Consider the following 210,000-nt stretch of genomic DNA (forward strand, 5'->3'; position numbering starts at 1 on the left):
ATTGTATTTTATATTATGACATATTGTAATTGTCAATTAGAAAGAGGCTCTCCAATTATTTGGCATAAAGAGCCTGAGCCACTTATTAATGGCACTCATCAAGTAGTATTATTTATCAAATATAAATCACCTTGTTTTATATTTCATGATATTACCGATGAGCATACTGCTAACAAATTAACAGAATGGTGTAGACATTTATATAGAGAATCATATTTAATACCTTTAACTGATTTCTGTAAGAGTCAATCATTAGATTATGAAACTGAACATTATAGGAAAAAACGGTTATCTTCATTACTTTTAGTAGGTTTCGGTATATTAGGTGCAGTTGTTACCGCAGTCGGTATCGGCACAACAGCATTAGTAGAAGTTAGAGAACTATCAGGTCGAATAGATAAACTTGAAAATCGCTTTGATATAATGAGATCTAATATGGATAAATTAATTAAAAATCAACCTAATATTATTAAATCTATAGAAATACTTCAGAAACAGACTTTATTGCTTAACGACAAAATAGATAAAGTTATAACAAATGTTAAATACTTAGCTGAAAATCTACCAAACCTTACAATGATTGTATCAAATTTAGCAGCAAATTTATTGTCCACTCGAGACCAAATCAGAAGTATATCTAATGATTGGCATGACAATAGGGTTTCTAGAAATTTATTATACTTTGCTAATTTTTCTTTGCCGTGTTATCCGAGATGTCAAATGAGATATGCTAATCCAGAGACCTGTCTTATAGATCAAGATAAGCGAATGATATTATTAAAATTTACAATTAAAGAACAGGTATTAAACTCATATATTATGACTGCAGATCCATTTGATATATTTGTCAAAGGTATTAATGAGAACGAAATCTGCAAAGTAAAATATTCAGGTCCAAGTCAAATAATCTATGACTCTGATACTAACTGTATACAAGAGATACAAGTATCTGCATTTGTTAGAAAACACGGGTTAATCAATGTGTTACAAAAGAATTGTACACAAAGACTACAGTCTATAGAATTAGATTATAGAAAATTATGGAATAACTATGAGTGTTATCCCAAAATTAAAATACAGTCTAAAGAAATTATACAAATTAAATATACTAAAGACTTAATCTTAATTTTCTGTTATACACAAAATATCAATTTATTTAATGAACAATTAAGTTGTCCCGACTTTGTTATCGCTTTACCTCTATATTCAAACTTTAGTATAGGTACTATAAATTATACTTCTAATTTTTATCGCTTTAATTTAAGACCTTCTGTAGATTTACCAGTATCTAACCGAATAAATTTTAATTTAATGCCTGAACTTTACAAATTTGATTTTAATACATTGGTTAAAGAATTTAATGAAACAATAACACAAATAGATAACAGTTTTCTTACCGACAGATATAGCCTAAACTTTGATAATATACTAATTGTTTTTATAATATCTGGATTAGTAGCCATAATTTTAGTATTAACAATTTATTTGTCTTGGTTGTCATTGCAAGTACATTTAATTAAGAAACGCTCAGATAGAATAGATGTAGATGTAAAAAACATTGATAATAATGATAACCCAATTGTTTCTGATATTGATACTAAAATAACTTTAGATACAGATAGTTGTTGTTCAATTGAACAAAAACATAGTAGACCTACTACTCCTAAATTGACCCGTAGTTTGATAACAACACAGCTTTTACTGCTTATAATTTTACCAGAGTTCGAATGTAAGCAGTTAATTGTAATAAATTTTGTATATAAAAACCCATGTGAAAGTCTGCTATTAAGAAAATCTCATACACATCCAGAAACAGTTCAAATGTGTGAGAAAAAATTTAGAGAACTCTTTAAACAAAACATTGAAAAGTTTTGTAAAGATAGCGATAAAACTTTAATATTTCATAGAGAGCTAATGAATAACCTTAAAATAAATAAGAGAGAAATTAAATCAAATTTTATTGACCAACACTTAAATTTAACTGATTTTGAACTAAATTTTGAAATGAGTATTATAGCTAATAAACTTGTTGAATTTGACTCTATTATTAGCGATATCGGTGCGCTGTGGGCTAAAGGTATTATAAGCCCTAAGCTCATCAATCATCCAAAGCTAAACCTAAGACTTGACCAAAATGATATTAATAGAATGAAACCAATTTCATGTCTATATGATAGTCAGTGTAGGTCAATAAGATTAGAAATTGAATATAACGAAATATTTACTGATCAAAATATATATGTAATACTACCAATTGTCATTACAATATTAATGTTTAATTTTATCTTATGTGTACGACTTATGTATATACGTAAAAGAAGTCGATCTAATAATTTAAGACAAATTAGTCTTGAAATGTTAGATCAGACAGCAGTTTAAAATTATTAACAAATTGTAAATTTTGTAAATAATTATTTAGACAAAATTCTTCACAACGGCTAGTCTAAATGACTTCGATAATGAGAGTAATAATCATATGATTACAGACTCTCAAAATACTGATGAAAATAGTGATGASAATTCACTAAACTTATTGAACATTTGTGAATCCCTCAATGAAARCGAAGACGATAATTTTGTTGATGCGTCTCCGGAACCGCCAGTTCTGACCCGATACGATCAGGATACTTTTTATTATATTGATGAGTTAAAAAATTTTTGGTTACAGGACGATAATCCCCTTGTAAACAATACCTCTACTGACCAAAATATTAATATAAGAGAAACCTCATTACCTAATAATCATTTCTTTAACAACCATATAAATCAATCGACTCCCTTAGCTCAATCTAGATTGATAGCAAGCTCTACAAGATTTCTTAATAGAGATACTAGAAATAACATGACTACTCATAATAGAGTAAGACATGAGGTTCAACCTGAAGTGTTTTTGGGTGACGGTAAACAAAATGCATTGGGTTGGCTCAAGAGATTTGAAGCTTTATCAGTTCACAATGAGTGGGGTACAGATGAGATAAAGATAACAAAGATCTTAGGGTTTTTAGATAAATATGCACTAAATTGGTGGGATACACATAAATACTCAAATGGTGAGAAAAGTTGGAATGATATTAAAACTAGTTTCATCAATACTTTTGATCCAAATTATGCTAATAAATTGGCAATACAACAAAAGTTAAGGGAAAGAAAATTAGGTGTAAATGAAAATGTAAATATCTATTTACAGGATATATTGCAATTGTGTTCTCAATATGATAGTGATATGTCGGAAGAAAGTAAAATAACTTATATAATGTTAGGATTACCCTATTATTATGTACAGTCTATTACTATGTTAGATCCCAAAAATACATTAGAATTGGAAGAAAAATTAAACAAACTAGAGTTTGGGTTAAAATATCAGTTACAATATAATAACCCATTAACGGGTACTGAAGTTCAAATTAATCAAATTAAACCAGAAAAATTCGATAAAATAGAAAAACAAAATAATGAGGTTTTAAATAGATTGGATAAAACATTAATGAGATTAGAAACAATAGTAGACGTAATGAAATTTCGACAAAATCAGTATCAGAGACCAAGCCCAGTCTCAAATTATAATAATCGTCAGCAAAGTACTAGATTTAATCCCAGAACAAATAACGTAGAGAGAAGTTGTTATAATTGTGGTGATAGAAATCACATGATTAGACAATGTCCAGTACCAATTGCTAGTGTTGTTAAATCAACACCAAACACAATGCCGAAAGAACCTTGTCCTCTAACAGACCACCCAAACGGGCTGAGGCCTCCAAACTAAAATTGGGGGCGAAAAACTCTAATGTAATTAAAATGGTAAACATTAATTTGTTACCAAAAAATAATGTGAACATAAATGTATATGTAAATAATGTCGAAACTCTAGCTTGTATAGACAGCGGAGCCGGTATAAGTTTGATTAGATTTGATTTTACTGAAAAGTTAAATCAAAAAATTATATATAGTAATAATCCGAAATATGGTTTATTACCAAACATGAACAGAATACTGCTAAACAAAATAGTTAATGTAAATATAAAATACAAACAATCAAATATAACACTTGAGCTTTTTGTTGTTGATAACATGACTAACACTTTGTTGTTAGGATGTGATTGGCTAAGGAAAAGCGGAGCTATAATAAAATTCACTGAAATGGGTGCGAGAGTATCAGTAAATACAATTAATTATAAATTTTCAAAATTAAGGGTTTTAGAAAATACTGTCTTAAGACCAATGCATTGTTCATATGTCAAATGTATCAGTGACTTACAAGAGGGTGATTTTGTAACGGAACCATCTACTTATAAAGACAAATATCCTAAAATTCTTATACCTAAATGTGTAGTTACGATAGAAAATTATGAGACGGCAATCCCTATTATTAATGTCACAGCTAATGAACATGTACTTTATGAAAAAACAAATATAGCTATTCTTGAACCATATTACGAAGAAGTAGAACTAAATAATATTAGTATACAAGACTCAGAAAATTTGCAATCAGATGTTTGTTTTGACATAAATCCTAAATTATCAGATATACATAAACATATTATTAAAAAGTTTTTAAATGACAGAGTTAAACAGTTTGCATTTAGTGAAAATGAGGTCACTGAAACTGAGATATTTGAACATAGCATTGAAACAGGGGATCACCCACCTATTTACTTAAAACCTTTTAGAGCAAGCCCTAAAGAAAGAGATATTATAGAAAGCCAAATTAAAGAATATTTAGACGCTGGACATGTAAGGCCAAGCCAGTCTCCATGGGCCTTTCCTATTGTTGTAGTACCCAAAAAAGGAAATAAATGGCGAATGTGTATAGACTATAGAAAATTAAATAAAATAACTCAAATACCTCACTGGCCACTACCTACATTAGAATCTATCTTACAAAGCTTAGAGGGCATGTCTATGTTTACTACTCTTGATGCTCGATCAGGTTATCATGCAGTCAAGGTCAAAGAGCAAGACCAACCAAAAACTGCATTTATATCACATTGTGGTCAATACCAATGGTCTCGAATGCCTTTTGGTTTATCAGGCGCTCCACATACTTTTCAGCGTATTGCAGATTGTTTACTAGCCGGACTTAATTATTTAATGACTTTATGTTACCTTGACGATATTATTATTTATAGTTCAAATTTTGAACAACACATGGATAGATTAACAATAGTTTTTGATAGATTCAAACAAGCTAATATTAAATTACACCCAGAAAAAAGTTCTTTTTGTTACAGTGAATTAAAATTTTTAGGTCATATAGTATCAGCAGAAGGTGTGAGGGTTAATCCAGATAAAATCTCTGATATACTTAAGATACCACCACCTACCTGTTTAAGAGCTGTTCAGAGTTTCTTAGGGATATGCAATTTTTATAGACGTCATATTAAAGATTATTCATTATTAGCAAAACCAATGACTAACTTAACTAAGAAAAATGTTAGATTCGAGTGGACTAATGAATGCAATGATGCTTTTATTAAGCTAAAAGATTGTTTAACATCCGCTCCAGTATTAGCACACTATGACCCTAAAAGAGATACTAGAGTTCATTGCGATGCTAGCTATGATGGCATCGGATCAGTCTTAGTACAAATCATTGATGACAAACCTCACCCAATAGCTTATTTTAGTAGATTACTAGCACCTGCTGAGAAAAATTATAGTATTACAGAATTAGAAGCTTTAGCTATGGTTAAGTCAATTGAGAAATTTAGACCATTTCTATTAGGTTTAAATTTTACAGTTATTACTGACCATAATGCATTAGTTTGGTTAATGAATAGTAAATGTAATAATGGCCGTATAGCGCGTTGGTATATGTCATTAGAAGAGTATAGACCTTTTAAAATCGAATATCGTAAAGGTAGAGTGCATTCCGATGCTGACCTATTGTCACGGTATGCTACACGGGAACCCTTAGATAAAGATGATGAGATTAGAATTTTTAACATTGAAGAGAAAAATTTATCCGAATTACAGGTTGAAGATTCATACTGTAAAAAACTCATTAATTTAGTCCAATCAAATAAAACTAATAAATATTTAATTATAAATGGGGTGTTGTATAAAAAAGGTTCAAAAAGTAATTTAATTGTTTTACCTAAAGATCTAAAAAATGAAATACTGTACCAAACCCATGATCACCCAACCGGTGGCCACGGTGGTATATATAAAACTTATGTGAAAATTAGAGATAGATTTTATTATCCAAAATTACTTGACATAGTAAGAAAGTATATTAATGCTTGTCCTGAATGTAATGCATCCAAAAGACCAGTTAAACCTTTGAGAGCTGACCTTAAGCCATTACCAATTGGCAAAATATTTGAACACGTAGTATTTGACTTTTTAGGTCCCTTACCTGTGACTGAAAACGGTTATGATAATATTATTGTAGGTGTTGATATTGCTAGTAGATATCTTGAATCTAGAGCAGTAAAAGGTGCAACAACAGAATCTGCCTTAAAATTTATGTTAGAAAATATAATTCTAAGACATGGTTATGTAAAAACAATATCAAGTGATAGAGGTAAAGCTTTTATTTCTGAGTTGTGTCAAAAAGTATTAAAAACATTAAAAGTTAAACAGTCATTTACTACTGCTTATCATCCACAAGCAAACGGTTTAGCAGAGAGAACTATTGGTACTATAGTAGGAATGATAAAACATTACCTACAAACCGATCAAACACTATGGGACAATTTTTTACCTTATATTACATTTGCATATAATTCTTCTGTACAGTCTTCTATTGGCTTTTCGCCTTTTTATTTAATTTATGGTAGAGATCCAGTATTAGGTTTAGACATTCCACTAAATATTGATACAAATATAAAATATGGTAAAAGAATTCCTATATTTATTTCTGAAGCTCGTGATATAGCAAAAGCTTGCTTAGAAAGAGCTCAAGAAAATCAGGCAATTATATATAACCGTAAAACAAACGTAATTAAATTTCAAAAAGGCGATTTAGTTTACGTATATTTTCCCACAAGATATGTTGGGAAAACAACTAAATTTTTAAATAAATGGTATGGCCCAATGGTCATTACTCATGTATATAGTGACGCTACATACAAAGTTCAAGGCGTAGTTCATAGCGGATTAATAAAAGTATTTTCTGTAAATATTCAAAGATTAAAACCATATAGAGGTACTATAGTAGACCCCACTGTATTAGACAGTTTAGATATTACAGAATTGCAAAACGAATTGCGTGTTTTAGATGAAGAACCACAATTCAACCTTCTTAGCAATGATGATCAAATCAATGTAAATACAGAACCAACTGACCCTTCAAATGAACCCATAATTGAACCCCAAATTAACATTAAATTAAGTAAACCAAAAAGAGGCAGACCAAAGAATAGCCTTAAAAAACAAAAAGTGATCGTACCTTATGTGACTAGATTTGGTCGTCACAGTAAACCTAGAATTTAAAACATTAGTTTAACTTTTAACTGTATATATGTATATATATAATTTATAGGAAAGTGTAATAACTCATGAACACTAATAAACACGATATCAGAGATGTAATTAACACAATTTCATCGAGATCTCATCTGCCAACACCAGATTATTATTACCGAAAATTTCATAATTTCTATCAATGTCGATGTACTTTATCCACTGAAAACGAGACAGTAGTGTTTTATGGTACTGGTGATAATAAATCTGAGGCCCAAAGAATTGCATTAAAACATATGCAAAATGGTTTTCAAATTTCGATTATGAAATTTAAATCCTTGTGTCGTATTAATTGGCGACCGATCAGTAAAATTTGGGAAAGATTAAAATGGACTTTATTTCAATTAGAATTAAATAAACCCCAAATCTATTATAACAACAAAAATAAATACTTTTACGTTGTACATATAGACTTAGATGTGTATGTAGTAAATAGAAATATAGATATTGCAGCCAAAGATTTACTCCAAATAATTTACGTTAATCAACATACTTTACCTGTTGAATTAAAATTAACTCTAGAGGGTGGTATTTTATATACTCCTTTACCTAGAAATAACATATCAAACCTGTATAGAGATTTACCTCTTAATAGAGAAATCCAATTCAGCAAAAATGATGAACTTTGATAATTTTGAAAACACTGCCGTACCTGAGTCTACCGATGAGGTAGAAGAATATACTTTTCAGGAACTTTATCTAAATATTGAACAAATTAAAAGATATCAAATGAACTTAGATAGAGTTTTACAAGAGTTTCCTAATTTAAATTTCGAAAATCGTATCGAACTCTTGCAATCAGCCTATACACAATCAATACATTGTTGTGAACAATGGATATTTTATATCAGACAATATAGCATGAAAATAATTAAAAAGAAAGTATATTTAACTAGAATTTTTAATTGTCAACGTGAATTGCGTAATCAGATATGGGACATTAAAAGATTAAGGGATTTAATTCTCAAACAAGAAACATCTATACCTAGTAAAGCAGTAAATTATTTACATGGACATGATTTAGTCCATAGAGAAACTAAAGTCTTTTCTCAATTACATGCATTACATTAGAACTACCATAAAATGAGTTCACAATTAATTACCTTAGAAATAAGTGACTTATTTAATATTGAGAGACCTTTTAAGCCATATTTTTGTCCATTTGATGATGAACATAATTACCAAGCTAACGATATTATTAGAATGACTAACACACGTGCAGATGTTTTTAAAATTTTCGATAATATTGATGATTTACGTAAGCATATAGAAGAATGTCATTTTCAGTACTCGTTATTTGTAAAATTACCTTATGTTAATGCTCTTATAACTAGTCTATGTAACTACCAATTAACTTTAGCAGAATGTATGAATAGAGACAATGTGATCTTACCCAGAGGTTATTTTGTTAATCGTACACTTTATATGGGATGTCGTGTTTGTGAGATAATAATGACATTATATCAAGATCATATAGAAAAATCCGTAAACAATATTAGTATAACAGATATAAGTGTTTTAATGGGTAGTAAATATCATTTATTTGAACATTTGGGATATAAACCTTTTTCTTGTACAATATGTAAATTCAATGGTAATTTAAACTCATTTATATACCCAAACCGCTCATCGAGACTTGAAGTGGTTAGAGAACATGTCTCCAATGCACATAACCTTAATTTTAATATTCAAAGTCCAAAATATGACTTTTTAATAGATAATGATAAAATACCAGAAATTGAAACCAATTTTTCAAACCCATTGACTGAAACTGGATTTGAGAATATAACTATAAATCTAACTGAAAACAATATACCTTATCAGTTTATGAATAGATTTATATTTTAATAATCAAATTTATTTTAATAGAGTGATTTAATAAATCAAGATTATTAACTGTTTAATAAAAAACTATGAATTTAAACAAAGTTAAAGATCTAATTTCAACAATTAGTGCAACCCACAGACAGCTTAATGTTGAAATAAATTTATTGCAATCACATATCACTAAAACCGATTATCTAACTTTGTTTTCTTGTTCATCATTACTTAAAGAAAATCTAAGTGCTATTAATCGTGTTGTAAACAATTATAATGACATTGACAAATCATCACTTGGCTTTGTGACACTGAAAGCCAAAGAAATTAAACTTTTAAATGAATTAGACGAAATTCAAAAAGTACTTTATAAAAATGTGTAAAGTTTTTGATAAATATTCATTTATAAAAGTAACTATACATCAGTCAAACCATGAAATTATTGTTTCTATAGATTTGTTAAGAGACAAAATTTTAGACAGACTAACACATTTGAAAAGACTTGACTCAAACTTTTATAAGAGTGAAATTGGAAAATGTTGTGAAGCTTTTCAGGCATATTTTTATGCAAAATCGTTAACATTTACTACAGAATTTCTCACACCTGTTGTAAAATACAAAAGATTTTCACAAAGACTTGAAAACTTTATTGAACTATGTTCCCGTTTAGAACCTCCATTACAAATCTACAAATGTGATGATGTTTCTGAACATTGGCCTAACTGTGAACAGTGCAAAGTGTATATTAATCCTAAAAAACAGTTCATAAAACTAATTAGTAAAAATGTCTGAACTTGACCAGTCTCACATCTATTGGCCCATGCTAGAACATGAAATCAAAATTATGCATGAGCTTGATCGTAAACGGTTTAAATTAAGAAACATTGACCCTAATAATTATAAGCTAATGGCTTTCAGTACAGCATTAAGAGATCTATTTAATGAATTAATACGATTACAGAAATTTATTTTAAAAGGATTATTTCTTAGATATATCATTCTTATAGAATATCAATATATCAAAAATGATTTTATTAGATTTATAAGTAGATTTTTACAATGTATTGATTACTATAAAAATCTAAAAGCAAAAATACTTCAATCATTTAGTTTTCTTACTGAAGATAATATTGATACTTTTTATTTTAGTAATCAGCAATTAGATAGATTATGTCATTACAAAAATTATTTTATTCAAGATTATAATAACCATTTAAAAAATGAATAATCTTAAGAAACAAATTATTGAACACGTCGGCTATACTTTGTATATCCGAAACAAAATTATTGAATACAAACACATGAAAGAACAAAACATATTAGTAGAATTAAGTATTATTGATAATATAATTATATTATGTGAACAAATTAAAAATTTATTAGATGAGCGAATTGAAATACTTTATAAATTTACTCTGAAATACACAAACAAATCTGTATTAGTCGTTATGTTAGATCATATTAACTTTTTCTTAAAGTTAATTACATTAAAATTTGAAAATACAAAAAATTATTTAATAACATATAATGTAAATTTTACAAGCCAATTAAAACAAAAATTTCATTGGGATCGAGACCTCCTAATGTTTCTATTAACTCAATGTAAACCGGAAATCGATTAATATGCAAGCATTCTTACAAAATCTCGACTTTCATTTGCAACTAAGACATCACTTAGTGTTGTATAACATGAGATTACTGGCATACAAAAACTGTTTCACTAACAATATAAAAGCACTTGTAAATGCATTAATTAAGACCAATGAGCTAATTTTAAAGTTCGAGGATTTAGTAATTAATATCTTACAAACTATAAAATATTCCCATAAACCTAAATCTTGGTCAAGAACTTTATTATGTAAAACTATTTCAGATTTAAATCAAATTTGGAAACACCAATTACATTTACAACAACTGGTGTTTCAACGTAATACTTCAATGCATATTGAAAAAGTGATAATATTTGCCCCATTTAATAACTAAAATATTAGTGGAATATTTATTAAGTACTTGTAAACAATAGTGATTTATTGCTTAATAATTTGCTAATAAAACTTAATTGTGACCTTTATGTGTAAATTTTGTCCCAAAATGATTTTAAGTAGAACTGAATTAAAACTTAAAAGAGGACATAGCGAATGTAGACAACGTTTTTACAGTACACAAATTTCAACAATTCATATAATTAAAACATTACCAGAGGTTAATAATATACCACTATTAGACAAACTTGAGAGAAAATTTAAGCAATTATTAAAAATATCCTCAAAACTTGAAGAGATTTATATAAGATTTTTATTGAAAGATAGTGAACAATATTGTGGTGACACACAGACCTATATCTTTTATGCAAACGAAGACATTATTAAATATACACACAAAGTTAACAGTTTAGTTGACGAGTTTATATTTTTTAATCCCGAAATACGTGATATCTTTAAGAAAATATTACGTACTCAATATTATTATAAAGATTACTTCACTTGGCTTGTTGAGCAATATCCCTAAGTGATTAACTTCGTTGATATGCTTAATCTATTAGACTTGCCTATAGACATTTTAGAGTATCATATCATTAATCGACTTAATTTATATGATCGTTTAAGAGCTACAGGTGTGAGCAAAGCATTTGACAATATATTATATGAAACGCATATCAATATAAATTTAAATAATAGATTTTTAAGTGAAATTACATCAACACCTAAATCACTAAAAAACTTATTAAAATTATCTAACGACATTAAGTGTATTAATAAACTATCAATTAAGGTTTTTCATCCGTTAATAATTTTATTTTTGAACATTATTGTCAAAAAGAATGAGAGAGAAACCAAACTTAATAAAGTTAATAAACAGTCTATTTTAACAAATGTGAAAGAATTTAAAATAAGAATACCACCGTCTTACACTTTTGTTGACCCTATTATTTATTGGTGTCTTCATTACTGTGCCCCATCAATAAAAATATTGTACTATAGTGAACATTCAAATTGTGACTTAAAATATTTACTTTATAATTATATTTCATTTAATATAATTAAACTTGATTTTCTTTTAATTTACACACACGACCATAAATTTACAGAAGGTTTGTGTAAAATATATAATAAACAAACGCGTGACAAATATATTGCCGACTTTTTCAATTGTGAAGAAGAAAACTTTAGAATTTGTGAAACAACTCAATTAGCCGTAGAGTATTACGATGAATCTCTTAGCGCTAACAACTATTTAATTGAAATCTTATCCCCATCCCTAACCCAACTGTGCATTCATTTTTATGACAGTGATGAAATAAAAATCCAACACGTCGAACAGTTTATTTTAAAATGTGAAAAACTTAATAAACTTTTAATCTCAGGATTTCCAATTGATGACATTAATAGTTTATCATCACTTAATAACATTACTACAAAATTCAGTAATTTATCTGTGCTTAATATTGATATTACTGTTTATTCAGATCAATCAATCATTGATTTCTTGAAACCTCTAAATAGATTAACTAATCTAATTGACTTTACATTGAATGGCTGGTTTGAAGAAACAACCTGTGTGCCATCAATTATTGTTAAACCCTTTAAAAACCTTAAATACTTTACGTTTAACGGTTACCAAAACAAATTTTCTACAGGGTTTTTCAATTATTCTATACTAAATTATATTACTAAATATTGCCCTAAAATTGAATATTTAGATATAGATTTTATATTTGCTGACACTAAAGACCGTCGTTTTTCATTTAATAGTGATTTATTCAAAAATCATAAAAAGTTTTATTTCAATAAAAGAAAAAGAACTTTTGAAACCTTTTTAAAGAATTATAATACCGGTATAAGAGGACTGGTTGAGTTAATAAGTAAAACTAAAATTGCATCAATTACTTTAGTAGGCAATTTTAATTTAAATAGTTTTACTAAAAAACAAATTCTCCGATTAGTCAAACATAAGAAAACTAAACTTTACTGTTTAGAATTAAATAATTATAGAATTATTTAAAAATGTCTCAACCCAGTACCAGTCACAATTGTGACGAGGACTGTCCATTATATGAGGATCATAGACCAGAAACGCCCAATCCTCCTATATATTTACCCAAAAATCGCAAACCTTATGATAATTTAATAAGGAAATATAATCGAAAATATAACAAAAATTATATATTAAGACGAGACATAGACTTTGGAACAATTAAAGTTGTTGTGAGCAAAAATAATGTTGTTTATTATCAACAATTTATTTTTGGTCCTCGAAAATCCTCTATTGAAAACAGAGAGCCTATGATATTTTTAATTAGTTCATCTCATAGCCCAAAAAGATCTCTTATTTATAAAATAAGATCTGAATATACACTATTATGTATACTTAATTATTATAAAACTAATATGTTACCTTTTAATTATGTAAAACCTAAATATTCAATTAAATTAACCAAAACCATTAATAGTCAAAAATGGTTTAAACGTAGTGTAGCAAAACGCTATATTTGTATATACTGCAATTTATTAAATGAAAATGGATATTACTTTACTAACCATATTGTCGACGAAATTAATAAGAATGAGATCACACATTTGTGCAACAACAAGTGTATTTTAATGTGTGAAACACATGATCACTGGCATAATAACAACCAAATTTGCAACGCAGAATGCAAACTATTTTGTCTTAAAAATAGTTTCGCAAAAACTTTGGAAACTACATGGCTTCCACAATTCACCCGTAATCATTGTGTTAATAAATTATGTATTTATTGTCTCAAATTAACCGACAGTAATGAATTATTAAATATATTAAAAAGTGAAGACATATCAAACGTCTTAAACACTTTCTATAACCATATTAATATGAAATCAGTGTTGTGTTTGTTGTGTCGTGCGAAACATTTTAGTCAATACAAAAATGGACATTCTATTGACCATTATATTGCAAATGATCTAAGTATCATTATTGATCATTTGATATCACACCATGTGACCGATATCCAAGAACCTCTACATCTGGAAGTCTCTACATTTAATTATGGTGAAGACATCACAGACGACGCTTTGACATGGATAAGACGGTACTTCTATGATGTTGGAGTAACGAAAATTGAAGAAATCATCAAAAGCAACATCAAGAAAGCATCACCGGATTCAGTTGTCTATTCATCACTAACAAAGGCGATTTCGGATATGGGGACACTGGGTGAATTTAATTCGTTTTATACCATACCTACTGAAGCTGATAACATAGCAGCCGATGATATAATCAATGACTTATTTAATAAACTTAATTAATAATTTAAACTTTCTTATTTAACCTTATAAACAATGTTTTATTATATAAAACAAACTTTATAGTCAACCAATTATTGCAACCAAATACTATAATAATCAATATACTTACATAATCTGAATATTGTATACACAATTTAACCCTTTTATAATTATATAATATACACTTATTATCCAATAATTTTAGTCCTAGTATACTATTTACTATATATATATATCACAATTAATGAGACTATTCTGATATAATTTATATTATTATATAACCGTAACAATGAATCTATTATTATATAATCTATTAATATATTTTGTGACTTACATTACATGCAAAACTAAAATAACCAATTCATATATTTATATAAATATTTCCCAATATAAACACCTAATATTGTAATCTTAATATTATATCTTAATCAATTTATATTCTAACCAATATTTAACCATTATATTTAATATAACTTTTATATTTTATATCTTAATTCTAACATTTATAACAATTTTATTATATATATCCTATTTAATGTAATTAATGTTTTTAATATTTAATTGTAATTTTAATCTTTATAAGCGGACAGATATCATGAGATTCGAGTCGAATCTACAGGGAGAAGGGAGTGATGTTATAGAAAATATTGACATAAAATAGATTTATAATACAATACACACACATATATATATATATATATATATATACTTATATCAAAATATACTAACAAATAAATTTTTTAGATGCACCCTAAAATTAATACATAATATACTGCATATAACATCTACATACATAGTGCCAAAAATCCAAATTTCTTTCCCGTACTGTAACATAAATCTATATAAAATTTCCCCTATCCGGTGCCAGAATTACCAATTTTAGACATCAATCATTACATAACATAGCATAAATAGTATTATATTGTAGTGTTTTTTGGCTCCAACGCATCACTAGTATATACCTTACCTCCCTTGAAAATTTATATTGATGCGACCGAGACTATAAAACCCCAAGTATCCTCAATGATAGAATCATTGAGATACTGGTAGTCACTCGGCATAAGACTAGTACTGCTAAGAGCCGTTAGCAGATCAGTTCTCTCCCCTTCTGGTTCGACCCCCTTCTCTGATATGGTCCGTATACTTGGATGTATACCTCGTATTGATGTCATTTTAAAATAAAAGCCTTGGGATTTTAATGTGAGTTTTTACTTTTATTGTCTCCTACCTTCTCTAAGCGACCTAAATCCGTGGGTTCCCGCGTCGGGAGCTCCAGTATCGTAAAGGTCCCTTCTTGTCTACAGTTTTAAGGTAAGATGACTGGCCATCGGGTCCGCCGTGTCGGGGGATCTGGTCGGTTATGTTGTCAAGCCTTCCCGCGTATATAGCTAATGGACGGAGCCGCCGTGTCGGGGGTTCCGGTCCAGTTACATAATAATACCATACCTTACCCTAACCTACCTTATGATGGTTGGCCGTCGGATCCGCCGTGTCGGGGGATTCGTACGGTCATGCCGTCATTCCTTTACCGTTGATAGTGTGCTAACGGGTCTGTCGTGTCGAGAGATCTGTACGGCTACGCTGTCCTCCTCCCTTACCTCTTTTGACCTATACTTAGTTATGGTTGGTATAGACTACTATATGTGTCATATGGAAGTCTCCGACATCCCCGAGATTGTACCAGGCCGCCGAAGGCTCTGCCCGATTTTTCGGCAATAGTCCTACGTCTTAGTGAAACAGTTGTAGTTTTGTCGGTTCTCAGTGTTATTTAACACTAATAGTCTGACCTTAAAATACAATTTACTAGGTGATCCAATAGTTGCTGTCTTCGTGACAATAGCACTAGTTTGGTTGATTGTTGTAATTATCGGCTGTTTGAGTGAATGTGTGTGTGAATGCATAGCAGTGGATTTCTCGAGTACATATGTGCTTTCGCTAACCTAGTTGGGAAATGCATAGTTACTATTCGATACCGACTGACTAGGCAGGCCAGTGGTCCCAAGAGGGTTCCGGTCTCCCGATCGCGTGATTGTGTGTTAATAGCCGATAACGGACACTGAGTTTAAGACCGTTAACATACGCTCCTCAATAGTGATCCGAGAGTATAGTTAAGGTTTGCCTTAACTTTATGAGTCTATAGTCACCTTCGGGATTGACTGACCCGGTATAAATAAATATTTGGACACCTAATAGTTTATTGTTGTTACATATGCACTGTTCTTACAATATCACGGCCAAAAACCTATAGGTGATGTCAATTGACCCCAGAGACGACATAGTTATGTCTGACCAGATTTAACTGAATACCGTATGTGAGATAATAGAAATGTTACGATAATTATGTAATACTGTCAGCAATCTGTCGGTCATGTATTGTCTTTATCGTAATTGAGTGTATGATGTGTTTCTATAGATTTATGTTAATTTATGTGATCGGTGACTCTCCGGCGATGCATTCGTTGACCGATGCGGCGGCGGTTGTGTACGCGACACCGCTTGCTGTAGTTAATGAGCGCCTTATCATTGACGCCACCACACATACAATTTTGTCTAATATAGTCCTTGTCTATGTATGTTAGTTGAATGTAATTTTGTTGTCTGTTGTAATGTTATACAGTACAGATTAGTAGTCCAGTGATAGTCACCGTAACAAAGGTTTCGGGTGTTATCACATTTCACCGACGAGTGTTGGGTAGGGTTTAACTAGTGTTTAAACGCCTTTATTTAGTGCCGGGTAGGCACGGCTGGAGAGACATAGATGGGTTAGATTCCCCCAGAGATTGCTTGTGACGATCCCATGGTTATGTCATCAGAGTCAGAGGACTCTGATTTATAGTTTGGCCACAGGGTTGGTCAACGGGTATAGCATTACTTATCCTATAGTGGGTATTTGAATAGACTATACGCCGGTTTTACCGACGGTAGTACCGAGTGATGGTACTGACCCTTAGACTCAGTCTTACTAGTAGATTGGGTATTGAGTTGCATGTTTTGGTTAGAGGGAGGCTTTGAGGCTTCTCTCGTTGGCAATTATTGGTAGGGCCCGACCAGTTAGTCAATCGTTATGTTTTAGTTACCAGTTTATAATTGCGACAAGACATTTGTTGTCATTGAGTAATGTCGGTTTTTGTTTGTTTTAGCGCAAGTGTTGCGGCTAGCCAGCCATTGTATGGATACTGATAACACTGTATCGTCCTGTCTTCAGTATACTATAGTTGTGTCACGTGTAGTGAGTGACCAAACTAGTAAAATAGTTTTTGCTGGTCTCAGAGCTTCTGACCAGACCCGAGTGGTACAGACTTCGAGTCTTAACTCTCAAAACAATGAGTCTGTCTTAACATTGAATAGTGTTTCGTTTGATAGTAAAGGTCAAATTGAATTAAATAATCTCAGGACCAGAGATAATACCTTTTATATAATTGGTCCGCAAAGTAGTAATGTCTTAATTTACGATCAATCAGACATAGATTGTATTAATAATTGTGTAGTAAAAGCTAATATTGTGCCCAATGTACAATTAAGACAACCTAAACCACTACAAGAGTACTGTGCCAATAGTGGCGGCCATTCCAGTGGTTTACGTGAAATCATTGCATGGAAAGTGAAGCGAGTAACTCACCCTAAAAATTCTCATGAAACATCTAAATAATCAACACTTTCCAGATATAAATGGCAATGCTATTAAAATAATATTGAAACGGTATAGAAATAGGATATATTATAGTTATAACAGTAATGATAAAATCTACTCATTACAATATTAAACAAACTGTTTTTATAATTAAAATTTATATTGGTAATTAAAATGCTAATATTAATATAGTATATACGTTAACATTTGTTTACTATATCATAAAACATGTATTACTTGTATACAAATGTACAAAAAGTAATACTTTTGATTACATAATTTTGTAAAGACATCTATAAATAGTAATAATGTGACTGAAAAATTGTCCATGATTAAATTATAATATTTATTTTTATGCTAACATAAAATAATTTTAGAATCTTCTAATTTTACATATACTGTATATACTATAAAAATAAATAATAAAAATTAGTTGAAAATGTTAAATAACATTGCCAGAACAAACTTCAAAAATGTAAATTTAATTGTTATATATATTATCTAAAATGTTTATCTTAACAAACATTTTGATATACCAATATGATTAAACATATTAAAATAAAATCCATAATATTTAATTACATTCACATTAATAACATTGTATTTAAATATAATAAAAACAAAATATATTAATACCCACACATATATTGGTTACATAGTTGAATCCAAATCATATTAAACAGTATACGACATATCCATTGCTAACATTGTTTAATCCGAATAAATCATATTAAATTAAATATAGTATAATGTATATAATATATGATTTGCTGATTTTCATCAATTTTTATAAATTTTAATATAATTCAATTATTGGTTATTTTTTCGTTTATATAACGCTGTATTTAACTATTTGATTATAATATAATGAATATAATGATAAAAATATATATTATTAAGTTATGAATCATCACAAACTTGCAAAATATATGATAAATTAAAATAATGATTTTGTAACTTTTAATACTAATAATAATAATACAGTAGTATATTACAAGAATATATATAAACAAATTAACATGGTGATCTAATAAAAAAAATCTTTTAGAAAATAAATAAAAATTCAATTTTATTTAATTTAATTTTACAGCAGTTATACACTTGTCATGATAAATGGTTTGTATTAGTTTGTACTGCATTTATTAAATTTCAATAAAATTTAAACCATTAAAATTATTATATAAACTTTATTCTTAAAAATAAATTATTATTAAATTACAATACAATAAATAATATAAAAATCAAATTATTTAATCTTTTAAAGCAAAAATTACCGCAATTTAACCGAAAATTTATGCTTAATAAAAAATGCTTTGATGTATCAATAAAATATAAGTTAAATAAATTAAAAACATAACTTTAACAATATTTTTATGTTTACCATTAGATGTCTATATATAAATTAAATTAAATTCTTTATAATAATAATTATTAATAATTATAAACACATTCTCAAAAATCCTAACAAATWGTTAAGGAATGGAATGTATATTAGTTATACATTTAGTTCACATTAAGTGAACATCAATTTTTGTTTGCACTTAAATGTAATAAATTGTTTCCTAAAATCAATTCAAAGGCACAAAATTATGGAGTAATTATATAYACATTAGTTTTAGATAATTTAAAAACAGTCTAAAATTAATTTCAAGATTCATTATTATATGAACTCAATGAGCAAACAATTGCATTACTGGCAATGACTCAAAAATCAAATTATAAATACTAACTAAATATTAAAGTCTATCATTTATTTCATTATCACTTTCTTGTTTCTTAGATGTCTGCCATTTAAAGTTACTATTCAATTGCCATTTCTGTGATTTTCTATTTTCACATCTCTTAAGCACCGGAAGTGTTGAATCTCTGTCGGTGTTTGGCTTATCTAAACAAAGACCGGTATTTCTGTGAACTATTTGTTTTGTGCGTTCGCTGTATTCCCATATCTGATTGCCTCCCATTCCGTGACAACGGATTAGCTTAACGGGACTTTTAGCGTCCGAAGCGTCTAAACAATTATCATCGGACATGATTTGCTTGCGTTTAGTGTAAGCAAACACCTGATTACCACCCAATCCATGGCACTGAGTCATYGCAAGATTCTCACCACTTTTACGGCCATAAGTGTCCAAACAGTGATTGTTATCCAAGTTCTTGATGTCACCCAATGAATGATAGTCTAAAGGCATCGAACTTTCCGGATATATATTCTCTAAATACCATCGAAAACCTATAATTCATTTAAAAATTATTAATTTTAAAATTAAAAATGTATTTTTTTTTTTGAATTACTTTTGCATTTTAATTCTCTTCTCAATTGTTTTCGAGGTTCAGTGTCTCCCATATCAGCCCTCTTTGCCGCCGGATTTATGGCATAATAAAACTCTTTCCATTCGTCGAGCCAGACATCAGCCAGTCGTGCGTTATTGTGATTAACTATTTTACTCGTACCGCCCGGAAAGGTATACGGAGTTGACTTTCTAAACACGTGTCCGACATGACTGCACGTCGCTATCTCAAGAGTTCCGCCACACATCCAGATTCTGAAACTCAGCTCCAGGTTCTCTCCGCCCCAGATATCCATCCCTTCATCATATTTACCTAACTTTTCAAAGTATTGTCTGTCCATAGAGAACAGTCCGCCGGCCATCGTCGGTGTCCTCACAGGTAATGTTCTGTCATTTTTTCTTCGATCGAGTTCTCGTTGAGGAACTCTATACCTGTTTAACCATTTATTACATTTTATTCATTATAGTATTATTAATAAATTATATACAATCACTACAAACCATCTAAAATTAAGTTTCCAATTAAATCCACCCCAAGTCATGTCTGATGCGGGAATATATTCAAAATTTTCATCACTTATCACATCAATTATAGGACAAACCACTCGAGTTCTAAAAAACAATTTTATACAAAATTTGCTTTAAATTTTAAATAACATATAAATTATTATTAAATAAATTAATTATTCATTTATCCAAATAATTATCAACTCATACTTCATTCAACATATATTTCTGATATATAAAAACGTCATCATTTATATTATAAAATTATTTCAAACATCTAGTGTATAGTTAATTAGACATACCTGTCCTCAACAATTCTAGCGAGAAGTGGTTCGAGCCATCCTTTAGTGCACTCGCAGTGAGCGTCCAGAAAGGTTAAGACATCACCTTTGGCTTCCTTGGCTCCAATAAGTCTGGCTCTTATAAGTCCCGATCGTTTGCCGGTTCGCAACACTTTAACTGTTGTCGACAGCTTTGACACATAATCTTCTAATTTTTTGCCTAAAAAGTCTATTTAAATAGTAATCAAATATAGTAAATGACAATATATTAAATTATTTGTCAAAATAAGTCATATATTGTAATAATAATTTCATATTTTAAAACAGTTGTCAACTTTTTTTTATATTTATATAAATGGGTCAAAATTTTATGATTGTAAAAAAATATATATTCAGAAATCATAAAATTATTTAGATATAATTAAGTAAAAATCTATAAATGTTTAGTAAACAATAAATGATATGACATAAAACAATACAATACCTCTTTCACTGGCGTCGTCTACTAAAAGGATTTCCTCAATTAATTTTTCGGGTGAAGTCCTAATAATACTATGAACTGATTTAAAATAAATTATATAAATATATATATATTTATAATTAGTACAAACAATCAATAATAAAGTGATTGGTTTATAGACTTTCTGGTATGAGTGGTCACCTAAAATTGGTATCATATCATAACATTATTACAATACAGTACATTCATATACTGTATGTATTGGGAAATACAATAATATCATACAGTATTTTACGATTAATCAAATGTCTTAGCTTTTTAACAAAAACCAGAAAATCTAAAGTATATTATTAATCACTTTATATAACCATAAATTTATCTACCGGTGCGTAATAATGTACTCCAAGCCTCGTTATGAAACACTATCACTATTGATGTCGTTGGAAGAAGTTTAGGGTAATGTTTACGACGACAACTATAACATTGTTTAAAAAACAATTTAAATGATTTTTTTAAATCATTAAATAAAAATAAAAACARATTAAATACCCGTCCATTCGGACGTCTGGAAGAGATCTATTGAGAGCTATTCTATCACTGGCCAAGAGATTGAATTTATTTAGATTAAACTTTTCATTTTTCAATTCTTCTTCTTCTTTACCAATGATGACTGCCTTTCCATTCTCTCCCAACCAATGCGACGGATTTAAGTTTGTCACTAAAAAAATAAATAATCACTATATTTATGATACATTTATGGTTATCGTTGTAATTGATATACCTCTTGGAATCCATGTCTTCAGTTGATGTGATTGATAATGAGGTAAAAAACTATTATCCGTTTTTTGATTAATCAAATTTGACACAAAAGTATTGTCATTAACACTATTGTCATTAATATAGTCATTGGATTCATCACTGAATCGTTTGTTGGCATTCGTGTGAATGTCTTTAAGACGTGAATTATTGCCACAATTGATGGTATTTTGTGCCAAACACTCCATATAATAGACCAGAAGACAGACACCAAAGATGATCCAAACCAATGATGTCAAGAGCATCACCCGAAAGGTATGCCATCTGACCATTGGTCGCAACAATAATAAAGCCATTTATCGGCTAAACAAGTGGTCACTGATTATCACTCACTAGACATCACTTCAGTAGACAATCACTGCAGACATATCTGACTCATTGACTCTAAAAAATGGGTGAATCGTTACAATCGTTACTAAATATTAATACAAATCATTACAAACACAAACTCATTGAATAGACTGTAAATATAGCGAACATTCAATTGAATGCATTCAATGCACCGACAATACAGTCCAATACAGTCGACACACAATACTATTACATGTGATAACTCCCTCTCTTAACGTATACTCTAATGCTTTTCATTTATAACAATCAATCAATCATTTAATAAATCAATTATTAGTATATCTTTAATATTTCTAGTTTCCAGTTATAATAATCAAATCGGCAATCGATGGATAAAAATGTCAATTTTTGAAAATTTTTAATATTTATTACTTTAAATAATCATAACTAGTTTATTAACTTATATAAAATTTATATAAAATTTTAACAATTAATTTATAGGATATTTTAAGTCTTCAAAATCAATTGAAAAATAGTATAGATTTGAAACTATTTAAATTGTTGATATATTAAATATAATAATTAAATTTTCAATTAGTGTTTTAAATAGTAATTGTGAATTTTATAAAATAATTACTTTAAGTTTATTTTTGACAAATTAAAATATTTGTTAATTTTCGATATTATTGTTCACAAAAGTGTTGACAAAACACTTAAAATACGATAAAACTTTTGTTTGTATCAAATTTAGTATTATTTTAGTATTTTTCTAATATTAAATTCTATACAATTTATTAATAATTATTGGAAATATCCGAAATTAGTGGTTAATAGTTATAAAATATTTATTTTTAAAAATAGTTGTTATAAAAGTTAGTAAAAATCCACGAAAATTATTAAAAAGTTATATTACTTTTTTTTAAAGAATGAAAATAACTAAATTATATGCTGTATAACATATCAACTAATAAATCAAATAAAAATATTATCTATTGTTTGATAATTTAAAAAAAATAAATATTACTATATTGTCAAACTGATAAACCTTTTGAAAAATAAAAATATTATCAAAATGTTTGAACAAAGTATAATCATCTGATGAAACTGACAATCACTGAATATGTTAGGTATCAATGATCTTATCATAAAAATATCAAAAGTTTTTGATGATTATCCCATACGAGTTACAAAAAAAATCAAAAACCGGTTTTAATGGTATTGAATAACAGTATTGAAAGTGAGTTTAAATTTAAATATCAGGTGAAAGGAGAACCCATTTTTGGAGTCAATGATTGAGTCTCTGTTTGTAAAAAAATGATTCATTTGTTGAATACCTGTTCAACAATTATGAAAGTATTGGAAGTGATTGGAAGTGATTGGAAGTGATTGGAAGTGCCGAAACTGATTACTAATCAGTTAGTATTAATGGCACGGTTTATGCGACCGACGATAAAATGGCATACATTTCGGGTAATGCTATTGACATCTATAGTTTGGCTCGTATTTGGCATCTGTTTGTTGATTATGAATATTTCTAATTGTTAGTTAATATCATTTAAATATTTGTATATTTAAAACTATTTTTATAACATTATTTATAATTTATATATAAAGGGGTAAATGATACCTTACCAGTATTTAGTGACCAAAAATACCCCAAACAATATACCAATAAAAGAGGTATTCGTGTTATTATTGGCCAATATATGGGCGATGGATATCCATGGGATGCGGCGCCCAACCTAACAGATGGTAAATTGTTTTATGATTTTTAATTAAAAAATTGTTGTTTAAAGATTTAAAATATTAATTAAAGTTCAGATGACTTTTAATTAAAATTTTTTACAATAGTATAATACCTTTTATATAAAATGACAGAATAATAGAAATAATTTTTAAAAATATTATATACTATTATACAATATTATCTAAAATTTTTTGACAAAAGATTTCTATTGACTATTATTTTGAATGAATGTCGAAACAAATTATACAATACATTGTAATATTTACCTGTATATAGACTACCGGTATATTATAGATTATAATATAAACAATTTGATAACAATATTATTAAAATTGGAATGTATTGTCTAGTAATTTAGATTTTTATCAAATAGATAGCTATCATATAATAACTTATGATTATAGTAAATATAAATTTCACGATTATTATACTGTATTTATATCAAAATAATGTAATTGGTGTCAAAATGTCATTTATAAAATTTTTTGTTAATTAATTAAATTAATTTTTTTTAATTGCATTCATTTATAGAGATATTAAATCAAAACAATTATTCTCCGATACCTAAAATGGGTGAAAATGGTTTACCCGTTTATGTGCAAGAATTTGAAGCAAACAAAATGAAAATATTATTTAATATAAATCACTTCAATCTATTGGCCAGCGATAGGATATCTGTCAATAGATCTTTACCTGACTATCGTATGGAAAGGTATATTTGAATAATTTCATAATGTTATCAATAAATTGTTAAATAATAAAGTTTTTAAAACAGTTGCAAAAGAAAACAATATCCGAAAAATATTGGCACGACATCAATAATTATAGTATTTCATAATGAGGCCTGGAGTACATTATTGCGGACAGGTAGTTTAGTTAAATTAATAAACAAATTAACTAACTAATCAATTATTGTCATTAGTTCATAGTATAATCCAAACGTCACCAAATAATTTGATTAAAGAGATTATATTAGTAGACGATGAAAGTGAAAGAAGTAATCATATTTATCAATAAAATTATAACAATTCATTACATAAGTCATACATTACTTTATTATTGTATTTTTTATATAATTGAAGCATTTCTTGGAAAAGAGTTAGAAAATTATATTTCCAAACTCCCTGTTCTCGTGAAAGTGATGCGAACCGGCAACCGGTCGGGTCTAATACGGGCCAGACTTTTAGGAGCTAAAGAAGCAAAAGGAGATGTATTAACCTTTTTAGACGCGCACTGCGAGTGTACTAAAGGATGGCTTCAACCACTTCTCTCCAGAATTGCTGAAAACAGGTAATCATTATTAAAATTTTTATTTCTATAACTTTAATTATATTACTTTAAAAAACAATTTTGATAAAGTTATTAATAATCAAACACAACAATAGTTTGCTTAATGTTAATCGACTTTTAATTAATATTTATTGAATAGGCATTTAAATTACAGTATACTTTATTAGAGTTTTACTACTATATTAAGATTAATATTACTCACAGATATTGGAAATGTATAATAATATTTCTTTATATTACTCTACTAACATATTTTCAATATAATTATTTACTTTAAAATAAATTCTAATCAAATTAAAATATATTAATAATAACAAAATTATATAAGAAATCAATAACCTCTTCAAGATTTGAATATTAAAAATATATATGTTTATAAATTATATATAAGTTTAAATATACTGTATATATATATATTAATATCATTTACTGAAATAATTGTTATTTCAATAATAATATACTAAATTTATAAAATTTATATATAGTAAAAATAATTGTGGAATCAAATATTTGAATTGATTTATAATTATAGATATTTTTTAAATCTTAGAACTCGAGTGGTTTGTCCTATAATTGATGTTATAAGTGACGAAACATTTCAATATATTCCCGCATCAGACATGACTTGGGGTGGATTTAATTGGAAACTTAATTTTAGATGGTTTGTAGTAATTGTATATAATTTATTAATAATACTATAATGAATAAAATGTAATAAATGGTTAAACAGGTATAGAGTTCCTCAACGAGAACTCGATCGAAGAAAAAATGACAGAACATTACCTGTGAGGACACCGACGATGGCCGGCGGACTGTTCTCTATGGACAGACAATACTTTGAAAAGTTAGGTAAATATGATGAAGGGATGGATATCTGGGGCGGAGAGAACCTGGAGCTGAGTTTCAGAATCTGGATGTGTGGCGGAACTCTTGAGATAGTAACGTGCAGTCATGTCGGACACGTGTTTAGAAAGTCAACTCCGTATACCTTTCCGGGCGGTACGAGTAAAATAGTTAATCACAATAACGCACGACTGGCCGATGTCTGGCTCGACGAATGGAAAGAGTTTTATTATGCCATAAATCCGGCGGCAAAGAGGGCTGATATGGGAGACACTGAACCTCGAAAACAATTGAGAAGAGAATTAAAATGCAAAAGTAATTCAAAAAAATACATTTGAATTTTAAAATTAATAATTTTTAAATGAATTATAGGTTTTCGATGGTATTTAGAGAATATATATCCGGAAAGTTCGATGCCTTTAGACTATCATTCATTGGGTGACATCAAGAACTTGGATAACAATCACTGTTTGGACACTTATGGCCGTAAAAGTGGTGAGAATCTTGCGATGACTCAGTGCCATGGATTGGGTGGTAATCAGGTGTTTGCTTACACTAAACGCAAGCAAATCATGTCCGATGATAATTGTTTGTATGGATCGCACCGTAAAACTGCTGTCAAATTGCTTGACTGTCACGGAATGGCAAAGAATCAGATTTGGGACTATAATGACAGCACTAAACATATTATTCACAGAAGTTCTGGACTTTGTTTAGATTTTAAGACAGAAAAAGATGGGATATTACCGATGATAATGAAGTGCAGTCAAAGTGATTCACAGAAATGGCAAATGAATAATAACTTTGAGTGGCAAACACCCAAACTTGTGACCAAACAAAATGATAATTATATTAAAAATCGATTATAATATTATAATAATTAAATTAATTGTTTAAAATTTTGTATTATATTTTAGTCATTTTGTAAAACACTTTTATTGCCTTTTATTTATTTTTTATAATATAATAATATTTTTTTAATGAAGTGATTTTGACATCTATTTATAATTATTGTTATTTATTATTTTAATTTGTGATTAGATTAACATTAAATAAAGATTTATWTTAAAGTTGTAAACTAATTGCACAATTTTGTTTACTGCAAAGTATTAAAACTATCAATAGATTTAGTAAATTATATTTATTTAATAAATTTTTTAATACTAAATGTTTAGAAATTAATTAAATAGTAATTAATTGAAACCAAATGAAAACAATTAAATTGTATTTAAATCAATTAAAATACAATTATAATAATAATTATTGCAATAAATGTCACGTTATATGTGAATGACTGTCAATGTGTGTGTGATTTCCACATCCGTTAGCCATAAGTCACACATTGAATGAATGTATTGAATGAATGCATAGAAAATGTATTGAAAATGAATAGTGTTTTGTGTTTTGCACTGAATATCACTTTCTTTGTGTGAATTGATTGTCAAAACACACATTCATTTGTATTGTCGATCACTTTGTGACCAATTGTGTTGTCTGTCAATACTTGTCGTCAGTTTTTGTTTGTCTTTTGTCATTTGATTAACAATTGTCGCCAAAATGAGTGACCGCGAGGTTTGTATAATTAATTTTTACCACAAATATTAGTAATTCTTTAATAATTCTGTGTTTGTATTGATTTGTTAGGAATCAGTTGAACGCCAAGAGAACGGATCCCATCGGTCGCATGAATCTAATCGAAGCCAATCACCGCGTGCTTCGGAATCGCCGCGACAGTCACGCAGTCGCTCGCGGTCTCCGAGACCAACAGCCAGATCGCGATCGCCGCGAAAAAAGTCGCGTTCAAGAAGTAGATCCCATTCACACCGTTATAGTCGTCACAGAAGAGATCACTCGAGATCTCGTTCAAAAAGTCCGCGATCTCGACGATCGTAAGTAATTTATTAAATGTTWACAATTTTGTCTAAATTATTTCAATTATAACAAATGGTCAAACAGTGGCCGCGACCGACGTTCATCCGATTACGATCGTAAATCTCGTCGCGAAGGTAGTTATCACGACTCGAAAGACAAACGTGATCACAGAGATCACTCCCGTTCACCAATGTCTTCACGACGCAGACATGTTGGCAATCGTGAGAACCCGCCAACTGGTACCTGTCTCGGCATATTTGGTTTGAGTATATATACTCAAGAAAGGGATCTAAAAGAAGTCTTCACAAAGTATGGACCCATAGAAGACGTACAGATTGTTTATGACGCACAAAGTGGTCGCTCTCGAGGCTTTGCGTTTGTCTATTATGAAGACAAAAATGATGCGGCAGTGGTACTGATTTGTTGTTATTTATAGTTATTTTAGATTAATTTACATCTATATTGTCATTAATTAGGCCAAAGATAGATGTAATGGCATTGAAATTGACGGACGAAAAATACGAGTGGACTTCTCTATTACCCAAAGAGCTCATACGCCCACTCCTGGCATTTATATGGGAAAACCCACTTAGTATGACTTGACATTCAATAATATTATTATGTTTTTAAATATTATAAATAAATATTTATATTATTTCTAGTGCTCCCCGTTATAGAGGTGGTGGTGGAGGCGGTGGAGGAGGAGATTTTCACCGCGGAGGTCGTGGATATGGTGGTGGTGGAGGAGGAGGCGGCGGCGGGGGATACGATAGATATGAACGATCTGACAGATCTGCTTCTCCTTATTATTCCCGACGAAATCGATACTCTCGTTCCCGATCACATTCTCCCCGTAAGTATTCTCACTATTATTGAGAGAATAAACCAAAAACCTACCGAATATTATGAGACAATTTGTTTTGAGTAATAATTATGTGATTTCAAGAAATTTTTTGTCACACTATTTGAAATGATGTAATCTTTACGGTAATTATTTTTAGACAACCATTTGTTACATAACCATAATTATAATTATTTAGTTGATATTCAATAACTGCTTTATTTAAGTCATTGTTTAATGTAATATCCAATTGTATTCATTATTATTATATTGTAACCCTTAATATTATAATTATTTCACAATAACTATTGTTTTATAAATCATAACCACCTCTATATTATATGACTATGAATTTTAAGAAAACAACATTTAGTAAAATTAATGTTTAAAAACCAAATTTCACAACAAATTAATGATTGATTTGTAAATAATTGTATGATTTTATTATTTCTGAAAGGAGTTGCCATACGTTAGAAGTTTTAGAAGAAAACTGAAAATATTAAGAAAAGTATTGAAGAGAATTGAAATAAGAAATGAAAATTAAGAAATTATAAGAATTTATAAGAAAATGTTTGATCGTTAATATTAATGAAATTATAAGAACGGATTGTATTCATTACCAGAGAGTTGAAACAATTGGCTGAACGCAAACAAAAGTATTGCTATCTTTCAGTTAAACCGGTAATTGAAAACAAAGTTTGGCTCAAGATTTAAATGAATGAATTATTGAAAATTAGACATACATTTGAACCAAACGTTGAGAAATGAATTGAAATACTGTATAATGAAAATATTGAATTTAAAGATTTGACAAAAAAAGCGCGACTTCTGTTGATTATCAATATATTTGTTTTGGCATTTCATTTGATTTTAAACTATTGATAAGGGGTTTCATTCAAAAAGGGGGTCTAATTGTATATTAGTTTTAAATTATTATTAATTCTATGTTTTAATTAGAACCCAAAGGTAAGTTGAAATTTTAAATAATATAATTCATTATATAATGTGTATATCAAATGTATGGTAAGGTATAATTTGATATTAAATTATTTGAAATAACATTTGTTGCAAATAATAGCATTCATCTCATAATCGGATTAAAACACTAACTATTGACACAAATTTCCTTCAAAAGTAAGTTTTGGATCAGATGTTTATGATTTGTTACAATTTTGTAATATATTATTAACTAATATTAAAATAAAGTTTATTTTTTAAATAAAATGTATTTTTATTTACTTTATGTTGTATTAAAAAGTTTATTACAAGTACCGGTACATTACTTGTCTTGTTTTTATTTTATTCCAGTAATTGTTAAGTAAAAAACAAAATAGGTTTCTTATGAAATATATAAATTTTATTTTGATTTTTATAGTTATATAAACCAGAATTTTTAATATAACAAAAAGATAATATTAATAAAAATCACTAATTTTTAAAAATAAATTGACTTAAAATAATACTGACTAGAAATGAATTGCTATTTAAATACAATGGGTTTCGGAGCAAAATAATGGCACAAAAGGAATGATTGATACTTAATATAAATTATATATATATATATATATATTACACATTTTTCTAAAATATCATCAAATAATATAATCCAAAAGTTATCACATTTTCATATATATAACTATAGTTGTGATTTTTGGCAGAAATATTGTTTCTCTAATATGAAAATCAATGCCATAAATCTCGAGGAATAATACTATTCTTAAATTGATGTAATGATAGACTATTTGATACGCTTTTTAGCGATCGTTTGTTTTTCTTAGAAATCTCACTATTGATGAGTTGGTCAGAGATGTCATTGTTTTGAGCACTGGAATCGACTGTAATTTTGGTATTTATACCATACGGACGCAAATGATATAACAAGTACTCCAATACGTACATCATATTTGGGTTAACGTAATGAAATGATATGGCAGTATCACTACAACAACCCATTCCCTATAATTTTAAGATATTGTCAATTATTCGATGTATATATTGATTTGTTGTTACCTCTTGAGATGGATAGTAGATGTACTGCCAATACCAAAAACTTTTATCGACGTGTCCGGGAATAACATGATGTTCGGGAACAAATGGGAAGAAGCGACCTCTGCCTAAGCTATCTCTCGAGTCGCCGGCGGTTACATCTAATGACTCCAAACACTGTCCCATATCGACATCTTCAGCACCGCCTTCCTTACTCTCTTTACATTTCTTTGGGTGTCCCGGACTCATACCTTTCTCAACAAAACGTTTGAGAGCTTCACGGCTTAACACATATCCAGCACCTCCTGACATATACCCTGAAGAAGCAATAAATGCAAAACTTTAAATAACATAAATTTTGCAAATGGCTTAAAACAAACCCTGTTTAACATAAGGCTTGAATTTACAGCCAAAATAAATAGCATTTGACGAGTTATGCGATGAAAGGAAATATCTTAGATTCTCGACCACAACATATGTGTCATCATCTGCTTTGAGGAACCAATCGGCTTCTTCAACATAGTTATGATATGAATAGTTAAATGAAGCCCTAGTTTTGGCCCACAATTGGTCTCTACCTTCAGTAACATCAAGTTTGACTGTCGGAAGGCTTTCGTCATATTGAGAGCTCATAAATAGTAAAACATTACACCTTTGACCCCAAGTGGCCTTTACATGTTTGGCCTTTTTCTCATGATTTGTTGGGTTAGTCATTATCCAGCATAAAATACGCACTTTTTTGGCCAACTCTTTTGCTACCAAATCATCGTCTATAATGTATATAATATTATATAAATTATTTAATTTAATGATATATTTATATATTAAAGATAACTTATATAACTCTCATATATAGATAATGTAATACTAAGTAATTGTCAAATGCATGTTTAATTATCTAAATATTTAATAAATATTTATATCTTTATACCCATTTAAATAAGCTGTCAGTACAACTGGTCAAACAAATTAACTGCTAAACATAACTAATGCATTATAAAATTACAGTACATTAAGTGTAAAATATTATTTATAGTCACTTTATTTTGACGATTCTTGAAATATCATTTAATACATTATAAGGCAAAATATATTATTTAATATAATTTTGTAATTTTATTGTTTGTATAGTATTTTTCTTTTGGGTCAATAATAATTTAGTGGTAAATATAAATCTCAAGAATGATATTAATAGAAACATTMATTAATAAAAAAAATAAATAACTTAGTCATCATGTCTTCAATTTATTCCATAGTATTATACAATTTTTAACAATTAAATCCATAAATATAAGTGACATAAACATTACAAATCTAATAAAGTCTAATATAATACAAATATAAACTGTATGTCTATTACCTAAATATTCTATTATATCGTACACTCTATTAGTTTAAATTATTGAATCCTAATAATATATCTAATAAAAATATCCTTAATAAAAATATAAGCATACCGGTATAGTTAAACATAATACTGTATTTATAACATTCAAATAAAATAAAGTTAAACAAAAACATTATACGTATATTTACAGTTATATATACAGTATATTATTAAATAATATATTAATATAATATTTATATAATATATTTCATATTATAATTACCACTTAATAATATAGAATAGTATGAAATATATCTTTACTTTAATTATAAAACTTTTAAAACCACAAACTTCTGTAATATCTATTTAATCAATTTATATAGAATTCAATTATAAGATATTTAATAATCTTGTAATTTTAAAATTATAAAATTGTATTATTGTTACAAAATAGTATTACTAAATTTAAGAAATTGATATAACAACTTATCATTAATTAACATTATATTTACAACATTTTATTTTTATATTGTAATTAAAATGACAACACATTTTTGTCCAGAAGCTGATGATTCATTGATCCAAATAAAACAAATACAATACATTAGATTACAACAGCATTTAACTAATAACAACTAAACTAATATATCTCAATATAACTCAATATATCTATTGTTTAGTCAGTACTTTGAATATCAAATATTTATAGATTCAATAAAAATATTTGTAGTCATTAATAAATAGTACTGTAATAATGTTAAAATTAAATAAAATTATATTTATTTATGACAAATAATAATACTATTCTTATTATGTATTAATTTAGTTCTTAACATTAATCATATAATTGTTAATTAAAATTTACTCTAATCATCGATTGAGTATATAATTATCATTCATAATCATATAAATAATTACCGGTAATTTATGAATTTAATTAAAAACATATCCTAAATAATAATAATTTTTATTATCGTAATTAATTAAATGTCTAATTAATTAAATGTCTAATTAATTAAAGTAATAAACAATTAGATTTAAAATGAATTAAATAAATATAATAGTGAACCAACCCTTATGAAACTCTTCGTCATGACTGTGCAGTGAAACAGTATCGGATGGTCCGATAGCTCGGTCTAGATTGTGGTGATCGTGTGGATCGCTGTCCACATGTGAGTGGTCGTCATGTAAAGGTGATGGTATGAACAATGTGTGGCCATTGAAGCCAGCCTTCTGGTAGTTGACAACACTTAGTAATAAATAGGCGAAACTGAAGCCAAATGTCATTCCCATAGCAAGTGTTAGCAGAAAATTACGGGATATTCTTGAACTCATTGGTTGGCATATAGTTGACTGTTGACCACCCGTTACCAACATTTCATACTTGTGCTTCATTTCTCTATTATATCACTAAAATAGTATACATATGTATATCATATATATTTATTTATATATTTATACCCACTATTAGTTTTAATTTAATTTATAATAAACATCACGATTTATACAGAGAATTAGTTTATACTAGTTTTGTGTGTAAACACATATTTTGTACAAAATGTCATATTAATAATAAAAKYATCGATATATTTATATAAATGACTGTAAATATTAAACATCCCATTATTTGGTTAAACTAATTTCAACTATTTTATAGTACATCAAAGTTTATCATTTAGTGATAAATATATTGTAAACTACATATAAATTTACTAATTTTATATAAACGTCAGTTATATTAAATTAATATATTTTTTAAAAATAAAATAGTCAATCAATCATCATTATTAAACTTATTATTATTAATATTCTATATTTAATAAATAACTCTTGGTCAATTTATTTTATAAACATCAAATATACTAATTTATTAATAGACAAAATTGATATATTTATTATAAATCACTTTAAATATAATATATCGATAATATTAAGTTTAAATTTTAAAAAGAGTTAATAAAACAAGTTTAAGTTAAAGATATTAACAATATATTAATATATATCATAATATCATATACTGTATGATATATTCCTATATATTTTTATTAAAGATATGCCATAAATGGTTAGTAATAATAAACAACACTTTTATTTGTTTAGTAAATGATATGAAAATAAAATGTTAGTAACATTTTGAAGACATTTACGATAAAATGAGTGACACTTTTAATTGTATATAAATTAATATAAGAAAACTTATTGAAATAATATATTAATTGATTGAATAGTTTTAAAACAATACTCACAATTGAATCAGTGTTTGATTGATGTATTGGTCATCACTTATATGTGTTTATGAAACCAATTGCCAAACACATCGACAATAAGCAAATCGACTCTAAATTATCTAAAAATTATCACTCAATTCATTGTGAGTTTGTATTCATTAAGTGTTGAATGCAATCAATGTATGTATTGCTCATCAAATGAGATCACAATCGGTGTTACAAAATGTGTTTGAATTATATTTACTACACTTTCTCTATTAACTAGTGTTGACACATATTAATACAACTTATTTTTGTATAATAATTATTGTTGTTTGTTGTAATGAAAATATCACATATTTTATCATATTATGCAGTATTTAATACTGTATATCTCATTATTATTTTGTTGTGTATATTATATTAAAAACTCCTAATATTATAAATTTATTAAACTGTTTCATATCTGATTAATTGTAGTTTAAGTGGCATTATTAACAAATGTGTTATACTTTATATAAATCTAATAATTATTTAATAATACAGTAGTTAGGTTTCTGATAACCAATCCGGTAAAAAAAATCCCGAATAGTGATGGTAGCCCAGACCTCCCTGAGTCCCCCAATACCACTCACATAGCTGTCCGATCTCCGCAATTCGAGATATTCGACTTTAAAGTCGAAATTTTTAATTGACGTTATTTATGCATATGATACATGATTTCAATGTATTTTTTAATACTAATAATATATCTGAAAACAAAATATCAATAAGTCATTTAGTATTCGAGATATTCGACTTTAAAGTCGATTTTTTTTATTTGACGTTATTTATTCATATGATACATGATTTCAATGTATTTTTAATAATGATTTTGATACTAGAATGATTTTTGAATTGTAATTATAATAAAAATAATACAATATTTAACTAAAGTAAAATAATTAATTATAAAATATAAAAAAATATGATATGGTAATTTCAATTAAATAATAAATTTAATAAAAAGTAGTACATTGATATGAGTAATCAAGTTATACAAAAAATCAATAAAAAATTGAATAAATAATAAATTCAATAAAGTTATACAAATATTATTAAAGTTATACAATAAAATTCAATAAAAATTTGATTAAATAATAAATTCAATAAAGATTTGATATAATAATTGCTATATAGATTAATATGTTCATTAATTATAATGGATTTAAAAACATATTGTAAATGTGTTGGTGGATCATGCATGAAAGATACAAATGGATAATCATTTGATTCAGAAATTAGTGCAGAAAAATGATTAGGGGAATTAAAAACAATGAAAATTTTTGATTGTACAAGGAGTAATTGTGAGGCTTTTGTGCCTAAAACTTTACTATTAAATTGCTGTGATAAAATACTACTGTCATTAAGTTTAAGATTATGAAAGAAATCATTTGATTTAGAGTTAAGAAATCCACTAAAAACATAAATTGGTTTTTTTAATTCAATTGACGTTGCAATTATAGCTTCACTAATTGCCCAATTATCCTCAACTAAATTTTTGAACTTTTTATTCAAATCGTTAATTTAATCTTTAGGATAAACAACTGAATTAAGCAATTTATGAAAATTTTGACCTATTTTTGTACAGTATAAAATAATTTCGACTTTAAAGTCGAATATCTCGAATACTAAATGACTTATTGATATTTTGTTTTCAGATATATTATTAGTATTAAAAAATACATTGAAATCATGTATCATATGCATAAATAACGTCAATTAAAAATTTCGACTTTAAAGTCGAATATCTCGAATTGCGGAGATCGGACAGCTATGTGAGTGGTATTGGGGGACTCAGGGAGGTCTGGGCTACCATCACTATTCGGGATTTTTTTTACCGGATTGGTTATCAGAAACCCAGTAGTTATAAGTTATACGATACTTGTAGTCAAATTTATAGGTATATTTCCATATCTGATATTATCTTTCATCAAATTTTTAAGCATTTAAATACATTTAATTGTTGTAAAGGCAGCTATAATGAAGTAATCCATTAATAATTATAATTATATTGATTTTATACAAAATTTATACAGTATTATTAAATGTAAGATGACAACTCTAATATGAATTGTAAACATATTGTTATTATGCGATCAAAAGGTAGAAAACGTTGAAACCTTATATTATTGATATAATTATTATAACATTATTATTGAATTTGCTATTAATTATAGGGAACTAAATAGTTATTAAAACGTTATTTGTGTTTATAATGATTGCATTAATAAGTTGTCATTAATACTGCATTTGTATTGCATTTGTATTGCATTTGTATTGACTATTATTTAACGTAAATTGAATGACACGTGAAATGAAGTGAAGTTTAATTATTATACGATTAGTGAATACATTGAATGCGACAAACAGTAAGATATTTATGGCAACTAAACCATCGGTCAGACCTAAAGTTAGGTCCAAACAGTTAGAGGTTTGATATAAAATGACATTTGGATGACAATTATCACATGAATCATATGTTTTGCAGAAACCAATGGGAGAACCGTTGGAGAAGAGGACTATTAAGTTTGAGGACAGGGATGGCATCCAACGTTACTATCCGGCACTGGTATGTATTGAGTTAATTATATTTTTGCCCAAATATTACAAAATGTGATGATTTGTTGACTTAAAAGCACATAAAGTTTGCGCACACTATGGTTTGGCCGAAGTTGTGGTTACCACCGATGCAGACAATCGCCGCTTTGCATTTAAATGGTAATGACTTGCAGTCCAACAATGACATCAAGAAATGGATTGAAAATATCAACAATTTTGAAGATATGATTAAAACATTACTCCGATTACCACATAACCAGTTATTATCATTTAGTATATAATATTATATATGATTTTATTTTAAATAATGATTTCTGTGTTATCAAGATTTTGGTCGACATTAGTCTATGAGAAGAGTCTTCAAATAAGTTTGGAATCTTATCTTAAGTTTGCTCCCAGAAGTCATGATATGACAACTTCTTTATTAACAGATCAGATGAAATTAGTTCTTAAAAGAGTATTTCATTTGGTCTTTAAGTTATATTATAGGATTTGTTCGGTCGTAGAATCAAATGTAATGTCATTTAATTGAATTAGTGATTAAATTTTAACAATTRATAATAATATTTAATTTTAGGCACACTTTATATCAGAGAATACATTTGGATCTCTAATATATGACAATTACCTGATAGATGTGCCAAAAATTATAGATCTATCGTCTCTTTACGTGAATACATGTTATCATCAAATTTTAACTCAAATGCTATCAAATGTGATTCGATGTCAGCCTCGATATGAAGACGATTTGTTTCAGAGTTGTTCTAATTTTGTCGATATTTTTCATTCAATTGAACAAAGACTTGGAATCGATGAAAATCAGTTCGAGACAAATGATAGGCTATCTTATTGTCAGTGGACTGAATTGCAAACCATTATCTCAATAATAGTGGTTACCAGTGATAATCTTAGAGTACTTATTCAAACTTTTCCATTAATGTCTGATTTATACAAAAGATCATCTATTGATAAAACTATTGCCGAGTTTTATAATAGAGTTTTTTCTAATCTCCAAAATGAACTTAAAAGAAGATTTGAATTATTTAGTGGTAATGAAATGTAAGAATTATTATTACATTATTGTTAGTTATAATAACAGTAATATTAATTAAGTAATGTTTAATATGCAGACAAATTGGTGATAGAATACAACGACAATTACTCAGAGCCCGTTCCCAACTTATAGCAACGTTTAGAAGCATTATTGAGACATCTTTTTTAAATAAATTTACAAATGAAAGGTATTTTTAATTATTTAACAAATATATGAATTAATTAACTTATTATTTTGTTTAAAATATAGCATTAATAACGAAACTAAATTATCATTAATTGATCAGTTGATTGAAATGTTGACAATGGCTTCATATGAGAAATGGTAATAATTGTCTAAATGTCATCAATTTTATATTACCATAATTTAAAAATTTTTATTTTTTAGTTTTATAAGTGATTACTGCAATGTGTATGATATTGATAAAGATTTAGAGATGTTGTCGAGTAGTAGTAATTTAACACTATTTAAAAGTCTTGATAAAACACGACTCGATTATCTCAAGAGTGTCATCAAAAATAGTACTTTTCGTTCAACGAAAGCGCAAAACAATACAAACATAAATACGACATTTGTTTGTAATAATGAAGTGGACTCGAGATCTAATGGATTTGAAAATTATGAATTAGATATTGAACTCGAGTCTCAAATACAATATATCAGAGAAATTATACCAGATTTGGGTCCCGGCTTTGTTCATAAATGTCTACTATTTTATAATATGGATAATGAAAAAGCATTGAATGCTATTCTTGAAGACACACTTCCGCCACAATTGGTTTCATTAGATAGAAATATGCAGAAAATTGTGAAACCAGAATCCGATAAAAGTAAAGACAAAAAACCTGATAACGACAATAATATAGCTAAAAATCAACGACAACTTACATGTAATAATGAATTTGTGTCACAATTACCTAAACTAATTGAAAATAGAGATAACATCTATAATGGAGATGAGTTCGATATCTTTCGCAATAAGAGCGTTGATTTAAGTCGAATTCATTTGGGAAAGAAAGACAATAAGATTACTAAAGTCGATGACACGACTAAAGACAAAATAATAACTTTACATCACATGGCTTTAGAAGAGGAACAGATACTCGAAGAAATGGGTTATAATGATGAATATGATGACACCTATGAAGATGATACTATCGACTTAATATCTGATAAATTAATGGATGAATTACAAGCGAATGACGATAAAAATGATACCAACGATGACAACATCAGTGATAATAACAAGAGTCACAGTTATAACCGAAACAACAAAAATAGGGAAATGTCTAGAAATAATCATAACTATTATAATAGAAAACCTAAACAAAATTTTAGGTGATTTTGTTGTTTTTATAATAATAATCAAAACTATAGTACAGGATATGTGATGAAACTATTTACCATAATATTAATATATTGCCTTAATTTTGCAAAACAATTTTTTCTAATTTAACAATGCTATTGATTGCTGTGATTTTAAAAACAAATATATTTTAGATTCAAATAATTTATAAATTTTTAAAAATTAATTTATTGTGTAATGGTTACAAAAATGAATTATTTTTAAATATCCAATTCATTGGTCAACTAAATGGTAATCGAGATATTAGAATACAATATTATGACAGCAAATGGTTTCGTGATTTTAATTTTATAAAATTAATGATTATTATAATAGACATTTTGATCTGTCATAAAATCACAACAATTATGTCTATTTATGTGGTTTTACAGTAAGTGTTAGTTTGAAAACCATTTATAAAGGATAGGAAAGTGTGACGTCTTGTCGGGCCAACTCAAGAAGCATAGGATCGTCAAAGAACTTATTAATACTGACGTCTTCACTCAAACCTTTTCGTCGTCTCGTTTTAATCATGAATTCACGGGCCAAATGTGGCGCTGGTTGTGGTTCAAGAGGTCGAATCACTATTGATTTGTCAAGAGGATCACCTGGAACAATCTATTGTACAAATAGATGCCAATTAGTATTTTTATCAAAATTTATTAGTAATAAATTAATACAAACCTGCCAGTGATGAAACACTGATAAACAAAATGCCTGTCCCTGAGTGTGAGTTCTAAGATCAGTCTCAAAACCAAATGAATCGATGGCTGGAATGAATGCTTTGACAGTATATAGAGGAGAACCGGGAACAGGTATGTCTTGAGTTATATGACCCCTGCGTTTAGCTAGAACTGTATAAACAGCTGACACACAATCAGCCGGAGCTAAAACTTCGACAAAATTGTATGGTTCCATAAGTCTAGGAGTTGCCATCAAGAATGCCGAATACGCCACTCGTCTAGACGTTGGAATTATTTGTCCGCCACCTCTGGCCGCAGGTTCTGAAGAAACAACGGCGTCTAAAATTTTGAACTTTACATTACGAATTGGTTCTTCACAAAGAGGTCCTTCACGTGAAGCCCATTGAAATCCTTGAACAATAGAATCCTTAACAGTAAGCAACAAATTTTTGTCTACTTCTGATGGAAGTGTATCGTCGACTAAAATATTAGGTCCACTTTGTTCGGGACCAAATGCCCAAATAGAACGGGCAGCCAATAAATCCCAGTCATATTTGGTCTGAAAAAATTCGCCCAATTTTTTACGGTTCCAATTGATCTGAACCACTTCGTTCTCAATGTCTTCAGCCAACCCTTTCTCAAGTGGTTCGGCAATCATTGTTAATTTATTTCTTTTTAAATAATTTTCATTTAGTTGTTTTCAAAACATTAAATACAAAACATATAATTAATACTTACTTTTTATTTGGTGTTTCGGCGAAACATTTGAGAGAAGAGGTTTCGACAACTGTTTCACAAAAAGAAACGACTGGATCGGCGACTTTGATGTCTTAATCAAGAAATAAAAACAATGACTACAAGAAATTTTAAACAAAATAATTGGGATAATAATTACCGATTTCTGAATACATTTTCCTCAAGTCATGCATAACACAATCCAAATAGAGTTCTCCCGTTCCTAATATGACATGTTCTCCACTTTCCTCTACTTTTGTATTAAGCAAAGGATAGGATTTATTGCATTTTCTCAATCCTTCCAACATTTTTGGTAACTCTGACGGGTTGACCGGTTCTACAGCTATTTTAATGACTGACTGTGTGTTAAACTTCAATGGTCTGAATATATACAACTCATCGTCATAATTAACATCAACTATAGTCGAAGTCTTAGTAATTGGTTGATCTATGCCTTCAATAAGTACCCAATTACCAGCGGGAACTCTATTAACTTCGATATGATACCTGGCCTCATATATCCAAAGTCGACCGACACGCATAATACGAGAGTCTTCCTCATCGAGTGACGAGTAATTTTCACCCAAAATCTTAACCTCTTGTTTGGCGTGAAGTGTTCCGCTTAATACGAGACCAAAAACATTAAATTGTGACGCATCTTGAGTTGCATATTGTTTAGTCGTATGCACCATAAGTGGTCCTTCAGAATCGTAATTAATCATTGATTCACTTAATGGTGAGTCAAGTGATCCTTTCCAGATATTTTCAATCTTATGTCTGGCATTTTTAATCGGAGACGGGATATGTTCTACACAAAGATCTATAAGACAATTAAAGTCACCCAAAAATCGGGAACAAACAAGTCTTAAAAGGGGTTTAATGTTTAATCGCATCTCTGTTTTAGATAATTTGACGCCTAATTCCTCCAAAACATTGGGAAGAGTAGAGTCAACATCACCGACAACTTGTGCAAAGAGCTTATACAACGGCTCTAAAATAAATTCGACAAAAGATCGCTGCGATTGACTATTGATTGGTTTTCGGCTAAATCTCCGACTATTGAAAGAATATAATTAAAAAGTTATAAAAACTTTGTTTAAATGATAAGTCTTACGTATTTTGATTGAAGAACATATCGCCCCACAATCGCTTTGCAAACTCATTCGGGTTAAAACCTCCTCCAAAGTGTTGACAATAAAGGTTAGCAAATGATTTCAAAGTAAAACAAACGCTGTGTTGAGAGCTCGCAAAACATACATTTCCAATAAGTGGTGATATAATTGGTGGCTCTTCGTCATCATAATAAGTCCTAAAAAACACTTTTCTTAATAAAAATTGGATCAATCTTTTTTTATGGTAACTCACGCAATAAGACTATTTATCTCATCCAAGATATGTCTTATTTTATAATAAGCATCATTTGGTGGAAGTTTCAACTCAAGTACCAATCGGTCAATTTTATTGATACACACAGTAATGGCCAGTCCTTCCTGAACGGCGTGTTTTAAGAGTCTTTCAGTGTTTAACATAACACCTTCTGCAGCATCAATGAAGAGGACAATACCATCGCATAATCTGATGGCTGCCGTTACCTCATCCGAAAAGTTGACGTGACCCGGAGTGTCCATTATGTTCATTAAGTATGACTTAGACTTCAAGTCCTGCATTACAACAGTTATTGGCGTTGACTTTATACTCACACCTCGTTCTTGTTCTGTGTATAAGATGTCTGTAAAACGAAACTGAAAACAAAATTATCTTAATATTTCATTCGCCGGTAAATAATTGAAAACTAACAGCTTTTCCTTCTTTGGATTTTAACTCGGGATGTGTTTGTTCGACAACACAATCAACAAAAGTAGTCTTTCCGTGGTGTAAATGTCCAACAAATGCTACGTTTCGGATCAGTTCTGTATTATCCATTAGGTCTGCCATAAATCTATATTCATATAACCGGCAATTAATGACAACAATCAGATGACAACATTTAAACAAAACATACTCTAAATCATAGGTAGTCTGCGGTAGATCTTGAACTTCATGTGAAAACTTTTTAAGTCTAACCGGTTGAACAATCGGTTCCGTCAGTGGCTGAGCGTCTTCTTCTTGAACAATAGTTTCCACGTCCGCACCGTAAACCTCCTCAGCTGTCGGATAATACTTTTTGTCTTCGTGTAAGACAACACTCATATCCATGTCTTCATCTTTTTGTTCGTCGGTAATCATTTGGTCCTAAAAAGAAGAGACAAATGATGTAAATTGATTGACAAATGCAGTCAATGTTGAACCTCTTCGTCGCGGTCTTCATACTCTTGGATGTCTTCAATGTGATCCCCGTCTTCATCGCCATCGGTGTCTTCATCGGACTCGATGTCTGGTCCGACATAATTGCCGAACTCGTCGTATAAATCGCCGTCCATTTCAATCAATCGATGAATTAATGATTAAATAATAACTGAATTATCGCTAAGTTTTGACTGTTTTTCAAAAAAGCATTTAATTTTCGTATTGTTTTGTATTTGCAGTCAATTAGTTGTGTTGTGTTGTGTTGTGTCCGCACATAAACTCTGTTACGTTTACTATGAGTTGTGATAACTATTGAATGTATTTATAATTATTTACAAAATAAAGACAAACATTGAGTGAATGTTTTGATAAATTTTGTGAACATTTAATGCCATTTAATATCACTTGAAATCAGTCTTAAAGTGTAAGACATATGATATGAGATGTCATTCATAAGGTTGTGTACAACGAGACTGATCGCTGGTCTTAACGGCGCCAGAAATGGTCACCAAATGTTGGGTATCCAGTCATTGGTCGTAAATCAATGTAAGACAATGATTGGCGTCGAGCGTATGGATCCCGAAGTGCTTAAGAATAAGCGGAAGCCGTGGCCATACAAGACTAAGCCGTACTATACATATTGGCATTACTTGCTTGATCTGGACATAACACCCGAACGATTCGATCAAAACACCAAAATTGTGGTCATTGAAGGCAATAAGGCCTCGGGAAAGGAAGTGGTAGCTCAAGCACTGGCCAAAGAGTTTGGACTTCTTTATCTGAAGGAACCGGATCTCGAAGAAATGTATATCAATCACAACGGCTTTGATTATCGTTCTCTCAATAAATACATCGATGAATTGGTTCATGCGATCGATGAGAAAATGTTTTACGAGAACCCGCACCACAAGGCTGTCCAATGGCTTAAAATGTTTTACTATTACCAGAGATTCGAGCAATACATCGACGCTTTGGTCCATTTGTATGCCACCGGACAGGGAATCGTTTTAGAGAGAAGTCCTTACAGTGACTTTGTCTTTACCGATGCTATGCATAAGTGTGGCTTTCTTAATGACGACAGTATGTATTACAGTAATTGTCATTTAATATCAATATAATTGTCTAATCGTCTTATTTATCAAAGCGCGAGACTTTTACTTTCGACTTCGACACAACACTATATATGATTTACAAAGACCTCATTTGGTTATCTATTTGGATGTATCACCAGAGGAATGTCTTCGGCGAATAAAAGCAAGAAATATTGTAAGTTATAATATTTACCGATTACGGTAATTAGTATTTTATTTACAATTAGTTTAATTATTATTTATCAACTAAAGCCACACGAAGTAAACTCAAAGGTGTTAACTAAAGAATATTTGCAAGAAATTGAAAATCAATACAAGAAACGCTATTTACAAGAAGCGTCCCGTCATTCAGAAGTTTTGATTTATGACTGGAATAAATACGGTGACATCGATGATGTAGTGGATGACATCGAGAAAATTAAATTAGATGAATGGGATCCACATTTAGAGAAATTTGAAGACTGGAACTTATGGGAAGAGGACGAGTTTGAGTTTTTTAGGAATTTATATACAAACAAAAAATATAAATTAATGCAAAAGTTATCACTTATGCCTGTATATGATGTGCCCAGTCTTTGGGTCGACGATGAAATTGGTGAACACAGAGATAAGATTTACAAACATATGGTTTGTATTGTTTAAATTAATTTGGTTTTTTTWWWAAAAATATCTAATATTATTATTCAATTATAGGTTCCCAACTATGGTATAACTCCAAGCTTTGATCCGTCAAAGACATCTTTATTAACTCGATTGCTTAGATGGCGTAACACATCCTATAAAGAGGATACGGATTTTAACTGTAGAGGACCTTTCTATTAGATTATTATTATTATTAATATATTGTTAATTAATTACCAATTTAGTTACAAATAAATGATTATATCAAATTGCAAATTTAATCTTAAGCTAACTATTATTAACTAATAATATTTAAATAAAATATAAATATATTAAAAGTAAAGTGAATTTTATTAATGAATAAAATAAGTTTRATGGCTTATTTCAAAAATTGATGAATGATTAGTAAATATACAAAAATGATTACCAATTATTTATTTTTTGTTAATTTTTGTGTTTATTTATATCTCTGATATAAGCCTTGATTTCATCAACTGTTGTATCATTGACTTCATGGCTGTTTTTATCAGTAAATAACTGCCAACTATTTGTCTGATTTGTTTCATATCTATTATTATTAAATGGTTTGCCATTAACTTTATAACCACTATCACTGCCATTATTCTTGTTGGATGAGCTGCAGCTGACATTAAACCAATAATCACATGATTTGATGTCCACATTAAAGAGTGTTCCGTTGGGACAAATGAATTTCTGATGATAATTATTTTTCTCGCAGTGATGGTATACCTGTATAATATACGGGTAGAATATTTTAAATATATAATGAATATTTTAATATTAAAACRCTGTATCTTTAGCTACTAATARACTAAATTCTGTTTATCAAAAATTAATAATTATATACAGTATGTATTAATAGATACTATTATACATATTAACTAATTTATAAAAATTTAATAATTATTGCATTAAAAAAATTTCAACTGAATTTATGCATTTAATTTATTAACTTTTAAGGTTATATGTAAAACGCTTGATATTATATAGTTATAATAATGTATAAAATAATGAGAGAGAGAGAGAGAGAGAGAGAGAGAGAGAGAGAGAGAGAGAGAGAGAGAGAGAGAGAGAGAGAGGAGAAATTAAAATTTAATATAAGATAGGTTTGTCAGATAATTTTTAATTTAATTATGTTATGTTAGGTTATAGTTATTGTGGGTTATAGCTAACTAATTGTACTATTTATGACTAAAAAATATTTACATTATATCGACTAATTTAATAATTTGAAAACAATTATCATAAAATATACCTGACATCCAAAATTAGTATCAGCAAAAAATCCCGGTTCACTACACGTGAAATTACTCAAAGCCGATGAACTATACTTAGGATAGTCAACAAACAACTGTCCATTTATTTGTGTTTTAATGGGTTTTCTCTTTCCTTCAAATGATTTGTCTTTAATATTATTTATCAGTTCATTAGGTCCATCACTAAACTTATTGATTTTTAAATTATTATCAAATGATTTTAATAAATTTGRTGCAGTTTTTTGTGTACTTTTTGTACGATTTGCTAAAAACCTTTTGGTATTTACTTGGATTGGATTTACTACTGATGGATACCAATTGTTATTATGATTTGTTGATAATTTTACCGACCAGTCCTTAATATCCGATACATTAAATTTATTTTCGGGCAAAATTGATGTTTTATTTGAGTGAAAGYTAGATTTGAAAATTTTTTGAAAATTGACATTTTGTTCATTTCTATCCAAATCCAAGAGATATTCTCTTTTGATCCCAGATTTGATGACAATCGGTGATACAGTTGTCGTTGATTTGTATGAATTATGTGATTGTTTACTGAAATGAAGAAACGGTGCTCTTTTGACTTCATTTATTCGCTTATTTTGTTTGCTTTGATTAAAATTTTTGTTTTTAATAATATTGTTATTAATTTGAATGGATTTTACGGGTTTCCAACCTTCTCTATAATTAACAAATATATTATTATTTTTATTTAATATCGGTTTGATGTCTGGTTTTTGTGTAGTATATGTTGTAAATGAGTTGATATGTTGGGACTTATGGTTATTATAATTAATATGTGGTTTGCTATTCATTTCAATCAAATGATTTTTTACAATATTTTTCAAAACTGGATCTTCTAATTGTTCTTCAGATAAAAATGGGTTTAAATCTTCATAAGAATTGAATTCATTTTCAAATTTATGTGAATATATTTGTGGAGACATTTGAAATGTGGGCGAAATGGCATAACTTGAGGTCAAGGGATAATCCGATTGAATCTCATATGAAAAGTCAGTGGGATTTACATTGAAATGTTGGTTATATTTAGAGATTTCGTCTATCATTGTTTGAGATGGCATTACATTTGAATTAATTTCTTTATTTTCATTAGGATTTTGTTTAAACTTAAGACTTATTGAAGGCCAGAGATTACATAACAATGAACGGCCCAATAGATTGTTAGAAAAGGATTGTTTGCAAAAATCTGAAGACCGGCTGTTCGCTGCTTTTGAAAGCTTTAAATTTAAAATTTTAATCAATTATATTAACATAACTTGATATTAACTAATATTATGATATGATATTAATGTTTTCAATTTAAAAAATTAATTATAACACTTACAACAAAGCAATAATATCCAAATTGCAAATTAAGTAAAATACCTAAATTGATAAATTAAATCATTATTTAATGTTATACTGTTAATAATTTACATTCATTAGCTAATTATTTTATTAAAATTTTTACAATTATTAATTTATAATGATTTATAAATTAATGTTTAATTAAGTGAGTGATATTAAGCAATTAACAACTATACATTCATATATAATTTAATACCCATTTAAATATAAATAGTATCAATTTGATACATTAATCTTATTAATATTATGAAAAAGCAAATTATAGCATTAGTTATAAAAAAAAAGATTTATGAATAACTAAAATTTAACTAAAAATAATTATTATTGAAATACAGTATATTGTGTAATACAACTTTTATGCTTTGTATGTATTGATARTTCAAAGAGATATCTGTATCAGAAAGTTAAGTACAGTACAAGTAGTATATATTTTTTTAATTAAAAACTTTAATATTTGTTTTGATAACATTGACACTGAATAGAGAATATTATCTCAATTGATGTAATGTAACTCATGTGTAAATATACAATATTTTAGAATTTATATTGATATGATTACTAGTACTAATACAAACATAATTTTAACATTTTTAACCAATTGTTTAACAAAAATTATTCATTTATTTATTGACAATTAAAAATCTAGCAAAATATTTAACGACATCAAAATACAAAAATAAATATTAATTTTAACATTGATTGTAATCAACAGTTTTGCGGTGGTATCAGTAGTGACAACATTAAGACTTTAATCAAATAATCAATTATTAGGTATTATATGACAATCGATGAAATTATATATAATAATAATACTACTAATATATTTTAATAATATATCAATAATGTTARCGTTTTTTAAACTTTTACAATTTAAACATCCTTATTTATATTACAATTTTTTTATCARAGTATGATATTATAATAATTGCTGTTTTAATTTTACAACAAAAAAAAAGATTTATTGATAGCAATATAATTATATAGAATAAACAATTATAACATTTTTGAACCATTTTTTTATCAACAAAGCTCATAATAGACTAAAAAATATATGATAATACATAATTTTAAACTATAAATATACATAAAAATATAATACAAAAATTAAATATACAAAAAATATTGTAGAAATGTTATACAATATGTTATACATAGTACAATAAACAGTATTAGTAGCAAACAATTATCATATTTAAATTAGGAGTGGATACTTAAAATTTTATTGTTTTAAATGTAAATTAATGTATAAAATAATTAAATAAAAACTATGATAAGTTATGACCTTTGTTTAAATATAAAGTAGTTGTTTTAATGACACTAAATGTGTATAACTATAAATTATATGAAACTACAATTATAAACTAAACTATAAAATTATAAAAATAGGATCACACATACAATTATGACCACACAATCATAAGTAATCATACTATGAGAAAGTGTATGTTAATTAAATTATTCACTTTTATGCTTTAATTTTATGACTTAAAAATACTTTTAAATATATAAATTATTTAACTTTTATTAAACAAATGGTAAATTGATATTTCTTAATATTAATACAAGACATGTGATGAAACTATTTAGCATAATATTAATATATTGCTTATTTAAATACAAGTTGTTTAATTTATGTAATATAATAAATTCATTAATTTATCATGCTAACCATACATAGATTATCTATCTTATATAGTGTAATATATATTATAACACTATTTAGAGATATTAATATATAAATAGTTTGCCTTAGTTTTGATTCAAAACTTTTATATATAATATTTATGTTTGCAAATTATATTTATTTTTTATTCAAGTATAAAATGATAAAACTTGTGAAAATGATGAACTATATTATATTCATGACCAGATCTATATTGATATCATTTAATCTGATATATAATTCAAATAAAATCTAAAACATTGTTAGGTTGTTTGATAAAAACTTGTTTGTTTTAAATATTTTATATAACTATCAATTTTTAAAAAATATATAAAACTTGAGATTTTAATAAATGTTGAATGTGATAAATTTACTATTATAAATTAATGTAAACTAYAAAGTTGTTGGTTATATAAGTTATATAAAAGATATTTAAAATCTTTTATCGTTAAAAACATTTTTAATAATGATTTGATATAATAATATATACATTATGTAGACTAAAACGTGATAAAACCAATTAATCAAAGATATTTTATTATAAAACAAATTTTTAGATCTTTCTATTAATAAGTTTTTAAATAGTTTTAGTCTAATAATATAGGAAAATATTATACTAAATATGTGTAATGTATGCAAAAAATTATATACTGCACATATTAAGTAAATATTTATTATGTTATATATAAGAAAAATATATAATAAAATATTGTTTATTTAGTTATTTAATTGTTAAATTATAAATTTTAATTACTATGATTGTTAATTATATATAAAAGTATGTAAAAGTATAAATTTAAATAATTACAAAATAAATCTACAGTTTATCCATTAATATTAATAATTTATTTCAAAAATATTTTTTATAATTAGAATTTTAATAGATAAAATATATAAAACTTTTTGAAATTATTTAAAATAAAAATKTTGATTTAATACTTACAAATTTTAATATAAGTGATTGAATCCATTTATAATAATCCGAGTAATGTTAGATAATTCTCAATCATAAAATGTCAATTGTATTACTATTAAAGCAATAAAAGATTTAAAAGCATTTGTAAGCTTTTTTACAGATTTTTGTGTGATTTTAATAAACGCATCAAAAGTATTGGTATTTTGTTTAAAATTTTTGTGACTGAAATTTCTGAAGACGAGAGAAGGCGTTATATAASACAACAATAAAATCAAATCATAAAAACCAGTTTTCAACTAATTTTGATTCAAAGGATGTTCACTAAAAAAAGTCTATAATAATTGGGTCATAATTCGTGAATATCATGGGATAGTTTGATATAACTATAGTAACAAATTAGTAGGTATGAGAAACATAATATAAATTAAATTCATTGTATGATAAAAATGTAAATTATTTTGTTGTCTAAAATATGATGATAACAATAATAACTTTCACCGCAATCACTAAAAATATATATCACTTAAAAATAACAAAGTGAAACAACTATTACTTTCGCACCGTTAGTTTGTAACTTAATTCTCATCTAAAATTAGTTATTCATTAGCCATCAAAAGTTATCAGATATTAAATTAATTTAATTAAGTGAATGTCAGATATATTTGGAAATATTTCAACAATAAAAAATAAATTTTTCCAAAAATAAATTTTTTAATATCCAAAGTTAATTTATTTAGACAGTGAAAACTTATATTGTATATCATCTCTAATTTATGATTAAGTTTTTAAAATAGCAGTTAATAAATTGTAATAAAAATATATCTCAATGTTTATAAATAGTTAAATAAGTTGCATAATTAATATATACTGTAAAATGTAAATTATTTATACTTTGATTAGTCATAAAATTTAAAACACAAGTTATTGTTCACATTAATCATAATTTAATTTATTGAATGCATTGTTAACCTAAAAGAAGTTTAACAAACTTGTGGTCAACTAATGATTGATTGTCTATATTTTGGTCAAAAAATTGAGTGAAAGATTGAAATACAAATTCAATAAAATTAAAATAATATTAAGATATTACTCAATCACTGGATACTCTTCGAGACCATAGAAGTATCGCCAGTATATCAATAATATATTTATAACATTTTAAATTAATTTATGGACTATTTTTACAAAATAATATATAAATACAATTAATAATATTTATTTAAATACATTTATTTTATAAATACTGTACTTATGAGATATAAAGTATAATTATAATAAAATAAAAATACAATTAAAACATTAATTTAATATTAAATCGGTTAACAAATTAATATAAAAGTTGTGTTAATTTTTTTACTGTAATTTAAATATATTTTAAGTATAAATGTCTTTAAAAATGTTAATTTGAATCATATTTTTATAGTCATTAATAATCCTAAAGAAGACAATGACGTCATTCATGGATAAGACAAACAGTAAAACAATCATTGATTGAGTGATGCATTGAATTGGTGTTGAATTTAGTGATAATCGGTGTAATTATCCATCAATTTTAGTCATGTCTTATGTCAAACAGGTCTGGGAGTTAACAGCGATGACCGACACGGAGGACATGGACTTTGTTTACGCCGATTGCGACCAACTTTCCAATGAAATGGCAGAACTATATTCATATACTGAAGAAAATGAATTTATTGTCAATAAAGGGATTTTTGAAGAATTGATGGAAGACTTTGGTTTTCCGTTGAAATGGACACATATGTCACCGCAACAGAAGAGTAGAGCTATTGAGCGGTTGTCTGAAGGAATCGAAGTGTCGAACAGAGGCCGTCGTATGCGATCAGTTCGGGCCATACTTTACCTAATTCAGGGCAACTTCGGCGAGTGTCTCACCATTGATGAACAGCCAAAGTATTGTCGACAAAATGTATTTTTGTTGTATGAGTCGGGACTGTTCGCCACATTTGTACAATTGCTTCACATGGAGATCGATAGCGCGTCCAACACTGTCCTCAAAAAATCGGCCGTAAGTTTGGGTGATTCGTTAGACTTAAGGATTATTTTATCGGTTTTATACACATTTGTGGCCGTAATGAATGTCAATGAAGASGCAGACAGCGATCACTTTAAAGAACTTCAAAAACAATTTATTGAAGAGTTGTCACAACCGAATGGTAACGAATTGTTGGTCATTACTCTATTTCAGATGATAACCAAATTTTGTACCCAAACGCCGCCTCCTTTTCCTATCAAAAAAGTATTGCTTTTGTTATGGAAAACATTAGTCATAACTCTTGGAGGTATTGAAGTCTTAAGAAACACAAAGAATCTCTACAGAATCAGATGTGGTTTGAGTTCAATAACTGATGACACACTAGAAGTGACTCGACATATGAGAGCTGCCTCTCCTCCAGCCAGTGCTACCGATCTTATTGAGGCTCAACAGCAAAGAAAAATGAATCGTCCGTTTAAAAGACAAACTGTGGTCAAACAGCCCTCAATGACTGGTGACGAGTCAATTGGTTATCAGGACTTTGAAGCAAATAATGAGTCAAATGATGAAGAACTTATGTCAGTTGATGAAAGAATCAGTTCATATAATAATGAACTAAACAATGAAAAAAATGGAACTCTTGTTACAGACAGTGAAAGAGAAATTAGAAATAATGCGACAAATGATGAGAAAGACGGTGAGGGACGTCCCGGATCACCGCGACCTAAAACTTTGCCGAAACCAAGATATTCTGATGAAGTTAATGAAAGTCATCCAACAGCGCCACACGTGAATCAAATGAGCGAATCGGGTATAGATTTACCACAATTACACAAAGGCTTGCCTTGGGTTCCGAAAGTGAGACAAAAAGACATCGACATCTTCTTGGATCACACAAGACTTAAGTTTGTTGGATATGTACTTCCAAACGATCGAACAACGACTGCAGGACTTCCTGAGCCTATTCTTGAAGGTATTAAAATACTTGAGCGACACGTCTACATCTCATTGTCTGAATTGCAAATGAAAAGAGAAGAAGAACTTCACAAATATCCACTGACTGTCAAAGAATTGGATGAATTGCCGCTCACTTCAAACGCAGAGATTTTATATTATGCAATGCTTCCCAGTTTACCGCAGTATATGATTGCTTTGCTTAAAATATTGTTGGCGGCGGCGCCCACTTCTAAAACAAAGAATGATTCGCCAAATATTATGTCAGATGTATTGCCTGAAGAGATGCCGATGACAGTTCTTCAGTCGATGAAATTAGGTATTGATGTGAACCGACATAAAGAGATAATCATAAAAGCCGTTTCAGCCATACTTTTATTACTTTTAAAGCATTACAAACTTAATCATATCTATCAGTTTGAATATATTAGTCAACAACTAATGTTTGCTAATTGTATACCATTAGTATTGAAATTTTTCAATCAAAATATATCGTCGTATATAACCTCTAAAAACACTATATCAGTGATAGACTTCCCCACCTGTGTTATCGGGGAACAGCCCGAGTTAACCGCTGATACCCTAGAGTTTGGCGAAACACAGGCCTATTGCTGGAGAAATATGTTTAGTTGTATTAATTTACTTCGCATTCTTAACAAACTAACAAAATGGAAACACTCGAGGATTATGATGTTAGTGGTGTTCAAATCGGCTCCGATACTCAAGAGAGCACTCAAAGTACGGCACGCAATGTTACAGTTGTATGTATTGAAACTTTTGAAAATGCAGGCAAAATATTTGGGAAGACAGTGGAGGAAATCCAATATGAAAACTATGAGTGCTATCTATCAGAAAGTTAGACATAGACTGTATGTTATATATTCATCAATTGTTTAATAAATTATTAATAAACAAACTTTTGTTGTTATATTTAGCAACGATGATTGGGCCTATGGTAATGACTTGGATGCCCGTCCCTGGGATTTCCAGGCAGAGGAGTTCACACTTCAGGTATTTATTGAACCACTTTTAAACTATAATCAGGAACTTATCCTAAATGTGAGAATTTATTTAAATTATAAAACTAATATTGCATTTTAACTGTAATATTAAATAGGGGTTATCTTTTATATTTTTGCGTTTTTCTATTATTATGCATAGATATTAAATATATCCATTGCATGATATGATAGAGAATTGTTGCATTTGTTTTTTAAAATTAATTTATTAATTGGATTATGTAATAAATACTACATTTATATGAAAGTGATATACAGTATATGAAAATAATTTAATGTTTATAAATTTTATTCAAATACAAGTTTGCATTAACTAATTAATTATTGTTTTAATAATTAATATAATTATCTTTTAATCTTATTATTGGAAAAGTCAACTTGTTAATTTTGCTATTTATGAATAGTAATAATTTATTTTGATAATTGAACATTAATTAATAATTATGTGTTTATTACAGTTATAACTTACAATTGATTATATTATAGGCTAATATAAATGGTTTTCATAATCGTCGTTATGAGAAGCAATGTTCAACAGGTGTGTCTCAGCCACAACTCTTGTCCAATCCATCGGTTACTTCGGCTAATTCTCCTTCAAATGCCATTTCATTGGACGCTATGTCAGCAGATATCTTGCAATCCGTTGATAATAATTTTCTATCAATACTTAGCAAAGAAATTGAATTAACAAAAGAGTTTAAATATAATTATGAGACATGGCTTGAGAGGGAAGTCTTTCAATTCAATATAGATTGGGATCAGCTTTTATTCGCAACGAATACCATTGAAACATAAATTGTTTTTTTAGTTATTTAATGCAATATTTTTTTATAATATTAATATCAAATATTTCATTTATTTTTATTTCATATTATGTGTGTGCACTATAATATTTATTACCTAATATTATCAATAATGATAATGAATTATTTAATGATATATTTCGTAAGTATTTTTTATAATATCATAACATTGTAAACCTTTTGTTATTTTGTAAACATTATATTTATATAGTTTATGTTAAATCTAAAAAAGACAATTACCGTAGGTTAGAAATATTTGAAATTTGTTTTATTATCGGTAACAATAATTTATACATTGTATATACTGTATGTTTTTGAATTGTTTATTGTAATTTTCAACGTAAATATGATATACTCATTTATAAACTTATTATTACAACAAAAAATGTAATTAAAATTATCAAACATGAAATACRATAAAATAAAATGTGAAATTTTTTTTATTTAGTATYATTTATGAAAAAATTGAATAATTTATTATTGAGCCGAAAATAGGAATGAAAAATAACTGGCGATATATTTAGTGATAGCGTTGTCATCGGCCTTTCCCTTAGCTCGTGTCCCCCGAGGAGGAAGTGATTTCTTGCAGATGACACCCGTCGGTGGAAAGAAATTTCGCGGACATATCATTGTAGTGATGCCACCAAACGCTTTGTCAATAAACATCTTGAAATTTTTTTCACTGTCGGCCCCACACGACTGACCAATCATATTATCGGTACAGTCTTCCCACGAGTTATGACCACAACATAAGGTATCGATTTTTTCATCGATTTCTGTCCTATTTGTTGCAAAGTCCAGTGCAGACAAATAGTTGTTATTGCAGTTGGATTTGTGCTCAGATGTGGCCAACACTTTGTTGTGAATACAAACCGAATGCTTCAAAAAATCTATTAAAAAAAAAGATTTATTAAATTCATCAGATATGACATTTGATTGTATTTAGTGAATAATTTAACAAAAAAAATTTATAATAAATTATTTATAGACATTATATAATATAAACAATATTATTATTAAATTTGATTTATGTTTTGAAAATTGATTGCTTTATTATAAATAATTGAATGCATACTCTCTCGAATTGGTCCGGAATTGCAATACTGTTTAATTGTCTGCGAGAAGTGTTGACCAACAAAATCAAAGACTTCCCTTTGTAATGGTGTACCACATCTTTTGATAAAACTTTTGATACATTTGATTACTTCATCAACTGTTCTATAAAATAGTATTWWTTTATTTTTGTTTAATGAAAATTCAAAATAATTTTTTGAAATAATAAATTTTAATGAAAAGATAATTTATTAATAATTTATTAAACATTATTTTAAATTTAATATAAATAAATAGGCAAAACATACCCACAAATCTTGTCGAGACCTTCGGTTGTAGTGATAATGATTGTAGGATTGGGTCCTTTAGTGATCACTTGAATCTTTTCAAGACATGAATCAATGTCTTTGAGATGACATAATTGTTGATCACTTCTGTTACGATTTCCTCGACTTCTACTTCGACTTCGGGATCGTTGGGCTTCACATTTGTAGACACAGAGTAAGGTTGCAAAGCCTCAAAAATATATTATATCATTATATTATTCAATTATTTTTTATAAAATTACTTACAAATATATTTTATTAAATTCATTGTTAAATTAGTATATCTAATAACTAATTTTAAAAAGTGAAATTTAAAAAACTTAAAAAATGTCTAAATTTTAATATTAAAAATTTTTAAATAATAAACAACTTTATTGAGAAATTACTTTTTAAAAACTAAACTCAAAATTCATGTAAAATAATGCTTTTAGTTAGCGGTAAAAGTCGGAAAAGTTAGATAAAACAATACAAACTTGTTATTTAAGATACTTATTAAAACTTTCTAATTGTGATAAAAATGTATATACTTTCACCTGTTGTGGTAAAAGTGGATAAAAAAAGCTATAGATTTTTGGAAGAAAGGGAAGGGAATGGAAGGGAAGTGCGAATAACCCTAAATGGGGACAAACCTCGAGTTCATAGATCCAAATGTTCTCCATTTGATGTCAAAAACAAGTCTTGACTCACTTTCCAGTGACTATTCCTATGATTTTGAATCTCTCACTAAACTATATAATCATTAATAATAATGTGTTAACAAATTGTTTTATAAATACACTGTATATATAAGTTATAACTTGTTATATAATAATRTGAGACACAGAATATCTATACCTAAGATCTGAAAACATGAATAAACTGTTAAAACTGTTTGAAGTAATGTTGAGTTTTATTTAATAAATTGTTGGATCAATGCATTTGTCGCAGCTTTCGTAAGATATACACTATATATTGACAATATCTAAACAAACAGATAATTATATGTTAAAAATATAACTTATTTTATAATATTTGTTTATTGATATCAAATCTGTCAAAAATGCTCTTTAAGTATGAGTTTATTTTTGAAATACTGACCCAATTGTCTAAATGATTGAAAAAAGATAAGTTTCGCTTTTATTTAATGTTCAACTTTTACTTATATTATACAATAAAACCTGCATTTTGTTTCTATACATGTGATAAGTTACTAAACAATTTTTATTTTATTTATAATACTGTATAATATTCGTTCAAAATTATATTTATCATAAAATTTAAAATAGTGAAATCAATATATTTATCAACAATAAACTTTTAGTAGTTACGGTATTTGAATTTATTCAAAAATCACAAAATGTATAAAATTTAGAAAAAATATAATTATAAATAAGGAATTGTTTTTTATTTGAAAAAATTAATGAAAATTAAATGCAAAAAAACAAGAATTATATAATAAAATTAGTACATATTTTCGGCATTAGAAGTTCTGGGAGTTTTAATTTTGTCTAAATTTTTGGTAACCATATCGTGAAGAGTGGCGTAATGGTTACGAAGTTCAGCCACAACTAGACGTAGACTTAGAAACTCTTTTTCGTCGATCTCTTGGATAGTTCTTCTGTAATCCTCCTATTTTTTAGGATAATAATTATATCAATATTTCAACACAATTATTATCAGATCAATAATACAAACCACATGCGGATATTTAGCCACTTTTGCTACAGTTTTAGCTCTCGATAGGAAATACCGGGACATTTGATCAAAATAGGCGGCCGCCTCCCCCTCCACTGTCCTAATTTCACCCAACGTGTCTTCCTATCGGTAATATATTTAATTAGAAAACTTTATTATTTKCAATATTAATAATACAGAAAATTTAAACAATACCTGAATAGAGACACCAAAATTGTTTCCGTCTTCAATACGTGGAATAAGAAACAAAATCCACATTTTTAACTAAATTTAAGAAAAAATGCCAACAATTGATATTTAAGACAATATAAACATATTAATAACGGACCAAATTTGCGTCTTCGACCAATTGTCTGATCAATGGCTTAACCAATTCAATGAGTTGAACCACATGTTTATTACAAGGCGCCATACCGTTGGGCAACACTAACACTTTGGTTCCCGATATGCCGTCGCAATCGATGGCCTCGTATTTCCTTTTTTTGGACTATAAATAATTTATCAAAATATAATTTCATTTATCATTAAAATCATCTCTTTATTAGTCATTCAAGACATTTGTTAACATACGGGTAAATCTCCGTCGGAGTGATCTTTATGATTGTTTATTGAATCAGTTGGTGTGGGCACAGGTATGTTAATATCAGTGCAGATGTCCGACAGTTTCTCAATTGTAAACTTTGCGCTCTTCAGCAGTAATATAAAAAAAGTGATCAATTAATCAGTGATTTATGACATTTAATGACATACATTGAGAAGTGCTTGTAATTCAAGTATCTTTCGGGGAAATGTCTTCAACACCAATGTCTCGGCCTCCTTCTTGATCTGCTCTTTAAACTCGTGGACCTAATTATGACATCAATCATCAGTCAAAAGCCGAAGATATTGTTATCACAAAACATGGTTTTATTTCGACCATTAATTTGGTTACCTCTTTGTTGACATCATTTGCCATTATATTAGTTATGAATTAATAAAATAAAAAATAAATAATTTAATAAAATTAAATGTTTTAAATTAATTTTATAATAATTATAATGTGATTATAAATGTGTGAAATAATTGCAATGAATTGATTGATATATCAATTATATGTTAAACACGTGTTAACACTAAAACACAATTACAATAAAATCGTTTGCCTTTTATTGGACCAAAAAATAAGCGACAAATGATTAGCGCTTTATTTGAAATATGATTGTAATTAATAAATACTTTTATTTATATTTTAAAAATAATGTTAAATAATAATAATAAGTTGTTTTTATACATTAATTTTTAATAAATTTTAATATTTAGTTTTTTTATTTGTTTGTTTTGTTTCAATTTTCATTGAACTCTCCAATTGATCGACGATTTTGTTGAGTTTTTCAATGTCTTTAAGTGTTTGATTTAATTCTAAACTATCAGTGCTTTGATTATCCGGTGAACAGGTATGTCGTCTATCATCTGATATGTCTTTTATATAAACTTTATTTTTAATAGTAGTCTCTCTTAATCTTAAATTTTGAGTCCAGTAGTCACTGGTCGACACTTTTTTTAAGTGCATATTAACCATAATTGCGATTATAAATGATAAGCCGATATAAATGTATTCAAATAGCATTACAATGAATACATCCAATGAGACTTTCTTGTGTTTAACTAATGAATAAATTAGTAAATACAGTATAATATTACTATAATTAGAAAATAATAAAATATATTCCTATTTTGTATACTTGGAAATGCAAAGCTCAGGGATGTTATGGTCACTGTTATTATAATCCATAATAAGTTTAATATGAGATACAATTTAATTATAAAAGGACTCCATTTAATACAAACGATATAAAAGTATAACAAAAGTGGAATCCAATTAATTGTATTTAAAATAAACAACTCTTTATATAAATTATTATAACTCCATTGAATTAAATTTAATGTTGAATTAATTATGTAAATTAAACAATATATTATATTTAGTATAATAAGTATTATATTAATATAAATCAAATTTTGAATTGACTTTATATTCAATTTTATATTTCTTTTAAGATATTTTAGTTTTTGTGTTTCAAACATTGTATTGCAATTAGTTTTGTATTAATAGTATTTAAAAAATATTATTTCAAAATAGTTGTTTTGAATAACATTCATCTCGTGATTATTTTTATTTTGTATCCTTTTAAAACTTATCTAAGTTATGATATTAAATAATTTTTWAATATTTATTTCTAAACTAAAGTTAATTTCTATTATTGAGACGATTTTTATTATTTTTAAACATTAATTAAAAATAACTAAAGGTTAAAATGAATTGAGTGTCGGTTCACTTTTTAAATGCAATTTAAAAAGTATAAGTGATTTATATGTTGGTTATATATTTTATTTAAAATTATATCAAATATAATTAAATAATACATTAAATTATTGTTTTAAAATGGATAAATACTAACAAATTAATAAAATTAATAAGTTATAAATATAATATAAATTTACAATATGATATTAGTTTATGATTGAGATAATTTACAAAAAAAGTTTTATAAAAGACTATTTTTATACAAATCATATAAATATCATAATTTCGTAAATAAAAGTAAAAATTTCAATTCAAAATAATGCTACACAATTTAGTACACAATTAATTAAATGCAAGTTTTGCTTACATGTGTTTTTAATAATATCTATAAGTTTAACAATTAATTATTATCCATATTCATAAATATAATTAGTTAAAAAGTTTTTAAAAATATTTCATTAATGTGCTATCTATACAATACATTATCTAACAACAAAATAATGTGAAATGTAATTAACTATTTAATAAAAATCTAAACTTAACAAAAGTATTTTAGTGTTATATATTGCAAATATATATCTAATACAATAATTTAATAATATATATTTATAGACAATTACGGTAATGCACTTTTTTGTATGTCATCATCTATAAGATGTTTTATTATATATTATTTTATTAAATATATTATTAATAGAAATAATTATAATATATAAAGATATTGTTTGTATTTTTAAACAATCAAATAATCTATAATTTAAAATAATTATTACATTTTTATTTATTTATTGACAATATATCAAATAATTCATTGATGTTAATAAGATTGATTTATTATTATTATTTTAATTTATTATTAATATAGAAAATCTTTTGGTAAGATTTTAATGTAAAACATTTGGACTAAAAATAATTGATTTATTGGTCGAAATTCTGATTTAAAAAATGGCGAAAAGCTCTTAAACGGCATAATTTGAAGTCATATATAATCCGTTATTGACATAAACATTAATACCATTAGAGTATTGCTCTTTTGGCTTATTTTCATTGATGCGATGCCAAGGATTTTGTAAAATAAATTTTAATTGTTTTTTACTTATTTTGTTGGTCTTAGAGTTGACCGCAAAGATATCGGAGGTCTGACTTTGTCGTTGTCGACGACGTCTATGCTCTTCGCGTGTATTTCTTATATATCGATATGACATATAAAAGGCTAATAAACCGATAAATACTGCCAATACTATGAAAGCCTTTCCAGTCTAATATTTAATTAATTTAATAATTAATTTTAAAATGTTATTTATTTATGAGTAGTTAGTAAAACTTGTTTATAAATTATATTGAATAATTAATATTGAAATACAAGTATTATATTAATAAATAATTAAATGTAATGTAATTAATAATTTGATATTATAAGCGGTAAATAAATATCATGACAAATATTATTAAATATGGATCAGTTATAAACATATAGAATATAAGCTTTAACTTAAATAAGCTATATTTTCATAGTAATAAAAATTCAATTTCATGCAAAAGTATCATAAATTATAAATTTTATCATTTGTTTTACGCATATTATTTAGACTAATAATATACCTTATATTGAATTTCATTATTTTGTGAATTGCTTTCAATAATACCGATAACGATAACCATTAGAAAAATGATGGGCAATACAATGATAGACACCTTAAATAAATATTGTGAGCACCCGTTTAAAATTATGCCGTCCATCGCTAAATCATAATCATCTCCGGTGTCTTCAACTTCACAATCATAGACAACCATAACATCGTTAACAATACATTCGCTATCATTTGGGTTAACATCCGATGAGTTATTCTTTGGTGAATATATTTGTTGTTCTTCACAGACATTGCTATTGATTTGGGGATCCATTTGTAATAATTATATATAATTTAAATGATAAGATTAACATTAAAATGTATTTATATTATTGAATGTCTGCAAACATCTTAACATATTTTGAGCACAACTTCACAAACAATCAAATGTATTACAGATTCTGCAGATTCTGTCACATCTCTTCATTGTTGGGTTGCTATAGAAATAAGGCTTACATAACATCTATTGAATACTTATTGAATACAATGAATAAGTTATATCATATAACCAAACATAATATTACTAATATAAATGTTATTTATTTCAAAAGCTTTATGTCAACAATTCTCATCAAATTCATTACTATTTCATAAATTAATATTTGTTTTTATAGCCACTCTATCCAAAACATAAATTATTTATTTTTCTCAACATTTCATTCATTTTTAAAAATTTATAATACGTTTTGATTTTTAGAACATTTTAATAAGTTATTTAAAACTTGAAATTGATTTTTTGATTTACTATTTTAAAACTTCCGATTGTTGACAGTTTTTTGTCCATTTTAGCTCTCAAAATGGTTATATTTATTAATGACAAAAACTAAAGTACATAAAAATTTTATAAACTTTATATTTTAATTTTTTAATTATATTAAAATAATTATATTTTTAGATTATTATTATATATGATATTATTTAATTTAATATCATACTCTTACATTCAATATTACATATTATAGTCATATGACTTATATTGCATTTACATTCAATTCATAGATAATCTTATAAATGATTGAGAYATTTGAATACTAATTGACTATTTGTGTAAAAATCCGGTGACTATTACATACAATGAATATACTGTACTATGAATACAGTATATCCCTATAGATAACTGTTAAGAAAATAGTCTAAATAGTGGAAATACATATATTTATTAAATTTAATATATTACTAAATTAAAAATACATTTAAAATTTTATTAATTATCAATTTATAGAAATATTGGATAAAATCAATTGTGTTTTAATCAATCCATTCATTGAATTCAATATCTTCGGGACTTTCTTCAGAACTATCAGACATATAATCAGTCATTTGGTTGACTCTAAACCTGTTTTGAAGAGCTTGTGATAAAGCGTTTGCTAACGGATTACAAGTATTAGAAGTATTTTGCAATTCATTATCTCGTTTTACATCTTTGATTGTTTTTAAATTAATTCCTCCGCGGATTTGGTCCATAAGTGCATTTCTGTTGCAATTACTTTGATTTTGGTGTTTATTTGAATCATTTGTTGTTTTACTTTTAGACTCATCTGGTATTGATTCAGTTGAAAGAGGAGGCGGTGGAGGGGGTGGTGGAGGTGGAGGTGGAAGTGAACACAAATTAACTTCTATTGAAGAGTCCAAAGATTTAATACTAGTTTTTTCATTACACGCTTTATTCACACTATCATCAGATTTAGTAAATTTATTTATTTCATTGTTATTATTAGATTTGTTTGAAGTTATTTCATTAATCTATAAAAAAAACATAATTATAAAAATAAACAGTAATTAATAATTAATTATATAATACTATATAATATTTTAATATAAGGAATATTAAAATGATTATTATTATTATCAAAATACTTGTGACATATCCTGAACGGCCGCTTGAATACCTCCGTGAGTGTCAATAAAATCAAAAATGAATTTTCTTGTATTTACATCTGTAAGTTGTTGTACTGACACTCCGGCCATTCTGAAGAAGTTATCCAATTTGGGATCAATTACATTGAAATCAAAGCCAGTGGTAGGACTCCATCCAATATGTTGAATGTGTTTAAAATTTGTCGGCAAAGAAATCTCCAATTTATCAATTGTCTGTATTTTTCGTTTAGATCTTCTTAGAGATGGAAAATTAAATGAACTTTTTCTTGAATCCCTCAGCGATTCCATTGACTTTGAAGTATTATTTGCCAAATTAGACACAACTTTCAATAGATTATTGCTTTTATCAGTCAATGAATTTCTTTTATGTAAATTATTGTCAGATATTTGTTTTGATGCAAACATTTTATGCAAAATAATAATTTTTTGTTGAACCACATTATTAAAGCTTAAGGCATCGATTTCATCGACAAAATTAAGACCAACCATACAATCGTGTCCTTCAAAACTATGAAAATAAGATCTCAAACAAACATATTTGATATTCAAGTATATCTCTTGTTCCCAAATAATACTTTTTTCATCAAAATTATATAAACGGAAATAATATGATCTCTTTTGGTTACTCTTTATGAAACATATGACTCCATTGGCCAAAGATTTCCATTTATTATGATTGGGAGGCGAACTCACTAACAGTTGAATGACACCCATCGATAGGGAGGTTTCACCCTTTTTAAGCAATGATAAAATTGATTGATTTTCGGTTTCATTTAATAATAGTGAAGTTTTGTTTGATGACTTTGCCATTAATTTGTTAATTATACAGAAAAATTTTAATTACAATCACAATGAATGCTCAATTATAATTTATATTGTACTGTACTGTACTGTACTGTATAATGTATAAATCTAAATTAAAACAATAAATAAACATTTTTATAATTTGAAAAATATACAACAAAACTGTTAAAATTGGCTTTTATGGCAATTCCTGTAAATTACTGAAACTGATATCGGATGGGAAAATAAAATCAATTATTGAGTTAACAAACAAACAAACTTCAAAAACAGTGATCACATTCAATGTAAATGTGAAAATCTCAAATTTATTATTCAACAATCAATTATAATGATAATATTATATTTATATAATTACATCACATAACTTAAATTACATATGATTCATACACAACACAACAGAGATTAGATTCAACACTTACTTCAAAAATAAWAATTATAAAAAACTAATAATTTATCAAATATCCGGTAAATATTTTTTTTCATTTTTTCAAATGTTATCTCATAAATATATAGTAAATAATTTAATATTGGTTTATAATAAATGATTATAATTAAATGAATAAATTATACCTTAAAGATTGAATATTTATATATTTTTCTACTAAGAAAATGTTATCATTATTATAGTATTAATTAAATCAAATCAATATCATCGAAAACTTTATAATTTGGATATAATTTATATAACGATTGATTAGTTGATGAATTTGTGGCAAAAAAATATGAGTCCCAACCCCTGCCGTTAATTGACTGATCAAACCATTCTGTATGTAATCCACGAATCTTTTCGTACAAATGATCGCCAATTCTTAGTTTCCATTGATCTTCAGATTTTGGCCAATGATTGTAAAGTGCAGTACGTTTTGGTGTCAATGAATGGTGATAATGAAAGGGCACATCAAGTGATCGGTATGATAATGAAGCGTCAATTTGTTTATAACGCATCAATTCATATGACAACCGGCATATCTATCAAATATGTTATAATAATTATAATTAGTTAGACAATTAAAATACAGTATAAAAATTTTCCATAAATGTGTATTTTTTAAATTATAAAATTGAAGTTAATTAATATTTATTTAATTATTGTATAATAAAATATTTTATTAATAACTTACAGCTGAACTAAAAGTACAAACAATAAAATCTGATTCCGATAATAAAAATATATCGTTAAGTAAACCCCAAAGAGACTCATTTGAATAACGAGTCGTTTGACTAAATGCTAATTTTGCATTAGAAATGCTGCCAATAAAGTGATAATCGGGATAATTATGGATCAATTGTGGTAACACTGATGGATCATCAGAGGCCACATAAACTAACTTTTGCGACACTTGTTGTGTTAGTTTTAGTTTATCAAAATAATCCTTAACTACAATCATATAATCAGAGATCGGGTAATACAACGCTTCTCTATAACTTAGTTTATCAGTTCTCCGCACTTGTATCCCAACTATTGGATGTTTGAATCCAATTTGTTTTTTTACATCTGATATATATTTCTCAAGTCGTTGTTGTGGTCTTAAAATATATCCAACAAATTGCGAGTGAAACCATGAGTTAGGATTGTCCACTAATGACATCAATTGGTCGCCAAACTCTTTGGGTAATTGATTGATAAGTTTTCTATTTATTACAGTATTTGATTGTTTGTCTATTATTAACTGATTGTGTGCCACGTCTTTGTGATCACAAGTAGAACTAAGAGGCATAAAGATATCGCTCCAACTTTCGCGAGATATTTGAAAAATTGATGAAAACATACGCTCCCAGACATCGGATTCACGATTTAGATATTTAGTCCAATCGGGAATTAAAATAACCGTTTGATTTCTGTAATAACCGGATATCAAACACCAAAGTATTTCGTGTATTCCCGACGCAAACCCGGCATCAATACCCAGTTTGCACATCAATTTTGGCACTTTTTTGCATAAATGTTTCGGTGGATTCTGAAGTAATTGTATTTTTTGCAGAATTGTTTCAGATATTTGTTTAAGTTTTGTATTTTTAAAAGTCGTTAATCCATTTAAAATGCTAACAGTTTGTATCTCAAGTTGAATAACACTTAATATCAATGAAATTTTTTTTAATTAATAAAAAATATAACTTTTCAAACAAAACATACTTTTTAATGTCACTTATTTCTGACATAATTCTTGTCTTTAATTTATTATTTATAGAATTTGTTTTATTTAATGTTATCGACAAATAATTGAATACTTCTTGAGTAGTTGATTGGGCTCTTCTTAAATGTTTTAAAATTTTTAAATTTACTAAAAAAATGTTTATATTAATAATAAATTAATTTTTTAAAACAATATTTATTGTATATTATATCTACTGTTCTATTACTTACCATTAAGTTTAAAGTTATTTTGTAGAGAACTTAATAAATGAGTTTTATTTAATTTTAGATAATACTTATATAAATCCACATTTTCTTTATGATATTCTAATGCATTATAATTTGTTTGATTATTTAACAAATATAACAATAAGACAAACGAAATGCAACAATAAATCCACAAAAATAAATTAATAAACTTATTATTCCACAAGTTATTTACTCGCATTTTTAAAATTTACATTTAAATAAATCATAAAAATCAGATAATCCAAAAAATAATGTGATTTATATAAGTTATAAATATTTATAGTAATTTAAAAAAAAAAAAAATTATACTATTATTTTTAAATTTAAGAAAGAGTCTCTTAAACAATGAAAATATAATAACAAATGATAAATTGTAGTGATATTTCACACTTAATATCCATAATTACATTACAATTGTTTTGAAAATAGTAATTTTATAGTATTTTAATGAGTATTTTAGCGGAAATGTGAATGAGTTTTGTAACCGAGGTTTTGCTTTATACAAGAATTCACTGATAATTATTTAGATTACAATTGTTTATAAAAACTTTGTTTTATTGCATATTATTATATTATTATTACTACTCAGAAAATAATCATTTAAATAATGAAAATAMAATTTTTATACAAAATAACGTAAAATAAATCATTAATTAAATTTTTAATTAACATGCTATTTTATTTACATTTTTGTAAAAGATAATAAAGATTATTAACTTCAAAAATAACAAAATAGTTTATATACAGTATATGGCAAATGAAAATTAATTATTAATTACATAAAATCATTGTTTCATCAGTTCTTAATTTTATCAAATCTTACGGCCTCTTCATAAGTTGGAGGAGAGTCATAATGATAGGTCATATTATTATATGAATTGATTTCATCGATGGTAACTAAATCAATCGTAAAGTCATCGGAGTTATCAAATAAGAGTTCAATTTGGTCTGTGGTTCGTTCCAAGTCAGCCATCAGTCTCTCTTCATTGTTGGCTAACATCAACAGATCATAAGGTGATGCTTCACATGTGGACAACATATCGCTATCACACTCTAATTCAGTAACGGATGTATTGTTATGGTGTGACCCATAAGTGGCCAAAATTAAGACTATAATAAAGATAATAGCGGCAGAAAAAACAAATATTGAAAACTCGTATAATGTGGCCATCAGTGGTGAAACCTCCACATTATAACTCATCACATATGATCCCATTATTATCAATAATATATATATGGGAATCACAATTACAGAGCACCGGAATAATAAATAGGAATACCAGAGATTCTCAACTATTTTACGAATTTTATCGTATTTTTTCATTTTTGATTGTAATTTATAGTAATAAAAATCTCATCAATTATTTTTCATATAAATATGTAATAAAAMTATAAATTATTTTACAAACAGATTCTACCATTTTTTCAATCAATTGATGGCTATTTTGCAGTAATTTATCGATTTTTAAAAACTAAATATTATGTGTAAGGACTTGATTTGCACCCAATTCTGTAAAGGACTTAACTCATGTTACACAACAATACACATTAAGCCCTTAAAAATAAATGATTATTATTTTTATGTTTTGTCCATGAATTCAAATAATACATATTTTTATTTTGTAAGTTATAAATAGAAACTTTTTAAAATAACAAATTATATAAAGAAAATTTGTCGTATCATTAAATTTATYTTAATTTGTCTTGTTTAGTCAAATATTTAGTTAAACAATTATTCTTAATTTAATAATAATTAAAATACTGTAACAAAATAATATATATATATATATATATATATTTATATTAAATTTACGATAATTATATAATAAATAAATGTTATTCAATTATTAAGAGGAATGCAAAATAAGTTTTTATAATTAGCCAACAATTGGTCGAGACCTGAGTTTTCAAGAGATTTTGAATAAATATTAAAGATATCGTCCAATATTTGTTTGTTGTCATCAATATTAATGAGTTGTCTTTTAAGACAAACTACTGAAAAAATAAAGGCTTTTTCGATATCAAATTTATAGAGAATTTGAATGGCTTTTAAATATTGTTTGATTGTTATATAAACGATGACAGCTGTCTGATAGTCATTGTGTGAAATGAGGTGTTCGGCCCACCGGCGCATTATCTCATTGTATTCCTCACCATTAAGAGTACACTAAAATAATTGACAATCAATTTATTAAATATTACCGGTAATAGAGTTTTAGTTTAAATAATCTAAATAATAATGGGTTTAAATTATAAAAACCTACTTTTGCTAAAAAAATAGATTCCATCCATTTGTTAGCACTTTGAAGATAACGACAGGCGTCTTGAGTTTTACCGATCAAACACAACATTTGTGAGCCGTCGTCAATGCGACCGTTGGCTATCAAATTAGTGGCCACTAACTATACATACAATAAATATTAAATTTAATATATATATTAAAACAATAATTACTAACTTTTATGACCGGATGTGCTGTCGAATCGTCGTTTGTTGACTGAAGTGCTGCAATAAGACATGCTTTCAAAGCGTCGACATAATAATCATCGAKTGATGAATCGCTTTCCAAAAGCAACTGAACTGCTCTTTGAGAGTGATTTAAGATAACAAACAATTCATATAAAAGTAGATTTTGTTTGTGTTTCGTGCGAATTGAGTCCAATATCGATACCTTTTCCAACAAAATCTCTTTGAATTGTTTGTTATCCAAAAAGATATCATTGTTTCGATCGAGTCTTTCCTTGTTATCAAACAATACATATGAAACAGTATTCCAAAAGTTAAAACTTTGGCAATCATTAAATAATTTTGAAATAAATATATTTCTCTCGACATCACAATCAAAAAGTTTTGATTTAGTATTAATTTGATTTAAAATTAACTTTGATTTTAATATAAATCGTGACATTTGTGATAATATGAAAAAGTTGACACAATTCAAGTCAATTTGATCGCTATCTGTTTGATTGACTATTGACTCAGTCATAGGACACGAATATTGTCTAAGTTTCATATCAGTCACTAATATAGTTCCTTCAGATGTACATAGAATTGGTCGATCACTTGCAGCCCAATCGATGTCAACAATTTTATAGCTAACATCTCTCGGATATTTTAATTGTGCGGTAAGTTTAAAGTCTTTTGTGTCCCAAATATCGATGCCGTCATTGTATAGAATAAGAAACTTCATGTTACCTCTTCCCGGACCGAACCGTATTTTTCTCACATTTCCTCTATGAGTCGTTTCAATACGCGATGCCTTCCTCTTGAGGTCCCAAATGTTAAGGTTTCCAATAGCATCACCTAATAATACCTGATCACTCTTCCAGGCTATACATGTGATATTAGCACTCATATCAGTGTCCGGCGGAATACAAGTAATTTCTTTGACTATATTTCCCTCAACTGAAAAATGATATAATTCTCCATTTGTATTGGTTATCACAAAATTTTCTCTCGAATGAAGAATAACATTATTTGTGTCATTAGCTTCAAGACGTCGACTATAAAGTGGACTCCACTCGATGGCAGTGACAGATGAAAATTGTTTTGGCATAACTCGAAGCAATTGTAAACTCTTGAGATCCCATATTTCGAACGGATCTTCTTTGAATGAAATAATTAAATACTGTTTGAGATGTGATATTCTTAACGATTCGATTGGAGATGAGTCCAGATTTCGTTCGGCTCTCATTGGATAAGTTGTTCCCGAAGTCATCTCAGTTATGTTTAATTCRTTATTTGTTTTACCCGAATGTGGAGATATATTAGGAAAAGCATATGATATGAATGCATCCAAACCGGTCCACTCAATGCCTCGTACGGGAAATGAATGTAAACTGAATTCCCGTTCGAGYGTTGAAAGCGATAGATTCCATATCTGTATACTTCCACTCATATCTCCGACCGCTAAAAATGGCTTTAAATATAAATTTCATATTTTAAATGTCATGCAATAAACAAAAAAATTATTAAAAATATTTTACTCTATGAAACTGCCAGTTCCTCATCGTAACGGGTGGACACATACGGATCACATTAGGATTAAAGTTAATCGCAGAAGATATTTGTGTCATTAAAATGCGATACTTTTTGCATTTGTTATTTTGTTTAACAATATATTGTTCACTACTGATAATATCATAAATATACTGCAAATTTAGTAATCCATTACTTGGTTTTGTTCCCATTTTATGAATCTTTTTAATAACAACTCTTCCATTACTTAGCAGAAGAGCTACTTTTGTCTCATCCATTGGTGACATACAACTACCAAAAATTTTGTTTTGTTTCGTTAATCTCAATCCATCCGATTGACAAAGATTTGCATATGAAATGACAATATTATCTGTCATTCCATTCGATTCTTTTATCATTTGCTTCTGGAATAGTCGTAAAGAAACTGTTCCGAAATCGTGACATAAAAAGAAAGCATTTCTGTATTGACACGAAAAGATGTTTGTTATGTTAGAACAGTTCCTTTCGAGTGGTATTAAACAGATTATAGATTCAATTGATAAATCAATTATAAATATCTGTCGACTAATGGCAACCAATACTTGATTGCGAACTGATTTGTGATAACAAATTTCAATCCATTCATTCAAAATATTTGAATCATTTATAACCTTTTGATCCAATAATAGATTATATTTTGATTGAATTGATGACTTGGAGGGTGTTTTTGGCGAGTTATTGGATGAAACGGAATAATATTTCATTAGTCTATTGGGACATCCATTTGATCGCAAGTCATCAAAAATAGCAAAACAACAGTCAGTAGACTGAATGGCAAGCAATACATTATTTTTACAAAACGGATCCAATGATATACTCTTAACAATTAAATCGTAATGTTTTGTCCAAACAATTTCACCAAATTCTGTGTCCAATAAAACCAAATTATTATTACGACTTAAAACTAGCAAATATTGTTGAAAACCGCTCTCAAGATTGGTCTTCAATGATATCCATTCAACAGATTGAATCCCTTTTAAATCTTTATTGGCCGCAATCAATGTAAGAAATGAACCCTCAATCACATCCCATATAATTATTGTGCCATTTGTGTCAACTGAACACAACTTGAAATCACTTGTAGGACACCAACGAATCAAACAAACCGAAGAGTTATGTCGATGAAGACCTTTTGGTTTAACAAATTAATGAAACAATTGTTTGCATTTGACTAATAACATACTTTGACAGTGTTTGAGACCGTGAAGTGCGTCCACAATAATGACCCGATTATGTGACGCAAATGCAATTAAGCCATTGACTGACCAGTCGATGGCCTTCTGGTTGTATTCAGACAACACTCCCGGTATTGTCCGCTGACTTATGTTTTGAATGACTGGTCTCTGATGTGATGTCGACGTCGACAACTGGTCACCACTGATGGCAGTCGATGACTCGTCAGCTTTCGTGGTGCTGTCGGACGACAAATCATCGTTGGAAGAGACAACTGGATTGTCTGTTGAGGTCATTGATGGCAATCAAATGGTGTCATCATTTCAAATGACTTCAATAACATTCACTATATTTTCACAAATAAGTCATTATTTGTGAACATTTATATAGAATGACCAAAATATTAGTAATTTATTGTAACTTAAAGTTATTTAATATAATATTTAAACCATTTTAAAACATTTATATTATTTGATACTTTTTTGACTTGAAGTTAATACGAGCTAATAAACTATTTATATTATAATTTATACATTTAATATACCGATAGTTATATAGTATATAATAATTGATAATTAATATTAATATTAATTTAATTGATTATATCTTTTGTCTTTACAGTATTAAAGTCATAATAATTGTTTGTTATACTGTATAATACAGGCGACAACTGTGCCACTGATAAGTCTATACTAATGTTATGTTTGAATTGTTTCAATGTTTATGATTGAAATCTTTTGACTAAACATATGTTTTAAAGCATTCATTCATTCATTTATTAATCATTTAATTTAAATTTTCTTCTGCAAGAAGTTGTACTCAWTTTTATCGATCAATTAATTGTTAAAATTTTGATGATATCTTGTCATCGACGGTAAGATATCACTAATGGCCACAAGTAATGGTAAAAAGAGTGGCGAAAGTCAATCAACAAAAAAGTCACATAAATATGATTTAAGTGACCAAACAGTGGCTGATATTAAGCAGACCTTTGAACAGTTTGCCACCGAAGACAAGAAACACATCCAAACCAAAGATCTGAAGATTGCAATGAGAGCTCTAGGATTTGAACCCAAAAAAGAAGAGATCAATAAAATGATTCTCGAAATCGACAAAAATAAAAGCGATTTAATCACTTTCGATGATTTTTTCAATGTTATGGCCAAACGGTTGGCAGAAAAGGACACAAACGATGAGATTATGAAAGCGTTTCAATTGTTTGATTGCGACCAAAGCGGAGGCATTTCATTTGAAAACTTAAAACGAGTGGCAAAAGAGTTGGGAGAAACCATTAGTGATGAAGAATTGAAAGAAATGATTACCGAAGCGGACAGAGATGGAGATGGAGTCGTCAGTTCTCAAGACTTCCTCAGGATTATGAAGAAGACTTGTCTCTATTGATCTCTTAAATTGATTCCTATTTTATTATTATTATATAATTATTGTCAATCATTAAAAATATCACTATTTATTTAATGTTTATATACTGTAGTACTGTATTGTCACATAATTCTATGCTTATTATCAATCATTGATTTACTTTTTATATTTTTAATTGTTTATTACTTGAATAAATTWTGTAAATTTATTGTTTTTTAATATGTCTAATGTAATTTTACAGTAATTATAATATATTATTTATTGTAATATAATTTAATAAAAATATTTACCGTATATTAGAATTATAATATATTTATAAATATCCAATAAATAATTATATAATAAATACTGTACATAATTTACTGTATTGTAAATTGATATTATTTATAAATAGCTATATGYTATATATTACAACAAGTTGTCATTGATGTTTGAATTAATTGATTTGATTGATTAATTTGCATTTTATTATATATTTTAATATTTAATGTCTCAAATGATATGATATAAATAATTACCGTTACTTTTATAATTTAATGTTTATACATTATTTAAATTATAAAATGTTTATGTTGGCACTTGTGTATTTTAAAATAATATATTTAAACAATTTTAATTATTGTAATAAATGTTTATAAAGATTCTTTTATGACATTGCTTATTTATAATATTTATTAAAATGATTTAGATAATACTATTTTTAATTAACGGTATATTATTTACTGACTAACTGTAGTAAACTGAGACCTTACAAGTAAATAATAAAGTTGATTTATAGATTTTATCAATTCAATACAAAATCATTAACAAATTGTTAATTTTTATAATAAAATTTTGTAAATAATATGAAAGTATTAGATTATTGATAAATTTGTATCATTTTGTTTAAATTGCTAAATGTTAATAATTATGATTTTTTATAGTTTCATCAAGATAAAAGTATAATAAATTGTTGAAGATATAATATATAGTATTAATACAGTATATAGTGTAATATAAAGTGTATATTATACTGATATTCTACACTATATAATATTGGTTTATCTTAATATCGTTCCCGCATTAGATTCCCGATTTAGTCATTTATTTGAATATCTAGTAAACCATATTTTATATATAAATATGACAAATAATGGCAATATTATAGACAATTTGATACTTTTTGATACTATATATTTGATTATTTTTTATTTAATTATAAAGTTAACCAAATAATTGCATCCAATCGCTTAAAAGAGGTCGGATGCAATTATCTGATTAATCATACAATTAAATAAAATATGACCAATGAATGTAAAGTATATTCATTATAGTATTATCTATAGTATTGCCATTATTTGTCATTTTARTATATAAAATATAGTTTACTAGATATTAAAAATAATTAATTAGTCGATAGTCTGATACGGCAATGATTTTAAGATATTGCTTATTGATAATATTTAATATTGATAAATAAAACTTGTCTTTTATGAGTTTAGTATATAATGTTTAGCAATGTATAAAAATTACCAATAATATTGATAAAACAGTGTATAAGTTTAAATTTTTTTTTATAAAATATCAGTGTCTATTATTTGAACAATTTGTGTAATCAATGATATATATATCGATGATAAAGTCAAGCATTTGTGCTGATCTTTTGCCACCTCAGGTCCCTATAATTTGCATAATATTGTATTATCATAGCTATCATAGAAAAGATAAAAGTGATTAACAAAGTTAATGAAATTATTAGTGCAATAGTTGCTGAAGTAGTGTTTCGGTGAAGTTTAACAAAATAGTTATGACAAGAATCCATTGTTGTGTTCATCCATTTGTTCCATAGTTGAAGAGTTTGGTTGACTGATTGACATCCATGGAGTGTTGATATAGTGAACATACGGCACACTTCAATACCGCACATATTGTGACGATTTGTAGTGCTTAAGACAAACTCGGGACTGTCATGAATAGCTATATTGTATTTTTGAGCTATAATTCCAGTTATGTACAGGTCATCAATGTCCAGAACTGGTCCAGTATTATTGACGGCCGATTTGTACAGTTTATTAATAATATCGGTTGATATAACATAAGCGGCACCCGACAAGTAAGGCGGATAATAGTCTTCATCAAATACTTCTTTAGGGATCAGCCATTTGTCTGCCATTTCATTATTAATATCACGTATAGGTTTAGAATATTTAAATAATTTTCCAGTTATTCCTGAATGAAATGTCTTGTTTTCGATCCTTTCTCTTAATCTTTCAGTATTTACTACAATATCGTCATCTGTTTTAATGACATAATCATTAGACAAACAATACAATGAAATCCATCGCAAAAGACCAATGGCTTTAAGTGTGAGATTGTGATAATCGTCAATAAAATCAAACTGAAGAATATCACCGAAATGATTGGATTCGATGAGTATATCTCTTTGAAGACTATAATTACGTGGTTTTGCCAAAACAAACACAACTTTGATATTATGCTTAAAAGCTTCCTTAGCCCACGTCTCACGGGTGACACGTCGTCGGTCATAGTATTTACCCGATGTTTGTGCGGCTGAGTGGACAAACACGTGGATCACATGGTTTGAACATTTGTTTTGTTGAATTGTCACTACTTTTGTTAACTCTAACTCTGATAAATTGTGTGAATATTTATGCCCTACTCTCTTAGCAAACACATAATTATTAGATGATATGATATTTATAAATATTAATATAATTAAATTTACTAATAATATCATTGCTAATTGTTATATAAATGTGTTTTCACAATTAAATCAAATGTATTATTTTGATAATTACAAAAAATAACTTTATGTAAATGAATAAATTACAATGATAATAAATGAATAATAATAATCTATTAATATATATTTATGTAAAACCACAATTAAAATTTTGTTATTTGATAAAATAAACAATATATGTAATTAATTTATAATTTATATTTCAAGATTATATAACATATGACAAAATTTAATTTCTAATTTACATAAAGTTATATTCAATAATATTTATATAAGATATCAATGTTAAATAAGACAAGTGTTTAACATAAAAACATTAAAACTAGATTATAAATTATCAACTAACTTTATATACTGTGTACAGTATACTGCTATTTATGACAATAAAATCATTCATTAAAAAAATATCATATAGAGTCTATATATTATATACAGTATTATATACAAATTAATAATACATAGAATTATAAGATAATTTTTGATGAGTTTGTATTATTATTTATTTGTTGCTAAAATTTTCAACGAGTTAACGTTAAATATATTTATATTATTTGTAATGAGATTATAGTTTTAATGATATGGCCATTAATTTCCGAAATAACCATTTTTGAACTATATATCAAAATTAAAAAAAAATATTATTCAAATAATTAATTACTTATAATTAATAATTTTGGATTTACTAATTAATAAAAATCTCTATATTAAAATATTATTAAATTAGAAATAAATTATATTAATAACATTTGATTTGTTTAGTTACTTGCATTTCTAATTTATACAATAAAAATTGAAATTTTGACAGTTATATATTAAAGAGAAACTAAAATAATTATATTTAAAATTAGTTTAAAAAAATAATAATTCAAATAAATGTCWAATAAACTATATATTAGTGACGATTTATTTAATAATTAATAATTATCATTAACTTTACAAAACTAAAAAAATATATTAATGTATTGTATATTGTGATGAATCACATTATACTGTATTGTGGAAAGAAATACATAAGTATTACATAAAATTATGAAAATAAAAAACCGAATTACAATAATATAAATTAAAATAATAAAAATTGTGAATAAATATATATAAAAACAATTAAAAATTAATATTAAAAACAAAATATAAAATGATATATTTTTAATGTTTCATTTTTCTCTAATTACACATTAAAAACAGTATTCAAATTGCTATATAAATATTTCTAATAATTTTTTTACAGATATTCAATATTCATAAACTCCTCAAATGAGTACATATCTGAATTCTAAATGTCTGTCTGTTTATTAAACATCAAAAATAAAGTACAGGACTCTGATTCTCTCAAATGTTTATTATTAATTGGTCCCTGCAACGTTAATTATACAAAAAATATTAAAACTAAATAAATAAAACAAATGGGTATGTAATTCTTAACTTACAATTAAGATTATTTTGTAATACTAAATCATATGCTTATTTATATGCTGAAGTTATTTAGTTATACCGAGTCATTTGATACCTTAAATGATTAAAGTTGAATTTATTTTGCTAGTCATTTAGTTTTTCATTCATTTACCTTACATGACTAAAGTTGAGTTTATTTTGTTATACTAAGTCATTTTATATAGCAATTAGTAGTGTTGGTAATTTTTCGCAATTCAATTTTCGATTGCCGCAATTGCGGAAAATTGCGTGAAATTGCTTGAAATTGCGCGCATGAGGGAATGTATAAAAATTAACTTTGACGTTAAAAATTTTGTTTACAATAGATTAAGAGAATTTACTAATTTATTATTATTTTTACATGGTTTTTAGATGGCAACATTTTATGATAAAATAATTATATTTTATATAATTAATTTATGTTTTTATTCATATTGCTTTGCCATTTAAATTTTGTTAATTTTTTAAAAATTATAAATTTTTCTATGTAACAATTGCGATTTTCGCAATCGAGCTTTTTGCAATAATTTCACGCAATTTCCGAGCAATGCAATTGCGCATTTTGCAATCGGTACATCACTAGCAATTAGTATTGTATTGCAATATAGTAAATTTTTATTATACTAATTTCTTATACAGACTAAAGCCTTTTAGTTACTTTTAGTTAGTTTATCAAATAAATAATCAAAATTACCTTAAATTTAATTTGTATTCATAACTACTGTATATCTGTGATAAACATATTGTATAATATATACATTATACTATACATTGAATATTAATTAATTTACAATACATTCTCTCTCTCTCTCTCTATATATATATATAATAAAACTAAGTATTAATATTAAAAATAGAAATTTATTGTAACTCAACGTTTGATTTTTTAACCTACCTTTCATTTTATATCTATATTTTATAGTAAATAAATAATATATAATTATAATAATCTATATAACTATTGATATATTCATTTATATTTTATAAAATATTGTATCAGATGAATAAAATATAAAGCAATAAATACTAAGTTAACATAAATATCATAAAATGGCATTGCCTTAACTGCGGTGAGACATGGGAAGCTTGCGGTCAGTAATTATCTCGAGAACCGTTGGTCAGATCTTGCGGTCAAACATATAAAAGTTGTTGAGAATAAAAAGTTAGGAACAATGATTTACATTAAAAAAATTTAGGTCCACCAGGGGGCGCACAAAATAAATAAAACATGAAAATTTTGCATTAAAAAAGTTGCGGTCAGGTATTAACTATTATGCGGTCAAACATATAAAAGTTGTTGAGAATAAAAAGATAAGAGCTATGGTTCTATTGTAAAAATTTTAGGTGCGCCAGGGGGCGCAAAATATAATATAACCCTTATTTTAAAAAATTGGTGGTCAGGGTGTATCTCTAGAACCGGTGGTCACATTTTGCGGTCAAACATATAAAAGTTGTAATGAATAAAAAGCTAGAAACAATGGTATACTCGTAAAAAATCTAGGTCCAAAAGGGGGCCCACAAATAAATAAAATCCTTATTTTTATTTTTAAAAAGCTGTGGTCAACGATTATCTGAAAAAACTGTAGTCAGATCTTGCGATCAAACATTTAATAGTTTTAGAGAATAAAAAGTTAGGAACAATGGTTAAGTTGAAAAAAATCTAGGCTAACCAAGGGGCGGAAAACCATTATTTATTTTTTAAATTTTGTTGTCAATGATTATCTGAATTATATGAGGTCTATAATATTATTAACATATGGTTATAAAATAAATTTATTTAATTTAATATTATAATTACCAATTAAAAAAATTTAGATTTAAGAAAGATACTTATTCAAGAGTACTTATTTGTCTTTTATATAACTTTTATATATTAGACCGCAAGAACTGACCGATATTTTTCCAGATAATTACTAGAGAGAGGGGTTTTAGAGAGAGAGAGAGAGAGAGAGAGAGAGAGAGAGAGAGAGAGAGAGAGAGAGAGATACACAATGATTGCCACTTTTTTAATACAAAATGTTTTATTTTTTTGTGGGCCCCCTGGTGGTCCTAAAATTTTTTCAAGTGGACCATATTTCCTAACTTTTTATTCTCAAAAACATTTATATGTTTGACCGCAAGATCTGACCAACGGTTCTCGAGATACACCCTGACCGCCACTATTTTTTAATAAAATTTAGGGGTTTTATTTTTTTGTGGGCCCCCTGGTGGTCCTAAAATTTTATCAAGTGGACCATAGTTCTTATCTTTTTAATCTCTACAACATTTATTTGTTTGACCGCAAGATCTGTCCAGTGGTTTTCCAGATACACAATGATTGCCACTTTTTTAATACAAAATGTTTTATTTTTTTGTGGGCCCCCTGGTGGTCCTAAAATTTTATCAAGTGGACCATAGTTCTTATCTTTTTAATCTCTACAACATTTATTTGTTTGACCGCAAGATCTGTCCAGTGGTTTTCCAGATACACAATGATTGCCACTTTTTTAATACAAAATGTTTTATTTATTTTGTGCGCCCCCTGGTGGACCTAAATTTTTTTTAATGTAAATCATTCTTCCTAACTTTTTATTCTCAACAACTTTTATATGTTTGACCGCAAGATCTGACCAACGGTTCTCGAGATAATTACTGACCGCAAGCTTCCCATGTCTTACCGCAGTTAAGGCAATGCCTCATAAAATAATATTACAAAAAATTGAGTGCAACAATATCAACAGATACAATAAAAATATTTATTACTATTATTTAATTTTATATTATATAAACAATATATTATAATGTAGTATTTTATATATAGTATCTTATGATTAAATACTGTAGCTAAAAAATCTCATTACTTTTATTACATTTATTAATTTAATTATCGACTAACAATAAAATATTAATATTTACAGTATTAAAACAATTCATTTGTATTAAAATAATTAATATATAAATAGATCTTTTGTAATCCATGTATTTATTTCATATGCAAAAGTAATGTACAGTTAAAGTACTAGAGAGAGAAAGAGAGAGAGAGAGAGAGAGAGAGAGAGAGAGCTAATGTCAAACCGTAAAGAATTAAGTGAGATTCCGGATTATTTAAATTGCTTATTGAGTTAGGCGTCGTCCACATATTACGTTCGCTTTTTAAGAAATCTAGACCCCCTCCTCCCCTATGTTAGCATTTGTTTGCATGTAATCATTTTAAAAAATTACGTTCGCATGTCCATAACCGTTACCCCCCTCACCCACAAGAAATAAAATATCTAAATGCGAACGTTCTTAAAGTCTCTACCCCTCCCCTCCCCCTCGTTCGCAAAAGTTCGCTTTGGCTAACCCCCCCCTCAAGTGCGAACGTAATATGTGAACCACGCCTTATCAATTATTTCCATTAATCAAATCTATAATCTTTCTCATCCTTAATATACAATTGTAAATTGCAATGCTTTTCCACAACTAAATAAAGTTGTTAATAGATATTTATAAAACACTAACAAAACTATATTTTAATAAAAATGTATAAATTTTAACTATAATTTCTCAATATTGTATTGTATTATAAATTGGCAATATTTAAACAGTTGTGTATTATTGTATACATTGTCTCGTCTAACTCATACACATTAAATGAGTAAACTTATAATCAAATCAATATAAAAAATTGAAGACAACCTATAATCCAAATATTTATTTCTATAAAACTTATTTTGTAAATCATAATACAGGTAATGATAACACAATTGCATAAATCATTTTGTCAATATTATTATATACTTTATCAATAATGATAATTTTAAGTTAAATATTTATTACTTTACAAAATGTTTTTTATTTAAAAACAAAATTTATTTTCCATATAATAAAAATTAAAATAAATAGATTTTTAGGTTTAGGTTAACTATAATATATATACTATACAAATATGTATAATAATTGCCAAATATTACAGATCAGGTAAAACCTAAACAATGGGCAACTAATATGTCAGAGTATAACAAATGCAATTAAATAATATAATTTATAATATGTACAAATCAATTATCTAAACTTAGAAATCGTGACAAAAATCAGTTATACTTACATTTCAAATAAGATTTGTATTTACGAGTTGGTACTCAAAATAATATAAATAGAAATATTAAATTAATGCAAATAATGCTAAAACATGACATACAATATATAATAATATTTGATGTCCATTTATATTACAATAAATGCTTGGATGTGCAATCATCAACATAATACATCAAAATATACAGTATATCAGTAAACATTGTGATGATATACTAAAAATTCAATTACTAATGTATAATAATAAATCCATAAAATTGTATAAATGTTTGCAAATAACACAAAAACATAATTAAATATTCTTTCGTCAATATGTTTAACATTTATTTGAAAATATGATAAACTCATGCGCCGACAATCTATAAAAAGCTATGTACTGTCATGTAATATACAGTATAAAAATTATATAACAAAAAACAATGACAATATATAGCAAATAGGATCAGGTATTTCTAATAAAAATTGAAAATATAATGACTATATATAAACTATTTTATGAGGTAATGGATGAAAGAGCTGGAAATGGATTTTGTTTAGATATAACAAGCTTTTGGTGCTGTAATGATATATAGCCTTTGATTTTGCCCTCAAATATCAGATTTGCAAGAATACAATGCACTTCTTCCAGATTGATCTCTTCGTCGTATAGATATTTCATGGCTGTGGTAATCACTTGGATTGGAATCTGATGACTGGTCACCATTAGTGACACTTTTTTGCATATATTACGAAATGCAATCATTTTCARTTTTTCGAGTATCAGATAAATACCATTACTCCAGAAGAAGTGAGCGTTAGTTTCAAGAGCTTCGTCTAAATCTCTGACATTACCGTCTTTAACAGCTCTGATAACGAGTGCAAACTCTTGTAAATCATATTTATAAAGAAGTTGGTCACTAGGCATGTGTCCTAACAACATCTTAACGGGAATCAAATAAATTAAAATTAATTTCAGATTCTTATGGGCCTCGGGATGACAATTGTTGAATGCAAATGACAACAATTCTTCGGCTTTCTTGTAATCGGAATCAAAGAGTGATTTCATTCCAGTAAAGTAGTTATAAGTGACAGTTTGTGCTAAACTGAATTGATTCATCATATTTGCATTTTCAAGAGCTCTGGTCAATGGTTTATATAAATGTAATTTATTGATCTTAAAGTATATTTTAAACAATTGATTGATTAGATTAATCATTCCTTTTCTTTTTGTCACTTCTTGTGTCGCTCTGTTATCGTTAGCGCAGACTCTAAAACAGGACATTATCTGTGAGGCCGCTTCTTCAAGACATTCATCGGGTTTGACATGAGTTGATGATTCGCCTGATGTTTGTTTGTAATTATCTGCAAGAGTGGCCAACTGTCTCACCTCGACTGCCGATATGTACATCACTGGTAATATCCAGTTCTCGTCTTTCAATTGAATTAATACTTTGATGAGAGCTTGGATTAGTTGACATTTATTGTTGAATGCTTCAATCGGGTCGTTGTCTATAACCAGAGCTTTGCAACACTTTAAATGTGCAATCAATAAGTCATCAAATGGCGAGAAGATGTATCGCGATATAAGAGTTTCGTTGATATCATCTAAAAGTGGTCGCAAAGCGTCGCGCTGTCTAATGGACAAAGCGGTGGCCATACGTTGGCCATCCTTTTGAAACTGGATGTCATTGAAATGAGTTAAGAAGGAGTTGAGGTTAGCTCTTGGACCGGCCATTAGTGGACACAATAAATCAAATCAAATCAGTTGTTTGTATTGACTGCCTGTTTATCAGACACTAGATGTCAAACATGCTTTGACTACAGTGTATAATAGAGTACATGTGTTGTGTGTATTGTATTGAACGTCAATAACGTGTTGTATTATGAGTGCCATTCAGATCCCCTCTACTGTAAAGTATTGCCAATGAATTGTTGTGAGCATTGAGTCTATAGTTATTGATATTCAATGGTATGAGACATGCGTTGACACACAAAGAGGTTGAACACAATGTAGTGTTTTAGTGATAGCATTGAACTGTTTGGTGAACAGTGTTTGTAATGCAATACAACTATAATGTCATTCAAACACTAAAAACACTGTTTATATGACTCTATGTTTACTCATCTCCAGACTTGTCTCGGGTTAACCATTGATGGCAATACTTGTCATGTTTTGATAAAGTGTTGACCAATTAGTCCAAACAATGGATCATTCGGTGAAAGCAATGAATAGTCACCGAAAGGTGGTGTTTTCAAGACTCTTTAACCGACGACGCTTTGAAAGTAAAGAACTGGAAGACCTGTACCAGAGATACATCTTTAAACTGCAACAGTCGTCTATTATGAGTGTATTGGTCCTCTTCATCATCTTAACGGCTACTTTAGCCACTCTTCATATATACTACGAGAAAACAGTGACACTGATCGGTCTATACTGTCTTTTGCAATGTCTGGCATTCATCGGACTGTTTGTGTTGTCGTTTAAGATGCAGGACAGCCAACTGCTGGCACTTTGTTATGTGATATTATTATTCTTTGTCCTCTTCTGTCTAATCTTCGCTCCCGTTAACCTCAAGTTAGTGTACACTGACCCGAACAGTGGCCATAATGACAGTGGTGTTGTGGACAACTCGACAGTGGACAGAGTGGACAGTGGTGTTGATCCGTGGTTTGTGTCTCGACTGTGGAATGTCGACCATTTGGCTGCAGAAGGYGTTTGGCAGATAGTTTTTGTCACATTTGTCACATACACTATGTTACCAATTAAAACCAGAATCTCACTCTTGATGGCAGCGACTCTTGCTTTGACTCACATTGTCATCACTGCTACCAATACAAGACATCACTTAAATAACACATTAGTTTTACAACAGGTATGACTATTACATTACTGTTATTTTGATGATCATTACTACATATATGTAGTATTGAATAAATGTATTGCAGTATAAAAACAAATGTTAAGTGAAAATAGCGTAAAAACCAATGTAATAGAGTATAAATCCAAAAGGTTATCATAAGAGTAAATGCCATTTAATACTAACATAAAAGACTTTTTTGTTATATCAAACAATTTAACTCTCTTTTCATTTGCCGCTAAACTCTATATAATTTTCTTAATCTAATGTGATATTTAATAAAATTTTGTTAAACAAATGATATAACAAATAAGTTATTATCATTTTAAGAAACAATTTCAAAGACATGAAAATAAGCAAAAATAAATAATGATTTTATAATCTTTTTATGTTTAATTTAAATGTATATAATATATATGGTTATAATCTTTCATCAAATGATGAACACATCTGTATGATTGAAATTAAACTTTTTGTATTGTTTATGTTATCCATATGTTAACCATTGTTTATAATAAAAATGGATCATTCATAATATATTGCATATACGGTAGTAAATTAAATATTACATTATTTAAGTTATAAATWAATTATTTATCAAATTTTAGGTTTTGTTTAATATATTTGGCATTAAATTTATAAATATAATAATGATTTTATATTAATGTAATAACTTATTTAAGATGATTAAAAAGTATATCAATTAAATAATTACTTTAAATTATAGAATATTTTCATTTAATCAATGATTTTACTTTAAAATAACTGAAAAACAAGAAAATCGTGAATTGATTTGCATTTTTAATGCATTAGTTATTAAGTATTGAGTAATGAAAAGTAAATTATTTAAGAGATTGAATCAAATGATTGAATGTAAAAGTAGTAAGTCTTTAATTATCAGAGAAAAAGTTTCTAAACTCTAATAGAGTGGGTCTAAGTGTTTGGCTATACTTCTTCAAGATTAACCATTTTTAGTATCACTTTTTTTTATCCAACTCATAGACAACATAAAATAAATGAGAGCACCGGTAGTATCTGCAGACTCCGACATCACTTTTGTATTGCTATATTGACTGATGTCTTAAATTCTCTAACATTATCTTCTAATGAATTATTTATTTGACTATAAGAAGAGACAACTAATTACTGTTAGTAATAGTCAATGTATGCCAAAGCACTAGTATTACGAATGACTTATTATTTATAAAACCCAAACACTTGTCTGAGAAAACAAATATTATATTTGTGTTGGAATTTACTTATAATTATGTCTAAAGACATCCATCTTTACATAATTAACTTTTAAATATATATTTTTCTGATAATAATTAGTATAAATAGTCTCATTATTTGCTAAAACGTTTTATCGATTTATTTTTATGTAATAATGCTTAATGTATTGAATTCTAAAAATACCGGTACAAACATTTTCATTAGTTTATGTAATTTTCATTTTTTAAGTGATTAAACATATAAGCATACGAAAGGCTAAGCTAACAATTGTTTTAAGCAACAAAATTGCCATAAAATGTATTTTATTGATCGTTGCACTATTGAAGTGCCAATGAATTTACTTGTATTTCAATTATGTTATAGTTTTTAGTGCTTTTATCTTAATCTATGATAAAATGATTGAAATTCTTATAAGTTTCCATTGTTTTTATTAAATTGGGTTTTCTTTCATAAACTTTGGGATGAGTATAAAATAAATATAATAAAGAGATAGATAAAGAAAGAAAGAGAGAGAGATAGAGAGAAAGAAAGAGAGAGAGAGAGACTATATGATAGTAATGTTCATCAGTTATCCAATCCAAGTGTTGCTTCGTTTGCTTACGAGCTATGAATACAAAAATTGGTTTAAATTTCGGACAAATAAGATGTTGATTTCAAGACACGTTTTTAGACACTTATTATTTCTATCGACAAAAAGTTATCGTTTAAATTTGAATGTCATTCAAATGTTTCATTTGAATACTATTTTTATTTCTATTTGATTATTTGGTAGCTATTATTGTCTAACAATATTTTACGAGCTCTTTATATTTGATAATATCAGACCCTCTATTGACTTTATCTTTCATTGAACTTTATTTTATTAGACATATTTTTAGTGAAAAAAAACGTAAAATTAAGGTTAGTTTTCAAGATATTTAGACTTAAGATAATAGTAATGATAAACAATGCGACCGTAGAGTGAATTGATTTACATCATAGAAACAAATCTATTATTAGAGAGAAAGGGAGAGTCACTGAATGAGAGATAATTTTGTTTTGCATTTCAATATTAAATATAAAACTCGTTTACTCTTAAAGATTATAAATATAAAAAGCTTTTTATAATCTCTAATATTATTAAATGCAATCAAATTGTTTAATTATATTGGCCTCTAATCTTTATATAATTAAATTCAATTTATGGGTAAAATACAAGTTATGTTTATAAATAATATATATACAGTATTTGTCATTTGATATACAGTTTTGTGGTTTATATCATTCATCAATTTATATAAACCTATATAGGATTATCAAATTTCCTTATTTWTCGCTTCATATTTATGATTGATTACAGATGAATGAGTTTTATAATATTAAGTGACCGACAACTTTAAGATATTTATTATGTATAAGGCGTGTCTATGCAAGTGTATATAAGTGGATATGTACTATATATATATATATATATATATATATATTTATATTTATATAATTAAATTATATTATTTATACACTGTATTTATGTAATATAGTGTATTTAAATTTGATAGAATCTATCATTTTATTTGGTCATAAATTTTCTTTTAAAGTTAAGTTATGTAAGTTTGAAGTGAAGATCATAATATTTACTAATATTAATAACAAATTTATAACAAAAACTAAATTTATAGTAAAAATGTATATTTAAATTATTTGATTGTTAATCAATGAATACAATATTGTTGGCTGTCATTCACCCATTATTTTCTATTAATAACGCGTTTACGAACTCATAAATAGCTTATAAAAACATGAGTTAAAACAGCATTACATTATAATTTTATTCATTGCTTGAATAGACATGTTGTTAAATAAGCTTTACAAATAAGCTTATAGTTAAATAATTATTGCATGYTTTGTATAATGATWTATAAAATATTTATTTATAATTTATAATTATTATTAATGAAGTTAATAGAAATACTCGACTAATTATATTAAAAAATATGTTAAATTATACACTTGAAAAATTATATTGATTGAAACAATACAATAAACATTTTGTTTTAATTTATTATTAGTATAATAATAACTTTATGTAAATTACACTAAAACTATTTGTAGCATTGATTAGGGTTTTAAATAATAATAATAATAATAGATGATTCAACTAATTAGCTAATGAGTGTTCATTAATTAATAAATTTATAATTGTGTTGTATTTTATAAAAATTATTAAGATGCTAATAAGAAATCAAAATTATATTTTTTTATATGAAATTTATATAATAATTTGTTTCATTACATATAATAATAACATTCTTTATGTTTATTGATATTATTTCACTACACATACTGTACATACTATAATATGATGAATATACTGTATATATGATAAACTAAACATATAATGTACTGTACATTTTTATCATTTATTTGATAATCACATTTATTATATCAAATGTGTAGATATTTTTGTTATACTTACATAAACTCTTGTTAGTAATATTTTATATATTTATCAATGTTTTGACAATAAATTCTAAGTTTTATAATGTTTATTAAATGGTTGGGTAGTGTACAATATATTATAAAAGTAGACAATCATAAATAGAAAAGCTCAAATAATTTACATCCATTGTATAAAATGTTAAATTTATATAATGTTATAGTCAATAATTTGGTAAAATATTAATGTTTGTTGAACTGCCACAATTTGCTTTAATATATTACAAAAATATATTACATTACTTAGCATTTAATAATATATATAATAGTTGTGTTGAATTTATTTTTAAGACAATTTTAACATAAAAGCCTAATAGAGTAGAACTCAGTATTACATAGAAAATAATGATATAATAGAAGCAAATATTAACAGAAAATCACTACTTTTATCAGTTTTGTATGTTTTCGATGCATTTATTGCACATTCATATGAATGTTATGCTATGACTGCCAACACATGTATACAGTATTTATATTTAAACTAATTTTATGTCCTTTTTTTTGCTGTACATCTCGAGCACGGAAACAGATGTTATATGTATTAAATGTTTTTAGTTTTTACTATTCATTACAATCACAAACAACTCATTTTTAGTAATATTTTTGCATAAAATGTCTAGAATTTCTTAACTAAACATTATTTTTTAGTTTGCTATCAAATTGTGATTTTTTGTATTTAAATTGATTTTTACAAATTAATTGGATATTAGCTTTTATTATAATTGACTTATTTGTATAACAAATGATGATAATAATAATAAATTGAAATCAAGTACACAATGCAAACTCTATACAGACAACAAAAATACAGAACATAACTCAAACTCATGTTTATTATAGTAATGCCGATAAAACATATGATGAGATTCTCTATGAGATTCTCATTATTACCATTCATGCAAATGCATTGAATTATTCATTTTATTGAATTAAACAAATATACGTTATATGTATATAATCTGTATTACATAAGTTTAGTGTTTTACTTGTTTTTTATTAAAATATAATTACGTTTTGTATATTTTTCAATTTGAAAAGATTAATGTTTATGTGCTATATATTTATAACACTATAGAACCAGAATTTAAAGGGAAAACCATTAACTATATAGAATATAGTAATATCACAATTTGACAAATTATATGTATTATATTAAATTATAATTATTATTAACATTAACAAACATTTTTTGTAATAATATATATTAACAATTTAATTTTCAAGTTGTTCTTGTTTACAATAAAATAATTTTATTTAATGTAGCCATACTTGATCATACATGTATATGCTAATCAAAAATTAAGAAATGTATTTAAATATATAATTGTAATCAAAACATATAATTATTAATTTTTATATCATTTGTTAACTTAAATTAATAATATATTATATTTAGAATTTGTTTCGTATATTTTAATTGGTTTTACCACATAATTATTGTATTATTATCCTTTTTTTTAACAAATTATGTTTTATATTATTGGTAAAAAGGTTTAATAAAAATTTTTAATATTTATTTTTAATGTTTTATTTTTAAAAAATTATTGCAAGTACCACTTTTGTAATTTATATAAATGCTATTTTAAAAATCTATTTAATTTCTAACTTTATTACCGTATATATATATAATAAAGTTAGAAATAAAATGAAATAGCATTTATTATCGGTAAATATTAATACATTACAAAATATATTTTTTTAAAAAAATTATCTAATATTTTTTAATGCTATAAAAAGTTAGTTATAAATATTTAAAGTATGTGAACAATAAACATTAACTTTACAATAAGTAAACTTCAATTATTTAAAGTAAATTGAGATTTTATAATGCATAATAAAAATGTTTAATATAGAGTATTAATTTGATAACCATATACACCCATATTTTTATATATTGAATAGATTTGAAAATATTAGAAATAAAACTAGTTTTTATAATATGTTTTATTAGGCATTATTAACTCAACTAAATGACAAAAAACAAACAATGAAAAGACCCGTATAATTATAATATAATAAATAATCATTATTTATGTCAAATATTTATTTATTTAAAAAAACAAATAATTTTATTCTGACAATGTACATGGACAAATATTACTTTAAGATTGTAATATGTATATATAAATTATTTTGTTATGATTTAATTTTTATTATAATATCTGAAAATATCTTTAKTTATTTTTATTTATTCAATTATTACAAATAATAAAATTATTTATAATTTAAAGTATATAATGTGCATAATAAATGTTTGTTTTTACCATAAATTGTTATTTTCATATTAACTTGATATTAATAACATTGTCATACAATGTATGACTTACTACTATAGTATAAATACAGTACATAGAAACATGTTTATTATTATAGGAAATACTGAAAATTTTTAACTATTCTTAATTATACATAAAGTTTATAGTTTGACAATTATTTGAAATATTAAAATAAATTTTTATGTCATGTATATCTTATGTATACATATTTATTATATGATTTATAATACAAAAATCAATGTTTCGTTTTTTATTAAATATATTTTAATAACTGAATGAATCTATTTATACAATTTATTGATTTGCACCAAACATTGGTTACTAATGAGCTAAAGAAAATGTGATACTTTTTCAATGCAATTTTATTTATATGAGAAATGTGTTTAAAGTTTAAACTATATTTTTAAATTTTTCTATTCACAATTTTTACTTAAATATTAGTTATCATACATTTTCTCAAAAATATCGATTTTAGCGTTTGTATCAAAAATACAGTATGTTTTGTACTGTATTTTTCAAGTATTTATAACCAATGATCGATAAACTTTCAAGTTTGTAAGTTTATTATATTTTTTGTTGTCGAATATCAGTATAATATCTAAAATAAATATAACATATATTAAATAAAATATATATATATAAATAATTATTATATATATGAGATTATTTTCTGTCAATTATAAAACCTTTATAACTAATATTATTTAACATTTATTTAAATTATTTCATAAATACTTTAATTTTTATCCAACAATTTCTTAAATACTTTGAAAATAATGAAAGCGACTCAGATTTACATTAAATTAAAAACTGTTTTTTTTAAATAAAAAGTAGATTTTATGAGTTATTTATTAATAATATAACTTAAATTTATGCATTATTTTTATGAAATCTTTATTTCTAATTACACTTATTTGCTAAAAATTAGGAAAAACAAAGAAAAATAAAATTTATRTTTTGATTTTTATATTAGATGTGCTGAATATTATATGAATACTATACAGTATATATATATATTATGTATAATTTAATAAAAAATTAACATTTTGTTTAAATTATAAAATAGTATTTTATCGACAGTGAGATTAGTTCTCACAGCGAATTTTTATATAGACTAATAACAATACATTATTTTTGATATAACATATATACAGTATATATATATATATAATCTTATCGTGTATTCTAGATTTAGATGTAGCCGTTACTAAAATAATGTAATAAACAATTGAAAATTTTACATTAGATTTAGTTGTGAATACATTTGAGATGCTTGTAGAGTAATATAAAATAATAATATTAAGTATTATATGTAATACATAGTAAAAATATTATTGTAGACATTTAAAAAATATAATCAATTATTTTTATTTCATAAGTTGTTGGTATTATTGTTAATATAGAAATTATAGTCAAATAATGGATTAACTAGAAATTGTTTAGTTTAAATGTCAACTTTAATTATATTAGAAATGTTTTTTATTTACAATATTAAATTTTGTTAAATTAATTTACAAATCTAAATGAGAAACCTTGACTTACATTTTATTTTTAAATAAATTTAATTTAATTTATAAAATCACCAACATTATCACAAGTAAAATATTAATAATATAATAAATAAAGTTTTATAAGAAAAGTGCACATATAATAAAATTTGATAATTTTGTAATGTAAATTAAATAGTAATTTTATTGAATGATCACAATTAATTGAATGTCATTTTATAACTTTTTTTTGCTACTATAAGTTTTATATAATATAATAAATATATCGATTTGCATACAATTTTATGATACACGATTTTCATTTTTGCAAAAATATTTTATTGCAATTTATTTTTATCAAACTATCCTTTTTTAAAAGTATCTTATGTGAAATATTTGGCATATACTGTGCATAATATATATTGCTTACCGAAATACAATAATATTTTATTCATSATAAATTAAACACAAATAAAAAATCTTTAATTTTATATTTATTTAATTTATAATATTATAACATTACTAATTTTTAAATAAAAATCTAAAAAAGATGTTATGATGTAAACAAATGCATAAATTCTATACCTTATTACGGCATAATGATAATCATATTGTAATAAATGTAAGTCTATTTACGTTATACTTGCGTTATACTGTATTTCATGCCTTTATATTCAATAATAAATTAAATTATTTACTTATTTAATATTTTTTATATGTGAATAATTTAGAAAATTAGTAATGAAAATAGATTACTTAGAATATAATTTAATAATGATATTTACTTAATTGTTTAAGTAATACAGTAAATAAAAATTTATTGATTTAAATATTTTAYACTATTTTGATTTATAACTTTTACGTCGGTAGAGTGTAGCGTTATTTGTAAAGCAATAAATATCTTAAAATACATTTTTTAATAAAACTTGTTGTAAAGGCAGGTGTAAATATATATCTCAATATTAATGTAAATATTTGCTAAATTTTTTCAATTGCAACAATTTTGATATAATGTTTGAAAAAGTTATCATTACTACTACTAATAGTAATAGTAATATTGTTATATTTATATTTTTCAGAAATTCAATCGTTTATCAGTTTTAAAACATTGAATGTTTATCATTAGAGTCAAAAGTGTTTGCTATAATAATAATTTGTTATAACTATAATATAAAGTTATTGTTTGTTAACAGATCTCTCAGTTTCAGTAGTTATTGATTTTTTCTGAAATATCTTCACTCAAAATATTTCTTTTCTATTTTTAACATTCGCTTATATTTTTACGACAATTACTATCCCTTTGCTTTCATATTTTCAATATATTTGATGTCTATAACTATATCTCTATATAAACTTTTATTAAGATTTTTTTGTTTTGTTCATCATTTTACCTAAAACTAGCAAAATATTTTATAATTTAATATAAAACAATTTACTGTATAACTATTAAATTTTGAATAGCATAATGTTTCATGAATAGTATAAGATTATATAGGTATGCAACTCTAGTATCTAAACGTTTCATTTGACATTTATTTATAAATGAGGTATAAATATGGTTTATTAAAGGATATTGTTTATTAATACAGGTTATAATGATAAAAGTATTTTTAGAATATTATGATATATTATATACTGTATGCTATATTTTATCTGAAATATTTTTGATGAAATATTGAAACAAAGTATTTTGTAGTATATATGAGTTTATAACGTTTATTGTAGTGAACAAAAATCTACTGATAATAAGCCTTTTGATCACTTAAACCAATGCATTTCCCAAACCATCCGCTTATTTTATAATAATAATAATAAAAATATAAATGATTTTTCTAAAAGATAATAAATGATGATTTAAATGAAAACAATAGGATTATAAAGTTTTTTGGTCCAAGAAATTGCCTAATAAATGATTTTCAATTATTGTTTAATTTAGAGTTTTCTTAAAGTTTTTGTTATATTTTTTACTGATATATGAGTTAATCGGAGCTTTTCTTTGTGAAAAGTAGTGCCGATAAATGTATTATATTTGAACCGAAACTAACTTTTTTTTGGAGAAACTTATTGATTGTTTTTTCACTTTAGTCTTCATTTCATAACGAATACAATCTTTTAATATATCATCCATTGGTGACACTTATTCTCTATCTATTCATTCAATTTCATGAAACTCTTTATATTAAACTTATACTAGAATTACTTGAACTTATAGAGTATTTTTTATTTTTATAAATTACAATAACATAAATAGTAAATCAAATAAAGCTATTTTCAAAAAAATATAACCTCGAAATAAAATACTTTTTATCTAATAATAACTGGAAATTATGTGATTATTATAATTCATATTTATTATATAAGTAATATACAGTAAAATACTTACTTTACAATTAACTGTTATTCCAACAAATTATCAACTATTGTAGATAACTTAGCGTTAATATTTATTACTGTATATATTACAGTATCATTTTTAATAACGTTGAATATTTAATTTATAATTAAATTAAAACTTTTTGAAAACACTTTTWTAATATATTACTGTATTATTATTATTATCATTATTTACTAACATTTAATTATTATTAAACTTGTGAATAGACTAGGAATAACTAATTACAGTATTTATTACAATAGTTAATCTTATATTATATAATATACTTCTGTATAACCGTATAGACATATATTTAGTCTCACTTCATATACTTTTATGTATATTTTAATTTAAAAGGATTACAAATATAATTTAATTTTAAGCCTTTATAAAATTAAATATTTTTATAATTAATGATTTTATAATTAACATGTAATGTATAATATTTATTATTGACGTCATTGATTTCTATTTAAAAATATTTAATTATTTTGTTTGTGTCTTTGATTTTTGAGGAAAATATRATTATATTATTAACATAAAATTATTTATAAAATATGTCATCTTTAATACTATTATAATAATAATTATTATTAGATAAGCTATAAAGTGTTGTTTTCAACAATTGTTTAATATATGTAAATGATTATTATATACAAAAACAATTTGAATGCATATACAGTATATTTATTTGTTTAACTATAATATATCTATTCATAGAGTAATTATAATAAAATCTAGAATTAAATTAACATAGTTTACAATAACTATGTTATTAAACATTTACAATATGTTTATTTTATTTTGTCGTTTTATTAATTGACTGTTTATTTGTGGCACTATTTTTATAGCAATTTTTATGCATAATTCAAGTGAAATATGTCTTAAAGTATTACTAATATTATTTTGAATGACATTTCTGACGTTTAATCCATTAAAGGCTTGAAAATGTCTTCACAAAAAATGGTTGTCATAGTAAAGCACTTTATCAAAGCAAACTTATTAACCAAATTAGATATGTTTTATTGATTTCATTAAATAAATTTAATTAACATTATATTGATTATCGTTTTCAATGTTACTATAGTTAGCAGTAAACTAATTAATTGAATATTTAAATAAAAAAAGTCACACAAATTGGTCGTATAAATAAAGATTATTTAATGATTGATTGCACAACTCTTCAATCAATTTAATGCAAACACATAATAATTGTTTACTTGTTTTCAATTTAATGTTAAATTTTTATTATATTTTGTTTCATTTAAGGATTATTTTTGATATTTTCGATCTAATTTTTATATCACTTAAAAAATAAAATATTTTATTATAAAGTTTAATTATTAGCTACATAAAAACATTGATTATAATATATAATTTTATTTACACAAAATATTAAAATATATTAGTTATATATTAAGCATAAATTTTAAAAATTAAAATGATTATTATGACCTTTAATTATTACAGTATTATTATTATTATTATTCTAATGTATTTAACTTTATAAATGTAATATTGTAAGAGAATATTATTAGATTTGCAGTGTTATGAAAACAATTTAAAAATGTTACCATGTTAAAATTAATAGATTTAATTACTGACTTAAGAAAACACTGTAAATAAAATGTGTTGAAAACTGTGAAACTTTTATACTGTATTTCATTCAAAYATTGAGTTAGTTTTGGGTGAAATGTATTTTTAAAAAAGACAGTAACATTTGAACGGCAAATAAATGTCATTCAAAAGCATGGACTCAGCATATAATGTAAGACATGATTATATAGGTTTGATGTTTAGGCAACTAATCTTATTTCACACGAAATGTGTCTTCAATTTTCTTAACGATTCCTATTTTCCAAAACATTTTCTGAGATATATTTAAGTCAATGAAATCCTTTAGATTTTTTAGTGAACTTTAATTACACTAATATTACAACAGAAAAAACAACGAAAAATGTATTTAATGTATAAATATGTATATATATTGAATTAATACAAATTTAATACCAATATTGTAATTTATATTAAGTGATTAGATTAAACAATTATATTAAACAATACAAAATATTTTTATTGTAAAACATTAGGGGTGATACACATATTATGTTTGCACTTGAGGGGAGGGGGTCGGCCAAAGCAAACTTTTGCGAACGAGGGGAGGGTTCGCAAGAGAACGAGGTAGTGATCTTAAGAACGTTCGCATTTAGATATTTTATTTTTTAGTGGTGGGGGGGGGTTAGCGGTTATGGACATGTGAACGTAATTTTTTATAACCACTACATGCGAACAATTGCAAACATAGGGGAGGGAGGGTGTCTATATTTCTTAAAAAGTGCGAACGTTATATGTGAACAGCCCCTTAATGAAAATTTTTAATATTTTAAATTTGTTATATTTTAACAATAATCTGTATTAATCTATTTCTTAATTTTTTTATCTAAAAGGTTTATAATTAGTTTTTAAAATTAATTTTACTAATATAATAGTTTTTACAAATGTTTTTAGTTTTGTAATAAAAATTTTAAAAATAGAAAAATGAAATTGATATGAAAGCATTTATTATATTGTGATAGAATGGTGGGCGCCTCCAGAGAATTATAAATAAAAATATCTTTATTATGTTTATTATAAATTAGCTATACTGTATTTATTGCTATACTGTATGTAATGTTAAATCTTATGTTAAATTATATATGTAATTACTAAATATGATTATCTTAAATAACTAATTTATGTTATATTTAATTATAGATTTTTATAATTATGATAATTAAGAATATTGTGTTAATTAATTATGTAAAGTTAAATATTAGTTATTATTATTATAAGTTAGTTAAATGTTAATTAATTATTGTTAAAAACTCACACATGTAATACTTATGAATTATCGATACCCTTACATTATATTATAATAAAATTAAGTTAAGTTTAAGTTAAGTTGTGGGCCTACGGGCCTACACAGTACATAAATAACGTTTACAATTATTACGCAACAGCCTAGAGTATTGACCGGGAAATAGTGGTCCGTTTATGCGGAGAACTTTCCGTGAGATACGGTAAAGGCTTCCGACATACTATAAGCATTGACCAGTGGCCAGTGAGCCCCGAGAGGGTCACACATAGATTACATGACACCCGTGAAGTGTCCTTTAAGCTACCCGTACATAAATTACGCGCATTACCTTTGCAGTGATATCCATTATTTTATATATTCACGGTATCCGGTTATTCGGACCGTGTTAACGGGACCAACATTTTATAAACCCATAATACCATTCCCGTTACAGTGGCGCAGTCGGTAGGATATCACTGCCCATACCTATCTATCTCGCCTATCGCTATTATCGCCACGCACTATATCATACATTAGTCCACTATCAATGCAATACTTATTTATATATAGAATTAATTTCTAATTATACCCAATATTAGTACCGCATATCTAATCAAATATATACAGTATTAAAAATATATTATTATCGACCGCTAACTATTTAAGCAATATTTACAAAACAATTTATTAAAAATAAATACTGTATAAATTACTTATCTATAACTATATATAAATTACATGCCGACTACTATCGGTACAAACAATACTATTTAAACAATTTAATAGAAATTAAAGTATTGTAAAATCCTATTTAAATATAAACTTATATTACGCTTAAAAATACATTTATAAATCACACTATAATTATATATCACATTTATTTAAAACACAATTATCGTACTTTTTAATGTACCGCTTATCCTATAATTATTAAATACAATTTATAATACATTTTATATATCTATCGTACAAATACTGTACATATATTGCGGCCTTAATTAAACTATTTATTATATACTAGACATATCGGCCGTACACAACACAAATACATTATAGCCTTATCTATAATTATAAATACAATTTAAAAGACAATTTATATTTAAAATATTATTACACATTAATTGTAAAAACAATTTAAATAAATAATTCAAATTAAATGTTTCTCTTAATATAATGTACTGAACAATAGTACACATATAAAAACTATTTAAAATCTATTTAATATTTATATTACATGTTATACTATACGTACACAATATTGTACACTACACGATATAATTAACCCTATATTATTTTCGACAAATACAAGTCGCGCAAACAAATACTAATCGCTAAATATATTTAAGGGCAATTATTCTAACCCTGACTTACGCAGCCGATAACAGGTGGACAGTCAGCATTTCATACATACATATCTAGTCTACGTAGCCTGACCGAGCGGTGGACGACTAGTACACATAGCGCATATATAAGCCGTGCAATAGACGCAACATAAGTCGTGTAATCTAACGCAAAATAAGCCGTATTAAACTCACGCAATTAGTAAGCCGTATAGTAAGCCGCGCATCAATAAGCCGCTAATACATCTCGCATTTAAAGCCCAATCCAACCAAAGCATATACACATATTTAAAGCGCCGACAACGCAATCACTGGGGTTAATCTATATATTAAAAGATATTTTATAATCAATCAATTATGACTACCCGCACTATAGCCAAATATGATGGTCTCACTAAAGACATTAAAATCCAGACCTGGCTTAAATTATATGAAATTCATACACAGTTCATGTCAGCTACTGAACGCATTATTCACTTAAAATATAATTTAAAATCAAAAGCTTTCCAATGGTACGGTAACGCTATAGCCGACCATAACTACACCAATTGGGATATCGTAAAAGATTTAATGACTAAACAATTCAGTCAATTAACAGCACCGTCAGCTGCCGATATCTTTCCTATTAAGTCTAATAATAATATTAGTAATTTTAATAACTTTTATAATGATAGTCGCAGTCATATAAGCCGACCGTATTCTAATAATAGCTGCCGATCTAATGGCACACAAACACATTCTAAAAGTTATTTTACATCTAATGTTGCCAGCACTCGTGCACACAATTCAAGGCAACAAAATACTAATAAAATTACTAATAGATACGGGAACATAGCATCACAAACATTTTATAATACAAGCCATACATACATGATGCAACCAACAAATACACGCGGTAAACAACAACTTAACTATAACAGCGGCAAACATAATTATTTAACAGCCGACTCAAAGACAGAGTCTACACACAAACCAGTAGCTATTAATAAAATTAAATCTAAACCCGTCTCATATATTCTCGACACCGATGAAAATAATATAAGTTACGATTGGTCGTGCCCTTCATTTAAGCCATCGGTTGTCTCTAATAATCACACCGAAAAGAAAGAATTATGTTACGATAGGTCGTGCCCTTCACATACATTCTCCGGTCGCTTCACACATATAAAGACTAATAAAGTCAACCACGGTAGCACTCCTGAGCCTCTACAAAAGTTTCCTGTAATGCCGGACGTCAGACAAAGCAATAATCCGATCATGGATTATAATCCGCTAAAAGTTCTCGACCTCTCCAAACAGTTACATACTAAAGTACCGCTCACTCATCAGCTACTTAATCAATCACAATCAACGCTATATAAAATTAAAGATAACGGAGATCGCTGTAGTCAATTCTCCGACACAAATATGCGAATTCCTGCCGTAAGTCATATAAAGAAATATAGTTCGTCTACGCCATCACAGCCGCTTATTCAAACAACACATAACCGCTCCAATAAAGTTCCCTTGACGCAACTGGACATATATACATATCGTAAATATAGCGATACACTCATCACTTCAATTATGTCCTTACTAATTAAAATTTATTTATATCTAATTACACATAATAGCAATGTATACATTCAGGACAATAGTATCTATTGTACATTTAACAACACAATTAAAATCAATATGTCCTCAATTTATTATATGATTCAATACATTGTCTATTTAATATTACAAGTTAACTACCGACACATTCGGTTCAAAAACATATTAAATATATCTTTAATATTATTATTATATACTATTTAAAAATTTATTATGTTTCTTTATTTAAACTATTATTATGTTATATTATTTATCAATTATTACTTCTTCAATATATTAATTCTACGATTACACGATTAACATCGCGCCGCAAAAGTACCGTAAAAATCACCATCACATCTATAGAACTTTCTCCTACGTCAAAAGTTCTTTTTCAAACGTGGAAGAATGTGATAGAATGGTGGGCGCCTCCAGAGAATTATAAATAAAAATATCTTTATTATGTTTATTATAAATTAGCTATACTGTATTTATTGCTATACTGTATGTAATGTTAAATCTTATGTTAAATTATATATGTAATTACTAAATATGATTATCTTAAATAACTAATTTGTTATATTTAATTATAGATTTTTATAATTATGATAATTAAGAATATTGTGTTAATTAATTATGTAAAGTTAAATATTAGTTATTATTATTATAAGTTAGTTAAATGTTAATTAATTATTGTTAAAAACTCACACATGTAATACTTATGAATTATCGATACCCTTACATTATATTATAATAAAATTAAGTTAAGTTTAAGTTAAGTTGTGGGCCTACGGGCCTACACAGTACATAAATAACGTTTACAATTATTACGCAACAGCCTAGAGTATTGACCGGGAAATAGTGGTCCGTTTATGCGGAGAACTTTCCGTGAGATACGGTAAAGGCTTCCGACATACTATAAGCATTGACCAGTGGCCAGTGAGCCCCGAGAGGGTCACACATAGATTACATGACACCCGTGAAGTGTCCTTTAAGCTACCCGTACATAAATTACGCGCATTACCTTTGCAGTGATATCCATTATTTTATATATTCACGGTATCCGGTTATTCGGACCGTGTTAACGGGACCAACATTTTATAAACCCATAATACCATTCCCGTTACAATATTTTTGTCCGCATATTATTTTTAACGCAAATATAAACTATTTTTAATTTCTAAATTGAAATTCTTGAATATTCGTCATTCAAATTCTTATCAATTTTTATGAATTCTTGGTTTCTATCAAAACAATTATATAATTGAATTTGTTTTATATTTATTTTATTTTCTCTAACTTTTTTAAGGTGTCGTATCTGAATTTATTATGTGTGTGTGTCTATGTCTGTCTGTTAGGCAATATATTTACAATATTAATGTAATTGCAATGCAATTAATGTAAATTAATAAATTTAGTATTTTTTAATATTCTAGTTTTTATTTAAATGAAATTAATGTTATGACGAATTTKATTTAAAATATTTATTATTTTCACAAAATTGCAAAATTAGTTTTTTAACTAAATATTTATAATGATTACATTAATAATATACAGTCTACGACAAAATAGTTGGCACTCGTTTTATAGCWAAAAGTATATTGAGAAATTGACCTAACTCAATGCAACTATTGATTTTCTGGAAAATTCTTATGGTATAAAAAATTTGTAATATAGCTCAGGTATATAGGGACAGGGAGGTGCCATATCTCAAAAACTACATAACAGAGTAAATCTAATCACACCTTTTTGTACATAATTAAAATTCATTTAATATTTGTTTTGGCAATTTTGAAATAATTATCTATTTTGTTTATAAATAGTGTTGAAATATGAAAACATATATTTTAAACTACATTGAACATTATTCATATTTKTWATTTGCTAGAATATTTTTTTGAGATATTAATATAATAAAATTCATCTATTGTTAATCAATGTTAATTGTACATCAATTGATATAAAAAACTAACAGCTTGTAATAGGAAATTTTATTTCTATTAATAATTTTAAAAATAAATAATCTAGTAATTTATTATAAATATGAATAATGTTGTTTTTAGGTCATAGTATATTACAGAAAAAAAATTATAATAAGAATTTGCCAGAAAATCAATAATTAAATAAAATCTTTTATTAAGCTAGGTTAATTTCTTAATACATTTAGCTATAAAACGAGTGTCAACTATTTTATCATAGATTTTATTTATTTACTGTATATGCTTTGATAATATAATGCAGTATTATTGCATTAATATTAACTGTAAATCTACTCTAAAATTTATAAAAAATACTTAATTATTACCATTAAATATGATTTCGATTCAATTCTATGATTTTTATGATTACATTATTATTATTTATTTATTTATTAATAATTATATAAAATTCTAATCAACTTATTTTGGAAGTGATTCTTAATAATAAAAAGTAAACATTTGAAGCATATATTTAATTAAAAATGATTGTAATAATGTATATTTAAATACTATAATTATATAAAAATGTAAATGTATTTCGAAATTGAATTTAATGGTGCAAGATCATTTTGACAATTTGTTTTTTTAAATAATCTATAAAATAAATTTCCATTTAACTAATTGATTATTTATATTTTTGTTTCATTTATTGACAAAAATATAAATTATGATTTTTATTACAGTAAATGCATTAGTTTGCAGTTATAATTCTTTATAACTATTGTTAAATCTACTAAACACTACTTGATTTAATGACTGACCAAATCAATAATTGTCATAAAATAGGATAAGCTATTAATGTGAGACTACATTACATTAMATTTTTGTTTTGTTTTTTTGTGTTTTTAGAAAATGCTTTAAATCCCAATAGGAATAATAAAAACGATACAAAAATTTAAGTGTTTKTAAAAATGTTGAGTTGTTTTAATTGATTTTTTGGTAACTCAACTGATTTTTGCAATGAAAATACATTTTTATTTATTTTAGGCTATTTTGGACACAAATTATAAATATGCTTATTTATACATTTATCTGAATGTTAATTTTTCATTATTTGCAAAATAAATTAAATTTGTTTAGTTTTGAGTTTATTATTTACTGACCAAATACTTCTAATTTTTAAAAATTTCTTAATAATTAAAAAGTATCAATATTAAACTGAAAGATAAACAAATTTAATTAAATTTGCAAACAATAAAGTAAAATAAAAAACATTTAGAAATTATTTAGCCATGTTTATAAATTATAAAATTTATACTTGTTTTAAATCAATATTTTATTTTTAAATGTTTTAATTTATTTTAATTGTGTGAATAACTGCGTATATGTTATATTTTAAAAATTACCACAAATATACTAAATTAAAATACAGTATTTATTTTTATTACATATATATTTGTTTTTTGGATAGCATTTATTATTTTACTAAATTATTGCGACAATTTGAGCATTTTTACACAAAAGTAAGTTTAATAAATTAAGTGTCAAAACCATAGTTTAGCTAAAATATGATTCATAGATATTTAAAAACATTAGATTAAATAAAAATATTAATAACTTATAACTAATTTTAAATAATAAGAAATATAAGTATTCTACAATTGAAACTGTCCGAAATTAAAACAAATTTTAAAGTTAATTTATTCGAAAACTACAAATGATAAAAAATCATAAAATTTACATCTGTTTCATTGATTATCGCCTAATATTTAGGTAAATAAACAATGTCATTTTAAAAAATTTTTCATATGAATTTTTTGCAAAAAAGTAAAAATGACATTTTTTACATCATGTTATAGTTTTAATTGTAATTTGTTTAAACAAATATTTAAAAATACAATTTAAAATTAATCTTAAAGTACACTAACAGGACTATATTTACAACTAACAATAACTTTATATTCAGACTCTTTTATTGTTTTTTAAATTCTTTAAATCACATACTTTTAAATAAAATAAGCATCATAGATTAATTCAATTGTTTTTTTATTAAAATTTAAATATTAAATATAAACTATTTATTATATATTAGTATATATGTCATTTGATATAATAATTATAAAATTGATAGATATTTTCAATCAAATAATAAAATATGTTGAAATTATCACACATAACGAAAATTTTTTAGTTTTAAGATAAAATTATCTACTTAAATATAAATTTGTTTTTTATAATTCTACTTATCATTAGTAGATACTTATATACATACTATTCATGAAAGAAAATTAAATATATCTCACTTAAAGAAAAAGTTAGACATAATTTTATAAGATATAGTACATGATTCAGCAAATTACAAAAAGTCATTATATTTATTTTTATATATTTGTCATTAAGAAGAAACAAGCTAGCTCTAACAGTGTGGCATTTAAAGTCAAGTATATTGTTAGACGGATAACATGATAACTTTAGATTTTTAACAATTATATATAACAATATAATGCTAAACAATTTAGCTTTAGTTCTGACAATTATTTTATTATAAAATTTTAAATATTAATATTAAAATTTTGAAAACTTTTCTGAACAATCATCTAGGCTAATATTATTTAATGAAATATTATCACATTGGAATTTATTATTATAACATTTAAATAATCACTATAATTAAAAAATTTGTTTAGTCAAATTTGAATGTCTTTTACTAAAATGATAATAATTGGTAAAATATAGAAAAACTAAATTCAAATAATTGTAAAATGTAAATATAAATAATCGACCTTTTTTATTTAAAAAGAATCACATTTTTATCTTTATTAGTTGCATCATAATAATAACGTAAAAATTGATGTACTAAAACGGTCATTACTTGTTATATAATGCTTATAGATGTAATAATAGATATCAATAATCAATAATAAAATTTGTAAGATAACTCATTTCATGAGTTTAAATATTTTTTAATTTATTAATCAACGAACAAATCTAGATTATAGACAACCAGTAGAAAAATTATTTGACCCCAAACCCAAACCCATCCCCACCCACCCAACCACTTCCTAACCTTTCACTCACATAGGGTTGTTATGTCAAATTTTGAAAATAGAGGATATTTGAAAAAATATCAAAGAACAATAGGAAGACAGTTGCTATTTTAGTTTAAATTAAAGTTTTATATATTTTTAATTTTATTAACATATCACGTTTTTACATAGTTTTAAATAACTTTAACATTTGTTTAGTACAACTAACTTAAAAAATATAAAAAAGTAAGTTTCAATACTACTTTTGTTATTTATTAATATTCTAAATAATACACTAATTATTAATAATTTTTACAATAATTTTATTATATAAAAATATATAAGATTTTATTATATTTTTAATTACTTTTATGAAAATATAAAAGTGGAGGACATTTGCATTTTAGGAGATTAGTCACCGGAGAACTGTGTCATATAACACAAATCGGAGGACAATTCTCTAAAATGCTAGACGTCTAACAACCCTACACTCCAAACTAACCCTAACTAAGTAATAAGTTAGTAATAAAACTAACATTTTATAACTATAGTTATGTATATCTTCATAAAAGGCAATACTTTTTACTGGATGTCTATAAACTAGATTTAGTTATTTAATTTAATCAAACGACTTAGTTATCCATCGATGTGTTTGTTTGTTTCTCTTATATTAATCGTTTGTGCGGATAGTTGTTGTAATTACTAATTAATCAATTTTATCGATGCAATTGAATGGAAATATTAAATTATAACAAAACACGTGAGAAATCAGAAAACAAACAATTATGATATCAATAGTAGTCATCAATAATAAAACAATTCATTCATTCAAACAAAATATTATARCAGTAAAAATATTTTCAACAAAAAATTATTGATAAGTTWTAAACAAATAAATTTTTATTGATTTATTATACACACTAGTTAGTGGGGATGGGTTTGGGTCAAATATTTTTTCTACTGGTTGTCTATAAACTAGATTTAAATTAGATTTTAAAAAAAATTAATTAAACAACAATTAGCAATATAAATGGATATACGTAATAAACTGTATTTGCATTTATCATATACCACTACCAATTAGAGTAATATATATATATATATATGTGTGTTTTTTGTTAATATTGTTATATCATATAACTAAATAACATGTTTTTGGTTTTCATTTTGTGAAATTTAACGATATTTTAGATATGATTTCTGATTTTGGGAATTAGTTTATGAAACTCAACCAAAACTGCAGCGAAAATGAATACTGAAGTGAATCCATTGGGAATTAAAGAAAATACTGAATAAAAACATTTTATTTTAAAAATCCATTTCTTTTCCTTTTAATTCCATTTATATTATTAATCTAAAAGTTTTCCTTATTATTATTATTTTATGTTGAGATCATTACTTTATACTTAATACTATATTTATATTATTATTATTAATTTATTATAACTGAAAATTATATGTGCAATATTTAATATGATAATTAGTTTTCTCATGAAATTGTTTTAAAATTTTATTTTATAAATTATTTGTATAGTATTTTTATTAATTTGTTTAAATTTATTTAAAGAATGCAATTAAATATTATAATTAATTCAACTAAATATATTTTTTACCTTAAGATTAAAAAATAATTGTGGATTTTATTTACAATTAAATAAAAAATTAAGTTTTATATACTAGTTATTTAACTTTTAAAAATTATATTTTCTTATTTATTTGCTTTATTTGTAAATTATAGTCTGATTGTTGTACTAACGTTATATTTTACTATTTTTATTATAAAGTATATATATATTTAACTATATTTAAACYCTTTTCCTTTTCTATCCCTATCTGTCAGTGACTTAAACATCTCTATGATTGAAAACAATTAATTTAGTATCGCTTTGATCTTAAATTAATTATTGTACTTTAATATTAAATAAATTATGTAATTATTTTTTAAGATTACATTAATGACCTATTTTAAATTGTGGTAATTAGAGGACATCACGCGCTGAACTGATTTAATTGTAGATAATTAAGTTAATCTTTACTTAAATTTAGCCAACGTTTGGTCTCTTAAGAATTGGTTATTTTTATTCATAATGATTAGTTGTTTACGTATTTTTGTATCTTTTCTCTATTATTTTAAAGATATATATTTAGTAATAGTAAAGTTTAACAATAATTAAGACAACGTATTAGTTAAAGACTAAAGATGACATCCATTGCTATTTAGATCATCAGAATTGATAATATTTTATATATTGTTATATAAGACAAGTTAAGGCAGTTATTGACAGCAAGTGTCACACACTTAGCAATGACTTAATGGCAAACATTTGCAATACATTAGCTCTTTTCGTGAAGAGCTGTCTCCAYATATCTGTCCAATTAATTAATGATAAATCTGTTCCTCTTTTAACCTTATTTTCAGTGTTTACTCTAATATATAAATTGTTTGTTTTGACGCTTACAAACATTACACAACAAACTATTGTTTTATTACTCTATTGGTCATCAAATCATTATATACTGTTTTTCAATACTTTTCTTAACCATTGTATAAGTATAGGACAATCTATAATCTTTTTGTAATCATTAATTCTGATACAAAATATATTTTAGAGTTTTTTTATAGAAATATATAATTGCAATTTATATGACCGGTATATACAGTAGTAACACAGTTTAATTAGATAAAATAAATATACGTAAATTTATGTTAAATTATATGTACTATTTGTCAAAGCATTACTTATTGGCGATGACATTGTTTTTGCGAAAATAAAATAATAATATTTATAAAAATACTGTAGATTCTGATAGATATAACTTATGTGTTAAAGTATTTATTGATTAATAATAAATTATATGTTAGATCAACAAATACTATAAATTTTTTACCCTAAATATGATAATAAATAGGTAAGTTTTTAAGAGTTATATATATATATAATATTTTGAACATTACTTTATTATTTAGAGAATGTTTGTCTAATACTGTATATTAAGTGTGCCATTGTCTCAAACATAACATGCATTGTGTGTAATATATAGATAGATATAAATGATATACTCATCAAAATAAATAAAATGAAATGATATTTAGAGAGAAAACAGTTTTCAATTGAAAAAACATTTGRTCTTTCGTTTGATTTATATATTTGTCTCTCATGAGAATCTCACTGAAAGATTCATTGATTTTAGTTATTATAGTGAAAACATTGAAAATGTCTTTACAAATAACAAAGTTTCAAAATAATAAAAATAACAATTTATTATTTATATTATTTACATATAATTATTACCGGTTAGTTTATTGAAAGATAATTTTTATTTAATTTGTGATATTATTATTATTTCAAATTCTGCGATTTTAAAAATAATTATAAATTATATATAATTTATGAGTTTTCTAATATTGGAGTATTATATTTGATATACTGTATTACAGTAGCCATTTCACGGGTAATTATATAAATTAAATAAATTAATGTTTTAGTGATAAAATTAAAGCAAATACTGTAATTTCTTCAACTTTTAAATAGTTTTTAGTTTAAAGTTAACTTTTAGTTATAATATTAAATTTAAAAATAATTATATATTTTTAAAATATTTTTTAGTTGTGTAGCTATAGTATCACAATATTGTTTATTGATTAAAAAAAATAAAACTGAAATAATTTTTGTACAGATAATAGCAAATGTGGTGATATTTCTGGCGGTTAATATGATTGGTTTGTTTGCACATAATTTGATGGAAAGAGCCGGAAGAAAGGCCTTTTTGGACACAAGAAATTGCATTAACGCGAGACTAGAGATGGAAGACGAGAATGAAAAACTCGAAAGACTTCTCTTAAGTGTTTTACCGCAACACGTGGCGATGGAAATGAAAGCCGATATACTGTCACCCCGAGAGTTGGGACAGTTTCACAAGATTTACATCCAGAAGCACGAAAATGTCAGCATTTTGTTCGCAGATATAGTTGGCTTTACAGTACTGGCCTCTCAGTGCACCGCTCAAGAGTTGGTCCGATTGCTCAATGAATTATTTGGTCGCTTCGATCAATTGGCTAATGATAATCATTGTTTGAGAATTAAAATTCTTGGGGATTGCTATTACTGTGTCAGTGGTCTACCGGAGCCGCGTTCAGACCACGCAAACTGTACCGTTGAGATGGGACTCGATATGATTGACGTGATTGCAGACGTCACTGAATCTACAGATGTCAACCTTAATATGAGAGTCGGTTTACATACGGGTCGTGTCCTCTGCGGTGTTCTCGGCTTAAGGAAGTGGCAATACGATGTCTGGAGCAATGATGTCACACTCGGTTAGCTCTCATATTAATACATACTTTAAATACAATCTATAGCTTGAAAATTAATAGTTTGCTCAAAATATGACAGTTATATTTATAAAATATTTAATTAGATAAGATTAGGATAGGATAGGATAGGATAGGGATGTGAAATATGGAAATTAAGAAATGATTGTTTTTTGGGATTATTGAATAATATATAAATATATTTGAATATTAATAGCCAACCAAATGGAAGCGGGAGGAGTGCCCGGAAGGGTTCACATAACTCAAGCAACACTMGATTGTCTTCACGGAGAATATGAAGTGGAGAACGGTTTTGGATCGGAAAGGAATAGCTATTTGCGTGAACACTGTGTTACCACTTATTTCATTGTTCCGCCACTTCATCGACGAAAGGTTTTATCAGTTTTATTATTTGAAGTTTTTTTAAAATAAATTTTAGAGTAAAAACATTATTATAAATATTACTGTAAAGTCTAAGACATTTAGTGCAGCATTTTTACAATACTTGTATAAACAGTTTTAGCACTGTTTAAATTCAAATGAAATTTTATTCAACTTATGCATTGATTTAATTTCAAGAGTTTTTTCATTGAATTAAGTCTTATTTTTTGGCATAAAAAATCATTAAAACGAAAAATATCTATTATTATTATTATTTGGAATACTAAGTAAATAGAAAAAAATAATTCAGAATAATATTGATTCAGATTTATATACAAAATAACATGAGATACTAAAATAGGGTCAATAAAGGCCAAAAAACATATAATATTATATAATATAAAGGACTGGTTGACGATATGATAGCTATATATTCTACTGTATTATAGTTATATAAAAATTATATAATTATATACATCTTTATATACATATAGCCGGAGAGGATATACAATCACAGAATAACAGAATTTGTGTTTTAGTTTAAATAACTATATTTAGCTCAGCTTTTAATTTATTGTTCATTTTTATATAAAATTACATTTAATGCTTCATTTAATTAATAGTATTTCTTATACACGCTATGCTTATATATTATATTTATAAAGTAAGCTTATTTATACTTATTTAAAATATTAGTATAGATATAATCTGTTATTATTATGAGAAAGAAAGCTCTTAAATTTAAGAATATTTTAATAAACATATTTATTAAAAATTAATTATAGAAACCAAATTAATTATAAATGTAATTAATAGTAAATTATTGATCTTTTTATAGCCATTTTTATTTAATACATTACAAGTGCGTCAATTGGCTGCCGGATCGGCTAAACGGAAGCTGTCCTTTAAAAACGTATCCAATGTTGTCATTCAATTATTGCATTCAATTAAATACAATATAGACGTCCCCTTCGCTAATATGGCAATGATTCCGACGGTTAATCTTCAGTCAACAACTCTCGACAATCCTTTACCAAAAAAAGTTTGATTCAATTTAGATATTAATTTATTAATTATATATTAACCAAATGTTGTGTGTTTTATAGTTTAAAGTGACTGATAAGTTGCGCAAACCATTTAAAAAGAGGCATTCAGTTGTCTACCATCAGGGAACCAATCGGGTTAACAAATACTTGGCTCAGGCTATCGATGCTCGCAGTGTTGACAGAGAAAAGTCAACTCATGTTAATGTCATAACCTTATGCTTTAAAGACAAATACAAAGAGCGTCAATATCATGAAGAGAAAGATCTAGGCTTCGGTATGGCGTTGGCCTGTGCTATGGGTGTCCTTATATTGTTGGCAACACTTCAGATTGTTATACTTCCCCGGTTTGGCATAATTAACAAATTGACATTTTTTTATTTAATATATAAAATATGTATAAATCGTTTCCTTTTGCTGACAGAACTCTAATTCTGGTCATATTATTCTTAGTGGCCTTCGTTTGGATCTCTGTTTTATTGATTCTTGTTTTAGGCGCTCGTCTTCAGGTATATTATTATTTCAGACTTTTATTATTTAAAGGTTTCCTGAAAACGACTCTATAAACAGTTATTTCTCATAATATTATTATAAATAAATGATTTAAATAAATATTTAATATTCTGGAGATTTATTTGATTAGATGTTTACATATTCTGTGCAAAATTTAAAAGTCATTATTTATTTAATATTTTTAATCTAAAATTTATTCCCAATAAGTTATGCCATCATATGTTTAATTAAAAGTTGAAATTGTGATTAATATTKTAAAAAATATTGAGATTTAGTTTACTTTATTTCCTTAAATTAAATTGTTTTTACAAGAATATTATAAATATATTCTGTATTTGTATTTTAGACAATGAATTAAAATATAGTTAATTTTTTTAGTGCGTTTGTTGGGATATCTCAAAGCACTTTCTGTTACGTTTGGGAATAATGATCTTCACGGTTGTCATAATTTATTCAGTGGCTCAGGTCAATGTGGTAAGTGATCCCTATTTAATATAACTGTATATTTTTACACTTTATATTATATAATAATGTGTTATGATAAGCAAAACTTTGTAATACTCGTAATTACTATTATTAACAATTGGATAATACATACATTTGTTATTACATGAAATGAAAATATCTGATCTTTTTATAGTTCACATGCCTTGAAGATGCAGTTTGTGATACAACTAAAGGAATTGATGATAAACTTGTTATAGATGACCACCGTTTGTGTCCATTTCCTCATTATATTATAATGAGTTGCATCTTAGCTTTCTTTCCTTTGGTTATATTCTTGAGGTTACCGATGATGCTTAAGGCAGCACTACTTATACCAATGGCCGCTGTCTTCCTTATTGTCATTGAATTCACTCACAACAGACTATTTCAATGCACTTATGAGTAAAGTTTTAATTAATTATTGCAAAAGTTATATATTTTAAGTGAAGCCTTATTTTGATGAATTAGATTTGATGTACCGCTCAATATAACGGGACCCGTCATTATAATGCACTTTGTTTTTGCCGTTTTAATTCACGGACGACAAGTCGAGTGGACGGCTCGTCTCGACTTCTTGTGGAACTCTCAGGCTTACGAAGAAAAGGCAGATATGAATGAATTACAGAGCAGTAATCGACGCATACTTTTCAATCTTTTGCCATCACATGTGGCCACACACTTCCTCGACAATCAATTCAGAAATAATATGGTTTGTTTAACTTTTTAATTATATGATTATAATATGTCTTATTATATTGAAATATATTATTAATGTGTCATTTAATTAGGATCTCTATCATCAATCATACACTAAAGTCGGTGTTATGTTTGCATCGATACCTAATTTTATGGAGTTTTATATTGAATTAGACGGCAATAATCAGGGCGTTGAATGTCTTCGTCTATTAAATGAAATAATAGCCGATTTTGATGAAGTAATGCAATATTAGTTTTGATTAGTTTAAGATTTATTTATAACATTAAAAACAATTGTTAAACACTTACAGTTGTTGGATCACCAACAGTATAAAGCCATCGACAAGATTAAGACAGTTGGCAGTTGTTATATGGCAGCCATTGGACTGATTCCAGAATACAGAATACCTGTGAGTATTATCTTTGACTTTAAAAACCCAAATGTTGTGTCTATTGTTGAAAAAGAAATGTCACGTTCTCTACAAATGAACGCTCGTTTGAATCCATAAATTGTATATTTATTTATAGGAAAACGACACGACATTTGCCGCCCAATGTATGAGTTGTTTAGTGGACTTAGTATTTGAAATGAGAGAACGTTTGGCGGAAATTAACGAAAACTCTTACAATAACTTTATGCTTCGCATCGGTCTTAATATAGGACCCGTTGTGGCCGGAGTTATAGGTATTTGACATTTACTTTATATTAATATTATATTTCTCTTTAAACAAAATCATATCTTTTTATTTTATTATTTATTTTAGGCGCTCGTAAGCCTCAATATGATATATGGGTAAGTATTTTGTATATATATATCAATATTATATTTATATTTGACAGTATATTTAAATTTGTTTGACACTGTTTAGGGCGATACTGTCAACTTAGCCTCGAGAATGGATAGTACAGGTCTACCTAATTATACTCAATGTACTGAAGCTGTCTATCAATTACTTAAGGTTAATATAATTTTTTTTAAACTTTATAAGTAAAACATGTTTTAATATYTTAGGAGTGTCCGTATGAGTTTCAATGTAGAGGAAGAGTTAAAGTTAAGGGAAAGGGAGAGATGACTACATATTTTTTAATCGATCGTAAAAACCAAAAGACTTGCAATAATTATGAATTTMTTAATTCTGCAAATAATGACTGYAACAGTAAATCAATGAATTTACTTAATAGTGATATTAATAATAGCTTAACAAACAACTCAAATAATAAAGTCAAGTCAAATATACCAATTAATGGCAATAAAACCAATTTTGCAAATCCGCCAATAATTCAATCAACGAAATATCCCATAAAGATTGCAAATATTACTAAAAGAGCTGATTCTATACCCAGTTATAACCCACCGAAGCCCATCATAACAGATATGGCCTCAAGACCTAAATTCAGTCGATCTCCTCTAAATACTCTCAGCTTTTCGATTACTGAAGAACTTTCATTACCTGACTCAGTGTCCCATCAAAACAAAGGCGATGTCTGGGAGACACTTAAAGAGTTGAGTGCATCTGTTCCTCCGCCTCCACTTGAAAGTGATCACTTGGTTTCCAATCACGACATTCAACGACTAACAGGTGTCCAGGAAACCAATTTGGATGACATAACACCTCCATTACCGCCCAAAAACAATTCAAACAAAAAGCCTTTTCATAATTCTTTACTTAGAAATAGCGCTCAAAATTCAAAACCAACGAATGTTTGTCTGTCTCCGACTTATTCAGAAAAAGCTGTCTCTTTAACTGAAACTAATTGTGCAACTGTTGAAAGCCGTGAAAGTTTAGATGATATGGATTGTGACCCAACTCAGGCCACATCTGCCAGAGGAACGGGTAGACCATCTTCTGTTGACGAATCATCGTTTTATCATTCGTCGTCTTCATCAGATGTGGCGCCCGTTACCGATGCAGAGACCACATACGGTGGTCTAACGCGTACTGATTTAGACACACCATCGCCAGCATTCAATCGCCATTCTGGTGGTTCCGCTAGTCTTCAATGGGTTTATCCAAATATGGAACAAAAATCAGAAGCGGATCATTCATTTGTTCGGATGTCTAATAGAGACGATTACTATATGTTCGGTCAAAATAAAGACTCAAAAGATTGCAAACCAAAGACAGAACAACCTTTAAATAGTAAAAGACATTATCTTCACATTCATTATCATAATCATCCACAGAACTCACACAATGCAACTAATGATATCACAAAATATTCAAATACTAAAAGTCATGGCACTTCGGGGCCAACACATTCCGGCTCCTATAAGAGTGACGGTTCTTCCGGTACTAATAGTGCCCGAAGAAGACATCGAAATAATAGAAAGGATCGGACAAAATATGAAGATGACATCAATGTTCCGCTTCTTTATAAGAATTCACTCATTGGAAGAACAGTTACGAGTGATACCGAGGAAGAGCTCGATGTGAACCTAATTGGAGCCGCTTCGGCGTCACGAAGAAGATGTGACCAAATTAGACGATCGCCATCTTTTGGGTCAAACTCATCACGCAGTCAACGAAAGGGAAGTCTTCCCGATTATTATAAGTCAAATTCAAACTCAAAATACGGTAAAATTTTACCAAAAAAGTTGCCGTCAATGGAGAGTATGTCCAAACAAAATGTAGAATATTCGCCACAAATGCGGAAAAAAGGTTCGCTTCCAATGATACCACTCCAAGAAATTCGAAATGTTGGCAAATATTTTAATGAATTTGATCCTAAAAATGATAACAATATACTGACAAACAATTTACAGATTAGCTTTGAAGAAGAAGATAGAAATGAACCGAACTGTGATGTATTGATTGCCACTAATAAAGACAATCACAACGAACAGGAACTTATCAAAAGCAAAGCTCTTAAATCAAAGGCCGACACACTCTTGGAAATGGCAGTAGACTTGGCTGAACTCGAGGAACAATTGCAAAGCAGTACGTCTTCAGGTCTGAAGGCCTATCGATTTCCATTAGAAGACATTGATTTTTCTAAAAGGGAACAAAAAATTAATAATAAAAGTGAAAATAATTTAAATTTAAAACAATTCGCACAACGAAGACATGCAAAGGAATCGGAATATGAAAACATAGATTCCGATGACATTCCCTTATTTAATGACAACTATGATGAAGACGAAGATTACAATAAATTAGATGACAATCAATTAGATGATCGATTGGCAAGTGATGAATGTGAYGACCATTCATTGCCGGAATCAAATCAATTGTTTGATAAGACTTGTGATGACAGTGTTGTCGGATTGGATGGACTGTCAGTTATGAATGACGCTGGACTTACTGATGCCGAGGGAGCGCTTAGTGAAGTTAATTCATTGTTAAACGATGGACATGAAGGAGATATGGATGACACGAGTATGTCTTCGAGATCTAATGCCAGTTCACGAATGCTCGATAATATTGACTCAATTAATCTCATGTATGACTCGGAATTTGAATATCCGGCGGCTAATAGACATATGAGACCAGATATCTTGTCAGATGATGACTGCTTTAATGTGGATCCGGACAATGATTTAAACATTAATTATTTGGAAGGACAGCATTCGGGCGTCAATTTAGTGACTCCGAACACTTTAGCCGAACGATTGGAAAACATTCGTATTATGACTAACAATATTACCCGAAATTTCGGTCAAACGAAGGCCAATGCTTTGCGTAGACAACCGGACGAAACCGATGATTCCGAGGCTTAGGTGTCAATCATTCACTGATTTTTCCCTTCAAAATATCACTCATTTGAAGGCTTGAGTGCCAAATATGTTATAATTTAGAAACAATAATAATGTTTCCGTTTATTGTTATATATAATGTTTAAAAATAATTATTAAGATTAATATTTTTCTGAATATAGTTAAACTAAATTTTAAAAATTATATATAATATTAATATAAAACAATAATGATATAAAGCAATCAATAACTTTAGCAAATAGTTATGTGTACCAAATTTATATGTATTTTTATGTCCGACAAATTTTAGTATAATTTTAATAATTTTAGTGTTTACTTAATATTTTTAATATTATTATTTATTATTTATTCATTTATTTATTTATTATCTATTATTGTACTGTATTTTTAATATATATWTTTTTTAATTAATTATACTATAGTTACATAAATATTTATTTATGTTATTTGCTATTCTTTGATATGATTTTAAATCTAAATTGATTTAATAACTTATTGTATATATAAACAAAATTCTGTTATTTACTAGTCGTTAAACAAAAAACAAAATGAAATTTTACACAAAGAAAATGATAGCAATATTTATTGATGTTTTGCACAAATTATATAACGAAACAATTGTCTGACAAAGAGTTTAAAAAAATTATATTTCTTTATAAAAAATGATTTTATCGTCAAATTGATCGCTCATTTTTCCTATGAATCTCTCTATTAATTGAATTTCTTATATAATTTATATCTTTATTATTTATATTAAATAATACATATAAATATACAGTATATTAACGCTTTAAATCAGCAAATTTAAAATACGTTTTTATTATTTATCAAATATATATTTGACATTTTCAACGAATTTCTTATATGAAACCAATAAAAGAAATGTTAAATCAGTAAAATATTTTATTTTTCTATTATATAAACATTTATTAATATTAATATTAATACAGTATAATAATAATATAAAAATAACTCTTCAAAACTTAATAATAATATATTTGGAGAACATGTGTTTGTATCAGATTTTCTACAAATGGTTAAAAATTAAACAAAAAAAAATTAATTAACCATGATACTATATACTATATAATTACAGTATAAAATTACAATAACTATCATTTGTATTATACTAAAAATATTTTATCTTAAACCCTGATTTACGTTTCAAATAATTTTTATATTTGTTGAAAATTTTGATTTTGAATTTCAATTATTAAAAGTTTAGAAATGTTAACATTTTTTTTAAATAAAAAATAAATATAAAAATCTACTCTAAAGGGAAACAATTATAGAAATATTTTAAATAAGTAGTGAAACAAAATGGATAATAAATAACAATATAATAATGATTTTTGTTTCAAAATATGTTATCAAACTCAAGGAGAAGGAACTCAATGATCTGGTTTTGATGCATACGTAACATCATATCCAATGCAAAATTGTTTGAGTCGTTTTCGGGCCACATTAGTGTCGGTCCAAAAACTATCGCCAAATTTTGAATATGCATCCGATTCTGGTCGCTGTGCTCTTTCACTCTATTATTAATCAAAAATTAATTATTTATTTACCGATAAAAACAATRTGATTCCTAAAAAACCTGAGTAAATGTGACAAAATATATTTAAGTGTCTCATAATTAGGTTTTGCCAATGAGTTGACTAATTTTGTCAACGATTCCAACTTTGGTTTCTTGTCAGTTAAAACTGAGATTAAAAGAATAATTTAAAATCAATTACTGATATTTATTATATTCATTTCAATTTAATTTAATTACTGATTGCTTTCATTAGTGAATCGAAACGATCGCATGGAAAGAGTGGTTCTTTCATATCTCGAAAAAACATTTTCAAAAGTCCGGTCAATACGTGGACGTCATCCTCAGCCCAAATACCAGAAAAGTCGTCGTTATTGATCTGAAACCTTAGTTTCTGGACTTGTGATAGATTACCACAAGCCCTATATAAACCATCGGCTGTAAGATCTTTAGCTTCAATTGCTTGAATGCATTGCTGTACAAACTTAGGAACCATTTGTTTGTCTCTTAAACATAAGATCTCTAGTTTTCCACCAAAAACTGGTTCGTCTATATTAACAAACATTTATATGATATCAACAAATAAAATATTAACTAAAGATTTAATACCTTTGAAGATGCCTTTCTCTCTTAGGCTCTCTAAAGTAGGTCTCCTTCTGAGGAATTGTCGCAATCGTTCTTTGATTTTCTTTTTCCTTTCTATAGGAATATTGTTTGCACTTTGACTCACACTTAATGAAAAATCATTTTCAGTCGTTTCTTCTCGTTTTCGATACTCTAATAATGTTTTGATAAAATGATTTACCGATAATTGTCAATAAATTTCTATTTGTTATTACGTTTAGTAGATTTGGATCTCTTGAGTTTACCGCCCAATTGTTTCTCATTAGAATCCGATTCATCACATAATGTAATACTTGGCTTTAATTAAGAATATGTGAGTTAATTGGTATTTAATTTTATTTCAAATATACAATTCATTTACCAGTTTTTGAATAGTATTCCTAATCAGATCAAACCATTCTTTGCAGAAGAGAGAGCACTCCTCTTGCAGGAGAACCTGTTGTCCGGAAACAGTACTTACTTGAAAACAATTCTTTCGACTCGATTTTTCGGGTGACCACGAAATCATAGCACCCGTCAGGTCTATAACTATTTCAGGCTTTGCACCCTTTCAAACAAAATGTCATTTAATTTTTAATTTAATAAATAAATAAATAAATTACCGATTGTGCGGTTTTCATATCTTTAAAAAATAATAAATAATATTTAGTCAGAGCTAAGTAACAATTAGACCAATTTTTGCGCAATCGTTTGCCGCCTTCTATTAGTTTGGATCGGTTTATAACTCCCTGTTTTAATGTCTAAAAAATATATTTTATTTAACTTAAATTAATTTTAATATATATTAAAATCAATTGACTGACCATTGCTTCATCGAGACTTGAGGGTGGAGTTTGATAGACAATTATAGGTTCGGGTTGAGTGTCGGGGGTCTCTTGCAATAAAACAGCTAAAATAACAAAATTAATATTAATATAAGAAATTTTATTTAAATCATTAATATGCAAAAACCAGGAATATTGGGTCGGGAGGCCAGAGAGCTGTTAACCGGTAGGAAAGCCATAGATCGCGCTTTAATATTGCGTTCAATTAGAGATCGTTTAGAAGTCGAAAGTTTATTAATTTTCTTATTTTTATTTGCACTGTTGTCTTGAGATTGTGTATCACTTGAAGGTCCACCCAATTCGCTATTGGGCTCATTTTCAACCAATTCAACAACATTTTGGGAACCCTTTCGGTTATCAAAAAATTGTTTTGTTTAATAAATTAATTGATAGAGTATTATAATAAACAACAATATTAGCAATTAAATTATCATTAATATTCAAATATAAACATTGAAACAATTTTTWWWAAAAATTATCTATCATTAATTCATAAATCCATTGATTGCTATCTATTACATAAAAACAATAATTGTTTCATATCATTTATCATATAATCATTTAACGATACTAATATTTTTTGAATCTAATATTTATCATATTAATATATTACTGGTAATTGTTTTTTTTAAAATAATATGATAATAATATTATTAATAATTAAAACATTTTAGTTGATATATCAATAAAAAAAAATGTATTATAAATGCATTTACTTTTAAGTGTTGTATGTCTTCGTCATTAGTTTGCAGATCTGGTAATTCCCAATACGATTCGTGTCCATTCTCTTCAAAGAAATACAATCTTCCATTTTCATCGAGTTTACAAAACCACTAAATAAATAAAATATTTTAAACCAATTATTTTAATACATTTAAAAAAAAAAAATTTTAAACAAGTATTTGAAAACATTATTATATAATAAATGCCACAATAAGTCATATATTTTAATATACTCTATGTATTAAACCTTTTCAATCTCTTCCCAAGTAAACAGTTCTCCCGATTCACAGAAAAGTGGTGACACAGGACTATCGGTAAGACTATCACTATATGAATCTCTTTTATCAATTTCAGAGCCCATTGTTTTAGCAATTAATTCAGATTTAATAATAACAATAATAACATAAATTTAATTGAAACGATTATATAAAAAGGATATGAAAAGTTAGGAAAAGGATGACAGGATAGGCAGTCAATTGTATATTAATTATATAAATTGTAAAAATATCGTCATTTCCTAATCATTTTAAATACCTTTTCATTGGTTTTATTATTTATAAAATATAGTTCTTTCGTCTCGTCGTTAAGCTTTCGAGTCCAGCCTTTGGGAAGAGTTGGAAGAGCTGTTACTGAAGAGTCAATAGTTTTGGGATCTTCGCTATTATTAAAATTAGCTGTACTTTCGTTTATACTGTGATTATTAGTTTTAATTAATTTTTTCCATAATCTAGTCTTTGGTTTGGGCACTAATGGTGAATATGTGGACGAATCAGACATAAGGCTAGTGTTTGGTGTTGTGGACAGTGAAGTGGTCGAGGAATCAGTTAAATTCTCTTCCGAATGACTGGTCATGAGGTCGTCATCGCGCGAGTATTGAAGTGGTTTACGTCGCGGCGGTTTCCAAGAAGTCATTCGACTCATGGAATTATAATAAAATTTGCGACCACTTGTATCTTCATATTCTGCCCAATGATTTAGTAATATCCTAATGGGAGACACCTTCGAGTTGGGAATGGGTGGCAATGATCGTGTCGACCGACTCTTTGAATTGATCGGTAAGTTTGCGTATACAATACCATCTGAAGGATTAATTTTGATTTTATTTATAGTTTTATTTACAGTTTCAGTGTTATTATCACAGCTATGAATATCTTCAATAAGTGACTCTTTACTTGAATCTAATCCATTGGTATCATCCAACCGATCGTCTTCACTGTTGTCATCTGTACTGAAGCCACTGATCATTGGATTTGTAAAACTTAGTCCAACTTTAATAGTCGATATGTTCTTCTTGTGGTCACTCGATGTTGACTTAAAGTTAGAGTTAACATCAGTTTTGTTATTGTGATTGTTATTCAAACTCAAATCAATTGGTTTGATGTAACAGACGGGTGCATAAAAAGGTTGTGGTCTATGGCCATGACTGAGGTCATCGTCGGTGGGCAAACATCGTCTGCATTGCCACCAATCGGGGTTAGTCTTAGTGATAACAATCAGGTGCTCCCCCTTCTTCATTGTCACAACACTTCCGTTATGTGTTGAGTACTCGAAGTCAAACAACACGACAACCTTTTCTTCATCCGAATTGTTCATCTGTCCGATGGTTGATATGTCCATCACACCAATTGACCACTGATTTGACAYTCATCCAAACATATCAGTTGTCACTATAATTGGTCACCACTTTGTCATTGAGATCATCAACAACCCATCTGATCCATAAATATTAACAATACAGAAGATATATGTTTTGGTCGACTCAACCGTTAATTGCATTAATTGTCATCACTTGAGATACATTTGTCGATCACTTAACGGATTAATTCAATTTATATAATAATAATCACAGCATTCATAACAATAATAATAATATTAAGCAATAGTTGTGTCAAAAATAGTGATTATATTTAAAGAGATAACGGAATCATATTTCATGTCAACGTAAATATAGTTATAAACTAAACATTGAGTGTATATTAATATTACTAATGTTGTCATCACTAGAGCTCACTCTCGTAACTCATTAACAAAACCGAACCAAAACTTTTACATTCAAATAGAAAATGTTTTATTAAAACAAAACCCAAAACCTAAACACATAATACATTTAAAAACTACTGTATTATAACATATATACAGTATATAAATTTTAGTTATTATTATTATTAATATGCAAACTAATTAAAACTATTGTTAATATATATATATTGTAATTTAAAATTAATATCTAATGATTGCACATATTTTAAAATAATTAAAACTTAAATTAAAATATAAGATTCTAAACGACAAAAACAAAATAAAGTTTAGATAAAATTGAATATATTTTAAATGGTTTAATGGTTATACGGTTTGAGACCTTTAGTATAATTATTATTCAATTGATTCAACACTACTAATATTTAATGTGAGTATTGGCCCACAAAACAGTTACAGTGATTCGTAAAACTAGTGTTGTGTTAGTTATAGAGTATTGTAATGCTATTGCCTCTCATGTCTGACTCGTCTATGTTTTGCATAAATTGATTGAATCACTGACTGCTGTCAATGCACTCAAAAGCATTCACACAAAACACCTTATTATCTAAAATTACATTTCATTCAAGTTATAAACTGTGCCGTTATATCATTATATCAATACAATAATGTATTATTCATAATAACATTTGTCTAATTTTATACATTTTATAAGTTTATTTTATTATACAGTACTGTACAGTATATCTTATTAACCATTAATTACAAAGTTTTTTACATACCGTATAAACATTTGACATTAACAACACTGAAAGTTATACTGTATTTTAACATTAATACAAATTATTTTATTTAACTTATCATTTACTTTATAAAGAATTATCAAAATAATTAATGTTAAAATAATGTCAATTACACTAATCATATTAGTACCAAATACATACAATTAATTAAAAACCATTTTTTAAACAATTTATAAATAATATACTTATATAAGTAGAGTATATTAACTATTTTTTTGTAATTAATTTTCTCTAACATCTTTAAGTTATGATATGATATAATAATTTACAATTTCATGTAAACTAAAGATGAAATAGTCTCTTAAATTTCGATAATATTTCATTTACAATATTAGAAAACAATTTTCTAATTGATTTAAAATTTTAATCAATTTTTTTTTTATCATAAGTATAGCAAATCATTAGTTTAATAATTTCTGTATAAATGATTAATCAATTTAAATGTGAATCAAATTATAATCTGAAAGATTAATTCAATCACTAATATCACGACATCTCTATTATATGCAATTTTATATATGAATTTAAGACAATAACATTTACATACTTTCACATTACCGTAATTAACAATAAGTTAATTGCTAAGCAACTTATATTAATTAAAAATAATTAAATCAAATAAATTTCTATTAAATATTAAAATATGGGTCAGTAAACAAATTACCGTTAAATTGTAATTGAATTAAAAACATTTTATTTTAGGAAAATTAATTGACGGACATTAGGTGTTATAAGTAATGAGACGTAAATAAGCGATTTATTTCCAGAGTTTCTTAATCGACATATTCTTCTCGGCCTCCTTTTGCATAACCTTCGCGACGGCCATTTCGAAGTCTTCTTGAGTCACGTGAACTCGTCTTTCTCGAAGAGCATACATACCGGCCTCAGTGCAGACACCTTTGACCTCCGCACCACTGGCTCCGGGCATCATTTCAGCAATTTTACGTAGATTAATACCACGGGTTAAATTCATTTTTCTTGAATGAATCTTTAATATATCGAGCCTCGCGTCTTCGTTCGGCGGCGGAAATTCAATTTTACGGTCAATACGGCCGGGCCTTAACAGTGCCGGATCTAATATATCAATTCGGTTTGTGGCCATAATAACTTTAATGTTTTTTGTCGCCTCAAATCCGTCCAATTGGTTCAACAGCTCTAACATAGTTCTTTGAACTTCAGAATCTCCTCCAGAACTCGATTCTATACGTGAAGAACCAATTGAGTCGATCTCATCCATAAATATGATGGACGGCGCGTGTTCTCTGGCCATCACAAACAACTCGCGGACCATTCGAGATCCTTCACCAATAAATTTCTGAACCAATTCTGAACCACTCACTCGTATAAATGTACAGTCCGTGTGATGAGCCACTGCTCGGGCTAACAGTGTTTTGCCTGTTCCGGGCGGTCCGTATAAAAGCACACCTAATGCCCATTTAATTATAATTACCGGTAAGTCAAATATGAGTTGACACACATTACCGATATGTAAATACCTTTTGGTTGAGCGATACCGAGTGCTTCAAATAGTTCTGGATGTTTGACCGGCAATTCAATGACTTCTTTGATTTCTTTTATCTGTTTGTCGAGACCGCCGACCATCTCGTAAGTACTGTCGGGTACCTTCTCGACCATCATTAAGCTAACCAATGGATCCACTTTATTGGGAAGTATTTTGTGCAAAGCATATGAATCGTTACGGAGTGCGACCCGACTGTTAGGCGTAACATCTTTGATGTCAATATTCTTATCGATATCGACCACAAACTTTCCCTCGGGATGTACTTTCACCAATACTTTCTTCTTGTCCATTGGCTTAACCACTTCGCCCACATAAGAGCCCTGTTCTTGAAGTAATTGTAATTCTTCGCGAAGCATACGAACTAAAACCAATCAAATCAATGACTATCACTTCAATTGGTATTATCATTGAATGTCACAAACCTTTGGCATTCAATTCATTTCTCTGAGCCTGAAGTCGGCGTAAGTTTTGGTACTTATCGTTGACAATGAGCTGCAACTCTTCAATTTTGGTGATATAGTACTGCTTGAGACCCTCACGAGAGGTGTCTACAGGAGTGTCCAATTCCATCGATTTCATACCCATTGTTAAGAGGTTGTCATCGATGGTCAACAAATGCAATCAAATAATAATAAGTCAATTGAATGAATCAAAAGTGCGAACTCATTGACACTCAATGATTGACATTCACTACAATTCAATCCACTCTAACACACAATAGATGGCTCTCATAGACATTCAAATGATTCAAATGTTTCAAAGTTATTCAATTAATAACTATTTTATTATATAATATACAAATGTTGTACTATTTATACATAAGATTTTCACTTAGTTTTTCATAATTTATATAATTGATTATAAAATAAAAAGATTTATCTGTTTTAAAATCAAATATTTAAATTACATTTAACTAATATATTATCAATTAATATTTTTTAATTAATTAAATATTATTATAAAGTATTTATTAATTATTTGCAAATACACTGTAAAAATTCAATGTAACAAAAATCAAGATTCACCGAAAACACAGATCACAGAAAAAAAATTATTTTATCAAATAAGTTCAAATAAGTTATATCAAATCAATATATAATATCAAAAGTATTGAATATAATTATATATAAATTTAAAAATATATAATTAAAAAATATATAATTAAACTATATTACAATTATTCTAAATAGTTAAATAATATTTATTATATACATTATTTTAAAAATTACAATACAATAACATATCATATGTGTATTAAGTAAACAATATTACTGTAATATCAAAATATTAGGCGATTAACAATGAATCCTAACTTTTCAATAAACTAATCTTTAATTTGTTTATGTCTTGTAAAAAGTTTAATAAATATGATTGAAAAACGATATCAAAACCACAATATAGTCTAAAACTCAAATTAGCATTTGTTCCTATATTTTCTAGAAAATGTTTAAAGTTATCAAAATAAAAAAAACTCATACTTTAAATATAAATAACTTATACATATAATGACAATTATATTAATTTATAGTTTCAAATTGTATAAAAAAAAATTTGTTTAATCAAATGTGATTTGAAATAAACAAACGTAAAGTTTGAGTCTTATGATTGTTTAAAGTATAAATTTCTTTATTTTTACAAATGTATCCAAACTACAGAAATTTTTTAAATTTTGATTTTGATATATAAATAATATACAGATATATATACAGTACTAATATAAATTGTACAGATATTTTGATTTTTTTGCAATAAATTTCACTATTACCATTCATCATAATTTTCTAGTTTTTTTTAATTTAAAAATTAATTAATACCAAAATAATTATAAACTAATTAAAAGATATTATTTAATAAAAAAAGATTTTAAAAATTAGTAAAATTGAAATTAAGTAAAAAGATTATCTAACAGTTTATCATGATTTTAGTTTTTAAAAATATTCATTAGATTTTAGTAGTAAATTATTTCACTTTTTATTAATATCTTTCATCAATAGTTTTTAATTATTAATATAATAATTTACAGTATTTTAATAAATTTAAACAATTTAATAACTAAAATCATTGTTAATGACATTTAAGACAACAATTATGTGAAGTAATTAATATACTGTTCATAAAAAACATAATACTATTAATATTAAAGTAAATTTACTGTAAATATGCCAAAAACAATAGGAATGACAGCTTTTAGGTCAAAAACTTTAATTCATATTAAATATATTTGATTGACAGATACTGTAGTATACAATGTATAGTTACAATACAGCCATAGTTTTATTACTAAATAGCTTTTTTAATTATTTTATTGATTGAAGTCTCTAATTGAATAGTTTTTCAGTAAACTATTCAATTGATGTTTTTGGCAGAAAATTCAATATATGTTAACCGGTTGTCTACAACATTGAAGAGGCCATCGATCGATGTTTTATAGTAATAGTGGGCGCAAAGGTTGTTCAAAATTTTTGATAAATTACCACTAAATATGGTTTACTGACTTGTTTTCAATTACTATTTCATATTCAAAATATCTAAAATATTAGTTTGTTTTAGTTCAATGACATCTAAATCAAAAATCTTTTTTATTTGTCAATACATATATAAACATAAAACATAAATAAATTTATATGTAAATGTTTTAAAATTTAAAAATATTAATATATTTCAATATTTTATACAATATAGTATATTGAATATACTATATATCGTAATTAAAGATAATTTATTATCAACTATTGACATGTGCTACTGATTAGAGTTGTTTTGAATAAGTTTTGATAAAAAATAAAAACAAAGATGATATTGTTATTTTAGATACACATAAATCATTTTTCAGCAATCAATGATACATTTCCTGTAATTTAAGACATTTGCATTTGTTTTTGCATAAAAAAGTTTTAATATTTGTTAAACAAGATTCAAGTGTTTCATTATATGGTAATTAATCTAAACTATAGCATAAAAATGTTTAGTATTTATGAAATCAAAGAGTAATACATTATATATACAGTATTTATACAGTAGTTTATCTTAAAACCAATAAATTATTATAACTGCAAATGATTTATAATTATTAATGTCTTTCTGGTTTGAAATTTATTATAATTAAAAATATTTTTGATTATTATAAATAAATTATTTTTAACAATAATTTTTAACATATACTTAGTGATCACTTTTTTGTTGCGAAATATTAATTATATATTCTATAAAAATGTTTATAAATATCTAAGAAATTTGGATAAAAAATATATGAATCAATGAATTCATTATAATATTAAAATCGTTTTTCATGTTAAATATGTTTTATATAGTTATGCGTTGAGTGAAACAGTGATATTAAAGTTTATGTGATTTTCGCGTAAATGAGTTCACAATAATATTGGTTTGAGAGGAAAGGCTTGTTTGGAAAGTTAGACATATAATGTAGTTGTGCTGTAATTATTAGTAGACAAACGTTATGTACCGCTATATACATGTATAATATTGTATGTAAATTATTAGTTATAATAATAAAGGTTTTCCTCAAACAACACACAAATTGCTTGAGTTTTTGGACCAAAACTTTTTGGTTGCCTTAATGTATGCTTAAGTCATGTGATGGCAGTCCTATTGGTAATCAATTTGTATTAAAAACAACACATAAATTGTGTGATTATAATACAAGCTATACATTGAAAGTGTGATCAACTTTTTCCACAACAAACTCATTCATCGCTTAATTATTCATTTAATTTGATTGCAGTCATTGTAATCACAATATAATTGTATTACAAATTAATTTTATTTGACTTTTCAAGTGATGTCACAAATAAATTATAGTTTTTTTAGCTTAAATTTTTATATAAAATATTATCAAAATAAATATTACAAACAATTGTAATATCTTATTACAAGACAATCAAGAAATAGTATTTTATTTATTAAATGGCATAACAAGTGATTTAAAGAAGTATGCATTCGTTGGCCATCACAAAGAAGAAGTGGTTCCTAATGGGAGTCATCACAGGAGTCATACTATCGCTATTTGTGATGCCATTCATTGAAGATTGTCATCAACTAAATGTGGAACCGTTAAGTAATGACAACATTGCCAGTCATAACTGGTATGAGATGGTAGTCAACAGTGATTTCAGACCAGTTGTTCATTTGATACCAAACCAAAGTCGCCCATTGATTGATAGCAATCATATAAGTAGTCCAAAAGTTTTTCGCCATAAATATTATGCAACAGAACTTAATATAAAAGAAAAACTGTTGATTTGTGTCCAATTGTCTGGTGATAACCGCAATGCCTTCAACTCATATCTATTAAATGAAACGATTAGACAATTGGCTGACAAAGTGATGGTCTTCGACACAAACTCGAGGACAACAGTGACTCCGAAAGACATTGATTTCGGCGATTCTATAATACAATTATATACTGAATCAACTGAAGTGCCACTTATAAGACATAAAGCAAAGTATTTAAATATATTGAACTATTTATTTAAGATACAAATTGTCAATAATTTTGATTTTATATTTATTATAAGCGATAAAACATTTGTAAATCAAAATAATTTATATGACTTTTTAAACAAATTATCTGTCAGTCAAAACATATTTGCCTCACCAGTCATTACAAGACATGATTCACAGTCTTATACTAATCATATCATTGAATCCGGTGTTATATTTAGTACATCTCTACTATTGAAATGTAATTTAAATGATAATTGTTTGAATCAATTTAGGAATAAATATTTTAATTCATATCAACTTAATGACGATTCTAGTGATGACCAACTGATCCCAAATTTACTCAACTTTACCATTATTTACTCATCTGTGACCATATATCCAGTCATTTCAATGGATACTTACTATAGATTGCAACTAATTTTGTGCCAAAAATCAATTAATAAGACGACCGAAAAACTTGAATCAATTGAAAGGCAAATAATTACCTCAAATGATAATCGATCCGTTGAATGGCCAGTAGGTGTAGTGATGGCTCTTAAGCCGACCAATAGGTTTGATGTGAATCGTTGGTTGTATTTCAATGAATCTCATTCACTAATGCCTAATGACTTTGATATTAGTCTACCATTAAATGCCATCGAAAGTCTTGAAATGTCACAAATTAAGTTACATTGCATTGAATGGATTGAAAATAAATATAATATACTTATGAATGAAGATAATTATCAAATTATAAATATATATAAGAAATTTGATGCAATTCGTGGCACTGAATATTTAGTGGATTTTAGTTTAACTGCTTTTCCTAACATTAAAAGACTACAAATAATCAAACCGTTTAATAAAATTGAATTAATATCAGACGTGCCTTACGTTACGGAAAGTGTTAGAATTGTTTTGATTTTAGTCGTCAAAAGTCGTGAAGAAATTGATCTGACATTAGATTTCTTGAATCAATACTCTAATACATGTCTGAAGAAGTCGAGTCATCGGACAGTACTTATTATAGTATTAATGTATAGAAATGATTATACAATCGATGATTATTTGCAAATCAAAGGTGAAGCGCAACAATTGCAATATAAATACAACAATTTTGGCGCAAAGATTGTATCGATTCCTATAAGAAGTGCCAAAGTTGATAGAGTTGCCACAGAAATAGCTTATTTGGATCTAATTGTCAAAAAATTGACTCAAACTTTTATGGAGGCACTGGTAGTTCATTGCCGACCAAATATGATACTAAGTCTGGATTACTTGAATCGCATCCGACTAAATACCATTCAATCAAATCAAGTGTTTTTTCCGATACCTTTTGTTGAATATCGTCTTAGAAGTCAAGTAAAACCACTTAAGAATTTTGACGTTCGCAAAGATAAAGGATTCTTTGAGACAACAAATTACAATCATTTTTCATTTTATTTATCTGATTATATAAAAGCTCGCAAATTATCTCAAAGATTACTACCAATTGTGAGAAATGAACAGTTCCTCAAACGAGACATCTATTACTCATCAGATATCGATGTCTTCAACTTATTTGTTAATTATAACAAACAATTTGATAAAAATACAAATGATTTTATAAATAGTTTATTTATAATGAGAGCGATTGAACCAGAATTGAGATTAAAACACAAGAGCTATACTCACGATTGTCTCTATTATGAGAGCAATACAAATGCCATTGAAAACTGTGTGAATCGTAGTGTCATAGGATTGGGGACCAAATCGCAGTTAGCAGCTCTTGTTATCGATGACAACAAGAAAGAGGCACAAGAAGTCAATGATAATGACGATAATATCAACATTTTTAGATGATATCTTAATTAAAATTCTTTATAAATATTAAAAATTGTTATAAAAATACAATATAATTTATAAACAAATTTTCTATATATTATTAAAATGATAAATAACTTGTTATGACTTTTTTTTTAATTATAAAATAAAACATTTGCAACAAAATAATTTACAATGAAATAAAATAATGATTAAAAATTTAAATGATATCACATGAGGACATCAACTTTATTTGCCACTCTTTTGCAACCAGTTTTAGAGTACAGTCTAGTATCGGGTGGAAAGTATTCCAACTCATTGGACACCTTTGATAATAATCTTTAATTTAAAATACAATTCAAAAAATTAAAAAATAAGATATAAAGTACTTGTCTAATAAACTCTTCTCCCGGTTCTTTTAATGGATCAGATTTGTTGTAATGATATTTCAGATGGTCTTGAATACACATTTTTATGTGTTTCTTCTCTAAAGGAAGAAATGGTACGAAAGCGTCGATCAGATTCTTCTCGACGATATCACTCTTATAGAGTCCTCCGTCTTCATTGAAAGCACCGGAATTCATCAGTGGTTCCAAGTCTTTGATAGTTAGATCTGTACGTTCTTTGCCCAACAAATGAAAATCGTAGGCAGTCTTTGTTATACCGGTTCCACCGGTGTTACTGTCAATACATTTCTGTTATTTAGAGAAATATTTTTTATTATAGATATAAAAGCAAACCTCAAAAATATAAAAATAGCTTTTCGGTAGTCAATAGAATCGGCAAATTGATTGTAATCAATGAATGGTTTGATGGCATCGATAACTCCGGGAACTAATTTGTCGATTTCATCAAATATGAACAGAGATCGCGGACATTGTTTTACAGCATTTGTTACATTATCTTTAATCCATTGTCTCATCAGATGTTTATCATTAGTATTAAAGTTAGTAAAACTCAATCGATGGACAAAATTACTTTTATCCGATTTGCGAAACTTTAAGTAAATATTTTTGGCCACAATCTCAGACATGAATGTCTTTCCGCCGCCGGTCCAGCCGTGAAATGACAAAACCAAAGGTTTATTAGGATTGTTATTCTTCAAGTGTTTGGGAATCAATTTAGTGATAATATTTTTGGCTAAATGTTGTCCATAAACTTGTGTATTAATACTTTGGTCCAATTGCTTTACTTCGTAGTCAATCCACGGTTCCCGATGTGGCCAATGACTGGATGCGTCGTAAACAAAGCGTTTGACTTCATTTGGCGGATGACAGCACTCGGCGGTCGAGCACTTGAGGTAATCCCAGGCCGAGTATATGGCACCCAAACCCACGGCACCCAACACTCCAACTAAAGATGATGTCAACGGTTCCACACTTAACACAACCGACCAGTTTGTGGCCAAACATAGTATAAGCAGTTTATTATACAAACTCATGGTTTCAATCACTCATTAATTATTAATCAAATCATTTAATTAATCGCTTATCAAATGTCTTATCATTTCATTTGAAATCAATTCATATTATAGTAAATGTATTAATAATTTAATATTCAAAACATTTGCAGTGTTTTTCACAGATATAACGTCTAATATATTGTATTTTATAGATTCTCTAATAATAAAAATAATATTATTATGAATTTACAGAATATTTTTATTATTGAAATTTTCAATAAATTTGTAAAATTACTTAAATTTTATTAATTAGCACTTCTTTGTCAATAAATAATACTAAACAAAACTAAGATAAAACCCTTTTTTATAGATTCAACTTAATTTATACCATAAAATACATGTCTATTATAGATACGGAATAATTGTTAATTTGAAAATTATAAGTCAAATAAAAGTTGGTTTTAAAAAATATTAAACTATTTGAATATAACTTTTGTATATCATATTAAATAATTTATAGAAAAGATTAACTAATTCAATACAAATCCATGTATTTATTTGTATATTTATTTTGATTGTTAAATTTTAGGCTTAATAATAAATGTAATTTCACATAACTAATACAGTATTGCAATTTGCAAATAAATGTAAGATTATTTTTAAATAAATATAAAAATTATTGTAAACATATATTTAAATTATAGCTGAAAATTTAATATAAATAAACAGTAATACTTAACTACAGTAATTGGTGTTATAAATGTTGAAATATAAATACTTATTAATGTAATACTGTATATAATATATACAGTAATTACTTATTAATAGGCTATCCATTTAAAGGTGCTAAAAAATAGTTTTAATTCTCTATAAAAATTAGTAAATTTTTTTCAAATATTACTTAAAATTACTTAAAAGCTAGTTTCAAGCAATTTTTAGTAATAACATTTTTAAACATTTTTTCTGCATTATAATTTTTTGATCTAATATTTTATCAAATTGTAATTTGTTTTTAATTTAAATTTATAAAAATGAAATTTGTTTTATTTAAAAATTATTTATAATATAGAAAAGACAACGTTTATTGTCAGAATTTGTAAGAAAAAATAATTTGTTTTATGAAAAATCATATAAACGTTAAATGTTTTGTAGTCTATATTAGTCTAAACTTTTTGTCCTGTAATCCACGTTGAATCTCCGTCACACAGGACAGGACAGGACAGGACAGGACAGGACAGGACAGGACAGGACAGGACAGGACAGGACAGGACAGGACAGGACAGGACAGGACAGGACAGGACAGGACAGGACAGGACAGGACAGGACAGGACAGGACAGGACAGGACAGGACAGGACAGGACAGGACAGGACAGGACAGGACAGGACAGGACAGGACAGGACAGGACAGGACAGGACAGGACAGGACAGGACAGGACAGGACAGGACAGGACAGGACAGGACAGGACAGGACAGGACAGGACAGGACAGGACAGGACAGGACAGGACAGGACAGGACAGGACAGGACAGGACAGGACAGGACAGGACAGGACAGGACAGGACAGGACAGGACAGGACAGGACAGGACAGGACAGGACAGGACAGGACAGGACAGGACAGGACAGGACAGGACAGGACAGGACAGGACATTTTACAGTGTTGTCCTGTAAACCCTGTCATACAATGCTATACATACGCTATTAACATAAAATAACACTAAAAGCATTTGTTATGCAGAAAAGTGATTATTCAAAATTAAAATTATATTTTAAAGAATCTATGAGTTGCTTAAAGTCTAGTGCTATATATATATATATACTCTATTTATCACATGTTTGTAATTGTAAAGACATTTGACATTACAGAGTAATGACAGTCAGGGTTCGGAAATTAGAAAAAAACGTTTAGTTTATAAGTCTATATTTCTCTGAACAATGATTTATTTCTTTTTATTTTTATATAATATAATTTCTTTACTAATTATATATATATTTATCACTAAAATTGTTTAAATTAAAGAATTTTAATCAAAAAATAATAACAACTTAAAAAGTTATTTATATAATAGGCTTTTCACAAAGTCTTTTCGTATGGTGTCTAAAAAATTAAAAGCTAAATTTTTCATTTAATATTATTTAATTGCATTCAATATAACCCTATTGTTGAGCAACATTTAAACATTTGTCATGTAATTTTAAAGAACAGCTTTTATTCTGTAAGTGAAAAAAGAGATCGATGTCTTGTACGATATCCTTATTCCTCTCAAGTTTTAGCCATTAAGAATGTCTCCAAAAATCAAAACAATATATATATACTCAATATCGGGAGAATAAGGTGTATTATCAAGCATTTTTACCAATAGCACAATAACTTTTTTAAGTCAATATTAATATTTCAAGTTACCTGTAATTAGCTAATTAGTTAGGTGTAAAATAATGAAGAATAAAAAACTCAAATTTTAAAAATATAACCGATCTATTTAAGATTATCATATATGATGGTCACTTTTACCAATAACTTATAAAGCAATTGATAAAATAATTTTGTGGATCTCGTTGTCAACAAAACGTCATAGTCCACAACTCATTGTTGTAAACTTCTTTGATTGTCTGCAATTGTTCTGTTTATTAAAAATATAATTATTTTTGTATTTGTCTATCATAAATTAATGTATTATATATATATATTTGATAACGTTTAACAGAAATTGACAAACTCGAAATGTGTTTAACATTTTTAAAACTATTTAACAAATTTTTCAATTTTTGCAGCCAAAAAATTAAAGTCACAAATTAAAGATAAACATCTTATCTCATAATTAAAAGAGTAAAATCAATGATACCGTTAAAAGTTTTTACAGTAATATATATATAATGCGAAAAGATGAAAAGTATATATAAAATGTATAATTGTATATATTTAATATGAGCTTATTCTCCTATTTGGGTAAAAATAGTTAAATAACTTGAAATGAATACTTTACTTACTTATTAATATAACTTTCTAATACTTATTCGTTTATAATGTTCTTATTTTTTATCAATAATTATTTATTATATTATAAATAAACATTCAAATTCATGAAACTTAAAATTTTAATTTTAATACAAATATTGCAATTAAATAGAGATAAATACTTTAGATTATAAACAATGCTAAATATGCTAAATACTAAAAACATTTTTATATTAATTTTCTTATTAGAGATTGGAAATAGATTATTAAATTTCTAATAAATTTCTTTAACATGAATTATATAATGGTTTAGTTAGAGGAATCAAATTTAATTATAAAATTTTAGTAATGATTACAATTTGCTCTATTTGTTTGTTTTCTATCATTTGCTTACAAATTGTAATCATTACTATAATTTCTCAAAAATAAATTTTGCTTTATATGTCATATAATTTAGATTAATTGTAATACTCTATTATTAAAATAATTATACAAATATATAATTTATATATTAAACAATTAACTAAAGGTATTTTTATTATAATTATAATTTTTGTAAGATTTGACATATTTATATGTATATTTAATTGAATTTGATGAGTAAAAAAAATGTAAATGTGATAAAAATATATGATGAATTGTAGTAATTTTCAATGTGATTGATAATGATTAAAATATTAATACAATAATAATAATTGTGTTATAAGTTTATTATTATTAATAATAATGTATTACAAGATAACAAATAAAGAGAAAAATACTAATATATTGATCTATAAACAGAAATTCTTTTATAAATAATAATTATTAATAACATTAGAGATAACTTACTTAACCTAAACATAACATATTATAATTTAAAATAAACTTAAAATATAAATAAAATTATATTGTTTAAAATTATTATTATTATAGATCTACAAAACTTTGATTTACTATAAGTTAAATTAACTACATGTTATATTCACTCAAAATACCATATTTAATATTATTTTCTTATTATTTTCTATATAAATAATTATAATTATATTTTATAAATTAAAACAATATATTTATTTTACATGATTTTACTAAATTTATTATTAAAGCAAAAAGTATTTATAAAATTAAAATTGAAATATTAAAAGTAAATTAAACATAATTTAAGTATAGTTATAGTGTATTAATGATATTTAGATTTGTCTGAAATGTTTAATATAAGTAACAAATAATTATTAGTAAAAATAGTATAATTAAGTCCTAAGTCGGCCGTTGGCGGGACAGTACTCGGCGTACTCTTCCCACGAACAGCCGTCTGATCCGTTACAGCACTCATCGATTATTCCTCTTTTATTAAGTCTTCTATTATTGGATTTCTTATACCKTAAGATCCCAAACATATTTGTCGCCTCTTTTGCTGATAAAAACGGTTCATTTGTGAACGTTTCCACTAAATAACAGTTTTATTATTATTATTATCAATAATACTTGTTTGATATTAATAATAAAAATATTAAATAAACTCAAACCTTCAATAAGATCTCGTTTTCGGCGAAGTTTATAAATATCTTTATCGCAAACCCACTCCATGTGGTTAATGAGGTCCTGATAGCATCTCTTGTGTTTTTCTGAGTGCCACAACTGTCTCCAGTCGTCATCACTTCTTAAACTAAATATCTTATTCAAGTCGGATGTGTCACTCAAATCAGTGTTACCGTCGACACTGTTTTTTATATATAATGATAATAATAACACATATGAAACAGATATAAATATTTTATTATTAAAATTTTGTTGCATTTCTAATCTACAATAATTAGAGTTTAATAATTTTATTTAACAAATTCTATCAATGAAATTAATATTACAATAATTCACTAGAATTTTAGTTTAATTAGATTATTATTTTTATAAAAAATATTATTAATACTAATATTATTAAAATATTAAACAAAAGTTTACGAAAAAAATAAAACAAATGTTAACTATTATTAATAATTAAATTAATAATATTGTATTATTTATTAAATAAAGTAATATTATAACGAATAAGAGATGTTTAATAATATGTATTCATTGAAATTATTGACATAAATGCTATGTATTGATGAATCAAATGATTGTGTGGTTTGAATGACGCAAAGTTAAGCTAAATGACCACAATTTAGTCCAACAATACTTCTTATATAATGATTATTAATAATTTAATACATGTATATACTGTAGGTATATAAATATATTTTATGTATATATATCTATATCTATATATATATATATATATATATTAAATGTAAGGTATGTATATATACACAACTGTTTGTGAGGGATTAGGCTTTTATGAAAAGCAACAACAATTGACTTACAATTTATTGCTTACATTAAGAGTTGCTTCAAATAGCAATACTAACATATCTTACAATTTATTGCTTCAATTATTATTAAACAAAATAATAACTAAAATTACTACAAAAGTTATTGAAGAAGTCAATGAAAGGATGCGTTACTAATGTTTTGATATTAAATTTATTCATTTATTTATTTAAAAGTTATTAGTTATTAGTTTGTTATTTACCTATATTTACAAATAACTTTGTTTTTAATTCTTAATAAATAATATATTTATTAAAATGTTAATAAACTAAAATAAGATCAAACGGTTTATATTATATTATTATTATTTTATAGAAAGTAATTATTATTATTCTACAGTTATTTATATGTCAATAATTTTTGATAAAATTGGCAAAAATGGTGGAATCAGCCATTTATTTCAATGAAGAAGTATTTTTACAAAACACATAAAATTAATACTTAAAAAATTATTGCATCTTTATAGTAATTACTAGTGAGATATATACTGTAGTAAAGTATATTTTTTATCGATTTTTAATAACGTTTGATAATCAATTTTTCAAGTATTATAAATACAAATTAGTAAATTTTACAAATAAATATAATTTATTATATTATCAAAAATTGTTATTCATTATATTATTAACTTTTTACATTTTAGTATTTATAATATTTAGTCTTTATATTAATATCAGACCCGCATTAGATTCCCGACCCATGATTTATTTGAATATCTAGTAAACCATATTTTACATATAAAAATGACAAATAATGGCAATCTTATGACAATTTTTATATAATTTTCTATTTAATTATTTTTTATTACTGCGATTAAAAAAAGGTGCACTTATCTGGTCAATCATACAATTAAATAAAATATGACCAATGAATGTAAAGTATATATTCATTATAGTATTGTCTATAATATTGCCATTATTTGTCATTTTAATATATAAAATATAGTTTACTAGATATTCAAAATAATTAATTAGTCGATAGTCTGTTACGGCAATGATTTTAAGATATTGCTTACTATTTATACAAATATACACCATTGGATAACAACTGCACAAAATGTTTGAGTGTTTATATATTGTAAATGGTATTATAAAATTTCACCAAATTTGTTTATCATAATAAATATATCCTCAAAAATTTGTGATAAAATTAAAAAAAAATTATTTCTAATATATTTTATATTATTAAAAATTAATGAAATATTACATTTTCAAAGCATTTACATTGACTTAGTATTAGAATTGATGTGTTGACCAAATTAACACTCGAGTAGAGTCCATTGTATTCGGCGTTAATTCAACTTAAATCATGTTTGAATCAATGGAGTCCACTTTAGTGTCCATTTGGTTAACATATGAGTTAGGAATTGTATTTTTATTGTAATATTTATTTAATTTGTTTAAAATTTGTTTAAAATTTGTTTAAAATTTTATCACAAATTTTCGATAATATACTCTTTATTATTAAGAAATTTAGTCAAATTTTTTTTAATATCATTGTCGATATAAAAACTTTCAGACTCTATGATAGTTGTTGTGTCTATGATTAAACTTTTGTTGTTTTTCAAAATAATAAATAATAAATACTACAGTATTATACTACAGGTATTGTATTATTGTGATTGAATGTTACAAATTGTAAATTACAATATTATTAGTCAATTAATTTATATAAATTAATATAAGCTAAAGATTTTAAGATATCTTGAATGAAATCTATGATAATGTAGTTCTTATTTATTATCAATTTATTAGCAAAGTATTAATAACAGTGAGTATAGTAAAGATATTTTCTTTTTAATAATTTGTTTAATATAGAAAACATTTAAATATATAGAAAAAAAACTATTTTTACTATTTCTAAAAAATTTATCTAATGGTTAAGTAATTTTATTATTTATTTCTTATTTATTTATTATAATTTATTATTTCTTTCATTGTAATTTTTTATAACAATTTAGATATAATTTGCTAATTATAAAATTAAAGAATTGACAATAATTCAAATGTTAAATTCAATTACCGATTGTAGTCTTACTAACTAACCATTTGTGTTGGAAAGTTGTAAAGTGTTTAAAACATTTATAACTACAGAAGATAATGTTGCTATAATTGTTGTCTAAAAATATGGTTAAATTAAACTATAAATATTGAATTGAATTGGAAAATCGTTTATAAAAAACAATTTATAATACAATCATCTAATTTGGATTAAATCTATATTCTGTAGCTTATAATAAACGCATAAAAAACATTTATATTTGCAAATTATATTATATTTTGTAATACTGTAGAATTAATTTACTTTTACATTAATAGTATATAAAAAAAGTATTGTTTAAAAGTAATTTTCAACTATTTACACATTTAACGTTTATTACAAATAATATTAATTAATAATATAGAAGTCAAAAAATGTGTTTTACATATTTGTTTGAATATAAATGAGAAATAATTTTACATTTGAAAATTAGTTCTCACTTACCGGTATATAAAAAAAATACTATCAATACTGGAGTGGATTCGCAAACAGATCGCATAGTGTTCGCAGAGTAAATGTAACGTAAGTGCGTTCACAAAAACATCGCTAAGCGTAAACTTACGTTACGTTTACGCAAGAGTTGCGAACAAAATATAAGTCGTACGTACATACATACGACTTATTATTTTGCAAAATAAATAAAATCGTACGTATTTTATGTATTTTTACGACATGTATTTACTTGTCGCAAAATAAAATAAATTACAATAAATGCAGACATTTCACCGAATATTTCACTTTCAAAACCGAATATATTTTTTTATTAAATTTATTACAAAATTATAATATTTTTTAATTATATATGTCTTGGCTAATAATTGTGGCCGAAAATGGCGAGCCTGTCCCAAAGAAGATAATCTTCAAGGATAGACTCAATCCATTGGAAACGCTGAGCGATGAAGAATGTATACAGCGTTTCCGAATGGACCGCACAACAATAGTTGACTTATGTCAACTATTGTATGAAGATTTAGTGCGGCCCACAAGAAGACACGGAGCGCTGCCAGTGATTACACAAATATGTGCAGCGCTCCGTACCTATGCCCAGGCGGCTTTTTATCGTGTGACAGGTGATAGTGTAGGCATGAGTAATGCTGCACTATCAGAAACTGTCCACACGGTAGCCGCTGGGCTTAGCCGGCGTGCGGGAAATTTTATTAAATTCCCGCAAACACCGGCTGAAATAGCCAAAACCAAAAATGGATTTATGGCTATCGGGCGATTTCCCAATATGTTGGGTGCAATTGATTGCACCCACATAGAGATACTTTCGCCCGCAAAAGAGATCGAAGCCTCCTACGTTAACCGTAAAGGATGGCATTCGATCAATGTTCAAGCGGTTGCAAATGCAACGCTTGAATTTACTAATGTCTTGGCAGCGTTTCCAGGCAGAGTTCATGATTCATTTATATGGACTCAATGCCATTTGAAACGCCGCCTAGACAATAGCCATATTAATGGATGGCTATTAGGGGACGCGGGCTATCCCCTAGAGCCGCATCTCTTAACGCCGTACGGTAATCCTATTACCGAACAGCAAAAGAGATATAATTCGGCTCATTCAAAAACCCGTAATACCATCGAAAGGGCATTCGGGGTATTGAAAATGAGATACCGCTGTCTAGACAAGACAGRCGGTAAACTCATGTATAGACCCGAACGGGCTTGTCGGGTCATAATGGCATGTTGTGTGTTACACAACATTTGTGTTGGCAAACGCTTCTTCGGGGAAAATATTGAATTTGATTTTGAACCCGAAGAAGCAGATTATATTAACCAACCAATAGATTTAAGAGCGCAAGAAATCCGCGCACAGTTATTAATAAATAATTTTAATTAAATATAACTAATTATATAAAATTATTATTTTGTATTTATATTAATAAATTTTTTTTAATTAATTTTTGTATTTATTTATTTTAATTTCAATAAAATATTTTTTAAAACTAATATTTGTATTTATTTATTTTTAATTTTAATAAAATATATTTTTAAAATAAATATTTGTATTTATTTATTTATTTTGTATTGTAAAGATCATTAAATGACTTAATATCTTCATTTATATCGAAGTTTTGCGCCGCCAAAACGCGAAGATTAGCGCTTAACTTTATGCGTTTTAAGGCCACCATTTCACGAGCAATGGCCACTTTTTCACGCTCGATTTCAAGTACCGATTCTGCGTGAGCGGATGTAACGCGATCTTCATTTACTTGATGTTTGCGTTTTTTGAAATTTTTAAATATTTCAAATTCACTATCAGTTTTCTCTTTGTTTTCTGATAGTATATTATGTGATTGGTCATCACGTATTTTTGTGGTTCGATTTGACGAATAATTTGTCGCAATTGTTGAAGTGTTGTCAATAATAGTGATATCTGAAATAGTTTCAGTATCACCATCTTCAATAATGCCATTAATTGTTTGAGGATTCATTGTTGATAACAATGATTCCTCCAATGGCATTAATTGAGGGGCATTGTTTGGTCCGCCGCCAGTCATTTGCCGCTCCAAACGATGTTTTGATGCTTTGGCGCGGACTTTAGTTTTTTGGTCGATCAACTGTTTTTTTACTTGTCCAGTTGACCTTCCTCCAAGACTGGCGGCATTGACTTCAGCCGTAATTTCAGCCCAAGCTTTGGCTTTTTTATCGGCCGTTAATGTCGGCCCAAACTGTAAATAAACAATAGTTTAGTGATTTGTGTTAATAATTGTTTGAATTGTCAACAAAATGATGAAATCAGCGAAAAGTTGAGACAATTTAAGTGTCAAATGAAGACATTTAGACTTACCTTTCCATCAATTATTAGTTGCCGACTTTTGTAGCCATTTATTAAAGCGGCCAATTCATCGCTGTTCCAATTGCGAGCACGTGTTTTAAGTTCGGGTGAAGTCATAATTAAATTTTTAAAGTAAACGTTTCTATAGAAACAACACTTATGCTAACAATGTGCATAAAAACTTTTTGTAAATCCATTTAAGTTACACATATATACTATGCGTAAACGTAGTGTAAGATATACATTTACGTATACCTCTACAGTGAACCCACCCCTGTATAATATACAGTGTATATCAATAATAACAATATATAGCTGTAACATTTTGACATCTATAGTTATTAGTGTAAATTAAATACTTGTATATTGAAGTTATTTATCTAAATAAAAATGAGAATCAAAAAATATATATTAATTAAAATAAACCAAATTTTTAGACTACAATTACAGTATAGCAACATTATCTTCTGTAGTTATAATGTTTGAATCTATAAACATATTTTATATATTGATATAAATTATAATGTATAAAAAACTAGAATATTAACTACCGTACCGTAATCTTATTGAAATAATTTATTAAACTTCAATTGGTTTAAAAGCTATGAAATCAATTATTACTATACCTTGGTTATACATTAGTTTTTATTTATTTATTTATTTATATTTATTAATTAAAAAATAAAATATAAAATAAGTAAAACTGAGTTATATATAAAAAATTACAAATAATTTCATTAAAATATTAACAATTTATGCTATTTGTGCCAATAATAGTAACAACAGATGAAGTCAAACGACTAATGAGAGCAAATCGTTGCTCTTCTTTAATAGTATTCTTCCATTTCATTTGAAACAATTCTGTGGCAATTGAATCCATATCAACTGATTTTGCAATTTTATTTAAGTTTATATTCTCGTTGTTTATTGCCTTCAATATGATTATAGCATTAATGAATCGCGAGTTCTTGTGATCAGTGAACTGATGCAATGACATTAAGTCTTGACCAGCTATTGACTCAACATTATCGACAATAATGACATGTTTGCCATCGACACCGAAATTCCTCTCAAACTTACTGACAATATCTTGTGAATCAGTTTGTTTGCCATTAATTCGAAAACAGTTGTCTTCATTGTAAGTCTTGTAAAGAATGGCTACAAAACTATTTTCTAAACAATTTAAGACATTTGTATTGTCTTCGGAAGCTATTAGCAGAATGACTGCCGGCTCGACAGTTGTTCTGTTCATTACATTCTTTATCGATGAATTCAATACTTTAAAACCAATTTCTGGCAAAACTTCAGAATACTTTTGATGAAAATTTTTGAATTCTTCACTAAATAACTGCCACTTAGTTATGGTTTTATTGGATTGTTTGTCAAACAAACTAAAACCATTAAAATAATAATAACCAGAAAATCCAGACAATAGTACCAACAAAAACATAAACAAATGAATAAAGCAATTGCTTTGACTCTTGGATTTACTCGTCTTATATGATGTCAAATATGACTTTTGTTTACTTCTTGTATTTGACTCAACATTTCGTATTTTTTCACTTAAACCGGAATAATATGATGTAGTATTTTGTGGCTTTTTTGGTAATTTGATTGCTTCTTCATCATCGTCTTCCTCTTCTACTTGTCCTTCTTGTACACCATTTTCTCGATTATCATTCACTTCATAATCATCAAGCATTTGGTTATCATCGATACCGTTGTCGACCATATCTTCAAATGTATTGTCAATCACATCGGTGTTTGACTTTCGATGTTTCAAATCATTATATGAGATGTTAACGGATGGATAAATATTACCACTTCTTAGTTGTCGAGCACTCATAGCATCAATTGATGACAACAACGACAACACAACACAAATCAATGTCTTTTTGATAATAAGTTTATCAAATCATACGATAAAACAGTTATCAGAAAAACATTCAAAAATCATGCAATCATTGTATCATTGATTCAATTTGAAAGTCAAGGTTTAAGTCGCGCATCAATAACGTCATCGAAAAGCAATAATTGGTTTTTAAATGTTATGAATAAATGATTTATTATTAATTTGATTGCAATATGAAAATAGTAATTTAGATAATAATAATATATTATTAATAAAAATAAATGATTTATCTGTTACTCAACAATGAATTGTAATATTATTTTGTTTATTCATTAGTTAATTGTTGTTTGAGTTTCTTTTCTGACGGAAGTTTCAGTTTGTTTTCACTCAAAACCTTTTCTCTCTCAGATTCGGGCAATGAATGCAAATAAGTGTTAAATTTTTCGACATATTTGGTGTTAGCCTTTTGCGCCTCTTTATTATAACCTTGTCTTTCATTTTCAGACAATTCCTTCCAACGTTTGGCAATGACGACCATCTTTTCCTTAGAGGCCACGTCTTTAAGTTCGCGTAACATTATCTTTGAGAACAAACTATAACCCGAATTAGGCGGTCGTTCGGGTTTACCGTCAAATTTGTCTTTCAATTGAATTTCCATTTTCGTCAAAACATTTTTGAACTTTTTGTTTGGTTCAAAACTCGGGTGTTCTTTCATATATTCTTGAAGTTGTGTTTGATATCGTTGTTCATCAGCCAAAGCCCTTCTGATCCATTTGATTCGCTTGCCTTCACTGAGTTGAGTCCAACTTTTCTTAATTTTGTCAGTTTTCTCTTTCCTATCTTCACTATTGGACGGAATCTTTTTAGTCTTTTCCTCCATAAATAGCTGCACCGGTGTCTTAGGTCTGGGTGGACCTTCTTGTGCGTGACCGTGTGATGATTGTGTTTTACTCATAGATGAAAACTCCACTTCCGGGTGATCCACTTTGAATTGTTCCAGTTTTTGTTTATATTCGGCGTATTCCCGATCATAGGCTTCTTTGTATTTTTGTTTTTTGCGATCATTGAGTTGTGCAAACTTTGCGGACAACAATTTGGCCAAATCGGTGACACTGGCGCCGGGTTGTGTTCGACCAAACTTTTCTCGTTTTTCCATAAAATATCTAAAGAATGGCGTCAATGGTTTCTTAGGAAAGTCTGGATGTTTAATCTTCTTAGAGTTGTTGTATGTCTGCCACGGGGCCTTTAACCACACCCGAGCGTCACCAACCATATCAGTCAATGTCCGGTACCGACGCAACTATTTTATATATCATATAATTACTGTATACTAATCACTATATAAAAGTATTTTTAAGTAATAATTAAATCAATGCCTACTCTGTTCATAATTTCAAACCATTTGTCTTTACATTCTTGTGCTGAATATCTGCCAAACCTAACCTTTTCAAAGTCCAACTTCTCTATAAGTGTCAGATATTTCGCCACATCATTCTTTGGCAAACATTTGGCCAAATTATTTATTAATGTATTCAAGTCATCCGTAGGCCATCCAAGAGTCGCATCGCTGGCTGGAGTGGCTGTTACTACCAATTCATTTACTAAACAAATAATGCATTATATATCTCAATCATTCACAATAATTATTACTATAAATTAAGTCAAAAACTGTAGTCAATGTAACTTTTAATTAAATTTATATTATTTTTGAATATTTAATGTAATTTAAAAACTTAACTCTATTTCAAAGTACAATATATCGTAATTATAAATTTACTGTCAATTAGTTATTATACCTATAATACAGTACTGTATGATAAGCCTATATCATAGGATATTATTATTAAGGTATTCATAAATTTATTAACACATGATATACAGTATAATATATAGCAAATAATGTAATGTAAAAACTAATGATAATTTATAGCTAAAGTTTCATAAAGTTTGCTAAATATTTGCAATCATTTATAAAAAATATATTAAACTTTATATTTATTGGTTTATATAATGATCACACATATGGATACATACTTGGATCCAACTCTGGTTCTTCATATTTAGCCTTTTTCGAGGGTGAAACTGATCCCTTTGATGGTGATGTGGTCACCGATAGTATTGAATCAGTAGATGTGTTGTGTTTTTCCCTTCGTTTCTGTTTTCTCTGCGTTGAGGACATGATATCATCCAATAATAGGACTGACTTTCACTTTTGAAATACAAGTGTTGTGTTGGCTCTCTCTCTCTCTCTTATATTAGTATTGAACTCCCAGTGCTCTAACAAATCCAACCGACAAACCGTTAGATAACTTTTTGAGTTCAATTAAAACAGTAAAATATATTCAATGAATAAATTAATTTCCAAAATAATTACTACAAATGATAACTACAATAATTACCTATAATTTACACAACAATTAAGCACTAAAATAGATGATTAAAAACAATTAATAAGAAATGCAATGAAATGTTGTTTTCACTAAAAGATTGTTTGTATTTGAAAAGCACTAAACGTTTTGTCTTAAAGTACAGCAAATGTATGGCGAGAGACAAATGGCTGCGAAAGCTGTCGACTCAATGCGCAACACATGAGGCAGTGATTGCCGTTCACAACAATCGGAAACAGTTCGCACTCAATGCCCGCCCATTTGACTGCCAGTATCGCTGTGTTGCCATCGTTTCCCAGTACTAACACTAACACTAATGCTTACAAACGGTGTGACGTACGGCACGACACCGTTGATCACTAGTCGGTACTCAACTGATAAGCCATACGAACAACACGTTTAGACTTTTATAGACCTATACTGTAATCATAACGTTATTTATGAATGAAATACAATTTGTTGTCATTAATGTTGAAGTAGTGATGCAATGATTAACTAAATGTTTGTTTTAATTAATTGATTGAAAATTAGAGTAAAGCGTTGTTTCAATGCATTCATACATTAAGACATTTATGTGAAGATATGAATGACTTAGAGGAAGGAGAGATCGATGATAATGGCGGTCATGAAGACAGATATCATGAAAATGTTACACCAAATAATGCAATTGATAACAATCAACGGCCAATTGTACCGAAAGTGAGACCTAATTTGGATCAAATAAGAGATCCATTGTTTGGTAAGAATGATACTGACCTTAGGTTTGACCGAAATTATAATGATTGCGATGAAAGACTCATTGGACACAACCCGTCATTTCAACAAGATTTCAGTCCAAACATTGAACCAAATCAACAATTTCTGGTCACAAATGAACCGAAATATAATCCAATTGACGCCTGTTCTCGGCCACCATATGTTGATCCGATGCCCAGATTTAAAGACAACAGGTTTGACTCATTTGCTTATCGACAGCCAATGTCTTCCAGTTATCAACATTTTGCAAATCAAAGACCGTATAGAAATAGATCGCGAATACCATTACTTCCATCCCCTGTAATGTTATCGAAATTCAGTCCATCAAATGAACCATTGTTTCAACCAATTAGACCATCACTGGTCACACGTCTTAATTATCCACAACACGCTATAAATACTAGTCACAGTCCAGTGCCAACTATTACCGGTAATTATTCAGCTGAAGACTGTTCACTTAATGATATACAATCAGTTATACCTCATGAGAGCCATCATTCAACTATAGCCATACCTTTTATATGCGACTCAAATAACATACAAATTCAAACCATTGCAGCAGATAATCAAAAGAGTGAAGACTCGTTTGACAATAAATACAATCAATTTATGAATTCATTGAATAGTAAAACTATTGTTATTGAAACATGTAATGAGATCGAAGAAGTAGAAATGTCTGACCAATTAATTGATAGGGATCTGTCACCATATGATCCCGAAGAAGATATTACTAAATTAATTCCACTTTCACCAATAATGCATAATATAGATAATGGAGTCAATAATAATAAAATAAATGACAAGTCGTTAAAATCTGATTCAAATGTTTATTACAAGAAAAAAGAAAACACTAAAAGTGATGAACAAAACAAAAGACTTGAACGTCTTCTTAAAGGTATTATTAGTCCAAAAAAGAGTAAATTTTCACAAAGTATTAAAAAACCCGTCAGAAGAGGAGTGACACCACTTAGGGATTCAAAGGTCAAGTTTTCTATTCATACAAAAACTGAAGATTTGTCGATATCTCACAATCGAAAGCGTAATATTCATAAAATTTGTAGAAATGTTGGCCACAAAAGTAGAAAAAAATTGAATCGATTGGCTAAACGACAAGTAATTACTGAATTTATTGATGATTGCAAACAAAAATCTAAAGAAAATATAAACGATACTTCATATGAGGAATTACTAGAAGAATATAAGAGAATACAACAACAACTAAAGGAATTGGATTACGAAGAAAAAAATGAAGAAACAATTGTGACGCTAATTGACAGAGAAGAACAAGAAAATATTGATAAGTTTGTTAAGAGTGGCGACGATGTCTATGAAATGAGTGGCGAACGCAAAGAAAATGATAATAAATCTGACGATCAGAACGAAGAAGAAGAAGAAGAACTAGAACTCAGAAGACTTGCGTTGGAATCGAAAAAGAAGCGCGAAATTGAAGAACAAGAAAGTGAAGAACTTAGACTAAGACAACAATTGCTTCAATCGTTGTTTAGATCGAAAGCTAAAAATGAAGTTCAGGTTAATGTAAAAGAAAATAAAATGATTAATGAAGGCATAGATGAAGAGATTACTTTGAAATCGATTGATGAAAATTGTGTTATAATTACTGAAACAAATGAGACAATTAAAGAACCATTCATTGCAGTTGAAGTACAATTGTCATCTAATTTAGAAACTGAAATTATCACCAAAACTGATCAATTGTTTCCTAAGCCAATACCGAAGTTTATTATATATTTTGGTGACGATTCTACAGATGAAGAACCAGAGATGAACGAAATTGTGGATAATGTTCCCAAAGGACTCGACTCATTCTTAAGACAGGCTCGACTAAAATCAGAGACTAACTCTACAGCGAATCCACAATCACTACAGATTATGTCGGAAACAAAACGAAGAGAATTAGATGAATTAAAAGCGGAAATTTTGAGAAGAGAACAGAACTTAATTAGTGATAAAAAGCTTAAAGAAAATGAAAATCTTTGGAAATCAGCAAAAAAGAGATTAGAAGAGAAGTTATCGAAACGTGATTTACTTAAAAGTAGAGTTACATTAAAGAGAAATTTATTACGAAAGGCACAGATCCAGGCGCGCAAACTTCATGAGGCATATATAGCCGCTCAACGAATTGTCACCGAAACGGCTTCAGAGTTCCGTAAGTTTAATGAAAAATTGAAAAATTCTGAAAAAGATGTCGAACAAGAAAATGTAAGCATTTCTAACCATCAAAAAGAATGCTTAAGAATTGGTACAAAATTAAAAGGAAAGTCATATAAATTACCAAAACATTTATCTGTAAAAGAAATGAGTGCTAATAGTGTTGTTAATAAAGAGAAAAAAGAATCGATTGCAGAGAAGAATTTGTCAAAAGAAGAGATGGCTAAACATAAGAAACGATTGCATCGAGAATTAGTACAAAATCTTGAATTTTATTCAAAATTATTAGATCTGAAGAAAGCAAATCTTATACGACCCGCATCTCCTTTATCTATCAAACCTCAAACATCTAATTTAGACTCTTTAGCAAAACATATAATGAAAGACATATCAATTGATTCACTAATATCGTTGGATTGTTTTCTTGAAAATATGTTTACAATTGATTATAATCTGAATACCAATATTACGATTCCTGATATTGGTTTGAATCTATCGACTAAATTGAATGACAAAAATAATAATTGTAATCTAAATGATAGTGTACTCTCACATTTACATTCATACAGACTAACTGAAAATCCATTAAATAATATCAGTTCAGATCACTGGACTAATGACTTGAATCCAATTCAAGAGATTTGTACATTTGGTCAGTATTTTGTATTTAATTTTTAAAACTATAATTTATATTATAATTAAATTTAATTGTTGTTATATTTTATAATAGATTTGTTAGGCACCTGTAATGATGACAAATGTTTTGGACAACATATTAGTAAAATAATATTAAGTCCATCGAATAAAATTGTTGACTTACTTTTGTATGATCCAGAAGTGGCTGGAGTTAAGACTGAATCCACACAAAAAATGAATAGTGGAATATATGAAGGAATTAGAAGAAAATTGGATCAGTTCTCACAAAAACTATTAAAAGCCAAACCAAATGATTCCTTAGAGACTCATTGTAGAAGAATAGCAGATTTAATCCGAAAACGTTTATTGAAAAAGAAATCAAATGAAGATCCGGTGGTTTGTTTGCTAACGCGACGAATACCTAAAATGTTTAATACACCAAAAATGAATGTTCCCTTTGATGATCTCATGTATAGATTTAATATAAAAGACAAATCTCTGGTTATAAATCRAAGCAAAATATCGGAACTAAAACTATCAGCTGATCCGGACATTTATATTAAGAATAGATTTTTTGCTCCCGAAGGAGTGCCTATAAGTGCACAATTGGAGACAACATTAGCTGCTGATCCAAATAATATTCAATTATGGATCAAATTGGCGTATTATCACATCAGCAGATGTTGTGAATATAACAACGACGACTCAATAGATCGGGCACTCAATGTGTTATCGCGAGCTTTAGAGCACAACAAAAGCGAACCCGAACTCTATGAACACTATCTCTATATTTACTCGAATCGAACCGTAAGAAAGGGTGAAGACTTGAAACTGAATTTAAATAACATTTGTAGGAAAGCTGTTGAATACTGTCCTCACTATAGGGTCTGGAAATGCGTTTTGTCTTTATTTGTCAGTTATACCGATAAGTTGAACGCTTCCAATGAATTGCTTTATAAACTGATAAACAAATCAATGTTAGGAATCAGTGACTTAGACATCCGTTCCCATCAAATATTAGAGACATTTCTTTATAAAATTCATCTCAATTTACAACAAAATAAAATTAAAGATTCACTAAAAGAGTTTAGTAAAGCTTTAGATAATAATGATAACGAAAATTTAGAAAATTTAAGCAATGAATTGATTGATTGTGACCGAGTATTTGCGTGGCTATGCTATACATATCTAATGATTTACAAACATTTACCAAACCATTGCTTTGAACTAACAAAACAAGGTTTTCCTCAGTTAATCAATAAAAATGCATTTATTTTTGATTGGATTTCATTAAAAGATAGGTTTAATTTGAATGATATGAAGTGTCACTTGATTAGAGCCACACAACAGTGTCATCTCAATAATAAAAACAGTTTAGCCATTCACGTGAATTTAGCCCAACTTTACTCAGTCTATGAAAATGATGACAAATTTTTTAACGATTTGCTCGACTCTCTTAAAGTTAATGTTATTGAATGGCCTCTAATGATAAACAAAAGGTTCACATTTAAAGATAATGATATGAATTCAGTGTTGAATTTTGATGAAAGTCTTAGTCAACCCAATAAAGACATTAGAATCCATTTGAATGCCGCCAAACACTATACAAGTATGGGATTCATATCTGATGCTAAAAATCAATTGCTTATAATTGCATCACATTTTTATATGAATTGTATTATAAATGTAAATATCATGAAACCAGCCTTTGAAGCACTTCTTTTAGAAAGTCATGAAAATGAACACAACTTTGAGTTAATTAATTGCAGAAAATCTAAAGAATCCAATTCTCCTATTCTTTGGTTGTCTTATATGTATGTTTTGTTTATACGATAGAAATATCAGTTATTGATATTATTTTAATTATGATTTTTTTATTGTAATTTATAATTACCGGTAATTTAGATTATTACTGGAATTGGACTGTTGTTGTGAAAGAGATATAGACTTAGCATTTCAAACGGCATTAGCTCTTTGTTCATCCGATGGAATCAATGCTAAAGATGTGCAACTTTTGTGGTCAAAGTAATTGATTTAAATTATTATATTTAATTGTTTTGTTAATATTTTTCTAACATTTTTTATAAATACAGTTATTTAGAGTATTCGATGAAACACATAACAAATGAAAAACAATTTATTGACTTATTTGAAAGTGTTAGACATTGTTGTCTTACAATCAAAGACTCATTATTTCAGTCACAAGTAATAAGATTTTTATGTCAAAAATTACCACCAAATGAAAAATCAAAGGCATTGATTCAGTTCGCAAAACTGATTCCCGAAAACATAAATATAATGTTAACAGCCATTTGTTTTTCACTTGAAATCAATCAAAAAGAAAGAATTTGGCTTTTAGTTAATTATCTTATATTTGACAAAAAAATTCGTATCAAATGTTTGGACTTTTGGAAAATGTAAGGAAATATTATTATCATATCTTAAATTTATTTTATTTAATTCAATAAAACATTGATATTATTTACCGTAAGTGTTATTGGATTGGCTATTGAAAGAAGGGACCACTTGTCAGCTCATAAATTGTTTCAAATAGCAATTTCATTGATGCCATACAATACTATTCTCTGGCAAAATGTATAGAAATTTGTATAATTTTTTTTATAAACAATGTTTTTAATTTTTAGCTCAAATTATACGAGACGTGTATTAAACACAGCGAACATATAAAACAAGCGAAAAGTGTTTGTGAAGATCATCTCAAAGTTCCTCTAATTATATAAATATCTATTTTCATTAAGAAATGCTTTTACGGTAAGTTTTTTACAGTAATTGTTATGTTGTTTATAAAAATATATACTATTTATATGTGTGTGTATTTAAGTATAAATAATAATAGTATAGTATTTTATAATAAATTAAAAATTATTTTTACAAAAAGTGTTTCAATCCATTGCTTTTATACATTAACTGACCAATAATTCTAAATTTTCTGATATTTTAATTGAAAATATATTTGTAATTTTTGACACTTTTGTATCATTAAGTCCTTTATTAAAATATAAATTAGTGTAAATTTTTTTTATAAAAATTAATGATTAAATTGAAATGAATTAACAATAAATAAAATCCGTATAAAATAAATATTAAATAAATATATAAAATTATGGCACTTAGTTATAAATGTATGCTAAGGTTTGTGAACAATTAGCTGCCACGAAGGCCGCCACTTAAGAGCGAGAATATCATTAGCAYTCAATTTTGCCGATCCATAACTCAGTGGCAAAAACTGATAAAATGTATAAACCATTGATGATATTAATAGTATAAGTAATAGATTCATGAATTTTGTTGGTATTAAGTAATTTAAGTGTTCAATCATAGCTGACATTAACATTATTTTGAAGACCAGAGCCGGCAAATAATGGTGCAAAAACAGTGTTCTTTCAGATAAGAAATAGGGTATTAAATAAGCGAAATAACCGATTAAGAAAAACTGTCCGATTCTTATAAATTGCTGCCATTCACCTAAATATAACATTTACTTTAATTATATYAAAAACAATTACAAGTAAAATAAAATAATCTTACGATTAGATATATCGAAAAAGTGACGCTTTCTTCGTAATAAATAAATCACATATAATATCAAATAAATAACGATTGATATGTTTGCCGAATACCATAAAGTAATGTTACCAATCAAATGTATTTGTCCCTAAAATACAAATAAACTATTTAAATGATTGTTTGAAACATTAATTACCGGTAATTGAAATCATACATTGCTTTTGGTGTCAATCCAATAAGCAATTCCTTTAGATAGTGTCACCCAATCTATTGGTGAATCACAGCTATAGATATGGTTTTGGACGTTCTCCTGGTTGACGACAAGCATCTTGTATTGCAATTCAATCATTTTGTCTATAAATGACATTTGTGTTGGTTTTAATGGTACGAACTCAGCCAAACCCATCTCACGTTCCCTTTCTTTTGCATCCGAATTCTTAGTATATCTGTGTTCTTCGACATTCCAATTGGTGTCTTCTTGATTATGATTCTTATCGGTGACAATCTCGTGCTGATTATAACCCCAATCAGGTAATTGTTTGCCACTAAACTWTAAGTTTTAGATAACAAATTATGATTATATATAGCAAAGTTGTCACATAAATATTAGATCAAACTTTTAGTGCTTGTGTTGTATTGATGTGAATGAGTTGAACTCTTGAGCTAATTGTATGCCAAAATCCATTTGTTTCATCACTATTCAGAAGCTTAACTTTCCATAAGTTTTGTGCCGCCATTGATATATTGTAATCTATATAACACGTAACCTCTTGATTTTGTGGAGACATTGGTGCCGCCACATCATGACTATTGAGTGCGCGCCCACTCATTCCATGAATCAGTTGTATAATATCACCATCTTTTATACGATCAATTGGCTCAGAGGTAACTAAATCATTGCTAAATAATTAATACATTATTATAATATCGATAATTAAATTATTGCTTTAATTTCAAAAAATGGAAAATTAGTAAAAATTCTAATAATGTTTTACATTTGTGGTCTCTTAACAATCCACCAATTGTTGACATCTTTGAATGAATAACAAGTGACCTGTTGTTGATGAGAACTACCTCTTTTATCTGGATATCGGATCGGATACAGTGCTTGATGTGAGTGCATCCAACACGCCCTTCCGTGTGTATGCCTTAAAGTTATTTGTGAGCCGTGAGCTATCTCTAAAGGTTGACCTTTAGTTATTGATGCCAACCCACCCTTAATATTATAAGTTAAATAAATTTGWGTTATATATAAAAATTTAAATAACAATACCTCAAGACTGGCCTGGAAAGCACTGGTCATTATGTTATCGTGAGGGCCGGCATTAGTGAGAATAGACAAATGGATGTAAAACACAATTAAATAGACAAATATGGGAAACACAATAAAATTGAATAATTGAAACACAAATTCAAGCCATAAGTGCAACTGTAATGAGAAAGTTATTAAAAAATAATTTTAATTATTCAATACAAATGAGTATTAAGAATATTAAATTACCGTTTTAATAGTTCGGTCGGCAATTTTTGACCAATAATTGTAAAAAATAATAAAATGTACTAAAATTAATGAGAATATTCCGATATATTTCACACAAATACCAAATGTTATAAATAGTGATGAAATAATAGACAACAAAAACCATTGCAATGAAAATGTGGGCTTTTTTGAAGAAATTACAAACAATAAAATGCCAAACAATGATAAAAATATGAGAATTGATTCCATTAAAATAAATCGTGATTGTGTTAGTAATGAATTGTCTATAAAATATATAATTAAAAAAACATTAACTTTTAATACTTAACACAACCGAAACTGACCTAATATAATAAAAAGTGCGGCCAATGCGGCCGTTTTGTGAGATAAACCAATTTCAACTATTAGGTGATAAACAGTAGGAACAGTCAACGAACCAAACAATACGGGAACAAATCGTAATGCTTTTAATGGTACTTCAGGGCTATAATCTAAAAAAATATTTATCAATTATAACCGGTAATGATAAATCCATAATTATTATTAATGATAACCAATTGTCGGTTAAGGTATATGACATCAACCCACCGTTTTTTATTATGTATTACAATTGATTATGTATTAGTTATATAAAATATKATTAATATAACATTTTAAGACTACAGTAATATTTTTTTAGAGCAACGGTGTGTTGATGTCATATATCTTAACCCAATTGTCTTACTTTCGCCGATATTGTTAAACACATGATTGCCTTTATAACCGGTAATATAAGCACTTAAAGCAATCAATTGTTTGCCGAGCGGTGGTTGAGAGTCAAAAAAGAAGACACCTCTCAGATAAAGAGAGACAAACTTTCCGTAATGTAATTCATCGAATCTAATGATACATCAAATGATAATCAATTAAAACCACAATTTTTAAGACTAACTAATAATGTTTAAGACATACACAACACTTGATGGTTCAGACAATCGATAGAAACGAAAAACAAATGCAATGACAAACAGAAGCCAAGCAATGAAATTGATTTCAATGTTAAGAGTCAGTGGTTTGTCATCTGAATTGTCGGACACATCTGTTGTTTCATTCATAATCTTTTCTTCAGTCAAACACTTGTTTCTATCATTTTTATGATWATTGAGTATCGTTTGACTCAATTCATCATCAAATATGTTGTCATCTCTTTCTTCACTAATCTTCCGCAGTCTTCCATTAAGTGAAGAATCATTATTCTGTTTGATAACCATTTTATCTCAATTATCACCGAATGAATCAATTGATGGATTAATATCTTAATTGTCAGGTCATGTCATTCAATATAAAAGCAATTAATTGTTATAAATATGCATTAATACCAACAATAATGACATTTGATTAATGAGTTGATAGTTAATGTATGGTTGGATCCGATGACAAACCACTTCAAGTCATATCCGATGTTATGATGAGTACATCATAAGTGACAACAAACCAAACGAGTCATACATTCAAACCACGTGTCAGTTATGAAAACACTCAACCAATCAGATCATAGCTTTCAACTAATGTTTCAAAACAATTATCAAAAGTTTTTTTATTTATTCAATACTTTGACTAATATTTCTCTGAAGTTTTGTTACAATATTTGACATTTTATATACTTTGGAAAAGTTAACAAATAGTAAAGCAATTTATATATCATTGATATAATTAATTAATTATTATTATATATATAATAAACATTGAAATTATATGATGTGGACATCATTATGAGTGCCAATTGTACAGTATGTATATATATGCAAATAGATCCATGGTCAGTTATTTAATAATATAAGTACAGTAGTAATATTATATAAATTTATTAAGTTTTGTTGGTTTTAAAAACAAATTTTCTTAAATATATTGCCTTTATTGTAATGGTTATACTAATACTAATATTACTAATATAATATACCCATTGAAAATTACAATTTTTAATCACAATAAAGTAGTTTTACTTCAAGTTTTATTTGTTAACAGTATTATCAAATAATTATCCGTTTATACCATTATTATAGCTTTAGTAATACAAATATTATGAAAAATACTATATATTCTCTATACAATTGTTATTTGAATTATTATTATTATAATTTAAGATCAAAAATCCTATTTAAAACCAATTTAACTCAATTTCTAAGTGTTTTGTTGACTTAACAAAAGGTTTTTTAATTGCATTTATTATCTAATTATAGAAAATATTACGAAATAAATGTCCGGTTTTTAAATGCATATCTTATAAGAATCTAAAGCATTGAAGTTTTCATAAGTTAGACATTAATATGCTATTCATGTATTTTGTTAGAAGTTATTGCAATAATAATAAATTTAAGTATATTTTCAAGCAGTCTGTGTGACTGTTGTGTTGGCTAAATAAGTCACTGATTTTAAATTTTGTAATTTATAATTATTACAATATATTGAGTAATAGAAATTATTAAATATATAGTTTAGTATTAAAACATTTCTTTAGATGACCATAGATTAGGTTCACATTATTAGTTCAATTGCACACAATTTTGACATTCACTATCAGATTGTAAGTCATTTTAAATAATAACTCCTTTAAAAACATACTTCAAATTTAATGCAATTTATTTTAGTATAATAAATATTGCATAATATTAATAATATCATAAAATTATACTAAATATAATATATCAATAATAATTTCGTGTCAAAAATATATTTAAATTATCTCTAAATATCAATACGAAATAATAAAAATATATATACCGGTACTATAAAAACAATTATATTTAAACACATGACTTAGATATAAAATCATTTGATATAAAAAATATTTTCTATTATAAACAATACATTAGATTCCACTTTATTTCATTAAATTATTGGATAAAAGATTTTATTGTGATTGAAAACCAGTACAACTCTTACTGGTAATAATAAAAAAAAAAATTAATGAACAATAAATAATAGTTTACTTTAATTTCACTTAAATTGTCTTTTTAATCAAAACAATGCCTTAGTTTTCCACTTCATTGCTCGCAAAATATCTTTAATTATAAAGTGGACGAACTATTACCAGGAGATACAGATTATCGATTGTTTTCAATTATATTTACTTATTTATGTCATTAAGCAATGAAAAATTTTGTGAAATCTTCATCACTAGAAATAATAGATAAGACAATCAATTTTTTTAATGCACGTAATATTTAATAAGTTATTATAAATTAAAGAAAATATTTTAACAAATATTATCATTTAAAAAAATCGTTTCAAAATATCAATAAACGTTTGATTCAAATATTTAATAAAAAACACATTCTTCAAAGTAAATCTCATTTTATAATTATAATACAATACAAATAGGAAATACATTAAATCAAAATTAACTTTTTTATGCTCAATGATAATTAGGTTTGTTTTAGACATCAATCGCTATCACTTCCAGATTCACTCAACCGAAGATCTTCACCTAAAATATAAGACAAACAAAATTTAAGAGTTGTTTAAAACAAGGAGTTGACATGTTTTGCACATATGATTGACTTTTAAGTTCATTTCGTATCAATCAAATGAAAGTTTATCATTATTATAATTATATTAAATTACTTTATACAGTATAAGTGATAAAACAATACAAAACATACTTAATTGACTAAATTTAGGCATCGATGGCAAAACAGATGTATTGCCATTACTTGCACTGTGTTTGGATGTATTGGACACCTGTTTTGTGTTAATATCTTCATCGGACTCGTACTCACTGGAAGATTGGTCTGACTTTATGCTGGCTTTAGGTTTATTTGAATTATTGTTATTGTGGTTCAAAGACAAGTTTGCATTAGTTATATGTTTTTTAGCACTGTTTGGTTTGTTGATCACTTCTTCATCACTACTTGAATCACTACTACTATTACTAGAACTAGAGGAAGATTCAGCATCACTGGAATCACTTGAAGAGTCAGACAAACCCAATTCATTATTAATATCACGCTTGGAGTTCACATTATGAGCAAAATTAGTACTGGAATTTGAAGCAGTTGTGGATGCCTTCGTCAAAGATGATAGGGTCGGCATTGAAGGACTGATAGGCCGATTCACTGGCGGACTCTTGTTTTTTGAATGATTCAATGAATGTCCATTAGAGTTGGCCTTATTTGGAGACGCTTTTTGTTTGACGTTTGAATTATTTGGCGAATTTTGGCGATTATTTGCAGTCAGAGGAGAGTTTGGCTTTTGTTGAGACAAATGTGGCACTAATTTCTTGTTGTCTATCGGTGTGTTTGGCCGTCCAATTAAAGGTTTATGTGTTTTACTCGGGTTCTGTTGTCGTGTCCTCTTAACGATTATATTTTGATTCAACTTTTCGAGTGTTATTTCTCCTGTCTTGTGGTCAATGATCAGAACGCACTCCTTTTGGTGCGATTTTCGGGATCCTTTAAATACCGTTTCTGAAGTGCCCGAACCCTCAGTGTTGGGTGCCATCACTGTCACCTTATTATTGGCCTCCACTTCCAGGACAGCAGCCTTTTCTCTATCAACTGATGCCGGTTTAAAGTCATCTATAATATCATTATTAATGATTAATATAATATTGATTAACTAACTCTTTCATATATCTCATATACAATTAAATTGTTTGAATCATTATACACTGTATATACAGTATTAAAGTACAATAACTTTAACACAAAAACTAATAACGATTAACCATAGTTTTATCCATAAAAATTAAAAATACTTTTATTTATAGTGATTATGTGACACTTTTTAACAAGTATAGATGATTAATAAATAATTATAATATAACTAATAAATTGATAATTAAATTAAAAACATTTACTTTTCAATAGTGTCAACTCATTTACTTTAATACAATTTTATTAAATATAAATTAATGATTTAACAATTATTTGTCATATTATCACAATTTTAAATAATTTAATAAAAAACAAGTTTTGTTATAACTTATATCCTATAAGAAAACTAAATATAACTTAAATATCCTTTCGTTAAAATATTTTCACACCAATAGTTTTGAAACTAACAATAGTTATAAAGTCATTAATAAAAAGCTCTAAATAATTAACAGTCATTAAAATGTGTGACATTTTTAGCTTTTTATAAATCTTATTATATAAATATTTAAAATAATATTTTAATTAAATTGTTTTTTATAAACTTAAAAGTATATATATAAATTATATTATAATCAATATTTAATTTGTAATTTGTCAATAGTTAATTTATGAATAATATACAGTATTTATTGTATAAACAAAACCTACAATTTTAATATTTAATAAAAAGTTAGTCTTTTATCAATATTTATAGCCTCAAGCAATTATAATATAATGATCAGACATATCGGAAATGTTTACTTATTTTTAATAAATATATTACTATTTATAAATAAACTACTTTTATATTTATTACATATAACACATATTGTATTATATTGTTTAAGTGTTTTTTAATAATATAAAAAAACMTCAAATATAAAGAAAGTAGAAATATTTTTAATTCACTTATTATTTTTTCTCAAACAAAAATCTCAGTGAAATCAAAACTTAAAAGTATTTAATAATAATTGTGTTGATCTCTCACTTAAAAATATATTGGGCTAACCATTGACTATAGTTATTCATAAATGTTATTTTATTGTTATGACCCATATTTTAAGGCTATATTTTTATTACACGATTTTAAGATTGAATATTAAATTATGAGTTCAAAAATAATTTTCAAAACTTTAAAAAAGTGGGACATATGTTATGATTACACTATAAAATCATATTATATACGATTATATACCGTACATATAATAAACTAAATAATAGTTTAGTCAGGTATTTAAAACAACTTTAAAAATAGTTAAAACATTTTAAAGGTAAAAGTGATTTCAAAAGAAAAATTTAAAAACCATTTTATTAACACATTGTATATTATATATGTATCTATTATTTACAAATATAGTACTTTATATTAAAACATAAAATTATTATTATTATTATTATTACAATTAAATCTATTTTTTAATGATAACAAAAATAAGAGAAAACTATTTAACTTTCATTTTATCAGAAAATAATAAGTAATGCTTTAAATCAAAGTCATGGCTATAATGATATGATATGACTGTGTATTTAATATCAATGTTTATAATGTAAAGTCAAACATAAAGTATTGTAACATAAATGAAAATATTTGGGAACAGTTTGGGTGATAATATCAATGACTTACATCTGATGGTATGGAATGAATTGTTGGTATCTTTTGATGTCAGAGTGGGTCCTAACTTGAGTTCTCGTATCTCATCTCCGATACCCAACCGCTCTGTTATTGTATTCATTGTCATCACTKGTGGTCAACCATCTGAAGACACATTTGTTATTCAATGTTGACGTCTATAAGAGATTACAATTGTATTTAATTAACAAAAATATGTCATTAAAAACACAGTTTCAATCAATAGGTAACTAAACACTAGTATTAATAATGTTTTAATACAGCATATTATGGCAGAGTATAGCAGTCTATACACTACTGTATGTATTATTAATAATACAGTGTGTATGGCATCCATACGCTATGGGAGACACCCATAGGTGTGACCAATCATTTCAAACCAATCACTAATCGACTAACCATTACTTGACTACAATTGCTTTTAACCCTTATTTATAGTAACGTTGTTTATGACTGATTGTCAATAGGATTACTGTAAAGACAACATCACATTAACGACAATAACAACAATATTGGATCAGTTGAGTGATCAATGATTAAGTGATTAAACAATGGGAAAGGGATACAACAATTTCATGTGTAAGAAGCCCTTCCATCCGGCTTCGAGAGACAACATCAAAAGGGTTAGTATTATTACATTAATTGTTATCAATCATTGTATTGATTGATATGTTTATTATGATATCTTGTGATATCTTGTGGCACAGGTATGGATGGCTGAACAAAGAGATGCGGACAACAAGAAAAAAGAAGACGAAATGAGAGCTCAATACGAGAAGGAACAGGACTTATATAACAATAGGTATATCTTTAATAACATTTGAAATCAATTGACTATTTGTTGATTCAATTAACTCTTATTTTGTTGTATTCTTTGTCAGACTTTTAGTGAGCACTGAGAGTAAAGACAAGTTGTCATTGAATTTCATGTATGAGGCGCCCAAAGGCGCACAAAAGGAAAGACAACGAGAAGATGACGAACCAGAGTTCAAGTTTGAGTGGCAGAGAAACGCTCCCCGAGAAAGGTATAACCCGTCGACCACTTGTTGTGATTATTGAGTTAACATATTATATATGTATTACTAATTTGTTTGAATAGTTTTGCCAAAAACAATATGGATATTCGTGACCAACCATTTGGTATTCAAGTGAGAAATGTTCGGTGCATTAAATGTCACAAATGGGGTCATCTAAACACTGATCGAGAGTGTCCTCTCTATAATCAAGGAAGCTCTCTAATGGACGGTTCCAGTTAGTCGACATTTAATTCAAATTTTTTAAATAAAAATTAATTTTATCATTTGATAACAATAGATAAGGTGGCTCCGGATGAGTTGATGCGCGCCATGCAAGAGGATGGACTGGCACTTAAAAAGAATATCGTTGGACAACATTTTGATCCCAATAATGCCAATCAAGTAATGATGGTTTCACAAGAAGAAGATCCGGAAACCACTTTTCTTAAGACACTTTCTTACAAACAAAAAAAGAAATTATTGAAAAAGTTAAACAAATTAAGCGTTGCCTCCAATGAGGACTCAAAATGCAAACATAAAAAACACAAAAGTCATACTAAGAAAAGTTCACAAAAACATAATKACGAGAAATACAACAGACATTCATCGAAAAAGAGATCCCATAAAAGTGATGAATCTTCTGATGACTCGTCTTCCAGACATAAGAAACACAAAACTAACAGCAAATCAAACACTTTATCGACGCGTGAGGAGAGAGAAAGATATCACAGCAAAGAACGATCTAAAGATAAAGTGAGAGATAAAAGTAGAGATAGAAGTGATAGATATGACAGACATGAGTCGTCATCTCATAAAAAGTACAAAAAATAATTTTTGGTTATTATTGTAAATTGAATTTTATTAAATTTATCGTATATTTCATACTACCGGTAATCATCAAATAATATTTAACAATATATAATCATAAAATTATATTTTGAAACATTTACCCTTTATTATATTTCATTTGCATCAAAAGTGAATATTTTTAATTTAAGTTACGGTAATGTAATTAATATATTGTTTTGTCTCACTTTGTCTTTACTAATTAATTACCAATTAATTTGAAGTATTCTTAAAATTTATAAATAGTATAAAATTATTCAATAATATTACACTCATTAATGATTCATTTACGACAATTTCTATAATATTATTAATATTATATTAAACCCTGTTGTCTATACTCTAGAGTCTAGACATATTCACTTAACGGTAATATTATTATTAAGACAATGAGACAAAGCTGTAGGACTTTAATAGTATAAAATAATTTTCTACAAATGCAAGTAAATATACAAAAAAAAAATATTGATTACAAGATTATGTTTATATTCAATAAAAATAATAAATTTATATTTTACCTGTAATTGAATACTGTATTACATAATATAGATTTTATTACTATTTATATTTTTATTATTAAATTGATTTTTGTCATATCATAGATGTTACATAGTTTAATATTTAAATAGAAAAATAATTTAATTATTAATTATCCAGGACAGTAGCACATAAATTGTCTATTGTTTTGCAAAATATATGGCCAATTGATTGTCCAAAATAGTGATAATTTATATAAAGGAAAGTCAACATCCGTTAAATTATTAATGATATTGTTTGTCACATAAGAGTTATTTTTATACTCTATACTAGAAACCACTAAATAATTATAGCAAACAAACAAAATTAAAATTAATTTTTTCATTTCTTTTAACATTTCAAGATGTTTTAACAAAAAAATAATAATGCTAATTTTCATAAAAATAATACTGTAGATTAATATASAGTAAATAAAATGTTGATTATTATAGAATTTAATTTATAGGGTTGTAGTGAACTAAATACCTTAATATTTATATTTATATTAATCGCAGGTTTAATAAACAAAAGGTTGGTATTTAGTGCAAACAAATAAATGTTTTATTACTGTCAAATCGTTTGATTAATAACGACATCAGTAATATCGTAAATCTATTGTTTGAATAAAATTGTTTTATATTTAACTTTTAAACTTATTTTCAAAAGAAGACATTACCTTAAAATTAAATAAAAACATTGTTTACCACTTCTATATATATATTCAATGTCCACAAATAAATATAATTTAATACAAACACATATTTAAAATTAAAAATTAATAAGTTTTTAAATTGAAATTAATATAAATTAATGCAAAATAAAACATTTATTTATTATAACTACAGTTATAGCAAAAATATTTAATTAATTAGATAAATCATATAAACAGTATATAATGCTAAAATTTGTAACATTGCATTAAATTAGAAATAATTCACATTTTGTTGACATTATAGTCAACAATTGAATACCATTTGTCGGGAACACAGAGGAAGTACTGATCCATTGCTTCACAGAATCTGATTCGATATAAGTCTGGTTGAACTATAGTCGGGAGCTTTCCCTGACTGCCCACTAACTTCACAACTGATTCAATCTTCTTATCCCAAGTGAACGGTCGGATGTAATCAATGATTCCAACGACAAATTGATTTCTTTGATCTTCAATACCAACCAATAATGAGTAATCCATCACAGAATGTGACGATAAAAATGTCGAATCGTTATCAATGGCTGTCCTAAGTATAGCTTTTGAATGTGAGTGAACATAGAGTGGACAATCGCATGTCATTTGCATCAGATTCTCGTCCAACAAAACGATTTGGTCGGCCTTCAGATTCGGCAAATTCGTGTCCACCAAACGGTTCCTCATTGAGCCCTTGAGATCAAACTTTTGTGTAATATTACACTTATAAAACAAGTTCTCCATAACTAATAGGTATAACTTTGAGGCATTATTTGTGGCCGTATTCTTATAACTGGTCCGATAAACACCAACAATTCGGGCCAATAATGATGGCCTGCATTCAAATATAGCTCGGGAACAATATTCAAAATAATAATTTGCAATATTTAAAAATGACTGCAACTCTAATTTGGACATCTCTTTTAAAATAAATCTATCGTTGACTGTCTTACAGAAAGTTGATCCCGATTTGCCACCTCTTGCCTTCCACGGCACACAACTACTCAAAGATCGGATATAAAGTTCTTCGTCATTATTTGAATCCAATATATGGGCTCTAAATTTACGAAATTGTTCGGCAAAATAAACACAACAATAAAATTTGGCGTTTGATTCGCTGAATTGAATATCTAAATGCTGTGTCGTTATGTTATTTGATCCCTTATTACTATTTGGATCACTGTTAAGATCTGTTTCAGCAGATGTCGTCAATTTTTTCTTAAAAGCCGGACTCACCGTTTGCTTCATAATATCTGACAGTTGTCTTTCATATTCAGCACTGGTTAAAGTGTAAGCAATGATAGATCCGGGATCATCGTCTTTGACAACTATTTTAATGCTATCTCTATGATTGGGCAAAATATAGTGTTCACTCAAAGAAAACGGATTATTAATCACTAAATTATTAGCATTTGAAAGAAACTCTTTAAATATGCGTTTGACACCAAACTGTGGACCGTCTGGTCTAACACTTGATGTAAGGCTTGTTATGGATTTAATTTCAGTCGATGACCTCAAAGACTGATTGTCATCCTGTTTCTTGTATTCATCACTGGATTCATGTAAATTATAAACGGCATAATTATCACTATTGGCCTCAAAATTGACACCGTTTTCAATACAATCATTTATACCAACGTCTACTTCATAGGTATAACTTGAAACCGAAAGTTTGGTCTTTTCTCTGCTAATGTCAAGTCTTTCAGCAAATTCATCGTAGGATTCGTCAAGTTTTATATTATTCAAGGCTTCGAGAGTTTCCTTACATTCATTTTCTTGTTCTTCAATACAAGTCTTTAATATTTCTGAATTATTATCGGCTTTATTGATGACATCAAAACTTGAGTTAAGAGCTGCAATAGTTTTTGATGAAATAATTTGATCCTCAATTAATAAGTCTATAGAAGGAGTGTACGCTTCATCATTAGACACATTTTGAACGGGAGATGCTTTCGGTTGTATTGAACTAGTATTTGGTTTTTCTTTAATAATTTTCTCGTCTTTCTTCTTGTTTGTCACGAAGTCTTGTATTTTAAGATTCCATATATAAACAGATTCTGCAATCATTTTCTTTAATTGTATTAACGAGTCATTGAGATAACAAATAGATTTCATTTGTAAGCTTTCATTATTACAAGAAGTTAGTGTCACTTGAATTTCTTCAATGGTTTTCCTAAAAATTGCTCTCTCTTTTGACTGAATTTGCATAAATTCATTAACATTTGTTTCATATTTTGTGCCAATAGTCTCATCTTTAATTGAACACAATTTTTCGAGTATTAATGAATATATTTCATAACCTTTAATTGCATTTTGCTTTAAATCTTCAATAAAATCAGATTTGCTAAATGTGTCGCAATAGATAGCAATATGATTTGGCGGTAATATAATTTCATGAATATGGACGGGCATATACTTAAAACTGGCCACAATTTGTTTGTAAGCAAAAAACTGGAAGTGATCGACATGTAGTGAGTGCTCCAGACATTGTACTGAACTTTGGGTAGCTCTACGCCTATAGTTTGATAAAGAAAACTTCAATTCCAGATATTTAGCAAAAGATAGTGACCACGAATCAGGTGACAGAGTTGAGTAAGGAGTGCCTGTTTTGCATTTCTGACACCACGACCACGTAATGATCGAGTCTTGTGCCGCCTCTACCTTTTGCTGCAATTGTCTCAACACTATTAATATACAACCATTTGAGTGAACAAATCGTCGCATGTGTTCAATCATTGGTGTGGAACAGGTATTGCTAGGACAGGTATATGTGGGTCGAAAACAGTATCTCTCAAGAAAACCACCTAAAGGTATGTCATTGGAACCATAGAACTCCATATTTATAATCCATGGTTTAACACAATAATTGGGTGCATTAGTTGATGCATAAGAAAAACTGGAGAACAGAACCGATAATTTCTGATGAGATTTAGGATTCAGTGCATCGATTCGTATGATTTTTTTGTCATTTATTATCTCAGTTTCACTAAAGTTTGGTTTAGGTTTGKATTCTTCAATATAATTCTCAATGAATGGACCATTAGCTCGAAAATCAGCGATCAATGACTTAACTTCGTGTGAATTTATAGGAAGTTTTATATTTCTAACCAAAAGTGGATGTTTTCTAATAGAAATTGATTCAATGGGTGACGGGTTTCTCACATTTAATGATTTTTCTACTTTCAATAGTTCGCTATCTTTGGATAAATTTTTCTCAAATTTTTTCGACCAAATTATGTTTAAATCAAAATATTTTCTGTGTATTAAATTGTTGGATACATTTGTCAATAAATAAGGCAACGATATTGTTATAAATGGTGAACAACTTAATTGTAATTTTGTTAAATAATGACTTAATATTGTTGTTAATTCAAAAAAGTTATCTTCATTTGAATTTTCTTTAATTTCCTCAACATTTACATTAATTGGTGACAAAATGTCTGTTGAGATTTCAGATGCCATTGATCTCAATGGATCTGAATTATCACTAACAATAGATGTGGTAATACTTCTGTCTTCTTTAAGCAGAATATCTTTTTTAGTGCTATTACTTGTATTATAATTTGCGATATCTTTAGTATCGATTGACTCTTGAGAAGGATAACAATACTCATCCATCAGAAATGATCTTTCGAGTTGCCAGTTATATTCACAAAATATCATAAATGATAAAATAGATTTAATTTTCTTAAGTTCCTCAAGAGGACCACCTTTCAACAGAACAGTTAAACCTAAATACTGAGGACAGCCGTCAAAAAACATTAATGTTTTTTGATTAAAAGTTTGTAAATAAAATTTCTGACAAAATCCTAGCTGTGGAACACCTATTTGTGCGTCAAGTGAAGACACAGTAACAGCGCCGGTAAATCGCGATAGTCTTTCAATGATAATTGGCTTAACATTAGAGACAAGTGTAATACCATAATCAAGAAGCATATCTTTTGCAATTCTGGCCACAGTTTTTTCGACAACAATGACATCCGGACCGTAGGACACAATCTTTGAAATCAAATTCTGTATGTATTCGTTCTCTTGTAATAAAATTGAATCCAAATATGTCATCTTTTTTTCATTTCTCTGGTAAACAATAGGACACGAAAGCAACAAAATCTTCGGATGAATTATCGTTTGTCTCATCTTTCTGTTGGCAATATTTTTAGTGAAGACAACACCATTTATAATATTACAATCACTTTTCATGCCGTTTGCAATTGTCTTAATTTTTAGATAATTTCTTATATCCATTTCCTCGACATCACTACGACTGTTTGGTCGAACAACTGATGAAACTTTATTTGACAACTTCTGAATTACATTTAACCAACTTAAGGATAATTCCTCCTCTTCAAGAAATTGAGTCAACAATTTATTATACAAATGATTGTATGAGGCGTTGAGTGAGTCGTAAACAAATTTTTCTTCTGTCCCTTCTTTAAGTGATTCCCAATTAGATGAAGAAGTAGTTACTTCAAAATCAACACTAAGTCCATCATTTGGTGTCGTCTGTATATTCTTCTCAATTGATGGCTTGTCGACATCATCACTAGATATGGTGGCTCTAGAAATACAAACCCTATCCTTATGTATGTCTAATTCAATGTCATAAGTGGATGTCGATCTCTTTGGTGAGATTGACGGTGTCTTTTGTCGTAAACGAACATCACTTTCAAAAGAATTATTGCTTTTCAGTGAATCTAAAGACAAGTCTAGTCTCTCAAAACATTGAATGTCTTGTTCATCGTTTATCTCTTTAACCCAAAGTGGTTCATGAGAAGCCTCTTCGCTCTTTAATGGTGTCAAGTCATCATCTAATTCGTTGTTACAAATTTTAATGGGAGTCTTATAACTACCAAATGATGACAAACTATGCAAAGGGGAAGACGAGGAACCAATTTTATTGATGGCTTCCTTATCGATACTAAGTATTCTTGCTTTTGGTTTAGTATAATCTTCTTCTCGGAAACCGATTGAACTCTTGCGAGGAAATGCAGATAAAGAGTGCGGACTCATAGATATAGCAGCAGTCATATCGTCGACATTTCTTGAATGATCACTTTGATCGGGTCCTGAATTATGAATTAAATTTTGGGAAAAAATTATTTCTCGAAAATGATTAAACTCTGAATCTCTGGCGACGGCAGCGGTTGTGTCTGCGTTTCGGTCACTAATATATTGGTTAACTATTTTGTGACAGTAATTACACGAACGGACAGATCCGCGTGAATTCAATCCAAGAAATTTGGAATCAATTTCTTGATCACAACATTTGGTACAAAATATCTGACCGCAGATCCGGCAGTGATGTCGGCGTCTAATTGTCGTAAACTTATCGCCGCATTCATAACACTCTTTGGAGTTCATGTCTGACATCCAACCTATTCTCTCCTCCTCTCCAGACATCTTAAATCGTTTGCGGATCCGTTTGACCAATAAATTGATGTATTTATTGTTATTATTGCCCACAATATCATTGTTTGAAGACTCGGTTGACACACAAGAAGTGCTATCATTGATGACATCAATTGATTCATTTGTTACACTTTTTGTGCTATCACTTGATGACCAATTGAAGACCCTCTTTGGCCACCAACTCATCCCTGAGCTCTTTTGTGAACTCATTTCATCGTTCAAGTATTGATAATCAATTGATCCAATGATAAGACATATTAATCAATACAAACAATAATTACTTCAAACATTTGTTTATTGCATTCAATAATTGCTTTCAATTATAACTGCCATTAAAATGCACTTTAAATTCACTGTTTGTTTACTTATTAAGTGACAGTAAATAACATATGATTTTAGTGCTAAATAACGTCAATTAATGAGAGACTCTAATGTTTGGACAAAACATTAAACACAACATATATTTTGTTGAACCCAATGGTCATAGTATTGACGTCATTGATGGCTATAATATTGAYACACATGTGGATCAAATGTGTGGTAAAGATGACGACAATAATCATATGATTAGTGATTGATTTGTTTGACTTTTGTATAGTCTTTTAGTTGATTATCACCGCAAACAATGTCAGTCATAACAAACACTACATTCAAATGTTTGTTACCAATTGGTCGTCATTTGAATGGACAGTCCATCAGATGTTATGACTCAACTGTACCACCAATTCGTGTCTTTGTTAAGGTTTGTTTGTTTTTGACAATTGTTTATCAATTGTTTGTCAACGACTGGTATATATTAAGACGATTTGAATGGTTTTTAGGATCGTTTTAAACATTTTGTGGACAGTTTACGAATAAAAGTCACCGGAGGTCCCGGTGGTCACGGATTACCTAAATTTGGCGGAATAGGCGGTAAAGGCGGTAATGTCTTTGTGGAAGCAGTCGATGGCATTAAACTTAAAAAAATCAACGAAAAAATCAAACAATTTAAGGGACAGTCGGGAGAAAATAGTGCTCACTATAGAGTCATTGGCAAAGACGGTGCCGATTGTGTGATCAAAGCACCGGTCGGTGTGACTATTATTAATGAAATGGGAAGAAAATTGGGTGAATTGGATAAAGTGGGCGATAAAGTGTTGGTAGCTTTAGGTGGACCGGGAGGTAATGTGAAGAATAATTTTTGTGGTCTTAAGGGACAAAAACAGATCATCACATTAGACTTGAAACTAATAGCTGACTGTGGATTTGTAGGCTTTCCAAATGCTGGAAAGTCTTCATTATTGAAAGCAATATCAAGAGCTTCACCAAAGATAGCTAACTATCCATTCACTACAATCAACCCAAACATAGGAGTCATGCAATTTGATGATATGAGACAAATAAGTGTTGCAGACTTACCCGGTCTGGTGGAGGGCGCGCACATCAACATCGGTTTGGGACATAAGTTCTTGAAACACATTGTAAGGACAAAACTACTTGTCTTTGTTATCGATATCAATGGATTCACATTTAGACCCGAATGGCCTCAAAGGACACCATTAGATACATACTTATTATTGAATCGAGAATTAGAACTATTCGACGACACTCTTCTCAATAAACCTGCAATTCTTGTTGTGTCTAAAATTGATAATAAAAAATGTATAGAAAACTATGAGATATTTGTTGATCAACTTAAAGATTTTAAAGAAAATAATAGTAAAAATTTGATTAATGATATGAAATCAAATAAATTTATACATTTTGATAAAATAATAGGCGTTTGCTCTAAAAATGGATATAATATACCAGAACTTAGAGATATTATAAGAAATATAATTGATTATAATTGTGAACTAAATAATTTTAAAAACAATCAATTAATAACTTATCAGTCAATTGAGACAAATAGACAAAAGATTAATGATATTGAAAATGATGTGCTTTTGATTTAAAATTATATTTTATATATAATAAAATTATTTAAATTGTTTAAACTTGATATTAAATAAATTTATTAACAATTTCTAAAGTGYTTATATTTCTTAAATATATTTGATATTATTATAGTATTTATTATAATAAGTTTTATCGAATATTTTTTGTAGTTTTTGTAACATTTAAAAAAGTTTTACCCGTTGTTTGAAAATAATACATAATATGTTCGCAAACTATTTGATAAATATTTAATGCATTGTCTTTTGGAATCACTCTAAACAAGCAATTGTTTCAATTCGTTGTTATTTTTGTGTCACTAATAGTCACAATCAGGGTTTTAAATGTGGTTGACATAAACAATAGATGCCAATTTTGCCAATTTTGCCAATTTTGCCAATTTTGCCAATTTTGCCAATTTTGCCAATTTTRCCAATTTTRCCAATTTTGCCAATTTTACCAATTTTACCAATTTTGCCAATTTTGCCAATTTTGCCAATTTTGCCAATTTTGCCAATTTTGCCAATTTTGCCAATTTTRCCAATTTTRCCAATTTTGCCAATTTTRCCAATTTTACCAATTTTGCCAATTTTGCCAATTTTGCCAAATGCCTTCCATGCCTCTGCCATACCCTGGGCATCTATTTTCAGGTGATGACACCTATTACTATGATTTTATATTATTTATTTATTTATAAAACATTGTTTTATCTATATTGATATATTTGTTTTGTATACCTTTAATTAAAAGGTAATATCATTGGAAATAAGTATATTAATTGTAAATTTAATTAACACGCTAAAAACAAGTAAATTACATTATTTTTATAAATACAGTTGCTTTTTAGCAATTTAATGTGGCAGGCAAATAAAATAGATGCCCAAAATGCCAGGCATTTATGGCATCTATTTGGGCATTGCCAGGGCAGGCATTTATTTACTTAAAACCCTGGTCACTAACACCCTGGATAATATAAATTGTACTCAAATCATATGTTAGTGTTTATTAGAGTTGAAAAAATGTTTTACCATTAGTATTATAAATAAATACTTTATAATTTATTAGAAAATATCTTATAAATTTTGTATCTTATTTATTTATTTATCTTATTTGTATAAATTAATCTATTGTATTAAACTATACAATACGCTTTGGTTTATACAAACTTTGTGCTACTGTCAACCTTAGTTTTTATTAATTATTATATATTTATTTAATATATTTATTATATACCTATATTATATATCTATTTAATATTTAATTATTATATATTTATTAATAAAACATTTTAAAACCGAAGTTATTTTTTTTGTAAACTATATATTTATTATTAGATTGAAACTGAGATAACGTTTTGCATGGCTTTACTGCTTTGCATGGCATACTCTGAGTATTACACTAATAATAAACTTAAAATTAATATACTGTAAATAAAATTCATAGATATTTTAATTATATAATAATAATAATATTTTTACTTCAATTTCCTTTTTTATGTTTTAGGATATATAGTATTACCGGTTATACTGTACTATAAATTACAATTTAATATTATACAGATATTTTATAATTAGGGTTTTGGCTAATTTTCCAATGAGGAAAACATAAATAAAAATTGTTTATCTTTGAAAAACAATATAAATATTTTCCGCTTTTGGGGCTAAAATATATAAGAGTTAAACTAAAATATATAAAATTCTTTATTTATTATTTATTAATTAAACAGATTTCAGAAACTTAATTATTGAATATGTTATTGAATTATTATATATATTACATAACTGTTATGTTATAACGTACAGTATTTATATACAATTGTAGTGTTAAAAAAACCAAGGTTAAGTTTAAAAATAAATATATTTCATACACTATTTACAAATCAATAAATGTCAAAATAATAATTTTAATTTATAAAATGTATAACAAACGTATATTTTTTATAGATTTGTTTAGAAAATATATATAAAAATTAAATTTTTGTAATTTTAATATTGATTTATCTTTGTGTCGACAAAATATATTTATTTTCTAAACATATATTTTTTTTGGTGCCATTCAACTGATATTATTTTGTTAGATTGACACACATATAATACAATGTGCTATTAATTTAAATTAAATAATCAATAAATTAATTTAAATGTACTGCACGTATGTCGCTATTCCCTTTGCAGTCAAACTAATCAATGATAACAACATATTGAACAAACAATTTTTGAAAGAGAGTGACTCTATTTGTATGAATCCGTGTTATGTGTGTTAGTGTGCAAATAGAGAAGAGAGAGCACCGGGAGATCAGTGGGAGTAGACTACTTGGGGAGCGTTTCTGTGGTGATAGGTATCAGTGAAGCGAAGGCAACACAAGAGTTGATGTCTTATTTAATCAATGGCTGTRATTGTTATTCATCTTAAAGCGCAACCATTTTTATATTGATTGCTTAATATTGTTGCCTTTTGGCTATACTTTAATACAACCAATAAATGAATTGTTGGATAATTATCAAAACCCAATTGAATAATGATTGACAATAATTTAATTGTAATGCATATGAAAAACTGTTTTTTAAATGCGATATTTTGCAATTTGTTGGCACTATATATACCTATATATAACTATATATATATCTATAAATTTCTATAAATTATGTGTTTTACAAACTTTGCAAAAGCTTTGAATCTTTAAAGAAACCATTAAAATGTGGTCTCCGGTTCAGGCATTGAATGTATCGTCTAATTATGGTAAAGGATCTCCTGTTTCCCGCTGTAAGCATGCCATGTGTGTTGCACCCGATGGTCACATATATCTCTATGGCGGCCGAAGCGCTAATTTGCCGCTTAAAGATTTGTGGCGTTTCGATGCCGGACAGAACCAATGGGAAGAAGTAGAGTGCAGAGGACAGCATCCACCTAATCTTCAGGAGCACACTATGATTGCCTGGAAGAACAAACTTTATGTATTTGGAGGAGAAATTGGATTCTCGTCAAGTGGTGAGACACCTCTTTGGATATTGGATTTGTCGACAACAACATGGAATAAACACGCCTTAAATCAATTACCATCAACTTCACCATCAGTGGCGCCAACAGGAAGAAGAGGGCATACGACTATTTTATATGGCGACGCAATGCATATTTATGGAGGTTATCAGGATCTGCACGGATCGTCATCTGAATTGTGGACATTTGACTTCATAACAGAACAGTGGCACCTATTAAGCAGTCCGTCCTCATCACAAGATCATCCGCCACCCAGACATAGTCACTCAGCTGTTATGCATAATAACTGTCTTTATATTTTTGGTGGAATGACTGATCTGAATGTGAGATCAGACTTTTGGAAATGGGATTTTGCAAAGCGTCGGTGGTTTCGTATTAAAGCTAACAAAGGCCCGGGAGATCTGTACGGACACACAGCCATCGAGGCTTTCAACTCTATGTTTGTCTTTGGAGGCGAAAGATCTGGTACTCTATTGAGAGACTTATGGAGATTTCATTTCGATAGCGAGCACTGGGAACGTATCAATGCTGAGGGCATTATTCCGAGCTCTCGGTGTCGACATGTGGCCATTCCCAACCCATTTATTGATATTATTGAAGACAGTCATAATAATACTAATAATAACATCAATAATAATAATAGAAAACATAATAAAATACTTCGTTTGAGTTCAAAATCTAATTGTATATCAAGTTTACAAAATGATAACAAAGTGGTTACTACAGTGAGAGGGCCTACAAAATCTATATCCATGTGCTTTGGACAACCAAATGATACGCCTCTTCATGATAATGTAAAAACAATAAAACCCTTTAAGCTTAAAGTTCATCCAATGCCTGGATTCTGTAGTGGCAGAAGTGCCACACTATCTGATGATGAAGAAGAAGTAGACAATGAGTCTAATAGTGTTAGTAATGAAAACTTTGGCACAGATTTTGATAACCACACCAATCCGGTGACAATGAGGTAATTAATTAATTATTTGTATTGTATATTATAATGTATAATATATTTACGAATTAATGTATTTTTAATATATAATTTTAAATATTTTTATTTTATTCACTAATTAAATGATTAAAGAAAAAGTCTAAAAGACAAGATATCACGGAGTCGTCTCGTCAGAAGCTTATCGACAAATAGTTATAATATATTACATCAAAACATTATCTCAAATGAAGATCTTAAGGATGATTTGGAAAAATTAGTGGAAGAGTCGACACCAGAGATGCAGAGATTAAATGGCATTTTAACGAATAAATCAGATGGAAATTATTACAGATTGAATACACGGACAAAACTACCGAAATCTATCAGTTCTAACGCTGTCTTAGAGTCAGACAGTGAGTCTTCCACTCCTCAACGCCACTCAAACCGTCCACTTTCTGAAGTAATACAAAGCCAAACCCCTGTGGAGGACGATATCAATAATCAGATGTGGATTAAGAGACGCAGTGTTCACGAGTCGATGTCATACTATAGTCTTTGCTTTCCAACGCCTCCTAATCTGAGTAAAAGCAACTCTGAGACGTCCACCACTTCTATTGATAACAATCCCGGACATCAATTGCGGAACCGATTAATACCGTCAAGTTTTGACAAAAATCTATTAGAATTTGACGAAGATTTAGATAATTTACAGCTAATTGGAAACATTCGTCAGATCGACAATAAAAGTCTTTCTCCGGAAGATAGTATAAACACATCCAACACTTCGACCTCTACTCCACTTATAGAATTGGATGATCAAAACGCCAATATTATGACTATTTCATCACCAGTTGAATGTCAGCCAAAGTCAAGTGGTTTTAACTCATCGCTAACTCTTTACACACCGAGTGTTGATAGTAGAGGTATACCTCATTCAGTGTCTCACAGCTCGGGTTATCAATCGTTTACTGACGAAGCCATCTATGATCACAAAGAATTTGCCGGTACTTTGCAAACATCTACTCTTCCTCGAAGAGTTATGTCTGCCCGACAAACAAGAGATTTAATGGAACTAAAGAATCTAAGCGCAAAACTATCGGATCAATTGCATAACCAAATTGCAGAAAATGGTTCCGTATTACCGGTCACACTAAGAGCTGGTCTTATGACTAAAGAGAATCGTGAGAACAGAGCCCGTTCTTGGGATAGAGTGTCCAGAAGAGAGTCATTTGTTAGAGGAAATATGACACCCGGATGTGATAACAGGATCTCATGGCAACCAAATATTAATGTTATCAAAGAAGTGGTGGTTCCCGGCTCTCCTGCTAGTCATAAGTGGTCATATAGTCCGGCAAAAACTAAGGCACACCAACATCACTGGCAACTCTGTATGTATATATTTGGTGGTAAAGAAAAAGGCATTACTGGTGTCTATAAACAACCGATGACTGTCTGGAAGTTTTATATCTGATAAATACTATATTTTATCATTAAATGTCAATTTACATCATTTATTCAATTAATTTGTTAAAACACTGATACACTTAAAATTTTACAAAATATTCATCAAATCATTTTTGTAAATTAATAATCACTTATAATAGTCAAACTATTATTTTTAAACAAATTTGCATATATTGAATATATATATTGAAACAATACAACGCCAATATATAAAATAATTTATAATATACCTGAATATCACCCAATATTGATAATGTTTAAACTGGTGCTTTAATATCATCTTTCATTTCAATATAATACTGTCATAATATAAACATCATATTAAACAATATATTAATTTTTATATATGATGTAATACAGTATTAATCTGTATTTTTCATAATATCTAATTGAATGTACAAAAAAAATGTTTGACTACCAAAAAATATAATACTGTATACACAAAGCAAATAAGATTTTGCAAAATTTATGATATTATTCTTCACAATAAGTTATGATTATATAAAAACTATTATATACAGTATATAATTTATATATTTATTGCAATAACTTATTTGAATTTTAGTGCAATTAACCTATTATTTATAGTTTTATAAATAATATGGTTTATAATTAGTGCAATATTCGTCATACAAATAGTTAAAATTTATTTTAAATCAATGTTATAGTCATTATTTTATGATTAGTTAGTTTAGTAATCTAAATACAATTTTGTATTATTAACCCAATGTTGTACATTGTATATCATTTAATCTCAAATAATTGTCAATATATTTATACATTAAGTTGTATTTCATTTGACATTTCAATTTTATGTGATAAAACCAAGTTTTTTTAATATTATAAATACCGGTAATAAAAACAATTATCTATTAAATTAAAAAATAATTATTATTGCAAACAACAAAAATTATCGCATATTTTGTCCACTACTTTAAAATATAAGATTTGAATACAAAGACATTATTCTACTTTGTTTTCATCAAATATTTGAATATTAAATCAAAATATTAAATAACAGAATCAAGAATATAAAGACATGTTTTGACAATTTGCTGAAAGTAATAATTGTATTGATATTTATATGATTTATCAAACAATTACCGACACATGTTGTGCTACCAGTGCTATAATACCTGTCATTTAATACCTGTTATACATCACTGTCCGTATAACTGGTACTGTAATTATGATACATGTATTTAAATACTGTATAATACGGTAGTATCTTAATCAGGGTTGCTAAAGGTTTTCGATTTCAGGGGGGGTATAGGGGAGGTAAAATGGCAAAAATCTGGAAAAAAGCTAGGGGGTATAGGGGGAGGTAAACATTTTTTATTGCATTTTTAAACGACAATTTTTGCCAAATTTGAGTAAATTCACAATAAATTCCCACTATATTCCCATTAATTCCCTTTAAATTCTCAATAAATTCCAATTATATTCCCATTAATTTCCACTAAATTCCCACTAAATTCCCACTAAATTCCCACTAAATTCCCACTAAACTCCCACTAAATTCCCACTAAATTCCCACTAAATTCCCACTAAATTCCCACTAAATTCCCACTAAATTCCCACTAAATTCCCACTAAATTCCCATTAATTTCCTATAAATTCTCAATAAGTTCTTACTAAATTATCTATAAATTAACTAATAAAAATATTCCAAACTTAATTTCTCAATACTCAAAATGTATTCTAAAATTAATATTCATTTTTACAAAAATTTAAAAAATAAAGAAATGAATAAATATATATATCTCTTTAATTATGATAATTTAATGAAAATACAATTAGTTTTTAAAAAATTACAATTTATAATAACGTCTCAATAATAATAATAATATTGTAAGAAATTATTATTAATTAACTCTAAATAATTAATTTAAGAATATATCTTCATATAGTATTTCATATTGAACCATAACTAACATATTTTAATATAAAGTTTAAAAATATTAAAATATAATTATTTTAAACTTTATGCTAAAAATTTTAGTTTTCGATTTTTAATATGAAATAAAATATATATTATCTTTTATAAAAAGCTAAAAAATAAAATAAAATATTTTGATTATTTTTCTTGAAAATTGGTGGGAATTTATTAGGGAACTTTTTTCCTTGTGGAGTGCCCCAACTCTACTTATATAATATTTATTTATATCATAATTAGTATTTTTAAAGCACATTTTTTGTTAATTAGTAAATAAATAATTATTTTTTATATTTAAATATAAAAACATTTAAGTTTTTATTGTTTTCTAACATAAATTACGATATTATTTAGTGTAAATAATGTTAAATTGATGTAATTAAGTATTTATTTTATATACATAAGCTATTAATTTATATTAAAACTAATTTAATATTTATGTTTTTGTTTAATATAAAATTTAGAAAAGTAGAAAATTGGTAGGGGGCCCCCTAACTTTTTGGCTTCAGGCCAGGGGGGAGGGGGTAAAAACCCAAATTTCTCGATTTCAGGGGGGTAAGAGCTCTTACCCTACCCTACCCCCCCTTTCGCAACACTGATCTTAATAGTAGTTACAAGACAACCATWTATTGATTATTCTATTGAATATTATGTTATTTTTAGTTATAAAAAAGAAAGTTTTAATTGATATAAAAATACAAAATAAATATATAATTAAATATTTGTAACAAATTTCAATATTTAATTAAAATAATTAATTTAATTACAACTAATTTATAGATTTATTTGATATTAATATTAAATTTAATTTCAAATATTTCGCTCTTTTATAGAATTGATGAAAACATTTGTAACTTTTTATAATAAATACTTTAAGCAAATGTGTATAAAAAGGGCTCAAAAATTATATGAATAGATTATCGATTGTATTGAGCTATCGATTAATCGTTTGTTTTGAACGACTCTCTCATTAAGTCTTTTGTCCGCAAATTGTCATCAAATCAATCAATTAATCAGTTATTTGATTATCAGATCCATTGATTGAAATCACATGCAGAGGGCATACCAACCAATGGCCAGTACATCATCAATGATGGCATCACCGGGTGTGGCACCCAATGTTAATCAGCAGATGGCCGGTCAGCCGGTCAACAACACAGCGCAGCCTTCGGGACAACCGCTCCGTAGCCCACATATGCCGCCTCAGAGGATGTTTCAAAGTCCCGCTGGACTGCAATCGTACTCAGGAGTGGCCACACCACCTGTGGTCGGTCAACGATTTCCTCCGACACCACATCACATGCGAATGCCACCAAACGCACCGCCATTTGCTGGTAGATCGATGCCAGCGCCTACACCTCCCGGACCCGTGCAGGCTATGAAGCGATCGGCAACTGCAATGAATGGACCACCGATGGGAGGAATGCCTTCGAAAGGAATTCCAATTGGCTCAATGGGTCCGCCTTCAGGACCGACACATCATTCAAATCAATCGAGTGGATCGTCAAAGAAGAAAAAGAAATTGGCGGACAAGATATTGCCACAAAAGGTTAGAGATTTAGTGCCCGAATCTCAGGCTTATATGGATTTGTTGGCATTTGAACGCAAACTGGATTTCACAATAATGAGGAAACGTCTTGACATTCAAGAAGCTCTTAAACGTCCGATGAAACAGAAACGCAAACTTCGTATCTTTATTTCGAATACCTTTTATCCGGGAAAACCTGAGGGCGATCCCAATGAAGAACCATCAGTGCCGTCGTGGGAACTTAGAGTTGAGGGACGACTCTTGGAAGACCCGAATGCTCCCAAAGCCGATCAAAGCAAACTTAAGCGCAAATTTTCATCATTTTTTAAAAGTTTGGTCATTGAATTGGATAAAGATCTGTACGGACCAGATAACCATTTAGTTGAGTGGCACCGGACACCTGCCACTACCGAAACGGACGGCTTTCAAGTGAAACGCCCGGGAGATAAAAATGTCAGGTGCACTATATTATTGCTATTAGACTACCAGCCCTTGCAGTTTAAATTGGATCCACGTTTAGCCCGACTCTTGGGTATTCATACACAGACACGACCAGTGATTATAAATGCTTTGTGGCAATACATTAAAACACATAAACTCCAGGACCCGCATGAAAGGGAATTTATTAATTGCGACAAATATTTGGAACAAATATTTCAATGTCAACGCATGAAATTTGCTGAAATACCATCACGTCTTCATCATCTACTTCACCCGCCCGACCCTATTGTCATTAATCATCTGATTAGTGTCGAAGGTCCTGACATGAAGAAGACCTCTTGTTATGACATCGATGTTGAGGTTGACGACCCCTTGAAGATTCATATGAATAACTTTTTACTATCGACTGCAAGTCAACAGGAGATCCAATCTCTTGATAACAAAATTCATGAGACAGTTGAGACAATAAACCAATTGAAGACTAATCGTGAATTCTTCCTAAGCTTTTCGACAGATCCGCAACAATTCATCAATAAATGGCTTATTTCTCAAATGAGAGATTTGAAGGTATTGATCAACAATTCATTAATATTATGTATTAACTCTTTTTCATATTTTTAACAGACAATGACTGACCAAATTGGAAATCCAGAAGAAGAGAGAAATTCTGATTTTTTCTTCCAGTCGTGGACTCAGGAGGCAGTCTGTCGTTACTTTTATGGTAAAGTTCAGCAAAGAAGGGCTGAATTGGAACAGGCGTTGGGTATTAGAAACGCATAATTGATATCATTTTATCATTATTTACATTTAATATTGTTTATATCGTTTAACTGCCGGTAATTTAAAAATTATCGAAAATCATTGACTTTATATTTATTGTATTTCTATTTTAATTGTAATAATTCTATAGAACCGGTAAATCCTTTTTAAAATAAAATATTTGTTTTGTATCTATTTGTACTGTACTAATGACTTGAACTCATGTCTGTTATACTGTATATACAATCGGATTTAGAGATAATATTTGCAATATCACCAAATGTGTAGTACATCAACACTTACAACTAGAGTGACCAACCGTCACGTATTGCTCTTAAACTATTTCAACAAAACATTTTAACTGCATTTTCTAATATATATCTATTTTTGATATTTATGTTAAAAATAGATTACCGGTAGATAATTTTTAAAGTTGTGAACAATTTTGTAAATAATACATCAAATACTTTATAACATTTTAATGAAATGTAACGTTAATTACGGTATTTTTGAAAACATATACAAAATCATTTGATTATATAAGTACCGTAAAAACTAATGATTAAAATGATTATCAAAATATTTGTAATTAAATTTGATTTAAAATTTTTTGACAAATCGGGAACTTTATTGAGAATTCTGTAAAAACTCTTGAGAGCGTGTGTTCAGTTAGTTTGGGATCAATTCAGACGATATTTTAACTCAAGACTTGTTGTATGTCTTGTCATTAGTTCCAATAATTGATAATTATTTTCTATATTTATAAATATCTTATTCATTCATTTAGTACTTAAATTTATTGATATTCTGTATGAAATGATATAKTTTTTGACTACTAATAAATGACAATTTAAGAAAACAATATATTATTAATTAAATGATAATTTTATTCAATGATAGAGTAATAATTAAAAAACCAAAATATACTAAATATTAATTAAAGTATACATTTCATCACTACATCTATAAAATATTATCAGTTATTCAATTTGATGAAACATAAAATATATTAATACACAGTATATTAGATGAAAATGCAATTCAAATCTTCAAATATTAACAAAACTGTTATTGAATGCCAAAAAAGTTTGTATCACTGAAGAGGTCGGCGCCCGTCTGTTTTGCTTTGATTTTAGCCTTTTGTATGTCTTCATCGGTCACATTGTGGTCAATATCTTCTCCATTCTTAAACTTTTCAATTATACTGTCGGCAAGCGTTGCATTAAATAGATCTCTGGCCGTAAATGCAGACTGTGTTATGTCTGGACATCGATAGGACACATATGGTTTGAGATGAAAGTCTTGTAAATCGGGAACAATTATTTGTGGCTCCATTTCCTTGACATAAACAAACTTTCCTTTAAACCAATAGCCGGGCCATCGGATAAACAATGTGTCCCTAAAGACAGGATAATCAAACTCTTTTTCAAGCAATGGCTTCGGTAGTCTCGGGTGTTCAAACTGTCCCCTTTTGTTTGGGACCATAAATCGTCGGAAGTTTCGGACATCCAATCGACTGCTYGTATGAAAACCAGTTGTCTGTCTGTATAATCCACTGACCAACCATTTAGACAACAATTGATTTGTATGACATCGGGTGACCATTTTGTAGGTCATTATATACTTTAACTGTTAGATTAACACAAATATTGACCACTTTTTTGATAATTTGGTCACAAATAACAATCACATGTCTTGTGTTTACAGATTCAACAAATCATTCATTTATTACGTGACGAGTAATACAATCATATGTTTTGTTGAGTTTGTGTTGAGTTTGGGATCAATTAATTGACTTAAAAACTGAACCATTTTTTGTATTATTGGATCAATTAGTGACACTAATGATGACAATCTGTAAGTTTTATGTCAATGGCTTTTGTCGTTACGGCAATAATTGTCGTTTTGAACACATCTCTGACACTAATCATTGTAAGTATTGTAATGGACTTACCGTTTGATCACTTGATGTGATAATTGTGTCCATTTCATAGATTACCACAAAAATTATCAACGATTTGATGGCAGACAATCAAATCAGTCTTTGGGCACAAATAAAGTTGGCTTTAGTTTCAACAAAACATTTGATAAGATCACGAATCAGCCAAATATGACAACTGGTTCTGTGTTTAGCGGACAACGGTTACAAATGAATAGCAATTCTTCAAATATAAGACCAAATGAGACATCTATGACCTCTCCTTTTGCAAGAAATTCTTTTCAATTTGGAAACACAACACCTGTGGCCACACAAAGAACGGGTGGATTTAGTTTTAATAAAACTCTGCAACAGATCTCAAACAATGACGGACAACATATTGATGACACAGACATGGAGTCCGTTCCAGTGATTGTCACTCAACAACATTCTCGGCCACAGATGATTGCCACACATGAGTTACAAATGGACTCAAATTTAGGTTTCATTAACCAATCAAATGTTAATCAAATGACTAAAATATCACCAAAAATAAGTTCAAATGTTAACCCAAATGCCATTTCACAGAATTTGATTAACTCATCGGTTAAATCAAATGATGAGATCTATTCTAAAGAAAGTGATTTATCTTTAGATAATTTGAGACAATTTGAATGCAATTCATTTAGCTTTAAATCTATACCCATATGTCCTCCGCCACAGAGCTTATGCTTTTGATTTGTTAAAACTTATTAATCGTTTTGTTTGTATTATTATTTGTTTTATTCATTGATCATTCAAATGTTCATAAAATTTATTAAAAAATTGGTTCAAAATTTACTAAATTATAAACTTAGTAATGATTTACTATTTTATCAATTTATGTTTTACATACATTTCATTTGCAACAAAACTAAAATTTTTAGATTACGGTAAATCAAAATTATAGTAATATTGTATAAAATTTTACGACAAATACATAATTATTGGTTTCTTGAGTATCAAATAATACTGTATTAATAATCATTACTAATAAGACATATTGTAATAGATAATTAATTATTTACAATAGTGTTATAATAATTGTATTTATTGATTATATTCGTATAATTTATATAAGATATGGAGTTATTATTTATTTTGTTGCATAAGTTGTTCCGATAACCACTCGATGCCATCCATGAGTCCATCTCCTGTCACAGCATTTGATGCCTAATTGAGATAATGTTTTATATTTTTTAAAATGTGAAAAACAGTTAGATTTACCTGTATATGCCAGGCTTTATTCTTAAGCTGATCCAAACCAAGTGTTTGGCTTATTTTAACGCTTGAAAGGGCTTCTTTTAAATCCATTTTATTAGCAAAGAATAATATGGGAATCAATGGTTTGCAGGCAATGTCTGCGTGTTTTAACATCATCTCGAGTTCGTCTTTGGCCACAACTAATCGYAAAGAGTCGGAACTGTCGATCACGAATATAATGCCTTCGACACCTTTATAGTAATGTTCCCATAAGTTTCTGTATCTTCCCTGACCTGACATATCAAATGCAGTAAATGTTAAATTTTTAATCTTAAACTTTTCAACATTAAATCCAACGGTTGGCACGATTTCATTAGATTTTTCTTCGGGTGGCTTAAAATGATTCATTATAGTTGTCTTTCCGCTGTTATCCAAACCAACCACTAATATATTTGCCTCCCGTTTCTTGAATCCCAATAATGTTAATAATTTTGTGAAGAATGCCATTCAATAGATTTTACTTTATATATAGTGTTAACTAAATTAATATTAAAGTTATTTCAATTATGTGAATCACTTTTCAATGATATTCAACAGTAAATCATGTTTTTGTTTAACTTTTGCTAATTTTTTTGGTTGTCGTTGGAAACAGTTTTACCAAATATTTCTAACAAATGTCTACAATGTTGCAGAATATTCTGTGAAAATGATTGCAAATTTGTTATTCAGAATTAAAACCTAAATAAATAAAATTATTTATTAAATATTTTTTAAAATATTGTATACTTGATTAAATATCTGACATTTGATTTAATTTCAAATATAAAGGTATAAAATTAAAATAAACATTTCAAACAAATACAGTAATTACATTATTTATTATTTTCAAACAAATTGTTAAAAATTATTAAACAAAATATAATGTAAATTAAAATAAATGATAATTTAATTATAAGTTTGGTTGACATCGGATGAGATTTTTGCAATATTGTGGTCATAGAAGTTGTTATTATTTTTGTTTTATTTAATCTATAAGTATACCAAATGATTCAAATAAGACATTTTTATATTAAAATTATTTTTATAGATATTTATATAAATATTTTACCCAATATCAACATCTTTTAAATTTAAATTATTATTAACACTTTGTTCTCCAATAATAAAAGTTATTAAAATTGCAAAAGTTATGATAAAAAGATAAACATTTAGATAAGTACTCATTATTTTATAAATCTATTTGAAAAGACAAATTCAAATTTATTTTATAAACGATTTTATTATTTTCTAAACTTTACATAATTTTGAATTTAATTGTTTAATTTATTATCATTTATTGCTATGATTTTCAATAATGAGTTCTAAATATAATTAAAATATATTATAATTGAATAATTTGTAATTTGTATTTATATATTAAATAATTATTAGTTATATTTTTTACAATTAATATATTAAAATAATCCAATTTTATTATCTAATATATTATTAAAAGTAAAAAATTATCGTAAAGTTTGGCCAAATGTATGCAATTTGAAGATATTTTGTGACAATAGATGTCAGTAATCATTGAAATGAATGTTAACTTAATTTTCAATACATTTATTGTGTATTTTTTGAGCCGACTTTCAATTGATTGAATTCATTGATTTGATTATCAATTCAATTGGTATCGACTTTACAACAATTTAAACACATTTCACACATAATTGACAACAAAATACATGAATAGATTTGATGGAAAAAAATCATTGAATTGATTATTATTTTTGCAAAACATATCACAAGTCATACATTTGTCATAGTTTTTGGTCAGAAAGTGAATGTCAACGATATGTCCATTTGATATGATTGTCGCAGATCTCCAACTAATTATAAAACATCTACTTTTGAATACAATTTGTTGTTTTATTAGTGGATCAGTTAAAACCAATTAGTTAATAGCAATCATGACATCTATAATCCGTTTTGAGGCCATTAGTGGTGTCCTCGATGACAGTCCGCCGTCATATTTATTACAAGTGGATGAGTTTCGGTTTCTTCTTGACTGTGGTATCGATGAGATGTTTAGTGAGTCTTATTTGACAGAACTGGCGAAACACGTGAAACAAATAGATGCCGTCCTTATATCACATCCCGACGCCCAACACTTAGGTATAACTGTTTGTTGATTTGATTTTGATGTCCATTGATTGTTATCATTGATAAATAGGATGTTTACCATATTTGGTGGGAAAGTGTGGTCTTAACTGTGAGGTATACGCCACGACTCCCGTCTATCTGATGGGACAGATGTTTATGTATGACTTGTATCAGTCGCGACATAATTACGAAAACTTTGATTTGTTTACTTTGGATGACGTGGACATGGCTTTCGACAAAGTAATTCAAGTGAAGTATAACCAAACAATTGCACTTAAAGGTAAAGGTCAGGGAATAGCGATCACACCGTTAGCCGCCGGACATATGATTGGCGGAACCATTTGGCGTATTGTTAAAGACGGCGAGGAAGACATTGTCTATGCAGTTGACTTCAATCATAAGAAGGAACGGCATCTCAACGGATGTGTTTTAGAAACTATTAGTAGACCTTCACTATTGATTACCGACGCCTATAACGCCAACTATTTTCAAGAGCGTCGCCAAAAACGGGACGAACAGCTTATGACTAATATATTGGGAACACTTAGAAACAGAGGCAATGTTTTGATTGCTGTGGATACTGCTGGCCGTGTGCTTGAGTTGGCCCATATGTTGGACCAGTTATGGCGCAACCAAGAGTCGGGATTAATGACCTATTCGTTAGCACTTTTGAATAATTTTAGTTATAATGTGATTGAATTTGCAAAATCATTAGTCGAGTGGATGAGTGATAAATTAATGCGATCTTTTGAAGGCCAACGTAATAATCCTTTTCAATTCAAATATCTTCAATTGTGTCACAAATTTTCAGATTTAGAACGAATTCCTGAACCACGAGTTGTTCTCGCGTCGCAACCAGACTTAGAGTGTGGTTTCTCTCGCGACTTATTCTACAATTTGGCCACAAATCCAAAGAACTGTATTATTCTCACTCAACGATGTTCTTCATATACATTAGCTCATCAATTGATGAACAATCTAAAGGATGAACGACTTATCACTTTAGAGATTAAACAAAGAATACCTCTAAAAGGGTCGGAATTAGAAGAATATCGACGTCAAGAGAGTCTTAAGAAAAGTAAATTGATTGATACGATTGATGCTTCAGTCGAAGGAGAATCAGATTCTGATTCAGACGATAACATTGAAAGTGAAGAAGACGATGATGTCATGGAAGTGGACGGAATGGTTAGTAAAAGTCCAATTACTGGCGGTTATTCTGCTGGTGTTGGATCAGCTCAGAGTCATTCAAGTGCTGTAAAACACGACCTAATGATGCCTAAAAATGAGGGTAAAGTTAAAGGAGGCGGGTTCTTTAAACAAGCTAAAAAATCATACCCCATGTATCCATCTCATGAACGTAAGATTAAATGGGATGAATATGGAGAGATCATTAGACCTGAAGATTATATGATCTTTGATATGGTCGGCACTAACACAAATCAAATGGGCGAAGAAGAAAATAAAGAAAACGTCAAGAAAGACGGAACCGATGAAAGTGTGGTCGAAACACAAGAAATACCTACAAAATGTGTTGTTAATGTCCAGTCGTTCAATGTTCACGCAAGCGTTCAATACATTGACTTTGAAGGTCGATCTGATGGTGGATCCATTCAGAAGATTATTTCGATGATAAAACCACGTCGTCTTATAATCGTTCGCGGATCTGCTGATGCAACAGAATCTTTGGCTAAGTATTGCGAAGAATCGGGTTGTGTTTCCGATAAAATATTTGTACCCAAACTCTTTGAAACTGTTGACGCAACCACTGAAAGTCACATCTATCAGGTGAAGTTAAAGGACGCATTGGTCAGCTCTCTTTCCTTTGCTCAGGCAAAAGAAGGGGCTCAGTTGGCTTGGGTTGAGGCTGAGATTGAGATGACTCAAGTAGAGTCACTTTTGCCACAAAAAGAATCAGACAATTCAGACGAATTGACAAAAGGTGGTCATCTATTAGATGATTCAGATGAAGGAATGGGTGGTCGCGAATTACTTCCAACATTAAGGCAATTACCAACTAATCAAATACCATCTCATCCGACCATTTTTGTCAATGAATTGAGATTATCGGACTTCAAGCAAGTATTGATGAAGAACGGCATTCAGGCCGAGTTCTCAGGAGGTGTTCTCTATTGTAACAATCAGGTCGAAGTCAGGCGCAGTGAGTTCGGGCGCATACACCTCGAGGGCACCCTTTCCGATGATTACTATAAAGTTAGAAAATTACTATATCAACAATATGCTGTTATCTAATTTGTTTGTATAAATCATTGTTTTTGAATTTATTGTTAAACATTTAATTTATTATTTAATTGAAATATTTTTTGAGATTAAATTAAATGTTTATTTTTCAACATTGTATTCAATATTTAAAAATATTTAAAATTTATAAACTAGTTTTTTATAATATATTTAAAAAAAAATTGACGTCTATTATCAATTATAAGATATATAATAAAATTGTAAAATTATATCATTGCCATTAAAACAACATTTTATTATATTATGTTTCATTAAATATTGATATAAAATAAATTTCTTATTTATATTGAAATCTTGTTATTTATTATCAATTGATTTATTTATTTGCAAACTAATCAATATTAATGCCCAATAATTGGCTCTTATTCTTTAATATTTATTCAGTTATAAACACTTGARTTATTAGTAAATTTATCAAATTTTGTATTTTTTAATTTTTAATTTTGATATGTTTTTAAAATTAGATTTTCATTGTCATATATTACCCGAAACATGGCCCGACTTGGCTCAGGTTTGTTGAAAGCATGTCTTAATAAATAAAGTATTAATCAAATGTTTTATCGATTTCTATAAAAGAAATTTGGTTACAAGGGTTGGGTGCATATGCATCATACAGATGATGGTAAAGCACTTATGATGAAAGATGACGGAATTGTTTTCAGACCCGTTGATCATAAAGTTTGGTCCACACGTGTGCGTCTCGYAGATATGCAACAGACTGGTATACTAATAAGATTTGTTATATTTAAACTTATTTATTATTATTATTTTTTGAAATTTTTATAAAACTATAAATATATTATATCTGTAATACAATGATGTAAAGGAGTTGCTGTACAAGTGTTGTCTACTGTTCCCGTAATGTTTAGCTATTGGGCCAAACCAAGTGATACGGCTTACTTGAGTCGACTATTAAACAATCACTTGGCTTCAGTGGTGAGAAACAATCCATCGAGATTTATAGGTTTAGGTACAGTTCCTCTTCAATCACCAGAATTGGCCGTCGAAGAGATGAAACGATGCAAATATGATTTAAATCTAAACGGAATTATTATTGGAAGTCATGTGAATGAGTTAGGTCTTGACGATCCTTCATTTGATCCAATTTGGAAAACTTCTGAAGATTTAAATCTTCCTATATTTCTACATCCGTGGGATATGCAAATGAGCAGACATTTTGCCAAATATTGGTTGCCATATATTGTGGGAATGCCGGCCGAAACATCAGCTGCTGTGTTGGCTATGATTTTTAGTGGTGTTTTGGAGCGATTTCCGAGATTGAAAATAGCGTTAGCACACGGATCGGGAATGTTACCATATATTATAGGACGGGCAGAGCATGGCTTTCATGTATATCCAGCAGATTTTAAAGATAATCCTTTCCCGCCATCAAAATATTTATCGAGAATATATTGCGATTCTTTAGTTCATAATGAAGATGCACTCAAATTGGCCATCAATTTATTTGGAGAAGTACTGTATTTTAATATATTTTATTTAAATTGACATAAAAAATATAATGAATTAATAATTATTGTGAATTCAGGACCAAGTGTTTCTTGGAAGTGATTATCCATTTTTGTTGGGTGAGCCMWCCCCTGGCCTTATCATAGAAAAAAGTCAATTGAATGATGTGTTGAAACGGAAACTTTTGAGTGAAAATGTTTGTAAATTCCTCGACATTGATGTCAATCAATATTCTGTTTGGATTTGAAGCCAAAGTCTATTTCTTTTCTCTTATCATAATTTTTTATCAATTATTTTGATAAACCTTTTTATTGATTAGTTTTTATCKAAAACTTGTTATTGAAATTGGATGACTAAAAGATTACTATAATATATAATATTTTAAATATAATTTTAGTACAATTTTAATAAATATCTAATATGTTATTAAATATCCATTTGTTTATGCATTCATCCATCTTTTTCATACATTATATCCATTTATTAAATTAAATATTTTAATATCATTTTTAATGTATTGTGATATATAATTCATAACTTGCATTAAAAGACAACAATTCAACAAAAAGTAATGTATGTTTTGCTCAGTTTTATCACTGAGTGAATAACTCACGAGATAACTACAAAAAAAATATTAAAAAAGTMAAAATATAATTTTAAAAATCGCATTAAACATCATTTACCCTAAAATGTTTGTATTTAGTAATTAAATGATAGAAAATGAATTATAATAGCAATAATAGTGATATAAAAATGACGACAAAAAGCAAGTTAACCAAAAATAAGAGAAATGTAAGAGTGAGAGGTGTTGGGAGTAAACTGACAAAAACGGGTTCATTTGAAGACTTCAGCAAAGATCTGGCCATTTATAAGGCTCAACGATATCACAAACGAATTATTACATTAAGAAAAGCTATTGTAATGTTATGTATATTATTGTTGTATTTGTGTACAGGAAATGTGGTCGCATTCATCACAATCATCATTACTGACCAATTTGTCATTCATCTTCATATAACTGGTCTCATCTATAATATAATGATAATTGTAGCCATAATTTTGTTTGACTTAAGTGTCAGAAAAAAATCATTGACTTTAAATAAGATATTCTTAATAATTATGATTTTCTCAATGATATCAAGTGTTTTGGTTATTGGAGTGTTTGTTTCATATTATTTAGCCATACAGTCCTATCGAAACTATATAAACCAYAGACTCATACAATTATCGGTCARTTTTCATATATCCGATTTCATTATCTCTATTTCGCTATTTATTATATATTTAGCAATAATTATATTAGTATGTGTTTTAAGACAAACTATTTTTGAATACAAAACATATATAAATATAAGTGTTAAAGAAACATCAAAACAAGTTTGAATTAGATAATATTTTTAAAAATTATTATTATATATAAATTTATATTAAAGGACAAACTAACAAATAAATAAAATTATCTATTATTTTATGACAATATTCTTATACTAAATATTAAATTAAAATATAACAAAACATTTATTGTTTTTTTTCTGTTTATTAAAGAATTGCGTGAATTTACAGAATTAAGTCAAACAAATATATCGTTCATTAGGAATGTTCACTAAAACAGGGCGTCTCTTATAAACTCATATCTTGTATATAATAACTGTTATAACATTAGCTTATATTTCAAAAAATTATTATAAAATATGTTTTCGGAAAAAATATTTAAAATTTAATAAATGTTTAAATACTAGTGTTTAGTAATGGAAGATATTATCCTAAGTTAGGTGGTCTCGTTAATCAGCTATTAAATTGATTAAACCCAACCAATAGTAAATTTTTTTAGTTATAAATGTATGCACAATAAGTATTGAAAAAAATAATGAATAATAAGAGAAAAATTTCCTCTGAAAAAAATTATGGACTCATAAAATTGTTTGTGAACATACATACAGAGGTTAGTGATGAACACACCCAACAGTAATGAAGTGATATTTGTCCACAAAATGTATGACAAAATGCATGTTTTATACAATGTATGGATCAGTTGTGGTTATAGTTGAGACAGAGACAGCACACCACAAGAATATATGTTCATTATATATAAAAATAAAAATAATATACAATACTAACAATGTTCTCGCAATTGAAATATGTTTTTATGTTTTGTAATACACTGATAATTGGTTCATCAATATTTGGTTTTATTTGGGGAAATATTAATTATGCCGAATATTGGGACGTAAACGGCAGCTTTATTGGCGGACAGTTGGCCACCATATGTGTCGGTAAGTGTTAAAATTAAAAAAAAATATTAAACAAAAATAAATTATAATATATTATAGGTTTTATAATATTTGGTTTGCTTGGACTCTACGCTTCATTCAAGAATAACTATCACATAATGACATCTTATGCTTCATTTGTTTTCTTCTCAATCTTCTTACGTGTCTTCACGTGGCTGTTGGCCTTCTTTCACGGTTTTCCTCTCAAGACTTGGTATTACGTATACATTATCTTTGAGATAATCCTATTATTTTTAGCGGCAATTGTATTACATAATATCAAACGCAATCATCCGGATCATTGAGATTATCATTTGAAATCATTTAAATTGAGTCAAAATAATTATGAAAATAAAGATAATATTTTAGTGATGATTTCCATTTGTAAATTTCRCTTATTTTATATCTATTTAAATAGTTAATACATTACATTAAAATATTATTAATTGTGATAATAACATTTTACTTTTAAAAAAATATAAGTAGTAATAATGTACTTTATTATACAGTACATTAAACTTTAGCATTAGTGTATTTAAACATTATTATTTACATTTATTTAACAAATGTAAATTATGCATTTATTATTAATATTATTATATTATTTTATTGTATAAAATATAAATAACAAATTACAAAAATAATCTAAACTTACATTTAACATAACATTAATTTATTTAATTTGTTACCAATTGATATGTGCACTAAAAAAATTCTAGTTTTCATTTAAAGAAAACAAATAAAATCATATATTATATTATATATAATGATTTATAAATATTTTATTACAATTAATTTTTTATTTATTCTTTTAGTTATTGTATTTTAATCAATGAGCTATTATTCTTATTTTATTATAACATTTTGTATCTAAAATAAATTCAAGTATTACTATTTATAATTTTATATTTTAATATATATATATTAACTCTTTTTTAAATATTTATTATTAAATCATAGTATTGTAAATTATAATATTAAAATTACATTGAATAACAAAATAAATAAATAAAAATATTTACTTACTAAAATTTTTATTTAAAAAGTAATATTTTAAAAAATAGTACTGTATATTGTTATAATTATTTTAAAATAAGTCATATTTTTATTTTTTGGATTATTTTTAAAAATTAGCATATTAATATAAAATTTTTTTATAAAGTTAAATAAACTACAATTTATTATTACATAAATTAAACAAAAATTTAGGTTAATTATATAAATAAAAATTAATTTTAATATATACAAATTTAATAGTTTAAAAACATAAAATAACAAAATTATTTATAATAAAATTATTAATATAAATTATTAGAAAATATAAATTTTTATTAATACAAAAATTTAAAAAATCCTTATATACAACATTACTAAATATATAAATTAATTAAATAAAAAAAACATTTTTGCAAACATTTATTATTTTGTTGTTGTTTAGCATAAAAACTTAAATAGCAGTTTAAAAGAAAACAAAAAATAAACAAAAAATGCATAAAAATTGATTGTAATATTGTTGCTATTATTGTATGTGAAAAGACTGGTTATAAAACATGAATTATATAATTGAATGAAAAAGCAGGTGCTCTGCACTGTTGTGTGCTTTTCTTCATAGAGTTCGGGCACGAAGTGATGATTAAGGCATCGCATCGGGACTGGCAGTCGCTAACACTCAACTGTGCTCTCTATCACACATACATCGGACTTATTAATCCTGAAAGAGTTGGTCTATACTATCCATAGGCCATWTGAAAGAACATGGAGAAGCAGGTGCTGCACGAATTAAATCCAGGATACATCAAATTAATGCATTATAAGTACATAAGTCTAGATATTAGTTGCGATCATATTTCTCCAACAAATTTTTGTCCATTTTTTTATTACAGTATATGTTAAAAGACTATTGAACCACATTTGCATTTAAATCAATCATCCGATAAATCATTTTCAAATCGCTTTTATTAATATATATATACCATTGATTGCTTACATTTAAAAATAACAATTACATCAAAACTATTTATCGCACGATTCAGTTGTCTAAAGAATTTAAAGAATTTATAATTTGTTGGTTTTATTGTTTATTCACTGGAATTTCGTTTTAATATTATTTGTCATTAAAATACAGTATATATATACTGTATATTCATAGTATATATTATATATATATATGATTTTTGATATATTTATCATTTTCTGAATACTTTTTATAAGATTATTAATTTAATAACAAGAGAAACAACTTCTAATGTATAATATGTTGTGATAAATAAATTAGATAATAATAACTATTTTAAACTAAAAAACTTATTAAACTATATTATAATATAATAAATTGTTTTATAATAATTATATTTATAAATAAATAAATCATTACTTAAATATATTCAACACAAGTTAATACAACATTATTCAACTTTAAAAATTAATTAAAAATATATTTACTTTAGATTTAAAAGTTATTATTTTAAATTTATTTATTGTCGATTTATAAAGTATTAAGTTATTATATAATTTTATTAATTTTCAAAAATTGCTAAAAACTATTTGACTAATTTAAAAAGTAAAATGTTTTTCTAAGCTCACGTTTATATAAAATGATATTTAGTAATTGTAATCTAATTTGATCATGGTTAATATTGTTTATGTACTATATATGTAAAATAAATCATTAGTTTGCTGTCGTGTTGTAAATTTAAAAGATATTTATTTAGTTAAAACAAAATAAAAGTAAGGATTAAACGTTTTAAATATAATTTTATAATATCATAATTAAAACAGTGATGAGTTGGTTGTAGTTTAATGACCACACTATTGATTGTTACTGTTGTTGGAACAGTTGTATTGATGGATGTCTTGTATCCGGTTGTGTGGAGTGGACTCCTTATGTGTGTAACGCGTGGATCTGCTACACGTGCGTGTGCTAGCATGCGTGTCCACGCGTAGGTAAGTGCTCCGACTATACCTGCTATCGACTGGTCCACCAACTGCCGGGTGACCACTGCGCTCAGGGGTGTGCGCAACGCTTATATACGGCTAAACGGGAAGCGAGGGCTGACGCCACGTGTCCTGACTTACAGCTCTACTTCACGGCTCTGATCTCGGCTTTACTATCTTCTGAGGCTTCCGTCTATGGCTTCCGTCGGTGTCTTCGCGATCGTTACTTTCCTCTCATGACTCAGACAGCAATCAAACGATTAAATAGTTTATTAATAATATGTGAATACAATATGTATTACAAAAATATAAAAGTTATTAAATGATAAAATAGTATTAAATATAAAAGACTGCTTCCGGTGCTGTCCTCACGAGTCACGGCTTACTGATCGCTGACCTGATCTTAAGGTCTATTAAACAACCGCTCACTTCAACGGCTAACACACGACTGACTCTTAATGGAGTCTCACTTCAACACTACGCTTCAATCACGTGACCCCTGGTGTCAGCTCCTGTAGCTTAAGGTTAACATATAAAACGTAACTATAATAGTATTGCTTTTCGAGACGGGTATGTCTACGGGACGTTTCATGTGTTGCACTTGGATTGATGTGTTGAGTGAAACGTCCCGCAGACATACCCATCCCGAAAAGCAATACTATTATAGTTACGTTTTATATGTTAACCTTAAGCTACAGGAGCTGACACCAGTGGTCACGTGATTGAAGCGGTGTTAGTGAGACTCCATTAAGTCAGTCGTGTGTTAACCGATGAAGTGAGAGGTTGTTTATTAGGCTTTAAGATCAGGTCAGCGATCAGTAAGCCGTGACTCATGAGGACAGCACSAGAAGCATTCATTTATTAATTAATACCTTTTTATCATTTAATATTTTAATATTTTTGTATTACATTTATTCATATTTTGTTAATAAACTATATAATCATATGATTGCTGTCCGAGTCATGAGTGGAATGTAACGATCGTGAAGACACCGACGGAAGCCTCAGAAGATAGCAAAGCCGAGAGCAGAGCCGTAAAGTGAAGCCGTAAGACAAGACACGTGGCGTCAGCCCTCGCTTCCCGTTTGCCGTACATAAGCGTTGCGCACACCCCTGAGCGCAGTGGTCACCCGGCAGTTGGTAGACAAAAGTTGAGTAAGCAGTCGGAGCACTTACCTACGCGTGGACACGCATGCTAGCACACGCACGTGTATCAGATCCACGCGTTACATGAGTATGATCTCAATCAATGAATGATGAGTTAAGTGGGACACCAACTTATATATGAGGATATTTGTCTTTTTGGCGGTCATCCCGGTCAAGGATTTTAATAAAATTAATTTAGTATTTGTGTTTAAGTGTATATAATTGATATCTGAAGTCAATATTTATGAGATGATTATATTTTTAAAGATATTGACCAAAATGTGTTTAATTAATTTAGTGTTTAATGGGGTCGATAGACCCTTGTATTGATAATATATATTTTGTTAGTGTATGACAAATATAGAAATATAGTAAATTGGTTAAAGTAGAGAAAGTAAATCCAATACTATATTTAATAGTATTGTTTTCATAAAAATATATTTGTAAAATAGATTAGTTTAGTTTAATATAATAAAATTCTTTAATATAATTGTGACAATATATAGATTGTTTACATATTACGTTCGCACTTTTTAAGAAATCTAGACCCMCTCCCTCCTCTATGTTAGCAATTGTTCGCATGTAGTCATTAAAAAAAGTTACGTTCGCATGTCCTTAACCGCTACCCCCCCCACCACCACAAGAAATAAAATATCAAATGCGAATGTTCTAAAAGTAACACTAACCCCCTCCCCTCAAGTGCGAACGTAATATGTGAACCACGCCTAATCAAATTAAACKGTGTCTCAATTGATTTACTATCAACGACACTACCAACTACTAGACTAGCTATCAATTACTCGAATTCATCAAAAAACAATATATATATTAAAATAATTTTTAAATACTTCAAATAATTTTAAATCTAATAATAATGTTATATATAATAATAATTTTATAAAAATATAGCAATTATTAATAAAATATTAATATTATTAGAGTCTTATGTGTGGGTAGTGTTGTATCCAGAGCCTCAAGAATCGTTATCTATACTACAATCAAATAGTATTAAGTAAAGAAAATAAATTTTTGCGAAAATATTTTTAATTTTATTATTCAAACTTGAGATCGGATATACTTATAACCTAGGTGTTAATTTTTTGTAAATATACTGACTACTCATAAAACTTTATTATTAAAGTTATCGTCATTTTATACAATTATACAGATTAAAAATATTTAATATATATATATAATTAGCTAGAACTAAAATTTAAAAATTACATAAGAAAAAATATAGTAAATAATATAATATTTTAAAAATAACAATATTTATAGATTATGTTTAATATTACAATTTTACACAATGGCAGATCTTTAAAAATTAATTATATTTCATATAAAAGAACAAAACTGAAAAATATTGTTTTATTATAAAAAATTATTAGTAATTTTATCTATAAGTAAATACTATATTATATATATTTTTAAATTTTAATTTTAATTGAACATTTATATATTGTTATTAATTTTATTTAAATATAGGCAATTATTATTATATTTACAAAAATTAACACCTAGGTGATAGACATACTGGCTTTGATATTCATAACATGTGATATTTGTTTAATGGATTGAAATCCGAAATAATATTTTAATTTCTCAATACTTTTTGATTATAATAGAGATAACGATTATTGAGGCTCTAGTTGTATCTCAGTGTTGGCTGAATCAAAATATTTATACATTACAAAGCGTATTATACAATGTATAATACATGATAAATTTTTCTATACAAAAAATGTTAACGCCACCCAGTATAGAAATATTAATATAAGCAAAATTTTTTCATTATATTAAACATGTATAATAAATATAGATTTAAAAAATGTATTTAATATAATACTGTATGTACACATAATAGTAATATAGCATATAGTATAATGTATAAAAATGTTTTGTATATAGTATTATTATACTGTATTATAAAACGCCAAAAATGAAAGCCTTGTATTTTTCAACCCTGATTAGCACTAACTGGTGATTGTGAGGCAAATTGCAATCATAAGTGATGARAGGACACGACCAGTGAGAGAGTGATGCGAMCATCAGATAGTGTTATGGACCGCACGCTAACTGCAAATGTACTGTACTTTTAACTACACATCCGGTTAATACCATTTATTTACCAACCATACACTTTACTGTATACTCTATACGCTTATATGCCAATGACTATGATTATTGTTTGACCCCCGGTATTGTATATTACTTACTATATATAACATCATTTTTGATGCCATCATAAGGATGTGTAGGTTTTTTGCTGTCATTTAGTTGCCAAGTGCTGAGGCAATGGCCAAATATAAACCCATTTTATCTATTGTTTGTATAACTATTGTAATATTTAATGTGCGATAATCTGGAAAATAATAAACATATAGTATGTGGTCTTCCCTCACATCATAACCATTCAAATAGATTCACAAACAGATAGTATTATTACTTGATATCAATAATAATATTATGTTATGTTATGTCAACATTTCAATGCTTTTCCGATCTTTTATTGTTATATATATATCATATRTATATATATATATATATATATATATATATATATATATATACAGTATAGGTATATACAGATTAATGCAACACATATATTATATGAATATTAAGCAATGTTTTTGATACTAAGTGAGGGTATAGAGAGGGGTAAAGTGGATAAAATTTGATTAAAGATATTGTGTACCTAAAATTTTTAATATAGTTTTAAACGACAATTTTTCAATTTTTTAAAAACTTCAAAAATTCAGTAAATTCACAAATAATTATTTAATATTTTCTTGAAAATTTAGTAATTAATTTTTCGAACTATAATTTTAATATTTATATAATGTGTACATTTAAATATAATATATTTAAACGGCAGTATAAATATTGGGGGTTTCTTGGATCAATTTCTATTTATTTTTGGCTTAAATTTTCAATTTTGYAAAAACATTTGGGAGTAAAATCATAAAATGATGCTAAAAATCAATATTAATTACAAAAGATGGCTTTAATCCTAGCCATCTATGCTAACTCATTATCCYAACGCTTAACCCGATTTTATATTTATCACACTTTATATTTAAATCCATTAAATCGATTATTATGGTCTCTCTCTCTCTCTCTCTCTCTCTTTCAAAACGAAATATATTGCCTGGGAATTCCCTGGGAGCAGGAAAAATAATTAACTTATAGAAAATAAACCTTGGAAAGTAATTTGCCCGAACCCTAGTCGTAACAAATTTACTGAGCATAAGAAATATCAATTCTCTGATATCATACACTGTATTAAAGTATACATTATGTATAATATACTATATTTGCATTAGTTTTATATATTATTTTATTGTATATACAGTACACCACAAAATAAAGTATTACATATTAATGTAATAATATATTACACAATATGCAGTCAAATCATTAGATAATCTGTTTAAAACTGATAATATATTACATATTATGAAATATAATAGAACTAAACATTTACGATAAATAAGGAAAACATTGATTTGGTTTTATAGTGAATATTATATAAATTTATACCCAAAGTATATAATACTTATATAATAAAAATCAGTAAATCTGATTAATATGTATTTAGCTTTTCAATACATTAATTTATTTTAAGTGTTTATTAAAGCTAAAAAATAAAAACATAATACAAACAGTTAAGARTGCTAAAAAGCATTTCCATACGAACTCCTAATCCGAATTAAAAATTAAATTAAAATCAAATGTATCAGTATGACAAAATAAACTCAACTTTAGTCATGTATGGTATCAAATGACGCAGTATGACAAAATAAACAACTTTATTGATACAGGGTATAAAATAACAAATAAATTATTATATTTACTCTAAATTTAACTTGAATTTAAAAAGTATTAATTCAACCTTCATTTTTTCTATATTCTTTAAAATATTAAAATTTGTATTCTAATTCCATATCTTATTTTTGATGCTTTATTCAAATCTAAGAATTAAACATTAAATTTGAAATTTTTATATATGTTCCTAAAGCTATAAAATTGTTTATATTAATCCTTTATATCTTATTTTTGATTTTTAATCCAAATCTAAAGTCAAAATTTCAAAATTCAATCAAATGCGGACACAAGAAAATACGAATATATAGAATTCAGATATATTAATATATACTCATTTCGGAAGTGAAGGTCAATATATATATATATATATTAAATATCATACATTAAATAATAAAAATATTTTTTCTGTTATTATTTGTAATTATTATCTTTAATATTTAAGTGATAAGCAAAAGATTAACTTATTCTTTACATTCAGATATATAATATTAATAATTATAAATAAATTCAATATTTAAAAATAATAATAAATATAATTGTTTTGGTTTAATAAGTTTTGGATTTTCGGTTTAGGGATTAGTGATTCAAATTACAAAAATATCGAAAAATTTTGGGAGAGGTATAGGTTTGGTAGAGATTATTACAATTTTGAATTCAATTTTTTCAAAAATCCAAAAATTAAGGATCAACAGAAAAATTCTTCAAATTTCCTTAATTTCCCGAATTTTCCCAATTTTTTTTAATATTCCCAATAAATTACATTATTTTTCTAACTTTTTTAAAATTAATAAAAACTTAAATTCTAACTAAAATAAAAAAATAAAAGAATTCTGTATTTAAAATTTAAAAATAATTACTAAAAACATTAATATCAATAATACACTGAGTTATTTTAATTATTTTTACATAATATTCTACTTATATCTTAATTAATTTTTTAAATAATAATTAATGTTTAAGTTTATAGTTACATAGTTTTATTTTTTAAATGTTAATTTTATATGAATATTGACTGAATACTAATTATTTTAGTTAATGTGTTAATTCAATTATAAAATTGAAAATATTTTCTAATATTTTAGTTATTTTAACTTTTTTACTTATTTTTAGTCTATAATCACATTAAAATTAACTTATATAAGTTATAAAAACATAATAACACTTAATAAAATATTATTAATAAAAATTATAATTTGTAAAAACTTGAAAACAAATTTTGGCACCAAATTTGGAGGTCATTTGTCGTCGTTTTTAAGCATTTGTCGTCAAAAATTGGAAACAAAATAATAATCTAATTGTAAAAACCAAAAGTTTACTAATCTGTAGATTCTATACTCTATTGACTTAAATTTAGTATTGAATATATTATAGACTTAGTATAACTATTATAATATGTTCACAAATGTTATAATTTTAATTTTAGACATCGCATCAAACAATATGATTAAAAAATATATATAAATAGTAAAAAGTAATTATTTTAAGAGTTGACGAGTAAATTGAATTGATTTGATTTGAGATAATATTAATTAAATGTCATTAAAGACAACACTTAAGAATGTGATGAAGAGTTGAAGCACTTATAAGAATGAAATGAATATTGTTTTCATTATTATTATTATTAGAAAAACTATTTCTTCTTCACAAACAATCTAATGATCAAAAAGATTGTCTTTTAAGCGTTTACTCAATCAAGTCGTTGCTATAATCTATCTCTCCATCAAATTTTTATCGCAAACTCTCTCTCTTCTCTCTCTCTCTCTCTTAACCATTGATTGACTCAAAACATATATTTATTTATGTGTTTGATATAAATAGCAAATGTGAATGTGATGTGACATCTAAACAGACGTCACAATACAATACAAAGCATTAGACATATCTCAAGTGATATCCCTATGCATTCAATTGTCGGTAACTAATGTTTTCGCATTTCTAATGTTAAAGTTAGACAAACATAAGATTATACATTGAATACTAGTTTCATATATTCACTACTGTATAATACTTCATAATATACTCCATTATATAAAATATAGATTCAGTATAAGTCTATAAAAATTATAACATATTAATGCAAACATATCAAATGTTTAGTATATAATCTTAAATAATTTAGTATTTATAATGAATTTTAATTATTTACTATTTATTTTAATCAAGACATAAATATATTACCACATAAAGATATTAAGATACATGAGCTCAATGACAAATATATATATATATATTATACATTGTATTTTGTTAAAAAATCAAAATAATAAAATATTATTGTACATTAAGCTAGATCAATTTTTCAATATTTTTTTAAACAAAAAAACAAAAATATTTTTATATAAGTATGATATACACTGTATATTATACAGTACATATATAAATTATATAGATGTTTTTAAAAAAAATTATTAATAGCATTTTGATACTTATAAATATGTCATAATAATAATAATAATATTATATAAAATATTATAATTTAAAGATAAATAAATTTAATAAAAAAGAATTTTTATTATTTTGTATGAAATTATTTTATTTATTCAAATAAACTTTAAAAGATTAAGTCATATCAAAGCGCATATTTTAAATTTAAAAGTCAAAAGTTTGTCATTTTAAAAATAAATATTTAAGAAATCCTTATTTATCCTTTTACTAACAATTTTTATTTTCAATTTTGTAATTCTCTGTTTAAACCTAAATTATTATTTTATAAATTTTGAATTTAAACCAAAAACTACTTCAACAAAATTATTTTAATTTTATTGTTTTATAAAATGTGATATAACTTTTCATATTGCTAGTAATTTAAAATTATAAGTCAAACGGATTTAAAGTATTAAAAATTAAATGTTAGACTCAAACATCAAATTGCTTTAAACGATGCTTTTTCTAATACAATAATAAATAGTAGTTATTTAAAAAATTGGTTTTATTTTGATGGCAAAGTACTCTTAAAAATCTTAAACATATTCAAAAATTTGATAAAATCTTTTGAATTATTGTAATTAATTAAATTTGTTGATTAMTTTTATAAAAAATAAACAAAAATATTGTATTTTTGTTAAATATAAATAATTACATTTATTTATGACAGAAATTCTATTATTATGTAAAAACTTGCTTTTTATACAAAAACAATCTAATTGTTATTGATACTGTATTATTTTTATCAACATTATACTCAATAAAATTATTAACTTTAATAATTAAAATAATTTATTAAAATATATTACAAAAAATTGTATTAACAATGATCACAATAATTTAAATTGTAAAATTTATAAAAGAAGTGACATTAAATATTGTTGTAATAAATCTTATTTGTTGTACAAAAAATCCAGAAATTTTTCTCCCATTAGATTTAAATAAAAATATCAATTCCTAAGATTAATGTCGATAAATAATAATAATATATCTTTTTTTGAGCCAATTGTCGAATAAATGCTATTTATTGCAATTGATTTTAAGTCCAAATCATTTCAAAACATAAATAAATATTAAGTTTATTATAGAAAAAGCACTTATTTAGGCATTGAATCGTATGAATCAATTGCCAGAAAATTAAGTCCCGACAATAGTTTCGGGAATGAGATGTAATTATATTGATGGCAAACAATGCGCTCAATAAGTTTTATTGCCATTTAATACAATAACAAGTTTTATTGTCAAAAATGTTTTGGCAATATATATAATATTTTAAGATAATTAAAAGCAATCATTTTATTATTGCTATATAAGCATACAATAAATGCAAATTTTAGTATTCAAGCCAACACTATATAAACGTTATATTTTTGGCTAATTTATTTAATTAAAAATTTATACAGTATATTGCATGTAGATTCTAGAACAACTATTATTTATTATAATTATATTATATAAAAAATAAAATACAAAAACAAATTTTAAATTATATTTATTGTTAAAATCTTATAACTACGACAGTAAAAAAATAAGTCTAAATTAAAAGTTAAAACTATTTAATTTACTAACTTACAATAATTATAACAATTTTTTTATAATTTAACCAAAATTAAACCAAATTTTAATATATTAAACCAAAAATATTTATCAGAAATAGCTAATTTTGCTAATTATAGTTATCATTAAAAAATTACTACAATTATTATTAAAGAATAGTATTATATATTTATTTAAATTCATAAATAAATTGTTAAATACTTAGAATATTAAAATAATTTATATTTTTCTGAAAGTTAACTATAAACAAAAACAATGTTATTTATATAATTGATCTAAAATAATAATAGAGTTTTTCAAGTGAATATTACATTAAAAATTGTTGTAATTTAATATACGCTCCGAACCCAAAAAAATATCATTAAAATTATTTACGTATTTTATATAAAGATTTAATTTTTATTAACTGTAAAAATATTTGTACTAAACTTTATAAAAAACAACTCAACGGCAAAGATTCACTTTTAAAAAGACATTTGATTTTTTACATTTAGTTGAATTTGTGTACTTTATGTAACAAAAAAAACATTTTCTTTAAAACTTATGCATCAATTTTTGCATCATTTTTGCCTCATTAACAGCTTATAGAGTTAAATGTTGTGGAAATTGAAAGAAAAATTGATAAACTTTAACAAAAAATATCGGTTTTAAAGTATATGTTTGCTAAGTATTCTTTAAAAAAGACAAGTTTGTAAAAACGTTATTATATAAGCATATCTATCTATCTATCTGTCTATATATATCTGAATGTATATAATTGTGACTTTTATAGTACTGTTAGATAACAAATACCATAATCTGTTCAGCAATTTATCAAAAAAAGCTAAAAGAAATGCTGTTGTTATCACTGGTATATGAGATATATATATATATATATATATATATATATATATGTATGAATTGATACAAGTTTTGGCACTTTTCTCTCCCTTTTTCTCACTGAATTGACTAACATTTTTACTTTAACAATACGATCACATCTGTGGTCATCATTTTATTTCAATTTCTGCTTATTATCTGAGAAATGGCGACTTTTTTGGGGAAACCACAAGCTTTTTGTATACAATACCCATTACCTCATCCATCGGTCTCTCTAATCATTACTGCTATCATAAGATCTATTGCAATGAATAATCCGTTTTCAACAAACTTTCACACAAACCAATGTCAATGACTCCATATTCTCCTCAATGATTAATAAAGTATTCAAAAACATTATAATACATACAAATATATATTATATCATATATACTGTAAAATAACATAAAATATAGTAATATTACAAAATATGTATAAAAAATTTAATAGTTAAATAATATCTACAATAATTAATAATGGTAATTACATTATTAGCATTTATTTAGATTAATCTGATAACCTGATATATATATATATATATTAATTTCTGGTTACAACCTCTGTATGAAAGATAAACTTTCAGTTGAATACATTAAGTGTATATAAATATTAATAAATTTCAAATATTTTATTTTGTAATTTTTATAATAAACACAATTACTTTATTGAATCTATACTATTATATATATTAATAGTTTCACAACAATTATTAATGGCGATTACAAATTAATTATATTATTAATCAATACTAATGTTAGTTTTATTTTTTAAAAAAATTATATATAATTTTTGTTGTATACTTTTACAAGCTCTACGAAAATAGACATTTATGTCTACTTAGCTCTACGAAAAAATTAGAGGGATAACTAAAAAATACAATAGGATGAGCTCTAGAGGAGGTGTAGGAGGTGTTGGGGTTAAACATGTTATGAGCTCTAAAACAATAGAAATTTATATGTAAATAGCTCTACGAAAAAATTAAATAATTGTATTGTAACACCACTACAAAAAATAAATAATAGTATATAATATAATAAACATATAAATATAAAATAATAATATTATTATATATTATATAAATCATAACATAATTATCTAAAGTTACTTTAAACATTATATTACATTTTTATGTTACAGTTTTATATATAATAATAAATAATAATTATAATTGAATTATAAAAACTACTATATGTTAATTTAAATTATATAAATAATTTCAAAAATTTAAATACATAAAAATCTTTTTTATCACATATTTTTTTAAAAATAAATTTTTTTATTTATAAATAATTGTATTTAAATTATAATTATTATAATAAAAAAATTAAGAATTGTAATAAATTTATAATTAATTTAATAATTTATAAAGTAAAAATAAAATATCTAATTTAATTTATTTATTTAGTAAAAAATATTTTGCCAATTTATTATTTAAATTAAAATAAAAATTCAACAAAAATCAGAAATTCTAGATATGTATTATCTTAATAATTTTGAATTAAAATTAATTTTAAAAATTTATACAATATTTTTTAATAATATATATATATAATTACTTGATGAGTGTTAAGTATATGTCCAACAGTATTTTCAACGTCATATAGTATTCTTCCACATAATTTGCATTGAAATTTTAATGTTGATTTATGAAATTCACGAATGTGTCTATTACGTCCTTTTAATGTTCTCCATAATTTACGGCCACAGATACTACACTTAAAATGCCGTCGACGGTGAAACATTATAACCATTGGCTCTTAAAATAAAATAAAATATTTTAATTAAATTATATATGTTAATATAAATTATCATTTTTAGATTTAATTGTTTACATATATGAATTTTATTGTAAGAATCTCACTTCTGAATACTTTTTTATTTTTAATATAAGATTAAGTGGTTTGTCATTCAAATCACGAGTTATTTTAATGCCTTCAAGAGTTAATTTAATTTGTTTATCTTTTCGTTTAATGGCCACGTCAATCCACGTATCGAGAATATTTTCAGTGATTTTTGGACAATCACTAACACGAAAATTTATTATTTTTGATGCCAATTTAGTAAATTCTGATATTCCATCATCAGTAATATTGTTCATCGATGACAAATGTAATACTATTAATTTTGGTATTTTAGCCAATACTAAAAGTGTTTCATTTGTAAGGTTGTGAGCTTTTAAAAAGCGTATCTGTTCCATATGTGGACACATTAGTGGAATCATAGCTATTGATAGATGCGTAAATCGACAAGTATTTATCTTAGTACCAGCAATACCAAGTGATCTAAGTTTTGAACATCCTTTAAAAACACTAATTAGCGAATCGTCGGTCAATACAGACTGACTATTATTTTGCGAACATTCTGCTAAAACAAGAAATTCGAGATTTTTTAGCGCTGCTAATGCTTTTAGTGATGAATTTTTATAAGATCCAAACGTAAGTTTAAGACTTTTTAAGTATTTCATATTATTTGTAATAATTGAAAAATCAGTTGTAGCAATATTTGAAACAATTAATCCAAAATGAATTAAATTCTTGCCATTTCCTGATACCAATGATTTTAATCCAACATTTACATCAGACAAATGATTAAAACCAATCCAAATATCTTCAACATTAGGTCCCAATTTAGCCAAACAATGACCAGTGACATATTTACCAGGATTTATGGCATTGATTACTTTTAAATTTTGGAGATTTTCAATCAAAATACTAAATCGATATTCGTCCAATTCACAATTTGAGATATCAATATATTTTAACTGTGGGAATCGTTTTACCAATATTTTAAAACCTTTCCAACTTAAGTTCAAACATCCGTTTAAATTAATGCGCTCTAAATAAGGTACTTTTTGTCGTAGAATAGCAATTAAATGATCACTAACTGTAAAATTTTTTACTGTTAAAAACTTAAGATTTGGATAAAAATTTATCATAGCAATAAACTCGTAATAATTGATTACGGTGGCTTGCGATTTATTAGTTATGACATTTGTATATTCAAAACCTTGTCGGGAACCCAAATACGAGTCAACATTGTTTCGCCAATACTTGCTTACTAATCGCAATGGTATAAGTTTTTGCCAATTGGTTGCTTTTAAATATTTGGCCAATATATTTTGAAAAACTTCTGGAGACAAATTATTGATTTGTTGCTGTGAGTTGTTTACTGCTATTGATGTTTTGACAATTTCAGTAGTTACGCTTAATTTATTAGATAGTGGTTGTCCATTATCATTACAACTCTCATCGTCTGATGACATATGAGATTTGTTTAAATCATTGACATTACTTGTCATTATTTGTATTATCTTTATGTTAGACCAATTGAAAATAATCAAATAAAAATTAAATAATAGGTATTTAACTAATATGTAAATTTATTATATATTAAGAATTAATTTAATCGTTATATTCAATAATCATTTACAAAATTAATTTAAAACTAACATTTAATATAATAATATATAATAAACTATATTATAATTAATTTTTGATAAAAAATATCTTTTATAAAACAAATTCTTAAATATTATTAATACTATTTAGAATTAAATAGGATTTCAATTTTTAATTATAATATTTAGCATAATTTAAAATATCATAAGAATTATTTATTTCATTTTTTTTCTAAACTTGATATAAAACTTAAAATTTAATTATAAATAAATACTTTATTAAAATATCAAAATTATAGATTAATTTATAAAAATTTTATTTGTTATATAAATGTTAATTTAAATTTAAATATAAATTAATAATATAAGTTATCAATAAAATTAATTATATATTTCATTTCATTTAAATTAACATTTATATTTATATGTGTTTTTACTTATATATATTTTTTATTTAATTTTTTTAAAACGTTTATAAATATATATATATATTTATTTATTTATTTATGTATTGTTAAATATATTTTTAAATAATTTTAGTTATTTATTTTAATATATTTATATATAATTATATATATTAATATTTATATATATT

The 210,000-nt window shown here is 26.9% G+C and overlaps 37 protein-coding genes across 42 annotated transcripts; 17 read left to right on the forward strand and 20 right to left on the reverse strand.

The window, feature by feature from the left end:
• Window positions 1-19,743: 19,743 nt before the first annotated feature.
• LOC128955771 (polypeptide N-acetylgalactosaminyltransferase 13-like) lies at window positions 19,744-23,040 on the reverse strand. Its single transcript, XM_054301480.1, has 8 exons — window positions 22,495-23,040; window positions 22,263-22,431; window positions 22,097-22,188; window positions 21,738-21,812; window positions 21,275-21,482; window positions 20,967-21,077; window positions 20,470-20,897; window positions 19,744-20,407 (listed from the first exon to the last, which is right to left on the reverse strand). The coding sequence occupies exons 1-8, from the start codon at window positions 22,823-22,825 to the stop codon at window positions 19,914-19,916; spliced, it is 1,908 nt and encodes a 635-aa protein (XP_054157455.1). The 5' UTR covers window positions 22,826-23,040; the 3' UTR covers window positions 19,744-19,913.
• Window positions 23,041-24,085: 1,045 nt separating this feature from the next.
• On the forward strand, window positions 24,086-27,756 carry LOC128961702 (polypeptide N-acetylgalactosaminyltransferase 13-like). Its single transcript, XM_054307997.1, has 11 exons — window positions 24,086-24,360; window positions 24,435-24,579; window positions 24,844-24,850; window positions 25,101-25,279; window positions 25,343-25,434; window positions 25,490-25,564; window positions 25,650-25,857; window positions 26,408-26,518; window positions 26,588-27,015; window positions 27,073-27,527; window positions 27,742-27,756. Exons 1-11 carry the CDS (start codon window positions 24,246-24,248, stop codon window positions 27,754-27,756), a joined length of 1,830 nt encoding a protein of 609 aa, XP_054163972.1. The 5' UTR covers window positions 24,086-24,245.
• Window positions 27,757-28,005: 249 nt separating this feature from the next.
• On the forward strand, window positions 28,006-29,752 carry LOC128956122 (transformer-2 protein homolog alpha-like). Its single transcript, XM_054301839.1, has 5 exons — window positions 28,006-28,272; window positions 28,345-28,589; window positions 28,657-28,984; window positions 29,049-29,164; window positions 29,235-29,752. The coding sequence occupies exons 1-5, from the start codon at window positions 28,258-28,260 to the stop codon at window positions 29,446-29,448; spliced, it is 918 nt and encodes a 305-aa protein (XP_054157814.1). The 5' UTR covers window positions 28,006-28,257; the 3' UTR covers window positions 29,449-29,752.
• Window positions 29,753-30,996: 1,244 nt separating this feature from the next.
• Window positions 30,997-35,243, reverse strand: LOC128955873 (glycoprotein-N-acetylgalactosamine 3-beta-galactosyltransferase 1-like). 3 transcript variants are annotated; one of them, XM_054301735.1, is made up of 6 exons: window positions 34,973-35,243; window positions 33,800-34,136; window positions 31,978-32,169; window positions 31,780-31,911; window positions 31,424-31,716; window positions 30,998-31,369 (listed from the first exon to the last, which is right to left on the reverse strand). In XM_054301735.1, exons 2-6 carry the CDS (start codon window positions 34,119-34,121, stop codon window positions 31,097-31,099), a joined length of 1,212 nt encoding a protein of 403 aa, XP_054157710.1. In that variant the 5' UTR covers window positions 34,122-34,136; window positions 34,973-35,243; the 3' UTR covers window positions 30,998-31,096. The 3 variants fall into 3 exon arrangements, with proteins under 3 accessions (XP_054157638.1, XP_054157710.1, XP_054157563.1); XM_054301663.1 differs by having other exon boundaries at window positions 30,997-31,369; window positions 31,780-32,169; window positions 33,800-34,125; XM_054301588.1 differs by having other exon boundaries at window positions 31,780-32,169.
• Window positions 35,244-37,219: 1,976 nt separating this feature from the next.
• Window positions 37,220-40,044, forward strand: LOC128955664 (activating signal cointegrator 1 complex subunit 2-like). The gene is made up of 8 exons (XM_054301372.1): window positions 37,220-37,406; window positions 37,464-37,544; window positions 37,612-37,793; window positions 37,862-38,048; window positions 38,112-38,593; window positions 38,665-38,775; window positions 38,838-38,912; window positions 38,976-40,044. The coding sequence occupies exons 1-8, from the start codon at window positions 37,356-37,358 to the stop codon at window positions 39,928-39,930; spliced, it is 2,124 nt and encodes a 707-aa protein (XP_054157347.1). The 5' UTR covers window positions 37,220-37,355; the 3' UTR covers window positions 39,931-40,044.
• A 178-nt stretch (window positions 40,045-40,222) lies between these two features.
• LOC128965748 (116 kDa U5 small nuclear ribonucleoprotein component-like) lies at window positions 40,223-43,907 on the reverse strand. Its single transcript, XM_054312511.1, has 9 exons — window positions 43,640-43,907; window positions 43,354-43,583; window positions 43,149-43,290; window positions 42,717-43,093; window positions 42,466-42,660; window positions 41,512-42,407; window positions 41,355-41,445; window positions 40,618-41,287; window positions 40,223-40,551 (listed from the first exon to the last, which is right to left on the reverse strand). The coding sequence occupies exons 1-9, from the start codon at window positions 43,769-43,771 to the stop codon at window positions 40,348-40,350; spliced, it is 2,937 nt and encodes a 978-aa protein (XP_054168486.1). The 5' UTR covers window positions 43,772-43,907; the 3' UTR covers window positions 40,223-40,347.
• A 60-nt stretch (window positions 43,908-43,967) lies between these two features.
• Window positions 43,968-45,569, forward strand: LOC128965756 (NADH dehydrogenase [ubiquinone] 1 alpha subcomplex subunit 10, mitochondrial-like). The gene is made up of 4 exons (XM_054312523.1): window positions 43,968-44,717; window positions 44,782-44,903; window positions 44,981-45,355; window positions 45,422-45,569. Exons 1-4 carry the CDS (start codon window positions 44,081-44,083, stop codon window positions 45,548-45,550), a joined length of 1,263 nt encoding a protein of 420 aa, XP_054168498.1. The 5' UTR covers window positions 43,968-44,080; the 3' UTR covers window positions 45,551-45,569.
• Window positions 45,570-52,028: 6,459 nt separating this feature from the next.
• Window positions 52,029-55,416, forward strand: LOC128965792 (striatin-interacting protein 1 homolog). Of its 2 annotated transcripts, none has more exons than XM_054312563.1 (3): window positions 52,029-54,389; window positions 54,456-54,531; window positions 55,026-55,416. In XM_054312563.1, the coding sequence occupies exons 1-3, from the start codon at window positions 52,132-52,134 to the stop codon at window positions 55,332-55,334; spliced, it is 2,643 nt and encodes an 880-aa protein (XP_054168538.1). In that variant the 5' UTR covers window positions 52,029-52,131; the 3' UTR covers window positions 55,335-55,416. The 2 variants fall into 2 exon arrangements, with proteins under 2 accessions (XP_054168538.1, XP_054168546.1); XM_054312571.1 differs by having other exon boundaries at window positions 54,998-55,057.
• Window positions 55,417-55,819: 403 nt separating this feature from the next.
• Window positions 55,820-57,380, reverse strand: LOC128961798 (uncharacterized). The gene is made up of 4 exons (XM_054308113.1): window positions 57,221-57,380; window positions 56,704-56,911; window positions 56,418-56,560; window positions 55,820-56,232 (listed from the first exon to the last, which is right to left on the reverse strand). Exons 1-4 carry the CDS (start codon window positions 57,378-57,380, stop codon window positions 55,820-55,822), a joined length of 924 nt encoding a protein of 307 aa, XP_054164088.1.
• Window positions 57,381-58,089: 709 nt separating this feature from the next.
• On the reverse strand, window positions 58,090-59,541 carry LOC128966293 (proteasome activator complex subunit 3-like). 2 transcript variants are annotated; one of them, XM_054313251.1, is made up of 7 exons: window positions 59,327-59,541; window positions 59,146-59,241; window positions 58,966-59,082; window positions 58,724-58,882; window positions 58,591-58,659; window positions 58,396-58,518; window positions 58,090-58,326 (listed from the first exon to the last, which is right to left on the reverse strand). In XM_054313251.1, exons 1-7 carry the CDS (start codon window positions 59,348-59,350, stop codon window positions 58,162-58,164), a joined length of 753 nt encoding a protein of 250 aa, XP_054169226.1. In that variant the 5' UTR covers window positions 59,351-59,541; the 3' UTR covers window positions 58,090-58,161. The 2 variants fall into 2 exon arrangements, with proteins under 2 accessions (XP_054169226.1, XP_054169151.1); XM_054313176.1 differs by having other exon boundaries at window positions 58,094-58,329; window positions 59,327-59,539.
• Window positions 59,542-59,769: 228 nt separating this feature from the next.
• LOC128966037 (uncharacterized) lies at window positions 59,770-74,003 on the forward strand. Its single transcript, XM_054312843.1, has 2 exons — window positions 59,770-59,828; window positions 73,187-74,003. Exon 2 carries the CDS (start codon window positions 73,454-73,456, stop codon window positions 73,964-73,966), a length of 513 nt encoding a protein of 170 aa, XP_054168818.1. The 5' UTR covers window positions 59,770-59,828; window positions 73,187-73,453; the 3' UTR covers window positions 73,967-74,003.
• LOC128966027 (actin nucleation-promoting factor WASL-like) lies at window positions 63,547-65,123 on the reverse strand. The gene is made up of 2 exons (XM_054312831.1): window positions 64,168-65,123; window positions 63,547-64,053 (listed from the first exon to the last, which is right to left on the reverse strand). Exons 1-2 carry the CDS (start codon window positions 64,996-64,998, stop codon window positions 63,559-63,561), a joined length of 1,326 nt encoding a protein of 441 aa, XP_054168806.1. The 5' UTR covers window positions 64,999-65,123; the 3' UTR covers window positions 63,547-63,558.
• On the reverse strand, window positions 65,171-72,932 carry LOC128961887 (WD repeat-containing protein 11-like). The gene is made up of 9 exons (XM_054308236.1): window positions 72,576-72,932; window positions 71,362-72,521; window positions 69,834-71,294; window positions 69,640-69,777; window positions 69,218-69,542; window positions 68,199-68,485; window positions 66,114-66,950; window positions 65,753-65,961; window positions 65,171-65,198 (listed from the first exon to the last, which is right to left on the reverse strand). Exons 1-9 carry the CDS (start codon window positions 72,859-72,861, stop codon window positions 65,171-65,173), a joined length of 4,731 nt encoding a protein of 1,576 aa, XP_054164211.1. The 5' UTR covers window positions 72,862-72,932.
• A 1,512-nt stretch (window positions 74,004-75,515) lies between the features above and the next one.
• LOC128961972 (beta-1,3-galactosyltransferase 1-like) lies at window positions 75,516-76,622 on the reverse strand (the record flags this gene model as incomplete). The annotated part of the gene is made up of 1 exon (XM_054308330.1): window positions 75,516-76,622. A coding segment is annotated over one exon (1,056 nt), but the record flags the coding sequence as incomplete, so codon positions are not given.
• Window positions 76,623-82,524: 5,902 nt separating this feature from the next.
• LOC128960352 (PCI domain-containing protein 2-like) lies at window positions 82,525-84,082 on the reverse strand. Its single transcript, XM_054306459.1, has one exon. It carries the CDS (start codon window positions 83,887-83,889, stop codon window positions 82,669-82,671), a length of 1,221 nt encoding a protein of 406 aa, XP_054162434.1. The 5' UTR covers window positions 83,890-84,082; the 3' UTR covers window positions 82,525-82,668.
• A 70-nt stretch (window positions 84,083-84,152) lies between these two features.
• On the forward strand, window positions 84,153-116,845 carry LOC128960171 (adenylate cyclase type 1-like). Of its 2 annotated transcripts, XM_054306350.1 has the most exons (16): window positions 84,153-85,027; window positions 109,226-109,865; window positions 110,077-110,252; window positions 111,079-111,282; window positions 111,347-111,630; window positions 111,708-111,792; window positions 112,175-112,270; window positions 112,437-112,684; window positions 112,751-112,991; window positions 113,071-113,217; window positions 113,290-113,388; window positions 113,507-113,663; window positions 113,744-113,772; window positions 113,849-113,938; window positions 113,992-115,677; window positions 115,744-116,845. In XM_054306350.1, exons 1-16 carry the CDS (start codon window positions 84,359-84,361, stop codon window positions 116,695-116,697), a joined length of 5,805 nt encoding a protein of 1,934 aa, XP_054162325.1. In that variant the 5' UTR covers window positions 84,153-84,358; the 3' UTR covers window positions 116,698-116,845. The 2 variants fall into 2 exon arrangements, with proteins under 2 accessions (XP_054162325.1, XP_054162253.1); XM_054306278.1 differs by having other exon boundaries at window positions 84,154-85,027; window positions 113,992-116,845.
• Window positions 116,846-118,051: 1,206 nt separating this feature from the next.
• LOC128956935 (rho GTPase-activating protein 12-like) lies at window positions 118,052-122,380 on the reverse strand. Its single transcript, XM_054303006.1, has 11 exons — window positions 120,934-122,380; window positions 120,393-120,509; window positions 119,804-120,023; window positions 119,656-119,741; window positions 119,455-119,592; window positions 119,214-119,399; window positions 119,068-119,149; window positions 118,838-119,005; window positions 118,469-118,777; window positions 118,292-118,397; window positions 118,052-118,229 (listed from the first exon to the last, which is right to left on the reverse strand). The coding sequence occupies exons 1-11, from the start codon at window positions 122,014-122,016 to the stop codon at window positions 118,052-118,054; spliced, it is 2,673 nt and encodes an 890-aa protein (XP_054158981.1). The 5' UTR covers window positions 122,017-122,380.
• A 1,451-nt stretch (window positions 122,381-123,831) lies between these two features.
• Window positions 123,832-125,426, reverse strand: LOC128959874 (26S proteasome regulatory subunit 8). Its single transcript, XM_054305940.1, has 3 exons — window positions 125,124-125,426; window positions 124,676-125,062; window positions 123,832-124,604 (listed from the first exon to the last, which is right to left on the reverse strand). Exons 1-3 carry the CDS (start codon window positions 125,284-125,286, stop codon window positions 123,937-123,939), a joined length of 1,218 nt encoding a protein of 405 aa, XP_054161915.1. The 5' UTR covers window positions 125,287-125,426; the 3' UTR covers window positions 123,832-123,936.
• A 3,212-nt stretch (window positions 125,427-128,638) lies between these two features.
• Window positions 128,639-130,986, forward strand: LOC128962073 (chondroitin sulfate synthase 2-like). The gene is made up of 2 exons (XM_054308443.1): window positions 128,639-129,164; window positions 129,438-130,986. Exons 1-2 carry the CDS (start codon window positions 128,653-128,655, stop codon window positions 130,984-130,986), a joined length of 2,061 nt encoding a protein of 686 aa, XP_054164418.1. The 5' UTR covers window positions 128,639-128,652.
• Window positions 130,987-131,177: 191 nt separating this feature from the next.
• On the reverse strand, window positions 131,178-132,488 carry LOC128962168 (torsin-1A-like). Its single transcript, XM_054308558.1, has 3 exons — window positions 131,688-132,488; window positions 131,337-131,628; window positions 131,178-131,273 (listed from the first exon to the last, which is right to left on the reverse strand). Exons 1-3 carry the CDS (start codon window positions 132,386-132,388, stop codon window positions 131,178-131,180), a joined length of 1,089 nt encoding a protein of 362 aa, XP_054164533.1. The 5' UTR covers window positions 132,389-132,488.
• Window positions 132,489-136,534: 4,046 nt separating this feature from the next.
• On the reverse strand, window positions 136,535-137,691 carry LOC128962269 (probable insulin-like peptide 7). Its single transcript, XM_054308672.1, has 3 exons — window positions 137,645-137,691; window positions 136,811-137,004; window positions 136,535-136,731 (listed from the first exon to the last, which is right to left on the reverse strand). The coding sequence occupies exons 1-3, from the start codon at window positions 137,689-137,691 to the stop codon at window positions 136,535-136,537; spliced, it is 438 nt and encodes a 145-aa protein (XP_054164647.1).
• Window positions 137,692-140,493: 2,802 nt separating this feature from the next.
• Window positions 140,494-141,484, forward strand: LOC128962370 (putative nuclease HARBI1). Its single transcript, XM_054308779.1, has 2 exons — window positions 140,494-141,372; window positions 141,479-141,484. Exons 1-2 carry the CDS (start codon window positions 140,494-140,496, stop codon window positions 141,482-141,484), a joined length of 885 nt encoding a protein of 294 aa, XP_054164754.1.
• A 1,694-nt stretch (window positions 141,485-143,178) lies between these two features.
• On the reverse strand, window positions 143,179-144,467 carry LOC128954327 (uncharacterized). The gene has a single exon (XM_054299938.1). It carries the CDS (start codon window positions 144,314-144,316, stop codon window positions 143,216-143,218), a length of 1,101 nt encoding a protein of 366 aa, XP_054155913.1. The 5' UTR covers window positions 144,317-144,467; the 3' UTR covers window positions 143,179-143,215.
• A 148-nt stretch (window positions 144,468-144,615) lies between these two features.
• On the reverse strand, window positions 144,616-146,924 carry LOC128951320 (nucleolar transcription factor 1-like). The gene is made up of 4 exons (XM_054296606.1): window positions 146,722-146,924; window positions 146,357-146,631; window positions 145,703-145,923; window positions 144,616-145,622 (listed from the first exon to the last, which is right to left on the reverse strand). Exons 2-4 carry the CDS (start codon window positions 146,499-146,501, stop codon window positions 144,648-144,650), a joined length of 1,341 nt encoding a protein of 446 aa, XP_054152581.1. The 5' UTR covers window positions 146,502-146,631; window positions 146,722-146,924; the 3' UTR covers window positions 144,616-144,647.
• Window positions 146,925-147,168: 244 nt separating this feature from the next.
• LOC128953347 (zinc finger C3H1 domain-containing protein-like) lies at window positions 147,169-153,099 on the forward strand. The gene is made up of 6 exons (XM_054298866.1): window positions 147,169-150,286; window positions 150,365-152,084; window positions 152,176-152,295; window positions 152,364-152,687; window positions 152,763-152,865; window positions 152,916-153,099. Exons 1-6 carry the CDS (start codon window positions 147,292-147,294, stop codon window positions 153,009-153,011), a joined length of 5,358 nt encoding a protein of 1,785 aa, XP_054154841.1. The 5' UTR covers window positions 147,169-147,291; the 3' UTR covers window positions 153,012-153,099.
• Window positions 153,100-153,362: 263 nt separating this feature from the next.
• LOC128966213 (protein O-mannosyltransferase 1-like) lies at window positions 153,363-156,818 on the reverse strand. Its single transcript, XM_054313056.1, has 11 exons — window positions 156,637-156,818; window positions 156,230-156,572; window positions 156,003-156,157; window positions 155,623-155,769; window positions 155,300-155,562; window positions 155,072-155,227; window positions 154,794-155,014; window positions 154,416-154,698; window positions 154,013-154,348; window positions 153,820-153,946; window positions 153,363-153,756 (listed from the first exon to the last, which is right to left on the reverse strand). The coding sequence occupies exons 2-11, from the start codon at window positions 156,526-156,528 to the stop codon at window positions 153,419-153,421; spliced, it is 2,325 nt and encodes a 774-aa protein (XP_054169031.1). The 5' UTR covers window positions 156,529-156,572; window positions 156,637-156,818; the 3' UTR covers window positions 153,363-153,418.
• A 1,798-nt stretch (window positions 156,819-158,616) lies between these two features.
• LOC128966195 (ell-associated factor Eaf-like) lies at window positions 158,617-161,826 on the reverse strand. Its single transcript, XM_054313065.1, has 3 exons — window positions 161,516-161,826; window positions 158,920-159,834; window positions 158,617-158,744 (listed from the first exon to the last, which is right to left on the reverse strand). Exons 1-3 carry the CDS (start codon window positions 161,628-161,630, stop codon window positions 158,701-158,703), a joined length of 1,074 nt encoding a protein of 357 aa, XP_054169040.1. The 5' UTR covers window positions 161,631-161,826; the 3' UTR covers window positions 158,617-158,700.
• Window positions 161,827-161,936: 110 nt separating this feature from the next.
• Window positions 161,937-163,427, forward strand: LOC128966474 (corepressor interacting with RBPJ 1-like). Its single transcript, XM_054313359.1, has 5 exons — window positions 161,937-162,144; window positions 162,229-162,323; window positions 162,403-162,546; window positions 162,621-162,772; window positions 162,836-163,427. The coding sequence occupies exons 1-5, from the start codon at window positions 162,073-162,075 to the stop codon at window positions 163,366-163,368; spliced, it is 996 nt and encodes a 331-aa protein (XP_054169334.1). The 5' UTR covers window positions 161,937-162,072; the 3' UTR covers window positions 163,369-163,427.
• Window positions 163,428-164,822: 1,395 nt separating this feature from the next.
• On the reverse strand, window positions 164,823-170,345 carry LOC128965832 (1-phosphatidylinositol 3-phosphate 5-kinase-like). The gene has a single exon (XM_054312613.1). It carries the CDS (start codon window positions 170,201-170,203, stop codon window positions 164,834-164,836), a length of 5,370 nt encoding a protein of 1,789 aa, XP_054168588.1. The 5' UTR covers window positions 170,204-170,345; the 3' UTR covers window positions 164,823-164,833.
• Window positions 170,346-170,476: 131 nt separating this feature from the next.
• Window positions 170,477-171,825, forward strand: LOC128960610 (GTP-binding protein 10-like; the record flags this gene model as incomplete). Its single annotated transcript, XM_054307092.1, has 3 exons — window positions 170,477-170,533; window positions 170,592-170,735; window positions 170,815-171,825. Coding segments are annotated over exons 2-3 (1,128 nt in total), but the record flags the coding sequence as incomplete, so codon positions are not given.
• A 2,778-nt stretch (window positions 171,826-174,603) lies between these two features.
• On the forward strand, window positions 174,604-177,306 carry LOC128962475 (uncharacterized). The gene is made up of 3 exons (XM_054308886.1): window positions 174,604-175,505; window positions 175,548-175,871; window positions 175,989-177,306. The coding sequence occupies exons 1-3, from the start codon at window positions 174,604-174,606 to the stop codon at window positions 177,304-177,306; spliced, it is 2,544 nt and encodes an 847-aa protein (XP_054164861.1).
• A 2,843-nt stretch (window positions 177,307-180,149) lies between these two features.
• LOC128961598 (SWI/SNF-related matrix-associated actin-dependent regulator of chromatin subfamily D member 1-like) lies at window positions 180,150-182,116 on the forward strand. Its single transcript, XM_054308235.1, has 2 exons — window positions 180,150-181,771; window positions 181,829-182,116. The coding sequence occupies exons 1-2, from the start codon at window positions 180,287-180,289 to the stop codon at window positions 181,982-181,984; spliced, it is 1,641 nt and encodes a 546-aa protein (XP_054164210.1). The 5' UTR covers window positions 180,150-180,286; the 3' UTR covers window positions 181,985-182,116.
• Window positions 182,117-182,909: 793 nt separating this feature from the next.
• LOC128965963 (39S ribosomal protein L41, mitochondrial-like) lies at window positions 182,910-183,812 on the reverse strand. The gene has a single exon (XM_054312759.1). It carries the CDS (start codon window positions 183,578-183,580, stop codon window positions 183,032-183,034), a length of 549 nt encoding a protein of 182 aa, XP_054168734.1. The 5' UTR covers window positions 183,581-183,812; the 3' UTR covers window positions 182,910-183,031.
• Window positions 183,808-184,619, forward strand: LOC128962579 (uncharacterized). Its single transcript, XM_054308998.1, has 2 exons — window positions 183,808-183,895; window positions 183,958-184,619. Exons 1-2 carry the CDS (start codon window positions 183,808-183,810, stop codon window positions 184,617-184,619), a joined length of 750 nt encoding a protein of 249 aa, XP_054164973.1.
• Window positions 184,620-185,012: 393 nt separating this feature from the next.
• Window positions 185,013-185,630, reverse strand: LOC128965954 (ADP-ribosylation factor-like protein 6). The gene is made up of 2 exons (XM_054312748.1): window positions 185,148-185,630; window positions 185,013-185,093 (listed from the first exon to the last, which is right to left on the reverse strand). Exons 1-2 carry the CDS (start codon window positions 185,628-185,630, stop codon window positions 185,013-185,015), a joined length of 564 nt encoding a protein of 187 aa, XP_054168723.1.
• Window positions 185,631-186,700: 1,070 nt separating this feature from the next.
• Window positions 186,701-189,518, forward strand: LOC128965938 (cleavage and polyadenylation specificity factor subunit 2-like). Its single transcript, XM_054312723.1, has 2 exons — window positions 186,701-187,277; window positions 187,336-189,518. Exons 1-2 carry the CDS (start codon window positions 187,073-187,075, stop codon window positions 189,516-189,518), a joined length of 2,388 nt encoding a protein of 795 aa, XP_054168698.1. The 5' UTR covers window positions 186,701-187,072.
• Window positions 189,519-189,927: 409 nt separating this feature from the next.
• On the forward strand, window positions 189,928-191,265 carry LOC128965945 (2-amino-3-carboxymuconate-6-semialdehyde decarboxylase-like). Its single transcript, XM_054312736.1, has 4 exons — window positions 189,928-190,038; window positions 190,104-190,248; window positions 190,354-191,000; window positions 191,074-191,265. Exons 1-4 carry the CDS (start codon window positions 189,976-189,978, stop codon window positions 191,239-191,241), a joined length of 1,023 nt encoding a protein of 340 aa, XP_054168711.1. The 5' UTR covers window positions 189,928-189,975; the 3' UTR covers window positions 191,242-191,265.
• Window positions 191,266-210,000: the final 18,735 nt, after the last annotated feature.

Source organism: Oppia nitens, unplaced genomic scaffold (assembly GCF_028296485.1).
Source record: "Oppia nitens isolate AA-2021 unplaced genomic scaffold, nextdenovo-longstitch-racon4-pilon3 scaffold10_pilon_pilon_pilon, whole genome shotgun sequence".
Classification (NCBI taxonomy): domain Eukaryota; kingdom Metazoa; phylum Arthropoda; class Arachnida; order Sarcoptiformes; family Oppiidae; genus Oppia; species Oppia nitens.

Bases quoted from the DNA above. Each gene is read 5' to 3' on its own strand.
- LOC128961702 (XM_054307997.1), top strand. From the start codon at position 24,246: ATGGCACGGTTTATGCGACCGACGATAAAATGGCATACATTTCGGGTA. The intron at 25,280-25,342 runs GTATATTTGAAT...TTTTTAAAACAG, and splicing joins CCTGACTATCGTATGGAAAG to TTGCAAAAGAAAACAATATC. The intron at 25,565-25,649 runs GTAATCATATTT...ATATAATTGAAG, and splicing joins AGACGATGAAAGTGAAAGAA to CATTTCTTGGAAAAGAGTTA.
- LOC128956122 (XM_054301839.1), top strand. The intron at 28,985-29,048 runs GTACTGATTTGT...GTCATTAATTAG, and splicing joins ACAAAAATGATGCGGCAGTG to GCCAAAGATAGATGTAATGG. The intron at 29,165-29,234 runs GTATGACTTGAC...TATTATTTCTAG, and splicing joins TATATGGGAAAACCCACTTA to TGCTCCCCGTTATAGAGGTG.
- LOC128955873 (XM_054301663.1), bottom strand. From the start codon at position 34,121: ATGAAGCACAAGTATGAAATGTTGGTAACGGGTGGTCAACAGTCAACT. The intron at 32,170-33,799 runs GTTGGTTCACTA...TATACATTATAG, and splicing joins TGACGAAGAGTTTCATAAGG to ACGATGATTTGGTAGCAAAA. The intron at 31,370-31,423 runs GTAACAACAAAT...TTAAAATTATAG, and splicing joins TCTACTATCCATCTCAAGAG to GGAATGGGTTGTTGTAGTGA.
- LOC128955664 (XM_054301372.1), top strand. From the start codon at position 37,356: ATGGCAACTAAACCATCGGTCAGACCTAAAGTTAGGTCCAAACAGTTA. The intron at 38,049-38,111 runs GTAATGTCATTT...ATTTAATTTTAG, and splicing joins GTTCGGTCGTAGAATCAAAT to GCACACTTTATATCAGAGAA. The intron at 38,594-38,664 runs GTAAGAATTATT...TTTAATATGCAG, and splicing joins TTATTTAGTGGTAATGAAAT to ACAAATTGGTGATAGAATAC.
- LOC128965748 (XM_054312511.1), bottom strand. From the start codon at position 43,771: ATGGACGGCGATTTATACGACGAGTTCGGCAATTATGTCGGACCAGAC. The intron at 41,288-41,354 runs GTAAGTATTAAT...TTATTTAAAAAG, and splicing joins GCCGAAACACCAAATAAAAA to AAATAAATTAACAATGATTG. The intron at 40,552-40,617 runs GTTTGTATTAAT...TTTGTACAATAG, and splicing joins CAGTGTTTCATCACTGGCAG to ATTGTTCCAGGTGATCCTCT.
- LOC128965756 (XM_054312523.1), top strand. From the start codon at position 44,081: ATGTCATTCATAAGGTTGTGTACAACGAGACTGATCGCTGGTCTTAAC. The intron at 44,718-44,781 runs GTATGTATTACA...TATTTATCAAAG, and splicing joins TGGCTTTCTTAATGACGACA to CGCGAGACTTTTACTTTCGA. The intron at 44,904-44,980 runs GTAAGTTATAAT...TATCAACTAAAG, and splicing joins GAATAAAAGCAAGAAATATT to CCACACGAAGTAAACTCAAA.
- LOC128961798 (XM_054308113.1), bottom strand. From the start codon at position 57,380: ATGGAGAACATTTGGATCTATGAACTCGAGGTTTGTCCCCATTTAGGG. The intron at 56,912-57,220 runs GTTTTAATAAGT...TATATTTTTGAG, and splicing joins ATTTTTATCACAATTAGAAA to GCTTTGCAACCTTACTCTGT. The intron at 56,233-56,417 runs GTATGCATTCAA...TTTTTTTAATAG, and splicing joins TTCCGGACCAATTCGAGAGA to ATTTTTTGAAGCATTCGGTT.
- LOC128966293 (XM_054313176.1), bottom strand. From the start codon at position 59,350: ATGGCAAATGATGTCAACAAAGAG. The intron at 58,883-58,965 runs GTATGTTAACAA...AATTATTTATAG, and splicing joins ACTCCGACGGAGATTTACCC to TCCAAAAAAAGGAAATACGA. The intron at 58,519-58,590 runs GTATTGTTTAAA...TATTACCGATAG, and splicing joins ATTTTGGTGTCTCTATTCAG to GAAGACACGTTGGGTGAAAT.
- LOC128966027 (XM_054312831.1), bottom strand. From the start codon at position 64,998: ATGGCAAAGTCATCAAACAAAACTTCACTATTATTAAATGAAACCGAA. The intron at 64,054-64,167 runs GTATTTTGATAA...TTTTTTTTATAG, and splicing joins CCGTTCAGGATATGTCACAA to ATTAATGAAATAACTTCAAA.
- LOC128966037 (XM_054312843.1), top strand. From the start codon at position 73,454: ATGGCCACAAGTAATGGTAAAAAGAGTGGCGAAAGTCAATCAACAAAA.
- LOC128956935 (XM_054303006.1), bottom strand. From the start codon at position 122,016: ATGGACATATCAACCATCGGACAGATGAACAATTCGGATGAAGAAAAG. The intron at 120,510-120,933 runs GTATTTAAAATG...TTATTTATTTAG, and splicing joins ATAATAAAACCAATGAAAAG to TGGTTTTGTAAACTCGATGA. The intron at 119,742-119,803 runs GTTTTTGCATAT...TTGTTATTTTAG, and splicing joins CTCCCGACCCAATATTCCTG to CTGTTTTATTGCAAGAGACC.
- LOC128959874 (XM_054305940.1), bottom strand. From the start codon at position 125,286: ATGGGTATGAAATCGATGGAATTGGACACTCCTGTAGACACCTCTCGT. The intron at 125,063-125,123 runs GTTTGTGACATT...GATTGGTTTTAG, and splicing joins AAATGAATTGAATGCCAAAG to TTCGTATGCTTCGCGAAGAA. The intron at 124,605-124,675 runs GTATTTACATAT...AATGGGCATTAG, and splicing joins CGGTATCGCTCAACCAAAAG to GTGTGCTTTTATACGGACCG.
- LOC128962073 (XM_054308443.1), top strand. From the start codon at position 128,653: ATGCATTCGTTGGCCATCACAAAGAAGAAGTGGTTCCTAATGGGAGTC. The intron at 129,165-129,437 runs GTATTTAAATAT...GAATCAATTTAG, and splicing joins CTTATAAGACATAAAGCAAA to GAATAAATATTTTAATTCAT.
- LOC128962168 (XM_054308558.1), bottom strand. From the start codon at position 132,388: ATGAGTTTGTATAATAAACTGCTTATACTATGTTTGGCCACAAACTGG. The intron at 131,629-131,687 runs GTTTGCTTTTAT...ATGTATTGACAG, and splicing joins GCTATTTTTATATTTTTGAG to TAACACCGGTGGAACCGGTA. The intron at 131,274-131,336 runs GTACTTTATATC...TTATTATCAAAG, and splicing joins GAGAAGAGTTTATTAGACAA to GTGTCCAATGAGTTGGAATA.
- LOC128954327 (XM_054299938.1), bottom strand. From the start codon at position 144,316: ATGAGTGCTCGACAACTAAGAAGTGGTAATATTTATCCATCCGTTAAC.
- LOC128951320 (XM_054296606.1), bottom strand. From the start codon at position 146,501: ATGTCCTCAACGCAGAGAAAACAGAAACGAAGGGAAAAACACAACACA. The intron at 145,924-146,356 runs GTATGTATCCAT...TTATTTGTTTAG, and splicing joins AGAACCAGAGTTGGATCCAA to TAAATGAATTGGTAGTAACA. The intron at 145,623-145,702 runs GTAGGCATTGAT...TATATAAAATAG, and splicing joins GGTTTGAAATTATGAACAGA to TTGCGTCGGTACCGGACATT.
- LOC128966195 (XM_054313065.1), bottom strand. From the start codon at position 161,630: ATGACAATGAATACAATAACAGAGCGGTTGGGTATCGGAGATGAGATA. The intron at 159,835-161,515 runs GTAAGTCATTGA...ATGATATTATAG, and splicing joins TTCATTCCATACCATCAGAT to ATGACTTTAAACCGGCATCA. The intron at 158,745-158,919 runs GTATGTTTTGTA...CTTATATTTTAG, and splicing joins GCCTAAATTTAGTCAATTAA to GTGAAGATCTTCGGTTGAGT.
- LOC128962475 (XM_054308886.1), top strand. From the start codon at position 174,604: ATGTGGTCTCCGGTTCAGGCATTGAATGTATCGTCTAATTATGGTAAA. The intron at 175,506-175,547 runs CAGTCATAATAA...TAATAATAATAG, and splicing joins TTTATTGATATTATTGAAGA to AAAACATAATAAAATACTTC. The intron at 175,872-175,988 runs GTAATTAATTAA...AAATGATTAAAG, and splicing joins ACCAATCCGGTGACAATGAG to AAAAAGTCTAAAAGACAAGA.
- LOC128961598 (XM_054308235.1), top strand. From the start codon at position 180,287: ATGCAGAGGGCATACCAACCAATGGCCAGTACATCATCAATGATGGCA. The intron at 181,772-181,828 runs GTATTGATCAAC...TATTTTTAACAG, and splicing joins CTCAAATGAGAGATTTGAAG to ACAATGACTGACCAAATTGG.
- LOC128962579 (XM_054308998.1), top strand. From the start codon at position 183,808: ATGATGACAATCTGTAAGTTTTATGTCAATGGCTTTTGTCGTTACGGC. The intron at 183,896-183,957 runs GTAAGTATTGTA...TCCATTTCATAG, and splicing joins CATCTCTGACACTAATCATT to ATTACCACAAAAATTATCAA.
- LOC128965938 (XM_054312723.1), top strand. From the start codon at position 187,073: ATGACATCTATAATCCGTTTTGAGGCCATTAGTGGTGTCCTCGATGAC. The intron at 187,278-187,335 runs GTATAACTGTTT...ATTGATAAATAG, and splicing joins TCCCGACGCCCAACACTTAG to GATGTTTACCATATTTGGTG.